We start from the raw sequence: 266,653 nt of genomic DNA, 5'->3' as shown, positions 1-266,653 counted from the left end.
CATAAGACAATATGCCCTGGATGAGAGGAATGGCTCATATAGTTTAGCTTCCTGTTCTCACAGTGCCCAACCACACCACAAGCAGAACATGAGTGCAAACAGCACTCTCACAACTCAGCAACTTGTATTCAGAAGAACACTGCATTTGACAATGGAGAAAGTACATAGCCATCGTGGCTAGTAGCAATTGATAGCCTTTATGCTTCACAAATTTGTCTAATTCTCTTTTAAAGCAATGCATGCAGTGATCTGAGGGTGCCGGCCCTGTAATAATGAACAAAATTAGGGCTCAACTCATTTTCTTACAGGTGATCCACCTAGAATTTAATTGCTTATGATCACAGCCTTTATGGGCCAAAACCTAGCAGGGTCCAATCCTATGTGCAGTGGCACACAATGGTGCTTTCTAATTTATCCTACGCACTCGCAATAACCAAAGTAGAAAGCAAAAGACAAAGCCAGGCAGTGCTGTAGGATCTCACTGTGTGGATGAGACAGTTGTAGCAGGAAGAAAGTTCAGATTGATTAGGCGCTGGGGTGGAAATTAATACTCCATTTTGTTACAAAATCTATGTACCACTCAGTTTTGGCATCTCTCAGGTGGGCACCATTGCCATTATAAGAGAACAAGGGAGGCATTCGTGTTGAGTTCTGCACCTCTTTTTTCCTAGAAAAATAGCACTGCTCAGGACCATTGATTTCAGTGGGTCTACTCTGAGTAAATATTAGTTGGATATCTAAAGTGAACCTTAGTCAGTAGCCTGATCACTGCATTTGGGACCAGTTGATGTTTCTGAACCTTCTTTAAGGGAAGCCACAGGTAGGGCCAAATCATCTGTCTGAAAGAAGCTGTAGTTGGCGAATCAGAGCAGAAAACACATATTGAGAACTAGGATACTAAACTGGAGTACGCTTCCAACAGAATTTCTGAATATATGTTGAATCATCAGAGCAAAACTGCTAAACACTTGACTGAAGGAGTGTCTCCACCTCCATCACTCTGCCTGGACACTGAAGTCCAGTGCTGAGGGCCTTCTGATGGTTCCCTCGCTGCGAGAAGCCAAGTTACAGGGAACCAGGCAGAGGGCCTTCTCGGTAGTGGCACCCGTCCTGTGGAAAGCCCTTCCACCAGATGTCAAAAAAACCAACAAACTACCAGACTTTTAGAGGACATCTGAAGGCAGCCCTGTTTAGGGAGGCTTTTAATGTTTAATCGATTATTTTATTTTATTTTTCTGTTGGAAGCCGCCCAGAGTGGCTGGGGAAACCCAGCAAGATGGGTGGGGTATAAATACCGGTAATAAATTATTATTATTATTGAACATCAACAGAAGTCATTAAAATCTGAATTAAGGGCTTTTAAGTCTCATCAATTTCAGTGGGAGAGCAGATTTTACACTTAAATCTCTCCTGTTGAAATCAGTGTGGTTTTGAAGTCCTTGAGTTTCACTGGTTTGTGTTCTTTATGTGGAAACAAGATATAAATATTTCCTTGAAAACAGCTAAAAGAAATAGAGCTCAGGATGGCTGCCCGACTGATTAAACACAGTTCCCTGCATTAAATTAGCTGGCGATTAAATTCTTTGGAGATTTTTATTTACCCTGCTCTCATCTTTCCCTCTAACTCCTAGCTTTAAATTAGGGCCGGGGACAAGTTGCTTTGATATGAAATCCAAAGGATTGTTTCAGAATAAAACCCAAATCTGGCCCTGAGCCAAGTTTCCAAGCCACGGACCACAAGATGCGAATGGAGGCTCTCAACAAACCATTAGCCGGTACCTTATCTCACTCTCCTCAAGGAAATAGTTGCAAGCTCTGTGAATTAATCATCTTTCCATTAGAAGCCTGGGAGGCGTTTGCACGATTGAAAGCAATGCCTATATTCTCTAGGTACAAACGTTGAAATTGTTCTTTATGAAAATTGTTTGGGTTAGGATAAAGTAACCGTTTTGCTGGAGGGGAGTAATTTAAACGTTGGGCTCGGAGGTTAAACAATCTTTTCATAAGTTCCTTTTTTCTTTTCTTTTACTCCCATTATTCTTTTTCAGAATTTGCCAGTATTGACCTTTGCCAAAGAGTAGAAAGTCACGGCTCTGCATATTTTCCAATAACCTTTCCCACAATTAATAAACAATGATATTTTAAGCTAGATAAATAAGATAGCAAATCTTTAAAGTTGCCATGTAGAGAAAAGCATCACATTAAAATAGCCAGCATTAAGGTAATTTTAATTTTATATTTTTATCATTTGTAGTTAGCTGCAGTGGTGCAATTTGGTCATTTTTAGGCTTCAAAACTTAATAGTCTTTCAGGGGCCTCATCCTCCTTCAAAATCTGGGAAGATTGGGGGCCTGGAATTCTGACTCCAAATCTTACCCTCATGGTACAGCTAAATAGCTGTCCCTTGTGCATGTTTGTTTGTTTGTGTGTAGGTAGTACTTTGCTATATGGTATCCACCAAACATCACTTGTGCTTTAACAGCTTTTCACTTTGGGTTGTATTCAGTGTAGTACTAAGGATTTCTCCTTACACAATAGAATGTCCTCGCTTTTCCTCTCCATGCATGCCCCCTAAATCTGTTCTGGGCATGCCCGAAACCCTCCAGGGCGGATTTGGGGATGGTGTGGGGTACGGGTGTGAGGAGGTGGGGTAAAATCCCCTTGCAGGGGGAGAAGGAGCAACACTGGATATTTTCAATTAATACCATTTCTCCCAAAACACCAATCCCTACCCCAGCACCCATTTGATATTTTTTTTTTTTTTTGCAGGTAGGAATACAAAAGTAGGAGAATCTGTTGGGTTTTCCATACATTCAACTACAGCCCTTATTAGGGAGAATGTTGTATAACAGATTTTCCATATGTTTCGGGCAAGTGTGTGTGGAGGGCAATACCACAGAATATGAAGACTGTAGGCCATGCTCTAGTAATGACAGTACAGTACTACTACTATGTGCCTTTGGCATCCCCACAGAAGCACACGGGGGGAAAATCACATTTAAAATTTTAAATCTATTTGTAATACAGCATATAGGCTTACTTTACAATGAAAGAAGGGAGGAAAAGTCTGCCGAAGTCCCTAGTCATGCTCTTGATATCCAATAATATTATAAAAATACACAGACTTACTTCATTAGTGGGGTGGACACTGAGCTGGCCAATATTAGTTATTACAACTATAGCAATTTGAATAATATACATATTTAGAGATAGTCCCGTTATTGTTCCAGATTTTGATATCTGGTTGCTTACACCTGGCCTAGCTCCATATGATAAATCCAGATTTCAGAACACAAGAGTATGTGTATGCACCATTACCTCACTCTAAGATTATAATTTTAAACGTTTATTTTATTGACACCCCCCCCCCACACACAATTCACAATGGTAACAATGTCTCAATCAAAACTAACAGGAAATTTAAAAACAACCACCTACACTGTTGAAGTCCAAAATATTCTGTCTGGAAAGAAAGGACAACTCATTGCTTTGTTCTCTCCAATAATTTTAACTGTGATACTGCACCATTTAATCATTGCATCATTTTGGAAATATCCCCAACTCCAAGTTAGTTGTTCTCCCTTGGAGGAAAAAAAATCTAAAAATCCTCACCAAATTCTTCTCTGGAAATTGTGCTGGAAAAATGGGAACGCAAAAATCCAGGAAAGCAGTTTTTGACTGGATTTGAAATCTATCCCTAAACACATTCAGACTGCAATCCTATATCTCCTTGAAATATGCAGATCTGAATTCCATGGGACTTAGTTGGTAGTGTTTTATGTATATATAAAACACACACAACCATATATTTATGGGACTCTGAACAATAAAAAGTGATATTTGGAGGCTGGAAATTACAGTTCAGCAACATTAATGAGAAGAGACATTCAAAATAAATAGGCAGGGTGTAGAATTTTCCCAAACAAACACTGGGAATGAAATTTTGATTGTGTGATAACATAGACACAATAAATCAAATCTTTGACCCAGCAAGACAGAAAAATAAAGCCTGATTTATTTGTTGCCCTTTATGTAGCCAAGAAAATTAAAATATTTGGTATTAATTGTAATTAGGAAGTGGAGTCTAGGGAAAAGTTAAAGGACAGATAGTATAAGATGCAGGATACTGCAAAACAGAAAAGCAGCAAGAATTTATGCTGCTTGTTTCTAGAGTAGTCCCACTGGTTTCCATGGGATTACTCAGATGAAGTATTTGGGTCTGCAGCTAAAATTCTTTCAGGATGAACAATGCTTCCTTTGGGAATTTTGGCTTTTATTCATTTATAATCCCAGTTAAACTGAAGTACAATAATTTAAGCCAACTGGCACCCTCTCCTAAACACATTTACTTGGCATTAAGTTCCTCTGAAATCACTGGAACATGTTTCCAAATAAGTGTGTTGAGGACTGTGATGTAAATCATCTTAAATTCCAAGCAGATTAATTTAAATAAGGGCCAAATTAGACAATATAGGAGAGATGCATAAACAGTCCCCTGATTCCCCCACCTCTTTCATTTTAAATGCAGCCATGAAGGGCTAAGGATGCTTAAATATTTCCTTGCAGGCCATTTCTCTAATCAAGTCATGCCCCCAGCTGTTTCCACAACCATAGGGTCCTGTTCTTTTGCCCTTTTGATGAAAAACCCAGGGAGGCATTTCCCCCCAGAATAAGAGCCTAGAGGGCAATAATTAAGTCTGTTTTCCTCCAGCCAAGGTCTCCAGCATCTCACCCAGTTTGGCCCTCATTTGTGAATCAACCTATGACGACACAGAGAGATCACTTATTTTTGCAAATTAAAGCAAGTCAAATGATGTTCAAAATTATGGGTACAGAATACTGATTAAAAAGAGAGTGCTCAAGAGGCCACAGCTAGCAGACCAGGTACTGTGTACACACGATGCTACTAATTTGGTTCTTGTGTGTTGCATGAAATGACAAGACACTTCGGGATTGTTGTCAGAACAGTCACTGTGACTAATTGTGTAGGTCCATGGACTTCTGGAGATGTGTATCAGTGGCCCCATTTTTAGCTACGGGGTCATGTCCAGAGAGTAGAACTGGGAGAGTGCTCTTCAACCCAGTTTATGCAATGGAGTGCTCTCCCCAATGCTAAATGAAGCCCTATATGAGGGTAGTCACTAGGAGTTTTGGAGCACGGTGCCATTTGTAGGCAGATGACACCCAACTCTATTTCTCCATTATGCCCAACCTGTTCTAGATGGGGTTCACTCCCTCTGAAGGAGCAGGTTTGTAAGCTAGGGGCACTTGTTGATTCATCTTTGTCATGAGAGGCCCAAGTGACCTCTGTGGCTTTTACTAGCATTGGCAGGTACACCAGCTGCAACCATCCCTGGACCAAGACAGCCAGCCAGACCATAGGAGTCCATGCATGGCTAACCTCAAGAATCACTGTAGCAAACTTTGTTGGTTTGATTGTGTTATCTGGACCAGAAGTTGCAACTAGTGCAGAATGCAGAGGCCAGGAACAGGTTACTGACAAAATAATTATTCCCCAGCCACTCTGGGCGGCTTCCAACAGAAAAATAAAATAAAATAATTGATTAAACATTAAAAGCCTCCCTAAACAGGGCTGCCTTCAGATGTCCTCTAAAAGTCTGGTAGTTATTTTTCTCTTTGACATCTGATGGGAGGGCATTCCACAGGGTGGGCGCCACTACCGAAAAGGCCCTCTGCCTGGTTCCCTGCAACTTGTCTTCTCGCAACGAGGGACCCGCCAGAAGGCCCTTGGTACTGGACCTCAGTGTCCAGGCAGAACGATGGGGGTGGAGACGCTCCTTCAGGTATACTGGGCTGAGGCCATTTAGGGCTTTAAAGGTCAGCACCAACACTTTGAATTGTGCTCGGAAACGTACTGGGAGCCAATGTAGATCCTTCAAGACCGGTGTTATGTGGTCTTGGCGGCTGCTCCCAGTCACCAGTCTAGCTGCCGCATTCTGGATTAGTTGTAGTTTCCGGGTCACCTTCAAAGGTAGCCCCACGTTGAGGGCATTGCAGTAGTCCATATATTGCTCCTTTGTTGAGAAAACTGCACTGGTTGCCAATTTGCTGCCATGTAGGGTTTAAGGTTCTTTTGTTAAGCCAAAGCCCTAAACTACGTGAGACCAATACTAATTTCTTATGCTCTACCTCAGTAGAGGGGCAGTTGGTTGAGACCCATGGTTTACTCAGACTGTGCCAGGGACTGAGCTTTTAATGGGGCAGGCCCTGCCTGTAGAAGCCCAGCACGAGTCATCTTTGTCTTCTTTTAGACATCTTTTGAAAATATTTTTCAGACAGGCCTTTGAATTGTGAATTTTTTACCTACTGGTATTTATTGATGTTATTATATTATTGGTTTTGTGTTGTACACAGGCTTCTATGAAAGTGCAATATTTTAAATAAAAACATTTACCAACATACAAAAAGGGCCAGCAATAGTGCATACCTGTGGGAACTTCAAACAAATGTTGCAGTGTTGATTCCTTTTGATAGTCAGGATAGCTCCACACCCTTTCCCAAAATACTCCATCCATCTCTCTGCCATTGTCCATCCTCAACAGTCAACCGGTCCATCCCAACTGAGCATACTGAGTCCTCATTGGCCTGTTTTGATAGGGTCTTTTTCTACTATACGTTTTTATTCTGCTTTAAGCTTTTCCTGCAAACCTTGGGATTTCCCCATGCCTACTGATAACTCTTTTGTGAGTGTTGCTTTGATTACATGGGGATTGTTATTAAATAACACATTTAAGACCACGAATTTGCTAACAGCATGTAGGATCTATCCAGTTAAAATGGGAGTTTTACCAATAATTTAAATCGGAGTTTTAAACACATTGGCGTTTTACCAATAATTTAAATAATTTTACCAATAATTTAAATCGGAAGACTGTAATCGGTATTAAAACCTTTTCTCATTAAGACATCTGTGAACTTTACTTTAAACTTTTTATTTATGAAGTTACATAGATATATTGGATCTGTTATACAAAATACTGCTTTTGTATTATGAAAAATTACTGTGCCAGCAATGAAAAACTGTTAAAACATGCCTTTGTGTTTTCTGATTAAAATATAAAACTTTCCCCACTACATTCAATTTTTCTTCATAGTTGGTTTGATGCACTCATTTGTTCTCTTGATAACACAAAAAGATGTTGCTTTTCCAGTATCTTCTTAAAGAGGCATTTGTCTTAGGAGGTGAGGTTCAGACAAGCTTTTCTGAGGATTCTTCAGGGGTGAATGGCTACATGAACAAAACATTGTAAAGCAATTATTTTAAATATAAAAATAATTCTGGATACAATAACAGTTTGGTGTCATTTGCCTCCATAGATGTGTTTATATTCTATGCTTTAGCTTCTGTTAAATTCTGCATAAGTGTTCAATATACCATATTCCACATACATTTTTTTCTGGCAGTACATTAAGGCTGGAATCCTATACCCACATTCTTCTAAACAGATTACTGGTATGTATAGAAGTGCACTATAAATGGATATATTTATTTATAAAAATATTTTACCTACTACCTATTACAATCTGCATTGAGCTGGTGTGCACAAGTATAAAACACCAATCACAATGAAACTGTTCAAACAGCAAAATCATAATGAAATGAATATGATTGTAGCTGGTAACCCGAAGGAAATCAGTATCTGACTCCTCCACATTAAATGTGAGGAAAAGCCTGAGTACAGTTGTGTTTTTAACAAGCACCAAAATATCATCAGTGTTGGTGCTTGTGAGAGGGGAGGTGGTTCCATAAAAAGAGGGCTGCTGCAGAGGCTCTCTCCTTAGTTTTTACTCATTGAGACTGTGGTATAACTAAGAGGGCCTCCTCAGCTGAATAAAATGCATGAACAGAGCAGTAAGGAAAAAGATGCTCCTGTAGGTTTTCTAGCCCCAAGTCGTCTAGGCCTTTATAGACAAAAACCAAAACTTAGAAACTTAGAACCTGGCCTGGTAGCTTATTGGGAGCCAGTGCAGCTCCCTTAGAAGTAGTGCAATATACACATTGATTGGGGGTGCTTATGTAATCCCACTGTATACAAGTTGTACAAGTGACAAAGTATTTCAATTTCAATTTCAATATAATTGGACACCCCGCAGAGTAACATAGTAGCAGCATTCTGCAGTTTACAGACCAAGCTTAAGGAAAGCTCCACATAGAGCACATTATTACAGTACAGTAGTTTGTTCTTGATGTTACCAATGCATGGCCACAGTGGCCAAGTTATTTGGGTCCAGGAATAGGTTACAGCAATGCTGATGTGTGGTACTCCTAGTCCTAGCCATCATAGCCACTTGGGATTCCAAAGACAGAAATGAATCAAGCTACACTCCCAAAGTGTGTGCTTCCTTCTTTAGAAGGGAGAGCAACCCCATCCAGAACAGTCACGTCACCCAACTGCTGGACCCTGGAACCACCCACCCACCCACTCCCACCCTGTAAGGATTCAATTTCAAATTACTTGCTCTCATTATTACATCCAGACACAGGTTCAGAACCTGTACAGTTACATCTGATTCAACTGTAACAAAGAAATAGAGCTGGATATCATCAGCATATTGCTGACACCACATTTTAAATATCCTGAGGTTCGCTCCTAACAGCTTTTTGTAGATGTTAAATAAACAGTATAGTCCCCAGTACAGTATATATGTTCAATGGTACAATCCTATGTATGTTTACTCAGAAATAAATACCATTTTGTTCAATGGATATTAATGCACAGTAAGTATGCACAGGATTTCAGCCTAAATGTTAAATCTAAAAAATCCCTACACAATGCAAACTGTAATGCCGCTAGATAGAACATACAATCATTGGTTTCTATAAGTAAAAAATATGCATTTGAGTGTACAGCACAATCTTGTGGCATGTCTACTCAGAACACAAAACCTCAAGTTCAATGACACTTACTCCCAGACTGTGGGTATGGAAATGTATTCTTAATGACTGCTTGATATACTGTCGTTAGGACTAGAAAGATATGTGCTATGCAAATGAAAATGCAGAACACTTATTATCTGGTTACAGGTAGGTAGCCGTGTTGGTCTGGGTCGAAGTAAAATAAAAAAATTCCTTCAGTAGCACCTTAAAGACCAACTAAGTTTTTATTTTGGTATGAGCTTTCGTGTGCATGCACACTTCTTCAGATACAGTGAAATAGAAGTCCCCAGGCATCCCCACCCCTCCCCACCCCTTCTCTATCTGAAGAAGTGTGCATGCACACGAAAGCTCATACCAAAATAAAAACTTAGTTGGTCTTTAAGGTGCTACTGAAGGAATTTTTTTATTTTACTTATTATCTGAATTTCAGTTACCCAATGCCTGATATCTGTATTTCTTTTGTGTTCTTTGCACAGATGTATTCTCTGTATTTTACATTTAAAAATTCCCCATTTATCTTAATTCTGGCAATCCAAATGTTTTCCAGATCATTCTGATAAAGGAGTCTGTTCTCTGTCTAACTGTAAAGCCCAACTAGGGCGGTCTGCTGTGGAGACAGGTTTCCACTGGGAGATTTATCCTAACAGGAGCACAGAATGCTACTGCCAGGCAACTTAGGGAAGGCACATTCAGAATTCAACCATGCTCATGTGGTCTTCTGCAGTGCGCACATATTACTGAATAGAAAATCAGTGCCGTTAGCCTAGTCCTCACTTCCCCCAGAAACTATCAAAGCTGAGTCCAGCATGTGGTTTCCTCTCACTGCAAGAGACGATTTGCACTTTCAGTAGTGAAGGACGAAGGGAGAATCCTTGAGTTCAATGATAGTTTCACAGTTTACTGGTACACTCAGATATCCTTGGATCACATCCTATATACGATGCATAAGAGCAGTTTTAAGGCCATGGATCTCCTGGCTTTAAAAAATACATGTGCAAGAAGCCTACACCTAGGTCCAGGAAGTGGTTCTGGGAAGTTTAACTTCATACTCCATTTCTTGTTTTAAATTACCCTCATTGCTACTAGCTGTGTTGAGAAAAAAATACAGACATGCATTAGAATCAGCTGCATATACAGTTTACACCAGGCACCCCCAAACTTCGGCCCTCCAGATGTTTTGGACTACAATTCCCATCTTCCCCGACCACTGGTCCTGTTAGCTAGGGATCATGGGAGTTGTAGGCCAAAACATCTGGAGGGCCACAGTTTGGGGATGCCTGGTCTACACAGTCAGTAGGCTACTGATTCGGTTTGCCATGTAGATCAGCAAGTTATCAGCGTGGGCTATCAGAAATTTTGGATTGTGGTGATTCTGTACCACTCTTATCAGTCATGTAGTCTAGCAAAGTATCAACAAGCAAGGGAAGGAGTAGATTGTGGGGCTGGAAGTACTGAAAATAAAATCTGAATTTTCTGCCCTAAAACATTGGTTAACTCTAATACAGCTTACTATGCAATGCAAATATCAGAAACATTTAAAGAACAGTAATAAAATTTAGGAAATAATTTCACAATTTGTGTAAATTTTTCTTTTATTTCCCAACATACTGACCTAGTTTCAAATGCAAGGGCAGATGTGACTGGACACAGGAGTGGATTGGCAGAAGGATCAATTGAGCTCTCCTTCCAGGCTTTCACAGTAAACAGTATTGGAGAAGTGCTGTTTCTTCACTCCAATCACCCTATAAGGGGCTTTCCCCCCCAGTTACTTCAAAATATAGATTGGAAATCCGCCCCGCCCCGCCCCGCCCCGCGCACACACAACACACTACCATAAATGACATTCCTATTTAAAAAGGACCATCACAATAATGTTACACGTATCTAGTTTGGCCCTATCAGTTACAAAATGTGATCAGCCTAAACCAGAATTTGGCTAAAAATATGAAATAGAAAAAAGAAGAACTTAAAAAACAAAAATTGTTCAAATATCAACAAAATAGTCCCTGTGTGCTACAGCTGTACACAGGAAGCTGAACCTCCCTCTCTTTATTAGTATGCATTCTCTTGTCAATATAAATTTTAGTGGATTAACCTCTGTGAACCCATCTCTCTAAACAGTGCACTTCCAGCCCCTCATTTATGCAGAACTTTCAGTTATGCAGAAGTTTCATACACTGATGGACTCCAAAGGTGTGCTACAAGAAACATACCTGATTTTCTCAGTAACTCTTTCTTCATGGATGGTTCGATGGGATTCTTTACTATAAGCAGATCTATGCATCTCAGACAAAATTGCAAAATTTGGTTTTTCTTTGGTCATTGGGAAATAGTAAATAGGAAAATGGGGGTGGACTTTGTCATTATTATCTGGAGGGTACAAAAACATGCATGCATTAATCATTCAAAAACTTTTTTTCTGAAATATTAACCAAAACAATGAAGACATGGTTACACCTGCAAAATATATAATAACTAGATAAAGTGGAAATATAATTTAACAGAACCATGGATAATGTATGTAAGTATAGCATTTTTCCAAAAATAAACTATAAACATTACTGCATGTTTTATGTCAAAGTGCCTGAGAACATTATCCAAGCAGAATTTTCAGTTAGAAATTGGAAGTAGCAGAAAAATGATGGTGAAAGAGAAGCCTTTGCTCTGTTACTCATTTTACAAACTAAGACTGTGGAAAGTGACATAAATAGGTAAATAATGATTACTATTATTTTTAAAAAACTACTTTTACACAGTGACTATCTACAGGCAGCAATACTATTACTGTACTGCTCAAATACACGATAAAAGTACATAAACTTTTAAAATACGGTACTGGGTAAATGTAATTCAAAACTGTTCCTATAAAATATTTTGAAGATTTGCTACAGAAGATAAATAACCCATTCATCAATCATTTTACTGGATTATCAAAAAGGGTGAGTAGACTTTGTTTATTTATTTAGAAGATTTATCTATTGCACTTCGTACAAGCCACAGGGCAACAAAATCAGACAATGTAAAAACAAAGCATAAAATAACACAACCCCCAAATAAATAACAAAGCAATACAACAATTTAGTAATACCACCAGCAGCAAGCTAAGCTATTTTTCCAGTCAGGTCTCTCATCTTCTAAATGGTTTCCGAAAAAATTGAATCTGAACTTATGGCCCAAAAGTATATAGGAATAAGACCACTGGGGAGGGAATTCCACACAAGGAGCCACCAATGAAGAGGCCCTTCAGCAGGTCCTCTCACAATGTATTTCATCCCATTTAGAGGTTACAAAGAAGAGAGCATGGGCATGTCAATACAGCAAAATGCATTCTTTCATACATTTCTGTTCCAGGCCACTTAGGGCTTTACATGTCAAAGTAAGCAACTTCAACTGGACCCAGAAAACAATTGACAACTGATGCAGCTCTTTTAAAATATGCTCACAGTGTGCTACCCCTACTAGCATTCTGCACTAGTTAAAATTTCTGGAACACCTTCAAGTACAGTCCTAGAAAGAATGCATTAAAATCCAATTTGGACATCACAATAACAACCATGGCTAGAATATCCCTATCCAGAAATAGCTGTAGTTGGCATACCAGCCAAAATGGACATAAGCTCTCCTAGTCGTAAATGACAAAGATTGTTCCAAAAGCACCCCCAAATGATGCACCTTGTTGTTCAAGTGCAACCCCAAGTTCTGCCAACTCCTGGGCAAGAGAACTACCCACCCACAATATCTGTGGCTTGCCTGGATTCATCTTCAATTTACTGATCCACATTCAGCACATTACTGCCTTCAGATAGACACTGGTTCAGGGCCTGCATTGCCTCTTCTGGTACTGATGGAACAGAGAGACAGAGTTGGGTGTCATCAACATACTGATGACAAGTTGCTCCAAATCCCCTGATGGCTGTTCCCAATGGCTTTATATAGATATTAAATAGCATCTGCAACAAGATTTAAGCCTACAGAACTCAACAGGACAACCCCTACAGGTCAAGCAGAAGTCATCCAATGCTGTTCTCTGGAACTGTCCTTGGAGATAGAAATGAAAGCACTGCAGTATACCATTGCCAATAGTACCAAAAGTCACTGAGTAATCAAAGAGAATCAATAGGGCCACACACTCCCAGTTATTCTCTTGACAAATGTCACTGACCAGGGCAACCAAAGCAGTTTCAGTCACTAAACCTGGCATGCAGTCAGACTGAAATGGGTCTAGTTGCTTTCATCTGAGCATGCCTGAAGCTGCCTTTCAGCTTGATCTTACCAACCAGGAGGAGAAGGCACATGATTGGCTACTACATACAATAGAGCAACTTGTCCATGTCCTTGTGTTGCAGTAATTGAAACTGATTCGTAACAGTGGACCAGTCAGTCCTCTGGAAGGCTCTATAGGACAACTAAACTTAGCATCCAATTTAGAATGCATCTGAGTAACTTTACTATTGAAGTGCCTGGCAAATTTGTCATAGCAGGCCATTAATGGGACAAACCCCTTCATCTGAGAAAACCCTTTACCACAAAGGAAAACTGCTGGATGGCTACCTTAAGATGTAATAGTGGCAGAGAAGCCCATAACCACTGCCACACAGTCACTAGCGGAGGAAGAGGGGGGTGGGGGGAGCACCCCGCCCCCGGCAGCACGATCCCGCTGCGGTGCCATCGCGGCTGTCCCCCCGCTTGCGCTGGGCGCCACGCTCCTGTGGGTGGCGTGCCATAGCCCTGGGACGTGTGCCAGCCACGCCCCTGTCTGCTCTCCGCCCCCGCCCCCCGGTGCCGGAGCATGAAGCTCCGCCACTGCACACAGTAGACACAAAGATGAGCTTGTAACCATGTTTGGTCAGATTCATCTAGCCATCACTCTTCTTGTTCCTTGAATTTAGGTTCCTAGGGAATTCCAGGGAGCCATCTGGGTTTTAAATGTTGAAGAGAGCTTCTAGGAGCAATCCTTTTGAGAACTGCTTCAGAAGAAGTGTTGGCCATGCCAGTTGACCCCCCCCCCCCAGCATTCACCAAAAAGACTGAACACTCCCAGGAGTACAGTGGTACCTCTACTTACGAATAACTCTACTTACGAATGTTTCTACTTGCGAACGGAGCTCCCCCCGCCATCTTGGATGCGGTTTAGATAGGATTTTTTCTACTTATGAATTTTTAGATAGGGTTGCTTCGACTTACGATTTTTTTCTCCCAATGCATTCCTATGGGATTCGACTTACACATTTTTTCGACTTACAAACGTGCGTTCGGAACGCGTTAAATTTGTAAGTAGAGGTACCACTGTAATCTTAAAAGCATTATAACCTTTTCCTTCTAAACAGCCTATTGTCTTAATTCTGTAAATGATCATGAAGATAAAGTTTGTGTACCAAGATGTAAATATGGTGCATGTTCATTCATCATACTTTCTGCCCTGTTTTTCTTCCTGGCATCTCTGGATGCTTTCCAATTCATCAGGAATTGTCTTTCCATTTCTTTTATTTCTTTTCCATCAAGGGACTCTGAAGGGGTAATATTTGTGAACATGTATCAAGAAAATGCTGATTAACTCTGGCTTACCCAATCCTTTTCTAGATGTGGCTCTAGTATTCTTAGGAAGTCAATACCATGGAGAAACTTTTGCCTCAGTATGAATTGTTCTTTCACCATCAATGGTTATGCCAGACCTGAAACACCAGTTTGTTTCCCTAATCTCCACCTGCTATGGTATAGGTGCTAGATTCCTAGCACAAGAGAAAATCTCATCTCCATGCTTCAGTGATGTGAGCCCTACTGTGGGGTAGCACAACCACCACCAGTGCTCTGCCAGTTCTTTGGCAGAATATAGGAAAGGTTTCACGGGGGAAGAGAGTGGCTGTGCCAGCATCCTGGGTTGCATCCTAAGGGCTTCTGTAGTAGTTCTATCTGCACAACCTGATTCTGGCAGGTGACTGTGTGCTTTCCTCCGTGTGAGCTTGAAGGCTTCATTCTTCATAAGAAATACAGCAGACATTTCTCAATTGGATATTTCAGACAGGGCTTCTTTGTCTGTGGCACCCAAAATTTGGAAGAGTCATGGGAGGTCTGCCTGGAATTATTACTGCTTACTTTTAGGAGAGTTTTATTTCAACAAGATTCTATATTATTGCTGCATTTATTTTTTTTAAGAACCTTTCTGTGGTCAATTAATTTCTTTTTGTTATAGTAAATCTTGATTGTAACCACAATAATAAATAAGATATGACTTAAAGATAATTTTGAAGACAAGAGAGCAATGCTGCATGCCTCTGTTCAGCTGACAGTATAGAAACATAGCTGTTACAGTTGTACAGCAGCAGCTGAAGTTGGAGATAAAATTTGGGAGGTGGGGTCTGTTCTGGTAGGATTTTTAGCAGTTTTCTCCCTTTTTAATTTGCACTATTATACGAAACAAAAAGAGCAGGAGAAACCATTATGTCATATTACACATATGTCAGTGAATGTGAAAATTAATCTGGCGAAGTGCCAGACCTAAAATGGGGATATCCAGATTGAAATCCCTGCTCAGCCATGAATAGTTATGAGGACCATGGGTGAAAGCTGCCAAACTTCAGACAAATGGTGGAATAAACACATGATAAAATAAATTAAAACTGATGATAAAAAATGCAATCCTCTGTACATTTATTAAGAGGAAGCCCCCGTTAATTCAGTGGGGCTTGATTCTGAGTAAATGTACATAGGATTAGGTAGTGGCTTGTTATAGGCCTCTCCCTGGACCCCTGTGGAGAGTAAGAATTGCCTCAGGTGTCTAAGCAAGTTATTTCTACTAAAAATGTATTTTGAAGGTTGCTAACAACCAATAAGGTATATGGGACAGGCAAACTAGTAATTTTTTGTGACCTAGTAACATCTGTTGGCCTATATATAAGTCTAAGGCTACAATCCTATACCCACTTAGCTTACATATTTGCAGGAAATTTGTTGTATGGTATGCAACACAATCCTAGACATGTCTACTCAGACGTAAGCCCCATCGTGGGACTTCTTCCCAGGTAAGTGTGTACTGGATTGCAGATTTAATGCATGGATTAATTTCTGGTAAAATAAAAGTGCTCTCTGAAAGTATATTATTTTACCAAGGGATTTTGATTGCTGTATAACTCTGTCCTTATATTTTGGTTTCTGGCAAACAGGATTTCCATTCAGCTCTAATTTGCGCAGGTTGGTCCATATACCCAGCACAAACTCCAAGTCCTGCAAATACCAAAGAAAAGAAAGTCAATACTTTTGCTAACTTAGGTCAATGCTGTAACTAAGTGGATTCATAATTCTGTTTATTCAATTAAATGTAAACTTTCTAAAGAAATGTTATTTACACAGCTACCTTTATAAAGTAATAACATGATGGCATGTGGTATGTTAAATTAAGAAACAAACACAATGCTTTACACATAAAGCCAAAAAGCAACCTTCTAATAATTGTTCCTTAAACATGATTTCAACCCTTTGATCTTCACTTTCTACTGTAAAGGTAAAATGTAAAATATAGGCCAAAATCCAGAACACTAGAAACACATAAGAACATAAGAAGAGCCTGCTGCATTAGACCAGTGGCCCATCTCAGCCAGCATCCTCTTCTCACAGTCGCCCACCAGAGGCCTGTGGGAAACCAGCAGGATTTGGGGGAAAAAAAAGAGCACTCTTCCCCTCCTGTGGTTTCCAGCAACTTGTATTGAGAAGCATTGCTGCCTCCAACTGTGGAAGCTGAGCAGTGTCATCATGCCCAGTAATCAATAGCCTGTTTCTTCATGAATCTGTCTAATCTTTAAAAGCTACCACTTGCACAGGTCTTCACACACACACACACACACACACACACACACACACACGATGTTGCACAATACATGTGCTCAATTATAGGGGCTTACATGCAAAAATATCTGTATATATGGCTTGATTTTCCTCAAGCAAGTTGCATTAGGGCCTACATGAAGAAAATAGACTCCCCATATGTGGAGGTGTATCTCTGGATTCCGGCAATAATATAGCTGACTGAATATATATGAAACCTTGGTAGATTGCACTGGAATATTACTACTGGTGGTGGTGGTGGTGGTGGTTTTGATGGCACTCTACAATATACAAAGACCCTTCACTTGCCAATGAATTCAGAGTTGTTTGTTCATGGAGAGGAAGCCACAGGTAGACAATTCCTTCATTACAATTATTTAGAATAAAATTAATAAATGTCCTCCACATCTGTTATTTTCTTGGCCTGAGCTAGGAGAAGGAAAGTTTTGTGTTTTTACATAACCTTTATCTAGTATGGGTTTTTTTTTTATTAAGGGCAATCTGACCTAGTTTTTCTTTTATATTACTACAATATATAAACAGATTAACATGGCTTGTATGACTTATAAGATTTGGCAGATATGGGAATTCTTGTGGAAATGCACTGCTCAAGTACCTTATTGCTCTTCTGGATACTGTTGTCAGCAGCCAGAAATAATAGCACTTGGCAACTGAATTGAAACTAATTTGCTTTTTCCACCAGTTGTGAAAAACTTTCACTTCCATCTGTGTAAATATTAACAATTCTCTTTCTCTTGACGCTCTTATTGAAAATTTTGTAACTTTTACAGTGACTTAGATCTCAGGATCTAAGTGCCAGTGGAAGTTGATTACTGTTTAGTTTGTTCTATTTGTTTTTAACTTTTTTTTAGAGTTTTGCTCACTATACTGTTTTGCCATGGCTAATTTTAACTCACATTTTTGTAGGCCACCCTGATATCTCTACAGACAAAGGGAGAGTTATAAGTATGTTAACAAGGCAGATTTCCTTCCCATCAGCCCTCCTGAATGAGGTGGGCTGCGGGGAGAACCACTGAAATTCAAGCAGAGCACATTCTGTGTGTAGCGATCCTGCTTAATGATGCCTCCACCTCATTTTTAGCAACTCCCTTTTCACCCCCCATGCCACAGTGCTCCCCTTATTCTGGATAGTATTTGACCCTCAAGAGAGGCTTCTTAGAGGACTGTCAGTGAGGAGGGGAGAAGGAAATTTACATTCTGCCAACCCTCTTCCACTGGCTTTTTTCGGAATCCAAGTTATTATCTATTATTACTGTATTTGCATTCCTACATTTCATTCACAATGATTATCACTAAACACTTGTGGCTCAGTACACAGGGATGCACATGTACAGTTATGTGACAAAAGGTGTGTTGTGCCTGCCCTGCTCCTAGATAGATGAGTGGCAAAATGGTAAGTTTTTGAAAGGGTTCCCCCTGGACAGAACCAGATCTTGGATCAGTGAGGGGAACTGCATGGGCAGGTCCTGTCTACACGTATGGTTCTCTATCAAGTTTCAGACATACATACATACAGAAGCTTCATGCTATGTCCTAGCTGGATTAAATGGTTGGAAATGTTACTTTTCAATGTACAACAGAACATCTTAAGCTATTCAATGTTTTCTAGTGTCGTATCAGTTACCCAGACAAACCAGATGCAAGTATTTCATATTTGGGAAAATCCAGAATCCTTGGACTGTTAAATTTCAAGTTTGCCAGAAGAGTCATGCAGAACATGGAAAGCAACATGGAGATTTTTTTTTAAGCTTTCCCACAATGAGCTATTTGTAGAAACATTCTGCTTCTGTAACATTAACCTCAAGGAACTGTTTTTATTCATAGTTATGTGCATAATATTATGCTCTGATTACTAAATAAAAATGCACATATTGTTTCTCACATATAAAAATATATCAGGATATATTTTCATATCAAATACAATGTTTTGCATATCTAAACTTTAAGGTGTAAATTACATGTCTGGACAATTTGGCATTTTATTTCCCAAACTGAAACAAAGTCCAAGTACATGCAATTACACTGGCTCACATGAATCTCTTATCAACCTAAACTCTGCCTTTGTTGTCTCCACAAATGTCAAAATTTACATTGTAAATTCCATTGAAATCATCTTCATATACATGAAAAAATAGAATGCCCTTGAAAAATTAGTTCAACTAAAGCTGGTTTTGAAAATGTAAAATAGTATATATTTCTTGGAACCTTGCAAAGTAAATAGCTAAACTTTGATGAATGTACCCACATAATTTTCCAGATTTTTGTTGACTACTACTCACTTGATAAATGATCCAGAACCTGCTCACGCCATTGTATGTTTATCTAAGAAGGTACTAATCCCATGTTGAAATATGATTACCCTTTGGATACGCTCTAGTTGTTCATTGCCTTCCTGTCTCTAATAAAGTGCTTTCACTTTGCAGCCTTTCAATAAGCTGTACTAAAGGGACTAGACACTTTTTTGGGCAGTCTCTGTTTGATAAATGATCATGTCATGCTATCACTTAGAGGTCTGCTACAAAATACTAAAGAGCAAATTATATTCTAGGCAAACTGTGGGAGGTGAAAGCCTCAGATGACATCCGTAGTACTAGCAGCAGCCTTCTTCCCAATTAATGATGGCCATTTAAGAACCTGTATTTGACCAGTGTACTCCAATTTTTATCGGCTGTGTCTAGCTCAACTGCCCTAACTACATCTGTAGACAGCAATTTGTCATCATTCTGACGGTCTGCCATTATCTCTTTCAGAAAATCTATATATTTTTTCTTGTTCCTGACGGAATTGTGAAGTGAAGGAATTCATCTTTTTGATATCTTGTTGTCAGAATCAATAATGGCAAAAGGTTGAATAAATTAAAGATTTACAACCATATTCCCACTGAACCAGCGTAAGGCCTTCTGAAATAAATAGGAATTGTACTACTTTAGTTATTTAAAAGTGACAGTCTTATAATCTGAACCTATAGGCCACAATCCATGGTTATGTGCATAAAGGGGGATCTATATTGTACGACATGGAGACAGGAGATCCATTTTTTGGCATACATGCCACTTGGTTGCATAGAACAAAATGAGAAACCTTGGCATGTGTATATGTGATTAGGATCACAGAGCTGACAGTGCTAACTCTCTGTTTGGTGGTTCATATATAGCACAGGACAGAGCATCACATCTGCACCCTAGGAAGTAGCTAGTGGGGTGCTCCCTCCTCACAGAAACCTATACCTAGTAACCACATGGATTAGTATTTTAATTTTTAAAAAGCTTAAGTAGCGCCTTCTATGTTAAGCCAAATGCATCCTACATCTTGTTTCTTATGGTGTTAAAGAGTTGTCTATAGGAAGCCCAAAAGTTGCGCATGAGAGCAGTAGTCCTCTCCTACTGTTTCCCAGCAAGTGATACTGAGAGACATGCATCCTCTGATCGTGTATGTAATATATAGTCATCATGACTAATAAGCATTGATTACCTTGCCGTCCATGATCTGTTTAATCCTCTTAGATAAATGTTTCAGCCTACTCCGTTATGGTTTTAACTTTCTATATGTTTTAAATGATGGTTGCATTTTTTTTTTAGTGACAAAGTTATTGTTTTATCTTTTTTTTTGTAAACCACTTTGAGGTTTTCTTCCTACAATCAAGCAGTATATAAATTACCGGTATATGAAATACCGTAAATAAACAGATAAAAGTAAGTGTGATAAACAGTGTTGTAAAAGCCACTTAGTGAAATGGGACTTAATCTCCTTTGGCCACAGAAAAAGAAAAATATATTCATGCATATTAACTTTAAATTATCCCATAAAAATGAATAATTCAAACCACTGAAAGATTATTAAATATTAACTGCTTTTATTTCCTATATATGCTTATCAATCTTATTTCCTCTTTATTACCTTCACATGTTGAATTTGGTTGTCAACAGCTATAAGGTGGGAGATATTTTCAAGAATTGCTAAATCACTCACTTCATCAATATTGTTATTGCTGATATTCAAAACTGTTAAAGACTTCTGCAATGAAATTAACATTTAAAAAGAAAAGTCAAGTTAACTGCTGAAATCATATGTGGTTACTAGAGAATAAACCTGATTAAACTTAGTGAGACTAACTTCTCACTAAAGTAAAACATGCATAGCACTGGACCATACAACTGTATGTTTTATCAGCACCTCATAACGAACACTTAGGGCTCATCAACACTTTTGCTTGACCCATATTTTGATCGTATTGTGTACTGGTTAATTCCCCTGGGACTGAGAGCCTTTCTCATTGTTCTGCAGCTGTTCCTTGTGAAAACCTGATCTTACCCACTAAGTCAGATCTTATCAGATGTGCAGAAAATTTGAAGTGAGATTTTGCTTAACTTGATTTTCACTGGATGATTAGAACAGCTCTCAGACCTGGAGGAATTAATAATCAGTACACAATACAATCTAAATAGTCTGAAACTGATGGGTACTTTTAACGTGCTTTCATAATACAAATCACAGTAAATTGACCATGAAAAAATTATGAGGAAACAAACAAACAAACAAACAAACAAACAAACAAACAAACAAACAAACTACAAATATAGAGCTGTACTTTTTTGTAGCTTCAGTTTTGAAGTTGTCAAATGACAAATGAGTAGTGAGAAGGAATACAAGAGGATCAGGTTTTGCTGAATCAAATGGGTATATATACAGGGCAGTCTCGAGCAGGTCGGGCGCCCTGGCGCTGAGGCGCGGAGATCGCTCCGGCACCCCCGCCCTTTGCCGTGCAGTGCCCCACCTGCCAGCCCAGCGCCCTGGCGCCCCGCGCCACTGGGACTATACCTAGAGCCGGCCCTGTATATATAATACATATAATGCTTATAATGCATAGTTCATTAAGCTGTGCTTGCTCAGTTTTAAATGGAAATTTTTAAAAAAGAATTCTATAGCCAACAATCTACACACATTTCTTGTAACCTTGGTTTGTTTCATACAATTACAAAAATTATAATAGGATTTTGCTTCTAAATTAAACATACCTAACTGAGCAAATGGTCAATGTCAACTAAATGTTCTTGGTAATGGGAATGACAAACATATTCTATCAAATGATGAGAAATGAATGCAACATAAATGATTACAGAACTTACTGCAAAACAATAAGAATTAGAACTACTATTGGACACCCTTTGTTTTACACATATTTTGATGCACAAATAAACAGTAATAATAATAAAAATTAACCCTTTTGCATTCATATCCTATGGGAATGCAGCTCTTTGGCAAACAGGTATTAGATTTAAAAATAATTCTTGTAATTTTTTCGCAATCAGTATCTTTCACCAGATGTCACTGAAACTCTGCATTCTTACCGCTAGCGATTGAAGACTTCTTGGGTCAAACAAAACCTTTTCTCCTAGGGGAAGCTGCTGGCTTTCAACATGTAATTCTCTTAGTTCTTCTAAAGTCTCTAAGCCTTCTACTACAGTGATGTAATTGCCGCCCAGATACCTTAACAGTATATAAGAGGCTTTTAGTTCTCCCAATTTGTTTTAAATAACACAAACATTTCCAAAAGTAAAAAAGTGTATTTTATGGCAAATAAAGTGTATTAAACTAAAATCCCAATTTCCATAGGGCTCCATGGAAACATCAGAGCTTTTTACAAGCAAATCTATTTTGTAGAAGGTGAAAGATTTATAAAATCTGAAGAGAAATCTGAGTATGCAAAACTATTTAGAATTACCTGGAAACAACCCAAACAAAATGAAAATAATTTAAAGCAGTGTATAGAGGCAGGATGGAACATTGTCCTATATAATTCATTACTTTATTATAGAAATATTAATAAAATGTAAAGAAATGTTCCAGATATTATCAATTGCTAATCTAAGCATAATCCAGGCAAAGAAAAAACTGTAAAATCAAACTGATTTCAATGGGAGCGAGTCAAACATATGCTTAACTCATCCAATGAAATCACTAGCCAAACTTTGGGCTAATGTGTCCTCAGATTAATGGAATATGTGAACAAAATTATCATATTTGAAATAAAATATAGGATATATTCAGCAAGTATATACAGTAGCTATATTTCTTACATCAATGTACACATCAATTAATAAATCTGATTATAATAATATTACACTTACAATTTTTCAAGTTTTATTAATGATGCTAGATTTTCAATTCGTGTAATACAATTGTTCTGGAGGTATAGGTGTCTTAGGTTTGTAGCAAAATCCAAATTTTGTATTTGTCTAATTTGGTTATCATACAAATAAAGGACATTAAGGTTTTTACACAAAGACAGGTCATCCTAAGAGAAAGAATGAAGAAAGCGTGTTACTCTGTAGTTCACTCATAAGTAAAATGCTTCAGCTCCCAGATACAGCCTTTTCCTACTGCATAGGCTTTTTATGCTTCCTTCAACATTTTGATCTTACTATCCTTGGTAGATATAGTTGTAAATATAGAATGAATGGATATTATCTTCATTTATGATGGCTAGGAACTAAAGAATATCACACCGTTCTAAATATCTAAGGGGCCACTGAAATTGTCCTCCCCCCTATGTTACATAGCAAGTTACCTTTGAAATGGAAGAAACTTTCGGAAGCACTTTATTATTGGGCATAGGGGTCTGCTGTTCAAAGGAGAAAATGGAAAGTTCTAACTGCACATAGCCAAACCCTTATGAATGCCTGAACTAGTTCTTTGGATCTCGGCTCATATTTTCCAACTCACAGTTACACTGGAATTGTATATCATTCCAGAATATAGGGATGCTATGATCTCCCCAAATTTCAAGCAAATTTCTGAAAACAATACATTTACTTCCACTATACTCAAATATATTTAAAACAAACTATATTTCTGATTTAAAACTTTCAATGCAAATGAAAGGTGCTTTAAATTAACTAAGTTATTGTCTTTTAGGCTGTAATTTCAAGCTGATGATTGTAATGGTATAAAATATAATTTAACAAATTCCCTCCTGACTCTTTTGCTAGCTGAGTCTTATTTTTATTGAACTAATGTAAGCACCTCTGACATACTTTTTGGCTGAAGAGAAGGATAAAAATGCTTTGAATGCTATTAACAACAGAAAACAAATAACAAAAAAGAAGTATTTTCAAATAATCAGTGTATTCTTACAATTATATCTATATTTTTATTTGATAACTTAAGATGAGTCGTTTTCCTCAAGTAATGGGCCAAGGACTCATCTCTGCGATTCTTCTGATTGAGGCTTTTACCAATTAGCTCCAATGTTATTCGAACCATAATCTTGCAGTAAAGTCAGTTTTTTACTCCAATAATTCAATATCCATGTATTCTTTTTTGTCACACAGCCTTAAAATAAAACAAAAAGTTATAAAGTATATTTCAGAGTCATAAAATCATTGTATACTCTTTCTCCAACATTATTTTCTAGTTAGTATGAAATAATTTAATTACAATGTGATTTTCTTCTCATTTTCAAAGCCATTAGCCATATTCCTAATAAATGAAAGATTAATGGTAATAGATGTCTTCCCAAATTTTGTATAGACTATTATACTAACATCCTAGCTCTGTTTATATAGAAGCAGGACATAGTAGGCTAATTGTGTTTTAATTTTTTTAATCTGTATAAAATTGCATATGAATAAAACCATTAGTTTTTAAGGGAGGAAAACATAGTGATAAGTACTATTTCAGAATAAGCTTTGTTTCTGTTTGAGATAAAGACTTATGCTCAGATGGCACCTGTCATCCAGGATTCTTATAGGTACAGGTGTGTGTGTCTATATATCTTTCATAGGGGCAACATTTTATTCAAAGCTTTTCAGTCAAGCTACACCTGTAATCTGTTCCGGAAGTCTGTTCTTAAACCAAAGCGTTCTTAAACCAAGGTGTGTTTTCCCATAGCAGCGGGGGACTCAATTTACAAATGGAACACACTCAACAGGAAGCGGAATATGTTCTGCTTCCAAGGCAAAGTTCACAAACCAAAACACCTCCTTTTGGGTTTGCAGCGTTCTTAATCCAAGTTGTTCATAAACTAAGCTGTTCTTAAACCACTGTACTGGCAAATCTGATGAATACAAAGATTCATATCACTATGGTTTTTTTTAAATCTGAAAACCTTTCATTAAATTGGAATGCTTTTTAGCCAGAAAAGCCTCTAGAATATGGAATTCTAGGACCTTTTACAAACAAGTACAGTGGTACCTCGCTAGACGAATGCCCTGCTAGACGATTTTTTTGCTAGACGAATGGGTTTTGCGATCAGAGGTTGCCTCGCAAGACGAATTCGTTTTGTGAAATATTCGTCTAGCGAATCACAGTTTCCCATAGGAATGCATTGAAATTCAATTAATGCGTTCCTATGGGCAAACAAACAAACAAAAACAATTTCAATGCATTCCTATGGGATTCGCAAGACGAATTTTTCGCAAAATGAATTGACTCACAGAACGAATTAAATTTGTCTTGCGAGGCACCACTGTATTGTGTTCATCTTGATCCAGGGACAATCCCAATATAATAGTTGTGAGAAAGATGTCCTATTGATATGGACAAGAAATAAATTTACCGCTGTTCACTACTTATAAATTAAAATGATCTGTACAAATACCAGTGCTTAACAAGCAGAAAAGGCCCAGGAAATGACAGAGCATTGCTGATAGCAAGATGGAATTTCAACCACTTTTTTATGTTTAAGGGTCAAATGAATTTGAACTCTTTTTGAAATTTCGAAATGTGTAATGGGCACGAGGATTATGCAAGGGCGTAACCAGGGGGTGAGCTGCCCCCTTAAATCAAGTAAATAAATAAAAAATACTTACCTGCGACACAATTGGTCAATTAGTAAACTCAGTTCTCTGCCCCCCTTACATGAAGCCTGCCCTGCCTAAAACAAATCCTGGCTTCGCCCATGGATGTATGGTTTGTCCTTTGTGCAGGGGTTATTCAGCTGATGAAAGATGGTCCTTACAAAATGCTTCTAGCTGAAGGGGTGGGGGAGAATCATATTTTCCCAGCTCCAAAATAATTCAGCCTGACCATTAAGGCAATATCCAGAAACACCCTTTTCTGAAAAGATGTCTTGAATCCCACAGAACAAGTGAATGCCTATTCCTGTTTTGCAGGGGTCGGATTAGATGATTTTGGGAGTCCCTACTCCCTTCCAATTCTACAATTCTCCGATGTGTCAGGCAGGGACACTTCAATTTACTGTTATGCGTGCTGGTAGAGGTGGAATTGTCTTGGCGTATTAAAAACTGCTGAAACCATGCGTAGCCAGGATTTTTGTTGGGGGGGAGAAGCTTTTGGGGGGGGGGCAGAACCTTATACTGTATTTGTATTAATTTTTATTCTTTTGCGGGCAGTTGCCTCCCCTCCCCCGCTACACCCATGCATATAGAAAGAAGAGTGGGGAGATGGCGAAAGAAGCACTAGCATATCTGCCTGCATCCCGCTCCCCAATCGCTTTTCTCTCCGCTTATCAGATCGAGCCCATACTGGGGGAAATAAAAGTGTCGGAAGGGAAAGATCGCCAAAGGGTGGGGGGCAGTTTCTACGGGGCCACACACAAACCACACTTGATACGGGCTCCGCCTCAGGACTTCCGTCTCCCTTCGGACGAAGTGTGGAAAGGGCTAAGGCGCCTCCTACAATAGCAAATTATATGTCTCAAGAAGGCGGCTGGCGGGCCGTCGAAGCCCCGCTATTCACCGTCCCGACGCACACGGGTCTCCTTCCCCACTCACACGAGCTCCACGTCTTTCTGCCCAGCGCTTCCCTCAACCTCTTTTCCCGCCAAACACCAGCAACAGGTAAGGGGGTCGCAGCAGGGCGCGTGTGAACACAGGCAAAGAGGCTTCGCCGCCACGGACGGAGACGCCAAAAGCGCGTTGCTATGGAGGCAGAAGGTCGCCTATCCAAACACTTCCGCGGGCAACGGGAGGCGCAAGAGCGCACCTACGACGACCCGCGAAGCGAAGCGCGCTCCCGAGTCGCTGTTGAAGGGGGGAAAAGAGCCGGGAGGAGGAAGAAGGTAAGGGTTTGCGCACGCGCAATTTCGTGTCTGCTCCGCGCGGTCGCCGCCTAGCAATTGCCTCTTGTCGGGGCTTCTGCTGGCGGATTGAATGCCGCTGACATTCGAAACGGCGCGCGCAGTTGAGTTCGCGTCGCTACCTCACAAAGGGGACTTGATTCCATTTTGTGTGTGTGAGACGTATCATTTAACGGCCGAATCCTCCCCCCCCGCTTTGTTAACGATATAGGGAATATATAATAAAGTGTGCTACAGAACATACACATTTTTCTAAATTGTTCAGACGACGACGTCGTCAATAGGGAAAAATAATAATACTTGCAAGAGGTAGACTTTCTTTTTTTACTGTTTTGGGGTTCATTTTGAATCTGCCCCGTCGCAAACCTCGGGGTTTGGAGCTGCTTTCCCGCCCAGTACTATTACTGTACTGAAGAATGATAATAAACCCGCCGTTCTTCTCGTGGAACTTCTAGAATTATTATTTTCCTCAGCTAATGTTTCCTCTGTTGTCGAGATTATTGGTTAAGCCAGCCAAAACTGAGCACTCCCTTTTGGGAGAGATGTGAAGTGCATTCCTGTGCATGTTTGCTTGGAAGTGCCATTCATTTCAATGAGTCTGAGGTGGGCTTCTTTCTCCTTAGCATCTCGTTTGCCACTGAGGACATCTAGCAGGGCTCTGTTATGAACTTTGCAAGTAAACTTTTGCTTCAGCTGCCCCACTTAAGACTGCAGGCAGAAACTCTTAATTTGAAGGAAGGAAGAGTTCTAGCCTTCCCCATGCTGTATCTGCACATTGTTTTTTTAACTGGACATTTCCAACTGCATTGTGAAATGGCACTCTCCATACAAGGCTATACCACCACCTAAGTAAAAAATGGAATTCTTCAGTTGCTGCTACTGCTTCTTTCTTAACCCATCCACTTTGTTGATCAGAGGAAAATTGTACAGTATAATGTTAATGTATTGCAGTTGCTAGGACAGTATATAAAACTTCCAAGCCACCTTAGCAACTGCAGTATAAAGGTGGACAAGAAAAAAGGCTTTTCTAGAGTAAAATGCCTTTGTGTAATTAGGATTCGTCAGGGGCAGAGAGGTGACACTATTTATTTTTTTAATGCATCCCCCCCTTTAATGCCATACGTGACAGCATAAATGGTAGTGACAATACATCAGGAAGACAATAGCCAGTTCCAATGTAATGAAAGGGATTACCAGTACTGGTACTTGGGATGGGATGACAGGCTGCACCAGGCGTTTCCTGGTTTTTAAACATTTGGGGAAACCATGCAGTTATTCCCAGTGGTGAAGGAGTCTACAAGGGAGTTATTTTTAATGTCCACAAACTAGTATGGCACTGCTGCTGCTGGAGAGGGATAACTGGTGATCCTAACAATGGAATCATTCATCTAAAGTTTATTAAGCTGTAATAAATTGGAAACAGGAAGAGAGGTTGTGTTGTTTATTGCTACTGATGTCATAACAACTGTCCCATGTATTGTGCTGTGCTCTCCATAGTCAGAATTACTGTTCTATTTAGAAGAAAATGGCATTTTCACAGTGACAAAACATTTAGATTTGAGTGCTTGGAAAATGTAATACGGAGGACAGAAATCTTGATCTTCTGCAACAAATAAGTAACAATTGTGCATTTACTTTGTGAAACAAAACATGCTACAAAACCCTCCAGCCCACGGAACAAATCTCTATGCAGCCTTCAGGACATATAATCATAATGGACCCAATCCTGAAAACAGTTGTTGCATGAAGAAATCTCATTTAAGTTAATGAAATATAAATGTGCTTAATTGTCACTGGCCTCGGTTCTGTGCTGTTATAAGAGCACATGTTGCATTGTTTCTAATGAGTTTTTGAGTGATCCAAGATGAACTTCAACATTTTCATCTCTTCCTAGCATTTGGCAGGATCTATAAAACTTTTAAATCTTCCAAGTTTGGAATTTCATTTGCCTACTTATCAAATGACAGTAAATATTACAATATAAACTTATTCCTGTATTTCAATTTGCAATCAAAACTGACTGTGCCCTAAAGGTTCTTGTTCTGGGAAATATATCCCCTTAAAAAGGGCTTTTATATTATTAAACTTAATTTTAGCCTTAGCTTGCCCTCAAACCTTTGACTTGTTTGTAGCTGTAGTTTTTGCAGGTGTCTAAAGCTGTCTCTGTTACTAATTCAGTTAAAAATACATTATGTGAGGTTTAAGAGAAAATATTTGTTCATCAAGATTTGAAATAAGATTCTAATCTACTGGCATAGAACGTTGAAATATTGTCTGTGTATTTTCAGGGTGTCAGAATACAAAAAGACTTTGTCTTTGAGGAACTCCATAAAGTAAATTAATTACTGTAGTTAGTTAGTTCACTGTTGAGGTACAACTATATCAGTCAGACCCAATGTCAGCACTTGGCATTCTGGGGCAGCTGCTGAAGTTCAATACTTTTTAGGGGCCTGCAATATGTATGTAGGTATGGAGAGAGAGAGAGACTGTTCATCTGAGCAGCCCTGGATGGCTGTATATTGGCTGAGCTGCTATATTAATTTCCCACAATGCCCCTGACATAGCATCACTTGGGGACATTGTGGGAAATTAAAATAGTGGCTATTTTCCGTTACCCAGTGCTGCTTGGAATGCTCTTGCTTGCTGCTGCCAGGTAAGTTTCAGAGGACACACCCAAAGTGACCTTACCCAGCACATTCTCAAACCTTGAGCTACTTCTGATAGCAGATGCCTTTGACAATGCTACTTCTAGCTCTTGTGAGGCACCTGGCCATGCAAAGACTGTTGTATTGTGAGGGCAGAGAGATAAAGCCAAGTTAGAATTGCTTTGCTACCTCTGTGCATGGATTTTTATGCTCACAGGAGCTGCAGAGATCAGTTCAAAACTTCATCACAAACAAATGGCCTTGGAAGATGGGCTCAATGCTTTTCTTTCTAGGCACAGGACCTCCCTCCTACCATTTCTGGCTGAAAGTTTACCCAAGCTCATCCAGGAAGCTTCAGTGCTTAAGATGGATTGGAACCTATCCAACACTAGCCACTAATGGCGCCCTGACTGCCTGTTACTCCAATCAGTTTTGCACGGTTGCTGAGTTGAGTGGCTGCTGCAGGATTGCAAAATCTAAACTAGCATTGTAGAAGGCTGCACTACAACCAGGCTTTCCCAGCAATGTATATGAAAAGGACCCAAAGCTACTTCTCTATAATTTGGCCCAACTCAGTGCAGAAAACGCAGGTAATAAACACTAAGCTCAGATCAGCTTCAAATCAGCCCCACTATCCATACAACCTTACTTTGTGATAATAACTGCTTTTGCTTATAAAAAAAATTCATGCCACTATAAACTAGTTTGCTGCCAAAAAAGGCACAATCTAACAAAAATTGAACACTTTTAAGTTCCATTGAGGGTGTTAAATACTTTTTAAACCTGTAACACTAAAATTTGTATTTAAAAAGGCTTAACCTTAACCCCTTTTACTTGGTTTATAATTATTTCTATCTCAGAATAATAAGCAAAAGGTAGTATTCTCAGTAATGCTTGGTCTCTTGAGATGCAATTATTTATGTGTTCATTTGGAGAGACTGGTTTATTCCAAGGTCTCAAGGTTACCAGTAGCAGTTTTCATTCACAATATTTTTCAGTTTTTGTGTTTTACAGATATAATAGATCTTAAATAAGTTAAACAAAACTAAATATATAATACAGACTTCTATGCATATTTACTCAGAAGTAAGTCCTGTTTTCAGTGGGTCTGTAGTCAGGTAAGTGTAAAGAAGATTGCAGCCCAAAATCACCTGATGCAGATAACATGATACAGATAACATGATGATGTGGAGTAGGAGATGCTGGCATACAGGGCTTTGAGAAAGTCAACTACCACATTTTCTTACTCCTAGTATGGAGAGGCAGGCAGCACTCCATGTCTGTGATCTGGACTTGTCCCAATTTATATTTAATTACTAGCTGACCCGGCCACGCGTTGCTGTGGTTCTTTCCTATGATCCCCCCCCACCCTGTCACGATCCATGACGTATCCTGCCCCTCCTCCCTCCACCCCGGCTCATCCCTGTGTTTCCGTAGGATACCCTTCCCTCTGTTGTCCCTGGGGAGTGTTGGCCCCTCCCCCCTGTATCTCCATACCTTGGCCCCCACCCTCGAAAAGGAACTGTTAGGTTCTGGGTTCTATTTCCCAGCATGCACTTTTGTCTGAACCCTCTGTTGTTCCTGGGGAGTGTTGGCCCCTACCCCTGGTATCTTCCTACATTGGCCCCCATCCTTGGAGAAGGAGCTGTCAGTTTCTGGGTTCCATTTCCCAGTATTTACTTTTGTCTGAGCCCTCTGTTGCCCCCTCCCCCCTGTATCTCCATACATTGGCCCCTGCACACGCATCGTGAACATTTCTATATGTTTAGATTAAGGATCGGGGGTGATGATGTGCCCTGGGACCCAGAGAACTACTTAAAGAATCCCAACCCGGGGAGGGGGGGCAAATAGCGAAGCCCCACAGCCCTGTAGCAGCAGACAGGCCCAGACAGAAGGAGGGGGATCATATGGGCCACTTGGCGCGGGCCTCCGAATCCAAAGCGGGCCTTGGTCAGCATATTCACAATCAGTAAAATGAAAAAAGTAACAAAAGGGTTAAAAACAGGGACACATTATCTTATCTACCTGGGCCGCGCCTCTGTCTGGCCCTGCAAGGGCCTGGCAACAGAAGGTGCGTTTTGAAGTACCCGAGTTGTTCAGTTCCATAAAAAACCCCAGGAAGTGGCATGGGGAAGGTAGGGAATTGTAAATGGGGTGGGGTGGGGTGCACTGCAAATATCCGAGGACTTAAACTGGGGAGAGAAAGTGAATGGTTGTTTTTTTTAAAAAAGAAAAAGACAATCAGTTACAATCAGTTGTTTCTCCTAAAATAAGACATACCCATAAAATAAGCCATATTTATTTTTCTCTTGTGGATTTTTGGGGGGTAGTGGTGGTAAATTGTGAAGTAAAAACCCCTTGCAGTGTAGGGGCCTACATAAATCAAAGGCTGTGCTGCGGTCTGTGGCAAACCCCCCCCCCCCAGGCAGGCCCCGACCTCCACTTGGCAATGTTGGTTCTTTGGTGGGTTTTTTTTGGGGGGGGGTAGTGTTGCTAAATGGTAAAGTAAAACCCCTTGCCGTGCCCCCAAGTGTGTTGCTGTGGGTTATCCCCCTCCCCGGGCCTAGTGGAGGCCTGTCAGCCTGTCAGGGGCCTAAAACAAAGGCCTAGATAAAATGGCTGCCTTGGTGTATTTCAGTTGCTTGGTTGATGATGATGTCATTTGGTTTGTGGGTGTGGCTTAGATTTCTCAGGAAGGGAGGGGGTGGAGGAGGGTACTACGCCACTTGAGGGCGCTGTTTGACTTGGTGGAAAAGCAGGTCTGTACCTGGGCAGGTGTGCGATTTGAGGGATTTTTGCCCCCAACAACGCTTTAGGAGTGGCCTGGATCGTTGTGTCAAAATTTCAGGACGATTGGTCAAGCGGTTACGGAGAAAAGTGTCGAACGGAATTTCACGATTTTTACATTTTTATATATATAGATAAAAGTAGAACAGAAACAATACATGATTCCTCCCCAGGCTGAAGAATGAGATATAAAAAAGGAAAACCCATATTTTTTTTTCTTGCACCTGGCCCATGTGTATAATGTTGTCATTGCACCCATTTTATCTACAAGAGTAACATAGAAACCAATTATCTTCTCCCTATATCTACTTTCCCAGAGTGGTGCCCTCGCTCTGTTTAATCTCAGATGGACTGATTTTTATGCATAGCTCTTGCGATCTGGTCTCTCTCAGTCTTTGCGTAAGAGGAAATGGGCACATACACCAATAGAGGTAAATGTCACAATGTTTACTTTACATAAACACACATTACTTTTAATAAATAAAATATTTAGCTCTTAATATCTATTGAAAAACAACATTTGTTAGGATAATTCAGTGGACACAGTGTTTTCAAGAGGGCACCACATTGTAAACATTTCCTTCCCATTCCTGTTTTTCTTATAGAACACAGCAAAACACTAGCATCCAGCAAACATCTTTCTTTCACAACAAGCAGTAAAACTGCATTAGTTTAAATGTATTTGTTTAAATCCAAATTCAAGTGATACATCAAATGAATGACTGTTACTTTCAACAACTGGGGGAAATGCAGATGGTTATAATCACAAAAGACTGCATGCAATGCATATATTAATTTCCTTTTTAATAGTAATGCCATTGCTGTTATACATAAGTGCTAAGGTAACTGAGTCTAAAAAAACAGAGAAATTTACAGGAAATGATAGATGAATTACATAGGAGTTGAATGTAGACTTCAGTAAAAATGAAGGTTTCTAAAACAATATAATTTCCTCTCAAAGGGTTCATGCACTTCCTCTCCATTATGATCCAAAACTATTCTTATACATTATTTTACATAGTGCATGTCCCAAATTAGCTCATCTTTATTCATATGAAACTGCCTTGATTACTTGGGCTTCCCTGCTAATACCTATATATGATGTGCATACCACTGGACCATAGCTGCCAAGTTATCCCCTTTTTTTAAGGGAAATTCCCTTATGCTGAATAGGCTTCCTCGTGAGAAAAGGGAAAACTTGGCAGCTATGCACTGGACATGTTACAATTTGAAGTACAGGAGCTCGTGTGTCAAACCCCATAGTCACACCCTAAAGAAGTCCATATCTATGGCTCCTAAGAGAATAAAAATACAGTAAGCTGTACTAATATTTCCAAAAAAGCAGAAATACATAGCACAACACCCATTTTATTAGTATTTCATGGATGTTGGACTATGACTGTGAAGATTTGTGTTTATATCCCTGATCAGTCATGAAGTTTGCAGAGTGAGCTTGGGTCAGTCACTGAGTCTAGCCTATTTAACCAAAATGTGCTAGACCAGGGGTCCCCAGACTACGGCCCGGGGGCCGGATGCGGCCCAATTGGCCTGCCAATCCGGCCCGCGACGACCCCCGCCGCCCGCCCCGCCGCCCGCTCTTACGGCGCGCAGCGCGGCAGCGCTCTTCCGGGTCGGGAAAAAAGCGCCGAAAATCCTTTGTGTGCATGCGTATGGGCCTTTCCCGACCCGGAAGAGGTCATTTCTGGTGCACTTCCGGGTCGGGGGAGGCCCATACGCATGCGCACAACGGATTTTCGGCGCTTTTCCACCCTGGAAGCGCGCCGCCGCGCACTCCCCGGCCCGCACAGGCGCGCGCTCCCCCGTCCTCCGGCCCGCCGCGCGATCGGCGCGGTGGGAACCGGCCCAAACGCCGGTAAGTCTGGGGATCCCTGTGCTAGACCATAGGTAGGCAAACTAAGGCCCGCAGGCCAGATCTGGCCCAATCGCCTTCTAAATCCGGCCTGTGGATGGTCCCGGAATCAGCATGTTTTAACATGAGTAGAATGTGTGCTTTTATTTAAAATGCATCTCTGGGTTATTTGTGGGGCACAGGAATTTGTTCTCCCCCCCCCCAAAAAAATAGTCTGCCCCCCCCCACATGGTATGATTAACAGTGGACCAGCCCCCTGCTGAAAAAGTTTGCTGACCTCTCTGCTAGACCCACCATCCAAGCTTACACCACTGACAAATACTGTGTTAGCAGAATATGTCATCACTTCTCTTATGAAAAGGTACTGGAGGTGTCTTGCTGATGTTCCTACTCCACTACGTTACTGAATGTAAGGTTATCAGTGGCTGTGCACGCACGACACACACGCGCGCACACGCACACACACACACAATGGGAAGGACACAGAAGGTGCAAAGTGCATTTCTATGGGTGCAGGTCTTTGAAGGGTATTCCACAAGAGCCTTTCCAGCTTGGTATCTTTCAGATGTTTTGGATTACAACTCCCACCAACCTTAACCAGTATTTAAAAACACACACAGACATTTTCCTAAACCCCTGACAATTTTATAATAAAATCAAAGAGCATAACAATTCATTTGTCTCCATTATGAATGATGAAAGAATAGGGACCAAAGCTGAACCACTTTCTTTGTTAATATGAATGAAAAATGGGAATGTAGTTAATCAAAATGTGCCCTGAAGGATTTTTTTTTTTGCCTTCCATTTTATTAGGTCATTTCAAAGTTCAGCATAATAGTACTTAACTCCAAAATAAATATGAATGCTGCTTAGCTTACAAGAGGCTCCCCAATGTTGGTTGTCCCTATGCCTCGGCAAATATATATATATAATGGATCTACAGTAAAGCCATTAATCATTGATATGATCATATACAGTTCAGCAATTTCTTTCTTCCAAGTACTTAAAACAAGTTGTTATCAAGCTCATTTTGAGACATTTGTATCAAATATTTTATTTATTATTTGATTTATATTCTAACCCTTAACAAGTTCCCAGGGCAGCTTACAAAAGAATTAAAATTACAAACAAAACATACTAAAGCAAAAACATTAAAACAACATTCAAACATCACAGTATAAAAGAGCAAATATAGAAGAAGCAGAATTATCAAGCACCAAACAGCTTAAAAGCAACAATTAAAAAGCCTGGGAAAATAAAATGGTCTTTGGCTGGTGCTGAAATGTCGTCTAGTTTGGCACTAGAAGAGCCTTCTGAATAAAGCATTGGTTAAAGAGTGGAATTTTAGTAGATCTGAATGCAAGAAGAGATAAGATTTTGTGACTTCCAAGTACAGCAACACATTCTATATCCCGTCTGCCTTAAACACAGTATTTGCTGTGATCCATGTAGCTATGAACATGCAAAAAAAACCAAGTGCTAAACTTTTTAGTTCTGTGTCAGTATCTACACATCTAATGTGATCAATTTTAAGATACTCAGTCTCACAGCACAATTCTATGCATGTTTACTCAAAAGTAAGTTCCACTGTATTCAGCAGGATTTGTTTGCACATAATTGTGCAAAACTGCAGCCTGGGGAAAATCAAAGACTAATTTTTAATCCATTTTATCCATATGTGTAACACTTCATTTTCAGACACCTTTACAATCTTTTTACTTCTGAGATCAACTCTTAAGGCAGGTCATCATTCCAATATTATGTATTTTATATTTTGTTTTCAATAAAATCAATACTATAAAATAGTACAATTGAAAAACAGTGTAGAACAGGTCGGGCTGTTCATCCTGTCTCCATTTTAATATGGTCCTAAAAAAAGAAGAGGGAAAAATGGTTTTGCCAGCACACCAGTAAGCGTGCATGTATCTTTTACACAAACTGCCTCAGAGGTATAACCTCCCACTAGGACACCCAGATCTACATCTTCTGTAAAAGAAAATTGCCACCGGCATAATTATAAAAGCCTAAGTCAGACAGAGCAATGAGATAGAAGTATTCCAGGTAAATCCCTGCTTCCCTTCACTCAGTCAGCTGTGCTAAAACATTTAGAACTACAGAAAATCTACAGCATCCATCATGCGGGTTTAGTACAAATCATATAAACAACTTGAACTTGGAAGATGAGTCTAGGGGGTTGTTGTGGGTTTTTTTTGTCATTTTATAAAGCAATGTACTATATACTTATGGAGGAACTGGATAGTTCAAAAGTATTGATGAGTAAATATGTGGAGCAATGCTAAGTCTTAAACATACAATGTGTGTGTCTACAAATGCATCCACATTCATACTTAAAATGTATACAAAATATGAGAACAATAGTGCAGTTGTAGCACTGTTTTATGTAACTCGTTACTCAAGAAAGCTATTGCTCCTGCTCACCAAAGTTGCCATTGCAGTTTAACTAACTTTAAAATAATCCAGAAATATGGAAGAATGCTGAAAGGTAAACAGTATGTTTTCACTTAAGTTTATACAATGAATTTAGACACAGTGCAGACTTCAGGAGCATAAATGAATTCCTGTGCATGCATGATTCTTACATCTGCATCATATCATTCACACAGTTTTCCTGTAATCTTTTATCTCTGCAACATACCATATTCAAACTGTGAAACACTGAGAATAATTCCAAGCTTCGTAGCCTTGTCATGCTTATTTTCAAAAGGTTTTCACTGTATACCATTGTACTATTGTATTGTGCAATATTGTGACTGTTCAGAATAAAAACTGGCTAGACATTGTGTTGATTTTAAAAACAAGGAACCTCCAAGCTGGAATAGTTTTTGTATAGTACCTCCAGCATATCTTAGTGATACAGTACCTTCAAATCAGTGAGAATGCATTGCAGAACAATACCGTTCAGTGAAAGTGGCTTCCTTTTTCAGCAGTGCACCAATCACTTACATTTTGATTCAAACATTATCAGTTAAGTTCCTTGAAATCTTAAGACTAGACCACATTTTAAATTTGTAGTACTGTATTTAAATCAGGAAATAAACTAGTCTTGTGGGACAGTTTATACACTTACAGGGTATTTATGCTTGAACAGAAGAAAGTTGATAGACATGGGTGCCCAGACCTCTATCTGTGCCCTATGAAAGGGCGATAGGCTCAGCTTATATGGTGAGCAGCTTACTTACATCCCTTGGCTTGACCAAAATAAGATGCTAGTTTGCTTTGGAGCAACAGGTAAAGAGCAACAACTAAGAGGAATTATGGACGCTTCAATAATTTCAGAAACCAACTATTTAAAAGTATGTTCCAATTATGAGATCTTTCTATTCCCAATGTAAAAGAAGAAGAAGAAGAAGAAGAAGAAGAAGAAGAAGAAGAAGAAGAAGAAGAAGAAGAAGAAGAAGAAGAAGAAGAAGAAGAAGAAGAAGAAGAAGAAGAAGAAGAAGAAGGGGGCTACATCCAGTTGAGGCGCTTGCACAAGAGGGTCTTACTCATCCTCTCCCCCCCCCCCCTGCTTCTGTTCTAATCTGTTCTGAAACAGATAGCGATACCAGAGGAAGTCTCACCATGACTGCTGGTAGAATGTTGTTTCTCAACCCATGCCCTACAGCATTATTTTAAAATTTTATACCTCACCTTTCTCCCCAAAGGAGCCCAAAGTAGCAAACAAGTAACAAAGCAATAAAAACATCTTAAAAACTATTCCAGTACAGATGCAGCAATCCACACAACAAAGTTGGTGACTAGAAGTGCAAAGCAACCTTGGAAAAGACAAGCCTATGGAGTCTACATAAAACAATTAGACAGGCTTTCAAGGCAAAACCACAGCTAGCATGTTCACAAATGTGTTTGTCTGTGTCTGTATTATAGAGGTTTGAGCTTCAAGAAGGAACTCTGTTCTAAGACATGTACAGAGCAGATAATATACCAGAGACATATTGTAGTGTTTTTTGCACTGAGGTTGCTTGGTCTAAACTTGGGACAATTTACGGTTTCTGGCTCAAGAGTTCTACATGGGAATGAGAAAGAATGATAAATTTCAGAGATAAAATTAAACAAAGCAAATGAAAAAAGCAGCTGGCCATTTTAAAGAGATCTTTATTGCAGATTGACAAAGAGATAAATTCTAAACTTCCAAAATCCAGAAACAGTCACAATTATTGTTCTTTTGAAGCAACAACCAAAACTTTATGGTAAAGAACAGATTACAATAAATTTTAGAGCACTGTTCTTAAAACTGAGCAAAGAGGTGGTAGAGATGATTTAAAGTACAACAGATTAACTGAAGATTTTCATTCTGGCTTCAGCTCCAACTGAACAAGTCCAACTAGGTATGTTTGTCTCCATTCTGAAGATACGTATCGGTCGGTGATATACTTCAAGCAATGTTAATTTGATTAAAAAGTTTGTCCTTAATAACCTGAGACATCAATCCATGTATTGCTTCTATGGTGGTCTTGCAGCTGGGGAAAGCAAAGGCATAAATTTAAAGTTGGCTAAATGCAATTCTGTCACTATATTACAAGTTATACAGATGTCTAAGAAGCTCACGGTGCCCATAACCCCATGAATCTCTACAACCATCCAGTTATGAAAAGGCAGACACAGCGTCTGATAGTTGACTGAACTGTTGTTTGTTTTAAAAGGTAAACTCAAACATGCTTTATATGGAAACATACAATTTCAGACATTATGTGTCTGACACCTCAAATCTAAAACGAAAAAGAAATGTCAGCTATTGTACTTTGTCAATAGCAGTTTAAAGATCTAAGACAGATACATGGAGAAGTAGTATACTGTCTCAATATACACTGAAGTTGCATGTTGCATGCACTAAAGAACGTAACAGAAGCTTGCTGGGTCAGGGCAATGGTCCATCTGGTAAAGCATCCTCATCTCACAGTGGCCAACCAGCTGCCTGTGAGAAGCCTGAAAGCAGGACATGGGTACACCAAAACTCTCTTCACTTGTGAGTTCTAATGCTAAAACATCTCTATCCACTTTATCTGCACCATGCCTAACTTTATATATCTCTATCATGTCTCCTCTCACTTCGCTTTTCTCTAAACTGAAAAGCCCCAAATGTTGTAACATTTCTTCATAGGAAAGACCCTCAATCCCTCTGATCAATTTGGTTGTCTTTTTGGGGGGGACCTTTCCCAACTCTACTCTAACCTTTTTGAGGTGACATAGTATTCCAAGTGTAGTTGCAGCACAGATCCACTTATCGATCCATTGTGTCAAACTCTCCTCATACTTACTTAAGCTTATATTCTAAAGAAAAATTGTGGAACAAATGGAATGGTGGAACATCTAGTAGCTCCAAAGACTTAAAAAGAAAACACAGTAATCCATGAAACTGGCAAGTGATATGTCACAACAACCCACAGGAAGTGATTAAAATGATTTTAATTAATAATCATATAATTTATGTTCTGAAATCATATAGTTAAAGAGAAGATCTTACCTGTCCCTTGTTGCTTTGGCTAGTTTGTCTTCTGATTTTCTGTCATGAGACTCTAAACCCAACATGAAACTTCCTCGACCCAGTTGGGCTTCTGATTGTTCTAATTTCTCTGATAGATCGAATACTTGCCCAGTGGTGTAGTCTGCATTCTGCATTTGGAAGATAGATTTTACATTTCTTTAACTGCCATTAATGCTTCTAATTGGAACAGTGTATGTTGAGGAAGTAACCACTTTTAAAACATTTACAACCACTTTGACTTTGTTTTGTGCATGAGGAAATAATGTAATTAAAATTCATTTAAAGCACTTTAGTTCTTTTAAAGTTTACTCTGTCTGAATTGGACCGGACATGGGTTAGAGCTCAACGTTGAGCCTATCAAGTGGTGATGGTGACGGCGAAGAGGACCTTATTTGCCACCTCTATTGCATCTGCAGAAAACAGCAGCAGGAGACTCTTTCAGGTGGTTCGCAATCTATCGGAACCACCTTCATCATTGGGCCTGGTAGGGACCCCAAGATCTCCTGCAATGCTTTTGCAAAGTTTTTTTGCAGATAAAGTTGCTCAGATTTGGAAGGAGGTAGACACCACCGTGGGAGCAGGGACGGGGCGGGAGAGTGCTGGAGTCCTGTCTAGTCATGTTATATGGGATCAATTTCAATCTGTTACCTCCAAGGATGTGGACAGGCTGAAACCAACCACCTGTCTTCTTGATCCTTGTCCATCCTGGCTGATAAAAGCAAGCCAGGAAGGGCTGGGTGATGGGCTCTGTGGGGTGGTGAATGCTTCCCTCTCTGAGGGAACTTTCCCAGGCCCACTGAAAAAGTGGTCATTAAACCGCTTCTTACAAAAAATCTTTAGACCCGGCCACTATGACCAACTATCACCCAGTCTCAAATTTACCATTCTTTGGCAAGGTGATTGAGTGGGTGGTTGCTGAACAACTCCAAGCATGCCTGGAGGATGCGGACCATTTGGATCCCTTCCAATCGGGATTCAGGCCTCACCACGGGACTGAAACTGCCTTGGTCGCGCTGGTTGATGATCTCCAGCGGGCTAGGGACAAAGGTGAGAGCTGTTTCCTAAGTCTGCTGGATCTCTCAGTGGCTTTTGATACCATCGACCATAACATCCTTCTGGACCGTCTTGAGGGGCTGGTAGCTGGGGGCACTGTTATACAGTAGTTCCGCTCCTTCCTCCTGGGCAGTGTTCAGAAAGTGGTGGTGGGGGATGAATGTTCAGACCCCTGGGATCTCACTTGTTGGGTACCTCAGGGTTCCGTCCTCTCCTCCATTCTTTTTAACATCTACATGAAGCCGCTGGGAGTGATCATCAGGGGGTTTGGGTTGGGTGTTCATCAATATGTGGATGATACCCAGCTCTACCTCTCTGTTAAATCAGAACCAGTGAAGGTGGTGAGTGTCTGGAGGCGGTTGAAGGATGGATGGCGGCTAACGGATTGAGGTTGAATCCTGACAAGACAGAAGTACTGTTCTTGGGGGACAGGGGGTGGGCTGGTGTGGAGGACTCCCTGATCCTGAATGGGGTAACTGTGCCCCTGAAGGACCAGGTGCAAAGCGTGGAAGTCATTTTGGACTCACAGCTGCCCATGGAGGCGCAGATAAATTCTGTGTCCAGGGCAGCTGTCTACCAGTTCCATCTGGTACGCAGGCTAAGACCCTACCTGCCCACAGACTGTCTTGCCAGAGTGGTGCATGCTCTAGTTATCTCCTGCTTTCACTACTGCAATGCGCTCTATGTGGGGCTACCTTTGAAGGTGACTCAGAAACTGCAATTAATCCAGAATGTGGCAGCTAGACTGGTGACTGGGAGTGGCTGCTGAGACCACATAACACCGGTCCTGAAAGATCTTCATTAGCTACCAGTACGTTTCTGAGCACAATTCGAAGTCTTGGTGCTGACCTTTAAAGCCCTAAATGGCCTCGGTCCTGTATACCTGAAGGAGCGTCTCCACCCCCATTGTTCAGCCCGGACACTGAGGTCCAGCACTGAGGGCCTTCTGGCGGTTCCCTTGCTGCGAGAAGTGAGGTTACAGGAAACCAGGCAGAGGGCCTTCTCAGTAGTGGCGCCTGCCCTGTGGAACACCCTCCCAGCAGATGTCAAGGCAATAAGCAACTATTTTACTTTTAAAAGACAACTGGAGGCAGCCCTGTTTAGGGAAGTTTATAATGTTTGATGCTGTATTGTTTTTAATATTCAGTTGGAAGCCGCCCAGAGTGGCTGGGGAAACCCAGCCAGATGGGTGGGGTATAAATAATAAATTATTATAATATTATTATTACTCCCATATAACTCTCTGTTCCCGTTTCCTTTTATCTTCCAGCCTACAGAAAGAAGCTCCAAAGTGCTTGTTTTTGGAACCCCCTACTGATCAGGGTTAAAAGTCACGAAGATACTTACAGTAAGCAAACTAGATGAACTTAGTGTGTTCACCCAATATTTGTTCCACAAAAGCTCAAGCAACTTGCGATCCAAAGAGGATTTGAAATAGGAGACTTCTAAAGCATAATACCTGTTTTGCAAGAAAAGTATATGAACATGAACTGCACAATGAAATGTTACATTTAAAAAAACTCTCAAATATAGGCAAATCCCAAGAATATAAATGTGACCAAGAAACAAGATCATATTTCCTTTTAAAACAGGAGTGGGGAGACTTGTGGTTCTCCAAATGCCACTGGACTCCCAACTCCCATCAGCCCCAGCCAGAATGACAGGAGTTGGAGAGCCATAGGTTCTCTAGGTAAAGGTAAAGGGACCCCTGACCATTAGGTCCAGTCGTGACCGACTCTGGGGTTGCACGCTCATCTCGCATTATTGGCCGAGGGAGCTGGCGTATAGCTTCCAGGTCATGTGGCCAGCATGACAAAGCCGCTTATGGCGAACCACAGTTGCACACGGAAACACCGTTTACCTTCGCGCTGTAGCGGTTCCTATTTATCTACTTGCATTTTGACGTGCTTTGGAACTGCTAGGTTGGCAGGAGCTGGGACCAAGCAACAGGAGCTCACCCTGTCACAGGGATCCGAACCGCCGACCTTCTGATCAGCAAGCCCTAGGCTCAGTGGTTTAACCACAGCGCCACCTGGGTCCCTAGGTTCTCTACCTCTGTTCTAAAACAGTCCACTGTATCCAGTATGACACTGCTTAAGGGATCATTTCACGTCTGTAATATCAATCATGCCTTGGTTCCACAAAGCGCCGCACAGTAGTCTTATGCTCAAAACGTATACCAGAATGACTGTATTGTGGAAAAGGATACTGAACTATCACCATAACCCTTCCCCCGAGCTTTGAATAGGGCAAAACAAACACCTACACAGAAGTGGAGAGGGGATAAACACAGCCATAGAAAAATCCAAAAACAAAATAGTGGACAGCTGCATATTATGATTCTCAATGTGTTGCAAGGAAACTTTTATCAAGTTGAATGCTTCTTGAGGAAAAACTGCCCAGGACAACTTTTCTATCTACTAAAACTCATTTAAGCAACACATTGTTGATAAAATTTCCTCACATTGCATTGGGAATGCTGTTCTACAGAGTACTCCTCACTTCTGGACCAACTTTTTAGGGAGCACCTGGGTTTACAGGGAGGAGAAATAAGGAGAAAATTGCCTCCTCCCCCTTCTTCCAGTAGAGTATTCCATGAGAAAAACTCAATTCGGAGAGGAAGTCTGGATTCAACCTCTTGTCTGTTAGTGAGCAACTGTCCTCTTTTTGTTTCAAAAGGAAAACATACATCCCCCCCCAAAAAAAAATATATCCAGGAAGCCTTGGGTAATTTCACAAATCTTTTCAAAAATTTCTTTCCAAGCTGGAAAACATTTTGAAATCTATCTATGAGGAAATAATTCCTTACTGTTTACAGTGCACACCAAAGTCTTCTATTTTATTAAGTGGGATAGTCTGATATTCAGAAGGGCCCTCATCAGGAGGCTTGTAGCCCTGAAGGATAAAGAAACAAAATTATGATACCGAAGTTGTAAGGCAACATCTTTTCATATAAACAGATCCAGATTTTTCCATTAGCATGCCAATGATACTCAGCTTCATTTATCCATAACATCTGAATCAGGAGAGGCCATGCTGGCCATGGGGTGGTGTCTAGATGCACTGTTGGGATGGATGCAGGTAAATAAGTTGAGCAAGACCCAGAGGCATTGTGGATGAGTAATGGTTGCTGTGTCTGATAAACTGGTCAACTGCCTGTCCTGGACAGGGTTGCATTCCTCTTAAAGGAACAGGTATATATATATTTAGGGTGCTTCTGGATCCAGCTGTGTCACTGGAGGCCCAGATAGTGTCAGTGGCTAAAGTGCCTTTTACCCAGCTGTGAAAACTATGGACCAGGAGAGCTTGACTACAGTAGTTCAAGCATTGGTGACTCCAAGACTGAATTACTGCAGTGCGCTCTACATGGGGCTTCCCCTGCACTTGATTTGGAAGATGGAATTAGTGCAGAATGCTGCAGCATGGTTGCTGACAGAAGTGAGACCATGTCAGTATATAATACCTCTGTTCAGAGATCTGCAATGGCTGTCAGTTTGCTACAGGGCCAAGTTCAAAGTGTTCCTTTTAGTATACAAAGCTCCTAACAGCTTGGGACCAGTTTTCTTGTGGGATTCTCTTACCCTAGATATGCCCAGTACACTGCTCTCATATGTGGACCCGGCACGATTACAGGTGCCACATAATACTCATTCTGCCCTTGTAAGAAATCACTATTTTATTGTGGCAGCAGCTAAACTTCGGAACTTCCTGCCTGTTGACGTCAGGCAGGCACCTTCACTGTACTCTTTTGGCAACTGCTGAAAACATTTTTGTTTAGGCAAGCCTACAGAGACCTGCAGAAGTTACAGTACATCTGTTTTATATATTTTAGCTACTATTGATTTTAACAATCTTTTGAATATTTTTGATGCTTGATAATTTTAATTATCAATAAAGCATTTGTAAAGCATTTTGAATGGTTTTTTTTACAATCAATCTGTATATACATTTTGTTAAATAAATAAAATAAGTCCATAGCATGGATCCTTACATCATATACATTTGGTTATATAATTATTGTTACCTTAGGATATGTTCTAAAAGCTCCAAGATTTACTTTTCCTGCAGATATTGTCCTTGTTGGATCAATCTGTAAAATGCATTTGAGAGTTATTGTACAAAATGCACTTTAAGAAGCAATTGAACACCATTTTCTTAACTGTAGATCAGGCACATCCAGCTCCCAAGAGACTGTGATCTACTCCCAGTATTAAAAAAACTGGCAGTGATCTACCCAGTGACATTGGAGGAACTTTTTTTTAGGGGGGAGAGGCAAAAGTTGTTGAGCTATTTTTAGGGAGAAAGGGTTGGACATCGCTGCTGTAGATCAAGGGCATAATTCTGATCACATTATCCTCCTTTACAGTAGAACAGCGTTTCTCAACCGCTGTTCCGCGGCGCACTAGTGTGCCACGAGACGCTGGCTGGTGTGCCGCGACGTGCGGCGACGAGAAGGGCGATTTGCATTGTCACGTGCCTGGCGGCTGCCAATAAACTACACTGACCCGCCGGAAAGCAATATTTCTCCTCCTCTTTCCCAAAGCTCAGTGCAAACGGGCCTGGCGGCCACCAATACACAGCGCTGACCCGCTGGAAAGCAATATTTGGCAAGTGTTTCTTACAGTCATAATTATAATATAGGGTGGCACAGAGTTAAATTTTTTAACTTTTTTAATGGTGGTGTGCCTCATGATTTTTTTCACGGAACAAGTGTGCCGTGGCCCAAAAAAGGTTGAGAAACACTGCAGTAGAAGGATTAGGACCTGTCCAAAAACTATCAATATAATATGACTTTCGTAGAAAATCAAAGATTCTAGTTTAGTGGCTTAAGCTGTCATTTCCTTGAGGAAATTAGAGAGAAAAAACTTTGGTTTAGATTATGACATTAATGGAGCAGTGAAAAAGGTCTATGAGCTGTACTCAGTGGTTGCATGAATGAATGGAAGCTCGCACAACTAATCTTGTCTCCTCTCCCGCTTCCAATAAAGTCTCTCCTGAAAACCTCCTGAACATTGTGTGAAGTTTCATATGGGGCTGCAATATGATGAGAGAATTACCTGAAATCAAGAGAAGAAACTGTTCCATTGGTGCAAGATTCTTCAACCCAATTTTGAATGATTCCCTTTTTCTCTACTGTAGCACCGTTTGACACAGCTGCCCACAATGGAGAGGTTTGAGCAAATACTGGCTACTACCCCAATTTGTTAAAAGTTTTACAACTATTTTCTAGTGGACATTCCACAATGTAAATTGAAAGTCTAGAAATTTTGTTGCTGTAGATTTATATACACACGGTTCTCCTGATTAAAGACTATCTTGAAAATAGTCTTAGTTGTAGGAGGAAGTGTACCGTGTTTCCCCTTTTTTAAGACACCGTCTGATAACTTTTTTCCCTCAAAAAAACACACAGTGGCTTATTTTCAGGGGGTGTCTTTTTTTAAAAAAAAGTGCTGGTGCAACTGGGACCCACTGGCTCAGGACGCTCAGTGCTCTCTTCTGCGCGCTGCTGGGCGCGTTGTTGGCGCTGCCAGTTCCGAGTGCCTGCAGGGTGGGGTGGGGGTGGCAGTGCTTTAAACCCCCAACACTTTAGAAAGTAATGGAAGTTATGGACCGTAACAATCCTTAAGAGGCGCAGGTCTTAAAAAACCCCTGGTATCACCCTTGAAGCACAGCCTTCCAAAGTCAGGGGGGAAGAGAAAAGGATCGGGGGTGATTCTGCGCCCTGGGACCCACAGAACTACTTTAAAAATCCCAACCTGGGGGGGGTCAAATAGTGAAGCCCCATAGCCCTGTAGCAACAGAAGGCACATTCTGAAGCACCCGAGCTGTTCGATTCCATAAAAAATCCAGGAATTGTAAAATTAACAACAATAATGGGGGGGGGCCACTCTATCCAAAGAGTTAAGAAGGAATGGGAAAGTGTTGAGTTATATATGGAAAAATATGGAAAGGAAAGTTAGTTAAAGATAAAAAATAAATAATTATCGCAAGGGAAAAAATAACATCATAAAGGGTAATAATATTAAATATAAAATAGACAACACAACAGAAAAAGCAAGTATATGACTAAATGAGATCACACAGGAGTGAGGGAAGTGGGGAGAGAGGGAGGGGGGTAAGTAATGGAAGGAGGCAATGGTTGGAGGAGGGTATAGGGGGATGAATTAAAGGAAAATTAAGACTGAGAGGCGCATGGTTTTTGTTTTTTAAAGATGCAAAGGCTTGCAATCAGCCAAAGTATAGAGCCCAACTTCCAGGAGACTGCGATCTACTTGCGGATTTATAAACTGGAGGTGATCTACCCCCGTTTTATTGGTGTTCAGGTCAGAGTTGTTTTTAGAGAGAGGAAATATCCCATTTTTGAGGTTAAAGTAAAAGTTCCTGACCTTTTTTTTATAATGAGGAAATGCTGCTAAAACTCCGTTCTTCATTCCACGAAGGGGAGAGGGGGCGGGGCCGGGTGCTCAAAGACAAAAGAAATGGAAAAGGAGATAGCGATCAACTGCAGCCTCCTGCAGCCGCAGGGAGAGGCAGGGGCTGCAGCCGAGTGCTGCTTCGCAAACAAACGGGGGGAAAGTGCTTAGAACCCAGAGAATCCAGCTGAAAAACACGAAGCAGCAACAGCAATTGCACACACACCATCCCAAGCCAGCACAGTAACCAAGTCCCAAAAGCAAGAAAGGACTCAGCAAACACTGCTGCGGCCGGCGTTGCTGCTGCTGACTCGGGGAGCTCAGTGCTCTCTTCCGCACTGAAAATAAGCCTATCACTATGGCTTATTTTCGGGGTATGGTTTATATTTCTCAAATGCTTAGAAATGCTGCTATGGATTATTTTATGACTACGCCTTAAAAAGGGGGAAACACGGTAATAACAAGAGCTATTCTTGGTTCTGCTTCATATGGTGTAAGTAACAAAATTCTCTCTCGTGAACAGGGGAACTCTGGAAAGGGGAGCAATGGACCCTAACTCTCCAATGTCCATACAGACAGCAGAGGAGTTAAGGAATTTGGGAAGCCTTATCCTTCTTCATTTTAGCTCCTGCACACAAGACCCTTAAAATGTAAATGTAATTTGTTTTAATATAAGAATCTGCTCCCATGAGCATGTTTCCAACTAATCAACGAGAAGTTCTCACCCAAATAACAATTCAGTATATGCATAGTTTTCAGAATGTTACAAAGTGATCCTGCAAATATTGACTTGAATCAGTTGTGATCAAATGAAAAGGGCAGCTGTGTTTATGGCCCAATAGAACAAGATATAAAAGAAATGACATCCAATATAAAAAACAGAAAGGTCTCCAAGTAGTGTGAACGGTTTTTTAATAGGAGTTACCCGATTACAAAAAAACCCAGCAATAGGTAAAACGCCATCCAGTTTTTCACAGCTATAGAACTTAAATTTACTGTCTAATTCTATTTAGTATTTAATTTGCTTGAATTCCAATATATACTTACAACCACAGCCACAAATGGTTCTTGAAATTGCTGGTTAAGCATCTGAGTACTGACATCAATTCCTGAAAGCCAGCAGCCATAGCCAGGGTGGCTGTGATACCAGCCAATTGCATTTTCTAGACGACCAACCTAACCAAAGTTTTTAAAAAAGGAAAAGGGGGAAGAAAGCATGTTAAACTGAATTTAATCATTGTGAATACTGCCCTCTTTTGGACAGTTGGCAACCTGCAGATATTTCAAAATTAAGCCATGTATGGACATAAAAAGTCCTACAGGATCAGACACAAAGCCCATCTACTCCAAAATTGTTTTTTGAAACAGATGGCCAGGCAGGAAGTCCAGAAGCTTATTATTTTTTTGTAAATAATGAGCTTGTTGTTCACTTCACAAAAGCAGAAATTAAATTGAAGAAATTATTTTCTTTAAAATTTCTAAGACAATTAAGATGTACATAAAATGGAGAAAATTCAGCAGTAAGAATATGCATAAAGAAACAACGAACATTGAAGCCCTTCAATAAGGTAACTAGAGGGGGGAAATGTATCTGAACTAAATCTGTTCCAAACGTATACAGTGATACCTCTAGTTGCGTTAGGTTCATGTTGCGGATTTTTGGGTTGCAAACGCAGCAAACCCGGTAGTGTATACTTCCGGGTTTCGCCCCGCGCGCACAGGCAGAAGTGTTCTGCGCACTTCACACATGCGCAGAAGCGTTCTATTGCGTCACGCGCACATGTGGAAGCAGTTCTCTACTTACTGACTTTTTGGTGTGCGAACAGCACCCCGGAATGGATCGTGTCCGTAAGTAGAGGTACCACTGTACTCAACTGGTGGTATAAGTGACAGCATATTGGGGTTCAAGGGCAACGTATGTTCATAAATTACAAATTGAGGTGTCTCCAATCCCAGATGTGATTATAAACAGTTTTAGTGCATGCTACTGAAGGAATTTTTTTATTTTGCTAAAAGGAAATCAGTCTTCCCTTTTTACCTGCTTTGCATTTTCTATATATGCAGCCATATATTCATATGCTGCAGCCTGAGCATTAACTCGTGTTTCAGTGCCTTCGACTGGTAAAGCAAAGCTGTCCATGATGATCATAGTTTCGCCATCCACTTTTCCAAGCATTAAGCCCATCACTTCCAAATTGCCTCCTGACCTAGCATGCATGACCATCTTCAGGAGGGCCAGAGCAGAGATCTTGCAGTACTTGAAATAGTGGTGACTGCAATGAAAAAACAAAAGAGCTTAGAACAATATCTATTATGACAGAAAAGGAAAAGAAGAAACGCAAAACACAATAAACGATTTAAGGCAAGAAAGCTCACCCTGAAACTTAGATACTGGACAAGATTTTGTTTATAAAAAATATTTTTTTAAAAATCAACCAGATATAAAATATCAAGATTGTGTACAGCAGTATGCAGATGCAATAAAAAACAATGCCACCATAAAAAATACAAAATAATAAAAATGACTGACCCACCTTTGGAAAATTTAAATCACTGAACGCAAAGCACTATCTTAATAAAAACGTATTTTAGAGACATCTGAAAGTTAGCAGTGAGAATGCCTGCTGAATCTTTGCATTGGACCAGGGACACTAAATACTTCTAGTTGAATTACCAGTAAGTTGGGCATCTGTAACAAAGAGGACAACTAACAGCACTTCTCAGGGTGATCTTAGTGATCAAGCTGAGATGTAAGGCCTCTTGGATTTGTTCAGGGTTTAGATATTAATATTGTACAAGAAATTTGAACCAGCTTGGCAGAATGTGGGCAGCCAAATATTTTAGCAGAGGTGTCAAATTCTGTTGGCTATTTGCCTTCCTCAGCAGTCTAGCTGCTGCCCTCTGCACCAGCTGGAGTTTCAGTACCAGGCCCAAGGCCAGCCCTACACATTCAGCACATTGCAGTAATTCAGTCTTGGTTATCAATACAAGGACTATAGTGATCAGGTATAGATGACATACCAGGTGAAGCTGGAGAAAGGCACTCGCTAAACACAGAGGTTACTGATATACTCAACAGTACAGTACATACCCATATGCACCTACTTAAACCTTAAGATCTTCTACGGTCCTCCTTCAGGAGTTGCATATGGTAGCTACTGACAAAAAGGTGTTTTCATTTATGGTACCCTGGCTATAAAATGCTCTCCCCAAAGAGGCTCACCACATGCCTAATCTGATGTCATTTCAATAAAACCTTTTTTCATTGTTCCGGGCCTTAAAATCTGTTCCTGCTACAAAAAAAAAATCATTATCACCAGAGCTATGGATTTTTAATGTTATATATTTTATAGATTTATTATGCATATTTTAATTGCCTTTATATTTGTTGTAAGGCACCCTGAGAACATGGTTATAGGGTGGCAAATAAATACTGTATTTAAAACTAATAAAATAGATCTAGATTTCAAAAGAACAAAATATGTTTCTCTTTTAATGTAACAAGCAACCTATGTTGTACAGCAGTAAATTGTGTTGATATGAGAAACCCAGGTACAGAAACCTCATTCTACCAGTTTGTTTAATTAAGATCAAATGACTGTTTGACCCCTCACACATTTGGGAATAACTAGAAAACTGTGAGAAGGGGGAATTCTAAAAGAGAGTGAGTTACTTCTTTCCTCCCAGAAGAGGCATTTGACTTTTCAGCATACAACATTATGAGACGATTCATTTGCTAGTAACATTTGTTCTTTGGAGGCTGCTTGTTTTCCCATTTCATAATTCCCCATCCCCTGCTTTGCCTTCACTTAGTGTCAAAATGAAGGAGTCATGGCATGTCTGTGTGATGATATGGGGCATTCACCCATCATTTCTACTTTCCTTGGATTTATCTTTGACTCCCTGCCTTCCCTCGCTCATCCCACCTTGCAAACGGTCAAGACATGCTACTTTTTCTTCTCTAAGATCTCCAAGAGGCAATCTTTCTTCTCTGCACCCTGGTAGTCACCTGTCCAGAGTTTTGCATTTTGACCTGTCCTCTTACCCACCTCTACCTCTTCTTGCCAAGTCCTACATGAGAGGTCCTATCTAGGGAAGGTGCATCATCACAGCCCCTCGCCCTTCCTCTCCCGGGACCAAACAGCACTGGGGTTCGGGCCCAGATCCTCCCCGCTTTGCCCACCCGAGCACTTACTCCTTGGTCCACGGCTTCGCCGCCAGGATCTCCTGCTGCTGCTTGCGGTCGTACTTATAGATCTCATCGATGCTCTGCGCCTCCTGCATGTTATTAGCCATCTCCCACGTCTTCTGGGCCATCCCGCTCCCGGAAGGGCCGGCCGCTGCCATCTCACCGGGTTCCTCAGGCCGAGCCGAGCCGGGCCCTGCTAGCCGATGATAGACCCTCCGGGCAGTCGAGCCTCCCGGCCTGCTTGCCGCAACAGAACGAACCAAGCGCGGCGGAAGTGGGTGTAGGCGTTGGGCAAGCGAGCTGGGGAGGATAGAGAGTCCCCCGCGAATGGTTCCGCCCGCTCCGCGACGCCTCGAGCTGGCTCGCCCGCCCCCTAGCGAGAAATGGTGGAATTAGCCTCCCGCGCGAAGTTCGGCCATCCCAGTCTTTTCGCAGGGACGGGGTTGCCCATCGAGGAGAGGCGTCGTGGCACGAGCCCAGCCCTCCGTCCTGGGAGTCTCCTTCACCCGCTCTGCCCTGAAAGACTTATTCCCACCCCACGTCTGAATTCCAGGAAAGACGCGTAAAATTATATAAAAATTAAATCCACGTCTTCCCTGCCATCGCAAAGCCTGCCTTTTATTTGTGAGGGCAGACTACTCCACATTTTAAAGTGAGTTTCTGGTACAGTATTTTTTAAAAAAACATGACATCCCAATGGCGCATTATGGGGTATGCCCTCCCGTTTATTCATAGCTTTCACCTCTGAAATTTAAAACCAGAGGCTGGGCTGCCACCTGTGTAGGAGTCCCCTCTCCTGCATTGTGGGTTCTGCGTTGAGCGCTATGTGACATTCGAGATCCCTTTCAACTCTTAAAATTCTATGAAACGTTCCCCGTTAACCTATTCTATCGAGCTTCGTTTTAAAAGAACATAACGCATCGAAAGGAGCCGGAATAATATTTTGCAAACAATCCCCTTCTCTGCTCCACCATATCCAATGCATCACCGTGTTGTTTTTTGACTCTGTTTACTTTTAAGGCTGCGTACGCATTATACCTTTTTAAAGTACATTTATCCCTCGGTTACAATTCCCAGCAACCCTTAACAAACTACAGTGCCCAGAATTCTCTGAGGGAATAACGTAGGGCATAGGGGCGTGTTCTTTAACTCTTATTTGCTTAGAAACAGAGCTGCTAGAGTTCCCCTAATATAGACAGGAACAGAGAGAAAGAGTGTCCTTATATGCCTCTATATTAGGGAAAGATCTCGCCATTCTAGAAAGTGAAAGAACATCACGCCTATATTCCAAGGTGCGGAATACAAACATGCGCAAAGTACCCGAAGAGTGGCTAGGCCAGACTCAACTAGGTCCGCCTAAAAAGAAGCGGGATGTTATTGCCCTCCGTTTCCAACAACATTGCCTAGCTAGCCTTTGATCGTGCCGTTTGCACTCGCAAAAAAGCATGTTTCTCCGAACATGCACAGAGCGCCCGCCCTTCGCCGCCGCTGAGCAACCAAGCGCAACTATCAAAACACCTGACGTTAAAAGGATTTAAAGGAGGGTCGAGTAGCACTTAGCACCTCTCCTTTCCGGGAGACAAAACCCCCTTAACCCGCTGTTCTACTGAGCTACAGGTTTTAGGGTTGCCTCTTGGCGACAAGCACCAGAGGGAGCTGTTCGTGCGCAGCAGCCCCGTCCCCTCTCCGGCCGTTAGGCTGGCTCCTCCCCGAGAAGGCGGAGGGCTGGAGCGACTTCGGCGGAGCGGCGAGGCGAGACGGCGGGAGGCGCGGCTGCTGCCGTAGCAGCTGTTTGACAACCCGCCGGCGGCTGGGCCTCTCCGGAGCTAGAGGTGAGTTTGGGGCGGGTTCCGAGGAGTTGCAGCTCCAAAGACCTCGGACGACAAAGAGAGAGAGAGGCGCGCGCCCGTCCGGTAACTTGGCTCGCTCTCTGGAGAGGGTTGGGAAGTGCGCGCAAAGAAGAGCGCATCCCTCTTCCCTGGGGGTGGAATATTCGCCCTAAGTAGACGAGAGTGGGGAAGGGGCGTCTTGGTGCGCGTGGGGTGCTGAGGGAAGTCCCCGCATGCATCCTTTAAGAGTTTGGGGCTCTCCTCGAGGCAGGGCTTCGCTCGGGTAGGTTGGAGTTTTTGTGCGCGCAAAATACTCTTTTTTGGGGGGGGAATGTTGCACCTTGAAGTCTTAGTCCTCGGACTAGGAGTTGTGCCTTTCTGTAGAGAGGAGCGCAGACTGCGCGGGTCCAGGAGTGCGGAGAGGCCCCGGTTTTTGTTGTAATCTGGTTGCCTAACAACGCCGTATAGCTTCTTAAAGAGACCGACGCCCTGGGCAGGCGTGGAAGCTACAGTTGCTCTTCATTTCCGAGCCCACCCTTTCTTTCCTCAACCTCCCCTGCCTTCGATGTATCCTATGACTCCCTTTGTTGATGCCTGGAGATAGGGAAGGTTTCTGCTCTCGGATATCTGTGGCGCCTTAAACATTTCGCATGGATGTGAAGAAGGGCTTCAAAGACGAGAATATGTAAAGTTACCAGGCCATGAACGAACAGCATCTGTTCCAGGGACTCCTTCTTATGGACGGTCAATACAGCTTTGTCATAAGCGTCTAGCTTTATGAATAACTCCCAAAATACAATGTGATTGTAAGTATGTTTACTCAGAAGCAAATGCGGCCAAGTGCAATGGTACTTCCTAATAAGTAACTTTAGTATTAAGGAATGGCTAGTGGTAGGCTAGTGCCAAACGTTTCAAAAGCATTAAAGCCAACAAATAATATATCTGAAGGCCAGTGATCATTCTAGGTATTCCCACCATTTAGTGAGTATAAATCTGTTTCATTTACAAACTGGTTTGCTAGTGAATCTGTTAGTCAGACTATTGCATGTAGATTTCTTCAATGAGTGGTTTTGAGACAATCTCAGTTCATTGTTATGGGCTGCAATAAATGTCTGTGAAAGGTGGCTTCTTGGCCTTAGTAACAAATAGGGGTTTTTACCAAGTAAAAATTGAGGTTGGGATGCATTTCCAATATATTCAGCACCAGTCTACAAACAGGTGGGCCACTTGTTGAGTGTGCAGTGCAGGCTTTATAAATTTTTCTGCAGGGGGCAAAAGACTATGTACTGCTGCTGACTTAGTTGAATTCAGTAGAGCTGACTTATGAGCTGCCATGATTAAAATTGCAGTTCTCTCTTACTAACACTTGTTTACCTGGAAGTAAGCCCCATTGAATGCTTGCTTCTGAGTAGACATGACTCAGGGTAGAATAATTTTTGCTGCCACCTGGTGCATGTCCTCTAGCTCCACTTAACACACTGCAGGTGTGTTAAATAACACTGGCATAGTTGGATCATTGTCTTCTGAAGCCACAGCTCCCTCTTTTTGTGATATCACTGCCAAAGGCATGGTCTAGTAAGTGAGGCTTTTTCCCTGTTAGTGACATTGGTGGAACTAACTGTAGAAATCTCATAAAGGATATCTGATTCCCACTGTCATTGACCATGCAGGCTGCTCTTTCAGTGACCTGACTGGACTGGTGAAAAAACAAGTTGACCTTTTGCCACTAGCATAGTTTATTTAGAGCAGGCATCTGCAAACTTCGGCCCTCCAGATTACAATTCCCATCATCCCTGACCACTGGTCCTGTTAGCTAGGGATCATGGGAGTTGTAGGCCAAAACATCTGGAGGGCCGCAGTTTGGGGGTGCCTGATTTAGAGCATTTTTACTCTGCTGTTCAGCCAAAAAGGCTTCCAGAGTAGCTTGCATATTGCGGTGATGAAAAGCTCTGCTCTTGCCATTTTTGTAACAGCTCCATCTGACAAGGCATTTCTGGTGAATCCAGGCCATCCCTGTTTGAAGGTCAAGTTCTCTCTGTGGTTCACTATTACTTGCTTGCCATATACTTTGACAACAATGCTGGAGTTTCTTTTGAAGTGCTGCACAAGAGGTTCCAATATAACCATCATACTGCTGCAGGGAGGCAGGAGAGGACTTCTGACCTTTTGTTGTAGAATCTTTTCCCACTGGGGGCTTTCAAGGGATGCTGCTCATGAGGAAACTCTTACACTATGCTTTAGCCAAACTTCTTCCTTTGCAGGGATTACAATTATTCTGTGAACCACCCTGAGACCCCCAGGTATAGGGCGGTATATAATTCAATAAACAATAATTACTTGTAGTGATTACTTGGACCAAACTATAAGATTGGCTTTATGTATTGTCTGATGCTAACTGGAATTGAGATCTCAAATGGCTGCTTGGCTTGTGAGGAGAGAGTAACTGAGAATTTTGTCTCTCACTGATAAATTGGTAAACTTAGGCTTACTTATTTACAGCATTTTTATACTGCACATTAATAGGTTACCTGGGTGGTAGACATTTTTTAAAGCATATAATATATAGACATATGAACTTAACAAGTTAAAATAAAAGCTAAATAAAATCAGAAACAGAGAACACAAGAGTGCTCAAAGTCTAAAAAGCACCCAGCCATTATTTTAAAGCTGAGCAGCCTGGAAAAAGAAAGGCCTTCGCCTGGTGCTTAAGAATACTACAAACACTGCCACCAGGCAAATCTCTGGCGAAAAACATTCCACACTTGAGGTGCCACGACTGAAAGTGGCATAGATAACTTCTTTACAACTTAAGAGTTTATGCTTAATACTCAGTTTTAACTTGTATGCTTCTTAGGCTGCAGATATCCTGCTGGTGTTCTGATCCTTACACCAGTAAATTAGTACTTAGCTTTACAGGCGTGTAATAAAAGTCACTTGGTAGGAAATAAGTGCAATAGAATTTAATGGGGTTTACTTCTGAGTAGACATGCATGAAGATATAAGGACTTGTAAAGATAATAGTGCTGGAGCATTTACAGAAAGATTACTGCAAGATTTTTATTCATTTTCTTTACACAAACACATTACAGAATATCATGGAGTGATAGTAGCATCTTAACTGTACTTTCCTTAACAACGTAATTTGTAGAAGCAGTTTTTATTCTGTAGGATTCCTAGGGCTAATTAATGTGTGTGACTGTGCAGGGCTTAGAAGGTGAGAATTAGGCCCGCCAGGCTCCTACACCCATTTGGCTTATGTTGTCATTTTGGCTACACCACATCCACCTGTCCTACACACCCGACATTGTATGTGCCAGGCAGGTAAGCGTCAGGCTCATCCAAAAGGGGTGTTTGCAGACACCGCTGATTGGTAGTATCTGCAAAGTCCTTACTGAAGTGCAGAATAAGATAGTTCTTTGAGAGGGGTTTCTGAAGATGTATTGAGAAGCCCCCTTCAAACTGCTGCTTTGTGCAGCACTTTGACCTGAACTTAAGAATGTTTGATCATGAGCTGATAGACAGGTCTTCAGAGGCTGGTTCACAGCACAGCAGAAAATAGCAGGCAAAATAGGTCAGCTGATGTCAAGTGATTGACAAGCAAGTGGCTCCACGCACCTTTCAAACCTGTCCTGTGTAGGGAGATAACAATCTGTCCTACCAGTCCTGTTCTAAGGACGTGTATTTTATCAGCATGCAAACTAATGTGATTAAGGATTTAGAGGACTCCAAAAGGGAACTTATTTTTAGCATTGATTGTCCTGTATCAGGAGGATTGTAATTGAATTATCCTAGAATGCAATTATTATTATTATTTGAACTTCCTGCATATTGACTTCATGTGAGAGAGTAAGTGGTAAAGAAATAGTTATTACCTGTGGTACATATTCTGTGTGCACTTTTTCATATAGGAAAGCTATCACATGAGTAATCAAGTTAATATGTACGTGTGGGTTGCTGTTAAATTAGTATTGTATATTTATGGCAGCAAACACTTCCATCAATTTAACAATATCCATCTTTTTAGCTGTGTTTGTTATTTCTTCTAAACCAATAGGCTCATGATTCTGTGCAATTTCCTGGAAGAGTGGGCCATTTTTACTGTTCAAAGCTACATATTAAGGCACTACCTTTATTAGGCCAACCATAATGTCACAAAAAGTGTGCAAACTTTCAAATTCCCCAGAATTCTTTCTCTGGCTAGATTATGAAAAAAGGCAAGGGGGAGAGGGGGAAAGGCTGTTATTCAAACCATCTGCACCTGATAAAGAGTCTTAAATGTGGGAGGCGGTAGTAAACATTCAAATGAGGCCCTTTCAGGTGTCTTGCATGTATCAGGTTGCAACCCAGGCCTTCTGGGAAGGAGAAAACATAAAATGATTGAGTCTCCATTTCTGCAAATGCACAACCACCCCTTGCTACTTAGTTTTGCCTCCATCCTTCAGTGAAACACACAGGTTCCTCTGGTAGGTAGAGAATAATAAAAAAATGCAGTCATTATATAAAAATTGGTAGAGATAAAATATAGTTGTTTTGTTTTGCTAAGTGAAAAAGTCAACAAAACCCATATTGTGTAGCTTTACCCGGTGGCTGGAGGGAATTCTCCCTTTAATAATACAAAAAACAAACAAACAAGCCAAGGTTGTGCCATAAGGAAAACTCCACAATATATATTAAGGCAATGCCTTTATTGAGCCAACCAAAATGTTATAAAGGCCTGTGGAATTATAAATCATGGTACAGATGGGAATGTGTAACTGCCAACTTTCACATGTCATTGTTGGAATAATTTGAACATAGTGAATTAGAAGCTCAATAATGATGCACAATGCTAGATGTGTATCATTAAAAATAATTACTCTAGTGTGTGTGACAGCTAGCAGAAGGAAGGGTTAGAAACTAGTTGGTACCTCCATCAATGAGGAAAATACAGTAATGGTAAAGCATATCCCGGCGCTTCTACTGCCTCTGGATTATAGTTTTGGAGTTCCTGGAAAAATGATTATGCTGGGCTGCTGTTAAGATCTTCTGCTTGCCACAATTCAGTGTGGTTTAGTTTTGTTTAGTTTTAAGCAATCTTGTTTGGGCAGGCCTCTTGTCAACTTGTCCCGTTGACTATTCAGAAACCACATGTGTGGTTGGCTTGTGTTGTAAGACTGCAGTAAGGTCTTGAAAAGAATAGATTATAAAAAAGTTGTATTTTTTCCTGTCTCATTTGTACCTTTCTGATTATCTCTGAGTAATTCAAAGTTCTTAATAAAGTAGCTCTTAGAAAATTGAATTTCTGTTGTTGAAGGTTGCATCTGATGGATCAATAACCCTATATCATTTCCAGAATTGAAAAATGATGACTGAGGACCTAGACCAGTTCCTTGAAGAACAAAAAGCAAAGTTGGCACAAGACAAAGCGAAGCTTAACAATGATCCACCTTACATGGAAATGCAGGTAGGAAATTGATACTTTATAAAAAAAATAGATGAAGAATATTATGACTGTGCTCCTGTATGTAAACAAGTCTGAAAGATAGTGTTTTCACATTCGGCAATCCCTCTTTAGAAATTGCTAAGGAAATTCTGAAGCCCCTCTGTTGCATTGCAATGCAACCTACAAACTAAAACAAGGTTGTCAAACCTCTGGCTCTCCAGATGTTATTGGACTCTGACTCCCATCAACCTCGGCTAGCATGGCCAACAGTCATGGATGGTGCGTTATAGTCTAGGGCCACAGGTGCCACATCCCTGAACTAAATACAGTGGTACCTTGGTTCTCAAATGCCTTGGTACTCAAACAACTTGGAACCCAAACAATGCAAACCCAGAAGTAAGTGTTCCGGTTTGCAAACTTTTTTCAGAAGCCGAACGTGCTCTGTTTTGAGTGTTACACTGAGGTCTTTCTGTTTTTGCTATTTATTTTGCACTTTGCGGCTTTTTTGTTTTGTTTTTGTGACTGTGTGGAACCCAGTTCAGCTACTGGTTGATTGATTGTGTGAATGTTAGATAGTAAAAATCATGTCAAAGTGCTGTTTTAGGGGTTGTTTTTAAAAGTCTGGAATGGATTAATCCATTTTGGATTATTTTCTATGGGAAAGCGCGCCTTGATTTTGGAACGGACTTCCAGAATGGATTAACCAAGGTACTACTGTAATGTTATTATAGTGACAGCATGTTAATTCTGTCTGCCTTACGCTTTTTTTTTCCTTTTCAGAACAAAAGTGCAGAGAAGCTTTCTGAGGCCAGCAAAATGTTAATAGCCATGGCTAAAGAAAACATTCCACCAAATAGTCAACAGACTAGTATACATGGTATTTGCCATTTTTTTAATATAAAAAAGCTTATTGTATTACATTAAGAGAGAACATTACTGTATTTACTGTCACTTTATTTCCTAATGTAGTCCCACACCTAAGTACTCAAAGTCATATATTTATAAGTGGTGGTCCTTTCCACCAATGTGAAGCAGGGAAAGAGAACTATGCACATGGTCCTATATACTCATAATAAGAAACTGCAACAAAGCTAATAATATCTTTTCTTGACACAGAGGGATTCCTGTGCTGCTGGGTTGTGTTTCTGGAGAGATACAGTTTCTGATGCAATATGGCTTCACTGATAAACTGTGTTATGAAACACAGTTGCATTTAGTTGTAATGGCAGGTCTTTGAGTGTCCCTTGCATAGTCACACTAAAGTATTATGGCCTGCCTTCTTACCTTGGTTGCCATTCTGTTCATAAACTGCAATATCTGAGATTCCTTACTCAAGAGAAAAAAATACAGTCTGAATATACCCTTGCCGTTCAGTAAATACTTAGAGGTACATACAAAGTGGAGGATATACAGCTTTTAATATCTTTGAAATGGAGTTGTTTTTATAGTCTTCTTTTGCAGCATTAAGTTCTTTAAATTAGAAAGATTGCACTTTTCATTAGCATTGCCTCATTCATGTGCATTACTTTGCTTTCTTTAAAATATATAAATATTCTAGCTGCCTATATTGCATTTTCCAGCCTCTGCATTTTCATTTTCTGCATGTCTATTTTTCTCAGTAGCTTACTGTTTGCTTGTTTTTACTCTGCAATTTCCATCCGCACATGCACCAATTCCTTTTTCATTTTGGGCTTAGGGAGAGATACCTCCTACAGAGGGCTCTTGCAGCAAGTTTATCGTTGCTTAGCAACACCTTTCGTCTCTCAGCGTGTAGTTCTGTGCTGCTTAAATTTAATTTATTCTCATACATGCTGTCATGCTGCTATTTTTTGTGGCTTCCATCTGTGATCAATGTTCCCCCCCCCCAATCTTGGTAATGACATTTGAGCTTGCTATATAAATGTCCATGGAAATGGGTATTGAACTAAACTGAAATCGCGGACCCTATGTTTAAGTGAGGAAAGTAATGTTAAAGTAGACCTTCTGAGTTCATGCTTTCAGAAAGCAAAGTAAGAGCTATGTTGCTTCATATCAAAGCAATTGGGTTTTCAAATTCAGATAGTAGAAGTACCAGCATGCTAGCTGAGGAAAACATATCCTGTCTGCAAGTTATAACAGCAGTAGTACCTTAGATCGATACTGAGGCTGGCATTATGCATTCTCTTTTGCTTGGCAACCCCTGTCACTCAAAAGGCAGACTGAAGCTCTTTAAACAAATGGTTAGGGGGTACTCAAGGGCACACACTATTGGCATCTCTTTTTGTTGTTGCTAAAAAGTATGGCAGTTACTGTACCAGCACTTCATGGTGTGTACTGGCACCTATTTTTCTATAAAAAAAAAGCACCACAAACGGTATAGATAACGTTTTGTTTAAAGTTTGTGGATAAAGCCCTACAACTGATTACAACTTTGTGAGAATCCCCTTCTAAGTCTTTGGGTCTTGAAGCTGTCTCCACTCTTTATCCAAGACAAGGCTACAAGATGGTCTGATCAATGACATCCAATAGCTAGATACGTAACTTGAATATGTGTGTCATGTAGCAAAACAGGTAACATGAGCCACTGACACTTGGTGGCTAAAGATGTGGATTTGGCAGCTTTCCGTTCAAATACAGTGGTACCTTGGGTTACAGACGCTTCAGGTTACAGACTCCACTAACCCAGAAATAGTACCTCGGGTTAAGAACTTTGCTTCAGGATGAGAACAGAAATCGTGCTCCAGCGGTGCGGCAGCAGCAAGAAGCCCCATTAGCTAAAGTGGTACCTCAGGTTAAGAACAGTTTTAGGTTAAGAACGGACCTCCGGAACGAATTAAGTTCTTAACCTGAGGTACCACTGTATTGATTCTGGCATGGACTTGCTCTGTGTGGCTTTTGGCAAGTCACTCTTTGGGTGTGAGTTCTTCATCTGACCAAATGAATAAGACACTGACCTACTTTGCAGGAATGTTTGGGCAAAACACAATATATTGTGTATGTTTGAAAGTTAAAAGTTACAGATAAAGGATACTTCTGCTACTAAGAAATCGAGAGACATGAACCCAGAGAAAGACATCTAGGATAAAAGTGTCTCCATGCTTTCTGAAAAGTGGCTACTACAAATACCTGGAATTAGGTATTTAGACCATAGCAGACAATGTCCTTTCAGATGGAGAAATTAAGCTAAGGAACCTGCTTCTGGATCCACTCTGCCTTAATGGAGGCAGCCCCCACAACAGCAGGAGTTCGTTGGCGAAGAGAAAAAACCAAGGATGATTGAGGGTAATCATCCTTGCAAATTCCCCCCAGGGACAGGGGGAATGGGCTTCATTCACAGTTGGTCTTGGTACCTGACTCTTGCTTTGGCATGGAATGCATGGGGCAGGAAGGCGCTGAGTGCAAAAGCACTTCGTCTGCCGAAAACCACCACCGCCATTAAGAAGCAGAAGTTCTCCTGTTAACTAGAGCTTAATTGGACTAAAGTACAGGTGTGTGCTAGAAGAGATGAAATCACAAGCTGCGGAACAAACCAACTGCAAGGACTTTAAGGTGCAAAAGACAGTGTAATTGAAAACTAATAAAAATGTATTATTAATCCAAGGAACCAATGAGTTGCCCAGTGGTTCTAACTAATACTACAATCTGATATCCATCCATCTAATGAGAACCATTAATATCAGTCAAAGAAAGTAGAGAGAGAGATTTGCCAGAAAATGAAATACTGTATTACATTAAATATTGACAATATTGACTGGTATTAGGAGGGCTTGCTTAACCCATTCCCTTCCTGCAGGAGAAAATCCTCCCTGCAGTGAAAAGACTGCTTGGTTGAAATAGAATGGTTATTTCTTAGTTCCTCCAGCAGTGTCATTTGTTATGATGAAATTCTTTAGTCACATATCTGCATATGCAAAAAAACAAACAAACAGAAAAGTTATCTTGCTCACTTCTTCCTGTTTGTAAAAGTCTCCCAATGGCTCAGAGGTTTGGAATTAATTTTAGTGCAAGCTAGCCCCCCTTTTCCACTTTTGAAAGACTAATAGATTTTATGGATAAGCTTAGAAGTCTCAGGAATACATAGCACTTAATCTAATGGTTCACTTTTACTGTAAATGTTCAAGTTTAGACTTGTGTGCCAATATGTTGACAGTAATCTGACAGTAGGTTAAATGACATCACTATAAATGACCTTAAAATAACAATTAAGTGTTGCTCACTCTCAGAGGCCACTGAGGAAACACCATGGCAGGACCAAAAAATGTATGTCTTCCATATTTATTTTTTCATCTGTAAGCTGTTGTATGTTAGGATATAAGATACATGCTGGCTACAGCTGATGGAAGTTTTAGTCCTAAAGTTCCGGAGGGCACTAGCTTGGGATGGCTGGATCAGACTAAGGGTTGTCTAGCTCTGTGTTGTATTTTCTGTTGGTGGCCAGCTGGGTGCCTATGAGAATCTCACAAGCTGGGCATGATGGTGATGTCCTTCTTCTGTTTGTTCTAGCAGTTGGTATCTAATGATAAACTATCTCTGTCATTGGGAGTTCCATTTAGCGGATGTTAACACTTTTATGCCACACTTAAACAATCTATATTAGAAAAAAAATAGCAACTAGCATATTCTACTGACTAATGCAGGGCTTTAGCTGACAACATAAACTAGGTACTACATGTGATGCTACTTACTAATCAAGATGGTTCCCAACTGCAGTTAGCTAAATATTTATTCTACATTCTTGCCGTTGTGCATATCTCTCTGCCTTTCTGTCAGCTGCAAAGGGTTACCTTTGGTTGAAATAGGCCTATGATGTCACAAACAACAAACTCATGCAAAGTATGTGGCCATTTTTGTTACCCCAGTATAATGTGCATTATGAGGTGCAAAAGTTATATTGTTGCCCTGAAGTGCATTTTCATGGGCCCTCAGTTGCATAGTTTCCATGAACCAGAATAGAGATGGGGAACTTTTGGGCCTTCTATATATTGCTGTCTCCAGCCACCATGGCTAATGGTCGAGGATTATAGGGCTGTAGTCCAACAACATATGGAGGACTATAGAATCTCCATCCCTGAACTAGAACTTTGATGACAAAACATGTTTAAAATTATATATAGCTCTAAAGGTTTCAGTCTTTGAAAATACTCTGCATATTCCAGTGTTGAAACATGAACTAACTTTGAGACAACTATGTAGTTCACTCCTTTGGAATCATCTCAGTGATTAGCTCAGCTTCTCTTTTCTTTAAAGTAATACTGCTCTTTGGTTCCTTGGAGTGTTATTGTAAGGGGTTTCTTTATTGCATACAGTTAGATCAGCATGTTGTTTAGTCATTTAGCCGTGTCCGACTCTTTGTGATCCCATGGACCAGAGCACGCCAGGCACTCCTGTCTTGCACTGCCTCCCGCAGCTTGGTCAAACTCATGTTTGTAGCTTCAAGAACACTACCCAACCATCTTGTCCTCTGTTGTCCCCTTCTCCTAGTGCCCTCAATCTTTCCCAACATCAGGGTCTTTTCCAGGGAGTCTTCTCTTCTCATGAGGTGGCAAAAGTATTGGAGCCTCAGCTTCACGATCTGTCCTTCCAGTGAGCACTCAGGGCTGATTTCCTTAAGAATGGATAGGTTTGATCTTCTTGCAGTCCATGCACAAGAGTCGCCTCCAGAACCATAATTCAAAAGCATCAATTCTTCGGCGATCAGCCTTCTTTATGGTCCAGCTCCATATATCACTTCCATACATCACTACTGGGAAAACCATAGCTTTAACTATACCGACCTTTGTTGGCAAGGTGATGTCTCTGCTTTTTAAGATGCTGTCTAGGTTTGTCATTGCTTTTCTCCCAAGAAGCAAGCGTCTTTTAATTTCGGGACTGCTGTTTACAAGAAAGTAAAATCTCTCACTGCCTCCATTTCTTTCCCTTCTATTTGCCAGAAGGTGATGGGACCAGTGGCCATGATCTTGGTTTTTTGATGTTGAGCTTCAGACCATATTTTGCGCTCTCCTCTTTCACCCTCATTAAAAGGTTCTTTAATTCCTCCTCACTTTCTGCCATCAAGGTTGTGTCATCAGCATATCTGAGGTTGTTGATATTTTTTTCCGGCAATCTTAATTCCGGTTTGGGATTCATCCAGTCCAGCCTTTCACATAATGAATTCTGCATATAAGTTAAATAAGCAGGGAGACAATATACAGCCTTGTTGTACTCCTTTCCCAATTTTAAACTAATCAGTTATTTCATATCCAGTTCTAACTGTAGCTTCTTGTCCCACATAGAGATTTCTCAGGAGACAGATGAGGTGATGAGGCACTCCCATTTCTTTAAGAACTTGCCATAGTTTGCTGTGGTTGACACGGTCAAATGCTTTTGCGTAGTCAATGAAGCAGAAATAGCTCCAGAAATGAAGCAGAGTTCATTTCTGGAACTCTCTAGCTTTCTCCATAATCCAGCACATATTTGCAATTTGGTCTCTGGTTCCTCTGCCCCATCGAAATCCAGCTTGCACTTCTGGGAGTTCTCGGTCCACATACTGCTTAAGCCTGCCTTGTAGAATTTTAAGCATAACCTTGCTAGCGTGTGAAATGAGTGCAATTGTGCGGTAGTTGGAGCATTCTTTGGCACTGCCCTTCTTTGGGATTGGGATGTAGACTGATCTTCTCCAATCCTCTGGCCACTGGTGAGTTTTCCAAACTTGCTGGCATATTGAGTGTAGATCAGCATACATTGATCTAATAAATGGTTTCATTCAGTTTGTAGATCATTTTCTTTCGAAATAGCATATCAACCTACACTTTCCTTCCAGATAGATATACTGTTCTGAGTTTCATTGCTTCTTAAAAAAATAGCATTTGAAATTCACATAGTTTAATCCTAGGTAGCTTTAATCCCTCCTCTTTTACTGCTTTTTGTGGCCAGCTTCCATTGCTTCACAACTCCAAGATTTCTTTAGTTACTTTGAAAGGGGAAAACGTTAGAACATAAGAAGAGCCTGCTGGATCAGGCCAATATTCTGTCTAGTCCAGCAATCTAGTTCTCATAGTGGCCAAGCAGATGTCTATGGAAAATACTCAAACAGGACCCTAGCACAAGAGCACTCTCCCCTCCTGCGGTTTCCAGCAACTGGTATTCAGGAGCACACCGCCTCTGACCGTGGAGGCAGAGCACATCCATTGTGGCCAGTAGCCATTGACAACCTTATTCTCCACGAATGAGAATTGGGCATTTGTCATAACCATGTGAAAAGTTGCTTTTGGCATTTTATTAAAGGGCAAATATTGCTTTAGGTTGACATGTTCTGATTGATATGCTTTGGGAGTTCTGCCAGATGCATATTCACTGTGAAATAGAATCACATATGTGGCTTAAGAAATAAGTCTGATAGTATCCAACTAAGTTTCACTCAGAGTAAACCCATTGAAATAAATTAACATGACTAAGTTGGGTCCATTAATGTTAATGTGTCTACTCTTGAGTATAATTCATTTGAATACTGCCCTTTAAGTGTATCTCAAAAATAATATCGCAAATGTACACAAGGTTGCTATTTCCATCATCCAGCTAGAGTTGCCAACCTTTAGTCACATTTTTTTTGGAAGTGCCTGTCAAGAGATACAAATCTTGTCAGGTTTATCACCTTGGATAAGAATGCATCCCTTCTTTCCTTTTCTGAAGATGCATGCATATAAGATTAGGAAAGGGATTCATATACTGTGGGTTCAGCTATGGAATAGGGGACAGCAAATGTCAGAACTCTTAAAAGCTTCATATGTCAGAACTCTTAAAGGTACTGTTTGGGGCTGATTTCCTTAAGAATGGATAGGTTTGATCTTCTTGCAGTCCATGGGACTCTCAAGAGTCTCCTCCAGCACCATAATTCAAAAGCATCAATTCTTCGGCGATCAGCCTTCTTTACGGTCCAGCTCTCACTTCCATACATCACTACTGGGAAAACCATAGCTTTAACTATACGGACCTTTGTAGGCAAGGTGATGTCTCTGCTTTTTAAGATGCTGTCTAGGTTTGTCATTGCTTTTCTCCCAAGAAGCAAGCGTCTTTTAATTTGCAGTGATCTGCAGTGATCATGGAACCCAAGAAAGTAAAATCTCTCACTGCCTCCATTTCTTCCCCTTCTATTTGCCAGGAGGTCATGGGACCAATAGCGCCTTGTAGTTAATTGGTCGTAAAGGTAAAGCACTCCTGACAGTTAAGTCCAGTTGCAGACGACTCTGGGGCTGCGGCGCTCATCTCGCTTTACAGGCAGAGGGAGCCGGCGTTTGTCCACAGACAGTTTAAAGGGAGCTCACACCATCGCGGGGATTCGAACCGCCGACCTTCTGATTGGCAAGCCCAAGAGGCTCAGTGGTTTTAGACCACAGCGCTACCCACATCCATGATTGGTGGTAGAGATTGTCTTAGTTCTTTTTCTTTTCACCTAACAAGGCCAGGCTTAATTGGAGTTTTCTTGAGAGCACAGTGTTTTGAACTTGGATTACAAGTTCCTAATCACCAGTGAAAAGTCCTTTTGTTACATAGAAATTAAATTGGTTATCTTTGAATGCTGTCCTTGGTGTCCAGTCTGCCACACATTCACATCCACATTGTTTGCATAGCTCACGCCTATGTTCTGAAATGCTTACTTGCAGATTATGGCTTAAGCTTGCCTCTCGGGGAAGAATATGAAAATAAAAAGCACAAACTGAAGGAGGAGCTTCGACAAGACTACAGGTGTTACCTTTCTCAGGTAAAGGACTTTATATCTGATTAAATTTCCGGTGCTAGCTGGCAAAGTGAAAAGTACATTTAAGCTGGCATTTGCTAAGAACCGGAGATATACTAATTTCTAGAATTTATTACTGTGGCTTATGTTGCACATTATTTAGTCCCAACATTGTGCTAGGTGCTGTACAGAACATAAATGACAACAGGCTCTTGGAATAGATTAGTGGAAGAGGGGTTTCAGGAGATTTGGTGGAGGAAAAGTAGGTGGCCTGATGAACAGGTCAAAGCTGTCTCTTGGACAAAGGGAATGACGTAGTGCTGGCAGAAGGGTTGGGGGTTAAAAAATGGAAGACCTCACTGATGGGAACCACACAGTCACTGGGTAGGGGCTTGGGGTGGGGAGAACCACAGCTAGTGCTGCAGGATAAGTAATTGTAGGAATAGTTGTTACAAAAGGAAATGTTGAACACCTAGCATCATTGAAACAAAGGAGAACATGCTGAGAAATACCACATATTTTGTGTGTAGGCTGGTGGGAGGACTAAAACCTTTGGAAGGTGGAAGATGAAGAAGGGTTGCTGAAAAGGAACTGGAGTTGTGTGGGGCCAGGAGAGGACAATGCCTTGAAAGCAAAGGCAGCTTGGGAGGACAGGTTGTTGATGCCAAAAGTGCTAGGTCAAGGAGAACGAATCAGTTGGATTCTTAGCATAAGCTTTGAAAAGAACAATTTCAGTGCACTGAAACACAGAGCGGATCAGAGAGCCAAATGTCAAAAGGTGCAGGCAAAAAGGATAGATTATATATCTGAGGTTAATAAATGAAGGCTGATAGGAAAATTCAGTGATTGTTTTCTCCAATTTATACAGATTTGGGATATTATATATTCTCAGTAGAGATTTAAAGGTCAGCAGAGTAGATAAATATATTTCAGAAGCATTTTAATGTACATGTTCAGAATCTGCTGCTCAAGAATCAAAAACATTTTTCTGAAATATTTTTAAATGCACACATGCCACTCTGAGGGGTGAGTGAGATTGCAATGAAATGGATTTTGATAGGATGTTCTTTATGAATAGTCTGTTTTCCTGACTTTTAGGGTATTTCACAGACAAAAAAGAAGGTAGGGTGCTTGCATTATGCTACTCTTCAAATTAATATAATGTGCTTGGTTATAAATTGCTAATGAAAAGTTTTGGGGGTGAAAATCAGTCTTTGTGCTTTGCTGTGCTCTGTGAGCTGCCTCATCACAATATAATTATGCGTGAATTCCATTAATGTCATCTTACCACATTGTCTTTTCCTTTGATTTCACTGCTCAATTGATAGTCTTCTTCATTAGCTTTAATTTAATGAATGTTTGCTACAGAGCATGCTAATATCGAGTAATCCCTGTACAGTGGAACCATCAGTTTGGGCTAATTTAAATGATTAATCTTGGAATGCTCTTAAAAAGAGAGCCTTATTATTCAATTATACCTTATTGGAATTCTATCTTGGATTTACCCGCCTAGGCGGAAAAATATCCAATAATATGGAAACATATAATAGTTATTGGCTTGTAGACCAGGAACAGGCAAAAAGGAAACTGCAATCCTCTGCACACTTTCAGGAGAGTAAATCCCATTTTATACCCTGGGACTTATTTCTGATGAAACTTGCATAAGATTGTGCTACATGTTACTCAACTTGATGGTGTCTCTTGTTATTAACTTCTCTTTTTAAAATGGTGTACCACAAATACAGCATTTTCTGTTTGGAGCTTCAAATGATGCATTTTAAAAAAACGCAGTAGCATGTTTTATATTTCTATTCACCAGATTCCTTGTGTGTGCAATAAAATAACCATGATTTAGGCTTTTAGTATCTAATTTAGATTAAAACGAGTGGTGGAATAATAAAATACTGGGTCACAATAAGTACAGATCGTAGGGCAGTACTACTCAAGTCAATTCTGGTAGTTTCATGATGATGCATTGGCCCATAGTTAGCTTACTGCTCTCAGTATAAGCAACCCCCCCCCCTGTATTTTGCTGAAATAATTGGGTTGTATAAATTGGCTCTGTGGTATAAATTATCTGAGATTAATTTAAAAGGTTGTATCTTAACAATGTTGCTCATTATGGCTTCCATCCATGGAACAAGGAGGGAAGTAATTTTTGGCAATTTCCCAAGATTTGATTTCAGGGCCTGGGTATGGATGGAACAACAGAGGAGAGGTGAATGTGTGTGTGTGTAGGGGGGGGGAGGTTTCCCTTTTACTGATGGAAATATTACTATAAACTGAACAAGTGGCACCATTGGATACAATGCATAATACATAATAAGGCTGAATTACTTTAAAATATATATCTATTAAATCATTTGGCATTGTCTATATCAGATCAATGCATTTAGTCATTGGTTTTCTCTTGCGCAGAAAAAATACCTTGCATTTGGTGAAGTTGACCCATATACTCAGGGACTATCACTTCCTATTGGTGACAGGAGGTCTGCTAAGGTAGGTGCACAAAAACTCAGTAAATATTGCATGGTGTTTGCAGCTTAATATATAGAATTTCAACACCTGTGAAAACTGAAGCTTTTGTATGATGTACCTTAGCAGGCCACCTGCAAAAGGTTTTAATTAGATGCTGCTGGAGAAAGTACAGCCCTTTACTTGCAGTGAAGTCCCTAACCTGAAAACTGCTGGCTGACTGGAGTTAGGAATCGGTGGAAGTGCCTCACTGTCAGAGGGGCAAGTTCACGATGGAGGCCCCCACTATACCTGAGGACAGCTTTGTGGGTGTAGAGCTTCTGCAGCTGACAGTTGTTTGGTTGCGGTAGCCAGAGTTGGGCTCAGAAGCAGGGCAACGACGAGGAAGGGATAAGAGGGAGGGATTTGTTCAGAGATGCTGCAGGATAGGGCCCTGTCTGTATTTTGGCCTGGAGCCGGCATAACAAATTCTCCTTCATGTTGGAACCAAGGGGTGGATGGCAATGCAGGGGGAGGAGTGGCTTAAAAAAGAAAAGAAGGAACAATTTAAAAAAGAACAATAATGGATGGGGAGAACTTTGTTTTAGAGGTGGAACTTGTGCCAAAATGTTGCAATGCGGAGTGCTCTTGTTCAGGACACTCCGTTCCATTTCCTCACACACACCCCACTCTTGTTTTCTGTCTTTCCCTCTCAACACCATTCTGTAGCTCCTGAATACACTCAGTTCTTATTGAGCTATTTTGGGCGTTCTCTCCCTGTTCCTGTTGACACCTCCCTCTTACTCCTAAGATTGTGCTGTTTTGGCGGTTATAAGCACCAGCACTCTGAAAATTGAGATAAATAGTAGTACATCTGTTGTGCAAAATATGTATCTTTATTTGTATTGTTTCTGTGGATTGTCTTATACCATATCTCATTCACAAAGTCCTCTTGGATACTTGGCCTTTTGACGTTTAACTGCTGGTGAGAATGCCAGATATTGGGGGTAGTCCTCATAAAGAGAAGCTCTAGTTTATTCTCCTCTAAGGAAGAAACCTCCACATACTGTTCCAGATTAACTGGTTAATTTTCACCTTGCAGATTTAGTTATGCATGTCACCCAAACAAATTGTCTGTATTTCAGAGCTCTCTGTACTACGGTATTATTTCTGTAGCATCATCCACATACCTACAAAGAGGATAGGTCCCTTCTCCAATGGACTACCAATCTAGTTAAATGGAAATGATCAGGCTGTAACTTTTTAAGGCAAAGCATTCCTGTCTGGTTTAGTCATATTGATTTTATTTTACTGCTAAACAAAGTAAAGACTACAGTACTTAATTTATTACTCTCCGGTAATAATGCCAAATCATGTTCCTTAGTTCTGGTTGGAGGATCACTTGTGATTTAGATGGTTTTGGAAGCTTTTTTTATATATTTATAAAAAACCCCACCCTACTTGTTTATTTTCCAATCATAAGTTATAAAATGAACAACAGTAAGCTTATTTACAATAAAATATGAGATACAAAATCATATATTGTACAGTGTGCATTAGCATACCATTGACTGTTTTAGTATTTTTATTGATCTCTTGGTGCTTTTAAGTTTTGAAGAAGAAAATGAAGTTTTGGCTTTGCTTTAATTGAAGCCTCATAGGTTTACATGCTAGAAGATATCAAAACTTAGCATATTTGAAACACGAACTAATACACCATGTATGAGAAGAGAAATGTTAATGAAAAGCCAAAGTTCTTTTGCAACACCTTCTTTCTAAGCCAGTGTTTCATTTGTACTACTGTACTAATAAAACGCTGTAAACATCATTTTATTATCATCCTGTGTCTGTGGTGCTTAAAACCTTTTGTAGATCCGATATGCTTTCCAATATCTGTTCTAGGACAGGTTAAGACTTGAGAGGAACAAAGAATACAATCAGTATCTCAGGGAAAGAGAAGACTGGAATGAAAGGTTAAAAAGAGTCGAGAAGAAGCACACAGAGGTAAACCACAGACAGAGATTCTCAAATCTTTCACTGTTCACAAACCTATTATTTAGACTTTAAATTTAGAATTATTCTGGGCATGGCACAGTATGGGCAGGCTAATATTTATAGCTGGTTGAAATATAAAATTAATCCTGTTTTTACTCTTAAGATTTTATCCAGAAGATGCTGCATGTGTCACAACCCTTAACACTGTCCTTGTTATCTTCTTTCCCTTTTTTAGCTCTATGAAAATGGCGGCGGCGGGGGGGGGGGGATGGATAAAAATACCCAGTTGCAGTGAAGATGTGGCCCATCATGCTGTCCTGCTTTCTTTGCATTTATTATTTTTTTGATAGTTTTTTAAAAAATATATTAAGCCTTTTCTTGGTTTACAAAGATATATGCAATGTCTCTCTTAGCATTCTTTGCATTTATGTATTTATTTTAGTCAGTTAAAATGCAACATCGATTCTGATACAGTATCCCCTGCAATATTGCCATTTAATAAGTGACGCGGGTGGCGCTGTGGGTTAAACCACAGAGCCTAGGGCTTGCCGATCAGAAGGTTGGCGGTTCGAATTCCTGAGATGGAGTGAGCTCCCGTTGCTCGGTCCCTGCTTCTGCCCACCTAGCAGTTCGAAAGCACGTCAAAGTGCAAGTAGATAAATAGGTAACGTTACAGTGGGAAGGTAAACGGCGTTTCCGTGCACTGCTCTGGTTCGCCAGAAGCGGTTTTGTCATGCTGGCCACATGACCCGGAAGCTGTACGCCGGCTCCCTCGGCCAAAAACACGAGATGAGCGCCGCAACCCCAGAGTCGGTCACGACTGGACCTAATGGTCAGGGGTCCCTTTACCTTTACATTTAGTAACAGTATGCAGCCTAATTCAAAGCCTGATTTTCTGGGTTAGCATTGAAATGGCTTATTAAAATTGCAATGATTAAAGGCTTCCATTGTGTTTAGCTTTAAAAATGTTTGTCTTTGTGTTAACAGCATGACATAGACACACACAAAAAAGGCATTGCTGTTACCAGATCCCAGCCAGCATTACATACCTCAGCATTACAGCCACCAATAAGAGATGAAGAATTCTTCAAGAAAGATGCTTGCACTTCTACAGATACCTTTGAAGAGCTGTCAGACAAGAGACAATCAGTAGATCAATACCACAAACCAAATAATGACGTTGGACATGGGGACACCCTGTTGCACAAACAACTTGATGAAGTATTGAACATTTCCAACAGAAAGCACCAAAGGCTGGATAGAAGGCATTACAGGTTTGATGAAGGTCATGATCCTGAAACGGATTATGAAATGGACCCTAGATTTCGATATGAAAGTGACTATGACAAAAAGCCACTGCGGGTCTTTCATGCTCAAAGGTAATTTTAACTTCCTGGCACTTTGGGCCAAACTAGACATGACACCTTTCTGTCACTCTGTGGTTTTTATAAGAACTAATAGCCAATATGAGGGTGTCCTATTTTTGTTGGGACTGTACTGGAGAGAAACAGAATGGCGTGGCTCTTCTGAAAATCCTCCCCACCCCCCATAACCCATTACCAGACTTGAAAGAACAGTTCCTGTTTGTGCTAATTCATAGCAACTCCCCAGTCCTGCTATTAATATCCTTAAGAACACCTGATTGCTGATGCATTCAGCATTACCTCTCCTTTATTGTGCAAAACAGGTGCAGACTGTTTGGCAAATTACAGAAATAGAGCCGTCTCCCTTTTCTGTCTCTATCCATATGTTAATTGAGTAAAACAAACCACCTCCAGTCCAGAAGAAGGATGTTTGTAAAGTTCATTTTTTAAGCTAAGGCTGGCACTGGAATATGGTGTGGTAATACCATTACATCAATTCAGTTCAACTACCGCATGTGATTGTGCATTTAGAGTAGAGCTTTATGTTCCACCATGCTAAGTCTACATTTCTATCCTGGGTGCAGGGATGCAGCAGTTTTGAAAGGGAGGGGAGAGCATTAGAATATCGTCGAAAAGTTCATTTATTTCAGTAATTCAACTTACAAGGTGAAACCAATATAGGAGATAGACATGACATGCAAAGCGATATATGTCAAGCCTTTATAATAATAATAATAATAATAATTTATTATTTATACCCCGCCCATCTGTGATTGTGAGATTTAGGGTTTTCTTCAGCTGTATGCCATAATCACAATTACAACAAATAAAGTAATTTTGTTGTTCCCGCAGGGGGGCAATGACAATAAAGATTATCTTATCTTAAAGGCTTGACATATCTCGCTTTGCATGTCATGAGCCTATCTCCTATATTGGTTTCTTCACCTTTTAAGTTGAATTACTGAAATAAATGAACTTTTCGACAATATTCTAATTTTTCGAGTTTCACCTATATATATGCAATGGGCATCAATCGTAGAATCTACACACCTCTGTGACTTCATCTCACTCTGATTCTTGGCCATTTTCCTATATGCTCTGACAACTGTACTACCTCCGTGGGTTACGTAGTCAGAGTGACACAAATCTCAGTTATGAGAAATGTATTGTTTTTTTTAAAACGGTCCCCAATTATTTTCCGAGAAGGCAGGATTTTTGTTACCTGGATGTTCAGAGCTTTAGAGTGTTTTCGCATAGATGAGGGCCCCAAACTCCTACCACCCTGCAGCAAACATTTGTGAGAAACCTCTGTTTCTGGCAATTACCAACACCTCAACTTCTTCATTAGTTTTCCATCTTTTCTAAAATGTTCCATTGGGTTAAAAAGAGCGATTTCTTCTCTTTGATCAGAAGCAAGATTGCCAAAAGATTTCACAGTTTGAAAAGGTAAAAAATACACAGGAGTTATGCAGAGGCTATCATATAAGAGATTTCACCTAAATCCATGATTCAGCTTAGCACATAACTTTAATGTGCATTCCTTTTTGATATTTTCTCCTTATGATTGGGTAATGTGCCCTGGGAATCACATTAGAAATCTTTGCCGTTGCTTATTTTGACCCATCTGCAACCCTTAGGGATGCGAATTTAAATTAAGGTTTGGATTCTTTAGATAACCAGTCTTGCCTTGCCCTGAACTAGAGTTTCTTGACAGGAGGATTGCATAAATGTAGTTGTTTTGACTAGCCTATTATCTACTTCTTTCTCATGTCAGAAGCCAATGCACTAATGAGCAAGCACAAGCTGCTGGTGGCAGTGCCCCATATGCAACAGGACTAATCATTGGTATGTATGTATAATCTACCTACTGGGGGAAGTTGTGTTGTGATAACTGCCATAATATGTTATGCCTTTTATTGGGATGTTAGGTAAAGTGGCCCAGGTGGCGCTGTGGTTAAATCACAGAGCCTAGGGCTTGCTGATCAGAAGGTCGGCGGTTCGAATCCCTGTGACGGGGTGAGCTCCCGTTGCTTGGTCCCAGCTCCTGCCAACCTAGCAGTTCGAAAGCACGTCAAAATGCAAGTAGATAAATAGGAACCGCTACAGCGGGAAGGTAAACGGCGTTTCCGTGTGCTGCTCTGGTTTGCCAGAAGCGGCTTTGTCATGCTGGCCACATGACCTGGAAGCTATACGCCGGCTCCCTCGGCCAATAATGCGAGATGAGCGCGCAACCCCAGAGTCGGTCACGACTGAACCTAATGGTCAGGGGTCCCTTTACCTTTACCTTTACTAGGTAAAGTAACTTACAAAGGTTAGAGATTGTAAAAACCCCAGAGTACAAAGTTAGAAGAAATGTTCCTGTTCCTGTCCTGAGAACATTTTAATACAAAGCTGAAGAAAAATGGCCATGATCTAGCACTTTAATAAATTGCTGTTTTTGAAATTGAGCACCAACAAAATAATTAAATAACAACAAATAATAAATAACTAATAATAATTTATTATTTATACCCCACCCATCTGGCTGGGTTTCCCCAGCCACTCTGGGGGGCTCCCAACAGAATATTAAAAACACGATTAAACATCAAACATTAAAAACTTCGCTAAACAAGACTGCCTTCAGATGACTTCTAAAAGTCAGATAGTTGTTTATTTCCTTGACATCCGATGGGAGGGCGTTCCACAGGGCGGGCGCCACTACCGAGAAGGCCTTCTGCCTGGAATTACAGTTCAAGGGCTAAGCCAGGTAGGATGTGGGAGATTTATGTTTTGTTTTCTCTCAAGCTTAAGTGCCTCCTGACTACATTCTTTTGTAGTTGCTTCACTGTGACAATTGTTCAGTTGCTTCTCCAACTTTGACACTAATGTGAAAATGGTTTGAGCTGCTACATCTAATGAGAAGTAAATACTATTGAATTCAATGTGATTAGGATTTTAGCCTTGGTTGCAAACTAGAGTATGAAATATTCTTCAGCACAATGAAGTTCAGTGGGATTTGTGCTTATTCATCTTTAGTCTGGATTGTGCCCAAGGCAGGAAGAGATCTATAGTTCATCTTTGTTGTCAAAGTAGGAGAACAGGGGAAAGAGGTTTGGAAAATGTGTTTCCTTGGAAGTAGTGATTTTAGGAGTACAGTAGTGGAATTGCTGCAGGTGATAGAGTTCTGCTGTGTTTATGGCATAATTTTAGCAGAATCTATGTATCTATGATACTAGAAGGGCAACTTGTACATATTTTAGCTACTATCTTCATTTTTAGGGGGTCAAGACAGAGAGCTTATCCAGAGAAGAAAAGAGCAATATAGGCAAGAACTGATGGAACAAATCGCAGAGCAACAAAGAAATAAGAGACGGTAACCAGAAACTACTGGACTAACAATAATTCAAATTGATGAGTGATAAGTATTGAAAACTTTGTGAGAAATGTGAAGGGAAAATCTTTTTATTACTAACAGTTTGGGATAAGGTATTGATATTTAAATCTTAAAAGTTTCATTTTTCCTCCCAAATTGCTTTATTAACTCTTGATACCATGCCCTGTTGCATCCTCAGAATGGTAATTAATACATGGATAAGGAAACAGGGGTGATTTTGGTCTGGTCATTTCTGCTTATGGAAACCTAACTCTGTATAGAAGCTTAAGGTACCTCTTAGTTGTAATGAGAAGCAGAACAGAAGCCTCAACCTTGGTTCCTCCCCCTTCGTTTCAGTATGTGTCCCTTGAAGATTGTTTCACATACTGTATTTGTAATGGAAAGTAGGAAGGAATCCACATGGGAAATATAATGAGGGAGATGGTTGACTAGACCAATGTAATCTGAAACAAGTTCCTATTGGTTCTTCAAAAATTTGTATGTTCGACTGTTAGGGAAAGATTATTAAATTTAAGCATAAATGAGTTATTTTAACTGTTCTGAGAGATCCAGAGATGTGTGGTGTGCTGGATGAGGGTGGTTCAGCTTGACCAGGGAGGCATGGGTTCAAATCCCAGCTTGGGCATGAAACTCACTAAGTGGCCTTGGTTAAAACTCTGCTTTTTAAGTCAGCCTAACTCTCGGGATTGTTCTGGTGATAAAGTGAAAGGATCCACTGTATGCCACCCATTGTTCCTTTGAGAAAGGGTGAGATACAAATGTTATGCACAATATTTCTGTCCTTATCTTTTATGTGTGTGTTGTGTGTATTTTTCTCTTTGATAGTGAAAAAGAGCTTGAGCTCCCAGTTGCTGCATCTGGAGTTGTAGACCCCGAAAAGAAGGTGAGGAATTTTAATGTTCGGGTCTTCAGGTTTAGCTAACCGTTTAAAAATGTATCTGTGTCAATGTGGTGCAGTGGTTAGAGTGTTGAACTGTAACCTGGAAGTATAGGGTTCAAATTCACACATGGCCATGAAGCTCACTGAGTGACCTTGGGCAAGTCACAGTCTATCAGCCTAACCTACCTCACAGGGCTGTTGTGAAGATGAGAATGGGAAAACCAGCTACATGGGAATGGGCATCCAGTTGCCCGCACCTGTTGTGCAACATTGCAGACATGTGATTTGAGGACTCTTTAAGTTGCTTCCTAGACTTTGATATAAAAATGAAATGCCTTTGTTTTGGGGCAAGTAACTGACTGGAACAAAAGCCAGATGGCAGTGCCTCTTTGTAAGCAAGGAGAGTTAACTTTATAGGTACTCAACACTGGATGCATTTGTGCCATGATAAATCAGGACTTAACATGATGTGCGTATGCCACAGTGAGCCTTGGGCTTGCGCATTTCCCCCTCCCCTGACAAGCAGCTGGAAAGGTAACTTTGGAGTCTTTACTTTTGGTTTCCCTTAAACACGGCTTTTATCCAAAGCAGGGAATCGTTTTTTTGACATGAACTATCAGTTTCAAAACAAGCTGACTACAAACCATGAGTTAGTAAGTTGCCTTGTTAATACTAACTTTAGTTTTAGTTTGGGTCAGCCCTGATCCCCAGTTTAGACAAAATGATAAGCCACTTTGTTTAAGGGGGGGGGGAAGCTTTCCAAGTTCTTCTCCTGGCCATGAAGGAGATGGAGGGGGGGAGTGTACAAGTGCAAGGCAGGCTGTGACTCATATGAGTTGCAATATACTATGGCTTATTGTGACACTTGAACATTGTTAGTGTAAGTTGACACAGTCTCTTGACAGAAGATACTCATCTTATGTAAATCTGTCAAAGGACTTGGTGAAAATAATCCTGCTGTCCACAGAGCCTCTTTTCACGGGTTTCTGAAGTTGTTCCACTTGTATAGGATTTCAGTATATTATGGTTTTCCTAGACTGATGATCCAAGAATTATCAAACCACATAAAGGCCTGCCAAATAGTTCCTGCTTAAGCTAAGAAACTGTTTCTGAACAGGCTAGTATCTGAAGCTGGTGGGAAGCAGAAGTTTTCATGCTCAACTGACTTGCATGCAGCACTTTTTGGACAATGCTGTGTTACATCACTCCCAGATGTCCCCAATGCCATTGTGAAGTGGAGGCTAGTTCCCCCCCCATAACCCCCCCCCCAAGCAACCCCACCTCAGCAAAGCTAGCCACAAACCTTCCAGGTGTGTTGGATGGGGCGAAAATGGTTTGTGGGCCAAGTGCTAATGAAGAGTTAAATAAGGGTCAAGGGGCCTTTCTAAGGGAAGGGGCAGTGTCTGGACAGGTCCTGTACTGTCGATCATACTTTCTATGTGAACAAGGGGCAGAGGACCCAACTATTTCTGCACATAGGACACACAATGATTGCTTTGGGGAATTTGTTGTGGTGGGGCACTCAGTGGAACATGTAACCTCAGAAAAGGCTATGAAAGAAGGTCTATTAAATGTTAATACCTTGTTAAACGAATAACTGGGGCTGGATATAAGCATCAACATTGTATTAGATGACTGAAAGTTGGCAGTACTTTTCATCTATTTGAATTATTCTGCTGCTTTTAAAAGTTTTCCTTCTGGATAACTATGTGGTCTGGGCTAAGCCCTAGAAAAGAGATCATGGGGAAAATATAAATATGTTTCAATATGACTTCTGAGAATTAGCATAGCTCAGTATGGGAATATATGTGGAGCTTTAGCTAAAAGGAACAAGTGTAGGCATATGATACAAGAGGTCCCTGGTTAGAAACAGAGTAATTGTTAAATACTTGAATATCCAGCAGGGATACAGGGGGGTTTGTTTGCTTATGTCTTATGCCCTTATTTCTGCCCTTTAAAGACAGTGCCCTTTCCCAGTCTCCAGATTCATCTAGGTCCAAAAAGCAGTCTGGAAAACTTGCCAAAAAAGGGAAACAACTGCTAGTGCTCAGGATTCCCCCTTGGATTCCAACCAAAGAATGCTACAAGGCATTCCACAAGACAACTCTCCTTGTATTAGGCAGAAACATTTGCAATTAAAAATCTATTAGAAATTGGGTTTAGCCCACACTTGCGTTGTACTAACAATTTTGTATATACTGTCTTGCAGCTAAGTGAAGAAAAGGTAAACATTTTAACATATTGCTATTTTTGTCAGCAACCGTTCTACATAGATGGGTATATAGTGCCCACTTCAGGCATGTGGGGTTCCAGAGCTATCAGTATTTTTCTGGCCATCAACATGGTGATACAGAAATTCAATAGGAAATCAATCTTCACAGATCCCTCTGAGACCTTTCATGTTACATTAGTTTTCAGAGTAAGGTTTTAAACATGCTCAGTAACAAGTTACGCAGTAGCTGTTGGGGAAACCATGGAGTAGTTGGTGGCATAGTTTTGAAACCTACATGCTTTTTGAATTAAGTGCATGGTACCACCTCTTTTTCTTTTGTATCCTCTTCCAAACGTCAATAAACATTTTTATTTAGCAGAGTTATAGAGTATACTATATTGTGTTTTTAAAATGAAAAGCAAAAAAAAAACCATTACTACGATCTTGACTAATATAATGGATATCTATAAAAACATAATTTGGTGGTGTTTCTTAATAGCTAATGTTTTTTAGAAATGTTTATTGGGCATGTTTCAATATTTTTCTCCTTTATATTAAATGCTATAGTACATTGCTTCTTCTTTGAAATAGCTGTTTCCAAATTTTCGAAGATTAACACAAGTGTTGATGATCAATTATCTTTTTTACTAGCATGTTCAACTAAACGTTTAGCATGACAGTTACTTTGTGAAAAATAATTTTATACTAAAATTTCAGTGGGTTCTTAAATGTGATATTTAAAGCACTACATTGCTTTTGGAAAATGTTATTTTCTGAAATGGTTCATAGTACTTAACTAGTTTGAGCACCCTAATAACCTAAATAATAAATCAACTTTTTTCCATAGCCTAACCGACTGAAAGACCTGGGATTAACACCACGAATATCTGAGGAGAGAATACCACCAGAAAGACCAAGACCAGCATTTCAAACTCCAACACCTGGACCTACATCCATATCTGCACCTCCTATCTCACCTGTGAATGAAGAGTTCCACAGAGGGTTGTCCACTACTCTTGGAGAAATGTTGGCTCCCAGGTGACTTTCTGTAATGTTTTCTTTGCAGTTGTCTGATGTTTGGGTACATGTGAGGCATCTAAGTCTATGGCAAGTGTGGCTAACCCTCAAGCCAGGAACGTGATCTGCATCACCCCCAAAGTGCTCTCTCTCCCCACTCCCCAAAGTTCCAATCAATCTTGGTGGCAGCTGCAAAAAGGGAAAAACATTAAGTAGATAAAGTGCTGGGCAGTAGCCCAGTGTTCTGGTGGGAATGCAAATCACCCCCTGCCCAGTCATCAGATCAATCTAGCATCAGGTTTCTGAAAAGAGCAAAAAGTGCATTAAAATAAGCAATTGTATTTTATGTCAATACCATTCCACAGGCATGTAATAGAGAGGGTTGTTTTTTCTCAGAGACACCATCCAGTAGAAGCCCACACAGACATATTTCATGCATTACTTCATATTGCAGTAGGCATGCTATCTTTCTTTTTTTGGGGGGGTGTAGGAATCATTTTTCAAGCAGGCAAATATTTGGCTGCAACTGGAAGCACTGAGTGAAAGATAGTTTAAATCTTCTGAAATAACTGTGTAACAGCTATAAATGCACAGCGCTATATAAGTATCATATACAAAGACACTGTGGGGTGGGTATTGGGTCCTGGAAGCATGTAAATCAGACATAAGTATGTTTTGCCTTGTGATAAGCCTAGGGACGCAGGTGGTGCTGTAGGTTAAACCACAGAGCCTAGGGCTTGCCAATCAGAAGGTCGGCAGTTTGAATCCCCACGATGGGGTGAGCTCCTGTTGTTCGGTCCCAGCTCCTGCCAACCTAGCAGTTCGAAAGCAGATCAAAGTGCAAGTAGATACATAGGTACCGCTACAGTGGGAAGGTAAACGGCGTTTCCATGCGCTGCTCTGGTTCACCAGAAGCGGCTTTGTCATGCTGGCCACATGACCTGGCTCCCTCAGCCAATACAGCGAGATGAGTGCCGCAACCCCAGAGTCGGTCATGACTGGACCTAATGGTCAGGGGTCCCTTTACCTTTACCTTTAAGCCTAGGTATTCTGAAGCAGTCCACTTTACCAACCATCAAAAGTGGGCAGTGATTAGAACGAAGTTGGAATGTTAGTATCAGTGAGAAGCATTAACTGATTTCTGCATTGCAGGGGGTCAGATTTGGGACACTTCCAACTTAAGATTCTATGATCAAATGACAGAATTCCTGCATGAAAAAAATGGCCACATATTTTTGTTCCACTTTTTCTTCTCCCATGGTGAGGCATGCTTCAAAAAGCCCCCTTTAAAATATGTTGTCATTTTTGTTTGGGTTTAGAATGGCACCGTTACCACCTCCACCTCCACCACCAATTCTGATTGATAACTACAGAACTCCATATGATGATGCGTACTACTACTATGGTGCCAGGAACCCTTTGGACCCCAGCCTTGCATATTGTAAGTTGATTAACCAAGTGGTGTAAAACTATAGTAATACACTCTCTGGAGGTTATTGCCTCCAGTCCAGACGGCACTCACCAGCTTAGTTTCCTATTAGTAAGAATGATAGCCAGTCATATTAATCCTTTAATTCAGTTTTTAAATTAATAATGAACATGTTTATGTTTTAGCTGTTCACACCATCTTCATATTTTATGATATGGTGCTATAGAAATATTTCTATAAATAAATGCATCTTTACATTAAGTGGCTGGCACAGTTTCTTGACATGCCAGCATTTTATGTTCTCCAGATAATAAAATAACATATTAAAATTACTGTTCAGACTGTACAAAACTAGATTTAAGTTTTGGATGTCTTGATTGTTCTAGATGGCCCAGGTATATCAGGGATGCAGCCTTCATCTGCACCTCCCCCTGTAGATACTGTTCAAAGACCTCCTCCTATGACTGCGTAAGTACTGATAAGATTAGTTTAGCATTGTTTGGCTCCTTATTTGGGAATGTGAGTTTTAAAAAAAGATGTTTTTATTGAAAGATTTTCCATAAGTAACAAAAGTACATTCGGTCTCTCTGTTTTGAAATTGTAGCATCCTTCATACAAATCAAGTACAATCAGTTTGAGACATTTTTTGTTGTAGACAATGTGGGGTTGAGGGGGGAAGGGAAGAAAGTAGAGAAAGAGACATTTAGGAGAGGGGGAAGGTGAAGGAGACATTAAACTTTCAATTTTACATATATGAGTGGAGCTTTTTTGTCAGTGTCAGTTGGATAGGTGTCTTATTTTTGTTGGCAGAGCAAGAGGTCAAAGGGCCCAAGATATGTTGGTTGCAGTTGATTGGTAGCAGTGTGTTTTGTTTGTGGGAAGGGGGTGTTGTTGGGTTATGTTAGCCATATTGAATTTTATGTTGTCAGGGAAGATCGGTCATTGTCTTCTTGGCTTGTATATGTGATAAAGGGGGGCCACACAAGGGAGACGGCATTCTCTTTGGTTTGTCTCCATGATAGTTTCAGTTCGTTGGTTAGGTTTTTTTAATAGGGCGGTTTACCATACAGTTTGATACCAGTTGTCCCTGGACACTCCCTATAGGGCCCTCCAGTGTCTGGCTAGAGGCACTGCTAGCTGCTGAGAGTAAGTGGCTTATAAGTTCTTTGCCATGTTAACGTGCGTTATTGTCTTGGAATATATTTTGTAGGGCCTATTCTGGAGTTGCTCCTCTTACCTGTTTTGCTATTTGAATTTGAAATGGAATTGTGGAAAATTTGCCAGCTTTCTGCAAAACTGAAACTGCTTTTTAGATGATAAATGAACAGTGTAGTGAAAACTAATAAAGTATCACCTGAGAAAGACAGATTTCAATTAGTAACACTCTTAGGTTTTCTTTAAAACACATTGCATTTTTACTCTTTTGAATGCAGAAGTAAAATAGGAGCAAGAATTGCAAATGACAGACCGAAAGGTCTGTGTATGTTTCCCGAAGAAAAACCAAAGACCTCAAAAGACGCTACTTTAGCTTATCAGCATGAATTACAACAACAGGTGAGAAGCTGAAATTTGTTTGGAAAATATTTTTGTAATGTATCTGACCTTCAGCTATAAAATTTTATAAAACAACCTGTACTGTATATTAAAAGGAACAGCACCCTAAAATAACTTTCCTTTCCCCTGCATTGCTAATCATTCCACTATTGATTATTTCTAATCTAAATGGGTCCCTGTATCCTCTAGTAAGAATTAACAGCTTGAAATACATTGGCCAGACTTTACACATAGGGACATAAGAAGCTCCTCATATTGAATCAGGCCCCTGGTCCTTCTGTCTCAGTATAGTCTGCATCAGTGATTCTCAGACAGTGGGACAGAACCCACCAGTAGGCCAGTTTCTGGTGGGCCCCAGTGCCACAGCCTGCCCAGCCCCTTAGCTGTGCCATATTCTTTTGCCTGGACCAGTGCTGGCACCAGCAACTCCTCGGATGCCATGTAATGGTGGCTGGGAGGCAGAAAATTTCAGCAGGCAAGGAAGGAAAGAAGGTGTCATGGGGACTCCCTACAGGGACCCTCCCCCAGTCATCCTGACTAGCACTTCGCCCAGTGATAGCGCTAGCAGCGGGTCAGGAGGAGGGAATGAGGAATGGAGCAGAGTGCAGAGGGGGCTCTCAGACGTGTCAGAGCCTCGACACCGACCCAGCTGTCCAGAGGTGGAAGGACAGCGCAGCAAGGTGTCGGAGCCTTTGCAATGCTCCAGCCAAAGGATGGGAGAAGGAATGCAGCCTTTTCTGGTGCCTGAATTGAGGCGCGTGCCCACACACAGGACTAGGGGGCGGCGTTTTGAGGTGCCCAGGCTTTTATGCTGGCTGAAGAGCCGGAAGCAGCCATTGCCTGGTTCTGAATCAGACTAGGCAGTCATGTTTTCTGATATCTCTGCACTGTAAATAATATGCACAATGAAACTCTGAAAGACAGAGTGGACTGGAGCGTCTTTACTTGAGAGTAGCCGCAACAATCCCCTGACAGAAGGTCTCCCTCTTCTGAGGGGAAAGGGCCAGAGGAGGCATTGATGGAAATGAGAAAAATGAAATTTCACCCATGCATTTTTCCTGCTTTCAATGCCAGGTCTTCCTAATAGTTCAGATTTCAAGTTAGCATTGTGGCGTCTAATGTACCTCAACAGCTTCCGTTTGATTTAAAGTCTGTTAACCGGATAATTTTGAAAACAGTCATTTATATATTTTCTGTGCTCTTCACTCCAAAAGGCTTACAAGGGTGGCTTACATACAAACAATTCAATTTTAGTATCATTTCTGCTTACTAGGAAGGTGTAGTGTCAGGGTGGACACACAGGCAATAATTTAGGCAATATTTACTGCATAGACATTTGTACCATTCTGAGTTAGAAGCCACCATTGATCATGCTGTACTAGGAATTTTCATGTGGATTTTAAAATGTCTGTGCTTCTTACACCTAGCATTGATGCTAATATATCTTTTTAAAGTGCTTTTAAATAGATATTTAATGCCTATCTTGGGATGCTATGTGCCATATATATGTTTGTGTACAGGCACACCTGTCACTTTGATTGGCTTCCCCAGCCAGATGAGTGGGGTATAAATAATAAATTTATTATTATTATTATTATTATTATGAAAGTAAGAAAATACTCTGATGCTTTTGTTTAACCGGCTTGTTATAGCTACCTGCCTGAGGAAGAAAGTGCTGCACACCAATGCTTAAACTGACATTGAATTCAGTATTAATTTTTATCGTATTAATGAGACATGTAATGCCAAATGCTGATACTTCTTTGCAGATAAGGGAAAGAGAAGAACGTCGCAGGCAAGAGAAGGAAGAAAAGGAACGGTATGAGGCCAAATTAGAAGCTGAAATGAGAGCTTACAATCCTTGGGGCAAAGGTGGTGGTGGCGCTCCTCTCAGAGATAAAAAAGGAAACCTCATAAGTATGTTTGAAATCAGGGGATTTTCTTTTTACTTTATGTTTATGTCTATATTTATTTATATTTGTTGAGAAACAAATGACACTTGACAGGAGAGTAAAATGGATGCACTACAGCGAATTTACAGCATGGAAGAAATCAGCTCTGTTTATTTAGACAGTCAAACAGTAGTTTTGTTTCTTTTAGTGGGAGCTGCACTTGTAAGGGTGATATTTTTTGAAAAATGTAGCAAGAGGTGGCATTAGGAATAAAAGGACGTATAATGGAGGAGAGAATACTGTAATACACTGAAGACAGGCTTATGAATACAGAGTCTCTCCCCCCCCCCAAAAAAGCTTTTTTGAGTCATAGTGGTGGTTTCTGAAACATGTTTACCAGTCCCATAATTGAGTCTGCTTCTCGTTTTATATTGATAAAGGATAAACATCTAATTAGGGCTAGATCTTATTTAAAATACTGTGGCTCTCCTGCTAGTAGTTTGGAATTGTTATTGTGTTTATTAAATATGTTTTAATCAGAATGGTAGTTGATATTTGCCAGCTTTAACAAATAATATGGAAGTGAAGAGGTGATAAATCTGGAGACAACTCTGTTAGGCAAACAGCAGAAAACCTCAGTGCATCAATTCATTAGAGTCCTGAGACCTTCCACTTATGGCTTAAACATAGCGCTAACTTCTTTTAAATAATAATAATAATAATAATAATAATAATAATAATAATAATAATCAATAAATTATAACATATTGTTTTGGCTTTTTAGTGTGCTTTTACATAAAGCACACACGGCACAGCACATGCAGCTCTTATCTTGGATTATGGCCTTTGTATTTCCTCTTAACTGTATATCTGGAGAACATTTCTTGGCTTGGAACTATGTCATAAACATGCCTCATGTTGGAAGAAAATATTATACATGGCTGTTTCCCCCTTTTCTTCAGCTGACTTGAATATGATGCACAAGCAAAATGAAGATGCATATCATAACCCAGAGGCACGAGTATATGAAGATAAAAGGGCTATAGTATCTGTTGACCTAAGTTTGGCCTCCCCAAGACTTGAGAATACAGATGAATCTTCAAATAAAATAGCAGGTTTAAATAACACCATCTTTTCAGTTGCGAATGTGTGTTGTGTCCCTGATGAATGACTGTACATTCTTCCTATGCTGTACTTTCCACTGAAGACAATCCTGTATGTTTCCTTGAATCCTCTTGAACGTGGTTTAGTTAGCAGTTCTAGAAACTGCTTGTATGGTTGCACTGATAAATATTTTTGTATTCCTGTTCTCCATTGTGAAAGCACTCTGTGCATGCCCAAGGGGTTCCTTGCGCATTTACATGGTGTCCGCCATCAAGCGAAGAAAGAGAACAGGAAGCTCCTCAGTATGCATTATAATCACTGGGTCTGCGTAAATTATTTCCTGTTAGTGTTGTCTCCTTTCTTTCCTTCTCCTTTTGCATCTGAATAACAGTGTTCAAGTTCCAATATTCTGCCAGGAAGAAAAGAAGCAGCAGTCTTAAAAACAATAATGTTTCATTCTTGACTTGGTTTGTAGTTAGTGACATTAAAAAGGAGCTCTTTGGAAGAGGTTAAAAATGCTTAAGAAAATATTATTTGGGAATAAGATAGTTAGAGCTAAATTATGTCCACCTATATATTGAGTACCTGCAACCCAACCATAATATACAGTACATTGTAGCCATGATCCAGAAAACTAGTGCTAAGTAGTCTGTTTTGCAGATATCTCCAATGCAATGCATGCAGTTTGATAGTCCATGGGTACCGTATTTTATATTTTTACTAACTAGTTGGTCACAATGAAAACTGTTTTAAAACATGGGATTATACACCAGTGTTCACAAGCATGGAACATGGCAAGGTATATAATATGTTTAAATGCATTTTTGGGGTTAGAGAAAAAGAAACTAATAACCCATAGCCTAATTATTATATTTTCTTGTTTCGTCAACCACGTGGAAGTGCTTGGAGGCAGATGCCAGGATTTTCAGTTTTGTAATAGAATTACTTTCTAAATTTACAAATGAATTTTTAAAGTACAATTAAGGGGGAATTCAGAAATCAAATACTGAGATTACTCTTGCATGTGGGGTTATCAGATGCATTTCCCCCATGCAAATAGTTCTTTTTAAATATTAATAAACTGAAATATATGGCAAACCTTTTTTTTATAGCTTAAAACACCATGGACATAGTGCACAAATGCAGAGAATTCCCACAAGCTCAAAGGAGTTAGTTTCCACCATCTCATTGCCTACACCTGTGCAGAGAAATGTGCACAGACCGAGCAGAAGGCTCAGAAGGGGAATGGGAGATCTGCAGACATGTCCCCCTGCCCCTTGCTTCATGCACATAGCCTGGTGCAAGTCATTTATGCTTTGATAGAGAGTGCTTTAAGTATTCAGTGACCTCCCATTCCCCCAGTGGCCTATTCCACAGCCTGCATGTCACACATGTGCAAGGAGAATAGGGGGAAAGAGTTTCTTTCAAGGATCTGGAAACAGCTATACAAATGATTTTAATTTGCTCCCAGGGGACCCGATGCTGTTTCCTTGTTCCTTTATTTTTAAGCTCAGATAATTCAAGCGTTTTAGGTTTTGCTGTTTTCACACTACAGCACTTGCTGACTGGTTTTGTTGGGAGCTTCACATGTTGCGAAGGCAAGTTTCATTGGGTTAATGTTGCCAGTGTTATAGTATTCTTTAAAGCAAGATATCAAACATGAGTTTGGAATCTTCTGTGAGATAACAGGTTTAACAATGTTTGCAAACTGTATTTCTTTTTTAAAAAATAGGTTTCACATATACACAAACATCCCCATTTGCTCGTGGTAACATTTTTGGTGAGACCCCAACACCGGAGCAGCTTAGGCGGCAAGAATCATACAAGAACTTTCTTCGTTTCCAGGTGAGTGTGTATAAGTATTAAGTGAGGTAAAATATTTTTCTAGTTTAGCAAACTTGTATTAATGACTTAATAACTTTTAAAGATTTTGCAAAGCAGTGCTGCTCATGGCTTTTAATAGATTAAAATCAATATATTTTTCATATAGTATTCTGGATATTTATAAGGAAACCATTGTCCAAGTGCTGATTCTTTTATATAGCCAAACAAGCATCATTTGCACATACAAAGCCAGTATTGTCAGGCTTGGGGAAACCCCCAAATCTGCAAAACAAACCCAATTTTTAGAAGGAAATTTGGGTGTGGGGCATGGGTGGGGCAGGGACTGAGCATGAGCATGCTTAGTGCCCACCAAACTAAATGCCAAGAGGGGTAGAGAGGAAGTCCCCTTGCCCCTGGTATGTGTGGAAATGGAATAACATAGGAAAGGGCATGGCTGGCAGGAACCTTGCATGGGAGAACTTCATCCTGCAAAATTTAGTGTTGCAGTAGGAAGCAACACAAGCAAAACAAGACTCAACTGAGTTCTTTTTTACTAGAAGTCTTATCTTTATAACCAAGGAAAACAGCTTGGAGTGGATGTTTTTACAGAAGGCTAAGCCTAAACTTTTTAAAACTAAGCTAATTCTAACTAGCTAGATCTGTGTTGTGTGGAACTGTATAGATAGATAGATAGATAGATAGATAGATAGATAGATAGTGAAATTTCCTTTTTATCCCCTCTCCAAAACTAGAAATTTTAGTCTAGTTTACTATGTCCTCTCAAGCTTCTCTTCTAAGATAGTGCTGAACACCAGGTTTCTACAGACTTCCTACCCATAGAATTTAGCTTCTGAGATAAGTTCTTACAGGATTTGGCTCCTAGCACATAGTCATCTTACTGTGCCCTTATTAGTTGGATAAGTTTTCATTAAATAAGTGGATGTTACGTTCCCTTTCCTTGCATGTCTTCTTAACTTTCCTTGATGCTTTGTCGACTGGGGCCAAGACACTCTTTCAGCTGGGGCTCCCTGTGGCTTGAGAAGGTGGGGTTGGCAGCCTGTATAGAAAGCGGGAGGTGCATAAGGCTGTCTGGTAGATGGTATCAAGGCAATCTCTGGTTGTTAAGTAAGACCCAAAGCAAAATATTGTAATGGATAGAAGACTTTCCTTTATCTGTGCATGGGTAGAGATGGGTAGACTTCCACTTACAGCCATGATGCAGATCTTAAAATAGATTTTATAATCTCTGTTAAGGCTTGATTATTCTTAAGCTGCTCTTTCTGGCAGATAAATATTTGGTCTTTTCCTTCATAGATTGAGGAGAAAAGAAAACGAGAAGAGGAAGAGCGTGAAAAACGAAGACTTGAAGAAGAAAGGGAAGAAAAAAGGCTAACTGAGCAGAGGGCTAAAATACAGAGAGAATATGAGGAGGAACTAGAGAGGAAACGAAGGAGAGAAGAAGAGGTGTGGTATCTGACTTCTATAGATGTGATAGGTTTCCTCCCTTAAAGAGAATCAGGTGCCCCTGGAATGGAGTAAATTATTGTGAAATCTCATTTTTTTAAAAAGACTCAGTGTAATAATAATACTAAAAGATGTCAAGGAGGGAATTGCTGAAAGTAATCTTCCTTCATTGTACACCAGATACTCACTTCTTTGTTCAGGACTTGCTAGTTAACTAGTGACAGAGAGAATTATGTTTATTTGTTCATTATTATTCACCCCACAAATTATACTTCAATCCCACAAAGGGATTAAAGCAAGGCTTACTGATTTCAGTGGGGCACATTTCTAAGAAGGACATTCTGAGTGTTAGGCTCTTTTCAATTGTGCGTGTTCTCTGTCTCTGTATTTTTCAAATTGCAGTCAAAGTTTGCTAAACATACTGGTTTTTGTTTTGTTTGCTTTTTGCAACGTCACATTTTTTTTATCTTCATAGCAAAGATTAAAAAATGAAGAACTGTATCGATTAGCTGAAGAAAGAAGAAAAGAGGGAGAGAGAAAAAGGGCGGAAGAGGAAGAAAGGCTGGATAAACAGCTCCAGCAGAACAGTGAAAATGAAAGACATGCTGGAGAAGAAAAGGTAATCATATTTCATAAATTGTTCCTTGTTGGCTTGGATTTGAAGAGGGTAATTTATTTCTCCTCCTTCCCCACGCCTACAGTTCTTGTAAAAATGGGTTCTAGGTGTGTGTATGGAACCTCCAGAATGGCTTTCTGAGGGGTGGAGGAGCTGTAGAGGGAGAGAGGGAGAGTGAACTTCTGTATGAGCAAAAGTGCCTCCTAGCTGGGGAATCTAAAACTATGATAATTATTTCAAAAGACAAATTCCATTTATATCAAGGAACTGCAAAGGTGTCTGAGGAGACCATTTGAAGACTAAACCACAGAGCCTTGGGCTTGCTGATCAGAAGGTTGGCGGTTTGAACCCCTGCGACGGGGTGAGCTCCCGTTGTTCAGTCCCAGCTGCCCACTTAGCAGTTCGAAAGCACATCAAAGTGCAAGTAGATAAATAAATACCGCTACAGTGGGAAGGTAAACGGCGTTTCCGTGCACTGCTCTGGTTCGCCAGAAGGGGCTTAGTCATGCTGGCCACATGACCCGGAAGCTGTCTGCGGACAAACGTTGGCTCCCTCGGCCTATAGAGCAAGATGAGCGCCGCAACCCCAGAGTCGTTTGCGATTGGACCTAACGGTCATGTGTACCTTTACCTTTAAGTATATGAGAGCATACGTTTAAATGGATAGTAGTAATGAGAAAAAAATTGCAATGTTAGTAGATGCATTTCTATCAACATTTTAAAATGTTCATGGAATTAACTCTTGTCATGTCCTTGACAACAAAAAGTCAAATTTGATTTTCTGTGCCAGGGATGGACAGAAAGATCAAAATTTGTTGATTAGACCTCTGTGTGACTTGAAGTAGGTAGTCAAGGATTTCTGACCCCACCCCATTGTTTAACAATGGCAACAACGGGGAATGGGCAGTACCATGGCATGCATCCTTTTTCAAAACTATATCTGGTAAAATTCTGGGATCCATGCTGAAACCTTTGCATTGATGATATTGGACACTAGCAAGACTTCATTATATAAACAATTCCTTATCATTCCTTTGTCATACCCCGAAAATAAGCCATAGTGATAGACAGTTTAACCTTGTAGGTTAAACTGTACCATACTTAATAATAATAAAAAAAGGCATCCCCTGAAAATAAGCCACCGTGGTTTTTTTAATAGGAAAAATAAATATAAGACGGTGTGTTATTTTTGGAGAAACACGGTACATAGATCCATCTTTGGGAATGTCCAAAAGCACAGAAAATTTGCAGGTGGTTTTTGTATTCTTTGTGGATCTTCTTCACAGAGATATTGAAATGGAACTACTGTAGGATTAGCGTAGCTTTGCTCTCCTTATGTAGAGGGTGCAACGAGGATCTTCCTTGTAAGAATCTGATAAACCACCTCCTTGCGGCATCATGCATGGAATTCGGGTTATATTGAAAAGACGGTTCTGCTTAATATCCTCAAGTAGCATGACAGGGCATGGTACTTGGCTTTGACTGATAAACTTACGTGGCGACATAGGATGATGCATGGCGGGGATGGAAAGATATTTTGATGCTGATTGGTTTATATTTTTCCCCTTTATCAACTCATACTTGGAGAAACCTAGTCTTCATGTATGTCTTACATCTTTTTAGCTTGGTTATTAACTTGAACATACTGCTATTTTCTGCCTTCCACATGCTATGACTATACATTGATGATTGATACCCATTACAGTTGGTTTCGTGTTGTATTGAGACATCTCATCAACTACCAATGTTACAGTATTTTCATTTATTCAGAGAACCTCTTCTTTCAAATTACTAGCATTTCATCTTTTAAAATTTTCCATGAATTTTGAAAACTGTTGAAAGAACCGTAAATATTCCATATGTAAATAATGAAGTATACTCCTTTTATAGCTTGAATTCAAAAGAATTAGACACCAAAGGCTCATTTGTTCAAAGCAACAATTTGAACTTTGAGTTCTTCTAATGCTTCTGTTATTAGGTGGTGGAACTGTGAGGAGTGGGGGGGGGAGGGTCATGAGCACCCTCAACAGACACAGCTTTCAGAGGGTTCTACAGTCCACCTGACTAAGGTATTGAGCATCCATATCTGGCTAGGCCTGTTTCTTAAAATGACAGTTAAGGACATGCAAATTTCATTTCACAAGCTCCTTCCATCTAATCCACACCATACATTTCTTTCTTGATTTAAGTAGGCTCAGTCATAACCTAGATCATTTTTATCCAAGATATATCAAGATCAGTATTTTAATTTGCTGAATTTCAGCTTTTCAGATGAGCACTTTAATGGTAACATTCAGAAATATTGTACAAGCATTCAGTTAGTTTTGCATGGGAATGGATGGGATTGGATGTGTAGGGCCTGCCCCCGGTCAGAACACATGACATGTGCTTAGAGGTCTCTGTGTTCAGTACAATTGAAAGATGGGATTTACAGACTGCATGGTTGGAGTTTATATGTAAGGCCTGCATATGCCCTGACCAACATATGGAAGGTGGGTGGGGCCTCCCATAGCAATTATGACCCCTTTTCTTCCCAGGGTACAAAACTGAACTCTAAAGGGGCCTGTTTTTATTACATAATGTGAAATAGCTTCATCCTGTAAAGAGAAAGATAAGATAAATCTATATATGCTAAGCGGATATTACACGTGCAGAGAAAAACCTGTGTATATCTTTTGCAATACCTTCAGTATCCATTTTCCTTTCTCTTCCTCACAATCAGCCCCCCCCCCCACTGTAAGATTTAAACATGGTCCGACAAGGGACAAGCTCTTTGATTATGCTGCCTACTTCTTTGCTGAACCTCTTTCCACCACTGCTACATTGGTGTACATATCCCATAGACTTTGTGTATTCAATATTAAAAACAAACAAACTTCTGTGTAGTTGGAATGTTCATAAACCTTCCCAAAAATATCTGTGCAGCTGGGTCAATTGAGGTTCCTAATCAACTGAAGTTAGAGTCCTTATCGTTAGCAGCAACAGAGAATTTAAACATTGGAGTATACATTTAACAAATGACTTTTGACTTTATCTATCTGATTTTAGGGTAAATGGGCAAGCTTGCTTTTTCCTGCATTTCCTGTGTATTTCGTTCTTTAATTTCCCAGTACCCCTCTCTTTGTAGCCATAGATTCCTAAAAGATTAGCCAAGTGGGCTTTGCTTTTGGAAATAGATGCTGACAAAGCTTATTATGTCAGATGAAAGACTTTCCTTGGTATATAAATACTTTTTTCAAGTTGCTATTTAAGCAGGAAATTTTAATCTTCTCACCCCTCTCCATTTTTTTTCAGATTTCTAGACAACCTTCTCCTCTCATTCCATCTCTTCAGAACAAAGCTGTTGTAAAAGAAGAAAGGTCTCTTTTAGTGGAGAGTCGTACGTCTTACTATACACATGTATGTTTGCCTTTTATTCAAATATAATCCATGAATGCATTTCTGGCACTTTGCATCTTGACTTAAACCCCAGGGGTGTTTTAATGGAGGAAAAATACCACCATTATCAGTTGACATCTAATATCTTGGCAACCTTCTGATAATTTTGTCATCAGTGATTTGGATTCTAAGGGGCTTGTGCTGATCTGGTTTTGTGTTCTTTTCTCTTTGAATCGTCTACTCCCCAGCCACCGGGGCTGCTTTGGGTGCAAGAGGCCAGGGAAAACATGCAGTTGGTTGATGCGGCTGCACCGTGGCCTGGGCAGTACCCATTCCAAGAAGCCAATAGGGGCTCTACATTAGTTCCTGGGGGCGTGGCTCAGGGTGCAACCTGGAGGGAAGACTTATCCCCCTCAATCTGTTGCCTGAGCTTCAAATAAGAGCCCAGGCTGATTCTCCAGCCATTGCCATCTTCCCCACCCTCCCTCCCTCTCTTAGTGTACATTCTTTTTCTCTGGATATTTGTTGGCCCCTGGTTGACAGGGGTGGAGAGAAATATTATTCATAGTTATAACTGGCCTACGCCTGCAAGGTGGAGAACTTTGCTCCAGCAAATAGACTAGGTGATAAATTGGCCAGTAGATGGAGGGGTGCCTGGTAAATGGATCCATGCCCTGTGCCATACCAGCCCCTGATATGCACTGTAACCAAAAAAAGTTGCAGGCTTGCTTAACCCATAATGCTTTTCCATATTCAGTCATTGCTCTCCTGCATCGCACCTAGGTGCTCGTGGTACACAGAGACTGCTTTTGAAACTCCTCTTGGTCTCAAAAGCAGTTTGCCATGTGGAATGTCAACGTCTGTTATGAGAAAATCGAACCTCTGAGCTTGTGAATGTTTGTTTCTTAGACTGAATGAAAATGAGCCATACGAAGTTACTGTTTTCATTTTATTGATGCAGTCATTTTTAGTACAATTTATATGTTAATGTTTTACTAGGATGTTCCCAGAATCCCATCTCCTCCAGTTCCAGCCAGAAGAAACCAGCTACGTGCCTATGGTAAGAAATCTGTATGCCATGAATGAATATGTCACTTCTTTGGCTGTGATTTTTGGCCAAGAAAAAGGCTTCCTTGGGTCTTCTGTATCATTTTTGTTTTGTTGCTATACTGATTTACAGAAGAAAAGAAGAATGTAATAAGTGAGCTGTCAGAGATGAGGAAGCAGCTTCGCAGTGAAGAGCGGCGACTCCAGGAAGAGTTGTTGAAAGTCCACAGTGATGACGATGACATGCCAGCGAAAGGGTGAGTGTTTTTCAGTCTATACTTGGGCGTTTTGTAAAGTGTGCAATTTCTCTTGGGCAGGTAATATGTAATTGAGCAAATATTAAAAATGCTCCCCTGGAATTAAAAATTGCCAGTGGAAGGAGTGACAAGGGACTTTGGCTGTGCTGCCCTTTGTTGCTTTACACACCTCTGTAAGTTATACCCAGGTGGTCTGTCCCTGGAACCTCCTGCAGCTGTTGAAGTGCAAGGAGAAAATTGCAGAATAATCCATTAGTGGAATCTCCCTATAGCCTCTTTCCTGGTGCAAGAGTTAGGATGGAGCTCATGTTAGAAGCAGTGGGCTCTGGGATGGACTCCCAAGACTTTCTCATCCACACTAAAGCCACGGTGCCAATGCTTCATTGCAATGAATTTTCCTTGCACCAGGTCTTAGATCCACAATTCTGTTGATGAGGCACAAGAGAGCCTAAGACTGAGGACTTTGTTCTCACCTTAAAGCTACTCGTGACTCTAGTTGTCCTTAGTTAATGGCCCTTTGGGGCTGCACATGGTTCATTCTGAGTTCCTTTCTTAACCTATTGTATCCAGAAAGGTTTGCGGGTCCTCTAAGGAATATGAAGTTAAGCGAATGTTAGGACTGTGATGTTGCATTTATTAAGTGTTGGGTCATAAAAGTTTTTGTTAGTTGTTTCATCTCTCAAAGTTTGGCCCAGCTTAGTTATGCATCTAGCATACTTTTGGCATAATGGAAGAAACTTTACAGGCAAATTGTCTCTGTCCAAAGTACTCCTATAGATTACATTGCCTGTCCCTGCCCTGTGGTTTTATCTGACTCTGTAAGTAGAATGTTTACTGAACTGGGATTCTGCATTTCTTTCCTGGTTGGCTTCTAAACTCCAGTCTGAATCAGATATCTCAACTATTCTCTAATCCCCCCCCCATTTTGTTTATAAATGAACCTACATCATTCTGAGGTTAGTTTTCTAAGCATGGTTTTGGTTATTTTTAGCAGGAGGAAAGATAAATATAACATGGATGTATTTGAGATGGCTAGGCATCGTATGCAAGCTCCAGTCAGACGACCGTCATCAAAAGATGTCTCTGATCCTATCAACATACAGAATATCCGGGATTTTAATGAACTTAAATACAAAGGTTAGTCTGTTGTCTTTCTTACGACGGGACACTTCCTCAGTTTTAAAGGGAGGGATTCTAATGAAAGGAAACTGCTTAATTTGCTTGTGGCACACAAGTGGGACCTGCAACAAATTTTCTGGTCAGGATTCTAGCTAATCACAGCACTCTTCAAGGATACTATTCCTCCTCCCTTGGTTTTCTGCCCCATTCCATACCCCTCCCACCAACTGTCAGTCAATATTCCATTTCCACTGAGCATGCTCAAGTAATTAGAACTTTGCTGGTTCAATGTACATCATGAGTTCAACCAGAATACGTCAAGTATTTGAATAACCTTTAAGAACATGTTGAATTATGATTTAGCCTTACCCAACAGACAGCAAAAAATCCCCAAAACCACCATCAGTATGTGCAAATCCTCTCCCACAAATAATCATTGTGTAAAAAGGACCGTGTGTGTATTATCCATAGCACTCTTTTCCCAGGTAAAATAAGAGAAAACTTTTTCATCATTTCAAAGAAACCAGAGCACGTTTTGATCACTATTTTTATATATGTTTGATAATATTTTATGAGAAAGGATATCATGAGACTTATAAATGTCATTCTCAGATTGGTGCGGGAAACATTCACTTAAAGGGTCATATTGCCTAATTTCCCCATGGCACTTACACGTGACTTGGAAGATTTGGTTATTCTCTTTCTCCTCTGACTATTCCTTCAATTTAACCCCAAAGCAGATGCCCTCTTCCTCTCTTCTGAGCTCTGGTTAACTGTTCTGTTTCTATCCTCCTCCTCCTCAGCCATCTTGGTTCATTCTTTTGGGATCACTTAGTTTTTCTCTCCCAAAAAGATCAGTCCCTTCCCCCCCGCCGTTTGCCTTTCCTGATCTGCCGGACTTCTCTTTGCCACTTTGCTGTGCCATGGCTATCACTGGCAAACCTTAAAACATAGCAATTCAAAATGTAAGAATCCTGCAAAAAAGGATCTGCTGTCACCAAAACCTCCCCCATTCCTCACCCTGCTGTATGCTTAGATAGGTTCCAGCATTGAGCTCTTCCACCCACTACTCTCTGTCATTGCTAGAAGGGGGTGGGGAACATAGTGGGATGGCACAAACAGACCATCCACTTTGCCTGGCTCTGGGCAAGTCCACTCAGTGGAGACCAATCCTTTGGAAGTCCTTTCTACCTCTGGACAGAAAAAAGGCACACAGCTGTCTCTGAAACTGCAAGCAATATCCAAATTGGCCACCAGACGGCACCAGACAATAATGTGTATGAAGCAGAAAAAGAGAGGGGAAATGATTCTGATAGTAATAATTTTTCTCCTTTCGGCAACACAGAGAATTGATTACAGGTAGGTAGCCGTGTTGGTCTGGATCGAAGTAAAATAAAAAAATTCCTTCAGTAGCACCTTAAAGACCAACTAAGTTTTTATTTTGGTATGAGCTTTCGTGTGCATGCACACTTCTTCAGATATCCAATCTCTTTCTCTCTTCCTACCCCTCCTTTTTTACAAAGGAGATCATGCAAAGCCTTAAGGGAGACCACCCCCATCGTTCTGCCTGGACACTGAGGTCCAGCGCCAAGGGCCTTCTGGCGGTTCCCTCACTGCAAGAAGCAAAGTTACAGGGAACCAGGCAGAGGGCTTTCTCGGTAGTGGGGCCTGCCCTGTGGAATGCCCTCCCATCAGATGTCAAAGAAATAAACAACTATCTGACTTTTAGAAGACATCTGAAAACAGCCCTGTTTAGGGAAACTTTTAATATTTGATGAATTATTGTATTTCAATATTTTGCTGGAAGCCGCCCAGAGTGGCTGGGGAAACCCAGCTAGATGGGCAGGGTATAAATAAATTATTATTATTATTATTATTATTATTATTATTATTATTATTATTATTATTTATTAGTTAATATTCCCAAAGAACTAAAATCTAAGGCAGTTCTAAATGCAGCAGCGCTCTAGATAGTCTCCCCCTTTGCTTCTCACCATCATAAGAGAGTGCATAAAGACTCCAAGCCTGCCAGTATTCCATCCCAGAGCAGAAGTATGCAGGACCACTCCTGATATTTCAGAAGGTGTGTTGGACCCCAGCACCCTTTCAGTCAACAAGTACCTTTGCCTATAAGAGAGGCATTGGAAGGGCAATAAAGAAATCCACTTCCAAAGGATGGAGATGGGAGACGGAGACATTTCAGTAGCCTCTTTGTCTTCTCTCATCCAACATCCCTAAGGGAACAAGGCTTCTAGTTGCACTGTAGCCTGGTGGATCAAAGCCTACATAGCTCTAGCCCAGAGTGGCTGGGGAGACTCAGCCAGGTGGGTGGGGTACAAATTATAAATTATTATTATTGAGTCCATGGCTCCCTTGGCAGCCTCTCACCCTTTTTCAAACACCCTCCCTTGTGGAATGTTCCCTCAGCCTCCTCTCCCCTCTCCTTGGGAGTCCTCTGGGCTGCCACTACTGCTCTCTGAGCTGCCCCCCCCAGCCCCAAAAGAGGTACCTCCTCACACTGCCCCATAGGGGCCTAGAGAACACCCCCTGACCAGCCCCAGAGGCACCATTCGTCTGTGAAGCTTGTAGTCAGGGCTGCTGCAGCGAACAGCTATGCAAGCCTTTGGGAGGCAGAGACGCAAGAGGGCATCAGAGAAGAGGGAGGGAAGGAAAGAGGGACAGAGGCCAATGTTGCCCACAACACCTCTGACCATCATTCAAGGGCCCCCAGGGTGCCATGGCACACTGGTTGAAAACCACTGCTCTAGCCTATTGCCACCCCATTACGAATAACCTGGTTGCTTCACTGAGCAAAAGCAGCCTTGTCCACAGAAGTCAGCATTGTGGCTGCATTGTTTTCAGCCTCCACATTCACAAGAAATTATAAGTTGGGCCTCATGCTTCCTCAGAAGGTGCCTTCAAGTGATGCTTTTGTCAGAACATCCTCCTGGATTAAACAGCTTCCTTTCTGGTTGTCGGCCCACCCTTCGATTCATATAGCTTTTTCACATCTGGCAAAGTGGGTGTTCCCTGAGAAAAGAACATGGGTTCCACCAGAGAGGAGAGAACATCATCAAGGATTCAGGTCTGGATTGGAGAACCTGTGGCCCGGCAGCTGTTGTTAGACTCCACACTCAGCAGCCCCAGCCAGGGTGACCGCTGGCCAGGGATGATGGCCACAGACTCCCCATTGCTGCTCTAAGTAGATCTCTCCCAATACCACCCTGGAAGGCCCATTCATGGTATGCGAATTGTATTCTTTTTTTATGTAACAGAGTCAGACACACGGGTAGAAACACGATATATGTATCCTGATCCTCCCACGACTAATGATGCCCTGGACATTCAGCAGCAAGCATTGCTAAGAGAGCAGAACAAGAAACTTAAAAAACTGAGGGAAAATGCAGAAGGTAAGCTAGGGCGGATTTGATCAAAACTATGGACTGTTTTCCTAAAATAGATGTGGAGACTTACTTCGCATTTGGTGCTAGATTGAGTGTGTTTTCCTGCATAAAATACAAAGGTAATCCCAAGACAAATCAGGACCCTACTATGGCTGCTTTTTACCGGAGAGGGGGGGGGAAGACACCCATAAATGACTTACCTAGTTGGACCCAAAAGACTCACCCACTCATTAGGCTTCCTCAGGCAGATGCAGAGACATAGCTGTCAAGTTTTTTAAAGGGAAATTCCCTTGTGCTGAAAAGGCTTCCTCGCGAGAATAGGGAAAACTTGACAGCTATGTGCAGAGAGCAGTGAGGTGCTGGAAGACACAGCTGTGTGTGCCACACTCTCTGGCCTGTGTCATCTAAGTGAGCCTACTGCCCTCTGTTATGCTGCCCCGTTGCCAGTAAGATTCCACCATATCTGCACGTGGAATGGAGGGAGAACCATCTTGCTTCAGACTGCAAAATGTCTTGAGCAAGCCGGAACGCCATAATGCACAGGTACTGCTGCTACAAAGTATAAGTCCTCAAGCAATCAAATTAAAGAAGTTAAACCATGTAGTTCAGGAGGTCAACTAAATGCAGGCTGGTCCTGTTGTATTGTCCTGAGTTTTGTATGTGTATCATTGCTAACTCATTGATCTGCTAATACTGTACCTGGCAATGTTTTTATGTGAGCTGGGGCCTCAGGAATGAAAAATAAATTTGGTTTTATTGCATTACTGTTGAGAGAGAGAGAATGTGTGTGCATGTACCCTTGAATCTATTTGTTGTAAGTTGGTAAATACATATTTAATACAGTGAATAATCCAGTGTTTGTTCCTTCTGCAATTTTCTGCCTCCCACCCCTTTATCTGATTTTTGTAATTATGGATATTACCGTAGCCATTTTTCTGCAAAACAGCTATTGTTATTGATGGTGTGATAGTAAATGTATGGCTTTAATAAAGATAACAGCTATTGTAGTCCCTGAATTTAAGTGTTGCATTATGCTTTTGTATCATTAACACTCTGTTCTTAATCTTGTTTTCATCCTTGCTTTCCTTTGCTTTAATAGCCGCCCTAGATTTTGATGAGCCTGTGCCTGGCTTTAAATCGAGAGACAGAGGAATGGTAAGCAAAATGGAACTGGTTTCTTTGATTTTATTCCAAAGTAGCGAACAGTGCCAAATGTACCTAGACTAATTCCTGTGTCTGGAACAGGTCCTTCCTTCTTTCAAATCCCACCTCAATGTGATGCACATCTGTAAAGTACATACCCCCATCTTTTTCTGCGCTAGCTGCTCCCGAATAACTCTTCCTCGCCTCATCTCCAGCAGTTATCCAAGTGCTAATAACATCTAGGATTGAGTATTGTGTTGTACGCAGGTGCTACTTACAGGAGTACCTGGAAACTTCACTTCATGAAAAAAGTGGTGCCTAAGTTGAAATTTGCTCATAAAAGCCTTTGAGAACATATTCACCAGTGATGAAATGCCTCCATTAGCTGCCTATTGTTAGTCACTTCCATGTGATATGGAAAGCTGAAATTTTCTTGTTGTCAAGCCTGTTGGATGAGGCCAGCTGGCCTATCTGGTCTCACAGTGGACCACCAGATGCCTATGGGAAACCAGCAAATAGCAGGAGAGCAACAATATTCTCTCCCCTTTTGTTCCCCAGCGACTGGTGTTCAGAGGCATACTGCCACTGACAGCCTTATTCACATGAATTTGTCTAACTCCCTTCTAAAACCATCCAAGTTTATGGTTATCACTGCATGCTGGGGCAGTGAATTCCACAGTTTAACTATGCACTGTAACATGTTTCTGAGACACGTTGAATATACTGTATAGTAAGAAAGGCAGGTCATAAGTAGGGAGAAGTGTAATAAATGTCTTAGGATGGTATTGTTTAGCAATAAGAGTTGCTATTCAGTACATGATGATGATGATAATAATTTATTATTTATACCCCGCCCATCCGGCTGGGTTTCCCCAGCCACTCTGGGCGGCTTCCAACAGAAAAATAAAATAATTGATTAAACATTAAAACCTTCCCTAAACAGGGCTGCCTTCAGATGTCTTCTAAAAATCTGGTAGCTGTTTTTCTCTTTGACATCTGATGAGAGGGCATTCCACAGGGCGGGCGCCACTACCGAGAAGGCCCTCTGCCTGGTTCCCTGCAACTTGGCTTCTCGCAACGAGGGAACCTCCAGAAGGCCCTCGGTACTGGACCTTAGTGTCCGGGCAGAACGATGGGGGTGGAGATTCTCCCTCAGGTATACTGGACCAATGCCATTTAGGGCTTTAAAGGTCAGCACCAACACTTCGAATTGTGCTCGGAAACGTACTGGGAGCCAATGAGTCATCATTTCAGCCTGGAGCAAACCAATGTCCTTTAGATGCCCTTTAGAGGACACCTGAAGGCAGCCCTGTTTAGGGAAGCTTTTAATGTTTAATAGATAATTGTATTTTAATACTTCTGTTGGAAGCCACCCAGAGTGGCTGGGGAAACCCAGCCAGATGGGCGGGGCATAAATAATAAATTATTATTATTATTAAAACCGTGGGCTGGGATTTTGGCAAGGTGTGAGGTTGATAGTATCTGAAATGGGTGATGGTGGAGAGGGGCATGTGCAGCGAAAGTCAGAAAGTAGACAGCATACAAGCATGAATCTTCCTTGCCATACCATTCAGCATTCTTTACGCTGAGTGAATGGGCACTTCCAGTGACACTCAAGACGTGTATACAAGTAACTCACATCTTATACTTATTTTACTTACGTGATATCAGCTTTGTGCAGATGTGTGTGTGTGTGTGTGTGTGTGTGTGTGGGATAAACAAATGGAGAGGCAAGGAAGCCCCCTCCCCCCCCCGCACAAAGCTGCGATCGCAGGCTTACCTGACTTTGGGAAGACAGCCGGGAGGCTCTGTGAGATTGCCAGAGCCATTGTGCCACCCTTCCAAAGCTGGGTAAGCACCTCTCCACCTTGCAGGGGGGCCAGTTCTGGGGGTTCCTGGCTTGCTTTATGCATTTTTGCATCTATGCGTGGACCCACAGAACCAAACCTTTGAGTCAGCTGCAAGTTACTGGTACTTCCAGAACCAGCCTACCTTTTATCAATACAAACACGTATGCATAAAAGGGAAAGGTGTGATTTTTAAGTTTACATAAATATATTAATATGATGTTTGTGTAGCAGTTGTCTGTATTAGGAAACAAGAGTAGGTTTTCAGTACTGTACATGAACGGCAATGTTATTCAAGTGCCAAGCCCACTCGTGAAGTGTAGTCATTCATTCTGAAAGGCTGTTGCTACCTTGAGCATCTACACTGCACTGTTGTAATTTTGGAAAACTTGGAGAATCTTCTTGTGTTACAAAGAGATTTAATAACTTCCAGTCTGGTGACATTTACAACTCTTATTCATTTAGCTTGATGTGTTTTTACAGTTTTTAAAAAAATCTGAAGCAACTTTCCTCTCGCTTTTCTTTGGTAGGTCAGAGACGATGTGTCAAACTCACTTTTAGAGTCTGATAGTGCTTTTATTGGTGAGTATATATTTTCAGAGGCACTTGTTCCTGGTATAATTCTTGTGTTTGATCAGGCTGCTGTCAAGAGTTGCTCAATCTTTGGTTGCAGAAAAAGTACAGTTCAGGACTGTAATCAGTAGTATGTGCTCACCCAATCCCAAATTCGTATACATGGTTCGAAGGGTGTTCATCTTCCTGAATTTCTGAAAAGCTGAAGGTGGTTAAAAAGTAGAGAAGGTGGTAAGAGACCTGCTCATATTTGTATATTTAAATTACCTGGGCTTCAGGTGTGCCATGACCTGTTTTCTATAGTTAAGGCATCTCCAAACTTCGGCCCTCCAGATGTTTTGGACTACAATTCCCATCAACCCTGACCACTGGTCCTGTTAGCTAGGGATCATGGGAGTTGTAGGCCAAAACATCTGGAGGGCCGCAGTTTGGGGATGCCTGCTATAGTTGAAAAAGGTGTGGCTGTATTAAAGAATAGCACAATTTTGCTTGCACAGCAGGCAAACGGTTCCTTTTCCAAAACTGCTCCAGAGGGTTAGGGGGCACATGAGAGGGGGAGAGGGGAGTAAAACGACTTCCGAAAGCACAAGCAGTTACTCAGCCCTATGTTGACTATGACCCCCAAGTCCATTTGGAAATTAGTCTGCTGAGAGAGAGGATAATATTGGAGAATAGGATGTGTTCCAGGATGCCTTAACAGAATCTCCTAATAAATGATTTATTGAGGGTCTCCATGTGTCTATTTCCACATGCAGCTTTCTGCTGGCCAAGTGTAGATTTGAACCATTTCTTCCTTCTCCTTCTTTTAGTCTGTGGCATGCTGGTTCAAAGCACATCTCTTAATGCAAGATGAGACTCTCCAGATAATTTAAATCAATGTTTCCCAACCTTTTCCCAACCACGGCCTCCTTCTGACCTTGTTTCCTTCCCATAGCCCCACATACCCTTACCTGGAAGTAAGCCAAGACCCACTGAATTCATTGCGGCTTTCTTCTGAGTTATTTACTGGATGCAAGTCAGCTACACCAGACTACCCCACTCGGCTAGGCACTGGGATGGATTCCACCCCGTGCCTTGTAGAGCCAGGCTGACGCTGCAGACAGGCCCTGCGTCCTTTGGCAACGTCCGAAGACCCTGTTGAGCTCGGCACTGGGGTGGATTGCACCCTACACCGGCAGTAGCAACAAACATCTCTGGCTTTCCCAGCCCTACCAATTGCCATCCCACCACCGCACTTACGTGACCTGGGGATTGTGGATCACAGGCTCTACTGGTCAAAATGGGAGGCTCAGCAATCGCCCTCACCCTCCGGAAACAAACCAGGATTGCTCCACCAAAACGCACGTTGGAAAAAGGAGCATTAGGCCCTGGTGGGCCACCCCTTCGCCCACTTGTGATTGGCCAAGCGGATAGGCAGTCAATCAGGATTCCCCCCCCTTCACTTCTCACTTCCCTCTGTGGCCCTCTAGCCTCAAGCTGTGGCTCCCCATTTATACCATTTTCACCTGTGGCCCCCTTGGAATATCATGGACCCCCAGGGGACCATATGGCCCCTGGTTGGGAAACCCTGATTTAAAAATAACACAAATGATGTATACATAGGAAAATAGACTTAGGTAGGATTTGTTTTGGGCACTAATTCAATCCTGTTGACAAAACTTGCCATCTTCCCAAAACGTAGCTGCTTTGCGAAAGAAGAAGAAAAAGAAAAACGTAAAAGAAAAGGAACCCTGAGGTTTTATTGCCGTTTCTGTATTATGTAGGATATATGGAACAAAATTAATCTGAGCATAACGGTGTACATGTTTTATTTACAGGGTTTATTTAGCTATTCTAGAATAGTTGCACACATGCTCACATACTTAGTCTGTTTGGAAATCTAAAGCAGCTTCACTGTTGCCAGTAGTGACCGACTAGATACTTCTTGGAAATGCACAAACAGGGCATGAGTTCCACCTCAGAGATAAACTTTCCCTGTACAGTCATACCTTGGTTTGCGACCACAATCCTTTCCGGGGAGCTGGTCGCTCCCCGATGCACGCTTCTGCGCGTGCACGAAGCACCAATAGAGTGCTTCTGTGCACGCATGTGCTGCACAAATCGCTTCTGTGCATCTGAGTGCCACGGAACCCGGATGTAAACACTTCCGTGTCTGCGGTGGTCGGAAACTGAAGCGGTCGCAAACGGAGGCAGTCGCAAACCGAGGTATGACTGTATATTTCATTTAGACCGGTGTAGATGAGTCTTTTGTAGCTGTGCTTTAAGATACAAACCTGTCTTTAGCATGTTGAGTGTATTAAGCTTTTTTTTCATGAACTTTGCTTAAAAATCCAAGTGCTAATATTTTTAAACCTCCTCCTCCTAGGTACTGATGGAGAGACCTTTCCTATTTTAGAAGACCATGACTTCAATGTGAATTCACCTCCACCACTGCCAGTATCTGCAAGGGAAAGGAGGCGAGAAAAGAAAATGGTAGTAGAATTCATCCAACTAGTTGCATTTATTGAAAACAGTGGAGCTCAGTTGTTGGGACTAACTTGTCCCCTTTGCGGGCTTTCCAATGGGACACAAGCACAATGAATGTTTTGCATTCTCAGAGCCTTTATGTATAAACAATGGGTCTGTCAGGTGCACTGGTCTCCAATCAGCTCTTCCATCAGCTTGACCAGAAGCTGAGTGGGATAGGATGGAAATGGGCAGATGAGATGCTGGGGCTGGAGGATGCACTTGACAGGAGAATAAAATGGAGGTTGTGAGCATGTCAAAGGCCTATACCAGCCAGTGTGTGGGGGAATCGGGGTGTGTGGATGGAAACTAGGAGAAAGAATAGGTAGGCCCGAGAAAGTAGGAAACCAGAGATGGATCTGAGGGAGAAGAGACAAAGGAGGCTAGAAAGCAGGAAGGGGGAGGAAATAAGGAGGGATTTACCTCAGAAGAGGAGAACGCAGAGGCAAGGAGGCGTGTTAGGGAAGTGTCTGCTCAACCTTGGTGCCAAGCCCCAAGAGAGGGAAGAAGAGTGGCATTATGTGGGTGAAGTTGTGTGTATATATTATGTAGAAAGCCTTCTAAATTTTCCTCAGCCGATACGTATCACATGCAGCGTCTCATGATTCCTTACATCTTTAGGATGCTGGCGCTGTTAGGCCGACTCCATCACTGGAGACTGACGACGACTCTCTGCACTCAAACTCTAGTCTTAATATAGATCAGCTGAAAGCCAGAAATGAAGAGCGATTGCGAAGGCTGAATGAGTTGCAAAAGAAGGCCATTCATATAGGTATGGTCATTTTGTTGAATAACAGTAGCCAGGATACTGACATAGCAGCCAGGCATTCGACACACATTCACAGAACACACATTCTGTTCTGCATAGGGGGAAATAAAATTCATAGTGTGGCGTTTAATGAAGCTTTCTTTAGAGTTGGCATGTTAAAGTTGGCCCTTAAGTCATGTTCATTAATTTCAATGAGTCTGTTTTAAGTAAGAGTTGAATACCACCCAATAAATAGAAGAGCAAAAATTGTCCCAGTAGTAGCTTACTGTTTTGAAGTAGTAATTGCTGGCATCCTGTTGCTGAGGTTTTCCTGTGCAGCAAAAGGAAGCTCTTCTACATTGCCATATCCAAGTATTTGGAAGCTACTGAAGTGCCCTACGTAGAACTAGTCTCACCTTCAGAGAAATATGTGACCAGGTTTTAGGCTTTTTGCCTTTGAAACAATGCTGTTGACAAGAAGAAAGTTTAGGGAAGAGCAGTAAACGGCCCAAACTGGCATTTCACTTCACTTTTATACAGGCAGAACACCAGAAGAAATCTGAAAGAGAAGCATGGAGAGTGGGGGATAAAACCAATTTGGATCACTGAAAGCTCCTTCCACATTCTCTCTCTGGTCTTTAAACTTTTAACTGATGTTACTATCACCAGTTAAAAAAATTATCCTAAAATTGGAGTGGCTGGGGAAAGTTTTCAAAGGCCCTTACTCAACTTCTGTTTTTTCTTCCCCACTTCTGCTGCACAGCTTTTAAACTGATGCAATGATGGGACTCCACATTCTCTCTTTTCTGTGCTCAGCAGCCCAGGTATTGAAGAGAGCAGGAGCAAACAATAGGGGAGGCCAGGAGACGCCAAGAGCCCCAGTGAGGCTCCCTTAGGTACAAACTCTGTCTGGCCTTCATCAGCTTTACTTTGGAGTGGTGACTGGCTATGCACACAGGTCCCCCCACTACATTGTGGCTTGTGTGTCGTAGGTTGGATTCCACAAAATGAGAATTGTGATGTTGGAGGCTCTCCTGTGAGCTACTTGTCTAGCCCTCTGCTAGTTGCTGGCAGTCAGAGAGCATCCTGCATGGATGGCAGCCCATCTTCTGCTTGAAAGCACCTAGTGAAGGAGAGCCACTCCCACCGCACTCCCTAATTGGTTCCATTGTCAAACTGCTCTTACTGTTAAGACGTTTCTCCTAATCTCCATTAGTTCTAGTCCTTCCCTCAAGGGCAGCAGAGAACAAGCCTTTGCCCTCTTCCATGTGGCAACCCTTCGGGTATTTGAAGAGCTTCCCTTAGGTCTTCTCCAGGCTAACATACCCAGTTCCTTCAACTCTTACTCATAGGATTTCTGTACTATCTTCCAAACCTGTTTTAGTTTGTCAAAAATCCTCCTTAAAGTGTGGTACCTGGATCTGGACACAGTACTCCAGATGAGGCCTGCATTCCTGAGATCTTTGTCATATTTATTGATGCATTTTTCAACATGCATACTGCCCAACAACAGAAGTTTTCTGAGTGGTTTACATTGAAAAGTTAAAATTATAAGATAAAAAAGTAAGACATAAACATGAACGTTCCAACAGAATAAAAACAGCAGCAGTGTAAAACCAAATGTACTGCTGCCAAGCTAGGCACCCTCTATCCAAAACTTCATTGTTGTCAAAATTAAGAACCTTGCATTTGTCACTGTTTTTAGCTAGTTTCAACTCACTTTTTCTATTTTATCAATGTCATTTGAATGTTTGTTTTATCAATGTCATTTTGAATTTTATTCTCATCTTCTGAGATGCTAACTTTACCTTCCAGTTTTGTGTCACGTGCAGATTTGACAGGGATCCATTTCCTTCACCCCCTTCATCGTTATTAAGAATAATCCATTAGAATTAAGAAATACTGTAGGCGTCTTTCCCAAAGATCATAGAAACTAACAAAAGTGTTTAAAAATCTTTCCCCCTTGTATCATGTATTCTTTCTTGATAGGTTAGCATGTTGCATCAACAAAATCGGGACTCATTTTTGACATTTTCTTTATAGAAAGGAAGTGGTGGTCAGGGTGAGTAACTAGCCATAGTTGGTGTCTTGCTTCAGTAGTTAGATAAGACAGATAAATAACTAAATAGATATTTGAATATGGTTTTTGGCATGGGTGTGCATCAGCCACAAGATTTGATTTGGATCTAAATCTGTCACTTCTGGAAGCAGCCAAGGTGCCCCGTGGTCTGTCAGATTCAACTCTTGTTTTTTTTGCCAACAGCAGATTTGTTGAAAACAGCTTTGTTTCCTGCCATTCATTATTTTGAGGGGAAAGGCTATTCCCTCCCCATTTTGGGGGAGAATTAAATGACATTTGCAGCCTTGGTCACCCCTAGTGAGGGAATAAACCCTTCCAAATTTGAAAAAGGCTTACTGAAGCGGTTTTTCCTGCAATCGTGTTAGTGTGGGGGTGTATTAAAAAGGAATTATCATCATCTTGCTTAGTGTGCTGTGAGCAATTGGTCTGAAAATTGCAGACAGGAGACTCCCCTAGGTTATGAGTGACATTGGAGACAAGTAGGTCCAGAGGCTTCTGTGGGGGAGTAAAAGGGGTTCACTTTTTCACAGATCAGTTTCATGAAAGCCAGTTTGCTGAATGTTGCTCCCCCTCCAAATCATTCATCACTCTGTACCATCTGTCTCATTTACAACTAGCTTCTGCCCACACAACACAGCTGGTGTGCATCCAGAAATCTATTTCTGCTTGTGGAACACTAGTCCCCTGAGAATGCATAATTCCTATTCCTCAATCCATTTAGCTTTGGGGAATTTTTTTGATAACTGTTGCCAAACAGTTCTTGAACATGCACCTTACTGTACTAGTCACTGGAAGTGGAGAATATTTGAAGCCAGCCTGGCTGTATTATATTTTTTTTTAACCCACCTTACTGCAATTTTGTTCTGAATACCCAGTACTGAAGAAGAATCTTGTAAAGTCTGAAAACTTGCTAGGTCAGGGAATGATGTTATCATTGTAAAAGTGTGCTTTTTCTGCAGAAGTAGCTAAAGTTGTTTTATTTTCCTCAAGCTGATGATGTTCCACTGGGAATGGCGGTTGACAGAAGACCCAGCTCTGTGGACACAGTGGCAACCGAACCGTGGCTGAGACCTGGGACATCAGAAACCCTTAGAAGATTTATGGCTGAGCAGTCAAGTCAAGCTAAACTGTCTTCTGAGATGAACTTACCGTTCAATTGGCAGGGGCTGTCCACAGCCCATGGCTGAATAAAATCTGTAGTGAAGCCAGTTGTGCCTTTCAAAAGAATGTTTCTCCACTACTGCACTTTCAATTCCTTAATTTACATGCTGTGTGCAGAAGCACAGCTGCAACAAATCTTGTGAACAAGATTTTGACAACCTGCTGCAATCTTCTATCTTCTGAAGTTAAATGGTCAGTATGTTACTGATAAGATTTAATTTTGGAAGGGGAACTTGCATACTAGGTCGTCTTGAAACTGGCAAGCTAGAGCCAAACATGCATCTATTCAGCTAGTTGAATGGCGCACAGGCAAAGCTTTCCAGTTTACCCTCTTGGTATTTTTTGTTTGAAAAATTACCTCAGACCTAAAGTCTTACAAGAGTGTGAAACGTGTTCTGCATTTAACAGAGCTGAGTGCTGTGGCTTGGATTTCTCATGCATTTCATAGGTATTCAATGATCTGAACAGATTAATAAGTGTTCCTTTTGCTGATTTAGGGCTGATCCTCGCTTACCTTTCCTCTGCACTTTACAGGGATGGCCCATGCTTTAAGGCTCTGTGTCTGAGCGCTCAGTTTTTTTGCTCCAGAGCTTTCCCCATGGAAACCCACTCTTTACCACTGTGAAAGCTCGGCGGTGGAAAAGGAGTGCTCAGACACAGAGCTTTAAAGAGCAGAGCTGTGCCTGGAAAGTGTGGGGGCAAAAGTTAAGCGTGGTGAAGCCCTTACTCTGTTTTCCAGACTTCCTATCGAATCATTTGTTCTAATATTCTAAATTACCCTGTCATCTTGTGTTCTTCTGTATTTTAAATGTCAATAGTGAATACTATTAAATATATTTATGGTCATGAATGTAAGATTAAAAAATAAATTTTATTTTACTAGGAAAAGAGTTTTAAACTATTCTTGTGGAGATGAATTCTAAAAGAACAGAGAGATGCTCCTCTGCTCATACTTCCCATTCACTCTTGCCCAGTGACATGGCCTGAAAAACACAAGTTCTTTTGTTTCTAGCTCTTGGAACTCCAGACACAGGACCAGATGCATGAGGAGTAGTGGAGATGGGCGCTCCTGTTCAGCCACGCTATACTTTGGGGGTAAGTACATATGCTATTAGTGCCCCCCTTTTCTACATCCCTTAAAGTTTTTCCCCCTCTCATAAGACTAGGCCCCAGGGTCATCCAGTGCAGCTAAGTGGATGAGAACTTCAGGACAGACAAAGTGAAGTTGTTCTTAAATTAGGAAACATGTGGCGATGGTCATGATTTTAAAAGGGGGATTAGCTTTATCCTCCATGGATTACTGTCAGTGGCTCCTAGTCATGATGGCTATATTACCTCCCAAGCATGAGATCGCATGCCTTCAGTACCCGTTACTGAGGAGCACAAGTAGGAGAGTACTACTGTCTCTGTGTGCTGTTTTAAGCATACGGAGGCAATTGGTTCAACTCCTATGGAGGACAGGATGCAGTAAGACTCTTCTAATGTTCAAACATGAATTGCTGATAAAGTATCACTGAAGTGTAAGTTGTTTGTCCAGCATAACGTCACTGGGTTGGGCTTACTTGCAACTCTAATGGATGAAGGCAGGAGTAGCTTTTGCAGGAAATAAGCTGGCCCCTCTTCAGTTTTGCAAACTCACCAAACTTGAACAGGCCCTAACTTGTCCCTAGTGTGACTGGCCAACTTGTCCTTTTCATAGTGAAGCTGTTGCTGCAGCAAGCTAGTAACAGGCCCCTGGAGGTGCTTGGTCTTATGTGAGGCCTTATAGGGCTGCTGGGCCCGACATGGCGCCATCCCACCCTATAAGGAAAGGTAGGGACTCAAGCAGGAGAAGGGACACCACACACACCTGTTGCAAGGAAGTGGTGGGCCCAAAAGGTCTGGTCTGACCTGCTTGTGAGTGTTGGGTCTGTTTGGGCCTTGGAAAGAGTCCCTTAGTGTGGCCTGGGGGGAACCGGCATGTATTTAATTTGTACCTGCTGAGTGCTGGGATGTGACTGTGGCAATCCACATCAGCAACATGCCATCTCTGCAAGGACTAAATGGGGTTACAGGGTGGTAGATCTATGTGTACTACACCACCATGGCTGTAGAGGACAATCTGAGGCTCTCTGGATATGAGGTGGGAACATCCAGCGAAGTTGCTCAGATTTTTTTTTTAAAGCTGGGATGCTGTAGCCTATGCTCCACTGTAGATTGCTGCCATGAGCTGCAGGATGCAATAGGAAAAAATTGTAGATGGGTGGAGAAGCCCAGGCCCTTGGATCCTCTTCTCTGAAGCCAGCTAGTGGAAGTGAAAGGAATAAACAATGAAGCATTCTAATTCACCTGCTCCACCACTTTTTTTAGGCAGAGAGAAAAACAGTAGGGGTGAAATCAAAGATAATTAAACCAAGATGAATTAGTAAGAGGAGCCAAGGGAGAATGTGACTGCTTCATGAAGGCAGGAGCAAAAAGTTGAAGAGGGACCAGCCTATTTCCTGTAAAACCTACTCCTGCCTTCATCCATTAGAGGCACAAGTATGCCCAACCCACTGATGCTATGCCGGACAAAAAAAATTATATCGGTTTACAGTACTTGCTTCTCTTCTTTTTGTAGAAGTAATACTCTGGCCATTTGACAATCATCATTAGTTATGCAATTAAATACCCACAATTATTGTGCTTGCAAAGTTTCCAAAGGCAGCACACTGTTGGACCAAAGTTGAAACACTGAAGCAATTTGTTTTTACATTGCATTTGTTTTGATTGCACCAGTGAAAGAATTCAAAAACTTTATTGACCTATAACCTGATTAGAATATGCCAGATGAGAACCAATATTGTACAGAAAGTTGTACAGAATTTACATAGAAAACTTTACAGAGCTGTACCATATACATTTTTCCATCTGAAATTTTTTTCTACATCCACTGTAAGACAGAATGCTTGACAATCTTTTCTTTAACCATCAGAGCACAATTCACAGTATGAATACATTTCCAATAAATTTAAAACCATCCTCAAACCATGCCAGATTTGTTACTTGAATATATTCAACATTAAATTCTGTACATAGTGAAATCTACATCAAACAACCAAAAAAAAGGAGGGGGGGAGTGACAGCGGACAAAACCTAGACTTGTTTGCAGTGATTCAAGTTCCAGTCCTGAAGGATCATTGCGATGGCTTATTATATTTAAAAGCCCTATCACAGGTATATTACAAACAGTTAAAGTCAGTTGTAACATTTTCAATCTGTTTTCTTGACAAAAGGCAGCAAGGCTAGCTTTTGGGATACAGATGGAAAAAATCAGAACTCAACTCCTTACTAGTGCATTTGGTAAACAAACGTACAGGTATCTAAGAAATAAAATAATGCAGGAATAACTATATAGTGTTTAGGACTTTATATTACAGACCTGCATCTCTGTACATTTTTTTCCCCACAGAAGGATGATTACCTAGATCTCAGATAGCCTGAGTGTGCAAAAAAAAATCAAAAATCTCCAGAATAAGAATTCCACATAGTTGCTAGATCTCTTACATGAGCAATATTTTCATATCTTTTAGTACAAACATTTCTTTTTCAAAATGCAGCCCTCCTGAGTTGTACTTCTGTCAAAGTTCAAACTTCTTAAATGTGTTAGTTCTTTGGGTACATCTTAAATTCACACCCATCATAAACATCTTTTGATATATATCTCTGTCTAGGAAAGTTAAGAGGCTATCACAGTCCAGGCTGACAACAAGACTGTGGTAAAACTGGCTCTATGGTCAACACAAGCCAGTGGAGGAAGAGAGGGAGAGAGAATCCACTGGAGAACTAGAGTGTTGCAAGCGTAATTACAGTTTTAATCTGTATTGTGAACCCGTAGATGCACACTTCCATATCAAGAGAGCCCCTTTTTATGGACATTCAGTGCAAGTGATCTTGGTCCTTTGTTTCCTTAGCCACACTTCTACTGCTTGGCTGTTCCCATTCCTTGGTCTAGTGGCTGAGATATTTGAAAAACTACCCCTATCCGCAGAAAAAACCTTCGCAAAACAGCTCGCAGCTCAGGAATCAGATCAAACTGCATTATTTCACACAAGAGAGGATAGTAGAATGACGCGTGAGCTCTGAACTGTTGAATGGGGGGAAAGGGAATCTGTTAGTTTTGAGAGAATGAGTTGACACCCCAACTACATAGAGACACGTTACATCAAAAATTAGTGAAATACAAAGAATCTGCAGTGGATTTCTATAGTGAAGGAGGAGGCAACAGCAGAACTGAAAAGTGGTGTAGCAACAATTCTATAAATCTTTCAGAGAGGAACATTTTGGTGTTCCTTTCCTCAAGATATTTTTTTAAAAACAACAACTGTCTTTACAATGATTCTCAAAATGCGATGAAGGGTGAAGGGACGAAACCATCCTAAGACAAATACACAATAATTCTAGAGTACTGGGAGAAGTTAACACCCTTCAAATTAAAAAATGCACACCACACTATGCAACCTATGCACGACCCCCACCCTAACCTTGCCTTTTCTTTTTTTTGTTGGAGCAGATAGAGCCAGATCATTGACAAAACAGCAACAGGTGCTTTGTGCTTTTCTATGACCAATAATTGCTTTACTATTTTTCACTGGAGTTGTTGGCAAAAACTGGGATTCCAGCAGTGGAGTGCAACATTCATTTATCAGATTTGGTTCAGAGTCTGCTCCAAAAACAGTCAGGAAAAGGGCAGAGTGTGGCTCAATCATGATGTATCTCCATTAATCATTATGCATCTCCCTTTCTCCTGCAACATTAGTTGGATTTTTTTCAGTGGAGTGGCCCTGATTAGAATGCCCCAAAGGCCTCAGAATACATATACGTCTTGGACACTACATTTTATATATGGTGCACACAGCATATTGGGTAGGACATTTCTCATGGAGTCTCTTGAATTTGGGGTTCCTGAATAATCTGGGGGTACTTAGATGTTTTCCATTAGTATCTTGAATGAACTGTGCATATGTGGCGGTATCTCTGTTAGCTGAGGGATTCGGGACAGTAGGTGGGTCCCTCTCTGCTATACCCATGGCCTCCAGCAAAATTATCATCCATGAGGCAGCAGGAAGGAACCAATTTATGTTGGAAAAGCAGCATCAAGGGCATACTAAAGCCCAGAGTCCAAGCCTGCCACAAACTACTTGATGCAGGGACCCAACATACACTAAATCCAGGATAAATTGATTAATCAGTAATCAGGCTGGGGAAGAGTCCCCCTTCTATTTTCAAACTCTGCAGTCTTCAAAAGTGTCCCACTGAGGCCTGGAATCAATATTCAGCATGCCTTACCTATCTGAGATTATTACTTACCCGATCATCACTTATTTTTAGGACCTTTGTTAAGAATAAAAGTAACAGGCTAGTCCAAGCTTCCCGGTGACTTTCTGATGTTAAAGTAAGGAAGTAACTGAGAGCTTCACTGCAGACACTGCAAAGCACAACAAACAGTTCCAGGTGTGAGAACAATTTGCTACAGTAGGACTTTTGAATAAAGTTGTCAGGAAAGTAAGAAAACCTTTAAGCGGTTTGCAAAAATCTAAAAGAAAACATTATCAACAAAAATAGTTAAACATGTATTTATAAATATTCAAAAGAGAATTAAAATCAATAATAGTAAATAAAACAAAACATGTAACTTCTACATGTCTGTGTTGGCTTGCTGAAACAGGTTTCTATGGAATAGCTATAAATAAATGATTCACTGATCACATAAGCTGGGTGTAGTCCTATCTCAAAATGGGCAGTGACACTGATCAAAGAAAAGGAAAAATGGCAGATAAGGCTGGGTAGTGGGAGAGATCAGTGTTCACAGAACCGTCAAACAAACCAGCTGAATGACAACAGGAAATTCATTCCCACAGAAAAAAGTTTATACAAGAATGGCATCACGTTGAAATGACAGACTCATAAATGCAAGGTACACTAGTAGGCACATGTGCGTGTAATGCAGATCTTACTAGAGTGATTATGCAGAACAAATGCAGAGTCTTGGGGCACCTTAAAGACTAATAAGCTGATGATGGTATAAGCTTTCATAGAACTCAGCCCACTTAATCAGATGCATGAAATGTTTGTTGTTTCTGCTGCAACAAGTAACATGACTACACCTCTGCTATTATGCAGAATGACTTCTATGTTTTGATGCAACTACAACAGTCTTGATCTCCCTATGGAAAAGAAGGACAGGACACGGGGGGGGGGGGGGGGGAGTCACATAAACCAGGATTGTTTTTGCACACTACACATTTCCATTTCAAGTAAATATTCAACACATTTGCATACTACAGAATTGAACGGTACACTTTCATGTTTTGAAAGCCTGTGAATGGGTACTTACTTTAGTAGTCTCCGCTGCACTTCCTCCCACGCGTCTTTGCGACTTTCATCCGTATACATACGGAACAGAATGCGTAACCCACAGGCAAGGCTACTTGTCTCCTGTTTCAACAGATTGGGCTTAGATTTTCCTTTGAAACCTGTCAAAACAATATCACTATTTAGATTTCACTACCTTTATCGGAAAGCCTACTTTGGAATAATGGGTGGGATCCAATTTAGCTCTAAGGTAATGTGCTTATGAAACGGAGTGTTATCCCTCTCTCCCCTTTGCCCCTTTAGTCTGTTCTAGAGGAGCAGATTTAGGGAGAGTCAATGGGATGGTGTGCACAGGGGGAGGAGAGGGGGAAAACATTCAATTGCACAAGTGGAAATTGTTGCTCTGGTGGGACATGTTAGTAGAATACTGCCCAATGTGTGTAATGGGTAGGGAAAAGAATGGAGATGCACAAGCTAGTTCACATAATGCTTATGTCATCCATCTACTTTGATCAGGAAGCTTCAAAAATGCAAACAGATTTATATTAAAACATGTCACTCTTAGAATTACAGAATCATAGAGTTGGAAGAGACCACAAGGGCCATCTAGTCCAACCCCCTGCCCCCTGCTCTTTACTGCACATAGCAGAATAAAGTAATATAGGTAAAGGTAAAGGACCCCTGGACAGTTAAGTCCAGTCAAATGAGACTATGGGGTTGTGGAACTCATCTTGCTTTCAGGCAAGAGAACCAGCGTTTGTTCACAGACAGCTTTCTGGGTCATGTGACCAGCATGACTAAACCGCTTTTGGTGCAACAAGACACCGTGACAGAAGCCAGAGCACACGGAAGAGCCGTTTACCTTCCCACTGCAGTGCTACCAATTTATCTACTTGCACTGGCGTGCTTTTGAACTGCTAGGTTGGCAGGAGCTGGGACAGAGCAACGGGAGCTCACCCCGTTGCAGGGACTTGAACACTGACCTTCCAATCAGCAAGCCCAAGAGGCTCAGTGGTTTAGACCACAGCGCCACCCGTATCCCTATAAAGTAATATGATATTCTTTTGAAAGTCCTTAAAACTCCTAGGTTTTACCTGCTTTCCACAGTGCAGTTCTTTGCTCATTGTTTGAATTGAAAGCTTTAGCAAATTTGTGAGATTCCAGCAAACAGTCCAGCAACTTGAAAAGCTGCTGGGATGTTAAAAAGCGATACATTCCTTGATCTTGTGTATCCACGTGAACATTAAAGTCTACTGCGTCTCTCTAAAGAAAAAGAAAAATTGGCATTCATACTGCTAAATATTTTAAATATGATAATGAAACTTCTCAATACCTGCAGCAACTAAATGGTAAAAACTTTACAATTGCATTACTCTAGTTTCTTTTCCTCAAAAGCTAATTGGTCTGATCTTTGCTTTTACTTGATGTCTACTCACACATGATTAAATTTCTAGAGTATGCCACTTCGGAGCGTCATTTCTAAGCTGTAATCTCATGAGGCTGGGGGATGTATATGAATGGGTGAGAAAGACTGTGTGTGAGCTTCCTACAAATCTACATCACTGGCTCCCAGGGCACAGAGGAGAGTCAAACAGCAAGCAAGGACATTCCCATCAGACTCTTGGCATAATATACCTAGGAGAAGAGATTTCTTTGCGTACTGTTAGCCTGAATTTAGAGGCACTTCAAAAGTTACACCAGAAGCAGGGGAAATAAAGCATAAAGGTCACTGGCAGTTCTTTCCCAGGTTCCATGTAAACTTGGTTATGCTCTTGATAAGAGAATTACCTTCCATGGAAATTCAGGAATTTTCCAGCAGAAAGCAGATGTTACATAACAGACCATTGAACCCCAAAATGGAGAATAAATGCACATCTCCAAAGGCTGGAACCGGCAAACTGTACTTACCTGTGCTGCAGCAAGATTCTCTGCATCTTCCTTTTTGCTGGTTGCTGGGAAGAAGACGATGTTGTCGATTGTTTGAATGAGTTCCAGTTGAACGACACATTTGATCAACAGAGCACCAAACAGTTTCTGGTCAGGAAATTCTTTAAAACAAAGCACAAAACAATAACATCAATTTAAGTAAATGTTTAAGTACTCCCAAGATACTTACACTGCACAGCAGTATAACTGCCAAGACATATTACTGTATGGTTTAGTGATTCTCAATAGTGGTACCCAACTCTGGAATGACCTTCCCTTTTGGCTGTGTTCAGCTCTAACACCAATGGAGTTTCAACTACAGGTGAAAAAATCAACTAAGCATGTGGCTAAAATGGCACCCCTTGCACGGCTGGTGCTGTTATGTTGGTAATATGCTTTCTAATTTTATATTAAGTTGTATTTCAATTGACTATTGTTTTGTTGTGTTTCAATGTTATTCCTTGCGCTGGGATCACATGAACAATGAAGAGGTGGTTATCAATAATTTAAAGTATAAAATAAAGTATCCTGTGCTACCTCTCTTTATCAGTGCAAACAAATGTTGCTAAAAAGCTAAGCTTAAATCTTCAGGCTATAAATGTCATTTAAAAAAGCGCCTGTATCTTCTTAATATATCAAGTCCAAGGTAAAGAAGTACAATTATTTTAAAATGCAAAACCATTTTATAGGCAACCTGAATGAAATATATTCTGCAGCAATCCTGGACGCATCACCACTCTCATTTTATACAAGCACAACCCAGAGCCAACAAATCATAAAGGAAACTTCTGCGCAGGCAGCAGGCTTTGGGCATCCCCTCCTCTTTTTAAAAGCAGCACTTGAAAAGTCATTCCCAAAGCTTCAAGGAATTTTGGAAGTAGTCTAGAGCCCAATGTATGGAGCGGCAGGGAAAGGAGGTGGGGAATAGTGAGGTCCCACTGGATAAACAGAAGTGCTTTTACCAACTAGGGCCTTTGCAGCCCAGCCTTTGTGAAACAACTCCTTAAGGAAACCACTCACTTGCGGGAGGCTTGTTTTTGCTGGCGTCCTCACTTGCTGGTAGCCCTACAATGGGCTGAAACTGTCTTCTATCTGAAGATCTTGGTTGCACAGAGTCATGGATATCTACAGATTTCTGAGATAGTGTATCCTGAAAATGGAAAGAAATAGCAAAAAGCACCCTCAGCAAAACGAAGTTCAATGCTGAGGAAACCCTACTTTGGAGCATATTTTTGTGAACCTACATTTTAGTCACCACTTGACAGTCATTATGTCTCCTAGAAGGACATGGGTACAGTTCATATTCTAAGCTTTGCTGTAAACACAGCTGTCAGGCCTCTTAAAAATGAATATTATTTCAACTGCTCTAAGAATGAATAAACTGAACTCTTCTTTCAGAATATTTAAGGGCCACACATTGGCAAGGCTTAACAGCAACAAAGACTTGGTGTCACATGAACAAACCTCAGGTTCAGTATCCCGTTCTCTTTGCCTCCTCCTGCATTTCCTTTTATCCAAACTGGGCAAGCCATGGGTTCAGAAGCAAAGGCAAATGTTTGTTACAAAGGTGAGAGAGTGCAAAAGAGGAAGGGGAGTGCTGAGCTCCAGGCTAGTTCATGTAATACCCCAAAAAATATGGTTTGACACTGTGTCCGAATCCAGTCAACATTTATGAGAAAATTAGTGTAACAGACCAATCCTATGGTTATTTATTCAGACGTTAGCTGTCATCTACTGTTCACAAATGCAAATATAAGGAACCTGCAGACTTTTACTTACAACAACAACAACAAAAAATGGTCTAAGAAAACCTCTCTTGTTCTACAAAAGGTACATTTTACTCATATATATGAAAACATTTCCCCTGCCATATTTTTTTTATTAAAGGTTTTCTTGGTTTACAAAGATATGTGCAATGTCACATGGAAAACATACCAATTGTTTCTCTCTTCCAGGAGACGGAGGAACAATATCTCCCCCTGCTGGCCGCCAAGTTAAAAGCCTTGAAAAACAAAAACATAAGTTTGGTCACAAACAGAAATAACACCTTAAATTTTGAAGACAAGAACAATGATAAACCTATTTTGAGTAGCATTATGAGCAGGAAAGAAGACAAAAGTTACACATAAAATGTTCCAAGGCTGCTTATACAAATAAATATAGAATGAAATTCTATTTGTAGGAAATCCATTTGAGCTCAGCCTGAGATAGCTCTTTCCCCATAGAACGGCGTTCAGTCAAGACAAGACAGTTCAAAAATTAAATAAGGCAAACAGGCACTGGTGTTATAGCCTTCTCCCAGGCACAAGGTGAAATCTGTGATGACTGGATTGGGAAACCTCAACCCTTTTATTAAAAAAGAGAAGCTTAATTGGGCTAATAAGCAAATTCAGTAATTCAGAATGATTTAAGAAGAAAATCATTTTTTAAAAAATTGATTGGGTAACACTCAGCCTGCCCCATGGCTCAAGCAACTGGCACCGGAGGCCCTAACCAAAGGGACGCGAGGGAGAACCTGTTCTAGAATGGCTAAAGCTCAGTGGCAGCACACAAGCCTTGCATGCAAAAGGTTCCCAGTTCAATGTTTGGCATTTCCAAGTAAGGCTTCCTGAAACCCTGGAAAGCTACTGCCAGTCAGCGTTGACAATATTGAACTAGACTAGAGGAACCAATCATCTGGCTCTGAATGAGGCGACTTCCCATGTTACTCAGTTTCCAGATCTGATCTGTGCATATGCAGGTCCCCATTTGTGCAGATTCACAAATAAGAGGAGCTACACAGAAACAAAAAGGGCCGTATTTCAGTGGCAGAGCACATGCATTGAATGCAGAAGATCCCATGTTCAATCCCTGGTAGGGCTGGGAGAGCCCAAGCATAGACAATAAGACAAGTACATAAAGCTATACATTGTTCTCATCCCAATTAAATGAAAGGGGAAAATCTCTTACGCATGGGGGATCGTAGTTTTGAAGATATCCAGCATACAGTTGCAAGTCTTATCCCAGATTTCAAGGGTAAACTTCTCACCATTTAAAATGACAACATTTTCTAGGCAATTTGTACCAGACCGTGCTAGTTGTTCATTGTCTGAAACACAAAACAAAGGCATTGGTTTGTTCATGCTATATAGAATAAATTGTTTCATTGTGTACAATAGCTTGCCTGCACCTACCTTGCTGAACACACCAGTACAGCTGGGCAAATATATCATCCAAAAGGACATCACTAAGTACTTCTAAATACTGGGTGAATACATCACATATTGCATAAAGTGCATGGTTGCAAGTTGTTGTCATCCACTCAGCTTTCTAGGAAAAAGGAAGAGGGAACTTAGCAATGAAGGAATTAGTTAGAACGAAGTTGAAAAACCAGGTAGGGTCAAATTTCTTGAGTGAGATTGGACCGGGGCTTTTTTTTCAGCTGGAACACAGTGGAACTCAGTTCTGCCACCTCTCAGGTGGATGCCATTGTCATTCTAAGAGAAGGAGGGAGGCATTCATGGTGAGTTCTGGGCACCTCTTTTTCTAGAAAAACAGCACTGGATTGGATATTATTTAAAAACAGTTGCAGTAAGATGAAATCCAGTTTTATGGAAAAGGGCTTTCTAACTCCCGTATCTTGTTAGTAAAATGCTTTTCACAACCACAACAAGATTAAAAAGCAGACTATTTACAACAATCCTGGGCTTAATAAACTGAGATGGGATCTCTTTACCCCTCTGATTCAGAATGGCATTATGGAAAGAGATCTAACTGAGGTGTTATACTGCTATTCACCATGCAGATATAAACTCCATGTGCTTCAACATTAAAGTCTGCCCGCAAGGGACGCCATATACAGGTCTGTAGATTGGGATGAAGCATAGAGGCAGGGGAACACAGTGTCAATTCTACAATATAGCCAGTTGGGCAACATCTTATCTGAAGAAAGGTTTGAGCAAAAGAGCTTATGACAGCAATAGAAAAATAAATAGAACTCTAGTCGTAAGTCATAAGCTATACTTACTTCAGTTTGTTGTTCTGGCAATTTCATGTTGTCAAATATCCGGAAGACAATCCGAAACAAATCCTGCCACCAGTGTTTTTCATAAGTATGGCCATACGTTTTCATGATTTCAAACATAACTGTTAAGCCTCTGGAATAAAAAGTAAATGGCAAATATGGGAAACCTGAGCAAAACAGAATCTCTCAGTTCCTAGAATGACTTTTAAAATCTATTTTTAAACTTGAAGGGGGATCTTGAAACTAGTAAGAACAGGCACAGTGTACCCAATAGGGCAAGGTCTGAAGGCATATGATGCAGTAACCTTATAGTGCCTGCATAGAGAATCCTACATTATATGCCATCTTAAGTTTCCATCATGAAAGAAAGGAAGGACAAAAATAAAAAAGGCTTTTATGTGAAGCGAGGACACAAACCCCTACCTACGCAGTTATCTTCTAAAGTTCACAGGGAATTATGAATTGTTACAAAAATGCAGTTTACAATAGGATTCAGTTCTGCCAAACGTCAGTGATATTACAAACAAAACAAAAAAAAAGCTGAGAAGAGAAGTATTCAGATTTGATTCCCATCCCCCTTTGCAAAGCAAAGAACTTCCAAAAGTTTCTATTTTATCTAAGATTTCACATGAGAACAGAAGCATCTGCAATGAGATGTGGCAAGACTATGCAGCATTGTTCTTCACTGCATTAGAAATTCAATTCTAAACACCATTTCCCTTATTTTTCCAAGCTGATGGGTAGCTGAAGAACTGTGAAGGTGGGTAATATACACGCACTGAACAGAATGTATTTTACTGGACAGAGAGGAAAGTTAATCTCCAAAACAACAACAACCTAGTTTTAATGCTGTATTCACACATTTAAGAATGTAAAGTGCTAATATTTCTATAGAACCACCTGCCTTCCACAATTCAGCACCAGATACTGCAAAGGACCACAGTCTTTTATTTTGCTTTCTAACTTTTATGTGTAGATCGGAGATAGAAATGCATGCTATCAGATCCTGATCTCTTTTTTCCAGCTTATTTTGTTTGTTTGTTTTATTCACATAATGTACATTCTTTACAACAGACAAATCCAAAATAAAATCATATATAGCAAAACCGTAAGTCTCATGTTTTCAGTTACACTGATCTCCTCTCCGATACTTTTACTTGATATTTCTTGCTGCTTCTTTCCTTATTTTAAGTCTCTTAAATCCTATACAAATCTTTAACAATTTCAATCAATACCTTCACCTCCCTCCCCCACAACCCAGTACTTCCCTCCACCCATGTGCAATCTTCTTTGCCTACTATTATTTTTGTTATTGTTGCGTTACTCACTTTATTTGTTATTCCATCCTTACTATAATATTATCCTATCTCCTTGCACCTTTTAAGCTTTTGCATATTAAAGGTTCTTAAAGGTTCTGTGGCAGCGAAGGAAAATGTTTGGGGGCTATGTGCTGTTTCAATACCGTATATTCCGGCGTATAAGACGACTGGGCGTATAAGACGACCCCCAACTTTTCCAGTTAAAATATAGAGTTTGGGATATACTCGCCATCTAAGACTACCCCTCTTCCAATGCACACCAAATAAAAATTTAAAAAATATCAGATTTGATTTCAATATGGTAATCCCTGGAGCTCTGCTGCCAGTCAGTGCAGACAGCACTAAGTGAGATGGACCAATGGCATTGCTTGGTCTATAAGGCAACTCCCTATGCTCCTGTGGGGTGAACTGGGTTTCATTGAAACTCGATGGCCTTTTCTCCACATCCTTTCCTGGGAGAGCTGCCCTTTCGCCATGGCTTCTCGCCCCCCCCCATTCACTAGGGAAAGTCTAAAATGCAATGAATATAAAACCATTAAAAAAAAAACACGGGCAGAAGGGGTTCAGATCTGAAGCTACAGTGGGAGAAAAAGCCTAATTCATGGAGTTGTGTATTGGGGATTGAAGATTAAAAACAACTCAACCCAGAGTAGGCTCTTCTACTCCAGTTCCTTCCACACTTTTGGTCAGTTTATATGCCATAGAATTAAATGGCAAAGCTTGTCTTGGACTGTATTACATGTTTGAATACCACCTCATATTTTTTTAAAAACAAACCTCTCATCATACAAAGCGAGTGCATCAAGGAAAACAGCTCAGCCCAGCCTTCCTCCTCAATGAAAGAGAGAGACACGGAGAAATAAGGCAGGGAGAGTCAGCGAAGGAAGCAGCAATGCGGGGAGAGAGAGAGAGAGACATGGAGAGATAAAGCAGGGAGCATCAGCGAAGGAAGCAGCAACGTGGGGGTGGGGGAGAGAGAGAGAGAGAGAGAGAGAGAGAGAGAGAGAGAGAGAGAGAGAGACGGAGAGATAAAGCAGGGAGCGTCAGCGAAGGAAGCAGCAACGCGGGGAGAGAGAGAGAGACACGGAGAAATAAGGCAGGGAGAGTCAGCGATCGAAGCAGCAGTGCAGGGAAAGAGAGAGATCAAGGCAGGCAGAGGCAGCGAGAGGGAAAAGGAGCCAGAGAGGAGGAGAGTGGGGACGGCAGTGAAGAGGCTCCCCTCATTCCCTGGGCGTTCATACGGCCGTCGCATACAGCGGGGATGCGGCCGTGGCCGTTTTTGAGCTCCCCCCCACCAGATGCGGCGACCGCAGATTCTCCAGTCCCGGCGTATACCCGGCGTATAAGACGGCCCCCGACTTTTGAGATGATTTTCTGGGGTTAAAAAGTCGTCTTATACGCCATAATATACGGTACTTTTTTTTTTTAAGAGCCTCCTATATACAGTAAATAACTCTTTGCAAATAGCTTTAAATTTTAATGTGCTGTTGAATGGTTATTTTGTAAATTTAGAGATTTACATTTAGAAATCTAACCCCTTACAGAGAGAACCTATATCTACTACACTAATTATCTGTCTCTAACTATTTACACACACACACACACACACACACACGCATATATATATATATATATATACATACAATAAGTCCCTATAGCAAACAAATGGATATAATTGCATAACTGTTATGAGGACCTGTATTCTCAGCTTTTCAGTTCCTTCCAAAATGCTGTCTCCTGCTGATAGATTGCTTATATGGCAATAACAGTGTTATTTCCCACCCATTTCTTGCTTGAAGACTTGCAAGTGAAACAAAATGTTTTAAAAATTTGAATTACAAATATGGCTTGTTACCTGGTTCTTACATCTAATTTGCATCTATTGATGATACAGGAAAGCTCAAAGAGAATTGGAAACCATCCTCTCACCCAGACTCTGTCTTCTGGAGCTACATTCATATCGTCACTGGTATATTCTCTGAATGCCTTTGGGAGCAAACACAAGTTCAATACAGCAGAAACACAGTATTAAATGCAATTTCTATGTTCTATACCCAGAAAATCATCATGCCAACTGATGCTAAATAAATTATAATTTGCTTCCTAGGTAAAGCTACTTTAACTATCACGTATCAGGCCCTGATTCAGAGAGGTTTCTATAAACAGTGTACAACTAAGTTTTACTTAGAGGACACCTACAGAAATTAATGGACCTGCCTTTGTAATGCCTAATTTCAGTGGGCCTACTTTGAGTAAGTCTTAGTTGAATACCACCTTGGATCCAACTATTGCCCTCATCAGAATTTCCAAAAGGATGTTAACAAATGCAATAATTTATTACACCCATAGCTTGGCATCCAATGGTGCTGCTCGGCTGACATGTAAGGTGTTCACAGAATAATGAAGCAATTTCAAATTGATCCCCCTTTCCCGCAATCTGCTCTGAATTCAGGGAGGGGAGTATGGGGGTCATGGGGACAGGGGAGCTGCCAAAAATTGTTTCTTTCTCCATTCTGCTGACAGATGGATAAAAAACCAAAAACACTTTTAATAAATAATTTATAAAAATTATTTATAAAAGCTTTCTTTGGATTTATAATACAAGGATGAAGACACAGTATTTGCTTACCCAGCCAGATGGGCAAGGTATAAATAATAAAATTATGGTTATTATTGTTGTTGTTATTGTTATTCATTCCACTTCCTAAATTCACATTGGTGAACAGCACCTGAAATTAATTTTAAAGCAATTCCTGAATCATTTTTAAATAATCTGGAATGCATACTGTAAATTAATTAAATACTATTTTGGGAATACTGTATAAAATATATATTACACATATCTTGGAATTAATATCTTTAGAGAGAGATTTTTTTTGTGACCAGACCCCCAGAGGCCATGTCTCCAGGCGGGGGGAATGCTCTGGCCTTGGTTGAAACTGGATCATATCAGCATTCAGAAAAAAACGTCATCCCATGAAATTCTCTCCTCTATTTTACACCAGAACATTTATGGTCAAGACTTAGCAGATGAAGCTGTACATAAACACTACTACCACCTATAAATTATACCTGTGGCCTTTCTGATACATATTTTGCACAATGACGAATAAGGCGAATTGCTTCCATACTTGTATCTGGAAAAGCTGCATTGCATGCAAATTCGGACAAGCATTTAACTGCATCCTGGAAAGAATCTATAGTTGCTGGGAAGTGTTTCTCAAACACGATTGCTGGAAGAAAAGAAAGTACAGATGAATAGTTTGAATATCTGCCCTTTAAACCATAGTAAACAACTTCTAAGATTTTTAAGATACAGTTGTTGTCGTGATAAAATCAGATAATGTTGGACCTTCAACTCCTAAAACCCCCAGCCAGCTGGGTATGATGGGAGTTGTAGGCCAATGGCATCTGCTGAAGGGCCACAAGTTCCCTTACCTATGTAGTAAAGCAAAATGATTTTTATTAAGTATTATTATTTAGGTTTTACTATGCAAATAAATTCTGAAGCTAAAAAGCAACACAATAAGAACAGAATATATTATACCTCTTGGCAAAAGGCTGTAAATTATACATGGGTACCATAGGTGCCAACTCCCAGATTGAAAAATCCAGGATCGGCACTGGACGTCGCGCTGCGGCCATTTTGGAACTGGGCAGAGCAGCACCAGAAGTTGCTTCTACGCATGCTCTGCCCATTTCCAAAATAGCCACAGTGCCAGGAGTCGCGCTGCGGCCATTTTGGAACTGGACAGAGCAGCACCGGAAGTCGCTTCTACGCATGCTCTGCCCATTTCCAAAATGGCCACAGCGCCAGAAATCGTTTCTGCGCAGGTCCAGAGATTCCAGACATGCGCTGAAGGAGCCTCCCCGGGCTGGTAAGAATCTGGGGGATTTATGGGTTTTTTAAAAATCCGGGCTGCCAGCGGGAAATGGCTGGAAAAATGGGGGTTTACCAGGGAATACGGGAGAGTTGGCAGCTATGATGGGTACTCACTGACAATGTGGCCTGTAGTTTGAAAGGCAAGTTCAACTATACTTTCATCCTGATCAGATGCAGCCAGATGAAAAACTGAGAAAATATTCTTCCATCCTGAGCGGATGTTTGCTGCTTGGGAATTTACCATCTGGGCTATGCAACGAACAACCATGTCACGAATGGTTGGAGATCTACAACAGAGACAAAATTTACTAACAATTTAGTAGTTAAAACTCTAAGCTTTAGTTTTGTACACTAGAGAATGAAAGAATGATTTCAGGTAGCTCATCCGTTACACATCATTTATTACCTGTTTCTTTTCATGATATGTTCAAATGGTCTTAAGAAGTCCTTCTGGAATCGGAAATTAGCAAGTTCCCCTTTTTCTAAGAACTTCATTGATAACTGCCTTAAGGAATCGACTGCGAAAATAGCTACATCTTCATTGGGGTTACAGCCAACCTAGCAAAGCCAAGTTAGAAACTCATGAAATACAATGTAAAAAGTAAAAAATATACAAAATTATTTAAATCTGTAAATAAATGTATGGCAAAACCAACAGGAAATTATACTCTAACTTAGCATAATTATTTTCTAAAACATTTCTTGAAGTCTAACTTTCAGTAAGTAATTAACTGGTGGTATTTTCAGCACTCAAAATGCTGATGGGGCATTTTTATTATATAAATTAAAAGGTCCAATTGGCTTTGTGGAAGAGCTAGTAAATAGGAGGCATACCTTATTGAAATGATCTCCAATAACTTCCCAGATTCTAGACCACTGAAGCCTTATTCTCCCCATGTTATAGTAAGAAATCTCCACTATCTTCTGAAGGCTAAACATCCGAGGATGAGTGGCAGACAGCAGTTCATCCATAGACACAGCACAAAGCCATCGAACAAAATCCACTGTTAAATCCACAGAGAATCCACTTAATAAATATATATTTTTTAAAAATGTTAATAAACTAGTATGGTAAGCAGTGTCCAAAACTTACCAATAGCATTTCCATCTAGCCTTGTAGATCCTGTAAATATTCTGTCAAAGACACAATTTAACAGAACTGTGTAAGAATTTTTCACGGCAGATTTTTCTCAATATATATGAAGATTAAAGGTCAACAAACCCTACCACTGAATATTTGACATATAAATATATGTGTGTGATTATATTTATATACAGGGAATGGCCATTTTAGGCATGTCCAAGTGATGTGCAATTGCCTATGTGTGGGTCCTTTTGGACCTGAGAAAGGGAAGAATGGGTACGTAATAGGGGCATGGCATGCTTATACACACTCCCCTGATGTGTGCAGGGGCTGCGAAAGGAACCTCTGCACAAAATGGTGACTGCTTGTACATAGCTCTGCTTCTGAGTATCTGACAAAGTGTGTATTACACATGAAAGCTCATACCTTGAAAGCTTATAATTAGTTTATCTTAAAGGTGCCACTGGAATTATTAACAAATATTTTTTTTCATCTTTCATCTTGTTATTTATTATGGCTATGACAGATCAACACAGCTATCCACCTGAATCTGCTTGTACATATACTAGGAGCTGTGTCCCTGCATTACTTGCCAACCTTGCCTACAATTCCATCTACCAGACACACACCTCCCCAAGCTCCCCTTAGACCAAGTTGCGGTGGGCGGAACCTTGTTGGCTCCCACCACAGCTTTGACAGGTGGGTAACCCACCTGTCAATATCCCCAAGTCAGAGGTTGAAAACGCAGAAAGACTTAAAACGCCTGCCTCATGCTGATCCTCTCAAAGTTTTGCAGTCATCCCCTTGCTTCCCCTCCCATGCCAGAGGTACAAAGAAGGTAAAAGTGGATTGCAAAACCATCTGAAGTATTCCCATGCTTCTTTTCTGCCCCCGTAACCTTGCCAACCCTTTCCATTTTGCCCTCACTAACTCAGTTGTATCATTTAGTTCTTTGGATCAACAAACATTACTAGTGCATTACTAGAGGTAGTATCTTTTTTTTATTTTAAAAAAGCTAACAAGTAATATGACTATTTCCAATACAGCCAAGATATTTATGCTCCTATACAAACTTCACTATATCAAGCAAAAGGCAAACACAATACCATACCTGTCTACAGCAACAACAACACTTTGTGAACTAGTTTCTCCAATGGATTCTTGAATACTTGCAATCTGCTTCCAGTCCATATTTCCTCCAACTAGCAGATGCATCAATTTTTAACAGAAGGGATGGATTGTTGAAGGGAGGAAGGGAAAAAAGTTACTTTGCAAACACTGAAATAATTATATTTGCTAGCAATACCAAAGATAATGGTAAAAATGGATAAAATCTGCTTCCCACTGCAATGTCGTCTGGCTATTGTTAGGAGCTGTTGTCTGTCAATGACACATACAGCTCTTTTACACAAAGACTGGTGACTTTATGTTAGTAGAAACAGTAGAAGTTAGTAGAAATAACTTTCACTTGTGCAAGGAAAGGTGTCTAATTTTTGCTTTCCCCCCACCCAAATATCCACTGGATTCCTTATATTTCAAAAAAGGGCCCTCCAGAACAGCATGGAATATGATGGAAGCACTATGTACTAGTGCAAAGTCCCATTGAAAATAACATACCTACGTTAGTCCCCTTCAGTTATTTCAATGGGTTACTCCAAGTATGACTAACTTTGGATACAACCCATTCTTATTCTTAATTAGAATTGTATACTGAGCTTCATCTGATCAGAGTGGTTCACAACATAAAAATACAAAATGGGAACACAAAACGAAAACAAACCAATAACCCCAATCCCACAAACACATTTAAAAGGCCACAGAATGTTAATCAGCTGAAGGCCTGGATATAGAGAAACAAATATTAAGGAATAGTAAAATAAGGGAATTTGAGAAGAATCAGTACAAACGAAAATATGAGACTCAAGGTTTTGTTTTATACTGTTTCGTTTTGGATGTGAAGTCTTCTGTTATAAATATTGTACATAAAATGAATAAAGAAGTATCTTTTAAAAAAGAGAAACTTTTTCACCTGGCACTTAAGGAAATGTCATGAAGGTACCAGGCAATAGTACCGTATAGAATATTTGTATAGTTCTCTTCTTTCTACAGGAAAGTCACTGACAAATCTAAACCAGCAACAAGGCAGACATAATGTACTTAAAACAATTTTTCCAGCTAGTAGTTAGTAGTATTTACAATACTTGCCTATTCCTAGACTTGCAAATTCATCAGGTGCCTGATCCTTTGTTCCTGTAAAAGAACCTTCTCGTCCTCTCACAGTCCCAGAGATGTAACGTGGCTTTACTCCAGTACCTATTAACTGTGCCAATTCAAGCTGACTGATGCATTTCAAAATCTTGAATTTAAAAAATACAACAAAATAAAATAACAAATCTACTGAAAGACAGATCATTTTTAACATCAAATGTTAGTAAAGCCTAGCAGTTTTCATCCATACACACAAGCAAATTTCCAGAAACCTTTTAGGTATCTCACACTGACACAAACCCTCTTAAAAACATAAATATACAATTAAATTTGACAATATGGTTTTAGTATATGAAAAAGTTATCTATGCATCATGCAAATATATACACAGAGAATGTATAGTCTACACATTCAGTTATTATATAGCAATTTAAAATATAATCTACCTCATGCCAAGAAGTTCCCAAGTAATTTCCGTCAGTATGAGCCACTGTAATGAGTGTTTTTATTGTATCAATGTTCTTCTGTTTCATTTCAGTAATACCAGAATTCACCGTAAGTAAAGTAAATCTTGCTAGTGCTTGGACATAAGCATCCCTTTCAAGCTATAGGAAGAAAAATGAGCATTTTAATTCATCAGGATTTACCTAGTTCATCTACTGCTAGATATCACAGCAGTTACTACACCATAGTATTGTATTAAGAGAGATGCAAGATGTCAATATTGAAGCCAATGTAATGGAGGGAGGGGAATCACAGGAGACTCTGGCTCCTTCCTTACTGGAAGGTAAAGGGACCCCTGGCCATTAGGTCAAGTCATGGCCGACTCTGGGGTTGTGGCGCTCATCTCGCATTATTGGCTGAGGGAGCCAGCGTACAGCTTCCAGGTCATGTGGCCAGCATGACAAAGCCGCTTCTGGCGAACCAGAGCAGCACACGGAATTGCCGTTTACCTTCCCGCTGTAGGTATTTATCTACTTCCACTTTGACGTGCTTTCGAACTGCTAGGTTGGCAGGAGCTGGGACTGAGCAACGGGAGCTCACCCCGTCGCGGGGATTCGAACTGTCGACCTTCTGATCGGCAAGCCCTAGGCTCTGTGGTTTAACCCACAGCGCCACCTGCGTTCCTTACTGTACTCAAACACAAATACTACAAAAGTTGTGAACCAGATTTTATACAGGAAGTAGGCTTTTTTCTCTTTATGTGTCTGTGCATCATTCCTAGAGGAGTGTGCAAACTGAATTATGAGAGTCACCTACTTTCCTCAAGTTCTGCAAAGAACATATGAAAACAGATACCATTTTGGACAGCTAAAATCTTATGTCATAACATTTTAGTTAAATTTTGTACTGATTCAGCGCTGTTGGTTTTATCTTATTATTGCATTTTAATGGGTTTTATTGAGACGTTTTCTTAATAGGTAGTATATCTATATCTATCCATATAATATAAACAATTGTTCCATACATGAACAAAATTAAAACCCAAAAGGTTATGATCTTAATGAGATAATCAGGAATCCTAACACTTGCCTACTATGGTATGAACTCACTCAACACAACAAAATACAGAAGAAATAGCTCTGATATCTACACTCAGCAGTTTTCCGGATACATCAACATAATGCAGGTACTGTAATGTTGAAGCTTAATCAGTAGTGATTGCTCCCCCAAAGTGAACAGGCTTGGAATTCCTTACAGTTGGTGTACTAAAAGATACAGCAATATATTTTAATAAGGAAGCTTTTCCTATACCAAAAAAATACAGTGGTACCTCGGTTTAAGTACACAATTGGTTCCGGAAGTCTGTACTTAACCTGAAGCGTACTTAACCTCAAACCGAGGCATACTTAAACCGAGGTATGACTGCAAAAGAACTGGAATTACTCATGATGAAACTCAGGTAAACCACTATTTTCTGCCTGTTTTGTGTATGAGAATGTCTTTTCTCTCTTAGTAAACTATTAAGTAGAAAAAGTATAATATGCTGGCAAGGTGCCTGAAGATAACCTTATATCCACTTTGCAGTCTCATGTATATATTAATCTCATTGACATTTGAATTCTATGATTATTTCCATTTTTAAAGTGACTTTTATTTGTTTAACAACGATTATATACTACTAATTGAAAAAAAGCTCAAAAAGAATAAAACAATGTAATTGCAAGTACAAACTGTTATTAAAACATTAAAAAAAAAACACCAATAAGCTAAAACCAGAGTAAAATATAACACTATACTGTTGGAAAACCACACCATGTATTTTATGGCGCAATGCTACTATATAATCATGAATATTTACAATACTTTTACTGAACCTTAGAATTCAGTATTACCTGGATGTTAAAAATGCATGCTATTCTGATTGCACATCGTATGCCTTCTAGGCAAAGAGAGGCAACTTCTGTGTCATCACAGTCTTGCAATCCTACACTGAATGCAGCTAAGAATGGTGTCCATGCCAACTAGAATAAAAAAAATAAAAATAAATCATTCAAACAGCAGCACACACTTTAATTATTATGTAGTCCAGATAAATGTGACCAGCATTATAAAGCTATAATGTGGGCAAACTTGATTCACCCGTTGATTTTTCATTTATTTAGTTTTCAATCTATAATAAATAAAGCTTGGGGATGCTGGTGTTTTCCATATGGGTTTATTTACCTGGTCACACTGTTACTGTGTGACTGGTATGGTACACTGCATTTATGGCTGCCATACTGCTAGTTACCAAATTGCCCTGTCCCTACTTCCATGTTTACATTCCAAAGCGGGGGTATTCTTGTTGTCATCCATGGGCTCTCTCTGCATGGCTTCACAGTGCGTTTACTCTGGACAGGGAGTTTGGGAACTGTCTGCTGTGTATGCCAACAGTTGGCCTTGGTTGCCACAGTGACACCAAGCATGCTAGCTCTCTGTATTTTGTGTTGCCACTCTGTAAATTCCTCCCCCCCTTGGGCTTCTGAACAGGCCCAGGATCTGCTGTTACTTTACACTGCCCTCATTTGTGCTTCCATGCTCTCTACCAGGGTTCTGTCCCCTCCCCCATGCTTTTTAACATCTACATGCAGCCGCTGGGAGAGATCATCAGGGGGTTTGGGCTGGGTGTTCATCAGTATGCGGATGATACCCAGCTCTACCTCTCTTTCAAATCAGAACTAGTGAAGGCAGTGAAGGTCCTGTGTGAGTGGCAGGAGGCGGTTGGAGACAGAAGTACTGTTTGTGGGGGACAGGAGGCGGGCAGGTGTGGAGGATTCCCTGGTCCTGAATGGGATAACTGTGCCCCTGAAGGACCAGGTGCGCAGCCTGGGAGTCATTTTGGATTCACAGCTGTCCATGGAGGTGCAGGTCAATTCTGTGTCCAGGGCAGCTGTCTATCAGCTCCATCTGGTACGCAGGCTGAGACCCTACCTGCCTGCAGACTGTCTAGCCAGAGTGGTCCATGCTCTAATTATCTCCCGCTTGGACTACTGCAATGCGCTCTACGTGGGGCTACCTTTGAAGGTGATTCAGAAACTACAATTAATCCAGAATGCGGCAGCTAGACTGGTGACTGGGAGCGGCCGCCGAGACCACATAACACCGGTCTTGAAAGATCTACATTGGCTCCCAGTACGTTTCCAAGCACAATTCAAAGTGTTGGTGCTGACCTTTAAAGCCCTAAATGGCCTCGGTCCAGTATAACTGAAGGAGCGTCTCCACCTCCATCATTCTGCCCGGACACTGAGGTCCAGCACTGAGGGCCTTCTGGCGGTTCCCTCGTTGCGAGAAGCCAAGTTGCAGGGAACTAGGCAGAGGGCCTTCTCGGTGGTGGCACCCGCCCTGTGGAACGCCCTCCCAACAGATGTCAAAGAGGAAAACAACTACCAGACTTTTAGAAGACATCTGAAGGCAGCCCTGTTCAGTAAGGCTTTTAACGTTTAATAGATTACTGTGTTTTATTTTTCTGTTGGAAACTGCCCAGAGTGGCTGGGGAAACCCAGCCAGATGGGCAGGGTATAAATAATAAATTATTATTATTATTATTATTATTATTATTATTATTATTATTATTATTATTATTACCAGATCCTTGTGCATAAGATTGCTTGTTAAGTTATTTATTATACATTTAGGTAGCTAGTAATTGACACTGGCAATAGTGAAATTTGTGTTCTTAGAAAGCAAAGAACTGCTTTCAATAGTGTTTTAAAATGTAAAATATTCACTTATCTAGAAGAAACGTAGTCAAAGTACAAAAGCAGAATATTTATGAGACTTACCTTGAACATTGGTCTTACATGTTCCAAGTGTGTTGCGCTTGTGAAAGGAGCTTGAACATGGCTCACTGCCTCCATCAGCGCTTTAGCTGTTTTAGCCATCTGCTCCATTTCTAAATTATAAAGAAGTCGCCTCTGCTTTTCACTAGCTACATCTGGAAGCAAGTGTATCTATTATATTTTTAAAACATTTTATTCTATTCAAAATCTAAACCAAGACAAAACAAATATACAAAGAAAAGCATACTTATAACACCAGCAATATATGCACAACTTGTCACAATCATGTTGATACATTTTTAATCAAAGAAATAAATGTTTTGCGTCTATAGGTTTCCATCCTATTAAAAATTGTTTTGTTTGTTTTCCTTCCTACATTCTAACGTGGTTTGTTTTTAAATAACCAGCCAGTCATATATTCTACCCGCACTGTAGGAATTGCTGTCCTTCGCTGCTAGGCATACAAAATCTAGCCATTAATACAATGCACATATACATAATTATTTACTGGAAACCCACTGGCAAATCTATTGCATAACAAAAACAAGAGTGGATCAATTTCCAAATCTCTGTGTTATTAGATCTCTTTTATTCCTTATCTTTGCTCAGTACTGTATTGGCTTCAGACATCTACCATATATGAAAACATTTCCACTTTCTTATTAACAGTTCCAACACTTTTTGCTAACCATACCAATATATAGAATTGGAATACATTTGCCCACTTTACCATATAATGTTTGACTTGTTTCTCACAAGACAAAGACACAATGGAATGTTTTTAGCTTTTAAACAAGATGTTTTCAGTTTTCAAATTGGGGAAGGGATGATATGCTAAAGGAGTAGAGGAAATTCATGGCACAATTAGACAGGCATCACTGGATGTCACCCCATTGAAATAATCTAAAGAAGGTATTAGGAGCCCATGGCTCTTCAGATGTTGCTGGACTGCACATCATAAGCTCCAATAAGCATGGCCAATGACCAGGGATGATAGAAGCATTGGTCCAGGTTCCCCACTCATTATCACAAGTGATTTATCATCCACAATTTAGCCACACACATAGATGGAAAAGGACTGGTTTGGAAGGATAAGGGGGTGGTGGGATAATTTGCTACACCCTAACAAAACCCTGCCTACTCCCTTGAAAATATTGACTCCAATATATAATATGTTGATATTCAGAGCTGAAATTTGAACAGTTAATGGTTGCAACAAGAACTATTACAGATTTCATGAGTGTTATCAATTGCAGGAGAGAAAGAAAGGCCAACCGTTTGAAACATGCCTATACAACTAGAAATTTAGACAAGAACAGGTTCAGTCCCAACAAAATCATGGTTGTAATAAAAGCACACACAATACATATGCTGGTTTCAACAGAAAGCTACCGTGTTTCTCATATTATAAGACACGTCTAATATTTATTTTTTCCTAAAAAACACACACTATGGCTTATTTTCAAGGGATGTCTTATGTTTTCCTCCTCCTGCTGCTGCGGCCGGCATTGCTGCTGCACCTATCACTATGTCTTATTTTCGGGGTGTGGCTTATATTCCTTGAATGCTTAAAAATCCTGCTATGGCTTATTTTATGGGTATATCTTAAAATATGAGAAACAGGGTACATATATATGAAATATGAAAATGCATTTATTTTAACTTCCCTCCTATACTGCAATTTAGTGCATTTTTGCTGTTGCCATTTATTTGCACAGGTTTATATCTCTATATAAAGACAGAGAATGCAGAAGAGTAACGAGATGTGTACGCACACTTGCTCACTGATATATATATTTTTGAAAGATACATTATAACAAGGCAGTTTTATTAGGTTGGTTATCAGTATCAACAAGAAAGCGAAAAGCAACAAATACTCTGTGAAGCTTGGTATGCTGTGGGGGCTTACTTTGTTTACTTGTTTTTGTTGGTATTGTTAACTCTTTTGTTTCCTTCATTGAGATCTTTTTCCCTGCTATTTCATTATATATGGCAGATAGATATTCTTCAGGCAGATCCTTGCTATCATTGATACCTCTGTTCATCTTAATGTATTGTTCTTTTGTCATTTTATTCTTTACCTAGAAATTGGGGGGGGGGGGAGCAGTTTAGTATTAGCCATGAAAGCAACATCAGTAGTAATTACAACAGGATGTATGAATACATAGTCACAGAATCTACCAAGAGAGGCACCTTCAAGAAAAAATATGACTCAGGGATGGATCCGATCTAGTCCACACACTCAGATATATATCTCTCTCCTCCATCACCCACCAGTCGCCACTACTGTTGATTAAACGCCATCAACTTCATACTGACATAGAAGTGGGCTATAAAAAGCAGAATGATAATGGCAGCTTCCACATCTCTCCAAGGGCGGTTCTGAAGAAAAAGGCTTGGTTCATATTCAACACATGGTGCACTCGAATGGACTGCCTAACAGCATTCACCAAAATTTGTGGGTGCCTTTCAATAATATATCTGTTCTATTAATAGTGCTGGTAACATCTAAGCAAAAGTATGTTTTATTATGTTGGTTTCCTTATCTAAAGTACTGTAACACATTCATATGCAGAAATGCCCTACTGTGGCAGAAAACAGCAGACTTTATAAAATTATTTGTACCTTGCCTTTCGGCCCCCAAAAGGGCTTACAACATAGTAACACAATACAAAAACTGGGCAGAACATTTAAAAGGCGCACGCACAAACCCCACAATCTAACCAGACAAATCTAATTGGCAGGCAAGAATTTAAAGCAGGTCAGAAGCCTGAAGAAATAAGCAAGTTTTTACCACCTGCCTAAAAATCATCAACATGGGGGCCATCTGGAACTCTTGGGAAGGCATTCCAGGGTCAAGGGGTTGCAATCAAGACTTAAGATGCAGGAGGAAAATAAGATTTATTTAAATCAGAAGTAAAGTCAGCTTAAAATGGTGCTGGTTTAATAAACCTGAGTGAGTCACTTTGTAGATTCAAGTTATAATTAATAGGTTCTAAGTAATGTACCTGTGGGCTATGGAGATCTGTTGTCAACATGATAATTGAATAAGCCAAGACATAAGCAGTGTCAGCACTAGCAAAGAGGGTTTGCCTGAAACAAAAAATATATATAATCAATTTCCCCCTTTATCCAGCTATAGATTAGACAAAGGCAGGAGAAAGCCACTTACCCTTGGTTGCATTCCAAGTATCTAGCAGCAAATTTCTCCATCAATCTATCTATTTTCTGAGCTTCTCCCGGAAGACGAAAGCCTTCCAAAAACATGCGCAGTGCAGAAACAAAATCCTTTGCTGAAAAGTCATGCTGGTCCACATATGCATACATAACTTCCTTATTAAATTTATCATTGTCTCCTAGGAACTCCCCAGCTTGAGTCTAAAATGAAAATAATTAAATACAGGTCAGGTCAACATGTATACAACCAAATGGAAAGTGATCCAGCCATACTGCATTTTTCATTTTTTAAATATTTTAAAAATAAACACCCAAAGTATGCTGCTGTCTTGGTTGCTGAAAAATGCAATCCACACTACAGCACCGGAAAGTTTATTAGATCAAATGAAGTGCTAGACAGGGGAAGAAAACCACCTTCCTTCCATTTAAAAAAGGACAAGAAACTGGCTGACTGCCAATATAAGGAAGAGAGCAACCTCACATTAGGATGGTATCCTCCAGGAGTTTACTGCACTCCCCCAACCCCCAGTTCTATGAACTGTTGCCCACAGCATTTGAGACAATTAGGTTCTGTCCCATAACAGATTCTGCATCATTCAAGCTCTGAAATTTGAACCAAGATCATACATGCCCAGAAGATCATCTTCACATCCATCTTGACCTATAAGATGCTCTAGATTTCAGAAGTGTATTCACACAAATTAAAAATAAAAATGGAAGAGTACTGTATTTGTTCTTTTAAGAATGATCCTATGCTGCTGCACCAAGGAAACCTGGGATAATTTTACTTGCTGAAGCCAGTAAAGGCAGTCTTCTTCACCAAGTATTTAGAAAGGGGAGAGCAGTTATATTAGATAACACACTACAGATGGGAAAACCTTCCATTTATTTGTGATGAAACTCTTAAGATGCTTGAAATGGGATGATATATCCATCTATTATAAATACATAATCAGCTCTAAGTTTGTGCAAGCTATACATATTCCAGATAGCCAGTAGGACTATTCTTATAATGTAGTCTCCTGCTCACATTGCAAACTACTTTTGTAACTCTGGGGTGCTTACCAAGCAGTGGGGAAAGTGGTATAAGGGCTATTGCTGCTTCAATTTGTTTGGTCACAAGTCCCGCTGAACATGTGAGGCCCTTGGGTGTGCTTAAATGAACTCTCTGGGTTGTAGCTATAAACACTTCTTTACCATTACTGTACACAGTTATGATAGGAATACTGGTAAGTTTAAGTCTAGCTCAAACTATTGCAATTGTATTTACAAAGTAAATCACATATAAAATACATTGGACATTAATAACAGTTTTCTTACAGAGTCTAATCTTTCTTCTTGATGCAAGAACTGGGCAATATCTTCAGGAGTAGTACCAAGCATACCTTGCTCTTGTAGGTACTGAATTCCTCTCTTTGGTTTCTTATTAAACCTGTATGTTAAATCACATGTTCATTAATCACTGAAAATGCACATACAAGGTGAAAACATCTGTATGCTGAGGGGGATTCATAACTTGGCATCACAATCATCCCAAGACTCATTTAAAAATCAAAACCCAGAGAAGCCATAATTTGAAGAGTAAGAAACCCATCCCTAAGCAATAGTAAATTAGTAGCAGAAGTTCCAATTTACCATACTGTTAAAATATTTGAATGCAGTTTTGTTGGGTGGGGAAGCTGAAGAGAGGGGAAAAGGATATAAATATCATATTTTAACACCAGGCTGTCATATTTCCACCTCGCAGTTCCTCATAACTAATTCTTATTACACATAAGAATTAGATTTTTACAGTAAATTCTAAATTCCTTATAAATGTCTATGAAATATTACTATTCTACTTCTCATTGACTTTATATCTATTATCACTGTTGTTTCCACCTGATCTTTGTCCACACTTCTTGTTTTTGAGGTTTGTTTTTTAAACAATTGCATTCATATCCTACTCCATGTCCAGCAGTTGCTCAGGAAAGCAAGAAATGGGGGGGGGACTACTAAAGTTTTCAGCATAGAAGATGTAATTGGGTAACACCTTAGTGACTGTGAGGTAAAAGGCCAAAAGAAAACCAGAGTCAAACTGAAGCTAAAATCCCAAGTGCACATCCTAGAAAATAAGTCCTACTGAATTCAGTTAAGACTTAAATCTGAGTAATGTTTATAATTGGCCTATAAGACTGTAGTCCTCGAAATTTTATGTAAGTACAGTTCCAGTGAAGTTTGCCTTTGAGCAAACTGCACTTTGAAAAATAGATGCTACAATATTCTTTCTTCAAAGGTATTAAAAGGTAGCAGATAAAAGAAAATGATAACAGGAGACTCCCCTGCATTCTGACAATTTACATTATAGATTAAACAAATAAACTTACAAATCTATTCCTTGTTCTATTATTTCCTTCTGTTGCTTTAGAACCTCAAACTGCTCTGGATTGTCAGTACCAGACATCTGTGTGCTGTAGCTACCAATTCCTGATGAAGCTGTGGAGTCTAAGGAATTTAAGCTGCCATATCGGTTAATTGTCTCAGGGTGTTTTGTTTCAGTGCTGTCTTGTTCTGTGGGTTTTTCTTGTCCTGCACAAGAATAGCAAAAGAAAGTGACCTTTACAAGTTAGTTGATGTTTTTAGAAGTTGCCGATTTGTGAACTGTCCATCATCACATTCAAAGTCTAGTTATTAATAATATTTAGTAAGATATACATCACTAGTTCTATGTGACAGAGAGTTATAACATTAACATTTTTTGGGGGGGGGGGAATGAACCTAACAAGAATATCAGATCTGAAGGTTGGAAGAAAATTAATTTTATAGAAGAAGAATAACAAAAAGTTGAAAGATTTAAAATAATACAGTGGTACCTTGGTTCTCAAACGCCTTGGTACTCAAACACCTTGGTTTTCAAACACCGAAAATCTGGAAGTAAGTGTTCCGGTTTTTGAACATTTTTTGGAAGCCAAACGTCCGATGTGGTTGTCGGCTATTGTTTCTGGGGTGCCTGCACCAATCAGAAGCTGCACCTTGGTTTTTGAACGTTTTGGAATTCAAACGGACTCCAGAACAGATTAAGTTTGGTGCTTTTGTTTTTGCTATTTATTTTGTGTTTTTGTGGCTTTTTCGGTTAATTTGTTTTTGTGACTGTGTGGAACCCAGTTCAGCTACTGATTGACTGATTTGTGGCTGCGGAAATGGATAAAAGCCCCCCATCCAAACAATGACTATCATCAGTGCAGGTAAGAATTTTTTTAAAAAAAAATCATCTACAATACTGTCTTATATATTTTATAGTACAATACATTGATTATTGCTTTTATTTTATGGATCAATGCTCTCGTTAGATAGTAAAATTCACGTTAAATTGCTGTTTAGGGATCGTTTGTAAAAGTCTGGATTAATTCCTTTTGCATTACTTTCTATGGGAAAGCATGTCTTGGTTCTGGAATGCTTTGGTTTTGGAACGGACTTCCAGAACGGATTAAGTCTAAGAACCAAAGTACCACTGTACCCTGACAGATGTATTATAATGTGTTATAATAAATGTGTTATAATAAATAACAAATGATACAACCCTTTACCAGAGCAAAGCACGCTACAATTCTAGACATTGTGAATCTTTGCAGCACATTATATGATGACATGAAAACAGCTTACATAACTGTAAAGGATGTAGGAAACTGTCTGGCAAGTGGCTGTGGGAAAACTACTGCAAATGGAAGAGCTTTTCCCAACTTAACAAAATGTGAGAAGAGATAATTCTGTGTTTCTGTCAGCACAGGGTATTGCATGATCTCTTGCACAACGTCTCAAAATATGTGCTTCGGTAAGAACGCGGTTGTTTGAAATCTCTTGTGCAACAATTTGTAGAACAGTGCCAACACCAGGATTTCCTCTACGGGTGTCTCTCTGGATCCAACGCTCTATTATTTGCAGACTTCACACATGCATCCAAAGCCAAATCAAACCTGCAGCTGCAGTAATTTACATATCTGAGCAGGGCAAGTTGTCATACTTAGCAAACAGGAAAATCAACTTCACTACATTTCTGGTCAACACGTCACTAAGGAATAAGAATGTCAAAACAGCTTACCTAGGGTTGTTTGAGAGTTGGGATTTACATACTGATCCTTACTCCATTCCACCATGCACTTCAATATGGAGACTAAGCATTCAAGTCCCTTCTTTCTCAGGCTCAGCTCCTGCAATAATTTGTATATATTTGCAAAAAGATTTAGGTAATATTCAATGTTAATTTTTTTTTTCTACTAGAAACATGAGATATGCCATAGTTTTTACCTGAATGTTGGTCATTCCAAGTTCCTGGCTGCCTCTTCCTTGAGCAATCTTGGACAGGTCATTAACTAGTCTTTCAAATATGTTTGCAGCATTCAAATCACAATCATAGTTTACATAGATGTCCACTACACTCTGGGCATCTGTAACGGGAACAAAATTATACATTGAAAAGCTTTGCTAAGTAAACATATAGGCATAGCAACAAACCCCCTCAAAACTAGCAAGACATGTGACCCTAAACCTTTGAAAAGCAAATAGGTTTGCCCAATGGAGTAATACCTGCGCATATCCTTGTCAGTGTTTGTATAACCATCCATTTATGATCAAAGGAGCTAGTAGAGGTTTCTAAGATATACAAAAAAATCTCTTTGAAGAAAACCTAGGGAAAATGGTATGGACAGAAAGAAGTTACATTTATTTCCCAAACCCTGTATTTCATTCATTAACTGTTATAATCCAACATCTTCCCCATGCAAAGCTTAACATATATAGAATTCATATCTTAATCTTGCCATATAGATTTAGCACTGATGCTAATAAAAGTATGTTATTCCCTTCATCAGGACAATAGGCAGCCATGTGTTGTACAGGAACATTTTAATTCAAGGGAAATGATTCATAGAGTTCTTGTAGGTCACAAAGTCTAATTTTAACAGTAATTGCATTCACTCCAATTACTATTCTATCAGCTCTGTTAAATTGCATTTGGATGTCCTGCTAGGGCGGCAAAGTTGAAAAAAGCAAAACAGAAACAAAAAACAGACAACCCTGGTTTAAGAAATCCAGGATCTGTGCATTGAAGGCAGCGTGCAGAGGTAGGTAGGGTGGAAATGGTGCCTGGATTAAATGCTTGTTCTTGGATTCATAAACCATGAAAGAGAACATCCCAACTGGTTCTTAAAGTGCCCTTTTCCATTTGGAAAAAGAACATCCTTGAATACAATGCTTTTGTCATCTGACAATAGCTTTCAGACTAGTTAATATCCTAGGGCATAAGCAGCAATATCTACATACTTAAGAATCTTCTGCCTCCAAGACATTAGTCAATTGTGTAAAGCCTGTTGATAGAGGTATATAAAAAAATGTGTTCATCACTTTCCCGTGGCTGGAAGCCAAAGAGCTACTTATGACTAGCCCATATTGTTGTTTTTGAACTTTTTGGGGAACCAGTTCAACCCAATGTCATGTCAAACAACCCAGAACTCTTAGAGCCTTTTTTGGGAGTCATAGAACTAACTTCACAATTCTTTAGATTCTTTCATCTAAGTAGCTAAGTACCGTTATTTTGTCTCTATATGAGTTAGAATATGACATGTCAGGTTATTGTTTTTAATAAATCTCATCAGCATGGCTGAATAGAAGTTTTGAGAAAAGTTTCTTAAGAGAGGTACCCACTTTCCACCAAAGAGACACATCTAAATGGAAATTTCCTATATTTTATATATGCACACAGTGCCTACAGGAAATGGGAAGACCAACACACAAAGCTAGTATTAAAACAGCCTGCAACTTTATCACAAACAATTGTAACAAGTATCCATCCCTGTTGCCACATAGCAAATAGGAGATGAATGGCAGAAGGCAGAGCACACACAAGACTAAATCCTCATCACCAACTCTCATCTTTGCCACTGGAAAACGATAACTTCCTGCCTTTTTCCAAAGGCGGAGGCAGAATGTAAGAAACTGTACAGCGCTTGTCATTTCAAAATGCAAATGACTTATATATACATTTACACAGTTATATATTTTAATTTAGTATGTTTTCTATTAGTATTTCTGGAACCATGAAGAAACTCATTCATTTTAGGTATGAGCTTCATAAATTAGCAAGAGGTATTTGTATGATGAAAAATTAATTTGGTGTCTTACAATGACCTTTTCGAGTCAAATGATGTATTGAGTTTTACCCTATACTTCTCAGGTACTTGGTGTTAATCAGAGGTAAGAGCCAAGACAATGCTTTTATGCTAGTCTGACTGAAGCATCAGTTTCAATTAAAGCTGTTCAGTATTTTAATGGATGTATTATTCTATTGCTTTGTTTTATTATGTTATTTTATCTTCTCTTTTATTGTAAGCAGCTTTAGCTATGATTTTAAAAGAAAAATGGAGTATAAATCAATCCCCATGCCCACGTGTTCTATTTCAAATTTGCATAGAGGCCTTCACACACAAACACACACAATATAGGCCCTGCTTCCAGCATCTAGGCTGCAAAGATCACGCTGATAAGGGATTACCTCCTACGCCAAGGTCTATAAGTGAAGCCACACAAACTTGAAGTCCAACATACTAACGACAGGTGAAGATGGAGTGGGGGATGGATGTTCCTGATTCCCTATCTGAACATCTGCATGAGGGTACAATTCTATTCTCTCCCCTCACCACACTGCCCCAACTAGATGTTAACTGAAGATTTATAAGAAAAACATTACACAACATGAAAAAACAACTGAAATACAAACTAAAACAGCAACATTTTGGTACAGATAATGTATAAAATCAAGGAGAGCAGTGGCCAATAATACAGTAGCAAATGAAATGCTCAACTAACAGTTAATTAGTTAGTAAACTCTGGCCAGCGATAAAAAATGCTTAGATAAAAAATGCTGCAGTAAATTGTGCTCTTGATAAGTAGCAGTTTTGGGTTGATTTATATGAGTTTATTTAAAATAAGGTGGTCACTAAACCTAATGAAGTCAAGTTAGTTTGAGGCTAAAATGAAATTGTTCTTTTATGGACCTTATGTATTTTAACTGAACAGTATGCGATGCCTAGAGGGATACTGAATTACTTCAAGTAAGATGCTTAAATTGCTGGATGTTGTCTTACCTCAATTTGCATTTTCAGGTGAGTCTTAAAATTTGAAAGTAGAGTAAGGAATATAGAAAGCGAAAGTTCAAACACTTCTGGAACAGACGAGACTCCGTTTTTAGACAGTGCAACACAAAGATACTGCTTGATAGCATTGATAAACATTTCATTTGTCCTGAAAACAGGTCCTGCATTTTGCAGAATAGACAGCAGCAACTGCAATGAAAGGATCTTTGACCGCAATTCATGAGACCTAGAAGGAATAATTGCAGTTATTTGAACAATTCGTGGGAGATATTTCTCTTTATAAAAACTACTAAGAACGTCTCTAAGCCATTAGAAAATCCTGGGCAATTTATAAAATATAAACCAACCACTTAATGTATTAGACAACAACTATTACACAATGATTTACTGAAAGTGAGTGCTTACAGTAGAGCACACTGTGCATTTCATACACCCCAGGCACAATACATCAATCAGGAACAGTAGTTTAATCACTTTCATTGCTATGAACAGCACCTTGACCTTTATGGAGCAGTTACAATGTTCTAAACGCTAGCCTGCCAATTCCCAAAACACTCATGTCAGCTCTCCTAAATATCCCCCCTTTGTGCACTGAGAGGGGGAGAAGGGGAGAGTTCTTTTTATTTCTAAATCATAGGCACAAGATAAGGATAAATTTTGTTCCCTTTGACGGCATGGGAGATTTACATATCAGTTGTGTCCAGTATTTTCTTTGCGGGGCGGGGGGAACCCAATACTACAGTTGCACTCACCTGAAATGTAGTTTCCCATTCCCAGTTCCAGGGCAGCAGGATTGGTTGCTGGCTCCTCCCCCTGATCAAAGGCAGGAAGCAACCGTTCAGGAGGCAGGGCTCCCATCATGCAGTTCAAGGACTCACACAGCTCAAGAAAGCAGGAGTCATAAAGAAGGGGAGGAAATCCTACCTCCTCCTAACAAAAACTACAACTTTGAACAGTATAAGGAAATGATAGAAAAGAAAAAAGACTCCTGCAGCCCACTACCTAAGGTGGGGCCTGCTGACCTATCACTGGGAATGGAAAACTACATTTCAGGTGAGTGAAACTGTACTTTTCTCCATTTCCAGTTACAGGTTAGCAGGATGGGATGTGCAATAGCTAACTTCCCTAGAGTGGGCTACAGCTGCAGGAGCTAGGGGTTAGGACCTGCTGCAGGACCCTCTGACTGAACACTGCCTCAGGTGAGGTGTATGTGTCCAAGCAGTATTGTCTGGTAAAATGCTAAGGCATGGCCCAGGTGGCTGTGTGGCAAATCTGCTGAAGGAGTGAGAGAGGAAAAGGTGGCCAAAGTGGCTGCAGACCTAGTGGAGTGGGCTGTGATATGCTGAGGAACATAGATCTTTTGGGCTTTGTATGCTAGCACTACACATGCCTTGATGTATCTGTAAAGAGTGGTTGTTGACACCTTTTTCCCCAGGGAGGGGGGGATGGAAGGAGACAAACATGCTCCTGGATTGTCTGTGTAGCTTTGGTTCTGGCTATATTGACCTTAGGGCTCTGCAAACATCTAGTGAGTGCCAGGCTATTTCCTTGGCGTATACCAGAGATGGGCAAAAGGTTGGTAAAATGATCTCCTGTTGAAGGTGGAAACGAGAGGTAACTTTGGGCAGAAAGGAGGGATCAATCCTGAGAACTACTCTGTTATTGTGGAAAATACAAAGATGTTTAGTGATAGAGAGTATGTTTAATTTGGAGACCTTGTGGGCAGAGGCAATAACAATGAGGAAAACCACGTTGAGAGACAGGGTTTGGAGAGAAACTGATCTGAGAGGTTCAAAGGGGGCCATTGCAGGGCAAAACAGACCCTGTGTAGATTCCATGAAGGGAATCTGTCAATAGTGGGGGGACAAATTAGTGCAGCACCTCTGAGGAAGCATTTTAGTAAGGAGTAAGAGGGACAGGAGTGCCTGGCACGCAATGGTCCATGGGGTCACGAAGAGTTGGACACGACTAAACAACAACAACAACAAGAGGGGAGGGGAGGAGAGCGTGACTTTGAAAGAATTGAGAAGAACGCTGCTGCCTGATGTTTCAGAGTATTAACTTCCAGACCTTTTTGTAGGCCTTCTTGGAGAAATTCCAGAATGGTGGAAATTCCAAGCTTGGTGGAGTACGACAGGAGGATAGCCTTCTAGTTGGCTTGGTAGATGCGTATTACAGCAGGTCTTTTGGAATAAAGAAAAATGTCTATCATTGCTGACAATAACTTTCTTTTTGTAAATGGGAGGGGGGGGGTGGAAGAGAGATGCAGAGACTCAGGATTTTGTGAAACCAGGGTCAGGGTGGCCAAAATGGTGCAACAAGAATTACCCTGAACTTTCCTTCCTTGGTCTTGCATAGAACTTGTGGCAAAACAGGTGTTGGGGAAAATGCATAGCGTAGTCCCTGAGGCCAGGGCAAGATGAGCACCCTAGGCTTCTGCTTTCAGAGTGTGAAACCTGGTAAAGTAGCAAGGGAGCTGATTATTTCTTTCTGAGGTGAAGAGGTAGAGTTGGCACTGGCTGAAACAATTTTGGATGAGCTGGACTATTTGTAAATTCAGCTGCCACTCCACCTGATCCAACTTCTGAGCTTCCTGCTGAGCCAATCCACTTGGATGTGTAGGAGGCCTGAGATGTGCTCTGAAGTGATAAACTGAAGGTTGACTTCCACCCAATTCATTAGAGTTGAGCCTTGCTTGTTGATATTCCATTTGGCTGTGGTGTTGTCTGTTCAGATAAGGAAGGGGAAGATGGCTTGGGAAGTGCTGGAGAGTCAGATGAGCAGCCCTGAGTTCCAGCCAGTTGATGTTCATTGTTACTTCTGCTGGTGACCACTGACCTTAGATCGAAACATCCTGGCAACAGACTTCCCAGCCTGTAAGTCCCCAGAAACTAGGATAGAAACGGGTGGATCCACACTGGGCAATTTTATTTTATTTTATTTATTTAGAGCATTTGTACCCCACTCCTTAGCCAAAAAAGCTCCCAGAGCACTTACATGGATAAGGAATGAAAAACTCTAACTAAGCTATCTATACTATTAAAGTACTATGGTAAGTAAAAGAAGGGAAAGAATGAATAAACCAGGAGCTAATGGTAACTGGCTGACCTTGACGAAGACAGGAGCAGAACTGCATGATGGGAGCCCTACCTCTCAAAAGGCTGCTGCTTGCCTTCAGTCATGGGGAGAAACCATCAACACATCCTGCTGACCTGTAACTGAGACTGGTAAAATAAAGGTGTACTGCACAAAACATTGCAATTTAAAATACAATCTGAAAAAAAGTTGCTTGCAAGCATTCCTAACAGGCCAGAGAAAAGCTGAAAATCAAATTGGATATATACTGGAATATTTCTATACATTGCTGGTCTAAAATAAAATTTGAAAAAGACTTGTACAGTGTCCTTTTATCTCACTTAAGTACTAACATGCCGATATGGAAGTGTTATGTTGCATGTGATATCCTGCAGTGTAAATACTTTAAACGTCCGTTAAATTGCCAAAATCAATTTAAGAACTTTATATATACTTTACGTTTACCAAATATATGCCAATACATTTTCCCATACAGTGGTGCCTCGCTAGACGAAATTAATTCGTTCCACGGGTCTTTTCTTATAGCGAAAAATTCGTCTAGCGAATCCCATAGGAATGCATCGAATTTTTTTTTTAAAAAAATTTGCCCATAGGAACACATTAATTGAATTTCAATGCATTCCTATGGGAAACCGCGATTCGCTAGACGAATTTTTCGTAAAACGCATTCATCTAGCGAGGCAAGCTCTGCTCGAAAAATCCTTTCGTTAAGCGGAAATTTTGTTAAGCAGGGCATTCATTAAGTGAGGCACCACTGTACCATGGAAGTCAGCCCATATGGGCTGCCTATAAATTATATAAACATATATTTCAGGGTGTTAGATCAAAAGGAGAAGGACTGGATCCTATGGGGCTATTCCATGACAGGAAGGACATGCTAGGATTCAATCCACCTCCTTGGGTCTAATCCAAAACAATTATTTCTTAATCCACAACTTCCGTTTTATATGTTAGCACTAGAGATTTATGTATGACCTGAAAAACAGCTTGCCATCTAGATAATTGTCATCTTCTATTAATCTCAAACAAGGGTTATCTAGTAGTATCTATTCTGAGGTACAAAAATCTATACAAGGAACATAAACATGAAGACAAGATTGGTAGCTCAAAGGAAGATACTTTTAGTTTCTCTAAATTCAGGTCCCTCATATAACCCAATTGACTGCAAAGAGGACTTCATGTGCATGGAACAGAATTTCCAAACCCCAAAGTTTCCAAATATAATTCATCCAGAAGCTTAATTTATTTTCACTGATCCTGTTGCACCATATTCTAGATGTGCTTTCTATGATTCAATGATAGTGATACTGTTAAAGATCTTATGTTAGGTACTGCATCGCATGATAGTGCATCAGAAGGAGGAAGTGCTGCTATGAATGTATACATCATCTAAGTATTTCACAACAGAAGAATCTCAACTTACTTTGGATCAGGTGGACCATCAGACAGAGGCTTCATAGAGAGTTTACACAGTGACCTGAATACTAGGAAGGCATCCTTTTGCAAGATGTGGGAAAATTTAGCACCAGGCGTAGGTCCTGAAGAATTTCCAGATTCCTAAAGAAATTAACATGTTTTAATAAGCCATTTAGCACTAAGCAGGAGTAGCATGTACAGAGTAATACCAAGCTTGGGGATAGAAGGATATGATAAAATATTTGCTAGCAAATAATGCAGCAGTTATTACGGTGATTTTCAAAGTCAGCTGTCATGCTCAAAAATCACAGGTCTAACATTTTTTAAGCTGATTGGTTCAAAAAGTCAATTAACACCACATTCTTCAATGATAGTAATCAGAGATATACCATTTTGGCTCCTGGAAAATTATAGTCAACAAATCAGGAATCAGCCTTTGTGTTATGGACTCCTAGAAACTCAAAGAGCTCAAGAGTGACTTTGAGAGTGACTGGTTTTTGTTTTTTTTTAACTGATTAGCTACCAATTGATACAACTGAAATTACTATAAAAATGAAAGCTATCAATCCATGCTGTTGTAAATCCAAGAGTCAAAGATTATTCCTGCATTTTTTTTACTGCACTATCATACATAATCTTGGCCTAGGACATAGTAATAATCTTTGTCATAAAGTATTTGTACTACAGAATTTTGCCAGGTCTCTTTACACAGCATTTACCAGATTACCTTCTATTTAAATTGTAATCTGACATAAGTATATTCAAAAGGTGTTCTGGGTTTAAGACTAAGCATATATGCCTATACCTGAGTGTCATTGGAAGAGACTGATAACCTGTCATCAGGTAAAGATGGTGTATAAACAACAGAAATAGGTGTCCCTGGAATTCCATTTGCCTGGATGTTTTCACTGTCACTTCCATCTTCTGAAGTCCCCATTGGTCCATCAATCATAACCTTTTCAGCAGTTCTTTGTCCTACATCTACAGGATAAAAGAACCATGTAATAAAAAACATGAAATTTAAAAGGAATTGATAATATGGTGTATTAATATTATTGGCAGAATAAAATGTCAAATGTACATTGTCAAATACAAGACCAGAAGATTTTCAGCCTGACAACAGATAGCCTTGGTTATATAAAATTAGTGTCAAAAAGACATTACATTTTCGATATTAAAACACCTGGCTGAGAAAGTATCACATTCACCAGGACAAAGAGTTTAATGTTAGCACCTAAGAATTAAAACAAACGTTCAGCTTTGCTGACAGTAACTCCAGGAAACTAGCTTAATGAGCTACCTAGAGATAATGTGGGTTTTATAATATTAGTCTATTGAATTATGACTAACTCATACATTATTTGTTATGGCAGTCTTTATAATAAACTATTAATTTTTCAGCACTAAACAGGGCCAAGAACCCCAAAATTTATAGTATTTTCTCAGCTCTGATCAAATATTTTAATAAAGTGTCACAACTAATAAACATCTCATTAAGTTTCTCAGGACAGAAAGAAAACCTGCTGTGAAGAGCTCACACAGAAGGAGTGAAAAATATATAGAAATAAGTTGTCAAATCCTGATAACTCAAACTAGGTCAACTCATTAGCTCAATAAAAATTTTCCTTCAGTAGCACCTAGTTGGACTTTAAGGTGCTACTGAAGGAATTTTTTTATTTTGCTTCGACGCAGACCAACACGGCTACCTACGTGTCATTAGCTCAAGTATCACTTGAAATTTCCCTTTAACAGAAACACAACTGCCCCAAAACATTTTTCTGCTTGCCTTACTAATACGAACACCAGTGCAGCTAAAAACAGGTGATGCTGTAGAAACAACTGAGATATGACTAAATTAAAGTGTCATTTAATTCTTCATTTTCCACTGATTACCAGTATATTTCTTTAATAAACCAAAGTTCTATAAGAGAGGTTTAAGGAATCAGCAATGACTGGAAGACATAATTGGCTGCAAGACAAAATCTCAGGCTCAATTCAAACATAATGATCTCAATGTAAGAAACCATGGTTTTATTAAACCAGATTTCATATCCAGTTTGTATGTAATAGGAAACTGTTATTTAAACAACCTTGCAAAGTATTCTACTACAGTGTCCTGGTTCACACATAAAGTTAAGTCAAATCTTGGTTAAACACGAATCAGCAAATGTGTGGGTTCCTGGAGGGGAGATCAGGGCCATTTTATTCCTCCACGGTCATTTTGCTGCTATACTGTGCTAAGTCATGGTTTGGCTTAAAGTGTTGTCTGTACCAAGGCTTACGGTGCAGCCCTACCAAACGACAAGCTATAAATTATAGGACAAATATTGGTTACATTTCATGGTTTGTCTGGAAAAGCAAATCCATGAGACTGGGAATGGACAATACATGATTTAGCTCATGATTTAGCTCAGCACAAAGGCAGAACAAGCGAGGAGAAGCAAAGCAGCTGCAATCTTTTTTTGATTCGTCATTTGCGCTCGTTTGCTGTAGTGTTACATGTGAAACAGACTAGAGTATGAGAAACAGGAGAGCATGCACAGGTACATCACTTGTTCTCATTCTGATAAATCATAATAAGACTGATACTGTTTACATATGAACTAGACCTCAGTAATGCACAATATTTTAAGTGAAGGTTAAGTCTACATTATCATTTTACTTAAAGCCCAACTTCTTGCCCTACACACAAAGGAATTTTACCACTACTTCCTTCTACTAAGTTCCTGCAAGTCCCTTCTCAATTCAGCAATACACTTTAAAGGTAAGTATAGTACCTCCTCCTACTACTATGTTCACCATTTCTTGGACTATACTTTGTACAATATCCTGTGCCGTTTCTTCATATTGATTGCTTTCTCCATCGTATGGCCCTGTATCATTTTTAGACAGAGCTACAAAATAAAAACAGAAAATCTATTACTCAAAATATATCAGGATTCCATTAGAGTCAGTTTTATTACTTTATAAAGAAATAGCTCTTAAACAGAATTGATAGTTATCCATTGCATTTATTTAATCTGAGCGGCTGGCAATTACCTAGAAAACAAGTAGAATGTCAACTGTGACTACAACATAGCTTTGTAAATAATCAATAAACCTTATAACACCACCTGCTAGCAATCCACACGTTACTTTAGCGAAATGAAAAAGCAGTAATTATTTATCAAGAATTCATACCCTCTTTCACCCCACTATGACAAGAAAAAGACACCCATTATTACTTTCTGCTGCTGTTGCTTGGTCAGCTTCAGTCTGTTCATTTTCTGCACTGGAAATATCAGATCCATTTTCTGCTTCTGTGCCTTCTTGAAGGCTTTTGTCCACATCATTTGCATGATGGTCCAAGTCCCCTTCATGATCCTGGGAGAGCTGATCAATAGTCTGCTCTGAAATATGTCTCAATTGAGGTGATTCAGGCTCATGATGGCTTAAGGGCGACTGCTGTAGATGGTGCTGCTGCCGATGTCTCTCTTTCTCCATTTGCTTGGCTTCTTGAAGCTGTGAAATAAGAAAATAAATAAATACAGTATTAAAGAAAATCTCTTCTGTCAGAACAACTATGCCTGCTCCTCTACACACCAGATGGTATGAAACGTTAATATCCATAAATTTAAAGATGCACAATTCAGGGCTTCTTTCAATTTTTCTGGTCTTCAGTTGTATTCTATACATGAAATTCACACACAAGTTAAATTGTTTGTCTTTCACTGGACTATTATTTCAAACTAAACAACATGGACATAGCTGGCAAACCAATCCAAGTGTTGCATAGGAATACTAGAAATTAAATATGCATTTGAAATCAATATCAATTTGAAATGCAAACATACTTACTGCTTGGTTTTCCATACGTGCAAATATAACATTCAGCATTTGTGTGAGAGTAGCCTTGGCTGTGGTTTGATTTATGAGATTTTTGCTTGCAAGATAGATATTGTAACATGTTCTTACAGCTTGCAGCACTGTCCCTTCGTGAATCTCTATGTGTTGAGAAGTTACTGCTGTGAGTAGAGCCTAAAAATAAATAAAAATAAAGTTAGGACTGTAATTAGCAATTGAAAATACTGAGGCTCTCACCTCATTTAAACATGCTTAACGTTTACCCTGTTTTATGAATGTGCAGTTTTAAGTTACAGTGGCAAATCCAGACTGCTGCCATGCCATCATCATATATATGAAGACCAGGACACACATGGTAAGTGCATTTAAAGGAGATGGATCTTATACAAGTGGCTCCTATAACCATTTAAATAGGACCTTTGTACACAAGGAAGCATGCACATATCATTTTCTCCTTACTGCTGCAATTAACCAATGGTGTGATTGTGCATTTAATGATCTTATTCATTAAACATTTATCTCTGTCTTTCCATTGAATAAGGACAATGTACCTAGTTAATGGAAGAACTGAGTGCCTGAAATGTTAAATAGCATGTTTCAGGGAAACTGGAAAAATCCATGTCCAGAACAAGGAAGGAAAATGCAGTTTGTCAATCAAGGCACTGAACCTCCAACTCAACCTTGCATAACTACTGAATGTGCATTTCAGACATAAATTGTTCAAGAATAATTCTTATTTACTAACCCACTTTTAGCACTCATTTCAAAGAGGCCACTATGTGGAATGAAAGGTTCCAGTCAACAAGCCTTCTTCCTGATGATACCTGGCTCCTGAGCGCAGATTAGTTCCACAGTAAATCCCACATACTCACTATCAACTTTATAAAGGTCTTTACAGTCTGTGTGTGATGTTCCTCACTCTAAACATGTATGTCCTATAAATTTTAATTAAAGCAACTACATGATGCGAGGGGAGGGAAAAGGATTCATGAAATTATTTCTCTCATATTCCACCCAAATGACTGCTTAGTTGTAGCTGTCAATTCCAATCACCTTTCTGCAGGTCCAAACCTATTAGATAGGGCCCTGAAAAAGCAATTCTATTTCTGTTAACAATAAAATGTTTTTGTGAAACTGATAAGCAACACTGAATGAATATTCTTGTTGTCCAATTAAGGTACTAACTCGTTAAACAAACTATTACATGTTTACAGCTTCAGCTCTTGTTCAACATGCTTGAATTGCAAGTCACTGTCTTGGGCGTAGAACTAATTTCAACAGCAAACTCTAATGAGAGCTAATGATCAGTTGACATCAGATTACCTTTATAATTTGTAGCTGAACCCCCTCGTCTGTCTGAGGACCTTGAAAGCAGCCACATATTGTTTCAATAATTCTATCAATCAATTTTTTCCCAGGTGCTGTACTATCTGGAGCACTGCCAGTTAAATGTCCATAAGCTATAAGTTTCTGGGGAGTAAAGCAAAAATACAACTGAACAAGCCATCTTAACACATTATTATATTTTGTACCATGCAGGTTAATTCTCATTGACAGTAACATTGCAGAGTATTAGATTTCTTAAAATCCTGGAGTACACTTGAGATGAGAGGGAAAACAGATCCAAGCGGGAACTAGCAAGACAGTGGTGCAATGTGCATTCCATCACCAGTGCAGTTTACAGTGACCGTCTTTTACTGTGGCATTTGAACTAGGGCAAGTAATGGTTACCACTGCATATAGTTTGTCTCCAAATGACAACCAGAAACTCTAGTTCAAAGTGGGTTCATTATTTCATGTTTATTAAAACATAGCAGAAAAACTGTTGGCCCAAAAGAAGAAGTAGGGAAGCACATTGGTGTGTAAAGGATGGAGGAAACACGAGACATCAATAGCACATTCCCCAGGACTAAACAATAGATTAACCATTACATCTGAACCAGGCGAGTGAGCAGTCCAATTGTCTTCTAATAAAGATTCTTAGCAAGGCAATCTACCTTTAAAACAAACAATTTCTCTATGCTGAAATTTTATGAAACAACCTAAACCTCTCTAGTTGTACTGTGTTAGTAATGAATGTTCTATGGAAACAATGTTCTAGGGAAACAACTATATTTCCTTCCTTTATAAAAGGAAACCACAAATTTAAGAAAAAAAGTTAATGGCATGTAATTCAATACAGACCTGCAAACAATCCAATGACGTACTAACAATTCTTGGACACTTGGACTGGCATGCCAATTCAAATGGTAAGAAGTACTTGTCTGCCTCAATAAAGCTTGTTTTTGATTTCACAGGTGGAAGAGTGCTTGAACCAGCCTTTGCTTCTCCATGAGGAGGACTGAATAGGAAGATCCAATTAGAATGGCAGTTAACAGCAAAACAATTTAATATGAACATAGACACATCTACAGTTGACCACCATGTATTTGATTATGTTGAGTTTTTCTCTTTTAACAGTCAAAAATTCATCTTACCAATTAAAACTGATCCGAAATAAAGACAGAAATTAGCAAAAGTATGCTATGAAGTCAAGACAAATGTAACAATTTGCAATGAACACAGCAACAAGTTATGGATTTTAGCAGGCTTTCAAAGAAAATATGTATTAGTTGGAGTCAGCTAACTCATTGGCTGGTTGTGCGTGCTGGTTTGGATGTGAAATGGATTTTGTCCTCCATATGAATAACAGGCACCTCAATATGGATAAAGGATAAAGTAAAGAGTTACATATAAATTAATGTTTCTTAAGAGCTAGGATTTAAAAAGATGTGTACCATCATTTACACTGTACTGTACTTGTGCAGGAACATGTAACAGCATCCAGTTGGTTTTTTTCAATTCATTTGATCATGATCAAAGACAATGATGTTTGCCCTCCAGTAAATTAGGACTAACTGCTTTTCAGTATTTAAGTAATGATTTCATGACAGGTAAGGTTGGATTTTGCACACAAAATCCAGCTATCTATTATTGAGTGAAGGCTTTTGCATTCCTCCTAAGAACAAACATATATATTGCAAGACCATTCCAGTACCTAACTTAGGATATCCACCCAATTGTGCAATGAGACTTCCCTCTCCCTCCTCTTTCCTATAAACCCCATTAATCTCTAAATGCACTGTGGGGGTTTCCCAACCCTCTGGAGCACATTGGGGGGGGCAGGAGGGAAGAAAGGAAGGGGAAGTTCACATGACATTGGATGTAAGCTTTCATGCTTTTTCTACAATTTTGGGTGAAATTTACCAATTCCATTTTAAGTTGGCACCCCACTCCCTTATTAACAACTTCTACTTATGGATTAGAAGCACTTTTTTCAATATTAGTAGGAGTGTAGTTCCTTTCTGGGATGCGGGTGGCGCTGCGGATTAAACCACAGAGCCTAGGGCTTGCCGATCAGAAGGTCAGTGGTTCAAATCCCCGCGACAGGTGAGCTCCCGTTGCTCGGTCCCTGCTTCTGCTAACCTAGCAGTTCGAAAGCACGCCATAGTGCTAGTAGATAAATAGGTGGGAAGGTAAACGACGTTTCCATGCGCTGCTCTGGTTCGCCAGAAAGCAGCTCAGTCATGCTCGCCACGACCTGGAAGCTGCACGCCGGCTCCCTTGGCCAATAAAGCAAGATGAGTGCCACAACCCCAGAGTTGCCTGTGACTAGACCTAATGGTCAGGGGCCCCTTTACTCTTTACCTAGTTCCTTTCTATGATAACCAATAATCAGACTTGTGACATGGTATTTGTATTTGTGGTTACAGGTAGGTAGCCGTGTTGGTCTGGATCGAAGTAAAATAAAAAAAATTCCTTCAGTAGCACCTTAAAGACCAACTAAGTTTTTATTTTGGTATGAGCTTTCGTGTGCATGCACACTTCTTCAGATACAGTGAATCTGAAGAAGTGTGCATGCACACGAAAGCTCATACCAAAATAAAAACTTAGTTTGTATTTGTGGTATTGTAAATACTGCTATAGCATGTGTCTTCAGTCTGTTCCTGTACATACTGTTCTTTAATAAGCTTGGAAAGAGAGGCTATATATTAATACTGCCATCATTTTACAGTAAGGAATACCTATATGGGTTGAAACGTGTCCAGTTTAGTTTTCTAACTACATATTTCACTGTTATACCTGTTAGATCATTATTATATACTGCCTCTGGATTACTGCTAGGAGGCATTTTGGTTCAGTTTATACATCCTGTGTGTTTATATTGAATGTTACTTTGCGATTTAAGAATTGTTTCCTTAATTGCTATGCTTATTGCCATTTGGTTAAGGATTTCATTTTGTACCTTCATGCTTTAGAACCCTGTGACATGAGAATCTTTTTAGTTCTTTGCTGTTTCCCTTTATATGTGCTCCTTTACCATGTTTCATTTGCATGTGCAGGGGAGGACTGTTTTATAGACTTGCAATTAAATTTTTGGTCCAATCACCATCTGAAAAGTAACAATTTTGTTTAGGGCTTGCTTGCTTTTTAAAATTTGAAAGAGCTACAATGTTCCCTTCATACTAGGTGCCTATAGGGAGGTCCTGTGTCAGAAGGGCAAATGTGATGAGACCAAGTTTTACATCTCAAGACTGTTCTGAAGCCATGAAATGTCTAACAAAGCATGAAAAACTTGTTTCTCACCAAGGATGCTTATACTCTTAATTATTCTTAACAGCATGCTGACATACTTTACACGTTTTCCAAGTGTAAACTGAAGTCAGAGTGATTAGCAAGAAAGTGCTCTAAAAATTAATTTGTACACTACAAGTAAAAGTTTTTAATTTCTACAAGTTACAAAAAAGTATGCAGTGAACTTCATACACTCCAGGCATGGTTACTTAGTGAGAAAACATATAGTGGTACTTCAGTTTAAGAACAGTCTGGTTTAAGAACGATTTGGTTTACAAATTCCGCTAAACCGGAAATAGTGTCCCGGTTTGAGAACTTTACCTCGATCTAAGAGCGGAATCCAGCGGTGGGAAGCCTCATTAGGGAAAGTGCGCATTGGTTTAAGAACGGTTTTGGTTTAAGAACGGACTTCCGAAATGGATTAAGTTTGTAACCCAAGGTACCACTGTAGTTCATAAAGCCCCCCCCCCCCAAGGTACAATGACAACTGACTTCATCTCTGTACAAATGATGCTGAATGTATTTTCAGAGCAATTAATCATGATTAATAAAGAAAAAAGTACCTTTGTTTTCCAGTTTCTGCTTTTATTTCCTCTGCAGAAAAAATGAAATAAAAACTTGTTTTACAAACATTACAGAAACGCTAACATAAATAAACTAACATTAAATTACATTAAACTAAAATTTATAAACATTTATAAATATTGTTCTACATTTCCAGTGTTGCTCAACTGCCAAAGAACACATTAGGATCATATTACTATACAGTATATACACATGCATATACCACAGTATGATTCAGCCCACTTCAATCACAATTTAAAATTAAATCATGAATATAAGTCTCAAGATAAACTGAAAAAGAATGTCTTACTGCTTACAAGCAATGTAGACGGAACCTTGAAAACCCATAGCATTCATGGACAAGATGTAAAACAATTTGTATTATGTGCTTTTGAAAGAAAAAAAATCCTTAAGAAATCTTGTTCAGAAGGTGAATAATTAGGCAAGACTTCTCTCCCAACCCTCCAAGCACAAGTGTTTTCCAGTCTGAAATTACGGTAAGTAATTTATACTGCACTACAAAACAACATTACTGAAGATTCTGGACAAATACACACACGTGTATAAACACACCCCGTACAGTTCTCACCATTGCCATAAGCAGACATCATACTGGGAAGTTTGAAGTAATTTTAATCTATTCACAACAGGCTAACTAGAAAATATATTCACAATAGACCATTTATTCATAAAGGGCTAGAACATCGGTTTATTGCCAATTTCATTGGAATTATGACTGAATTTTATGTATACTTCCTAGATTATAATAGAAAACTCCCCCAACCGTGCCACCAAATAGCTGTTCAAACTGCCAAATATTTCTATTTTTATTCTAATTTTTATAAATGTATATACTTCAGTTCTGGGGCAAACTGCAGCTCTTCAGACCTCTTCTCTATCTTGCCCTTGGGATTTTCCCCAGGCCACACCTCTCACCAGACCTATTTCATACCATTGAACGTTTTTGCCTGGCTGGTATGTGTCCTTGAACTTGGGTAACGCCTGATGGTTGTCTGAATTTTATGGAGCTGGAAGTGATATTTACTAACAGGAAATTCAGGAAATTCATATCAGTGGCATTGATACTCTTGCACTGCAGGAGACTGGAATAGATGACCGTCAGGGTCTCTTCCAATTCTACAATGTCACCTTCACACATTGATTATCAGACCTCCAGAAAACATTTGTGGAACCAAAAGAGACTGCAGAAGAAGCAATAAGACCAAAGTTAATCAGCCTTCCAGCAAAACACACAAAATATTGGATTAACAGGCAAAAAGCTAATTTTAATAAAATTACAGCACACAGAGCATTTTACCCTCTGTGTGCCATATTTTCAAGCCTATTCAAGGAGCTTTCTGAGCCATCATGTTTTATGCATTCTCAAAGAGGTGGTCTAGCTTTCAAATAGCTTGAATCTATGGATTGCATTCAGTGGCTATGGTACAACTGCTTATGCTGCAGGCAGGTAAGCACCTAACAGGCATGTCATGACTTGTCATGAACATTCTTTGTAGTTCAATACTGCATTCTCATGGGTTCTCAAGGTTTCAAGGATGCAGCTTAATACTGGCATCTTAAGTGTGAGAGTATGAGGATTATCCCAAACAAGTGTTTTCCATAGCATATGTGTTCTACATATGGGAAGTGAGAAACCATGCAGTAAAACATTTTCCCATAATTATTCTCCAGCAAGTAATATTACAGTGTGAGAAGCAATATTACAGTGTGATAAAGAACAAGTTTTACAACAAAGGTCGTAGGATAAAAATGGTCAAACCTGCTGTGCAGGAAAGACAACTAGAGAAATAACCTGGTGTAAACAGACACTGAGCTAACCACAAAGAACAATGCCATTTGTTGGGCAAAGAATAGGGCCGGAAAATCAGACTAAAGTGCATTTCTTTATTGTTATTTTAGAATTGGGACCAAGCAAACAATTTCCCAAAGTTAAGAGCACTGACCTAAACACAAAGCACCATGCAGAACATAAGGATTTTTCAGCCCCTTGCACTCCATGAAAAACCATTTCTGTGGGTTAGGACAGGGGACCCCAGACTACGGCCCACACTGATTCCTGGACCATCCGTGGGCTGGATTTAGAAGGCGATTGGGCCGGATCTGGCCCCCGGGCCTTAGTTTGCCTACCCATGCTGTACACACCATGGGGCCATGCTTTGTGTACCTATCTCCTCCCAAATCCAACACTTTGCTAATTCAGAAGGAAAAAGGAAACTACCTTTCTCCCCTTACTTATGGGAATAGCTTGGGACTTTCAACTCCAACCTGCTCTGTGGACCACAGCAGTTCTGTGATGTGACATGGGAGATATATCCCATACAGGACTCTCTTGATCAAAGCAGCTGTTACTGCCAACATTTGGCAAGATGGGTCTTGGAAGCAAGTCCTCCCAGCCCACCAACTACCGTAACTGAATGCCTTATTCAGTTGCAGAAACATTCCTGTAAATGTGTCAAAAGAAGAAATTCACCCAACAATGTTTTGATCCCAGCAAATTCATTGTGAGAATTCCAAATTGAGGAAGTCAGGTTAAATGTCTATCAGCAAATCTTTGATCCAATGCCTCTATGACTATCCCGCCCGCCCCATGCAATCCACAGTGATAATAAAAAGGAATTGGTGAAAAGGATTTTCTCTCTGTGTATATGCAATTCTGAAATGATATGTCAGAACTCTTGTGGAAAGGTTAATGAAATGCCAGAAGCAGGCATTGGAGAAAATAATGGCAAAAGGCAGATCCCTTGTGGGAAGTTCTCATGGGCACTAGTAACAGTACAAAACATGCACTGTGCCTATTCGCAATGGAGCCCAATAAATAGTACAATGAATCAATAGGCCTAAAAAGATTCGTGCAAAACTCAGATGCTTCCTCAGCTACTCAGAATACACAAAATAACCTCCCAGTGTAAGGTATTATTCAAGGTTTTAACCATATCTTACTAAGATTTCAGCTCCACCCCCCACCCCACAACCAAAACCAGCCTGGATAGGCTGAGGGATGGAGCAGAAGGGTAGGTAGGAAGGAGGTGCCTAGTGCTTCCTTTTCTTGACATTTATTTTTCAGTTCAATATCACCATCTTGAAGCTACCCTGATGTTTGTGGGGCACTGGATATGTGGCATTTTTCTGAGCAGATAGGGAGGAAGCAGATACAATTTGGATAGATTTGAATCTTGGATCTCACAGACCTGGGGCTTGATATTCATGGACAAACCACCTTACTATGTGAACATTGTACAGGTAGTAAGAGCTTGGCTTGATTTTATTCAATATGCACAGTATGAACACAGCTTTCACCCATCAAGAGCACATGCAACAAGTGTGGGATGACACTTTCAATACATTACTTTATTGATGCTTGTGAAAACCTAGAGCTAGACTGAAATTATGTATTACTTAGAGATAAATCCAATCAGGATGGATGGGTGGGAATTTTACTTGTAGTTATTATGTAATTCTGTTTAAGTTTGATAAATCAACAAAATACACTTTTTTAAAAGATAGTTTCCCCAAAAAAACACATAGTAGAGGATTTCTCAGTTCAATATCTTAAATGTCAGAATATTAATGAAATCTGAGTCTTCACACAAGCACAAAAGGCTAATAATGTGTAGCTTTTAGTCCCAACTTCTAAATGAAGATTTACCAATACGTAAAGGGAGTATTGAAGATTGGTTGTGGGAAGTGGTGTAGGAGACAATGCAAAACGAGGTGGTTTCAGGTTAAGCAGCAAGACCAACTGCTGGGTCCCAAAGTCCAAATTTGATTAGTCAGAACTGGCACTCAGAATAAACCTGTCATAATAAACCTGCAGCCATAGAAGCATATTTCTATATGACAATATGCTTTTAAGTAATTTTGCATTGTTATAAACAATATTTAACTGCCTTGATTGCTGTGCTTGAAAGGCAATATATTTTTAAATACAGTAAAACAAAATCTCAAGAATCAATCAATCATATAGACTATGAAGTTTCAAGTTCCTTAGGTAAAAACTTTTTTAAAGTTACTAGGCTTGATTGAACTAAGCATTTTTGTTTAAACAGAGAAAATTACATAAACACATAACTCTGCCTCATATTAAAATCAAATGAACTTCAGCATGAGGCTTTTTGTGACCATTGTTTCAAAGCTTCAGCTCTCATTTTATGAAAGGGATGAGGTATCTCATAACCATCATATGGAAAAAGAGCAATTCTTTCTACATTAGTGAGATATTAGAAAGTAAAAGGAACCTGTTACAGTAACACAAAGAGGATAGTTGTCAATATATCTGAATGTCCAATTTCAAAATAAAGGAAAATCTACAAATATAAAAATCAACCTATACAACATAATTCTATAGAATTTAACTCAAGTAAATGAATTCATTGGGACTTACTCTTAGGTAATTGTGCAAAGAATCACAGCTTTAGTAACTAGCTTTCTCTGAGGCCAAGTGAAATCATGAATGTTATACTGTATTCATAAACTTTTATGAGTTCAGTCATCTTCCTAATGGAAACATATCTTTCATTACATCAGATATCACAAAAACTCATTTCTATTCCATCTTTGAACACTGAGCACTGCAGCAAATAGCGTTCTGTCTCTGCATAGGATTCAAATTATGAGCCAAAACACACTGAGTACCAGTGTTAGAAACTGAGATATGAAAGCTAAGAGCTAAATGGCACCTTAAACCTAGGTTGTGGGCACAACAACAGAATGTCTAGGCACACTTCTTGAATAACAATACAAAGTTGAAAATGAATGAACTGCAGCTAAAATATTATGTTCATTTTTCAGATAGTCTAGTCCAGGCATCCTCAAACTGCGGCCCTCCAGATGTTTTGGGCTACAACTCCCATGATCCCTAGCTAAGAGGGCCAGTGGTCAGGGATGATGGGAATTGTAGTCCAAAACATCTGGAGGGCCGAAGTTTGGGGGTGCCTGATCTAGTCCTTCCCGTGCCCACCTCCCTAACATTATTAACAGGGTCTCTACTCCAGTCTTAAGAGAATAGCTGGAAGTGGAGAGGCAGAAAAAGGTTCTCATTTCCTTCCACTTCTCAGTTTTAGTCTGAAACCTTAGGTGCAGTACTGCACCCAGAGCTCAGAAACTACTGGTGCTAATGAAACTCCCTGTTGCAAAATGTGCCTAGAACAATGGGAATTTTGTACACTGCCAAGTACATTATGTAAATTACAAATTTTGAAGAGATTTTTGAATGTGTGTCACAAATTTCTAATATTGGTGCTCAGCGGTGGAGAAAAGCTTCTTCTGCCCCTTGGTACTTACTATTTTGCTTTGTTATTATTAATGAAAATAATTAGAAAGAAAAGCTCATCTAGTTCAGCCTCCTATTCTCCCAGTGATCCAACTACCTACTGGTATGGGAAGCCTGCAAACAGAACCCAAGCACTACTCTCCCCTCTTGCACCCACCAGCAAATGATAGTCAGAAGCACATCAACTCTGATACCAGAAACAGAACAAAGCCTTCATGACTAGTAGTCACTGATATCATTAATTTGTATAAACTCCTTTTAAAATCATCCAACTTGGTGCTGATTCTTAGTGCCATCTTGAGATGGTGAATTCCATAGTTAACATATGGGCCTGAATCCTCTAGTTTCACTGGATGGCCTTGGTTTTCTCTCTATCCAACTTTCTCTACATACTGCATTATCTCTCCCTTTGCTTGTCTTTTTCTGATTGAACTAAAAAAGCCACAAATGTTGTAACTTTTCCCCAAAGGGGAGACCACTTGGGATTTGTTACCCAGCACACATAAGAGAGCAGGATAGGTAACAAGCTGAAGCTGCCAAGCAGGAGACATCAAATTCAGCTGACAGTTCTCCTTCTCCCGAGTAGAAACCTATTTTGTGATTGAAACCACCACTTCCATGCATTCTAAGCAGGGCTTTGTATGGGACGGAGTTATATTTTGGTATTGTTAAAGGACTGAAATACTAAATTTGCTTCATTCAGATGGGCACTAGGCTTGCATGACAATCGAGGGGGGGGGGAATGCCACTATAAAGCAGATAGCAGAAGTCAAAATTATTATTTTTATGTTCACCATATTGGTGGACTCCAGCCTATCCCCTTCATTTCAAGAATTGATGTTCACCCAAAAGTATGTCTGGCTTTAAAGTGGAACCACAGCAAAAGAGTCTAATGAATGCAATTGACCCTTGAACACTACAGACATTCAATCAGCTGACATTTTGAAAAAAAGATGAAGTCTGCTAATGCTAAACTTGTTTTAATGATGTTGATAAAACAAAACCTATGTGAAATTCTATGTACTGGGAACTATTTACAGGAGAAGTCTCACCAAGCTTTACCACCTAGGTAGTATCTTATGGCCCTATTTGCCAGAATAGATCAAACTACTTGAAAGCTCACAGCTTCAAATTACAATATAGCAAGAGCATCTTTGAAGTAGGTTGATAGAAATTATTAGCCCATAATTTTTTTACTAGTGTGACTGCAAAAGGCAGCCTTGCAAAATAAGTGTCTCTGAGGCTTCTTTATATATCCTGCTTCAGATACTCATCCAGCGCCCATGTAGTGCTGTGTTTGCATTGGAGCAGTCATAAATTTCAGTGTACTCTTTCTCTTGTCATTCTCACATCCATTTTAAGATCCAAAGTGCAGGATGGTATACAGCTGTCATAGCATTGTGCTGCACTTCTCAAGCTAAATACCGTATCAGCAACAATGCTATTGCAGTTGCCAACCTCTGCTCATCCTCTTTTTGCTTCATTGCCAGGAGGAGGCAGTATGTGTGAGCATGTGGAGATCTCTGGGTGCCAGGCTGGCGACAGACATCTCCATCTGGCTGCCCCCTCCAGCTTCCTTAAGCCGGTAAGCTTATTCACTGCATTTATATCCCACCCTTTTCTTCAATGAGTGCATGTTCATCCCCTCATTCTCAGTTAATCCCTACAAGGACCCTGTGAGGTAGTTTAAGAGGCTGTGACTGGCCCAAGGTTCCCCAGTGAGCTTCATGACTGAGTGGGGATTTGAACCCTAATATCCCAAGTCCTAGCACAACGCTCTAACCACTACACCACACTGGCTTCCTAGAGTACTTCTGCTATGGGACAGCTACACAAATTAGTAGGTAAATAAGTAATGGGAAAGCAAAATGTTACTTAGCAAAATTTCACATCAAAAAGGTGCCTTGACATTCTGCTGTGGTGACTGTAACCTGGGTTTAAGAAGCCATTTGGTGATTAGCTTTTATATCTGAGTTTCTAACACTGTCCCAGGGGAAGCTGCTATTTGTGCCAGGCAAGCAGAAAAAAGGTGTTTATGTTTCAAGCAGTATTTCTTATTCAAATGGACAGAAAGGCACCTAAGGAACTGAGATTTCTGTTTATAGCACACTCAGTATAAAATGAGTTAATTTGGATAGGAGCAAATGTTTAGCATGGAAATGATTAAGAACATGAAAAATTGGGGCGTTACTAGGGAATTATCATACTCCTGTCAGCACTGTGAACTAATACCAGTTTCAATACTAACTATGTTTTTATTTAAATATTTCTCTTGTATACTGACCACCACTGAACAGATTTTTGGTTGCAGAATGTGTTTGCTCTTGGTAGATAGATAAGTAATAATAAGGGAAGATCCATGCATTTCTCCCAATATAACTGCAAGCATCAAGAGGCAGTTTCAGTGGGTGTGACACAAATCAAGTATTTTAAACATAATGAAAAAGAGGAATTCTCTCTAGCATTAGATTATCACACAAGAAACCTGCCATTTAGTACTACTTTACAAAATTTACAAAAACCAATATATTCTATTATTTCTTATACTTTGTTCTATTGGTTGTTTTTTATCCTTGATTCTCATTCATATTTAGTGTTTTATATACAATATAGTTTTGCTAACTGTTTTTGCAAATGCAATTTGTATTAGAACTCTGAATTTTTGCCAAAGTTTTGAATATAAGCAGTAAAAGTTTGACCTCACCCATCAGGAGTAACAGATCAATATTGAATCATAGAACTGTAGAGTGGGAAGGGACCGTGAGGGCCATCTAGTCCAACTTCCTGCAATGCAGGAATCTCAACTAAAGCATCCATGACAAATGTCATTCAGCCTCTGCTTAAAAACCACTAAGGAAGGAGAGTCCACCACCTTCCAAGGGAATCTGTTCCACTGTCGAACAGCTCTTACCATCAGTAAGTCTTTCCTGAAGTTTAGGTGGAATCTTCTTTCTTGTAACTTGAAACCATTGGTTTGAGTCCTACCCTCCAAAGCAGGAGAAAACAAGCTTGCCCCATCTTTCATGTAACAGCCCTTTAGATATTTGAAGATGGCTATCATATCTCTTCTCAGTCTCCTCTTATCCAGGCTAAACATACCCAACTCCTTCAACCATTACTCATAAGGCTTGGTTTCCAGACCACTGATCATCTTGGTTGCTCTTGGAGTCATGTCATGCTCCTTCTAAAGCAGTTTGTCCACCTTTGGTTCCCGCCCTGCCCTCAGCTCTCATCTGTGGCTCCTAGAAGCTGTCAGCATGTGACAGTGGCCATTCCCCCGGAACGGCTTCAACTGGACAGCTAAACCTGGTGAGGGTAGCCAATAGGTCTCAAACCCTCAATGAGTTAGGGACTTCCCCTGCATGTGAAGAGAGGCTCCAGCAGATTGAGCAGATAAGACCAATATTGGGTCCAATTGTCAAGAAGGAAGCTTCTGCACAGGTTGTAGAGGGAGGTGAGGGGCAGATGGGGCTTGTCAACCTGAGAAGGAAAACTCTGATCCTAAATCTCCACTGCCTTGTGTAATATCTTTGGGAGAAGAAAAGGCTAATGAGTAAACGCTACATAAATATGGAGTGGAGTCCCTAAAACGGCCTTGTACGCCTCCTGGCAACTCCTGTAGGCAAGCTGCGTTCGTCTGAACCACATCACTGAGGCCAAGAGGGGGGGGGTCTGAGAAGCCCAGGACCCTCATACTTACTGCCCAGGCTTGTGCCTCTGGGAGGTCACTCTGATTTTGCTAACACAGCAGTTTGACTTCACCCTTGAAAGCCCACTCTATTGTTTCTTGAGATAGACAGATGGCCACAATATATACTGCAAAGCAAGTGCAACATCAAAATGTTTTCACATCTACTATTATTCCTTCCTCAATTTCTATTCCATGGGCTAAAATCACTGAACCACCAAGTATATGAACAGCCTAACCACACTTTGCGGTATTGCCACCACACCTCCAATATATTAGGGTTCTTCAGGAGTTCTTAGGTTTGATTTCAGAAGTTGTAAATAAGTATTAATATGAGTGATCACTCCTCCATCTTAGTGGATACACATGCAGTTTTCGTTAAGTAAGGTAAGGTAAAGGTAAAGGGACCCCTGACCGTTAGGTCCAGTCACGGATGACTCTGGGGTTGCGGCACTCATCTCGGTCTATAAGCCGAGGGAGCTGCCGTTTGTCCGCAGACAGCTTCCGGGTCATGTGGCCAGCATGACAAAGCTGCTTCTGGTGAACCAAAGCAGTGACGGAAACGCTGTTTACCTTCCCTCCAGAGCGGTACCTATTTATCTACTTGCACTTTGCTGTGCTTTTGAACTGCTAGGTTGGCAAGAGCAGGGACCAAGCAACGGGAGCTCACCCCATCGGAAGGATTCGAACCGCCAACCTTCTGATCGGCAAGCCCTAGGCTCAGTGGTTTAGACCACAGAGCCACCCACGTCCCCAAAAGTAAGGTAGGGTAAGGTAATAGAACAAAAAAGAAATGGGGGTTGAAAAAGTAAACAGATAAGAACAAAAATAGGGCAAAGTCAAAGGTAACTGTTATAGCAGCAGGAAATATATGCTGTTAAAAACTGTGATATTAACTAAGAAAAGGAAGTGTGAAAGTCAAGATGACTCATCATAACTAACCAAAATACTTTGCCTTCATAAGCTCCATTGAAATAGGAGGAATTTTACAACAGCAAGATCTACACTACCCTGTTTCTCATATTTTAAGTCATCCCCATAAAATAAGCCATAGCAGGATTTTTAAGCATTCAAGGAATATAAGCCATACCCCAAAAATAAGACATAGTGATAGGAGCAGCAGCAATGCCGGCCGCGGCAGGAGGAGGAGGAAAAAAATAAGACATCCCTTGAAAATAAGCCATAGTGTGTTTTTTTGAGGAAAAAATAAATATAAGACGTGTCTTATAATATGAGAAACACGGTATTTATGCTTCACCAGTCTGACAACTCCTTCACTTTATACAGTATACACTACTAAAAAGCAAAGCCCTCTTACATTACACAGATAAATGCTAAGCATGGGATGGTATATTTGAAATGAGATGAGAGAACTATTAATACAATCCAAGACTGTAGAGAGGAAGATAAACATTGGGAGAAATGCAGGGACTGGAGAAAGATATACAAGTGAACCAACCAGGATTTAGGAATCAAGAGCAGGTCTTGTAATCTTCTACATCCTTTAATTCCCTCTACCCATTTTTCTCATTATACAACAGACATCATGACAAACCCAAGTTAAAATGCAACCAAGTATGCTACAAGTATGCTACATGCTTACAAGTATGCTACATGGTTAAATATAGGCTTTCCGATTATGTTTAGTGGTACACCAGGTTTCATTTTAATCCACATTAGCAACAATCACACATTAACACCAAAATCACAACATGTGGAAGCATTTCAAAGGATGCTGCAATAATAGAGTAAAAAAAAAACACGAACAAGATGAGAACTGAGCTCTTCGTAATGCCCACACATAAAACCAATTATCTTATTATTCTAAGGCAAATTTAAAAAGTTAATGTTGGGCTGTGAAATTACCAAAATTAAAAAGCTTCTCTCTCATAAAGAAACAAGATGGTTAAATAAAGGCTAATATTTAAAGTATAACATAACAGGGAATGAAATATCTATATTAACATGCTTTGCTCATTTAATATAGCGAACTTGTGTAAGATGTAGGGTAGAGAGCAGTATTAATGGCTCTAGTGCCCCAATACTGGTTTGTTTAAGTTGTGCTATTTCACAGCTCTTTGGCATTCAATGAATGAGTTTCAATAAAACATTGAGAGGGGAAATGGAGCAAATACAGGCCACATGTAATTAAAATAAGGCAGATGAAATCCAAAGTCTGACAACTACTTCTCCAGCATAAGAAAAAATAAAATTATAACTCTATGTGTGTCTATTCAAAAATAAGTCCAAATGTGTTCAATGAAACTTATTCTCATATACTACATTTCAAAACCGACTTACAAGGGGATAAGCCCCGTTGGGCAAAATGGGACTTAATTCTGAATAGACTGCATTGCATTCTTTACCTTTACCTTTTTCTTTAACTTATCATAAAAGCAGAGGTTTGCTTGGATGGAGACACAAATGCCTCTAGCATGAGGCAGGGAGAAAATGGCAACTTTTCATGAGGTTCAAACTCCATATAAAAATAAACTGAAATTGATACTTGAGAGAAACAGATTCAAAATTAAGACTATTCCTTTCTACCCATGTAGTCCCTCTTCTGCACTATTTTTATTTTTAAATATTCAGCACTTCTATGTTTAATTAGCATTACTGTATACACATACTGTACTGGACAAATATGTGTTAATAAACCATAATATACAAAAAAGATATCCAAGAATTATCTTATTATTTTATAGGCCAGGCACATGTGTATTTTAACTTATTACTATGCAGAGATGCTCTCAGATACTGTTTGCATGTGCACACACACAGTAATACATGGCTAGTAATAAATATTTGGCCCATAATCAGTTGATATTGTTCTTCCCATATGCAATATTTTGTTTCAGAATATTCTAAGATAGCCATAAAGTAAGAATGCATTATTTCCTCATAAGTTCCTCATAAGTTCAATAAGACTTACTTCTTGGTAAGTGTTATATCCTGGCATTAGTTAAAATTGCACACCAACCCTAATCCTATTTTCTCATATGCAATTCTCACAGGCACAAGTGATGGCACTTATTTCTTAGGATATTTAGGTTATCAATATGAGTAAGACTTTTTGTTTTATAAACAAATAGATATATGGAGCACTATGGCTGGGACTACTTCCTGGAGAAGCACCTCTAAATGAATTATAGTTGTGCACAAATAATTGTGTTCTTGTATAAGTTGACAGGAGTGCCTGGCGTGCTATGGTCCATGGGGTCACGAAGAGTCGGACACGACTAAACGACTAAACAACAACAACAACAAGTTGTAGTGAAGTGAGTGATGAGTTATGATCCTGGAACAGCCATGTTCTTTTGCAATTCCATTTCAGTGAGTTATTTCATAACAGTTGCTCCTGCTATTTCTAATCAGCCATTCTAACCCTGTGAATAAGGCATTCTACTTCATTATTTTATTATTGCCTATAAACAGCTTTTCAGGCAATATGCCTGCCAAAGCAGTTGGCCACCACATGGCTGGTTATTGTTATTATTATGGGGTATTGTATTTATAGTTATGTCCCATCTTATTCCCTGACAGAGACTAAAGTTCATTAAAAGGAGTCAGTTCCCAAAAGCCTGCCAGAGCCGATCTCTAGAGAGGGAGTTCCAAAGTCTGGGAGCAGCCACTGAGAAGGCCTTCTTCTGCATCCCTATGAAACATGCTTGTGAAGGTGGCAGCAGTGAGGGAAGGACATCCTTCAAAGATTTCAGAACCCAGGAAGGTTTATATAAGAGGATACAGTCTTTCAGATAGCTTAGCCTTAGACATAAGCCATACAGTCATAACCAGCACTTTGAATTGTGCTTGGAAACAGCCCAATAGCCAGTGAAGCTGTTCTAACAAGGAGTTGTATGCTCCCTATAACCAGCCCCAGTCAACAACCTGGCTGCAGCTCCTTGAGCCAGTTTATGAGCACCTTTCAATGCCAGTCCCACGTTAAACATGTTCCAGTAATTCAAACAGGATTGGCTTGGTTTTTGAGCATGTGTACATTTGTGGGCTCTAGTTGAAATCTACTATATAATAATGAACATTCTGAATAAATAAAAATCATACTACTGTACACAGTTAAAATTCACAGCAAACAAGAAACAGGAGCTAGTAAATAATAAAATGGGCAAAGCCGAAGTCAAGTTCAGATGAATCAGGAGTTAGGGTATTCCATCTATGTCATTACAGTGCCTATAGTGAATAGGTAACAAATGAAACCAGTTTAAAATCAGTTCAGTTGAAGTCTGTCTTGGATGTTTCACAAAAAGAACATCTTGTATAGATTTATAAATTATTCTCCATTTGTGATGTTTATGTTCTGTGTAAATTACCAAGTCACACTAACCTGCAATTTGAGTTAATCACTCCATTGCTATTTATACTTCCAGCCATTATTCCAATTTCCCTAGGCCTTGCTCATGTCGATCTGACAGGTCTTTGTTTAAACAGCAACAGATCCTGCATGAGATCTACCTATTTACTTATTTATTACCAGTATTTGTATGCTGACCTTCAGGGCCTCTCAAGGTAGCTTGCATTCAAAGTTAAAACTTGACATATAAATAATATCAAAGCTAGAGGGGGGAAAGCTTTGCAACAGAGAGCTGCCCAATATGTCAGTCCACATAATGTGTCTATGTACAAATGCTCTACAAGAATTGAGGCCTGAGAGGCAGAGATTGGTCAAACAATGATTACAACAACTATACAATAGAGCTCTGGCCTTGACTGGAGTGTCTTGCATACAAATAAATACTGTATTGTTTGCCTCCTGATTTTTTCACTATTAATGCAAATCAAGTAAGTGGTAAAGGCAAATCTATAAGGTAAATTAAAGCGCCCTTTATTCACCTTCCCCCTCAGGCCTTGCATTAGAACCAAGTTTAATTTTTAAGAATCTACTGCAACTATACTGGACTGTGATGTACAGAGGCAGTAATACATTTCAGTATAGAAAAGAGAACGAATAAACTGTTTTTAAAAAATCACAAAATTGGTTAATGGCAAACCCACAAGTGTGAAAATAATTATCCTGATCCAGCTCTAGTTACACACAAAATGTGAGTGGTGCTGCATATATGAATGCACATCCCAATGAAACAAAGTAGTTGAGCTGGACATCCAAATTGACATGTAGATGCAGCTCTGGTTTGGGAATAGCTTCTGACTCAAGAGAAGATGCACAGATCTCTTACTCTGGATCAGGTTATAAAAGACAAGCAGTAAACTAAGATGATTGCCATTTTCTTTAAATACACACATTTTTGAAGTGAATAATAATAATAATTTTTTATTTATACCCCGCCCTCCCCAGTCAAAACCAGGCTCAGGGGGGCTAACGACAGTAAAATTACAATAAGACATAAAAGAAAGAAAAATACAATTTAAGTTTAAAATTTTAAAATGCAGCCTCCTTTTAAAATGACCAGATCAAAACCATAAGGGAGGAAAACATAGGGGTCAGACTGAGTCCAGCCCAAAGGCCAGGAGGAACAGCTCCATCTTGCAGGCCCTGCGGAAAGATGTCAAATCCCGCAGGGCCCTGGTCACCTGTGAGAGACCGTTCCACCAAGTCGGGGCCAGTACTGAAAAGGCCCTGGCCCTAGTTGAGACCAGTCTAGCCACCTTATGGCTTGGGATCTCCAAAATGTTGTTACTTGTGAACCTTAAGGTCCTCCGTGGGGCATACCAAGAGAGGCGGTCCCGTAGGTACGAGGGTCCTAAGCCGCATAGGGCTTTAAAGGTCAAAACCAGCACCTTAAATCTGATCCTGTACTCCACCGGGAGCCAGTGCAGCTCGTAAAGCACTGGATGAATGTGGTCCCACGGCAGGGACCCGTAAGGAGCCTCGCCGCGGCATTCTGCACCCGCTGGAGTTTCTGGGTCAGCTTCAAGGGCAGCCCCGCGTAAAGCGAGTTACAATAATAACCTGGAGGTGAATGTCGCATAGATCACTGTGGCCAGATCAGGGTGAATATTATACAAACAAAAGTTAACGTAAAATAATCCACCACACTGCAATATATATCTCCACAGTTTCAAAGATGAGGGAAAATGACTTGCCAATTGTTATAGATATAACAAGTATTTTACTTCCCTGCGCCTAAACTCAGTCCATGGATGCATGGGTCAACTCAGTCCATAGATGCATTTATTCATTTTTTTGCCTTCCCTCATATAAAAACTGTGTATCAGGTTTTCTATGTTTTTAGCAGCTCTCATTTTTATATTTAAGCTGCCTTGAGTCCTCACGGGGAAAAAGGTGGAGTATAAATAAATATATAAAAACAACAACAATGTCCTAATAAAGCGATTCAATTGTCTCTGAAAACTTCAGTGGAAGGTTTACGCCCCAATCTAATAACCTGGACAAGTAGCTCACCTTGTCATTCCAATATTTCTCTTTACTGTATTTAGAATGAAAAAAAAACACATGATACATGAAAGAAACTCCTCCACCCAGCGGCGTTATTTTCCTGGGCTGATGTATTATAAAAGACTCCTTGTACCACTGCATCCCTCCCTGCTGTCATTCTCCCTCGCTGCACAACAGCCTCTCAATTCAAAGAGCAGGCATCAATTTTAAATGTTGACAGGGTGTCACTGTCCCTGTTTTCCACCATCCGCCTCTCTTCGGCTTCCGTCCTCTCCTCCTCCTCCTCCTCCCGCTCCCTCCGCCCGCCCGTCACCTGCTCCCTCCTCCCCGGCGGCCTTGTTCTTCCAGGTCAGCTCTCTACACACCTTCTCTGCCTATTCATGCAGGGTGTGTAGGTGCGCCAAGGAGGCAGCGAAAGAGAAAATCCGTGTGTGTCAAGGCAACAGCCTGCATTTCCTTGTCAACAAAGCCAAAGCTTCCCAATAACGCACGCGCCTTCAGCTCCCCCCAGCCCCCCCAAAAAAACACCGCACGGGGGACAACTTCCCTCCTCGAGACTAACGTAACGCACCCACAAACACACGGCCTTTCATCTTCTCCCACCGCCACGTCCAAACCTCACCACAAAGGCCCGCCTCATGCATCAGCACTAGCCGCGCTCCGCCTGCTCCTCTCCCCGAAACCTGCTCCGAACAGCCGCCTTTTGTCGCCCCGCTCGGCGCACCCAGCCAGCCAGCCACTCCTCTCCCCTTCCCCAGCCAGCCTCGTCCCCACAATGACAGCTGCCCTAATCCAGCGCCAGGCCCCGGCCTGCCTTCCCTTCCCCTCTGCAGGTGCCTCGGGCTCCCTACCCTGCGCCGCCTCCTCCTCCTCTCTCCCCGCAGCTCCCCAGATTTACCTAGGGCCACCTCGCAGGCTTTGCGCAGCTGGGAATGGTGCGCCTTCTTCACCTCCTTGTCGGCCAGGATCTTCTCCAAGGCCCGGGTCAGGAACATGTTTTTTGTCTTCTTCCCCTCATACATGGGGACGCAGGGAGTGAGGGGAGAAGAGGGAGCTGGTTCGGTGCCTCTCGCCGCCTCAAGCCGGGCGGCACCCCTGGCGAGGGAGCCCCAAGCGCAGCTCCTTCCCACCTCCGGGCTGGGCTCGCTAAGGCTGGGCTCGGGCAAGAGCGGCGACTGCGGACCTCGGTCGGGGTGGGGGGGAAATGAGAACTGGCTCTCAGGAGAACGCGCAGCCCTCAGCCCCGGCTCGCCTCCGCTTCCATTAGCAGCAGCGGCGGCGGCGGCAGAGGCGGCAGTAGCAGCAATAGCAGCGGCGGCGGCAGCAGCAGCCTCCTCCTGCGCTCGCCATGTTGGAAGGAAACGACGTCAAGGCCGCCGCGGCCCGAGTGGCTGCAGAGGAGGAAGCGGCAGCGGCAGCGGAGGCTGTTTCTCCAAGACCGGGAGGAGGCGCAGCCGCAGGGAGCGAGCTACACCACCAGCAGCGCTAGCGAGGCTGAGCCGGGACAGGCGGCCTGCCCCGCGCTACAGGTGTGAGGAGGGGAGGGGCCTCGCCGCCGCCGCCTCCTGCCTAGGAGAGCAATGGGGGAAAGGGGCTGAGCGGCGCCGAGGCTGCAGACTAGAGCGCGCTCAGCCTCCCTCACAGAGTTCGTACGCGGCGGGGGCTTCTCTCTCTTTTGCCCCTGTCACTTCGGATTTCCCCTCAGACGCTTCCCGGTGGTGGGAGAGACTCCTTCCGGCTAGCCAAAGGAAGCTCGCTCCGCTCTGCTTGTTACCTCGGGTTGGAGCCCCGCCTTCTCTTCCATGCCTCCCGTCGGGCAGATATGTCTCACTGTTCGCTCTGTGGTGATGGGACAAATCGCAAGGGTTTTGTCGGCCACTGTGCATATTTCTGTGTGTGGTCGTTTGAAGATTGCATAGAAATGACACGGACTGTGAGCTCTTAACGTTTTAGAGGCAAACCAAGAAGTGGAACCTTCAAGACTATGATACAAACTTTTGTGGACTAGAGTTCTCTTTGTCAAATACAACAACATTATACTGTATACAAGAACATTTATCATATCACACACACACACACACACTTTATACAACTAATGGTGGGTTCTATTCCATAAAGAATTATGCCGCAATATGTTGGGTTTGAAGATGCCACAATATACCTTATATACGTTTGCAGTAACAGACTCACACAGCCCTGTCACCTAATTTATTACTGGAAACTAAAGCCCATTACTGTACTTCAAAGTAAGTATGGCTGGGATTGCAATCAGGGTGAATGAACAAATGGAAGTTTCTTCATGTTGTCCAGTTAAGCCACACCTAAGAAAAAAGCTGAGAGATAGCCATTAATCAGTTTACATAGCCCTAGCAACTGACTGAATTTCCTTAGGATAGCCTTTACACCATGCATGGATAACCAGACCTATCATCTGACCCTACAATTTATGTAGTGGAATGGCATTAAGAAAGTGGTAAAACCATTTTAAAAACACCTGGATGCCACATGCTCCAGACTTGTTTTCTAGCATTTTCTTTTAGCTGTGAAAGACATCAGTGAGCAGTGTGCTAGCGTACATCTTTCAATACCAAAAGTCAGAGGTTCAATACCTGGCAGGTCTTCCTGTCCCCCTTTTTGAGGGCAAAAATTGAAGAGTGAATTAATACAATTAGAATTAGAAGCAATACAGGTTAAACCAAATTATGTCATACCTGTTTTCCTACCCTACTTCTTTTCTAGTTTTTGTATACTTTGCCAAAATGCTCAGGTAGAACTACACTCTGTGGATCTGCTTCTAGGTCTCACATTTAAAAGAGAGAGGGAGAGAGAAAAGCAACCACTATTTTTACATTTTTGTCATAATATATTAGGGAGTCTATCCAGCCAAAGTACAGTGGTGCCTCGCTTAACAAACGCCCCGTAAGACAAAATTTTCGCTTAAAGAAAGGATTTTTCTAGCGGAGGTTGCCTCGCTAGACAAATTCATTTTACAAAAAATTCGTCTAGCGAATCGTGGTTTCCCATAGGAATGCATTGAAATTCAATTAATGCGTTCCAATGGGCAATTTTTTTAAAAAAAAAATTCAATGCATTCCTATGGGATTTGCTAGACATATTTTTCGTTATAAGAATAGACCCGTGGAACGAATTAAATTCGTCTAGTGAGGCACCACTGTAAAGTGCTTTAAAATTTCACTCTGAAATTTCTCTCTTTGCTGGGCCCATGCAGTTGCTAAAGTACCGTAGCTGCAGGTACATAGAAAAAGCTGTTCCTCAAATAACCTGACACATTGTCCCTGGAAACCTAGTTTAAATTACTCCACACACAATCCTCTAGCACAGATACCCATGCTCCACTCTACAGGTATTTAATGATCTTTTTGGTCTATTTGTCTTAATTCTAGACTATTCAAGTTGTGCCCATTCAAAAAGTAAAATAAAATTAATATATTGTGTATGCACTGTGAGGATTGCAATTTACACTTTTGGATAGGTAGCAATGCCAAAGAAACTTCAGTCATGCTTTAATTTTTTTTTATTAAGTAGATGACACTGCTTTTTAGTATATTTAATAAATTATATAGTATAAATACAATATAATGTAAGGCCTGAGTCATGGAAAATGTTTGTCAAAGTAAAAATAAGGAGTACCAATGTTATTAACGGCTAGCTTTTCTCTCTTTGACTGACACACTTATAATTATGAATTCTCTTAAATACTGAGATGCCTGCCTTGCCATCTAAAACTGGTGTGCCTGTGTGTGTGGCTGGCTTTTTAATTCCTTAAAGTCTGGATTGTGAAAATATCTGTCACCATTTTATAAGTCTAAAATGTCAGGGACCAATAGCAATTCTCATAAATGTTTGGCCTAAGAAAAATGAAGTGGTTAGAAGGCTCCTGGCCACTAGATGAACGTGGAGAAATTATAGGCTATAAGTGACAGGCAATCACAAATAAAAGACCTTTATAGGGGAGAAAAGTCATTTTTGGCTTGATAGCATAGTACCTTATTTCTGCAAAATGCATTGTTACTTTCCCCTGCGGTTGTCTTTTCCCTAGCAGTTGTCCCTGTGTTAACAATTCATGGCCAGGATCCAAAACAATTTGTGATGTGACTCAGGGGGTCTGCTATACTTTAAAAGAAAAGTTTTTTTTTAAATAATCCCACTAGGTCTAAAGAAATCATTGGATCAATGCCTATGGATGTTTGGCTTTGGCTATGGCCTGGAAGATGAAGCTAAAGTGAAGCTTAATACTGTTAAGACTGAAGCACTCTTCACAGGCAGTTCCCTAGACTGGAAGGGTAGGCCATGGCTTTTTTCTGGAATGGATTGCACCCCTTCTGAAGTAGCAGGTATGGGATACTTCTGGATCCGTTACTATTGCTTGAAGCTTAAGTGACTTCAGTAGTGTGACGTGCCTTCCATCAGCTTCAGTTGTGTCGCTATCTGAACAGGGATAGCCTAACTTCTGTAGCCTATGCCCTAGTAACCTCTAGGTTAGATCACTGAAATGTGTTATGTATATGGCTGCCTTTTTAAATCGTTTGGAAACTGCAGCTGGCGCAGATTTTAGTGGTCAGGTTGCTCAAGATGGTCTGACCACATGACCCCCTCTTCCTCACCGATATGTTTATCCAGGGGCAGCAGCAATTACTGAAGGAGCCGTATTAGATTCCCTAAGATGCAGCATCAATGGGAGTATGGGAGTGAATGAATAGTGGTGGCAAGTAGCAGCAATGCTGCAGCTTTAATGGCAGGACATTGGTCCATGGGGTGGGGGGACTCCAATGGCAGCAGCGTCAACACAATGAACCCTTTAATCTGTAGCCAATCTCTCTCCCTCTCATTTAAAGGAATTTAGGCAGGGCTTGTTTAGGTGTCACTGTGGTTATTTGGAAGGAAACTACTATTGATTTTTAAAAAAATACTCTGCAATTACCAACTGGTTTTGACAATGAGCTATTATATGTGGTGTATGCAGTTTTGCATATCCAGTGTTGGCAAGCTTTTTGTTTTGTTCTGATACATCTGCTGGATCTAGTCCTGCATCCTGTTACCTCAGAGGCCAACCAGATTCCTGTGGGAAGCCTGCAGTGGAGGCAGATAATTGTGGATTTTGCATTAAAATATCAAGACAATGTATCTTTACAATATATTTGCAACAGCCCTAGGCTGAGTTAATATGCATACATAAGCAGGAATTCTTGGCAATAGATTGGGGAGGGGGTGGCAGGGCCCCGATCCACGTATGGCATATCAGGCCCAGGATATTAAATTTGCCACCACTTTTGTGGCAACATGGGGGGGAGGGGAATCACCAAGAGGTATTAATACAATCATAGAATCATAGAGTTGGAAGGAACCCCAAGGGGATATTTAGTCCAGTCCCCTGCAATGCAGGAATCTCAACTAAAGCATCCAAGACAGATGGCCATACAACCTCTACTTAAAAACCTCCAAGGAAGGAGAGTCCACAACCTCCGGAAGGAGACCGTTCCACTGCTAAAAAGCTCTTACTGTCAGATTTTCCACATTTTTTTGTAACTTGAAGCCATTGGTTCAGGTCCAGTCCTCTAGAACAGGAGAAAACAAGCTGGCTCCATCTTCCCTGTGACAAGCCCATTAGATATTTGAAGATGGCTGTCTTGTCTCTTCTCAGTCCCTTTTCCAGGAGAAACATACCCAGCTCCTTCCATTGTTCTTCATAAAGCTTGGTTATCTTTGTTGCCCTCCTCTGCACACATTCCAGCTTGTCAATATCCAGGATTTGGCGCATGCGCAGAAACGCCTAATCACGACCCGCACATGCACAGATGCGGTGCTGTGGGTTGCGAACGCTGCGGGTTGCAAATGTGCCTCCCACACAGATCACGTTCGCAACCCGAGCGTCCACTGTATAGGATTCCCTAAATAGAATTCACCATTTATTCCTCATACTTTTAAAATCCTACCTCTTTATAAACAGAGGACTGAGTTTTATTAGAATAATAATAGACTTATTTAAATTAATGAACCTAAGTTAGTTGTTTCGTTTAATTTCAATGGGCCTATGCTGAGTAGGAACAACATTGGATACAACCCAAAATGCCTGTGCCCACACACCACAGTAAGATTTAAATGGTGTGTGTTGAGTTATTAGATTGCAAAATAATTTTGAATATTGAGTGGGGAATACTGGATTTTTTTACTTACTGTGCACAAAGCACATCTGAAGATTTCTGAAGCTGACGTGATGTTGCCAGGATAAAATATATGGATGTCTTGTAGAGCGGAAACTGATTAGGATGAAAATTGGAAGGTGAAAGGAAGGGGAAAACGCTGCAAATTCTGTTTGCGGGCAGGGACTCCTATGCATTTCTTTGAGGTATTTTCAACTTGATTTTAATAATTTTTTTAACAAACTAAAGTACAAAGAATTATGAAATGCTGGATGAGAATTTAGCACAGGAAATATTTTTTTACCCTTTTACTTTTTGGATTATAGTACTATGAATAACAAGGATGGTTTCAGCTGTTCATCCCCGAAGGCATTTTAATATCTTGGTAGAAAGGCTCAGATGGAGAGGTCATAAAGTCATGTGAATTAAGGTGGGAAGCAATGAGACTGGAGCAATTACCGCTTTTAACTGCCAAGAAGAGATATTTGGATCTGCATGATTTTTTCCTCCAGCAAGACCAGCTACTTATTTCCTGTCAAAAATGCAATAACGGGTATTTCAACCTTCCCATTATAACAGGTTGCATGGAAGGAATGAAGTGTTTTAAATATGAATAACACAGGAGGTGAAATTGCATGGAAACTACAATAATTCTTGTCTAAAAAGAGATAATACAGGATCACAGCAATAACTCATCCAAGCACCCGATCTATCTAATACTAACCATTTTAAAATACTTTTTGGAAAAGCTGTTTGTTTTCCTGACAATAGTGTGAAAGCTATGCAAATACTATGATCACACATTTTGCCTGGTGTTGCATCTCAGTCCTTCAGAAATACATAAGAGATTTGCAAGCATACCTGGGTGAGGATAGCTCAATCACAGTTATTTATGGGCAAGGAACTTCCCGTGTTTTTGTAATAAGTTGTATGTAAGACTGCCTTTAAAGACAGCCCCAAAGCCACAGTAAACCCAAACAGGGCTGCAAGATCACCAACTGTGACTGGGTGTTTATGTCATATTATGTCAATACTTTATCAGCTGCACTAACTCCCAGATTGTTTCTGGGAGCAGTTTACAATACTGCTTTTAATCTTTAAAACCATTAACTCATCCTTCCCCAGGTGTCCTTAGACTATAAATCCCATAATCTTTGGTCAAAGCTCATAGGAGGCCTGCCAGCAGGACCTAAGTGCAAGAGCACACTCCCCTCCTGTAGTTTGCACACGCCCTTGTAGTAACTGGTATTCAGAAGCATACTGTACTGCCTTCGACCAGGGAGCACAGCCATTATGGCTAGTAGCCACTGATAGATTTATCCTTCATTGATATGCCTAATACTTTTTTAAAGCATAGGAAAAAATCCACCTTTGGGAAGTTAAAAATTTGTTTACTTACAAAGTCTTCAAAGGTCTGGTTCATGTGCTTTCCCATACATCAGTCAGAAAAGTTGCACAGGCAGTTAAACTTACAAAGTGGAAAGAGTGGCTGTTGAGAGCCATGTGGCACAGCTGGAGCAACTAACTCAAGCCTCTTCATGCATTGATCTTCTGATGGCAGGACAATAGGCTTGATTACCTATTTCCTCCCAAATATTAGATAGAAGCAGAGAGCCAAATATATAGTAAAGGATCACAAATTAAGATTTAACCAAAAGTTAGCAAAGTCTCGATGAGTTAAAGAGTAAGGTTTCAACTCTGTATCTATTTACCTGATAGTAGCCTACCCCCACCCTGAACATCATGAGACTGATACTATTTTCTGAGTTAGGAGTTTTGCTTGCTACTGAGACCCATTTTTCTTCTCCTGATCCCAGTCTGCAGGACTTTGTAATATTGAATCTCTTTGAAAAAATAAAATACTTTTCTTCATATGTGTCCTTCCAGATAGAGTCACACATAGTCTACTACTGTTTGATATCTGCCTGTGTTATTGGAATATTCTCCAGGGATTGTGACCTTCTTGAAAACAGATGCTGCCTTGCTTCACTGACTGCGTAATCCACTGCTTTTATGAGTTGTTTTCTCATACAGAATCACTACAAACCGTTCTAGTAACACCATAGTATTGTCATCCGTTTTACGTAGGGCTTCTGTCAGCGTCAGAAATGCATCTGTGATGTCTGGATATATAATGTGTGTCCCAGAGTGACATTTTGCTTTTCCGAGCAAAGAATAAGGCCTCATCACACACATGAAGCATAGCCAACTTTTTGGCTGCATTTTGCATGGTATTTCATGTACTGCAATGTACCTGTGCATTTGCCCACATCTCAGGCCATTGGAACGTGTTGCAGGCTGGGCACAATGATGGCGGCAGTGTGGACAATTTTGTGCTGCAACCCTTCCTCCCCACCCTTCCCCCTGTGCCGAAATTACAGGGTTTGTTGCAGATCCTGGATGAAAAAGAGGCTGATAACATTGAGGGTTAAACTTGGCAATGAAAAGGAAGAGCCCAGAGTGAAGACAGCATGCTAGCCATGATGGAGGCAAATTACTCCTGAGGGTAGCCTCACAGCTGCATATTATAGCGGATTAAAGAGTGCTTTTCGTGTAACTCAAAAAAGTGTGCATGCATTATCAGGAAGCATTAGGGATCATATCAACCAAGCCATGTATCTGTGCTTTTCCGGGATAGAATGCAGACACTTGGAACAGTCGGCTTGCTTTCAGCAACTGTATGATTTGCCAATTAAGTGCTACACTTGTACCATTACATAAAACATCATACAGTACACACTGTGCAGAAATACATCTTGTTTTCGAGTGAAAGAGCCTGCGTAGGTATGTGAGAAAGTTCACATACTGTATTTAAAACAGGTTCAGGATTTTAATTCCACCGAAGGTTAAGATTTAGTATAGTGTTCAGATTTTCTCATTAGCTAACTTTTTTTGGAGGGGGTGAAAAGAAACGTAAGTGGGATGCAGCAATGGGTGATGATTTTTTTATTTTATTTTTTACCCTTTCTGACAATAGGTTCAACTCCAGCATTTAGTGATATTTCTAAGGAACAAGGCTACAAACTTCCCCATGCTATGGCCTAGCCCTATGATTCTTTATGGCGAGACAGTGGTGCCAAAATTATCAACCTCTTTTAAAAAAGGTGATAGAACTGATTATGGAAACCATCAAGGCATCTTTTTATTAGCTGCGGCCAGCAAAACTCTTGCAAGGATCTTAGCAAACTGTCTGGTAACAATATCCAAGGTGACCTTTCTTGAATCCCAAAACGGTTTTCAGCCTTCTAGTGGGACAGTGGACATGATTTTCACCGCTTGACAGCTTCAAGAAAAATGCAGAGAGCAAAACCAACCCCTGTAAAGTATATGGCATTTATTGACCTGACTAAGGCTTTCGACACTGTAAATCGTAATGCCCTGTGGACTGTCCTTCTGAAAGTTGGCTGCCCAGATAAATTTGTAAACATTATTCGGCTCCTCCATGATAATATGACAGCAACAATCGCAGATAACAATGGCTCTCAAAGTGAACCATTCACACTGGGATCAGGTGTTAAACAGGGTTGTGTTATTGCCCCAACTCTATTCATTATTTTCATTGCCATGATCCTACACTTTGTTGACGGGAAACTCCCCACCGGATTAGAAATCATATATCAAACAGATGGAAAGCTCTTCAATCTGAACAGGCTGAAAGCAAAAAGTAAGGTTACCATAATTTTCGTCATAGAGCTTCAGTATGCTGGAGGTTGACCTCCAAACCATCCTAAATATCTTTGCAGAAGCTTACGAAAAGCTTGACCTATCACTCAACATCAAAAAACCCAAAGTGCTGCACCAACAAGTACAAAATAACCCCTCTGCAGCACCAGAAATCCAACTCAGTGGTGTAACGTTGGAAAACGTTGATCACTTCTCCTACCTAGGCAGTTACCTTTCCACAAGGGCCAACATTGATGCCGAAATCCAGCATCGCCTGAGCTCTGCGAGTGCGGCTTTCTCCCGATTGAAGTGCAGTGTTTCAGGACCGGGACATTCGCAGGGAAACCAAAGTGCTTGTTTACAAAGCTATTGTACTACCAACCTTACTATATGCTTGTGAAACATGGAGCACTTATAAACGCCATCTCCAACTCCTTGAAAGATTCCATCAACGGTGTCTCCAAAATTTTTTACACATTACTTGGGAAGACAGGCAAACTAATCTCAGTGTACTGGAAGAAGCAAAGTATCAACAGTGTTGAAGCAATGATTCTTCAACATCAACTTTGTTGGACTGGTCATGTTGTGCGGATGCCTGATGATCGTCTTCCAAAGCAACTACTCTATTCCAAACTTAAAAATGGAAAGTGTAATGCTGGTGGTCAACAAAAGAGGTTTAAAGACTGTCTCAAGGCAAATCTAAAAAAAAATGTAGTATAAATACTGACAACTGGGAAACACTGGCCTGCAAGCGCTTCAGTTGGAGAACAGCCTTTACCAAAGGTGTAATGGGTTTTGAAGAAACTCGATCTCAGGACGCAAGGAAGAAACGTGCTAAGAGGAAGGCACGCTTGGCAAATCCACACCGTGATCAACTCCCGCCTGGAAACCAATGTCCCCACTGTGGAAGGACGTGTGGATCCAGAATTGGCCTCCACAGTCACTTACGGACTCATTGTTAAAATAATGTTTATGGAAGACAATCTTATTCGGCTACGAGTGATCGCCAAAGAAGAAGGAGGAGGAGGAGGTGCAAAAGTCCCAGTTCTTGGGAGCAGTTATACCCCTTTCTTTTGCACTGCAATGTCTCCATCACAGCTGCTGTCATTCACAGAGCTGTGCTAATGGTTCCTTCTCTTTTTGCATGGTCCAGGTGTATACTGAATGGGTGTTACAACAGTTCTGCTGGAGTGGGATGGAGGAGCGCAGCTGCACTTCACTTTGTTGCATATGAAGGCCCAGAAGAGGAAAACACATAACCATCCAACAACTGTAAGTCACTTCCTACAGTGGATGATATTCTGTAGGAAGGAGAAGCACGTCTCGGTTTTTAAAACCAGGCCTGTCATTTTCAACAGTGCTGGAACACCCTTTTCCAAAACAATAACATGCCGTTGAAGAGTCTTACAGTGTGTGGTGATTATCAGAAATTGTGTGCCAAATTAAGTAATAATCAAATCTGTAAATATACAGTGGAATCTCGGTTGTCGAACACTTTGGAAGCCGAACCAACAACCCAGAAGTGAATGCTTCCGTTCTCACGTTTTTCAATTTTTCCCATTGACTTTGCAGCCAGCCCTTTGATCCTCGGTTTCGAACAGTCTTCCGGAACGGATTACATTCGAAAACTGAGGTTCCACTGTATATTGATTTTAATCTGAAAATTCTGTTTCCAATTTATAGATAGACGTTATGTATGTACCTCCCCACAATTAATTCTCCCCTCACTAGAAGCAACACATTTGACATGTCTTCAACAGTTTGTTGGCATAAGAACACAGTAGCTTTGCAATACCAGCAGGCTGTATAAAGCAGTACTTATCCTTCACACACTTAACTCCAGTCATGTTTGTTCACATCTCAAAACGCAATAATCTGTGGTTAACATTTAAACCTGATGATGCTTCTGCCTGCCTTGAACACAAAATGCATTTCAGTTTAGGAATCATAATAAGCTCTAATTCATTCATAATTAAAAGCAATATATAGCCTACTTAGCAAAAGATGCACATATATTGAAATGTAACTGTTTAAAAAGGTGTTGCAGTCTACCACAGGGATAAAATGGTTTAAGCCTTGCCTCCCTTAATGCAAAGTATGTACTATAAGGCCAATAATAAATACTGTATTCTTTTAATTTACAACACACATGAGCTATCCCCACCATTGTTAATGTTGCATTTTTAATGTGCAAGGGCCCGTCCATGTACCTCAATGGGATTCTTTCAATTACTGATTTAATGTATTATTCATAAGTAGACTCCCTGATGTCTTAATGGAGGGGCAACCCATCCAATAGGTGACCTGGCATTTTTCACCCAGGGGAGATACTTTGCAAGGGACTGGAACATGAAGACAGCTGGATGGTTCTGCCTGACCGCTCAATTTCTGTCAGTCAAGAAGAATGAGGAAAAGGCCTTCTGGTCCAAACACTCATCTGCCTTTTGAATAAAAAGGTGCTGTTGCAGTGCCTCCACTCAGAATTCATTTGTGTGTGCGCGCAGTGGTTTGGTTAGCCTGCAACTCTCCATAAATTAGAGTCAAAGTTTTCCATTTTAGCTGGTTAGTAACTGATGAAAAACAAAGTATCAGGCCACACATTTCCTCCTTCTGCCCATTGAAATGCTAAAAACGGCAGCCAATATCAGAGAGAGAAAACTATCAATTTTTTTTGAGGGTTTGCTCATATAAGTCTGTTCATTTTTAAGTATCTTGTTTAAAAGGTATGTGAACACTCCTAGGTAGGGAAACTGCTGCAAATGATTACTGATGAAGAACCATTGATCTACTAGGAAGTTATTTCTTCCAAATGCACCTTGGAGAGGATATTTTAACATAAAATTATGTGCCAATTGTTTGATCAGGATTCCTCACTTGGCAAAATAATAGGGTTAAGTCCAAGTAGTGATGGTGGCCAACTTGAATGGCTAAAAGACGATTATAAAAATTAATGGAGAAGAAGGCTATCAGTGACTACATGGTAGCTAAATTAATGAGGATGTGATGTATTTTTGCAGTTTGCAATTTAATTTTGCGAGCCAATGGATTGGGAATATATGTTACAGAACGTCAAGGGTGACCATCACTTCTCTTTCAGAATCACAGCAGCAGTAATATCAGGCCATTTTAATTAAAAATGTGCTTTATTTAACAAGTTCCGGTGTTATTAAAAACAAAATATATAAAATTTCCATTTACAACTGATGTTAAAAGAAGTATCAGGGGAGCAAAGGCCTGTACAGTTGCACATTTTCACCCCAATCCAATGAAGGAGTTTCTCATGTGGAAGCTGCATCATTTTCTAGATTGGAAAGCACATCTTACTGCACATCCAAATGTGGACGTTGTCCATCTGCATTAATTCCAATTATGTATGAACTACAACTAGATTGGATCACTGTTCCACAACTCCTAAGCAATAAGGCTCACATATATTATTCTCCAGGCTAAGTGTAGGCAACCTGTGGCCCTCATCCAAATTTCAAGACGCAGAAAAATATGGGGTAGGGGGTGGGTGGGAGGAGTGGAGACTGAAAGACAAAGAGGGTGAGAAAAAAGGTGGGTAGTTGGGAGGGAAAGGAATGGCAGAAAGAGAAAATTAGTTGTCATGTCCATGTTATTCTGCCATGCACTTCTGGTATGTGACCCCCAACAAACTACCACCGAGGGAATGCAGTCCTTGTACAGTCCATTCTTGCCAACTCAGAGACGATGTGTTAATTGTTGTGGTAAGCACCACAACAATTATTTACGCTAATAACAGAGGGCCAGGGCTTGTCATAAATTAGTGATCCTGTGAGCAAGTACCGCTGGGTGGGGCCCCTCAGGCAGGTGGCAACAATTAGTCCCAAAAGTGGGAGCATGTGATGGGGCTGGCTGGTTGCCAGCATTCCCCAGCCCCTATAAATCTTTGAGTTAACCTGCGGGGGGACGGGGGGCATGTCATGTTTTAAACTTGCTATTTTATGCTCTGTAGTTGGTGGCAGAAAAGATGTCAATAAACCTGGTAACCCCTTCGGTGCCTGCGTGTGATTGATTAGTATCTTGGAGGGAGGACTCGAGAAAGCGACCCCCTCCTCGACAGGGCTTACATTTATTTTTCATACACTGTCCAAAGAAAATCACACTGGACTCCAACTCCCATCATCCCTGACCTCTGGTCATGCTAGCTGTGGCTGACAGGAGTTATAGCAGGCACCCCCAAACTGCAGCCCTCCAGATGTTTTGGACTACAATTCCCATCTTCCCCGACCACTGGTCTTGTTAGCTAGGGATCATGGGAGTTGTAGGCCAAAACATCTGGAGGGCCGCAGTTTGGGGGTGCCTGAGTTAGAGTCTCACATTTAAAGGCTACAGGTTGCCCATCTCTGCTGTACTATCAGCCCCAGCTCTTAGAATTTCTTCAACCTTGCCAACCCATACTCTTTCCAGCTCAAAACCGATGTCTACACTTGAGTGTATGATTCCATTATACACATAGCCCTGAATATGTATCACACTCTTCAACCTACATGCAATATGAATGTCATTTCCCCCCACTTTGATGATCTCCACCAGCAGGACAGATTCTAAGCTCCATTGACTTGACATTGTCTAAGTAATAAACATTTTCAATAACAGTTAAAAAGAAATACAGTTCTGGCCCTTTGCTGCAAACCCTAGTGACATTTTTTCAGCAGATGCATGGTTATATTTTTAACAGCCAGCATGGTCTCTGTGCACGTTGGTTTAATTAGGGTCTCCGGCAGTAGGAATCCAAAATGCCCCGTATCACGCAGCTCAAATGCAAAGGCATATGGGATGCCATTTTTGTATGCCCAATCCATAGAACTGCCAGAACTCACATCTGGAAAAAGGAAGAGGAAGGGAAAAAAAAAGCAATTTTAAGTGATGTGTATGAAAGAACATGCTAGTTCCACAAGTTTATATTCTAAGTTGTTTTTCTAAGCAACTCCAAAGGCGCTGAATGTCCTCAAATCCAGAGATGCCGAAGAGGAAGAAGCTTTGCGAGTTGGACTAAAAGCAGTTTCATCAGCTCCCTTTCATCTGATTCTGTAGATGTATGTAGTACAGTGAAAATACCTATATTGCAGGTGGGGCAAAAGGGAGTCCTTCACCTTGCTGCACTATACAGTATCTGGTTTGTAATTGAGTTCAAACTCCTGACTACCAAGGCAATTTTGTGCTGGCAGATCTGGTTCTATCAGCTTGTAGCGACCTGAGACAGTCGTCCCATCTTCATCCATTTCTATGCTGCTTCGTAGCACTGCATGATGCTCGAGTGGCCCATTTGACAGGACTGGCAAATTTTAGGCTTAGTAACCGCATCAACTTGACCACTTCTCCACTGCTGCAATGACTCAAGAGGACCAGGGTTGAAGTAATTAATTTTAACTCTAAAGAAGATCAACATATTATACAATGGAAAACAAAATAGCACGGATAACATTCTCTACTTCCTCCTTTCACAAAGGTTTCAATTTGCCTTGTGTGTAAGACAATACATGGAAGTTTATTTTCTAAGATCAGGCTCAATCCTATGCATGTCTAGTCAGATTTAAATCCTACTGAGTTTGATGAAACTTACTGCCAGCTAGGAATGGATAAACATGTCACTTTCAGTTTCTCATCTTTCCAGCCTTAGCTTCAGTTCTCCACATCTCCATTTCATGGAAATCGATCAGCATTTTTCTGTGAATTTCCCTTACTATACACATTTTATATTCAGTTTTGCACACTATACGCATATTTGCAATGCAGTTTCCCCATATGCATTCCAGCATGCTATTTCCACTAATATATGCATTTATATGCAGATTTTAGTATATTTTTGTACACATTACTTGGCTGGAGAACTGCACTGAAAATTCGGATAACTGCAAATTTCAATAGCCTTCTATATGTTTTCAACAATGTATGTTTTATCTGTTCTAATTTTTGTGTTCCACATTGAGTCCCAGTTTTGAGCAAAAGTATAATAAAAATAATAATAAGTATTATTAGAACAACAATAACAACAACAAATTTTGAAGAATGGATATGGTTTACATAGAGTTTTGAAAAGTGTAAATTAGGTAAGATCATCTTTTTTATTAAAGATTTTCTTGATTTACAAAGATATATGCAATGTCTCTCGTAACATTAGGTAAGATCAGGCATCCCCAAACTTCGGCCCTCCAGATGTTTTGGACTACAATTCCCATCTTCCCTGACCACTGGTCCTGTTAGCTATGGATCATGGGAATTGTAGGCCAAAACATCTGGAGGGCTGCAGTTTGGGGATGCCTGGGTAAGATCATCTTTAAGCGTCAACTGTATCAAATCCCCCACTTCCTACTCCCAGGTAAATATGTACAGAACGCCAGCCTTAATCATAACATTTCTCAAGAATGTTAATCCCTGTCGCGAGCTGCACTCAGCTTGCTGTGGGCTAGAAGGAAAAAAGAACAAGCTACCTCCCACATTTCCACTGGTGCTGAGTGAGTGAAGGTGCAATTCTTATTTGTTGTGCTTTCCCACACTGAACTACTGAATTAAACAAGGGTTGAATGGCGCAAACTGCGACTAACTACAAGCCGAGCACTCCCACTATAGTCTCCATTAACTATAACAATATCTTTTAAAAATATATATTTTTAAAAAACTTAAAAACCTGACATGTCATGGCAGTTGCTGTGTGGCTGAAAACAGCATGAGGAAGTATGCTGTTAGAAGTTGGGGCAAGGCGGGGGATGCTTAACCAAATGTCCAGTTGGTATTAAAAAACAGAAATGACTGCAATCCTATACCCACTTACCTGGCAGTAAGCCCCCTGAACTCAGTGGGAGTTACTTATGGGTAGATGTTTATAGGATTGTGGTGTTGGTTGCCTTAGGGAATGAAGTGTCCTGTTAATACTTTGTCTAGGACACCGGTGGCAACCTGTGGCCTTACGGATATTGTTACACTCTTAATTCTCATCAACCCCAAGCCAACAGTCAGGGAATTGCAGCCCAGTGGCATCTAAAGGGCCACAGATGCCCTAGTCCTTGGGCTATGTTCATACCACTTTTCCTTTTATACCACTTTTCATTTTATACCACTAAATTTTCAGTAGATTGAAGAAAAGCATTTATTTCTCTCTGCATTCGTTCTTCCAAACTTTTAGATCAGAACAAACTAAACGAGTGAAGCATGTATTCCTTTGCTATATAAAGCTGCTGGATTTCTTTTGTCTGTCAGAGTTGTCTGGAGACTTCCATTCAGGCTCTGACAGTTATTGAAAATTCAGGCTTTAAACATCCCAAACTCCGCTGGGAAGAAGATGAATTTTTAATATTCTGTAAAATATTTCCCTATTGAAGATATTTTACTTTGTTTTTTTTATCGTCTTCAAAATGATTGTGACCTAAACCCAGAATTCAAAAAGAACATAACTCAGAGTCAGGGTGAATTCTCAGTACATCAATATTCTCTACAAATATGTGATAAGAGACAAGCTCAAAATACATATGCCCTGATCAGCAAAAGAGATCCGTGCAAGGAAGCATTGTGTTCCTGTAACCGACCCACATTCAGATATGTGTCTGGATGCCCATCCACACTGTGGTCCTCATTCAGACACCACTGAATGGGCTGAATGTCCCTTTTGATGAATAGGAATTCAACTTGCACCATCAACTGCAAGTTGACTAGTTGCCCATAACTTGAGCTTGATTGAAAGCTCCATTTGAATAATCACAAACTTCATTTATTATGTCAGTTGTTTCTCAGTGTCCTCTAAAGATCCTCCTATATTGTCTCCAAGAGGCAGATTGGTGGGTTTTTTTTGCCAGGCTTAGACTCCACTGCTACAATTATTAGTACATCAAGAAGATCTGGGCTACATAGGTAGGCTTCTTAAATCCCACTTCAGTCATTGGATGGGACCCAAAGCATTGCATGCCGAGTTCTGCTCTCCCGTGAGAGCTTTTCAGCTTTCCTTTCCAGGGACAATCTCCATTCTTACTGAAACGTCCATCCAAGGTCCTGTGGGCATCCCATGGGGTACAAGGGTCTGGCACATAAAGGGCATATTGCTCCCTCCACTGGACATGCATGGAAGTGTTTTTGCTTGTGCACAAGACATGTGTCAGACTAGCATCTAAATATTGTTATGGGTTTGCGGGGTCAAGATCTCCCTAAATTCTTAGATTTAGTAAATGTTACGAATAAGTTGGTGCTTGCAGCATTAAGGTAAGCTGCCAGACTGCTGAATCCTGTAGTGTCAAAAAGACAGTTCAAACCAGTTTTCCATGCTCAGGAAGTCCTTGGGAGAAGAAGGGTCATCAGCAAGAAACAAAGAGAGCAAAATACGGTACTGGGCCATAAAGAACAATTGTCAATGTAAATACTGCCAGACAGCAGAGAGTGAGTAGCAGAGGCAAAGGCCAATGGTAGCAGACAATGCCCAAGTTTAGGGTTTCAGCTCTGAATGACTTAGGCTGGGGGGAGGTCCTTGAAGCCAGTTGGCAGCAAGAAGGGGAAGGAGGGGCAGAACTCCATGTAAGTTGGAGGTGACAGGTTGGGACCAAGAGACACAGAGGATGACTTTTTGTCGTCCTTTGAATCCAAAGCTGCCCTTAAGAGGGAAGCCAGACCCTCATAGGATGTGAATGTCCTGCAATCCCTCCATCTAGGTGCAGGTTGTATATATACATGGCATGTAAATAAAACCATATATGATAAAGACACCACAGTCTCTACTGTGCCTTATTCCCCAAAAGGAAACAGAAACTCTAGGTAAGTGTCTGGAACCCCAGAAATCTCGCACCACTCAAAGAGATTAGGGTAGTGTGTAACAACATAATGTAAATTTCATGCAGGCGTCTCTTGCTTCTCATAGCAGACTGAACAAAGTTCTCTTTGAAATGGTTTGCTTGGATCTTTACAACACTAATTAGTGTAGTACAAATAGAAAACCAGTGAACTAGCATACTGGAGAAACTTACACAAAGTGCTGGAGGCAGGGCCATATCGGTATCTTATCCCATAAACTGACTGCAAGGCATTTACAGCGTTAAAAGCAGCAGATTCCTGGGAAGGGAATAAAACAAAAACAAACAAACAGAGAGAGAGAGAGAGAGAATGAGAGAAACAATTGTGGTTATCTCAAAATTTCAAGTAACATCCAACAATATAGGACAATGTTCCTCAAACTTGTTTTTACTTCATTCCCATTTCAAAGCTTCTAAAACCCAGCATAAATAATCTGGTTCATATTTTAGCATGTGGAGGCCTTTGTATGCTGCCATATGCTGGTTGCCTGTCACTGCATGTAAGGATTTGTGGACCTAGATACTAATGTGAACAAAGGCATTAAAGGAGGCATAAGAAAGGATGCCTCTGATCCCACCCTTAAAGCAATGAACAAGGATGAACAAAGAAGAAAAGGTTTGTTTTCTATCTTCCCCTTTCTTATTACTGGTAGATCATATTGGAATGGTAAGGTAAAAGGTAAAGGACCCTGGAAGGTTAGGTCCAGTCAAAGGCGACTATGGGGGTGCGGCGCTCATCTCGCTTTCAGGCTGAAGGAGTCAGCGTTTGTCCACAGACAGCTTTCCGGGTCATGTGGCCATCATGACTACACTGCTTCTGGCACAACAGAACACCGTGATGGAAAGCAGAACGCACGGAAATGCCATTTAACTTCCTGTAGCAGTGGTAACTTTTTTATCTACTTGCACTGGTATGCTTTCAAACTGCTAGGTTGGCAGGAGCTGAGACAGAGTGACGGGAGCTCACCCCATCGTGGGAATTTGAACCACCGACCTTCTGATCGGCAAGCCCAAGAGGCTCAGTGGTTTAGACCACAGCGCCACCTGCGTCCTTGGAATGACTGGGCAATGAAAGGAATCAGCAAGGATCCTATGCCTGGATGCTTACAATCTATGCATGGGTTGGCTGCAGAAAAAGAAAGATCCTACCCCTCCCTGGAACTTCATGCTCTGCTTCCAACGGGTGTCCAATTCACCTTATGAGAATAGTTAATTTTGTGCAAGAGTGGGGAACCTTTTTGGTTCAGCATGCCAGATCTTTATCTCCTCCCATGCCTGCAGGTTAACTTTGACAGGTGTTTGGCACACTGGTATCTGCCCCAGATTCCCAGGATCTTCATGCCATTAAGGCTACTTTTCAGATGTCTACTGAGAATCTCCATCCATTTCACATCCAACTACGGTAGATGCAGTTCCAGAGCGACAAGGCTGGGCTCATTTAAACACTCAGAATATCAGTATATTTAAGTGATTTCAGTAGCAGAGTTGTTTCTGTCCAGGATATGAAAAAAGAAAGGGATTTCTCTTGACAAGAACCATTCACTATGCAGAAATATCCCTGGATTATATTTTGCAGTTGCAACAGCCAGTCTGTGACTGGAACCAACTTTCAAAAAACTTAATTATGATGTTACAGATAAGGGAATTGCTGAGACTCTGCTTCTGTATTGCTATATATTTTACATTTAAGAATCAAATGAGAGAGTATATACAGAGTGCCTGGATGTGCTGACATTTTTGGATACCTCTAGAGAGCTGGCAGTAACAGTTATGAAGAGTCACACCAGATGTCTGCCATGGCATGAAGAAGTACGGTAGGTGGAATTTATACAGCACTAGGTAAAATAGTTGAAGAAATGTGTAGCTAGAAGGATAGCAACCATTCTGTCACACATCTATTACTAAATGGTTCTAATATATTTTTCTGTGCAGTTTGATTTCCATTCTGGTCTTCTGCTGCCTTGCCTTGGTTCCCCCACACCCAAGCAGGGTTTGGCTCCCAAAATCATTCACCTCATTTGTCACTCTGGTCGTGAGATGCCACTCATTGAAAACCTTACACTGGCTTCCTGTCCACTCCCAGATCCAGCACAAGCTTACTGACTGTGCTTTCAAAGTCCTCCATGGCCTTCAGTACATCCTGCCCATGATCTTTGCTTCTCCAGCTTCACAACCTTCTGCTGTCTGAACTAGTTCTCCACCCTTGCTGCCCTGGAGGCTTAGAATTGCCTCCCCAAACACCTGTCTGATACCACCACTATCTTCATTCAAAGCCTTTGGCTCAACCCATAATTTATCACAGTCCCCGCAGCTTACCCTGTAATAAGTTATCCTAACCCTGCTTACATAGAGGAAGCCCCACTGAATTCAAGCTTGCAGCCTAATCACGTGCAGCTGAAAGAACCTGGATGTTCTTTCCCTGTGAACCCTGCACCCTTCCTTGGTTGTTTCCCCTGTGTCAGACTCTAAGCTCAAGGTGGGGGTCAGTCCCCTTGTATTCTGTAAAGCTCATTACAGTTATTGATTTATAAATATTATAAATGGCTACAGGACTGATGTAGTTACAGGTAGGTAGCCATGTTGGTCTGCCGTAGTCAAAACAAAATAAAATAAAAAAACACTGATGGTAATGGAAGAATATGGACTGTGGAGACAGAAATAGCTGCATTCCCATGCTTTCTTCTTTCCCCAAGTTTTATTCTCTTGTCTAAGTGCTATCCTCATACAGGGAACTACAGAAGAAGAAGAAGCAGGAGGCTGAGCAAACTCTGTTGTGCTCTCATGGGAAGACAGATACTAGGCTTCTAAATAGGGATGCGCCTGCAGTTCCACATCTGTTAACTAGGTTGCCATATGAGAGGTCACAAATTTTATGCATTGCTGATCCATATATGGAAACCAGGGATGGACAGAACAGTCTGTTTCTGATCCATGTCAGTACTGCAGATGTTCATTCATAAGGTTCATTTTGTCCTGTTTCCACATTAATCATATATATATGATTCATGCAAAAATGAACGAAAAATTATATTTAAACATGCATTGAAGTAACCTATTTTATCTCAAAATATGTATTTAAATACATATTTATCTGAATTTGATTATTATTTTTTAGCTGCTGTTGCAAATTTTGAGAAGTGCAAAATCAGAAAGATAATTACATACCAATTCACACATTTATCCAGGAGGTGTCAATTTGCAACAGAATCTATAGAAATCAAATTCCTCAAAACCCCTGGTTTCTCCTTTGAATGTGTTCTGTGAATGAGGGTGTGTGTGTGTGTGTGTGTGTGTGTGTGTGTAGCGACTGTCCAAATGCAGGTCTGAAGTACTTTGTGCTTCAGCTCAGGTCTCTGTTGAATCAGTGTCTGGACGAATGACTAGCTGGGATTGATGCTGCCCCAGGTTCCATAGTGGGATATTAATATAATAAATAAAAACAAAGGGCTGTATTCAACTAAGTCCTACTCAGAGGAAACCCATTGAAATCAACAAACCTGTTAGCCATGTCCATTAACTTCAATGGGTCTGCTGTGAGTAGGACTTCTTACTTTGTGTGAATACCTTTTAACTCTACATTTAAACAAAATAAAATGATTTTTTTTATTGCAAGTTTGCTCCTGGGAGCATCATTGCTGTGAATCCTCGACAAACCCTATCCCATGATACTGATGACCCTTTTCAGTAGTAGACTAAGGGTTGGTTTAAGCTCCAATCCCACCCCCAATCCCACTGTCATACAACTTCACTTCAGATCCCCTGACCATGGTTATTGAAAGAAATAGTTTTATAAATTAAATAACCATCTCCCCAAAAGACTGAAATAGGCTACACATGCACATGTCCGCACTGTAAAACGCAGTCAAAGACACGACTTAAATGTGGGGAGTTGTGTATCCTTTTCTCCAGTTTCAATGCCCTAAATAATTTAGTGCACTAATTCAAAGAGTGGCTGGCTGCACAGTTCTGTCTAGTAAGCTGGACAGAAGCCTGTTTGCCTTCAGCTCAGGAATTATTAAAGAGTCCCCTCATTTCTGAATACTGAAGCCCATGGTAAAGCTTTCATCTGTTGGCCAATCTCAACATGCAAAATAAATCTGAGGATCTGGTGCTTGTGAAGTTTGCCTCAGGGGATGGAAATGGAAAGGAAATCCTTTGTGATTCTGCTTTGCAGCTTCACAATAAACTGAGATCACATCTTATATGATTGTTGATGCCATGGGTAAATGTGCCTTTCTTTTGTTTTCTGTGCAACTGCAACTCTTTGGCTCACGTGTTTTGGGTATCCTTCAAAACATTCTTAGACCAAGCAATCAGTTGCATTACTTCTCAACTGCAAGTAGCACTGACTGAGAGCACGTAATCTGTTGCCTAGCAATTCCCATAATACATTCTCTTCCCATAGAACAGATATTCATAGCGATATGGGTAGTGAAAGCACTGACTGAAGTTTAAGGAGGCAAGGAAACAGAGTCTGACCTCAAGTTAAGTACACATGGGCATTTTTGATTGGCTTTTTAAATCCCTGGCTGCCTTTATGACAGCATTTTGGACACTAGTCTAACTCCTGTCACACCCAGCGCCACAAAATCTTTCTGCAACATTCCTAACATCTCCCTTGGACCCTCAAATGAAGCATATTGCTTATTGTATTCATTACTGAACATATAACAATTACATTGGATGATATGCCCATGCATAAATATGAAGTATAACTACTTTGAACTGATAGCCACACACCAAGCAGAGGCTACTCCTTCAGTCTAAACAGCAATATGGAGGTCAAGCCGTGTCTTCCTTCACCGAGGAAGCTCAGAAGCATATACTGTACCGTATTTGTCTGTGTATAACATGCCCCTGTGTATAAGACTCCCCCTATTTTGGGGGACTCCAAATTAAGAAAATGGCGGGAGATTGCCCAGAGTTGCTAAGATTTTTCTAGGGGGGAATCTGGAAAATCGCTCACCTGCCTGACATATGCTGCCACTCACACACATTGCAAGCCGCCTATCACCTGTCCCCTCCAATCGCCTGCAGTGACAGCTAATCAACACCACCCCTTGCCACAGCCACCAATAACATGCCCAATAGATGCTGACAATCTCCAGCTCGCGGCAGCAACCAATCCCACGTCCTCCCTATGCACTATCCGTTATTAAGACAACCCCCAATTTTTTACATATCTTTTAAATAAAAACAAACAAACATTGTCTTATACATGGAAAGGTACAGTACTTTCTTCAAATTCAAAGTGATCTGCAAGGATTCAAAATTCTTCAAATCCCATACTTACCACACAGCTGAAATTGGGAATAGTCGCATACTTGTAAGAGTAGGGATACAACAACATCTGGGCATACGCGTGAAAGGACAGGTAAGCTTTTATTTGCTTCCGGTGTTTGCGAAGAAAGTGAGCAACAGCCTTCACTTCTGGCTCAGATTCAGGAAAAGGACCACAGTATGTGTCGTCGCAGGGGTGGGTGGAAGCCCCTTCATCTGCGTGTTGAAAAGAAAAAAGAAGACCAAATTAAACCCACATTTAAATTGGACGCAAGCCAGGAAAACACCCACAGATATCATGCTGGTGCAGCTCTATTTTTTATTAAAATAAACTCTCTTGAACAACAACAAAAAAGGAACAGAAAGGACCAGTTGGGCAAAAACACTTTGCTGCCTGAGGCTAAGGCAGGACTGACATGAGGGAGAGTAAGGTAACAGCATCCATCAGCAAATGCTGGTGGACAGCAGAAGGAGCTGTTGGAGGACAGAGTGGTGCAAGCCACATGGCTTGTCCTCCACTCCCATAACTATCCTACTGCACTGGAGGACATTATCCTATTACCCATGTGGAAAGTGAGATTGAACTGCCATTCTAGTGGGTTTCTGTGCATTGAATGGTGGAGGTACCATTCAGGCAGCAAAATATATTGGGCTGGGCAAAGGTGAAGTTGCCCCATGCCCATATTGGGCTGTTGAATCTCACTTTCAACCCTGGCAAAGGGACAGTGCACCTGAGGCCAACAGGCTCACTTAGAGGGGCGCAGGGTGTGTGTGTGCTACATGACATAGCAGCTCTGTCCTCCAACACGGAGTTGCACATAAGTTTTTCTTTTAATCGGTTTGGACAAAGGATTTGGCATAAATCAGAACTTGAAGCCCTTCCACTGTGGCTGTTTAAACTGAAGGCATTATTTAAACCAGGTTGGATAGTGCCTGAAGCCCTTCTTGTAGTAGCCTCAATACTTCAGAATAGTCATGCCAATGAAAAGAACAGAAGTGGATGGAGTCTTTGTTTGAACCAGCATGTAGGTTACGACTACAGGGGTGCAGATGCCACATTCCCCAAACACTAACCATGGCTTAGTCACAGGGAGGTTTACCAGTTTCTGATCTGGTAATGGTTAGCATGATGTCCTTTATGCTCTTTGTGTAACTGGCTTGGGTTTAACACACACAAATATATTTTTTCCCCAGGAATTCTGCATAATAATGAGACCTTGACTGCTGCATTTTTGCTGCCACAAAGGGCTTATTAAACACTCCTTTTAATAAATACCATTTGCATAATACCGTACTTTAAATAGTAAGGGGATGAGAACCAGCATTGCATGATGATCCTTAAAAATATGAAGTATAATAGGCTATATAATTAGCATGATAACTCAGAAGTAGCAAAATAGCACTTGCATAGTCTGAGGAACTAAAACACGAGAACTTCTCTTCATGGCCATCAGTGAAAAAAATGCAAAGATTATCTTTGTCTGAGCTCAGATGGGCACTTTGTGGTAGCGAAGGAATGTGGTATACTCTCTGCTAAACAGACAGCCACCAAGTCATCTAACTCAAGAGAATCATCTCCTAATTTATTCAAATGCTATAATCCAGTTGTTTTCAAACCTTCTAGCTTCAGGAAAGTATTCCCATATTGACTTGTTTGGCTTGAAAAGACCCACATTAGTTTAAATTGAGCTGTTTAGATGTATAGTCTGCTCTTCCAAAACTTTTCTTGAGGCAGCTTTGGATCTTTGCCAATATAATGGATTGGTGTTCTTCATTCATAGTGCTAATTTTGCAGCTGTTGAAAGACTTATCTTTACCTCCTGTCCTGTTGCTGTCCACTTCTCCAGAGAAGCGGACACGGAACAATGGATTCAAACTACAAGAAAGAAGATTCCACCTAAACATTAGGAAGAACTTCCTGACAGTAAGAGCTGTTCGGCAGTGGAATTTGCTACCAAGGAGTGTGGTGGAGTCTCCTTTGGAGGTCTTTAAGCAGAGGCTTGACAGGCATATGTCAGGAATGCTTTGATGGTGTTTCCTGCTTGGCAGGGGGTTGGACTGGATGGCCCTTGTGGTCTCTTCCAACTCTATGATTCTATGATTCTATGTTAACTAGCAGAGATGAAATCGAGTTTATACCAGGCTAAAGTTAGGTATGGATTCTGCTATTCATGACTGTCCTACCACAACCTTTAAATCATGGGTAGGCAAACTAAGGCCTGGGGGCCGGATCTGGCCCAATAGCCTTCTAAATCCGGCCCATGGACGGTCCAGGAATCAGCGTGTTTTCACATGAGTAGAATGCGTCCTTTTATTTTAAATGCATCTCTGGGTTATTTGTGGGGCCTGCCTGGTGTTTTTACATGAGTAGAATGTGTGCTTTTATTTAAAATGCATCTCTGGGTTATTTGTGGGGCATAGGAATTCATTCATTCTTATTTTTTCAAAATATAGTCCAGCCCCCCACAAGGTCTGAGGGACAGTCGACCGGCCCCCTGCTGAAAAAGTTTGCTGACCCCTGCTGTAAATGGTAGTTACAAGATCTAATTGAATCATAGAGTTGGAAGAGACCACAAGGGCCATCCAGTCCAACCCCCTGCGAAGCAGGAAACACCACCAAAGCATTCCTGACAGATGGCTGTCAAGCCTCTGCTTATAGGTCACACTGACTTATGGCTCCTTTGTTGCAGCAGAGGCTCCAAGTCTCATATGTCATGGGATTCTCTGATGGGTCACAAAGAAATTTGCTACTGCCCAAGAACATGGCACAATGCAATATAGCTGTTATTGCATGGCCTACCTCAGGTTACCTCCTTAAGGTTACAAAGTCAGGAGAGGATTCTTTCAGACAAAAATAAAGCAATAAATTATTGTTTTTAGGTGGATTCAATCATTATTTTACAGCATTTATATATGGGATGATTATTGGGTGTTCTAAAAAACCCCTCAATCTTCTTTTACTAGCTATGATTTGCAGCTGACTCAGGTAAAATTGTATACTTACTTTGGTAAGCTAAGCTGATAGCAGCTGTCCCGATTTCCTATCGAACCAATAGGATCTCTGTGTATTACTCCTGTATCATCCCCGCAATTATGAGGAACACAAATATTAAAAGAGAAATGCTAGCTGCCATGCACAGCTATGCAGTTCTCTATATTATTACTGTATTATCTAATGTTTTTCATTCAGATAAGGTTTTTCGAGTTTAGGTGGGGAAGGATAAAAAGGAATTCAGTAAATGTCAGCTATTGTTGAATGCCAGAGTCACTGTCACAACAAGACAATAAAAATCCAGGAAATGACAGAATTGCTCTACAAGGTTGTTTCAGAAGATAGTCGAATTGTTCATCTTCCACTGCAGGAGACAATCATTAAAGTGGATATGTTGTGCTTTCTTGAGATGGATGAAGGAATGAAAACAGAGTGTACGGGTTGAAAAACTTGATAGTGGCTTTCATATTGATGCAAAGAGATGGAACAGTGGATAACCTGTAACGTCCCAACTACAATAGGCTGAGAGAGAGACGGTATTATCTCCTTCTGTCATGAACCCAGAGACTCAGACACAGAGTCTGAGGCCCCAGTAGTGCCAATGGAAGAGCGCCACCACTAAACTATAACCCAACTTCCCTACCCCAAGATACCAGAGACCATGGACCCCAAATCTAGATTTGTGCCAGAGGAGAATTTACCAGCTTCTATGTTGTTGTTGTTTTCCATAAAAATAAAGAAAAAATATATACATTTAAAACCGGGGATGTTTTGTTTTCAAATCATATGATCTACAACTGAGCTTCTCAAATATAAACAGTCTGGGTGTGTAATAATGATGTTGCCTATATGTATGTCACTAGTAAAATTAGAGACACCAATGAAACAAATAACTCCATCCCGTGTGTACCATAGGCTGCAAAGCCAAATCTGGAGATATTCCTACTTGCATTAGAGTAACTTAGGAGTGAGCCACAAGAGGTAAGCACTGTGTCAAGGTGCTTATGCCAGAAAGGAAGAGAAACAGAGCTGACACAGAAATGTTGCCTTAAAGGAAAAGAAACAGTCTCGCTCATTGAATGCCAAACATGTGCAGACGAAATGCAAAAACAGGATCCGTGCTCAAAACTTACCTGCCCTCAGGCACCTGTTAAGAATTTCAAGGCCTGAAAACTGGAGATGGAACTAAGTCATCTCCATGAAAACACAGGGTGAAGGTTGTTTTTCTGAATAAAAGCAGGTCAAGATAATATGACTTCCCTGTTCATTGATTTTGGGTTGTTGTTTTTTTGTCTCTTTGAGAGAGGCAATGTAAGATGACAAATGTTCATGGGATTCGGAGCAAAGGACTTTCGAGCTCTAATTCTGTCATAGTTGTTGGCTTGCATCGTATCCTTGGGCAAATATGCAGCAGTTCTATGTCTCCATTTTACTTCTGAAAAATGACTTACATCAAAAAAGGACTGTTCTAAGAATCAGCTATCTATAGGACAGCAAGTTTGTTGGGGGGGGGGGAAGGATGCACATGGGAGTGCCATCTGAGCAGAGCAAGCCACGGATGTGTATATTGATGTGAAAGGTAAAAACTAACTGAAATGAGAGATGAATTCCCACCTGGGTTGAACACATTTGATGTAATAACAAGCAATATATAGATAAGAGAGCCGACCAGATGCAAATCCATTCTTCATGTCTTCAAAAAAAAAAAGGCAACTGAGTTTCAGAATTAAAGATTTTACTCACTTCATTCTCTTCTGTTTTGTTGTGCAACAGGGGATTAAAAGAATGAAGGAGACCAGAGGCACTAGATTCACTAGGCAACCATGAGGCAGCCTCTCAGTTTCTTTAGGCTATAATATGAACTAATTAAGTGTAAATTAATTAGAATGGGCCTAAGACGTGGAGCTGTGAATCAGGAAGTTCCTGCTTTCAATCTCATCTCATAGTTTTGAACACAGTAGGTAGCCATTGGCAATCTACTCTTGCTCTTGGCTTCAGCAGTCTGCAATATGGAAGGTAATAGCGATAGTGACTTGACTTTACAGGGCTGTTGTATGTATTACTGCTAAATAATAAACGTTAACCACTTTGTAACACTTGAAAGCGCTATACAAATGGTAAGGTAATAAATTTTATTATAATTTTTATTCATTTCATACATGGGCTACTGATTAATCACACCCAGTGCTTTTTTTCTGAGGGTACGCAGGGATACTGATACCCCTCAACATTTTGGGCAGTATTTCAATATGAGTAGTAAAATGAGAGTACCCCATAACATTATTTGAATATTTCCATATTGAGGCCTACAGCGCTAAACTGCGAAGTCCAACGGCATGTCCAACATTCCTCAAATAAAAATAGGGACATTCTATCCTGCATCAGTGCCCCATCCCACACCCGCTATATACGCACACTGCCGATGGAATACAGGGGGAAAGGGCGGGGCTGACTGAGCTGCCCCAGTGGGACTTGCATTTAAGCATGAATGTAATTCTAGGCCAGGGATTGTTGTTTCTTTCTTCCTTCCTGCTTGCACCAGGTGAGGAGTGAAGTGTGATTGATCTCTGTGTTCATAGTAAAGCTGTTAACCACAGTTTGGTTTGCTTCACAACCTGGACCATATTCAATAAAAATTTGCAGTGCAATTTAATATCCTAGATAATAAAATGGCTACATGGCTTGCTATTTCAAATACAGGCTAATTCTAGACTTACCGCACCATTTCACCTTCCAGTTACGATTGGCATCTACGCCATGGCAACGGAATCTTGAGTTCTTTGATCTTGTTTTTCTCCAAAATCGATCCTATCCATAATTGTTAAGAACATGGAAATACAACATATTGGTAAAAAAAGCATCATATGCATATTAACAAATTCTTGTAAAGATACTTCATGAACTCCCTCCCCAAACACATATTTTGAAGCACAGGCGACTCTCAACTTATGCTGGGGTTAAGTTCCGGGGATAGTTTGTAAAGCCAGAACTGTGTATAGTCAAAACACATTGGTTTCAATGGTGGGTGGGATTGCCAAAGTCCTTGTTCCTGGATGTCCACCATCTTCCTTATTTTTTACCTTGGCCAAATGCATAAAGCTGAAGGTGCGCAAGTTAAATGCGCACATCTTGCAAGTTACCTGTACTTGACTGCATTCATAGAATCACAGAATTGTAGAGTTGGACGGGATCCCTGGGGGGGGGGGGTCATCTAGTACAACCCCCTGTGATGCAGAAATCTCAACATGCAGTCCCCCATTCAGTTTGAAACCATTCCAGATCCTGCTTAGCTTTGCAATGTGCTAGCTGTATTATCGCTGCACTACAAGGAGGATATCAGTAATATATATATATTGAATTCTAACTCTACTAATAACCTTAATGCTGGAAACATGACTAACCTGGGTCCAGCTAAAATGGTATCCATCCACATTAAAAATAGGCATGATGTAGAAATACAGTTGATTTAACATTCTTCTCATGGCTGGGTCACTTTGATATGTCTGGAGAACCTATGGATGGGCAAAAGAATAATCAAAGTAACGTCTGTAATCAAAAACCCATAGGAACCACCCTGAACCCTTCTCATATTTATATATATGTATATCAGCTGTGGGTGGAACAAAGTACTAATCGGAACTGCAGAGCAGGACTAGAAACATAAGGCATGCTAGAGCTCAGATAGACCTTGGTGCTAAAGCAAAGTTCTACTAAGACAGGCATACCCAAACTCGGCCCTCCAGCTGTTTTGGGACTACAACTCCCATCATCCCCAGCTAACAGGACCAGTGGTCAGGGATGATGGGAACTGTAGTCCCAAAACAGCACGAGGGCCAATTTTGGGGATGCCTGTACTAAGACAAGAAGCCATCTCATACTCCTTCCTGCCCAGGTGGAATCAATGGCTGGCATGAGGGGAGTCAGTCCAAAGATTCTTCACCGAGAAGCTGTAGTGGTACAGATCGCCACATGGCTCATTAGTCAGCAGTTCCCGAGTCATGCATTCTGCAATTACTTAGGATAATGCCATTTAAAAGAAGCTCTGCTTCTTTGTTGCCAAAGTCCCACTATTCTGGAATTCCATAATAAAATAAAAAAACCCATTCCAGTGCCATTAATCTAGTTCCTGTCACCAGATATTATTGGGGCAACATGGAACCAGAGGACCTGGAAGCAGCTCCCACTCCAGCCTGAGTCAGGCCTAGGTCAACATATAAAATAGTAAGTAGATACAGATTTAAGAGCACAGCCAACAATCTGCAGATAACTAGGTCTACTCTACAGGGTCTAAGCACTACTATGAGCCACAGATGCTGAACTGATTCATTATGGCATACAGAAGTATATTTGCCTCGCAACAATTCATATTTGCAAGTAAAAAACATGAAAGGGTATTAAAACTTAATGGATTCTGGGGTGTCTATGCCCCACTGATTAATAATTTCACAGCAGTCTGGTGGTGGTTGTTTGAAAATTCCTTCATGCAGGAGCTGTGAAGCCCATGTCTCTTCCCCCACCCCACCCCAAAATCAGGTTTATAAAACTTCATTTATGTTCATGAATCATTTTCATTCAGAATTAAATTCAGTTGCAATGTCCCATAATGATTGCATGTGAAACTGAAAACAATATATAACTGATTTTTTTTTTAAAAAAAACAGTTTTAATAGTAAAAAGCCCATAGCATCACTTGTTACATAAGGGAACTGATTAGGTCCACACTTTTTGCAGCAAGGTTAGAGATATTGGTATATTTATGGTACTGGAAATTATGGAATATTGCACTCTCAGAGAGACTGACACAGCAACTTGGTTCATCCAAAGGAAATGATGAGGAGGACAATTTTTATAAAATTGCAATATAGCTTTAGTTTGTCTGCTGCCAGAAACAGTGTTCAACTGACATCTCCAGCACAATGGTGCAGCTAGGTAACATTAGACCCTAGATTTAGGCCACAATCCCACCATACATATAAAGCTCTATGGCAGCACTTTAGCAGTCATGGCTTCCCCCAAGAATTCTGGGAGCTGTAGTATGTTAAGGGTGCTGAGAGTTGTTAGGAGACCCCCTATTCCCCTCACAGAACAACAGTTCCCAGAACTTCCTGGGAAGAGAGATCGGCACTTGAACCAGTCTGAGAATGTGATGAGTGATGGGAGTTGTAGTCCTAAAACAGCCGGAGGGCCAAAGGTTAGCCACTCTGGCTGTACACCTTCCAGTTATGCTATATTTATTCTCCTTCTGTATTCCTTGTACTGTTTTGAAGTAAATAAACACGCAATGTCATGGCAAAGAGGAAACTTCCATAGCTATTTGCAAAAGCATGTATGGCATGCCTCACTGTGGCAACAGCAGGTACTGCACTCTTATCTTTTAAACGCATGCTTAGCAAGCTTTTGTTGTTGTTGTTGTTTAGTCGTTTAGTCGTGTCCGACTCTTCGTGACCCCATGGACCATAGCACGCAGGCACTTCTGTCTTGCACTGCCTCCCGCAGTTTGGTCAAACTTATGTTCGTAGCTTCGAGAACACTGTCCAACCATCTTGTCCTCTGTCATCCCCTTCTCCTTGTGCCCTCAGTATTTCCCAGCATCAGGGTCTTTTCCAAGATTCTTCTCTTCTCATGAGGTGGCCAAAGTATTGGAGCCTCAGCTTCACGATCTGTCCTTCTAGTGAGCACTCAGGGCTGATTTCCTTAAGAATGGATAGGTTTGATCGTCCTGCAGTCCATGGGACTCTCAAGAGTCTCCTCCAGCACCATAATTCAAAAGCACCCATTCTTTGGCGATCAGCCTTCTTTATGGTCCAGCTCTCACTTCCATACATCACTACTGGGAAAACCATAGCTTTAACTATACGGACCTTTGTCGGCAAGGTGATGTCTCTGCTTTTTAAGATGCTGTCTAGGTTTGTCATTGCTTTTCTCCCAAGAAGCAGGCGTCTTTTAATTTCGTGACTGCTGTCACCATCTGCAGTGATCAAGGAGCCCAAGAAAGTAAAATCTCTCACTGCCTCCATTTCTTCCCCTTCTATTTGCCAGGAGGTGATGGGACCAGTGGCCATGATCTTGGTTTTTTTTGATGTTGAGCTTCAGACCATATTTTGCACTCTCCTCTTTCACCCTCATTAAAAGGTTCTTTAATTCCTCCTCACTTTCTGCCATTAAGGTTGTGTCATCTGCATATCTGAGGTTGTTGATATTTCTTCCGACAATCTTAATTCCGGCTTGGGATTCATCTAGTCCAGCCTTTCGCATGATGAATTCTGCATATAAATTAAATAAGCAGGGAGACAATATACAACCTTGTCGTACTCCTTTCCCAATTTTGAACCAATCAGTTGTTCCATTACCAGTTCTAACTGTAGCTTCTTGTCCCACATAGAGATTTCTCAGGAGACAGACGAGGTGATCAGGCACTCCCATTTCTTTAAGAACTTGCCATAGTTTGCTGTGGTCGACACAGTCAAAGGCTTTTGCATAGTCAATGAAGCAGAAGTAGACGTTTTTCTGGAACTCTCTAGCTTTCTCCATAATCCAGCGCATGTTTGCTATTTGGTCTCTGGTTCCTCTGCCCTTTCGAAATCCAGCTTGCACTTCTGGGAGTTCTCGGTCCACATACTGCCTAAGCCTGCCTTGTAGAATTTTAAGCATAACCTTGCTAGCGTGTGAAATGAGCGCAATTGTGCGGTAGTTGGAGCATTCTTTGGCACTGCCCTTCTTTGGGATTGGGATGTAGACTGATCTTCTCCAAGCCACTGGCCATTGCTGAGTTTTCCAAACTTGCTGGCATATTGGGTGTAGCACCTTAACAGCATCATCTTTTAAAATTTTAAATAGTTCAGCTGGAATACCATCACTTCCACTGGCCTTGTTATTAGCAGTGCTTTCTAAGGCCCATTTGACTTCACTCTCCAAGATGTCTGGCTCAAGGTCAGCAACCACACTACCTGGGGTGTACGAGACCTCCATGTCTTTCTGGTATAATTCCTCTGTGTATTATTGCCACCTCTTCTTGATGTCTTCTGCTTCTGTTAGGTCCTTACCACTTTTGTCCTTTATTATGGTAATCTTTGTATGAAATGTTCCTTTCATATCTCCAATTCTGGTTTCATATCTCCAATCTCTGGTTTTCCCCATTCTATTGTTTTCCTCTATTTCTTTGCATTGCTCATTTAAGAAGACCCTCTTGTCTCTTTATTTCATATTTATTACATTTTTATCCCCATCCCTTTCTCCAAGGAAGTGAGAAGGTGTGCAAGGCTCCCTTTCCCACATCATTTTATCCTGTCTATAACTCTGTGAGATAAGAAAATTCCTTCAGTAGCACCTTAAAGACCAACTTCAGATACACTTCAGAAGAAGTGTGCATGCACACAAAAGCTCATACCAAAATAAAAACTTAGTTGGTCTTTAAGGTGCTACTGAAGGAATTTTTTTATTTTGCTTCGACTCAGACCAACACAGCTACCTACCTGTAACTAGATCTGTGAGATAAGGTTAAGCTGCAAGACAATGACTGAGCCATGGCCATTCAATGAGCATTATAGCTGAGAAGAAATTTGAACCATGGGCTTCCTAACCCTAGTTCAGCGCTCCAACCATTACATACATCTCAAAAGGACTGGAAGATTTGCCACATATCAGTGACTAGAGATCAACATCTAAGAGTGCATCTAAGACAGTGTTTCTCAACCTTTTTTGGGCCAAGGCACACTTGTTCCATGAAAAAAATCTCGAGGCACACCACCATTAAAAAAGTTAAAAAATTTAACTCTGTGCCGCCCTATATTGACAATATAATTATGACTGTAAGAAACACTTGCCAAAAAGATAGTAATTTGTGTCTCACTTAAGATTGTATTTTTAAAGTTTGGTTGTTAATTTAAAAGAAATAGTGAAGCTTTTGTTTCATTAGTTTGATGAATAAAAATGATGTCCTTTTATGATTATGTACTCAATAAATGGGTTTTTTTTGGGGGGGGGGAATTCCCTGGATGCGCACTTTAATGAAATGTGTGGCGTACACCTATGCAAAATTGTTTTGCTGGGATTCTCGACAGGAAGTGCTGTGTCATTAATCGAAATGATTTAGCCTGCCTAAAATGAAAATACGTGTTAATATCATGACAGACTTATGCTGAAGAGTTTACTTTTCATCAATAAAAGTTTAAACACACCTACACGGAATTCATAGCCCCGCCGAGGGAGGAAGAGGAGGAGCGGACCCAGCGACACACCCGCCCCGCGGCCGCCTGCTTGGAGCCCAGCCGGGTGCGCGGCGGCAGCCATGGCGGGAGAAGGGCCGCCGGCGGGAGCCGAGCACCTGCCTTGACAGCCCCTAGGCGCCCCGTGAGCTGCGCCGGGCTGCCAACGTCGGGAGAAGGAGACCTGGCTGGCAGAGTCGGGAGACCATGAGAGCGTCAGCCCTGCCCCCTCCCACACAGCGCGGACTCCGGCGGGCGCCTTGCGGCCGCCTGGAAAGCGCCGGACAACTCCAGACGTTCGGGAGAAACCGCCGGAGTCCACAGCTGCGCTTTGCGCATAGGACTCCCGAACGTTGGGAGCGTCAGCGTCAGCCCCTGCCCCCTCCCACACAGCGCGGCTGTGATGACGGGCGCCTCAGGCACCGCATGGCTCGGGAGTCGGGCGCGACTGCCGCGGGCGCCGGACGACTGCCGCAGGTGCAGCGGCTCGGCGCCCCTGGCAGCCCGGCACCCTGGTGCATTGTGGGCGACAATCGCCCTTCTCGTCACCGCACGTCGCGGCACACCAGCCAGCGTCTCGCGGCACACTAGTGTGTCGCGGAACAGCGGTTGAGAAACGCTGATCTAAGAGAGCAAAAAGAGTGCACTGAACCAACACGGCAAGAAAGCAAATAGCTCCAGGTGAGGTGACCCAAATAAGTGAGCTAAGCCATGTCTTTACTCCCTTCAAGGGTAACTGGCGAACTGCATTTAAAACAATACTTTGTGTCAGATTTACCGCCGAGCAAAAACCATTCACCAAATACAGTACATTTTTATACTGCCCACTGGCAGGCGAATCTGCAAAACTTGTACCCTGAACCGCAACCTCTGCTGGAGGGATCTCTCTTCTAGATCTCTCTTCTAGATCAAATGCCTTCTGTGGTCAGAAAGAATTCTTCTGTCCACAGAAGGCAAAATCTGGATCCAGCTCAAAATGGATCCAGATCTGGATATGGTGACATCATTGGAAAAGCGCCTCTGTTCACAGAATAATTGCACTCATGGCTGGATCCCTTCCATGCACACAACTCTCATTTTGTGAACGGGAACCATTTGATGGTGGTGTAGGGGGTTATTTATTGGATTTCTTACCCACCCTTTACCATAAAGTCCCAGAATAGGTTGAAACAATATAGGGTAATAATACAAGATTAAAACAAGGTAAAACAATTAAAAAGCTTATAAACTGAAGCAGGCTAAAGGTCAAACCAAATCAAATAAATGTATGCCAGTCTGGTATGATTTCGTTACTTAATGGTAACAAGAAAGACAATAACAGAGAGTCCTGCTAAAGCATTCCTCCATCTGGTATTCTTAATCAGTGTATATATTACTGATAGACTGCAACCTTTCATTATTTGCCTGCAGTATTGTTGTATGTTTCTTGCTGTTGGGTCATGGAGATTATTTAAATTAAATTAAATTAAATTTACAATTAGAAAAATAAGAGCAAACATGTTGGATGCTACACTTCATATCCCCGCTCAGACATCCATCCATCCCCGACACCAAGTTTAAATAAATAAGAATATGCTTCAAATAAAAGTGGTTGATGCTGCTGAAATCTCTACATTTCATATAGTGCCCAATTCAGACCTATCCACAGACTAAGAACAAGTTCACACTGTTGACTGCATGGCGAAAGCTCATGACAACTGTCCAGGCTGCTGTTCAAACAAACAAACATATTTTCTTCCTGACTTGTGTTGATCTTGTCAGATTCTCTGAACATAACTGAGTCAGGTCCTAAGTCAAGAAATGAGCTAGTCACAATGGCAGTGGAGTTATTCACTTCATCCTTATCTAAGCAGGAAAGGGCTGACACCAGATTAAGCTGCATCATGGCTGTTAGCAATACTTTTGTCAAAGGCTAAGGTTTGGGAGCACCCTAGCCTCAGCTTGCTTCGGACAGATACGGCTACCTTCACCCTAGTTAACCATTACAAATGAGTTCCAAACAGGAATGCATCTCTGGTAAAGCAGCAAACTGAATGTGCCAGACTTTCAATTTCCTATTTCCAAAATACAACAGGGGAATCGATCCTTACTTCTTTCACAAACCACTGGCAAAATGCTGGTCCAATCCATTCTCTTGCATGGATTCCACAGTCTATCCAGACAGCTTTCTTGTAAAGGCGTGATCTTTTGCCTAGCTGCAATAGTAAATGTGCATAAGTGAGGAGAAAACAAAAACAAAAAACACAGGCTAGCATCCAAACTGCTATAAGGGCTTGTGTCAATCCCTTGTGTGGAATTGTTTCCTCCCCCCCCCTTTTCTCTAAACAGCTGAAAACCACAAACTGCTTTTGATAGTTCCAAAAGCACTTAACTTTGCAGCGCAGGAGGAAGCAGCAAGAGGAGAAACAAGCTTAAATCTCCTACTGGACTCATGGAAATAGTTTCACAATTCTTGGACTCCTGGTTCTACTATCTTACAAAATAAAATTTGATGGTATGTTTACCTCTCCTTCTGAACACATTCAAAAGAAATACATGCCAGGGACCCTTCCAACTCTATGATTCTATGTTCCTAGATGGAATTTCCTTGGTCATTCATATTTATTGTTGCAAGTTTAGTGGGTTGGGTAGATGCCTGATTCAACAGGGACTCAATCACACCCGCACATTTTCAACTTCGAACCTCTCAGGAGGAAACCTTTTTGTACTTTGGTTGTATATATGCATGTGTAAATAAACCATATATCATAAAGACACTACAGTCTCCGCTGTCACCCATTCCAAGGAAACAGAACTCTGGGTTAGCACTCAAAGATTGTGGTGGCCTACAGCATTATATGCCAAAAACTTCACAAATATTTTATCACTTTTATTTTACCTTTAGCACAAAAAGTGGTCTTCCTTCATATGACTTGCCAACACAGAACATGTGGACAAGATCTGAATGAGTTTTGTTCAGATGATACATCCAACTTTGAATCTGAAAAAGCAAAAATAAAAAGAGCCAAGATGCGTCTTTTTAATTTGAATCATTTTCCTTATCATATATGAAAATGAAAAACCAGCACAATATTGCAAAGGCTAGGAATCCATTAAAGTGTTTTCAATGCATATTACAGGTTCTCATTTTAAAGGTTATTTCAAAGGTTCTAGAAATAACACAAGTTTGCTAATTCCCCAGGACATGCACTTGCAAATAACATGGGATACCATTTTAATGTTACCTACTTCCTCCAGTGAATGATATATTTCATAGCTGTATCCTGGTAATGATCTACGATTCCTGGATGACCCCAAACCACTTTGCTTTTCTACTGCTTTTTGCAGATCAGATATGAGGACTCTGTGTCAAAAGAAAGCAAAATGAATAAATGCAGACCAAGGAAGAAAGGGCATAGAAAAATGCAGGAAAATAACACTGTTACGGTAAGCTGAAGTAACAGAGATTGAAACACATTGAGGAACTATTTGTGTCACTTTCATAAGCCTGCCTAAATTAGTTGTGATAGCATGTAATGTGCTGTCAAACAAGCTAGTTGTTTTGAAATATAACAGTACTTTGGAAAATGCAGAGAAGTGCTTTTGTTTTTCTAGGGAATGACAGAACATGATGTAAACTAATTAGCCAGTACTGAAATTTAAATGAAAAACTTAGTATCTTCCACATTATTGCTAGATCCTGTTTTACATTCATACTTCTAAGAAGGGTTACTGTGAAAATGAAATAAAATTAATCTCTTTTTACAATCTGGAATACGTTAATCTTTGAACCTTAAAATGCAGGTGGATCTGGGCTCAGCCATTTGTTGCATTAGCTTCTCTACTCAGCTTTTCCTAAACCTTGTCAGCTTTCCCATGGGCAATGGCCGAGGGCTTGTGCAAGAGGGCTTTGCCCCCTCTCCTCTCAACATGAGCCTACTGCACCCCCAAACTGGCCGGGAGAACTCCCAAAAGGTGTATGGGGAGAGGGAAGCTTGTTCTGATATGCTTGTGCACACAGGACATTTGTAGTACCACAACACTTAATCCCACCCTTAATTTTTAGGTAAAGATAAAGGGACCCCTGACCATTAGGTCCAGTCGTGACCGACTCTGGGGTTGCATGCTCATCTCGCATTATTGGCCGAGGGAGCCGGCGTTTGTCCGCAGACAGCTTTCCAGGTCATGTGGCCAGCATGACTAAGCTGCTTCTGGCGAACCAGAGCAGCACATGGAAGCGCCGTTTACCTTCCCACCAGAGCGGTACCTATTTATCTACTTGCACTTTGACGTGCTTTCAAACTGCTAGGTGGGCAGGAGCTGGGACCGAGCAACGGGAGCTCACTCCGTTGCAGGGATTTGAACCGCCGACCTTCTGATCAGCAAGCCCTAGACTCTGTGGTTTAACCCACAGCGCCACCTGCGCCATCATTCAGTATATCCGCCTTTGAATATTTGATAGCCCAAAGGAAACTCTAAGAAGTACCTTGCTAGCTTCACTCCTTGTGTTGTTGTTTTTTAAAAGATATGTTTTAGCCCCCAGAGCCATACAGAAAAGTTGGAACATGTAATAGCAACATCTGTTAAAGCTAACAGCAAAACAAAACTAAATGAACAAGCAATGTCTTCCAGGAGTCTAAGTTCAAAGTTTGTGCGATGTCTCCATTAAGAATACTTTGTGCCAATTACGTCCACATGCGTGTGCTACTTCCATTAACTTTAGAATTAAGAGTCTTTTCCTAACATGGCAAAAACAAGCCTCAAGTAGAAACATGTCAAGAGTGTCACGTTCTATGATCTAGTTAAAGCAATCTGCCATTTTCAAAAAGAAAACAACCCCACGGCATTATGGCATCTCAATACACACTCCCAATACACCTCCACTATAAAAATCCTGAATAAAGGTTATTTAGCCAATTTCTCCGTCTTCCTGACACACAAATCCTGGTCTCTAGAATTATCGGCTCCTATTGAGAGAGACAGAACTCTGGCAAATGCTGCTGGGAGTTTAAAAACAAGACAATGTGGAGTGATAAGTGCAATTCCTACTGAAAGCAGAGGAATTAACAATAATAATGAATCTGTGCCTCACACGGACCTTTTTTGGTGACAGGAAATTGACTAGTGTATCCCTAGCATATAATTTAAAAGCATGTGTGTGCTTGCAACTACTCAGCATACTTCTACTTAACATTCAAGTGCAACTCAAGCGGGCTGTGGAACCAGTGGAAATAATTACCATTTATATAACAAATAAACCAGGCCTGGGAGCACTGAAGAGACACTGGTTTCCATTCTAAAGGGGACTCTTTAATTAAACTGCCTGCCCAAGAGACTTCCTGCATGCTTCCATTCAAATAACAGTTTTGTAGGATGTCTGTGTACTCTCCAGCCATTGTAATTAAAAAGGCACAATATTAAATGGAGCATATTTCTAAATAAAATAGATGTAACAGACCTAAACCATGTCAGAATGCATCAGGTGGCCTTAGAGGAACTGAAATCCATGCTTACGTATATTGGATGTTTGCTTGTTGTAGGTAAGGTAGAAGAATTTGCGAATTGTTCCTTGATACACGTATGTCTGTAACTGCACCCTTTGAGATGTAGGAGATGCTGCCAGGCTGCCACAGGTCTACCTGTAGTGCAGGAACCAACCTGTAATTCATATTTATTCAGTCTAGATTGAGAACATCCATGAATTTAATATATAAAAGGTCATCTTCTTCTTATGCACTATAATAACATGTCAGAGATCATCCTCATGTGTAGGTACTTACTGCAGCCTGAGGGAAGCAGATTTAATATTAAACATTGATCCTGAAATAGCCAAAAAGCAAACAACAACAAAAAAACGACCTATGCTGAAATGAGTAATGTGTATAAGGCACAATTTCTTCAACTTGATTTTCAGCCCACGTGTTTTTCCTGTACATTTAAGCAGATTTATAGTCTATAACTGTTTGATATACATCCTTGCAAAATTAATGTCAGAGGATATGTGCATGCTGCTTTATTGATTTGGTGTCTGAAAATGAAAACCTTAAAAAAACAACAACCCTAAAACAAGTACTCTCATCTGCCACACGGCTACCATAATTCAAGCAGTGATTAAATGTATTCTCTGCATCCGATTTCCTACACAGTAATTCTCCTGTCAATGCTTCAAAATAGTCTCTTACTATTATATCAGATGATGTAAATGTTGCTTTCAGAGTTTATTCTTTTAACAGGTCAACCAAAGGAAAGGAATATGTCAATAATTAGAAAGCATTTGGAGTTACAGCAACAGATCCCTTGGAAAAGTGTCATGCAAAAGCTCTGGATGACAGCTCATTGGGCAAAGATGGTGCAAAATGTTTTGTGTTTGTTTGTTTGTTTTAAAGCAAGGGACATTTAAGGCATACGTCCTAAAGAGTGAAACTCAGACAATGAAACTAATTGTACAATCCTAGGGTGCCCTGCTCAGAAGTAAGACCAAAGTTCAGTAGGTCTTACTCCCAGGTAAGTTGGCATGGAATCGCAGCCCAAGATCAGTTGAAAACATACGTGAGGGTGAAGAACATCTCTCTGAGGGGCAAGATTAGAGTATCTTCTTCCCCAAGTAGGTTTTTTTTAATAAGAAGCCCAATGAGAAAAGACACATAGAATAATGACAGTGGAAATCTTCCAAGATTTTACAGGGCAAACCTCAGCACCACTAGCTATGTCAGGCTGAAACAATTTGCCATGCCTGTCATTTGCAATAGCCACCATGTGGCGAGGCTGAATTCCTACGACAAGTGTGGGGAAATAGGAACATAGGAAGGTGTATTATACAATGTCACACCATGTAGCTCACTATTGCCAACACTGACTGGCAATGGCTCTCCAGGGTTTCAGACAGGGGTCTTTCTCAGCCCTGCCTTGAAATGCTGGTAGGGGCAGCCCATCCCGTTTTGCCACCTGAGGCAAAATGGGGAGGTGCCGGCCCCCAAAGTGGCTACTTCAGTCCGCTTCATAGGCGGCCCAGCCCTGGATGTTGGGAACTGAATCATTGACCTGTCCCTAAACCACAGCATGAGTAAACAGAAGCTGAGAACTTATCTTGCCCCACATTCCCCTCCCCCATTTTTCTCTTGGGGGGGAAACATGGCTGCAGAGATTTGAACGAGGCATTGCACAGAATACATAAACTTGTCAAAGAATAGTAGTTTTACAAATTTGCCTAAGTACACTTGGTGGAAAACACAAATATGCCAAGGGTAAACTGAGAACGAACCAATTAGAATAAACCTTTTGTGGGCTTACATTTCTTTAGGTATAAACAAGTTCCTTCTTGGATAGATTCTCAACTTTACTACACTGGTTTCAAATTTATTTGCTTTTTCCCTTGAGGAAGGAAGAATGTTGGTAATGTGATAGGTGACTTAGATTTACAATATAAGCTAGAAGCACTCAGTATGTGCTTCTTAAAACATGTCTGCATTCGAAGGTCTCAAATTTACCTTGAAGGTAAGCATAAAATTAAAGCAATTTGTATGTTATTGCTATCCTTCGGCTCTTTCACTCTTCAGCTTATCAACCGTTGCTGTGCTGATAGATTTGTAGAGGCAGAAATATGTGGCTGTTTTGCATGGCGTTTGGGGATGGTGGAAGCGATGTCATCTTGCCCACTATCAGATAGCAACTGGCTGGATCATAGGATGGCCACATGTCCCACTTTGAAGAGGACAATCCTTGGTTTGAAGGACTACCAGGGGGCAGATCTCTACTGGAATGTTTGCAGGCCCTAGTTTAAAGATAAAGAGCCATAATAAGGGAGAACAGGAGGGATCTTGGGTTTGTCCATCAATGGTCAGCACCCGGTCCATAAAATGAGCAACCACACAGTTCACTTGATCACAGTCTTCCCCATGATGGTAAGATTGTGTATGTGTATATTATGGTAAGATTGTGTATATGTATACTATCTTCTCCTCTTTATGGTGAAACATCTCCTCTATTTTGGCAATGTATAAGTGGCCACCCTATTTGAAATCCCTATTGAGGAGGTCATGCCTGAAGGCAAGCAATCTAGCTTTTTCTATCTGGTATCAGGCATGCCTGTTATTTAAAAATACAGAAAACATTTAAAAAATAAAGATACTCATTAATTCCTCATATGATAACATTGGTTCTTGGCATTCTTGATCATCATCTCTTACTTTTGTTCTTTTTTCTTGCTGCGCTGATAAGACTCTATTTGTCCATAAGTTACACACGTGGAGACAATACTCTCCTATTTATAAGTGATGTTTTGCTAGAAAAGTATTGCAAAGATGCTTTGGATGAAATTGTTCATGATTGTACACAGCTACTGTTCATAAAAGTAAAAAATGTTTGTTGCTTAAAAAGGATTACAATAATATTAGAGGCATGCTTTTATAAACACTGTCAAAGTATGGGAATCAGGGTTCATATGGTCTAGAAAGATGTTTTCCTTTAAAATAAAAATAAAATAAATTAAATTAAAAAAGGAAATAAGGCCAAAAAAGAAAAAGAAAAAAAGAAGAAAGAAAGAAAGAAAGATGTTTTCCCGATGCCTCTCGCCCTCTTTTGCAAATGGCTTGTAACTAAGCACAGAACAAACTCTGTGGGGAAGGACCACCGCTTAGCCATACAATGCACATTTTGCAAACAGGTGGTTCCAGAATCCGTCCCTAGTATTTTCATTTAAAACAATCAGGCAAGCAATTTGGAATACCTCTACCAGAGACCCTGGACAATTCCTGCCACAATTCTGAGCTAAATGGACAAATAATCTAATCTTGTATGAAGTAGCTTCTTATGCTATGGATTCCCATCAATCAAGCTGCATTCCTGTATTTATTTATAATTTATATACCACTTGATTGTAAAAACAACAACCTCAAAGCAGTTTCCTTTGGGGATAATCAGTTAGTGGCAATAGGTGGGGCCAGAGACAAAAGTGGGAAGGGTTCACAAGATTGCTTTGTTCTGGTCTCACCCTCACCTTCTTTGTCAGTCCATCTCTCTCATATTTTTCTCCATTTCTGCACATGCATGCTGTGGAAGAGAAAATGATTTCCAGAGGGGTGGACCAGGGGGCAGACTGTAGTGTCTGGAGGGCTGCATAAAATTAGACTGGGATCCACAGGTCGCTTAGTACTGGATTAAAGACTGCAATTATTTGATTGGCCAGAAGTCCTGTCAGTCCAAACAACAACAACAACAATCAACCTTCAGTTCTTCTAGCCTCCCTAAGCATTCATTCATTCATGTTCTTACATTTATATACTGCCTTTTCTGTCTTTGAATGCAGTGTAATGTGCATATGGCTCCCAGAAAGCCTGTGTAATCTGCCATCTAAGCTCTTAACAGACCCAGAAGGACTTAGCTTCAGCAACTTGGTAGCCTCAAGTTGCCTTCAGACCACAAGCTGGAATGAATAGATAGATAGAGAGAGATAGAGACAGAGATATGGGTGTCAATGATCCTTCATAACACACTTAAAAACCTCTGATGAAACACTCTTCTCATTCTGTCCCTCAGTACACAGCAATCCCAGGCCCCCAAACTCACCTCAAGTTGTTGAGAAAGGATCTTCAGTGTCTCTGCTGCCTTCTCATTCTCAGGAACAACCCGTAGCACTTTATCCCTGTTAAGGAATACTGAAATGAAACCCTGAGTATTCTTTTTTCAAAAAGAAACATAAGTAAGAGGCAGGAAGGATAACAATAAAAATGTAGATGCGGACTTAAACTACAGCTTACATACCGATCACAAATCAGCATCACCTTTTTTATGTCAGTGTCTTGAATAATTCATACCATAACCTGAAGAAATGTGAACTCTCCCGTTTGAGTTGTTAAAAAGGATGAAGAGCTGTGAATATTTGCTTCTTCTTGTTCTTATTAATTCTGGAAATGGTGGGGTGGGGAGAGATCATCTCTCCCTATCCAATAATAAAGGAGTAACAAAGAAACACCAAAACCTAAGGGCTATTGTATAAAGGAAATAGCTTGGAGATGGAGTATGTGTAAACAGATAAAAACCTGATTCTGAAGCACTGTAGCTCAAAGGATATTGTCAGATAGGGCACAGATATTGGAAGTGACTGGTGACCTACAAAAATCTTAATTATGTTGGATATGTGCTTGCTTCAGATGGATTAATACGGAAACAGAAAACTGTGACCTTCCTGATGATTTTCTGGACTGTAATTCCCATATCCTTGACCATTGTCTATACTGGCTAGTATAGCCAGTACAAGAGACGACTCTACACAAGAGTACAAGAGCCAGTACAAGAGACGATTCTACACATGGATATCACCAAATGGGCAGCATCGAAATCAGATTGATTATATTCTCTGCAGCCAAAGATGGAGAAGCTCTATACAGTCAGCAAAAACAAGACCTGGAGCTGACTGTAACTCAGATCATCAGCTTCTTATAGCAAAATTCCAGCTTAAACTGAAGAAAGTAGGAAAAACCACTGGGCCAGTAAGATACAATCTGAATCAAATCCCTTATGAATACACAGTGGAAGTGAGGAACAGGTTTAAGGATTTAGATTTGGTGGACAGAGTGCCTGAAGAACTATGGATGGAGGCTCGTAACATTATACAGGAGGCAGCAACGAAAACCATCCCAAGGAAAAGGAAATGCAAGAAAGCAAAATGGCTGTCCAACGAGGCCTTACAAATAGCGGAGGAGAGGAGGCAAGCAAAATGCAAGGGAGATAGGGAAAGATACAGGAAACTGAATGCAGATTTCCAAAAAACAGCAAGGAGAGACAAGAGGGTCTTCTTAAATGAGCAATGCAAAGAAATAGAGGAAAACCAGAGATCTGTTCAAGAAAATTGGAGATATGAAAGGAACATTTCATACAAAGATTACCATAATCAAGGACAAAAGTGGTAAGGACCTAACAGAAGCAGAAGACATCAAGAAGAGGTGGCAAGAATACACAGAGGAATTATACCAGAAAGATATGGAGGTCTCGTACACCCCAGGTAGTGTGGTTGCTGACCTTGAGCCAGACATCTTGGAGAGTGAAGTCAAATGGGCCTTAGAAAGCACTGCTAATAACAAGGCCAGTGGAAGTGATGATATTCCAGCTGAACTATTTAAAATTTTAAAAGATGATGCTGTTAAGGTGCTACACCCAATATGCCAGCAAGCTTGGAAAACTCAGCAATGGCCAGAGGATTGGAGAAGATCAGTCTACATCCCAATTCCAAAGAAGGGCAGTGCCAAAGAATGCTCCAACTACCGCACAATTGCACTCATTTAACACGCTAGCAAGGTTATGCTTAAAATTCTACAAGGCAGGCTTAGGCAGTATGTGGACCGAGAACTCCCAGAAGTGCAAGCTGGATTTCGAAAGGGCAGAGGAACCAGAGACCAAATAGCAAAAATGCGCTGGATTATGGAGAAAGCTAGAGAGTTCCAGAAAAACGTCTACTTCTGCTTCATTGATTATGCAAAAGCCTTTGACTGTGTCGACCACAGCAAACTATGGCAAGTTCTTAAAGAAATGGGAGTGCCTGATCACCTCATCTGTCTCCTGAGAAATCTCTATGTGGGACAAGAAGCTACAGTTAGAACTGGTAATGGAACAACTGATTGGTTCAAAATTGGGAAAGGAGTACGACAAGGTTGTATATTGTCTCCCTGCTTATTTAACTTATATGCAGAATTCATCATGCGAAAGGCTGGACTACATGAATCCCAAGCCGGAATTAAGATTGTCGGAAGAAATATCAACAACCTCAGATATGCAGATGACACAACCTTGATGGCAGAAAGCGAGGAGGAATTAAAGAACCTTTTAATGAGGGTGAAAGAGGAGAGCGCAAAATATGGTCTGAAGCTCAACATCAAAAAAACCAAGATCATGGCCACTGGTCCCATCACCTCCTGGCAAATAGAAGGGGAAGAAATGGAGGCAGTGAGAGATTTTACTTTCTTGGGCTCCTTGATCACTGCAGATGGTGACAGCAGTCACGAAATTAAAAGACGCCTGCTTCTTGGGAGAAAAGCAATGACAAACCTAGACAGCATCTTAAAAAGCAGAGACATCACCTTGCCGACAAAGGTCCGTATAGTTAAAGCTATGGTTTTCCCAGTAGTGATGTATGGAAGTGAGAGCTGGACCATAAAGAAGGCTGATCGCCGAAGAATTGATGCTTTTGAATTATGGTGCTGGAGGAGACTCTTGAGAGTCCCATGGACTGCAAGTGTAAGGTCACCAGAAATGTAATATGGATGATTGGCTTCCCAAATTGACCAGACGAAATCTCAGGCAGTTGTACATATTATAAAACAGATTTATTAAAACATTTATTGCAATAAATGGTGGCAGTGAGAATGAGTTTCTCATTCTGCCCGACCCATGGGCATACACAGAGTGCTTTTATAACAAAACTTACCCACACCCACCCCCTCAGAATGTAGCTTCTACAGGATATGCTCTTGTGGTTTATGTTAGACAGGATGGAACAAAGGAACAAAATGTGGTGTAGCTAGAATTTCTTAGAAGTGCTGTGTGTGGTTAGATCTTTGCATTAGATGTGCAAACATGCTGTGCCTGTAAACAGAGAGATTTAGAATTGAATATACAAAATGGAGTTCTTCTTGCTCTCCTGCGTGGCCTGACCAGGATTATTCTGGCCCTGGTCATTGCCACCCTATATTCCCTCCTCTTCAATATGGAGATGAAGAACAGGTCTGCTTCTGCATCTCCATTTGATTGACCCATTGCACTACAGTGTTTCCTGGTGTTTCCTGCTTGGTAGGGGGTTGGACTGGATGGCCCTTGTGGTCTCTTCCAACTCTATGATTCTACAGAGGAGCCAGCAGCTTCCCATGCTCCAATGTTAGGCCAAAGGATGGGCAACAGAGAGCAAAGTAAGTGAGGAAGCTTCTGCTGACTTTTCCCAGCTTGTTACTCAGCTTGTCTCAGAAGGGTTACCAGAAACTTTTTTACAGACCAAGGTTCTGCATAGGGCTAAGACAATAAGAAAGAAAATTAATATTACAAGCAGAATCTCTTTTAACTATGACCAACCTGGGAGCCAAGAACTAATCTAACTCCATACACTGGGCAGACCTGCACCGTCTAGGCTAACCTTGTGGTACAAGTCAGCCTGCTTCTTAATGTTTTTAACATCACTCTCAACACATTTACTCTAGTTGTATACAGATGTTAGTTCAGAGCCCTGATCCGTCCAATATCGGTCACCACGTGTTGAGCCTGATTGATGTACACACAGCAGGAGGAGTTCAGAAGGGCTACCTGGCCAGCTACATCTAGTCCTGAGAGTCTGGCCAAAACCTCATGCTTTATTGAGGGACTTCAAAGAAGTATGTAGGGCAGAAGAAGGCTAACTGGAAGCTTGCTCAAATGTTAGGTTTTGACTTCCAGGGAAATAGTGCAAGGCATATAGAGAATCTGGGGGTGGGGGCTGTCTTTTCTACTGAACAGTTAAAATACTTGACCAAGGCTGGGACACCAGAGCTAAGAAGGTTCCAGGAACCTCAGGCTGTGATCAGGAACTAGCAGTCATTAAAGACATTGTACATTGCTTTTCTTAAATCAAGTAGCAAAATATTTCACAAACAGACCTACATTTTGTTACCTGGCACATTCAGACCTTCATTTTGAAACTTCTTAACTTAAGGTATACAAGCTAGTGTTTCTAAAACAAGTGAATAATGAGCCTCACTAAACAGTTTAAAAGTGCTACCACACATGCACATGGGGTTGGAAATCTTTCCTAAGGGGGAAAGAATAATTCATTGTTAGGATAGACACCATCATGGATTAAGGCATTCAGTCTGCAGAACTGTCAGTGTAAAGTAACCATGAAAGTTTTTCTTTTCCCGCTTCAACTTGATGCTATAAACCAGAGTAAAAATGCTTGCTGAATTTAAGCCTTTGGATTAATCTATTTCCATAACTCCTAAGCATTTTCTGTTGAAGTTTTTAGCCTTCGTGTTAGACCTAACTGGAAACACATTTTTGCATTATACAAACATCCAAGCACTATTGCCACTTTCTACTACATTGCATTTCCATTTGAGGCACAAAAAAAAAAATCGCAATACAGACTTTTGGCAACAAAGGGTTCTTTCTCTCAGGTGGGCCATGAATCTATAATGGCCACACTAGTCTTCAGAGATACTGGGATACTATAGTTGCTGGAAATCTAAAAGCCAAGGGGCTTTGGCCACTGTTTCCAAAACTTTATGTCAGCAGGAAAATACACAGTTCTCTCTCAGCTCAGTACTGGGCTTCAATGCAAATCAGTGGGTTTCAAGAGTTCCTACACAGTTCTAAAGGCCAGGAATATATATATATAACAATTGGAGATTTGTCCTAGCTGAGCATTTGGCTACAGAAAGAATGGCTATTGTTCCAGTTTGCCAGAGTCAGGAGAGGCTTGCATTAGACATCAGTGGGCTACCATCATTTCCAAAGCCAGAACTGAGGGGTGCACCTGGCCAACTTCTTCCAGTTACATCCCCAACCCAGCTATAGCCCTGTATCACCTAGGGAGTTGCTGGAACCCTCCCCATATCTGTATGACCTAGGGAGTTGCTGGAACCCACCCCATGTCTGTATGACCTAGGGAGTTGCTGGAACCCACCCCATGGTTCAATTTCTGAAACTATTTTGGGTCTGTTCGCTCAAGTGAGGCAGGTACACTGCCCTTCCTTCCAAATTAAGGATACTGCTTTGGGGGCAGGTAGACTTCTACTGTGGGTCCCACTCAATTGATGCCTCCCATACAAATATACATTCATACATACATATATAAGGGTCTAAGATCATGGCCACTGGTCCCATCACCTCCTGGCAAATAGAAGGGGAAGAAATGGAGGCAGTGAGAGATTTTACTTTCTTGGGCTCCTTGATCACTGCAGATGGTGACAGCAGTCACGAAATTAAAAGACGCCTGCTTCTTGGGAGAAAAGCAATGACAAACCTAGACAGCATCTTAAAAAGCAGAGACATCACCTTGCCGACAAAGGTCCGTATAGTTAAAGCTATGGTTTTCCCAGTAGTGATGTATGGAAGTGAGAGCTGGACCATAAAGAAGGCTGATCGCCGAAGAATTGATGCTTTTGAATTATGGTGCTGGAGGAGACTCTTGAGAGTCCCATGGACTGCTAGAAGATCAAACCTATCCATTCTTAAGGAAATCAGCCCTGAGTGCTCCCTGGAAGGACAGATCGTGAAGCTGAGGCTCCAATACTTTGGCCACCTCATGAGAAGAGAAGAATCCTTGGAAAAGACCCTGATGTTGGGAAAGATTGAGGGCACTAGGAGAAGGGGACGACAGAGGACAAGATGGTTGGACAGTGTTCTCGAAGCTACGAACATGAGTTTGACCAAACTACGGGAGGCAGTGGAAGACAGGAGTGCCTGGCGTGCTATGGTCCATGGGGTCACGAAGAGTCGGACACGACTAAACGACTAAACAACAACAACAACAACAACAACAACAACAAGATTTACTGTGCCTTCTTGATGGCGTTGCATAAGATGGACGTTCCTCAACCCGTGTGTCGAGTGACAGCGTCCGGAGTGTCACAGCAGGGGCTACTTCGGTTTCCCATGCGCTGGGCGTCTTTTGCCGGTCAGACGCTGCAAGGGGAAACTGGTGCACCGTGCGCTGGGTGCCCACTTCTGATTAGGCACAGCAGGGTGTGGATCCAGGGGGTCACCTCAGGCACTTTCACCAGTTGGAATGGATACCTCACCACCTAGGAATGAAGAGGGTCTCGTCTCCCTTCCTTCAAGGATTCACTCAGGGACTCGCTAGCGTCAGGCTGGAACCATCGTGTCAGGCTCCGCAAGGCTACACGCTCTTCGCTCGAGTGATTTCCTGTAGATAAAAAACAAAGGAGGGGGGGGGGAAGAGATGGTCCTTGTAGCTGCCGCTGCTGTTTTAGAACTTCTTGCTGGTAAGTCCACCACCAAACTCTCCGAGGTAGTGCGTCCCACGTATTGGACATTGAGGTGTGTCTGGCACACAGAAGTCATCTCTGGGATGTAGCAGCAGTTCCTTACAGCAGTCTTTGCAGAATTTCACAAGGCTTGCAACAGGATTCCACGTCTGGTCCATCTTTCAGGATCTCCCCGTGGTTTCTCTTTCCTTCCACAGAACTTCATGCATGTGCAGGGTCGAGGGGGGCGCTTTAAATCCGTATTTGCCTCCCATCCAGCTGCCGACGGCTGAGTTCTGCTAGGATACTGAAGCCTGTTTTTCAAATTATGCAAAGTCTTGTGGTTTCTAGAAGAAGAAAGAACTTACAGCTGCTTTGTAGCAACGGGCTGTTTCCGTGAGACATAAAAATTTTAAAGTCAAAGCATTTAGAGCAGTAGTGTTTTTGTAAGCTGAAACATGGACCTCCAAAGCATAACATCTTTTTCTCCCTACTTTCACAGCAACGGTCTTGGTCACACAATGTCACACAATAGAATGTCCGAAATGGCAACACCAGCCAGGCACAGCCACAGTCTCTAAGTGCAGGTTGCAGGAGAAAACAAGTTGTGCAAATACAAATCATGCAGAATTGCTTGTGTAACCAAATAAGGGGGGTTACGCCACACATCTCTGCCGGAGGTTTGAGAGACTGCTCGAGATTTTTCGCAGCCTGTCTTCCAATGGTAGTGTTAGATTCAAACAGACAATGTCTTTACACACAAAATCTCAATTCAGTATAACTTTCTTCTACCTTATCCTGAATTCTTTAGTTGATAAACATTCATTTCATTAAAATATGCAGTTCTACAAATTTTCCAACATGTTGCTGTCACAAAAACATATGAAATGGGGTTGCAGGTAGGAGGGTTAAACCCTTTAAACGTAGTTTGCTTTTAGAAGGACTCAAATGTCTCTTTTTCCCCATTCTTGTAAGTTTCCCCAAAAACTAAAGTCTGCACAGTTCCAACAGGACTTGGGGAAAAGATGTTAATTGTTCAAATAAAATCTATTGTCTCTTGCGTTGTGAACTACTTAAGTACATGATTTTTTCCTTTTCTTTTCTTTTGAAGCCAGCTGAAGCATATGAAAACATTTTCTGAGCACCGTTACTGGCATTTTGTCAGTATCCTGTGCGGCGGTAGCCTCATTTCTCGTGTGGTGAATAGCATTTTAAAGGTTGCAGAGATGATTTTTCTGAACCAATCCTCCGCTGTCTGTTTGTACAGCCCTTTTAGGCATAAAATCAGTCTGATGCTTCTTTTGGCTTTTTGGTGCTGTTTCAAGGATATTTAAAAACAGAATACTGGGTGCCTATGTTTATAACAAAGTCCAGATGCAGGTAACTCTTAAGTCACCTTGACCACGGCTCCTTGCCATGCCTGCCAAGCCAACGAACTCTCTTCTGCTGGGACCCCCTTGTCCCATCTTTCTCTGAACACTCTTCCTTCCTCTTTTACATTGACCGAGACATCTCCGTCCTTTAAGGTCCAGTGGTTCCTTTCCCTAGCAACTGACCTTCACCAGTGACATTTGAACCCCTTCTGGTTCCTCACTGGTCCTTGAGCCATTATTTGTTGCTGTTTAACCACTGCCTTTCTCTTCATCTTCTTTCTCAAAATGCCTTTCTTCTCTCTGGGGGGGGATACTGGTTTGCGCCACCATTTTTCTCTGAACTTGTTGTTGGCAGGACTTGTAAATTAAATTTCTTTTATAGCATTCTGAATTTATCTATCATGAATTCTAGGGAAATCACATTTTCCCCTCCTCTTGACCATACTCCTCCCATTTATGGCCCTGTAAAGTATCCCCTCATTCAACCAGAGCATGCACTGCAAACTTTGCCACACATACCATGTATTGGACACTTTACCACACTCTACCTCCCAGTTTTTCCTTGTTTCCTAAGTATCTATTTGTCAGGGGACCTCCTCCCTACTGACTACTAACATACACATTTTCCTCCTCCCTTTGCCTCTTACCCAAAGCGCCTGGTTTTCCCAGTTGACCTCTGATTAACTGAGTACTACCAACACGCTGGAGATGTGATCAGGATCTCCCTTCCCCTCATTAAAGGGGGCCAGTTCCCTTCAAGGTACCTTTTCCCTTTCTACTTACCCCAGCCGGCTTTCCCTGTTCTTCCCTTCCAACCTCGGTCCTTTTGCCTCTTCGTCCAGGGCACGGAAACTCAAGGGCCACCTCTGATCCTCCGGAAAAAGTCTGCCGGTGTGCACCAGACCAGAGGCGCCGTTAAGAATCTGCGCCCTGTCCAGTGGGGCAAAAGGGGACTGCCTCTGGTTCAGGGAAATGCCCTCATCCGAGTCACGCTTGCACCAGAAATGTAAGGTCACCAGAAATGTAATATGGATGATTGGCTTCCCAAATTGACCAGACGAAATCTCAGGCAGTTGTACATATTATAAAACAGATTTATTAAAACATTTATTGCAATAAATGGTGGCAGTGAGAATGAGTTTCTCATTCTGCCCGACCCATGGGCATACACAGAGTGCTTTTATAACAAAACTTACCCACACCCACCCCCTCAGAATGTAGCTTCTACAGGATATGCTCTTGTGGTTTATGTTAGACAGGATGGAACAAAGGAACAAAATGTGGTGTAGCTAGAATTTCTTAGAAGTGCTGTGTGTGGTTAGATCTTTGCATTAGATGTGCAAACATGCTGTGCCTGTAAACAGAGAGATTTAGAATTGAATATACAAAATGGAGTTCTTCTTGCTCTCCTGCGTGGCCTGACCAGGATTATTCTGGCCCTGGTCATTGCCACCCCCTATACAAGAAGATCAAACCTATCCATTCTTAAGGAAATCAGCCCTCAGTGCTCACTGGAAGGACAGATCGTGAAGCTGAGGCTCCAATACTTTGGCCACCTCATGAGAAGAGAAGAATCCTTGGGAAAGACCCTGATGTTGGGAAAGATTGAGGGCACTAGGAGAAGGGGATGACAGAGGACAAGATGGTTGGACAGTGTTCTCGAAGCTACGAACATGATTTTGACCAAATTGCGGGAGGCAGTGCAAGACAGGAGTGCCTGGCGTGCTATGGTCCATGGGGTCACGAAGAGTCGGACACGACTAAACGACTAAACAACAACATACTGGCTAGAGTTGATGGAAATTGGGAGTCCAACATCAATATGGCCGCAAGTTCTCACTCTGTCTTAGTATCTTAGTATAAAACGGTACATTTCCTCCCTTCTTGGCTATTCAAGATCCCTCTTTAAGATTTTATATTACAAGGTATGATGTTTGAAATACTAGAGCTCATCAAACACAAATTATTTGCACCTTTTGAAAGCCTAGTGCAAAGACTGGAGATTATTTAATTCCCAATGCCAGATTCTCCACTGCCTCACATCTTGTGTCTGTGCATATTGAACATAAATTGACACCATTTTAGTCTGCACAGGGACAAATACTTGCAGAAGTTGCAATGCATCGAGAATTAGCCCATGTTTCTGGAATGCTGAATGCTTTGCTAGCTCAGGCCTGTAGTTTATAACTGCCATATTGTGGCTTGTTAACATAAGAAGCAAGTCAATTAAAGTGACCTCCTTGATCTCTGGGTGGGCAAATCAGATAATGGTACTTAAAAAAAACAAACTAATTAATACAGGGTGTTTATAACAAATATACCAGGGTCTTCACATTTCTCTTCAAGAGTTGGCAGTTTACACAGAGACCTTAGTTTACAGACATGAAGGCTAGTGTTTACTTTTGTCCACTTAAACTGCCAACAACTGAAGAAGGGACTCTTTGAGTTTGCTATTTGTTCTATATAAATTACCAGCAGCCTCATCGCCAGCATTGCTTGGGAATTCTAAGAAACCCCAGAAAAATCAATGTTGTTTTGAAATCAGAGTTTAAAATCACCACAGTTTTGAAAGGTTCAGTCTTGATTCAAAATAGTGTCTAAGTATATCCGAACATAGACAAAAACCTGCTCCTTGATCTCAAGAACCGTAATGCAAAATTTGGTTGTGATTTCTTAAAAGGTGCCCAAATGCAGAGCAAACAAACAACTTTCCAAAATATTTACAGTAGTAGATGTACATAGGTCAAAATAAAGCTTCTTTTGCTTTTCTTCTGTTGATCATAAATTTTCCTGGTCCTCAGTATTTTCAAAGCACCTTCCTTTGTTACAAACTTTATTGGCACCCACAATATCAGTGAAATTTGTGTGTATGCTAATAATTTATGTAAGCACTTTCTGGACCAACAGGACTCGTGTGGTTCTCTTCCAATTCTAGCTGCTTTTGAAGATATAAAAATGGTGTGTGGCAATGGCAGCTAGTATGTTCACAGCCCATATCCATTAAAAGACAAAAAAAACAAACCTGAGTTGGCCACAACAGGAGGGAGGTTGATGATGAGCAGGGGCGGCCAAAATAGTGCCCTTCAAATGCTTGGGACTAAAAAACCCATTACGCTTGACCATTGGCTATGCTGGTTGGGCATGATCTAAGTTGCAGTCTAAAGCATCTGGAGGATGCCAGCATCTGGTGTAGAGGAACAAAAGTCAACCATTTTTCCTAATTCAGTGGTAAACAGCAGGTTTTGCCAGGGAATGTGATGTGGCAAATGGAAAACCTCTTGGAACCATGTTTTCTAGGTACGGGGCAAGCATGAGTGTGGATGAGCCCATAGTTGATAGAGGTTGGAGGAGAAAAGAGGAAGAAGGTCTCAGTTAAGTGTGGTCAGATTTGAGGTTTTAATGAAAAATTATCCTCTTCCACATACTGACAGCGCTGCTTATAAGCAAGCATATGGGTGTGCTTTAAAGAGTATGCAGATTATAGCTTTATAGTTAATAAATCACTTTAGAGGGTGATGAGAAGATTAAATTACTGACTCTGAAAAGGAAAGTGATTCACTGTTTGCACCACCAGCAGTAATTTACTTAATTCAGCAGTCAGACATACAGCCCCAGGCCCAATCCCTATGATACTTATACTTCAACCACCCACACATAACCTCATTACGGAGTATTACATATAAGTGCCTCTGGCTAGCTTACAAATATGTATTCCCCCCCCCCCCCAAACTGAGGACCCTACAGGGGAACTATAGTGCTAGATATAATCTCAGGTATTTGGAAAAATATGTTTAAATTGAGAGGAGGAGGGAAAAATAATAATACCTTTCCATATCAATAAATGAATGTGGTTATTAGCGCAGACAGGCAACATTTGCAAAATGTGCCTTATACTTTCTTAGGCATTGCCTGAGCTTCAGATTCCCAGACTCTCACTGATGCCAGATAAAGTTAACAAGGCACATAAACTGCCTATGAGCTTGAGGCTATATCCGCTTGAAGAATTTTATCCACACTTGCTTCCAAATTAATTCAAACCCAGCTATGCCCACCTAAGGGTCTTTTATGCAGTTATGTGCATGCTCTTACTCGTATTACTGGAACGTTAACATATACAGCCATGATTGGTCTCAGGTGTATCTGTATGGAGCAAAATGTATGGACTGCAGTTTTCCCACCTGAAAATTTCCCAAGCAGTTTGACTCAAGTCAACCTCATTAAGAACCCACCTACTGAGAGCAAGCAGTGGCTTATTGATTCTTGCTTCACAAGGTGACGACTTCTCATACTTCCAGATTAGTACATATACTGTAAAATTTTCTCATGCAGGTGTACCCTGAGGGCTGTTTTCCTCCTATGAGTCATGACTTGGTGTTGGGAATAATGAACTGATAAATATACATGAACAAACATAACTCGAGTTTTCTAATTGGTACAGTGTACATTGTTTGGTTGGGATGACAGAACAACTGCAGAGTGGCTTCACTGAAAAAGGTACAAGTTATATTTAAAATGCAGCTGATGTATCTGAGAATAAGCTGGCACCAAACAGTCAACCTCTTGAGAAAAGCAAAGTTTTATGTTCGGCTGTAATATCCCCTCCCCTTCAATTTGAAATGTATAAATCTGTTTTTCTGCTAACGAGCAGAGAACACATCCTGTTTTCCCTTTAGCTGCATTGCGCATCATGTCTTGTTGTGAACTACCAAGATAAAAGCACTTAAGTGTTTAATCTGAAGCAGAGAAAAAACTGAACATGACAGTTTCCTGCTGCTTCACACAAATTCTAATATACACATCATGTTTTACTGCAAGCTAATTGATAGTGCATTAGCCTGTCAGAAGTGTGGAGGCAATAAGACATGTACAGAACAGTTGCTAAGTCGAGAGGTTAAACTTGGTATTCTTCAGATAGCTAGACTTTTTAACCTTATTACAGTCCTTTCTCTTTTCACCATGGAGATGATATGTACTTAATAACAATATGTAATTTTAATTAGGCTCAAACTTATGAAGGCTTATTAATGACTTTAGGATTAAGGCTTGAATATCAAGTGACCAAAACTAAATGGTTGACCTGGTTTCCTGATTTCAATATTTTTTTAATATTGAATATTTCTAGAATTGGAATTTAGGAATCAGGGATTGTACCACTGGCATAACTTCCACAGGAAACCTTATTTCAACGTGGGGAAAAGATGTGAGTACGTAAATACTGTATTCATTTTGCCAAATGTTCTATTGGATCTAGTATATTTTAAATTATTTACATAATTCATTCATCCAATGAGATTTTCAAAAGACTTTTTAATTATTTGCATTTTTAACTCTTATAAGATATGTTTACTAATGTGAAATTTACATTATATACTGTATGTATGTACAATTTCGATCCTGCAAATTCAAGGCAGCAGCCGAGTTGCTGTTTAGCTGAATACTGTACTCCTTAACACCGTTCCTTCTTGTCAGTTATTGAAAGTGCAGCTTCTGATGCAACTGTTATTTATACAAGTTCTACTAGAAATAGACTTTTCCAAAATTAATAACTGATCCCATTGGTTTCAATGGGATTTGAGACTGCTTAACTTGTGGCTGGATTTTCTCTATAATAATTTATATCATTGGTTCAGGCAACAGACCCCGAATAATGGCATAATGGTAATGTTATTGCTTCCCGCGGATTATTAATTTAGTTTTGAGAAATGTATGCCTTATGGCTTATTCCAGCTAGTTTACTCAGCTAGCAGAAGAGTTTATAGGCTTGGGCTGGAAAATATTTTGTTTGTAAACATCAGATTATTCTGTTCATGTCCTAAGTACTTTGATTAAAAAACAACAACAATTTGTTTGTTTGTTTGCTTAATAAATAACATTTATACACTGCTTGATTGTTAAAAAAAAAGATTTACAAAAAAGATAGCTAGGAGGATGGGCGCCTGCGAAGGCCTTTTCAACTGCCTGTGAATGCAGTAAAAGCTCCTGTAGGTTTGGGGAACCTGAGACACTCCAGCTGCTACTGGACTGTAACTCCCATCATCCCTGACCATTGGCCATGCAGGCTGTGGTTCATGGGAGTTAGAGTTCAACACATCTGGACGGCGTCAGATTCTTGAGCTACAGGGAAATAATTCATGAGTGATGTTGATGACAGTTGGTCTGTTTAATGTAACATTGTAAGAGTTTTTCTCTTTTTAAACAAGAAAAAAAACCAAGTGATCTCTGCTTAAAATTAACACGCTGATTACTCCAGTATGGCTTGTCTCTGATATTCCTTTGTTGTCGGGAAACATCTGGTACCTAACTGCCAGTTGAAAGGTAAGTACTGCACATGCAATTGGGTTATGCAGCAAAAGCTGCCAGCTTTTCAGTCCTTTACTGCACACAATAAAATCTTTTTGGAATAGTTAATTTTACGCTATCTCTTTTCTTTTTCTCCAAGGCATTGTGCAGTCCTCATTCCATTCTAATACCTGATATTTCAGCTGTGCTTCTGCTAGTCCTACAGTTGTTAAAATGGAAAAGAAATCTGCCTCTCTCATGTTCATGCACCCCTTTGGGCAGAAAATAATAATAATAATAAAGGATTACTTTGTAATATGCCATAAAGATCAGCATACTTTCTGCTAACTTTTATAAGACAAGGGTGAAAAACTGGATAGATGCACCACTGCTAGGCTATGTCTGTATCTAAAAACAAGCGTTTCCTCATTCAAACGCATATGCCATTAGATATTTTCAGTGAGTGATCAATTTAAAATAGGCTGTCCCTCTGCATTTTTACTAGGAACTAAGTTCCACAGTGGTAGACAGCAAGGTATTAATTAGGCAGCAAACTGAGGAAATGTAGCTTGCCCCATCTTTGACACCTACACATTAGGTGCAGATGTTTGCCTATGTGCTTAGAGGTCACCATGTGTGTAGGCTTTCCTGGAGGCCAGTTGTTGTTTAGTCATTTAGTCATGTCCAACTCTTTGTGACCCCATGGACCAGAGCACGCCAGGCACTCCTGTCTTGCACTGCCTCCCGCAGTTTGGTCAAACTCATGTTCGTAGCTTCGAGAACACTGTCCAACCATCTCGTCCTCTGTCTTCCCCTTCTCCTAGTGCCCTCAATCTTTCCCAACATCAGGGTCTTTTCCAAGGATTCTTCTCTTCTCATGAGGTGGCCAAAGTATTGGAGCAACAGCTTCAGGATCTGTCCTTCCAGTGAGAGCACTCAGGGCTGATTTCCTTCAGAATGGATAGGTTTGATCGTCTTGCAGTCCATGGGACTCTCAAGAGTCTCCTCCAGCACCATAATTCAAAAGCATCAATTCTTCGGCGAAGAACCAGAACCCTGTGCAATTAAGAGTTCCACTGCAGTGCCTAGAGATCTAAAAGCATAGGCTTTTCCTCTGCAGAAATCGATGCCTAGGTGAGTGTGGAGCCATGAGAAAGAAGCCTTGTGCTCTTGAACGCAGAACCAGAATCACAGCTCCCTCATCACAGGGAACCCCGCTTCACATGTACAGTATAAGGTTTGAAGGGGGCTAGTGAGAGACTCCCAAGTTTCAGTGAACATAGTAGGGCTTTCTAACAAATAACCAGGTTAAGAACGTAAGAAGAACCCTGCTGGATCAGACTCAAAGGCCCACCTAGTCCAGCATCCTGTTCTCATAGTGGCCAACCAGGTGCCTATGGGAAGTCCCCAAGCAGGGCATGAGTGCAAGAACACAAGTCTTCCCAGTTGTGTTCCCCACCAACCAGGATTCAGAGCCACCTCCAATATTGAGGTAGTACACATGGTCTTATCATTCATGAGTTTGTCTAATCTACTCTGAAAGTTCTACATTTTGGGGGCTGCCACAACATTTGTAGTACTGCAGACCCTCCAAGTGCCCCTATTTTCCAGGGACATCCCTGATTTACAGAAGCTGTCTTGGTTTCCGATTTGATCCTGGAATCTCCCGCTTTTCCTTAGCATGTCCCTGTTTTTATTGGAGAAATGTTGGAGGATATAGGGTTGGTTATCCAACCCCCAAGCTGTCTGAAGGCAATCCTGTATAGGGAAGTTTTTGTAAATGTTTAAAGTTTTATTATGTTTTTATATATGTTGGAAGCTGCCCAGAGTGCCCAATAAGATGTGGGGGGTAAAATTATCATCATGGAATGGAACGTCCCTATTTTCATTGGATAAAAGTTGGAGGGTATGGTACTAAGTTCCACAGTTTAACCATGTGGTGTATTTTAGATTTATAACCACCCCCACCACCCCAGACACTGTGTTAAATGCTTAGGGTGCTACTCTGAAAGGATTCACTCTGGGAGCCAGGGATAACATATTTCCCAATGTATTTTTTACTTTTAAGTAGTTCTAGGGATCACTCATCTGATTAAGAGCAGTGGCATGGGGGGAATTATCCCCCCATAAATTTGGGTCAGGGGTCTGCTTCCCTTACCTTTTATAATGCTGCTTAGCTACTCTTTTTAAAACTAAGGGGGTGTTTAGTTATTAACATTGCTAGGAATACCTCTTTCTTTCTTTTTTTACAACATATCTGACACTCATTTTAAAGTACTGACTTCCATGGTAAAACTCTTACAGTTTAGGGTTAAAATGAAAACCTGTTTTTCAACCTACATGGCGATTGGTTCCTTTGAGGTATGGATTTCAGGAAGGATCTGCTCTGACATCATGATGGATTGCAAAAGTAGGATTACAGATGTTGGGGCCAGAGAAAGAGAGAGAGAGAGAGAGAGAAAGAGAGAGAAAGAGAGAGAAAAGGAACACTCTACAATCAACTTTTTTCCAAGTATAAGCAACGAAGTCGGTAAGGACAAGCCGAGCACTGTATCTGCTTGGATGAATGAGATAATAAGAACTTACATTTTGTAAAGGTTCTATGTTTGCTAGCGCATAGAGAATTGCATATTAGCAAAGTCTAATAAAATGCTATAGGAGCATCTTTTCCTTTCTAAAAACACACACTATTTTCCAGAATACATGCAACAGTATTCCATATCTCCTTGTACTAAATGGCTCAATGATGACAGTCACACTTTCCTACTTTATTTAAGCTGAAATCCTCAACAGATTTAAGCCCCAGTTGAGCTTCTTTCTGAGTATACACCTAGGATTGCACTGCACGTTATCTAATTTTTTAAATCTTGCTTCCCCCCTCCCTACATTCCAAAGCATCTAAGAATAAAACACAAACACCTTTTGTGGAACAAACTCCCAAAGAAGGTATTTTCATTTTTGTTCTGCCAGCAATTGAAGACATTTGCTTTTTAAACACCTGGTAGCAGCCATTCCAACAGGTTGCTTCAAAGGGAAGATAGGAAACAGTGCTCATTCCATCAACAATGACGAAAGTCCAACTCCATCAGGCACCTGTTGCTCTTGAATGGTCTCTGTTCCAGGTGGTTTTATAAGAATTACTATTTGACTTGTGCTTTGCTTTTTTCCTCCGGCCTCCCTCCTTTTTTCTTTTGTGCCTTATCTTTCCAACGGTAATACTGCAAAAAGAAACTGTTTTAACTGAGTATATGTAAGCCTTCTCAGGTGGCTTTTTGGCTGAAGAATGGGATACAACCACTCTGCACAAACAAACAGCGAGGAAGGGCCGTGGGGATGGGGAGGTCAGTGTGGTGCAAATATGCTATCAGGACGACTGGACTGGTTCTGCCTGTGTGTTTCCACCACACTGATCTCACCACTACCTTTCCCTCCCAGTAAGCAGCAGCAATGCGGCTGTCAGGAGGTGAGGTGAGCTCTGCTGCCCACTACTGATTAAATTTATATATTGTGAGTTCTGGCTCTCTCTGCTCTTTTTGTTTTTTGATTCCGCTTTTAGACTTGGCTGTTTTGGGTTATTTTTGCACTTGTTTATACTTGGTTGGCCATCAGTTCCGTTTTGGATGGGAACAGTAGTGCATACATTGTTTTATAAATAAATGCATCAAATTTTTGTTTTGAAAAAAATCATCTTCTTTACAGTCATCTTCAGAATTCAATTTATTCTTCTAATATAAACAGAATGGAAGTTGTTGTGTTACCCCCAAATTCTGTACATAGTCCAAGGCTGAAATCCTATGTACACTTACTTAAGAGTAAGCCTCACTGAATTTAGTGGAACTTTTCTGAGTTAACTGTATAAGGAATGTGTTGTAAGGCAATCATATGACTCTTGTTGAGATCCTACACACTTATTTTGATTGATCAAGAATTTACTGCCAAACAAATCTTCCTCTGGAAAATGGTGACTCTTCCACGAATCACAAAGCTTTTACAAGGGCATACTGCCTGCCCAGTTTTAACTAGTATCCGAAACCTTTAATGTTTAAAGTAAAAACTATCACTTAAAATTAAAAGATAAATGATAAATGGATTTCTCTTTAGTGCCTGCTTGAGAACACTTTTATGAATAATTCCTAAACAGTATGGATGTTTGGCAAGAATCTATTTTTATCCTGCATTACAGTATTCACAAACTTTATAAAAAGAAGCTCCTGTCAATTTTTTACTTTGCTTAATACAATAAGTTGCACATTGTAATTTATAAGCTACATAACCAACTTACTCCAGTGCAACCCCATTGAAGTTAAGTTAAGACTGTGTATTCATTTTATTGTTAAGTACTTTTGGTGGTTCCGCCTCGGCAATTTCCAGAGTAGTTTAACAATTTATCCCTCTTCCCAGGGAACTCTGGGAATTGTAGCTCTGTGAGGGGAATAAGGGTCTCCTAACAACTCTCAGCACCCTGCAGTTCCCAGAATTACTTGGGGGAAGCCATGTCTGTTTAAGGTAGCATGATACTGCTTTAAATGTATAGCACAGATGAAGTAAGAAATTGCATGGCCATCTGTCAGGGATGCTGCAGTGGCAACAATCCTGCACTGAGCAGGGGGTGGGGTGGGATTAAATTACCTCCAAGGCCCCTTCCAACTCCAAAATTTTATACTTCCCTGAGGTCAGAGGTTTGCATTTACCACAACAGAAGAGTAACAGCAACATGGATTCATTGTTCAAGAGCCCTGGAGCAGTTTTACAGTATGACTGAGAAAAACAGAGAGAGAGAGAGAAATAACTATGGTAGTTACAAAAGGGATTTGATGTGGTGGGAAACTTTAAACCTGAAGGCTTCATAGAAGCCTAAAGACAACTTAAATAATGTGGACATGCTTTTATTGTTCACAAAGAGTACTAATTTCATTGTACTGGCAACAACTGCTCTCTACAATTTTTTTAATCCCCTCAATAGCTGAAGTTCTAGCTTGCCTATCGTTCCTCCAGCGAACTTTGTTCTTGTGCTACTAATGACAAGTCTAAGCAATCTTCTTGCAGCATTCATTAAGTTTTTAGTCGCTCTTGACATCATCAGAAAGGGTCAAAATTGTGGGGGGTTGTTTTTCACCAGGAAGATACCTGCAAGTACGCATTGGACTCAGAGCAGAAAGCAGCTGTCATGTGTTAAGTGCTCTGTCACTGCTAGTGACCTAGGGGTGAAATCCTTTATATCATATTACACATTCCATGTACTTTCTTTTCCTAAAGCATATGGAATGTTTTTTAAACTTCAGTGAATGGTTGTGTTTTAACTGTGGAATTTGCATGCCTGGCCTTAGTACTTTAATAAAAATGAAAAGGGCAAGGCCATTCTGAATTCCTTCTGCTTATCTTGAACCACCTAAAAAAGCACCACTTTGAATGAATCCTACACAGATTGTGCACTGATAAAGGTATCGTTTTACTAGCATTGCTCTAGAAGGTAAGCAATTTCTGAAGCCACAGCCAGTTATTTTGAGAATGTTGTACATCACATGCACTATTTGGTTGTCCACACTAAACAGAATTAAAGTGGGGAAGGAGTACCGTATTTTTCCGTGTATAAGACTAGTTTTCCTAAAAAATAATGTCAAAAATATGGGGGCGTCTTATATACGGCACCTCCCCACTGTGATCAACTCCTGTCCAGAAACCAATGTCCCCACTGTGGAAGGACGTGTGGATCCAGAATTGGCCTCCACAGTCACTTATGGACTCATTGTTAAAACTGTGTTTATGGAAGACAACCTTACTTGGCCACGAGTGATTGCCAAAGAACGAAGATGAAGACATCTTCCCCCATTTTCTTAAATCTGAGTCCCCCAAAATAGGGGGTGTCTAATACATGGAGGCGTCTTACAGATGGAAAAATACGGTAGTTAGATTCTTGGCATTTAACAGAAGAGCCTACTGCAATAATGAAAGTCAATGTTCAACTTTGTTTAAAGCATCTTTCCAATATATCCTTTGTATTCCAGGATCATTATTTTTCTATCTTGTCTATTTTGCAAAAAGCAGGTTGCAAACTATGTGATACAGGATGCATAATTGTTAAAGCCAACTGTGTATTTTTTTAAAGGCACTTAAACACAAAAATATAACATTGAACCACTTAAGGAAGCATATTTGTAGTTCAGTTGGCTGTGCTTTGGCTGGGGACATGGGAAGGTGTTCTATAATGTGTCTGATTATCTCTGTATTATGCACCCTGACTGGTAGCAGCTTTCCAGGGCCTCCGACGAAATCTCTTTTCCATCTCCTAGTCTTTCCTCTACATAATTTACATGAGCCATGGTATCTGCCCTAGTTCCCAGCTATGGAAGTGCTAAGACTACAGCTACTGAGGAAAGGATTTTCTATTTGTACTAAAGCTAGTTGTATAGCTTCCACTATAGCAGAGGTGGGGAACCTTTGGCTCACCAGATGTGGTTAGACTAAAACTCCTTCCATCCCTAATCATTAGAGATAGCGGAATCCAACAATACCTAAAAGGCCACAGGGTCCCCATCCCTGCTAAGCTGGAGCTAGTGCTGATAAAAGGCATCAGAAAAATCTGAAAGTGGAAGTTGAATTTGCAAAGCAGCTGTTCTGGGCTTCATTAGTGAAACGACAATCACCACGACTGGAATGGAGAGAACTTTGTTGCTCTGGCCTGTCAGTGGACTTGAAGTTCTGCTCTGTCCTGCTCTAAGAATTATCTGCCATTCCATCTTCGGCAGGTGGCATAGCTGCCAAGTTCTCCCTTTTCTAAGGGAAATTCCCTTATGCTGAATAGGCTTCCTCGTGAGAAAAGGGAAAACTTGGCAGCTATGGCAGGTGGGTAGGGGGTGGAACATACTGTATTTTCACCTGCATCTTCCTCTTGCCAGTATCATGCCAGCCTAGTTCTTGTGCCATTTCACACCTATTTGATTACTTGGTTATGGGCCTTAAAATGTTTTATTTTATTTGTTTTCAGAATGTATACCTTGCATTCTCACCAAGGTTTCAAGACGCCTAGCAACAAAAACATGTGCAAGAAAAAAAAGAAAACAAAATTTAATTGTAGTCTGTCATGTTATGTTTGTGAGTCACACAGAGAACAATGCTGTGGAGGGGCATTAATAACAACAATCTGGATCAATCCATTTTGGTTTAATTAGTGACCACCTCTATTAGCATAGGTTGTCCATCATTAACATCAATGGGTCTTCTTCCATCTGAGCAAATGTTAAGGCTGCAGCCCTGTGCACAAATTTGTGGGAATTGTGGGGATTGAGCTAAAAGATGAAAAATAATTCACTTCAAAAGGAATCTTAATTCTGTTCTGGCTACTTTTCTGTGAGGCATCGAGTCTTAGGCTTCAGTCTTATATACTGTACACACTTAACTGGGAGTAAGTTCTGTTTAGCTCAACAGGACTTACTTGTCTGAAATAGGTCAGCTTGCACTGCCAATTCCGAGAGCTGTGGTTTGCCACAATGCATTGCAATTTGTAAATTCAAATTATTGTATGCAGTGCTATTTTTTCTAGAAAAAGAAGTGCCAGAACTCACCATGGATATCTCCCTTGTTCTCTTATACTGTAATGGTAATGGCACCCACTTGAGAAGTGCCGGAACTGAGTTCCGGCAAGTTCCAGCTGGGGGGGGGGAAAGCCCTGCACAACATCCATCTAATGTGAAAAGGATCTAGGAGTCTTAGCAGACCACAAGCTTAACAACAGTCAACAGTATAATGCAGCAGCAAAAAAAGCTGATGCAATTTAGGCTGCATCAACTGGAGTCTAGGGAAGTCATAATCTTGCTCTGTTCTGCCTTGGTCAGACTCCATTTGGAGTCCTGTGTCCAGTTCTGGGCACCACAGTTCAAGAAGGATATTGACAAGCTGGAAGGTCTGCAAAGGAGGGTGACTGTGATGCTAAAAGGGTCTGGAAACCAAGCCTTATCAGCAAAGTAGAATGCCTATTAGCATTCATACTTTCAGGTGCATACTCCTGAAGACTCAAGGGCTTTCTGCAAGGAACCTTTGGCTCCTCGGTACATTGCAGAACTCAGTTCAGCCCCCAGCCAGCGTGGCCAGCGCGGCCAAGGAGGTTGAGGCTTTTAGACATACGGATTGCACTGGCCATCCTGAAAGTCCAACTACAGCATCTCGAAAGTCACGGTTCCCTCACCCCTGATTGAAGCAATTAAATAAGTGAGCTAAACCCAAGAGCACAATTATAACATTCACAATTCCCCAACAGTGGCTGTCATCAGCCCGTGCAAAGTGCAAGATGAGGAAGAGAGGCGCCAGTTCCGCACTCTGGTGCGCCTCCAGACGTTGCTCCCATGAGCCCCAGCCTAATGGTCGGAGATGAGGGGAGCTGGAGCGCAGCAGCCCCTGGAGAAGCACTAGGTTGGAGAGGGCTGCGCTCGGCACACTTACCCGGCGTAGCGGTTGCCGTAAAGGGAGCTTCGTCCTGCCACAGCCTGCAGGAGCAGCAGCAGCAGCAGCAGGAACGGCCGGAGCGGGAAAAAAGGCGGGGGCGCCGCTGCCTGAAGTTTCATGGTCGCGTCGCGATAGGAGCCAAGCTGGAGCTGCCCCGCGCGCCCCTCCGCCTCTGCCGGGCGTACAAAGGAGCCACAGCCAGGAGCCAGGAGCCAGGAGGGAGGAGCAGCAGCGTGGATTAGCCTCCACCCCCGGCGCGCTTTTCTTTTCTGGGAGGGGCGCGTAGAGCGGGGGGGGGGGCTGGCTGTTTTGCGGCTGGAGCAGCAGGCAAGTTCACACGGAAGAAAGTTGAGCGCGTTTCTCCAGCCGGCTATCCGAACGGCGCGCCTCAACCTGGGCGTGCAGCGAGCCCCACTGCTTTCAGAGGGAGGGTGGGTGGGATTGGAATCACTATTCATCCACGTCTGAATCGCTCTTATATGTTAACACGCAGTTGCGGCTCCGCTTTAGAAGGAGGACGGAGAGCTGGCTGAGCCAACTCCGGAGGGGAGGGGGGCTCGACGGAGACCAATCGAGAAGGCGCGCAATTTTTTAAGCGGAGTCCAAAGAGCACAATTGAGGATATATGGTTTATTTTCACATACAGTATATACAGGTGAAACTCGGAAAATTAGAATATCGTCGAAAAGTGCCTTCATTTCAGTAATGCAACTTTTCTTTTTCTTTTAATTTTTACAAATGCTTTATTTTGGAAATTCCACAGTAATAAAACAAATAGTTCCAATAATACAAAAATAAACATCGCTATTACATTTCATTAATTACATTCCATTTATAATTGACCCGCCTAACAACAAATAATTACAATTACAACAAATAAAGGCTTGACATATCTTGCTTTGCATGTCATGCATCTATCTCATATATTGGTTTCATCTTTTAAGTTGCCTTGGATTCAAGCAGAAATGAAGCTTGGCTTTCCCTCTCAGCCTTCTGCCTGCTGGTAGCCCAGCTCTCTCTCTCCCAGCTCTCTCTCTCTCTCTCTCTCTCTCTCTCTCTCTCTCTCTCTCTCTCTCTCTCTCTCTCTCTCCCAGCTCTCTCTCTCTCCCAGCTCTCTTTCTCTCTCTCTCTCACACACACACCCTCAGCTACGTATCAGCCAGGGAGAGGGCACCCACCCATTTGACCTCTGGCACGGAGCCACTTCCTTTGTTACCCTAATGACCCTTCCTTAGGGCCATACCAAGAAGCTGGCCTGGCCACTCTGACAACTGAATCCTTGCTGGATCCAGGAATTAGATGGGACTCAGACATACAGCCTAATCCTGCCTCCCGAACTCACAACAATATTTACTATTGATGGAGGACTGGCTTGTACCTTGTTTTGTCAGCTAGCACACCCTCTTCCCCATCGCTACACATCTAAAAGAGTAGTGCTGAAACAAAGATACCCATCTATATACTGAAAGCGTAACAAAGGTAGAATGAAAATATATCATGCACATACAAAATAAAAACGTTCCCATGGGTGGCTTCTCCAAACAACTGTGATTCTTAAAGGGCTTTAATTTCAGCTGAGCTCTTGGTGGCAAAAGCTAAGTTTCACTCCTGGGGGGGGGGGGCCACTGCAGAACATGCAGTTGAACTTTGCACTGATGATAAATAATGATGACGATGATGGATGTGTAGGGATGTATTTAGATTGCAAGCTCCCTGGGTTGTCTTGTACTCTGCAAAGCACTGCGCACATGGATGGATGTAAGCAAATAATAATAATTTCTGAGGGAACTGTGCAAAATGTGCCTGACAGCGGTGACAGTGGGCAGCAGCTCTCTGAGCAAAGGTGAGACTCATTTTAATTTCCCACAATGCATTGCTTTATGAAATGTGCCTGGTGAACTCATAACCATGGGTGTAGCCAGGATTTTTGTTGGGGGGGGGCAGGCCTTTTGTTACGGGGAGGCAGAACCTCAGTTTGCTATGTATTTTTATTGATTTAGGGGGGCAGCTGCCCCTCCCTGCCCCCCTGGCTATACCCATGCTCATAATGCTGAGAAGTTGGATATTAAGTGGTGCCCAGGGCAAACATCACTGGTGGGTGCTGTCAGTTCCCCAAGGAGGCCAGTTCCTGACTCTAGATCACAAGTCAACAATTGGTCAGTACAGCTATTCCTTTTTGGGATGCTGAAAAACAGTCCCATGCCTCAGGCCATCTAGGGAATTCATGGCACATGTGTGAATTGGACCAGTGTTTCATTTGATCACAGCTCAGTCTATTCCCTATGCTGTTGCTGCTTTCTCTTTGTGAGTTGAAGCTATAAAACTATTTTGTGTGGTTTTAAATTTTGTTCCCTGGTTGTATTAGAATATGGAAATGCGTCTTCAGCATTTTCTAATTTGAATCGATTTTAGTTCTGCAAAAGAAAAGCCTGCAACTTTGTAGAAGACACTGATCTTCTGCAGAGAGCTTCAAACACACACAAAACATCTTTATGTACTGTATTTTAAAATTAAGACCACTTAAAATAAAAAAAACTCTCTAAGCAGTTTATAATAAAAATAGAATAGTAAAAATGGAAACAACATTCAGTAAAATTACCTTAAAACTGGATCACAACAAGATAAAAGCACAAATGTATATCACAAAACTGAGCATTCTGTCTCCCCCAAATTCTCCTACCCATTTTTCAATCAACTTTTAAAAGCCTTGGTTTCTGATGATGCAGCAGAGAGTGAAAAAAAACACCTGGCTACATGTGTAAAAGGTTCCCCACATATCTCTGGATATGATCCTATTTAATTGGCCCCAGATTGACACCAGGATAATAATAATAATAACAATAAGGCAAGTGTATGAGTCTATCATTTTGTGTTTTAAATGTGCTCATAGTACAACAGGCCACCAGCCTGCATCTTACCGTAAATCACAGGAGATGGTTGTCTATTTACTCCTGAGAAACAAATGCACGGATATGGATCTTTACAAATGCATCCCAAGGTCTTTTTAAATTATTATTTCTTTGTTACTCAAAGACTAGTTAAAAACAGAGATTCACACCGATCATAGGAAATGAAAACTTTGCCATCAGTCTGACCTATTGCTTTCTCCTGACATTTGACAGTTTAATTGGCAGTGCCTCATGTTGTGGGTGCCTGTGTGCCGGCAGGGTTAATCCCATATAGCACATGCTCGTGTTTTGCAAAGCCCTTGCAGAGGAACAACAATAATAAATAGCTGGCGGCATCAGGTCAACAAAAGGGGGTGTTTTCCAGCAACAAAAGGATTTGGCATCTTGGCATTTCACAGTTTGCAAACAACATAATCCACATGGCAAAGGCACCGGTAAGCCACCAAATGCTGTTCTAATTCTGAGGCTGGTTCTCAAAGAGTCTTCTAAAAGTGTTCCTGAAGTCAGATGAATGACTTGTGTCTGGCTTGTGTGTTGCAGCCAGCAGAGATCAAGCTACATATTTGCCTTTATTCTTGTGTGATGCAAAGAGTTCATTCCCCGTTCTATTACTTCAAGGGTTGCAAAAGCACACCCAGAAGTGCTTAGCTTCTCCCACCCCCTCCCTCTCCCACTCACTCTTTCTATATATACTACCCAAGTGAGCTGCTCCTTTGGTGAAAAACCAAGCAGATGTGGACCAGCTTTAGCAATTCCGGAGACATAGATCTATTTAATGACCTCAGCTGTTACTGCCGATTCTCCCATCCCACCCTGCCCACTCCCTGCCTCCAGGAGCCCCCCAAAGTCCAATCGCTACGCCATGCTAATTCAGTAGCAAGTTTTCACATGCTATGAAATCATTCCAGAGCAGATCAATAAATAGTTTGGGTGGTCGATGTAGGAAACGTGCATGTGGCCAAAGGGTGCAGTTCAGCAACTATTTAAGCCTCATAGGATTTCCTCTGTGAAGGGTCACTGGATGAGCTCACTTTCATATCCACAGCCCTTCATATTTTTGTTTCCTGCTTGCCCGCCATCTAGGCTAGGCTAGCTGTTGATGTTGCTGTCGTTCCTTTCATTTCTATACTACTTTATACTTTCAAGAAAAAAACCTCAAAGCAGTTTACAACCTACATTAATCAGGGGCAGACTTGGGTGATGTCCTGGACTGGTTGGACGCAGAGGAATGGTGGGAGGAGCCAGCTGAGGAACCACCAAGGGAAGAAGGCTCAGAGCCTTGGGAATGGTGGTGGGACAATGATGAGTGGTTAGAGGGAGAAGACTGGGAAGAGAAGGTGTCAGAAGATGAAGAGGTAACAGGGCTTAGTGAGCTGGGAGAGTCTGTGACAGAGAGAAGTCCTGATTCAGACACTGAAGCAGGTGAGTGGGAGGAGGAAGGCCAAGAGGCAGAGAGGAACCGGGCTGGTGAGGAGTCATGGGTGTCTCCCTTTCATGCTGCGACAAGCTCCCCCCTCCTTGTCTCCCAGAACCAGAAGAGGCATGAAGAGGGTGAAGGATAGGTTTGCTTCATGCAAACACATTCTCTGATTGCTTGGAAAAAGGCCTGGAGGATGCATCAGGTAATGTGCATCCTCACATCCTTCTAAGTCCCCTGACATAAAAGGCTCTGAGGATGCCCATTACCTGATTTGTTTCCCCATGCCAAACTAATTTACTGAAACTGTCATTTGTGCATGTGCAACGGCTGTCTTGAGTGTACACACCTCAGTTTTACCACAGCTTCTGTTTTCGAATCAGATGGAAGCCGTTTTGACAGAAAGTACATCAAACAGGAATATTTCTCCATAAGATGCAGGATACCACTGGCTTCAATTACCAGTGGTGGGAGCAGACTGGAGATAGTAACCATTAACATGTGGCTCTCAGCCTATTTCAAAGTAAATGTACAAGTGTCTATAGAATGGCACCACTACAAATAAATGGTTCAGTGTAACTAGCATAAATGTTTTCATGAACAACTGAAAACTATCAGAGGCGGCAGAAGTTGAGTTTTATTTGTTCATACTGATATGGAATAATTTAGATACAAAGCCATCTCTAGGCAGGGCGGAGGAAGGGGGGAGCAGTGGGGTTGGTCCACCCCAGGTGTCACCACTGAGGGGTGTGTGACAAAATGCCAGGCAGCACTCACCACGGGTCCTGCAGCGCACCCAAGCCACGCGTCTCTCCTGGGAGTGACGCGGTGGCTTGAACACCCGCAGGCTTCACGCTGCCCCAGATGGTCTGCTGTAGGGCGCCTGAGCGGGAGGAGGCAGGCAAACTCCTTGGAGGCCCCACGGAGCATCCTGTCCCAGCTCACCCCGCCCCATGGGCGGCTGGCCCCACCCCCGGGCGCAGGGCATGCACACCGCCCCAGGCACCTGATCGGCTTGCTCTGCTGCTGTCTCTAGGTACACTTCCACAATATAATGCAGATGACTAATAGCACGCAACTCAAACTATTCACAGCTGCAAGGGTTTAATACTAGCCTATCATTATATTCCTGGTTTAAAACCCCAAGTAGGAAGATAAATACTGTGTAAACATACACACATGGTGCCTATAATAATATAGCATTAGGCATATTGTGTACACAGAATTATATTAAAGATAGGCAAAAAAGAAACAGTGCTCAGATGTTGTTAATCCATCTGTCGCCTGCAAGGGTAGCCAAAGTTACTGGTGATGCCTGCTTGATTAATATTATCATATTATAGTATGTCTTAACTTGCGTACTGAGAATAACATCTGAAGTCTGTGGACAAAGAAAATGTTCCAGATTTCATATTTACACATAAGCTTAAATCAGGAAACACCAAGCTACACGTATTCTCATAAATTACTTTGTCAGTTAAAAAGTATGTCCTTCCAAGCTTCTGGAGATACTCAAAGTAGTCAGAATTGAAGATGGCTTCTCTGGGTATAATATGAGCTGCAATGGTGGCATGATGGTTCTGAAAAGGTATAGCGCAGGGTAACAACAACCAACAACAACAACAACAACTTATTGGCCAAGTACCAACATACTTGGAATTTTGCTTTGGTATGATGGGTAATTTCATGAAAAGAAGAGGCAGGTAGAAGACAAGTTCTGAATCCTTTCCTTTCCTAAACTTCACTCCATGACACTGCCTCCTCCCCAGTCGATTTTGGTCCAGTGCAATTCCTAGGCTTAAAGAAAAAACAGATGACCAGGAGAGACAGAGAAAAATGACAGGAGGAAGTTGGAGGGGGGCATTGGGTATGTGAAGAGTTCAAACATCCCACAATTATCCCTTTCTTCTCATGGTCACCCACCTCCTGTAGTGGCTCGGCTATCATCACATCTAGACAAGACTCAGAGGCAACAAGTTAAACTTAAAGACCAAGTGAGTGTGCACGTTGAACTATTATATCACATATATCTGCTGCAACTGTGAAAAAGGAAAGGGGAAATCTTAAGGAGTAGGAGGAAGAGAGAGTTTCCATGTTCAGTAGCCTGAGATTTCAGAAAACATTGTTGGCATCCATCTGTCCTGAGAGACAATGGAGTGCCCCTCTGCACAGGTGAAGTCAAATCACTTTCTGAACAGCACCAAAGTAACCTCCCCAGGGCACAAGCCTGGGCCGTGTGTATGGAGGTCCTGGGTTGTCTAGACAAGAACCCCCTCTTGGCCTCACTGATGTTGGCCAAAGGAAAGCAGACCAATATGTTTGGCACCAGCTTGGCTGCAGGAGTTGCCAAAAGAAGGCATACAAGGTGCCACCCACTGCCTTAATGAGTCCACACCAGATTTGTGTAAGGTTTACTCGTTAGCTTTTTCTTCTCCTGAAGATATCCTGCAAGACAGCAGAGGTTTAGGAGCAGGGTTTTCCTTCTTCTAGAGAGGCTATCTTCCCAGGTGGACAAGCCCCACCTGCCCCTCACTTCCACCATCCCCGAGTATTGGCCATGATGGCTGGGGCTGATGGGAGTTAGAATCCAAAAATCTCGAGGTGCACATGTTTAGCCACCCTTGAATATTGTGTCCATTCTTCACCAATATCTAAATTCTGTGCATGAATTTTGAGAACCTACTAAAATGGAAGCATATGCTATCATTCATCCTAATATAGATTAAAGCGAAGTTGTATTGCAAAAACACACTCATAGCTTCTGAAAGTCCAGAGCTCTCATTACAGCAGCACACATGAAACGTAAAGCCATCTTAGGAACAGAATAATTTCCTGCCATCTAGTGTCAGAAACAATGTAGTTTATGCCTTTTGCAATTAATGGAGTTTATATAGTTTCTCTGATGAGCAGAATATTGCAAAATGCACATTTACAAAGTTTCAAAATAGAGGTACAGCTTTTATTAATGCTTTAGCCTTAGTCTAAGTAGTTATATATATATATGAGAAGATGATATCTATCTTACCAAGCTTACTGTATTTGCTTAAAATCCAATATATTGTTTATAGATCTCACTGTTACAGACATGCAAGATTATACCAGAACATGGCATATTTTTCAAAAGCTCCATAGGCTAGTCTACATCCCACACTGTGTTTGATTTGCTAAATAATATTAACAGGATTGCCCTATGATGCCTTTAAAGGAAGCATCATAAGAGTGCCAAACTCTTGCATGGTATTTCAGAGCACAGGACAGAACTAGTAAGAATAAAATAAAATTGAATGCATTTAATGACGTATAAACTCAAGGGTAATTGCAAAATCGTTGGACTTTTATAATGTACAGATAGGGACGGGAATTGCAACTTACATATCATGATTCCCAAAGAGTCATGAGTCAATAACAGGTCTTGCCAACTGTGCTAGCGACCTTGGAAAACCTTCAGCCAATAACAGATGAGGCCTTTACTTCAATGCATCTGAGTTTCTAGCTGTCTATTTAAAGGGATGATAGCAATGCCAGGTTTCAACATTCTGGAGCTGCGCTATATGAGAGAAAGAATATCCACTGTATTTTGTGAAGTTGTGACAATGCTGAATATGAGCTAGTCATGCTGTCATGAATGTAAATTCCCAAGGTGAATGGGGACCTGGAAGTTACACGCATTCTATTGTCATCTGGGCCCAGTGTCACGGCAGTATGAGAGCTAAGCTGTAGTCAGTGGCCTGAGGTATGCCAGAAACTGGGAACCAGGAGCATCTCCAGGGAATCTGACTCAAGGGATGAAGGCGGAACCTGAAGCCAGAACAGAAGAAGCAGCAGCTGTCAGATCTTCAGGGCAAACAAGGAATCAGAACTAAAGAGCAAGCCAGAGAACAGGACAAAATAACAATGAACAAACACCAAAGCTCAGGAAGGCTAAGTTGCTCAGGCAAGGCTTAGCTGGGGCATTAAGCCCTTTTATACACATTCCTCTCCAAGGGTGTCCAATGGCTAACCTAGTTGGGCAGGGCCCATCATTGCCTAGGCCAGTGTAGCTAATGTAGTGCCACCCAATGTTGTGGACTACAACTACCATCACATGTAACGATTCATTCCCCATCTTTGCAGTCATGGGATTGTTGTCTATCACATGACGGTGTATGTTTTCATTCCACAGAGGGGGAAGTGACAGAGACAGGATGTTTGTGCTACTGTGTTCCGTGAAGTGGGACTATTGTCCTTTGTTCATTATCTTTGCTGTCTGATGCTAGAGAGAGAGGGAGCCATATTGCAGTGCTCCGTGTGTGTTTATATGTAAATAAAGTAGATTAGCCAAATGCTGAGTTGCTGAGGTCTGTTACGCAAACTGTGATCACTCTGCGGATCCCTGAGTGTGCTGATGTCTATTGGCATCAGTCACTGTGATGTTCGGGCAGAAGAAAGCTTTTGAAGCTCCCGAACGATTGACCAGGAGGGAGAGAACATGCCAGTTGGGCATGTGTCTTTGCCAAGGTATTACTTGTGTGTAGGATGACTCCTAACAATCCGTACATAGATCCAAATGCTTACCAGGCTGATCACACACATCAAGAGGGAAATATAGGGCTGTTCTAAATGGGACTATGTATTTTATCTGATTAGCATAGCTGTGATAGTGTGTAATTTCCATTTTCTACCATTGCTGGGAGTAAGAGGCAAATAATATTAGGCCATCCAAAATTCGGGGAAAGAGTGCTTGGTCTTTAGGCTTTCATTTCCCAGCAGAAAAATGTGTGGCTGCTTCATTAAATACTAGGAGGGTACCAAAATACTGCAAAGGTACCAAAATGTCAGAATAGGTTTCACAATCACTGCAATCACATAACCCAGATTTCAGCAGCAAGCCTCCTCTCATGACAAAAAAAAGGAATCCTAGAACATGCATAGTTAATTTAACACTGTCAAATTGGTTCACACCTTCTGACACTTATTTCACACAGCTCTATGACTCAGTGATGTTCTAGTGACTAACAGGGAGTGCATGCTACAGGAACAACCATTTTATAATGGGGAGAACATTGGGTGTGTGCTTTTTGTGTTATGATTGGTACATGTACTGATACTGTTTTGAATTTATAAAAGTTTCCAGCTTGCTAGGACCTCAATGAACTGTATCCGAATGCGTAAGTTAGAACCGACTTTAAAATGTTACCACTGTTAAGTCAAAGTCTTCATGCATATTGATGAAGGCATTTTGACATCTCTCTCCTCTACTAAAACAGCTCCATCTACATCAGTGTGCTTGCTTGTGGTTTTAAAAGCTCAGTGTGTATCTTATTCCAAACCACATGAGCTCTGCTTGCTACAAGCTTCACAAGTTCAAGTAAATATTCATGCAAGTTTAGACTTCAGTTGTATACTGAATCAGCAGAATAATATTGCAAATAAAATATCCAGTGTCATCTTCACATGGGTTAAACTTTCATTTTTATTCATATCCTGCATGATACTGGATCACAAAATGTTTAAGAATACAGCATTTAATGAAGATAATAATCTGAATGAGTATATGTTAAAGTTACTGGGCAGAAAATGTCAGTCAAAAACTTATTGAGTCCATCCTCATGTCTCGGTGCTCTGTTCGGCACTCTACAAGTTTTATTTATGTAAATCTGGTACAAATCCCTGCAGATCTAGGAGAGAGGACTAATGATTAGTGGTGCTTAAATTATTATAGTGTTCCTTGTTTCACCATAACAATAACCCCATAACTTTATTTTGGCTAAAGCACATTTTGAATTACATGCAAATCCCAACTATTAGCTACCACTTTTTAAATGCTGTTTGGTATCACTTTAAATTACCGTAATTCTTCTGTCTTAATTATTACAGGAGATATGGAAAACTGTGCAGTTAGCTGTGTAACCATTAGTGAGAGCTAATTGCAATGGCAAAGCCTTGTAGCTTTTAGTGATCACTAACTGTAGCTTCTTAGGGTCCACAGTTTGGATCAGTGAAGCGAAGAGCTTCTTTTACTTGTGAAAGGGTCCGAGATCCTCCAGCTAGAGGAAAGGGGTGTCTTGTGCGCCCCTGGCTCCCAACTCCCAGGGAAACAAACTATGGCAGTGGTACTTCTTGCCAGCGTAACAGGGTCACAAGGCAGAGTCACACTGAGGCCAGGCCAAATTTCTAGACAGAGGGAGGAATTGCTTCAGCAAGTTGCAAAAGCCTTATGAAGATTCTGAGAAGCTGTCTGATCCTTTAAAGGGTCGTTACCTGGTTCTGAAACCATAGACACCTCCAGTACAGGGGTGATAGGGCTCTCCAAACCTGAACAGTCCAGCATAGCCTTTTTTTCCCTGGCCTGGAAGGACCTGGCATGGGAGATGAAGCCTCCTCACCAAGGTTATACTCCAAGCTTTGAGGGATGAGTGCATTTGAACATTACAGGAGGAAGATCTTTTTTTGGCCATTTCCTCTCCTCCCTGGAGCTCCCCCCACAACTTTCATTCTGAAACTCTCCTTCTGGAGGGGAAAGAAGGAACTGACAATAATTGCCATCACTCACTCCAACGGGAATGTCCTATAAGCAGAATTTTACTCATGGGAACCTTGGATCCAACCCACTAAGAATCAAACAAAATAAATGACAAAACAAGATAGTGGTCATAAAAAGTGCCCTAGAGAATGACCTTGAGATACTCTTGTTTTATGTGTACACATCTTCCCGAGTATTTTGGTGTATGGAACATTTTTCTTCCAGCCAGATGGCACGTTTTGCTTCATTTTGACCTAGATTGACTAGTCTATTCATTTAATTTCTTCTGTCCACCTGAAGAAGAACCATTCTCTCAGCCTCAGAACTTACAACACCTTGTCTTTTTATTTATAATAGCCATTTGAAAAGTAGGACAGCCTTTCACCCCTTTTTATAAGGAATATATATCATTAGGGAGCAAGCTGACAGATTTTAGATGCTCAGTTTATAAGAATGCTTTCAGTCTTTTATCAGACTCAGGCAAAAAGCCCAATTCAGAGGCTGCTGTAAGTAAAATAAATGGTTTTAAAAGCCTAAGCAGAATAAGTGTGAGAAGAATTAACTCCAGGGTATTTCACATTCAATGGAAAAACATATAAGCTCTGGGTTCTTTTTTTTAATAAAAAAAATATTTCTATCATTTCAGAACTGACTAGAATTGGAGGGTGTGTAAATGGTCCTTAACCAACCATCAAGACAATCTGACAGGGTTAGTTTCTGCAGAAGAATCCATTGCTTTGCTATCCCTTGTGGAATTCGGGTTGCTTGCTTTGTACTGTCTCTGATAAAAATGATTTGTGGAACAGGCAGTGAAATACATGGAATGGAGTGTTGCAGAGAGACCAGGGGAAAATCCTTGTTCTGTTGTAACATTCATACTTGGGAGAGTCAACAGTCCCTCAGCCAGAACATATTATGGCTTTATTGTGAGGATAAAAAGAGAGAACATTCTGCACTTCACCCTGAATTTCTTGGAATATTCAGGGTCAGACTCAATGAGGGATGAGGCCAGACGGGGAGCAGGGAATTGTTCTAATAGCCTGTTCCAGAAACACCTAAGCTAATAAAACTGCTTCCACAAGAAGAGCCCATGGAGCCAGGACCCTCCAGCCCAAGGAGGGCTGCTTTAAAGCTCTAAGTCAGGCATCCCCAAACTGCGGCCCTCCAGATGTTTTGGCCTACAACTCCCACGATCCCTAGCCAACAGGACCAGTGGTCAGGGATTATGGGAATTGTAGTCCAAAACATCTGGAGGGCTGAAGTTTGGGGATGCCTGCTCTAAGTGGCTTAAGGCCTGAGTGTCTTAGGGACCACCTTCTTCTGTTTGTCCCTCCTCACCTGCTCTGATTCTCATCTGAAGCCCTGCTCTAGACCACAGGCTCCTGGTAAGCATGTCTTGCAATAATCTGGGCTAGGACCTTTTCTATTGTGGTGCCCACAGCTTGGTAAGTAGAGTGCATCAGACCCTCTCTATTATTTGAAGTGGCTAGGTTTTAAAAAGAGTTTTGCCTGACTGTTCTCCTCTTACTGGCATTTTCTTGATGTCTTAGTTTTGTTGGCTTTTTTGGATGTTGGCCAAACAAGATGAATTTTAACAGAGAGAAATGTAAAGTACTACACTTGGGCAAAAAAAAATAAAAAAAAATAAATGAAAGGCACAAATACAGGATGGGTGATACTTGGCTTGAGAGCAGTACATGTGAAAAGGATCTAGGAGTCTTGGTAGACCACAAACTTGACATGAGTCAACAGTGTGATGCAGCAGCTAAAAAAGCCAATGCAATTCTGGGCTGCATCAATAGGAGTATAGCATCTAGATCAAGGGAATTAATAGTACAGTACAACTGTATTCTGCTCTGGTCAGACCTCACCTGGAGTACTGTGTCCAGTTCTGGGCACCACAGTTCAAGAAGGATACTGACAAGCTGGAACGTGTCCAGAGGAGCGCAACCAAAATGGTCAAAGGCCTGGAAACGATGCCTTATGAGGAACGGCTTAGGGAGATGGGCATGTTTAGCCTGGAGAAGGGAAGGTTGAGGGGTGATATGATAGCCATGTTCAAATATATTAAAGGATGCCATATAGAGGAGGGAGAAAGGTTATTTTCTGCTGCTCCAGAGAAGCGGACACGGAGCAATGGATTCAAACTACAAGAAAGAAGATTCCACCTAAACATTTGGAAGAACTTCCTGACAGTAAGAGCTGTTCAACAGTGGAATTTGCTACCAAGGAGTGTGGTGGAGTCTCCTTCTTTGGAGGTCTTTAAGCAGAGGCTTGATAGCCATATGTCAGGAATGCTTTGATGGTGTTTCCTACTTGGCGGGAGGTTGGACTGGATGGCCCTTGTGGTCTCTTCCAACTCTATGATTCTGTGACTTGGCTTTGTTGCATCAGGCTCCAAGGAACTGAACCAGCCAAAAATAATGGTCATAGGGAATCAGAGATGCTGGATAGCTTGGTCTAGCACTTGGTCTAGCACTTGGTCTAGCAACAGATTGCATATTACTCAGCCTAAAACTTCATCAATAACTTTGCTACTACTTAGATGATCACTGTAGCTCTGTCTTCAGCTGCAATCAGGAGAGAACCTGTTAAGGAGGAGTCCTTCTGAAAGCCTTGCACTGTTCAATTATGTGACAAATGGTTGAGTAGATTGCCTGCTTGAGTGGACTATGGCTAAAATGCACACCCAATCCCTTCCTAAGTGGAGATCTTCCTGTCATCTATGTAATTTTCATTTATCTCCATGCTGTAACATGGAAGATGGAACTTGCCAGCATTTTATATGTTGTATTTTCAAAGAAGGCTGAATTTGATACATTTGAAGAAATTGAGGTACTACTGTAAATAAATATGCTCATTGTTTCATTTCTGACAAGAAGCCACTGGAGGGCAGTATATGGTCAGTGTAATGAAAACCGACTTTATTTTCTCCTTAAAAATCAAAAGAGAAAAGGGCATTCAATAAGCTCAAATCTATTTTAAACCCCATGGAATTAAATGGTGGGTTGCAAAAATATCACTTTTTCCCAGCTAGGCGGACTCGCTTGCCCAATAGTTCTGGCACTGCTTTATTAGATACAGCAAATCAATAGTTTTGTCCCCCAGAAATATGATTGCGTGATCTACTTTAAACCCGCTGGGTCAGAAAAAGACACAACTACATAAAAAAAAAAAAACTTAATTATAATTGGTGATAGTCACAGATTGACTATTTGTGCGGCACAGCCAATGCAGTCAAGGCACATCTAATTACAATGCAAAATTAAAGATAAATCCTTTTTGAAAAAATTAATGGTTGAAAAAAATATCTGAGCATTATAAGGCTTAAATAAAGGTAAAGGGGCCCCTGACCATCAGGTCCAGTCGTGTCCGACTCTGGGGTTGCGGCGCTCATCTCGCTCTATAGGCCGAGGAAGCCAGCGTTTGTCCGCAAACAGCTTCCGGGTCAGCATGACAAAGCTGCTTCTGGCAAACCAGAGCAGCACACGGAAATGCCATTTACCTTCCCGCCGGAGCAGTCCCTATTTATCTACTTGCACTTTGATGTGCTTTCAAACTGCTAGGTGGGCAGGAGATGGGACCGAGCAATGGGAGCTCACCCCGTTGCAGGGATTCGAACCACCAACCTTCTGATCAGCAAGCCCTAGACTCTGTGATTTAACCCACAGCGCCACCTGGGTCCCTATAAGGCTTAAATACTTAAGTATTTTCTCTGATCTAGGCTACAATGATAAACACATGTATTTGGCAATAATCACTATTGAAATCAGTGAGACATGCAGCACAATCCTAACTATGATTACTCAGAAGTATGTCCCAGTGTTTTCAGTTGGATTTACTTCCAGGTCAGTGTGCATAAGATTGCAGTACTTTGGGGGAAATTTTATGTATGGCATACTGAAACATTTTTTAGAAATTAATTTTTTTTTTAAAAAAAAATCAGCAGCACGGGCCATTCTCCCTGGATAAACTACCCACCACCTATGACACCACCCCTGGGAACATACTGCAGAGGAGGGTAAAAAGGAGGAGGAGAGAGGAAGGGGAGGGGAATTTTGACGCAAGAGATACCAGGAAATGTGAATGAACGAAAGAACCAATGAATAAATGAGGATTCAAAGCACTCATTCAATTAAACCCTCTCAGCACACATATTAAATGCTGTTTGTCCTTTGCATGTGAAGTTCAGAATGTTCCCTGTCCAAGTTTCAATACATGGTGGAGTTGATGTTTCCAGCATGAGGTGTTTAACTACCACGGCAGTTTCCAAGTTCCATAGTTCTTAAAAAGGTAAAGGTAAAGGGGCCCCTGACCATCAGGTCCAGTCGTGTCCGACTCTGGGGTTGCGGCGCTCATCTCGCTCTATAGGCCGAGGGAGCCGGCGTTTGTCCGCAGACAGCTTCCGGGTCATGTGGCCAGCATGACAAAGCTGCTTCTGGCGAACCAGAGCAGCGCACGGAAACAGCGTTTAACTTCCCGCCGGAGCGGTCCCTATTTATCTACTTGCACTTTGACGTGCTTTCGAACTGCTAGGTGGGCAGGAGCTGGGACTGAGCAACGGGAGCTCACCCCGTTGCAGGGATTCGAACCGCCGACCTTCTGATCAGCAAGCCCTAGACTCTGTGGTTTAACCCACAGCGCCACCTGGGTCCACTTCCATAGTTCTTGGTATTACATAAATGCAATGTGCTGCAAAATCACGTTAAGATTGATAATCTGGCAGAGGTCACATGTTTGTGCTCTGTAGAACATGAGCAAAAAAACCCAGCATACTTTGCAGCATTGAAAGATGGTACCCCACCCTCTCCTTTCTTCAACCTCTGAGTCTGTTTTGACTTTCCCCTTCTTCCCTTCCCCCTAACAACTGCTCACACACAGATTCCCAGAGAAGTGTGGGGAGCACTGCTCCTAGGCCAGAGTCTTCCCACTACAAATCTACTTCTTGACAGGATGGAGTGATGACGGGATGAGACCCCAACATACACACTAAAGTCCCTCTAGGAATAGAGCACCTCTCTGGCAGCAGTTTTTATTTGCAAGTCCAAGCCTGTGGAATCTGCCTGGGAGTCCAATGGGCACAAAGCACAGTTTGCTGTTGTATCAGCTGCAGCCTCAAACTGAACGAGGACAGTTGGTTCTGATATCTTTCTTAAACTTTGAGTAAATGTTTTAAGTTTTGGCAAACAAAACTCATTTGGGGAAATAAAAGGGGCAATAAACTCACTGGTGCTTGATGCATTTACAAATAGTCTATTTGATTCTGCATGATCTTACTCCATTAGTCTTTTACTTTTTCTCCCCACCAGGTAAGAATCTAGGGAATTTTTACTGGCTTTCTTATGGTTGGTTTGCAGTACTGTTTCCTCTTACTATGAAGTGGCAAAACCCATGTGATAGTCCTTCTCCCAAGAGTCACAACCCACTTCTGAGCCTGGATAGAATTATGGATAGTATAATGCAACTGGACCAGGGAGATCTGAGTTCAAATTTCCACTCATCTCAGTGGCTGGTTACAAAATTCACTGCCTTCTCATCCTAGCCTACGAGTTGTTGTGAGGATATCAACAATGGGATAATCCTGTCTGTGCCACCTGGGCTCTTTGGATGAGGGGCAGGATATAAATGTGATAAAGGCTAGAAAATATCTCTCCACAGGATGCACATTAAAGATGGGCTAAAAATAAAAGACCATGTGTGGGAGAAAGTAGTCATGTGACTCAGACTCCGGCATTAATTCCGACATTTTTGTAAAGCCATTTTACCACCAGTGCCAATGATTTTTTTGGGGGGGGGGGGGAGGAGGAGTGAAGAGTTTTTAAACGTTAATATTTCAATCCCTGGGTTCTCCAGTTCTGCTCTGCTAATACCCCTTGCTGTAAAATGCTTCCTGCCAATCAACATTAGTGACTTTCACATGTCAAAAAGCATGGAGCTCTGTTGATGGGGATGGAGAAGGTGTGTCTCACAAACAGAAATTGTAACAGTGAAGCATAAATAATATAACAGCAAGTGGTTGCAGCTTCTGACTGCTCTTGGCCAGTCTATCCTCTGAAGGTCTGGATTATGACCTTTAGAGGACCCAAGCACTGAAAAGATTCTGGCACCTCCCCATGTAATCCAAAATAAAAGCAATGCTAAACCATAACTTTTTTTAAAAAAAATCCAAACCAAAACATAGATTTATTGCAAAAAATGATAGGATCTGATTTCCTTGCATTATTTCAACCCATGTTAGTAGGATGACCCCTGGTTTAGGTGGGGCTCAGCCTCAGTAATAAACTTTGCTAGTGCCCGAAGCATGTGCCTAGTCTGCCTGTTGGGTAATCTAGCATGTCTTCTCTGCAACAAAATATCCTTCCTTTCAAAGTGGACAGCACTTCTTTCCTTTCTTGTAGCTTTCCCGAGCAATTATGTTGATAAAAGCCAGCTGCTCTCCCAGTTGCACAGGAAAGAAAGACAAAGACTATTATTCTGTGCTCGAGAACAGCTCTCCTATTTATTAAGGAGCATTGTGTATAGTTTCTGAAGTAGGTCTTACTCAATTGTCTTTGAAAGACCATTGGGGACAACTGGTCTTTCTGATCATATTGCCTGAAACACATGTATGCTGCAATTGCGAGAAGCGTGTCTCCACGAGCATAGCTCCTACATGTGTGGTGGAATCCCCATTCTCTTTAACGGAAAGAACATTCCTGCATGTAAACTGATCTCATATGTGAAGCTTCCCTTTTACTCCCTTTGACATAAATTGGGAGGTCTAAGTGCCAGCAAGGGAATCGCCAAGCTGAGCTGAAATTGCTGGATAAGGGTGGTTGTCTGCAAAGTAATTATGAATGTAAACCAGGCATAGGCCCTCCAGATGCTTTGGGACTACAATTCCAATCATCCCTGGCCACTGGTCCTGTTAGCTAGGGATCATGGGAGCTGTAGTCCCAAAACATCTGGAGGGCCGAGTTTCCCTATGCCTGTTGAAAACAGAACCCTCTGGAGAAGACTTTGAGTATGTGCACAATCCAACGATTCTCATTAGAATAATGAAATTTAAGCTTTTATCTAGACATTTATAGACAGTGCTATTTTTCTAGAAAAAGTGGTGCCAGAACTCACCATGAACTTACCTCTGCAGAAGAAGAGCACAGAGATGTATGAAGCAAAGAGAGATGACTAATAAAGGGGAAAGTGCATTACATAAAGAAACCATCCATCTCTTGTTCTCTCCCTGCCCATACCTATGCCAAAACAATTACAAAAATGACACATTCTTTTTCATTAGAACAAATTCATATTAACACAATAAAACCTAATTAAGATAATTCATAAAGAGCTGCAAAATCTATTAGTATGACATAAAACAGCTTCAAAAGAACACATAATATTAGCTGTGAAAGGGTGGGAAAATATTTAATTATTTCAAGGAACATACTGTAAGAACAAGGTACAGATTTTCCCAATAAGTCCTGAAATAAGCAGAACACACATGATATTTCACTGAGGGCTCATAGAAACCAAGAACTAGTAAGTATTCAACACTAGACTACTTTTTTCCTTCCAAAGGAAAGTCCTTTCTACTTGTTATAATAAATATTTTGCTAGTACACTCCAGACTCTGGAACTTTCATTTTGGAATAGCATATGACCACCAGCAGCTTGCTGTTAGGCTAACACCTTCCAGTTATGTGTTCTTTGCAATTGCACTCTTTTGACTCAGGGAGGGAAAGTCTCAGTTTATTTAGCCATGCAGTTAGAACAATTTAAGTACACGCACTTAGACAAATAATGCAAAACGATCAACTCCTGCCCAAATATCATGTACTAAAAGAAAGCCTCGCTAAACAGGCCATCAAGGATTCGACTTTTGGTCATGATTTTGGTCATGGTAAGGTAGTTCAAATATTAATTCATATTAATATTAATTCAAGACAGGCTCTCCGCCCTGGCCAAATAATGAAAAGATACTTTTTTCACACGGATCAAGAATGGTACTGTGTCAGTGATGAGACGGTAATCCTATATATATTGATTATAATGGGATTTCCTTCCAAGTAAGTGTGTACATTGCTGCTTGATTATTTTGTTTTTTCTAAAATTATTTGTAACTGCTATTCATAAAAAAATCAGAGCAGTTTACAAAAATTATACATATAGTCATATAATGAAAAACCATATAAAAATGTTAAGATCAGAATTCAACTAACTAGTATGCCTACAAAAGCCTGATGGAATAGAAAAGTTTTCAGCAGGTGTTTAAAAGTTGAAACAGAAGGCCCCTGCTTGAATCTCTATTAGCAGAATATTCCACAGAAGTAGGCCAAAGCCTTGGTTTCTTCTTGTAGTTTAAATGAGCCTTTCCAGCTTTGGTAATGACCAATGATGCTCCTGTACATGACCTGAGTCTTTGAGCTGAGCTATAAGGGTTCAGGTGGATACAATGATGACTACAGTTAAATAATTTTACAATACAGTGATTACTCCTTGTAGCCTGCATGTTTCCCCTTAAGGCAAGGGAGTACTTCTCCGCCGTCCCGCTCTCATACCTACATCTGAATTCAAATTGAAGCAAAATGTTATGGTGATGTTATTAGTTCAACCATAAAATTAAATGTATATGACTATGATGAATAATGCACATGATAGAGAATGAAGACATTTCACTTCATAAAATATGAAATGGATAAGTAACCAGAATATGCACACACATACACAGCGCACATTTCCACCCAACACATTAGAATTTCCTTTAAAAAAAGAAAGAAAAGCACGATTACAGTTTGGGAAATCGTATTTCCTTGTTTCCTAACCTGATCTAGAGTTTCTTTGGACAAGTCAATTTAATACCTTGTCAGTACTACATCACAGAAACTTAGCGCTTCAATTCACTGAAAAAAAGTGAGAAATCACTTGTTTTACCAAAGCAGAACACATTAACAAAGCTCATTGAAGCCATAGCATGTCAGATTGATTGCTATCAATAACTAGAAAGAGAGAGAGATAGGACTATTATTTTGTGCTTTGGGATGAGGCAGCTGGTGGTTTCTGAGGTGATTTAGAGGCCCTGATATCTCCCACACTGATCTCAAACTTGCCCACACTCCATCTCTTTTGGAATACATTTTCCTACAGCATATCAATGAGCACTTGTTCTTTTAGTTTTATTTCATGAGATGACTCACTAACTTGCCACTTGATTCACTCAAATGTTCCCTTTTGAGCAGAGGATGTATTTTTAGCCTCTGAACAGTGTGGTGATCACAACTTTTTCAACTTCATAGGAGATTCTTTCCCACTGTCTGTTGCCACATTGAATTGTCTATGCATCAATATTTTCTGAAACTACATTTTGTAACCTGGGAATCATAGTCAAATCCTCCGCTGAGCATAAAGTAATTTTATTTTCCAATGCAAATGATGTTTGTGAGTCAGCTGCATGGCAGATTCCCAGGAAACAAAGACAGGCATCCTAGGTTAGCAATGCTATAAACTGGAAAAAAAGAGATGTTTTAATTTTTATCTGCTAAATAGATTCTGCTTAGCTCTGAACCTCCTGTGTTTTATTGCTGCAAGGCCCACTCACATCTATAACAATGATGCTGTTGAACACCTGGAGAATCAGGTTTCATATGTATGCAAATGAACAGCATATGCTTCTATCTAGCAGTATATTTACACAATTAATTCATGGACCTGGTGTGTGGTTTAAATTATACAGTTTGAATATGGCTAAATCCCTCCAGGCCATGTTAGTTCCAGTATGTCAATATATAGGGAAAACAAGCCAGAGTTACTCATATTATAAACTCCTTTGACTTGCCTCAGGGCTAAGGATTTCTGTCTATATTAAGGTTTTCCAAGTTTACAAAATAATCAGATCCACATACTCTGCTGCAGTTAACCTTTTTCTAAACCTTTAAAAAAAGGAGATTGGAAACACATACATTTAAAAATGATAAGAATAGGTATTCTATTATCTATGTATATGTTCTGTAAAAAAAGCTGTGTTAGGAAAATTTAAAAATGTACTAGAAAAGTTTTAATTTGTTCACACAAGTTGAAATACAAATTGAGGTGGCATTTGCAATCCAGCCAATGGTACCTATATGGGATTTATCCCTCAAAGCAAACTTTAGTTTCAGAAGAGAGATTTTTGTCAGCAGTCCAGCAAGGGATGAAAGGGTTAAATTCCTCCTCAGTACTCTTATCACAGCTGATGCATTTTTTAAACAACAACAACACTGCACATTAGATACAAATACACATTTACCTTCTCATGGATTCATGCCAGCCTTCTGTCATTCTTCACACTTTCATAGTTTTAAGACCTGGATACTTTTTTAAGTGGTGTTTGAATATTGAACATCAACTTCAGTCTCTCTCTCTCTCTCTCTCTCTCTCTCTCTCTCTCTCTCATTTAAATCATCCCTGATTTTCTGTCATGGAGCTCAAGGCAGCATGCATAGGTTTCCCAGGTGATCTCCCATGCTGCCACTGACCATAGCCAGATTGCCTTGGCTTTAGCAAGGACCAGGACCAGGACTGTGACATTTTGGTCTGTGCATGATGTTATTCATCACAATAAAGAACACAGTCATACTTTTGCACTCTGCTTTATAGAATAATTTATTTGAATGTGGCCAAAACGTCTATGGGATTTAAATACATGTTCGAATATACTTTTGATTTGGTAAGTTTCACAGAAATTGCACCCAAGTGCCTAATTTTAAGCATGTGTGTATTCCCAAATGAAGGAGCATAACTATTTGCAGAGTTCTGTTCACCACGATTTGAAACTAGCTGGTTCAGGGGACTTTAATAAAAACTTGGTGCCTCAGGTTTTATGACTTACTATTAACCGATATAAAGGAAATTGTGTTTCAGTTTAAGATACTGTATTCCCTATCTGCATTCTTTTCTCTTCCTCATCAGTTTTTTCCTCAAAAACCTCCTTCCATTTTTGGGACTTGTTTTTTTTTTTTAGGAAAGGGTACTTGTGATTCTCTACATTGTGATGAACAATCAGTGACCCCTCCAGATGTTTCTGGACTCCAACTCCCATAATTCCTGACTATTGGCCATGCTGACTGGGGCTGATGGGAGTTGGAGTCCACAGGTTTCTCATCCTTGCTCTGAGAGAAGCAGGTTCCACAGAAGGCTTCAGGGGCATATCGCGATTACAAAGTATCATGGTGGGGGAAAGTTGTGTTTTGTTTCTTTTTAACACAATTTCCCTCCCAATTTAATCCAATCAACTCCTGGCTTAGAAATACGTACAACTGATAATGTGGTTTTGTAGAATAGTGGGTAAGAAGGATGAAGACACAGCTCTCAAAACAACCAGCTCTTTATTCTAGCTCTGAGTCCCAGACTGAACAGTAGCTTGGCCAACTGGCTTATATAGTACTCAGTAACTTGCAACAGTAACAAACTTCCCCTAGCTACCCAATCCGTGAACAGCACTCTCAATCCTTCATTTGCATGTTGTGGACCTGAGTGAGAACTGCAGCCACAGTGGACAGGGTAAGAACTGCAGCCACGGTGGCCAGAAGGAGTACTGCAGTTAACTTAATACATAACAGGTTTCAGCCTTGATGTTTTTTGCCAAACCTGACGATATTTACTAAGCTGGTAATGAAAGTAGTGGCCTGTTGCAACCCAACAGAGTGTGCCATCTCCTTGCTCTCGGGTAGTGCTTTCCCACTTGGGCATAAGCCATAGCACCTGCAGAGTGCTCAGACAAGGTTCAGAAAGGCCTTAGGGCATATTACCTAGACAGACCTGTAAGCTTATGTCACCAGAAACAAGAGTCTTGTTAACTGGACTTTTTCAACTGATGTTTGCTCTTGGAGAACCAGGTGTCCAAAAATAAACCAAATACCCCAAGGTCAAGTAGCAGTAAGAGTCTCTCTGCAACAAGTAATCTCCTCACACATGGAACAGTTTTGTTATCAGGGATTCTAGAAGTGTTACACGATTCAGGTCAATTAATTTTTAAATAGTCATTTTATATATGTGTGTTTGTGACATATGAGTACCCCACAGCATTAACTATGGTTAATATATATCCCTGGGGAAAAAACATACCATATGGTTAAATATTTGTGTAGTGAGTTTTGCCACAAAGATAAAGTACTGGCCTTCAAGTCCAAATAGAAGAGATTTACAATTTATAGAGGCTGGTGATGAATGTGCTTCATTTATTTTCAGTCTCGATAAAATGAAAACCATATGGCTTTATTATTGAAATCAACATGAAATCAAATGCTGTTCATATCCACATAAATCTCAAGAGAATTCTATAGGGGACTGGGAAGAAGATTGTAAAGAGGTAATGGCAAAACATTCTTTATCAGGTTGAATATATCAAGAGTGTACCTATTTACATGAAATGACAGAAATGGCTTTAAAAAAAATAAATGCTTCAAAAATAAAGAGGAACACTACTTGATTAACAAAACATGAGCGCTCTGTAAAATTCAATTGAAGAGAATCTCATGAGCCTACCATGCTGTCAATTATATTGGACAGTTTGACCTGGCAATCATATTCTCAAACACATGTAGGTATTACTAATACAGGCAAGATGCTGGCTTATAGCTTCCACTTGGGTTGAGCCAAGCCATATGCTTTTTATGAGCTCTTTCTACATGATGCTTTTCTGCTGAGGAGCTGGTACTCTCAAGATATCAGTAGGAAGATCAATGCCACAGATGAAGGGATCAAGTAAGTGAAAAAAAATCCCAAGGACTCAGGCCAATATGACGATTTATTACATATATATGATTTTCAAGTCTTAAATAAACTGATTCAGTCAGTTACTCTGACACAATAGGTATGCTTCGACCTTGAAACTCTAAGAATCATTGCTGAGGAAGAATATTGAAACAGGGTCTTGTCCTGGAGTTTCCATCTCATCTATATAAGGAATATTTCATTTAAGACTTGAAATCATATATATATATATATATAATAAATCGTCATATTGGCCTGAGTCCTTGGGATTTTTTTCGCTTACTTGATTGCAAGTTCCACCAAGAACTGCAATTTCTCTAGGAACAGATGAAGGGATCAGCACTTTTTCATATTCTTTCATAGAGAATATATTTTATTAGCTGCAATATTTCTGTATCTAGTGGCACAGCTTCCCATATCTTATGATGATACCAGCATTTTGGACTCTGTTGTACATTCCCATTGTGTTTTTTAAGCAAGGCACATATGTAAACAACTGTGTGTTTGTTTATTGAAGCAATAATATATTTGGGAAGATTAATCCAAATCACCAATATTCATATTTTATTAAGAATAAATTTGTCTGGCTCCACATCCTTCCCTTATACATCAACATATATATGGTCCTGATTATATACAGAGGATCCACCCTATAGGATCCCATGAAGGTATGCCCTGGTTTAAGGTTAACTGGTATTTTCTTTCCTGGCTCGTTGGTTATTTTGTATTATTTGTTGTTATTTTAATATCTTGATTAGAGTGTAAGTTGCAGTGAGCATTTCTTTCAATAGAAAGGCAGGATACAATTACTCAGAATAATAAATAATAAATAAATGAATCTGTGGACGCTGGCATGTGTGAGTGATAAGCAGTCTGTCCCATTGGCAGCAGGGGTCTCTAATGAGGGTCTCTAAGAGAAAGTCAGTTTCAATAATAATTTTGTTGGGCATTTGGGCATGTTGAGCTGGCTCCCTTTCCATCCTCATATGCCAGTGACTTTTGAAAAAATACTGAATTTTAATTTCAAACATACCAATTATACAGATTTTCAAATGCAATGCTAGATTTGCCATGTGGTAACGGGAAAATTTCATCTGGCACTTACTTACCTGGCTGAAATTAATTACACATCCTCCTTGGGAGACACATTTCAAAAAAGGAATTGGTGGCAAATCCATGGCAGAATTGGAGTTTGTGGATCAAGAGCAGTTCTGATACCATTTGTGGTGAAAAGCTTAGAGGATACACCAGTTAGAATGCTAGACAAGAACTTCCATTGCTTCTCTCCAATAAGAACAGAACAGCAACAGGAAGTTCTGTCAGAGATTAGTATTATTAAAAGGTAAAGGGACCCCTGACTGTTAAGTCCAGTCGCGGATGACTCTGGGGTTGCGGTGCTCATCTCGTTTTACTGGCCGAGGGAAGCCGGCGTTTGTCCACAGACAGCTTCCGGGTCCTGTGGTCAGCATGACTAAGCTGCTTCTGGTGAACCAGAGCAGCACATGGAAATGCCATTTACCTTCCCGCCGGAGCGGTACCTATTTATCTACTTGCACTTTGATGTGCTTTCGAACTGCTAGGTTGGCAGGAGCAGGGGCCAAGCAACAGGAGCTCACCCTGTCACGGAAATTCGAACCGCCGACCTTCTGATTGGCAAGCCCTAGACTCTGTGGTTTAGACCACAGTGCCACCCGCATCCCTGCCATTAGTATTATTACCTCAATATATATTGCAGATGGGGTAGGGAACAGGCTTATGAGACACACCATAAGGCTTGCCTAAGGTCACTAACCTACTCTTTGAACTGGGAGGACTTCAAGCTCACTGCTAATAACCACTGCACTATTCCAGCTCTGTAACTTGCACACTTAAAAATCTACACTTTAAAAAGAGGGCAGGCCTGGTAGGCTCAGTAAACCTTAAGTTTTCCCCAAATCATATACAACACCAGCTTTTGGAGACAGTATTTCTTTGGCTTCTTTGAAGCCTCCTATCTGTGGATCCAGCTCCCATTTATATAACCATAGGCAGTTCTTCAGCCTATATGTCAAAAATATTTCAACATGTTATTAAGTTCAATGCATTTGAATGAGTGTTAATGAGGCCTCATTGAAAATGATCCACTTCAGGTGCTCAGGTGTCCTTTTCATAGTGTGAAGGGGGAAAT

The 266,653-nt window shown here is 40.9% G+C and overlaps 5 protein-coding genes across 19 annotated transcripts; 1 reads left to right on the top strand and 4 right to left on the bottom strand.

Moving 5' to 3' along the window:
- Positions 1-6,957: 6,957 nt before the first annotated feature.
- Positions 6,958-26,648, bottom strand: PPP1R42 (protein phosphatase 1 regulatory subunit 42). 4 transcript variants are annotated; one of them, XM_035125648.2, is made up of 9 exons: positions 26,473-26,648; positions 23,873-24,070; positions 22,867-23,033; positions 22,087-22,225; positions 20,636-20,752; positions 16,003-16,120; positions 14,275-14,406; positions 11,113-11,269; positions 6,958-7,249 (listed from the first exon to the last, which is right to left on the bottom strand). In XM_035125648.2, the coding sequence occupies exons 2-9, from the start codon at positions 23,999-24,001 to the stop codon at positions 7,180-7,182; spliced, it is 1,029 nt and encodes a 342-aa protein (XP_034981539.1). In that variant the 5' UTR covers positions 24,002-24,070; positions 26,473-26,648; the 3' UTR covers positions 6,958-7,179. The 4 variants fall into 4 exon arrangements, with proteins under 4 accessions (XP_034981539.1, XP_034981538.1, XP_060133750.1 ...); XM_035125647.2 differs by lacking the exon at positions 26,473-26,648 and adding an exon at positions 25,549-26,423; XM_060277767.1 differs by lacking the exon at positions 26,473-26,648 and having other exon boundaries at positions 23,873-26,423.
- Positions 26,649-38,174: 11,526 nt separating this feature from the next.
- Positions 38,175-51,590, bottom strand: COPS5 (COP9 signalosome subunit 5). Its single transcript, XM_035125649.2, has 8 exons — positions 51,244-51,590; positions 49,087-49,321; positions 48,096-48,224; positions 44,660-44,725; positions 43,445-43,530; positions 41,983-42,094; positions 39,562-39,710; positions 38,175-38,557 (listed from the first exon to the last, which is right to left on the bottom strand). Exons 1-8 carry the CDS (start codon positions 51,393-51,395, stop codon positions 38,473-38,475), a joined length of 1,014 nt encoding a protein of 337 aa, XP_034981540.1. The 5' UTR covers positions 51,396-51,590; the 3' UTR covers positions 38,175-38,472.
- Positions 51,591-52,493: 903 nt separating this feature from the next.
- Positions 52,494-110,499, top strand: CSPP1 (centrosome and spindle pole associated protein 1). 10 transcript variants are annotated; one of them, XR_009558014.1, is made up of 31 exons: positions 52,497-53,069; positions 58,399-58,509; positions 59,269-59,365; positions 67,107-67,204; positions 68,279-68,302; positions 69,599-69,679; positions 71,537-71,638; positions 72,617-73,008; positions 74,768-74,838; positions 76,252-76,345; positions 77,192-77,249; positions 80,306-80,496; positions 81,795-81,916; positions 82,291-82,372; positions 83,338-83,458; positions 85,228-85,375; positions 86,313-86,465; positions 88,187-88,299; positions 89,593-89,742; positions 90,218-90,361; positions 93,653-93,757; positions 94,736-94,796; positions 94,917-95,040; positions 96,032-96,177; positions 99,435-99,569; positions 100,663-100,718; positions 103,084-103,135; positions 105,492-105,598; positions 106,253-106,403; positions 108,369-108,441; positions 109,450-109,561. XR_009558014.1 is itself a non-coding variant. In XM_060277765.1 (30 exons), the coding sequence occupies exons 2-30, from the start codon at positions 58,408-58,410 to the stop codon at positions 109,644-109,646; spliced, it is 3,477 nt and encodes a 1,158-aa protein (XP_060133748.1). In that variant the 5' UTR covers positions 52,496-53,069; positions 58,399-58,407; the 3' UTR covers positions 109,647-110,499. The 10 variants fall into 10 exon arrangements, 2 of the variants coding, with proteins under 2 accessions (XP_060133748.1, XP_060133749.1); XR_009558009.1 differs by having other exon boundaries at positions 52,495-53,069; positions 96,035-96,177; positions 106,253-108,441; XR_009558007.1 differs by having other exon boundaries at positions 52,495-53,069; positions 106,253-108,441.
- A 1,881-nt stretch (positions 110,500-112,380) lies between these two features.
- ARFGEF1 (ADP ribosylation factor guanine nucleotide exchange factor 1) lies at positions 112,381-175,551 on the bottom strand. 3 transcript variants are annotated; one of them, XM_035125747.2, is made up of 39 exons: positions 174,725-175,550; positions 158,475-158,505; positions 155,482-155,638; positions 154,621-154,767; positions 153,292-153,471; positions 152,679-152,955; positions 152,232-152,348; positions 150,260-150,435; positions 149,462-149,595; positions 144,934-145,168; positions 142,376-142,478; positions 142,100-142,239; positions 141,894-142,002; positions 140,182-140,383; positions 139,136-139,247; positions 137,811-138,016; positions 137,647-137,731; positions 136,548-136,719; positions 134,642-134,793; positions 132,713-132,841; positions 130,823-130,981; positions 130,374-130,524; positions 129,280-129,370; positions 128,178-128,218; positions 127,919-128,088; positions 127,491-127,642; positions 127,199-127,371; positions 126,274-126,434; positions 125,057-125,187; positions 121,886-122,015; positions 121,053-121,188; positions 120,829-120,967; positions 119,815-119,881; positions 118,900-119,029; positions 117,862-118,001; positions 117,048-117,216; positions 115,976-116,114; positions 114,949-115,066; positions 112,381-113,725 (listed from the first exon to the last, which is right to left on the bottom strand). In XM_035125747.2, the coding sequence occupies exons 1-39, from the start codon at positions 174,846-174,848 to the stop codon at positions 113,561-113,563; spliced, it is 5,550 nt and encodes a 1,849-aa protein (XP_034981638.2). In that variant the 5' UTR covers positions 174,849-175,550; the 3' UTR covers positions 112,381-113,560. The 3 variants fall into 3 exon arrangements, with proteins under 3 accessions (XP_034981638.2, XP_034981640.2, XP_060133747.1); XM_035125749.2 differs by having other exon boundaries at positions 142,379-142,478; XM_060277764.1 differs by lacking the exon at positions 152,232-152,348 and having other exon boundaries at positions 174,725-175,551.
- An 11,245-nt stretch (positions 175,552-186,796) lies between these two features.
- Positions 186,797-241,107, bottom strand: CPA6 (carboxypeptidase A6). The gene is made up of 11 exons (XM_035125592.2): positions 240,930-241,107; positions 218,465-218,540; positions 214,415-214,539; positions 212,150-212,264; positions 211,800-211,901; positions 211,012-211,116; positions 204,119-204,229; positions 203,435-203,525; positions 197,739-197,941; positions 192,620-192,704; positions 186,797-188,496 (listed from the first exon to the last, which is right to left on the bottom strand). Exons 1-11 carry the CDS (start codon positions 241,049-241,051, stop codon positions 188,309-188,311), a joined length of 1,323 nt encoding a protein of 440 aa, XP_034981483.1. The 5' UTR covers positions 241,052-241,107; the 3' UTR covers positions 186,797-188,308.
- Positions 241,108-266,653: the final 25,546 nt, after the last annotated feature.

Source organism: Zootoca vivipara, chromosome 8 (assembly GCF_963506605.1).
Source record: "Zootoca vivipara chromosome 8, rZooViv1.1, whole genome shotgun sequence".
NCBI classification, from domain to species: Eukaryota; Metazoa; Chordata; class Lepidosauria; order Squamata; family Lacertidae; genus Zootoca; species Zootoca vivipara.
The sequence above is the reverse complement of the archived record's forward strand: the minus strand, read 5'-3'. Positions and strand labels throughout refer to the sequence as shown.

Coding starts and splice junctions, on each gene's coding strand:
- PPP1R42 (XM_035125648.2), bottom strand. CDS start 24,001: ATGGTTCGAATAACATTGGAGCTAATTGGTAAAAGCCTCAATCAGAAG. Junction 22,226..22,866: donor TTAATAAAACTTGAAAAATT/GTAAGTGTAATA, acceptor TATACTGTTAAG/GTATCTGGGCGGCAATTACA. Junction 7,250..11,112: donor AGAGTTACTGAGAAAATCAG/GTATGTTTCTTG, acceptor TTGTTCATGTAG/CCATTCACCCCTGAAGAATC.
- COPS5 (XM_035125649.2), bottom strand. CDS start 51,395: ATGGCAGCGGCCGGCCCTTCCGGGAGCGGGATGGCCCAGAAGACGTGG. Junction 49,322..51,243: donor GCGAAGCCGTGGACCAAGGA/GTAAGTGCTCGG, acceptor TTTTCATTGCAG/TCACCACTATTTCAAGTACT. Junction 42,095..43,444: donor TTTGGTGTGCACTGTAAACA/GTAAGGAATTAT, acceptor CTTGCAAAACAG/GTATTATGCTTTAGAAGTCT.
- CSPP1 (XM_060277765.1), top strand. CDS start 58,408: ATGATGACTGAGGACCTAGACCAGTTCCTTGAAGAACAAAAAGCAAAG. Junction 67,205..68,278: donor ACAGGTGTTACCTTTCTCAG/GTAAAGGACTTT, acceptor CCTGACTTTTAG/GGTATTTCACAGACAAAAAA. Junction 95,041..96,031: donor GATGACATGCCAGCGAAAGG/GTGAGTGTTTTT, acceptor GGTTATTTTTAG/CAGGAGGAAAGATAAATATA.
- ARFGEF1 (XM_035125747.2), bottom strand. CDS start 174,848: ATGTATGAGGGGAAGAAGACAAAAAACATGTTCCTGACCCGGGCCTTG. Junction 149,596..150,259: donor TCTCTTCCAATGACACTCAG/GTATAGGCATAT, acceptor TAATTTCTTTAG/GAATCTGGAAATTCTTCAGG. Junction 130,982..132,712: donor CATGCATTTTTAACATCCAG/GTAATACTGAAT, acceptor TTCTTCCTATAG/CTTGAAAGGGATGCTTATGT.
- CPA6 (XM_035125592.2), bottom strand. CDS start 241,051: ATGAAACTTCAGGCAGCGGCGCCCCCGCCTTTTTTCCCGCTCCGGCCG. Junction 218,541..240,929: donor TACGGCAACCGCTACGCCGG/GTAAGTGTGCCG, acceptor ATTCCTTAACAG/GGATAAAGTGCTACGGGTTG. Junction 203,526..204,118: donor ACCATTTTAGCTGGACCCAG/GTTAGTCATGTT, acceptor AATTATGGATAG/GATCGATTTTGGAGAAAAAC.